Source organism: Ambystoma mexicanum, chromosome 5q (genome assembly GCF_040938575.1).
Source record: "Ambystoma mexicanum isolate Mex_15411 chromosome 5q, UKY_AmexF1_1, whole genome shotgun sequence".
In the NCBI taxonomy this organism is placed as follows: Eukaryota; Metazoa; Chordata; class Amphibia; order Caudata; family Ambystomatidae; genus Ambystoma; species Ambystoma mexicanum.
In genome coordinates, this window is record NC_090933.1 from 1,079,147,398 (window position 1) to 1,079,435,755 (window position 288,358).

At 44.1% G+C, this 288,358-nt stretch overlaps 1 protein-coding gene across 1 annotated transcript; it reads right to left on the reverse strand.

The window, feature by feature from the left end:
- Positions 1 to 37,090: 37,090 nt before the first annotated feature.
- Positions 37,091 to 221,693, reverse strand: ANXA13 (annexin A13). Its single transcript, XM_069621588.1, has 11 exons — positions 221,627 to 221,693; positions 117,641 to 117,716; positions 115,328 to 115,422; positions 109,613 to 109,783; positions 106,290 to 106,323; positions 106,108 to 106,187; positions 103,174 to 103,242; positions 97,084 to 97,185; positions 72,426 to 72,501; positions 58,465 to 58,577; positions 37,091 to 37,963 (listed from the first exon to the last, which is right to left on the reverse strand). The coding sequence occupies exons 1-11, from the start codon at positions 221,639 to 221,641 to the stop codon at positions 37,844 to 37,846; spliced, it is 951 nt and encodes a 316-aa protein (XP_069477689.1). The 5' UTR covers positions 221,642 to 221,693; the 3' UTR covers positions 37,091 to 37,843.
- Between the last annotated feature and the right edge of the window lie 66,665 nt (positions 221,694 to 288,358).

The window sequence follows — 288,358 nt, forward strand, 5'->3', positions numbered from 1 at the left end:
ATCCACTTTAGTGTCTGATCTATCCAGATTCGGGTTTAGTACACAATTGAAGTCTCCCCCCCACAATACCGCCCCCCCTACACTACCACTAAGTTTACTATACAGGGACCTAAAGTACACAGCCGTGTCCTAGTTCGGGACATACGTGTTCACAATGCAGATCTCTCTGTTTTCCACCAACCCCTTCATCACCACTATCCTGCCATTTGCCTCTGCCACAGAGCTCAGCAGCTGGAACGGGACATGTGGGGCCACCCATATAATTACCCCTCTCGCATAGGCAGAATATGCTGCTCCTACTACTGTCCCCCTCCACTTCTTCCGTATCATTTCCAGTTTATCTTGCGTTAGATTAGTTTCTTGTAATAAGGCTATGTCCACTTTCTGTCTGCGCAGGTACATCATGACCTTGTTCCGCTTCAAATAGCTGTTGAGCCCCCTGACGTTACAAGTGACTATTTTAAGGTCTCCCATGGTTCATTCCGTTTTCCCTGGGGTGTAGGTTTACCCCATAACACCTCCCCAACTACAACAAACCACTGCACGCAACCCCTTCCCTCCCCCCTCTCCCCTCCCCACCCTACCCCAACCCCAACAAATGCCCAGCTCCATCCCTGGATCTCAGGCTCCCCCGCTTTTGGATCTACCCTGGATTCCCAGGCCAAGACCCCAGCAGGGTGTCACCGCACTAACGGTGTCCTAACTACACTCTAAATGGGGGTATGAAGATTGGCCCTGTTAGGCTCCCTAACTAAAGCATAATAATAGTGCTTGCGGATCATGTTTTTCCCCAGCCTGGCGCTACTAGTCGCCGAGCCGCTTTAGCCACTATAATCAAGTCCCATAGTCTTAAGTCCCAACACCCTCTGGTGCCCCCCACGCTCTTTACTTATCCTCTCCACCTCCTTCTCCCATCCGAACCTCCGACTCCTGGAGGCAACCCTGCGCGTCGAGCATATACTATTAATGTAAAGTGGAAGATATGTTGCCAGATAGAAATATTTTCAGTTAATCAATATGGATAAAATAGCTTACCACTAACAAACAAATCGATGCAGCAAATGCAACAGGAGTAGATTGGAACTTTAACCATGCATGATATGCAAAACATATATCATGTAACAGTAGAAACTACTGCATGAATGAATAAATAATGTGGACAAGTAAGGGAAAGCCAAAGGCAAAAGACAAAACATGTTCCATTGTGAGAAAAAGGGGAGGGTAGGGGAGATGTATACTATAATTATTATACTAGCAATCAAGTCCAACACACCACTACTAAAAATAGGTTCAAATTAATAAACGGATAAAGGTAAACAGATCTCATGAGCCATGTGTAAACATGTTATGAAAAGTAAGGTAATTGGTGAAGTAGGACCATTTAACATCATGCTTAGTTGATTGATTAAGACGTCTGGACATCCAATGTTCAAGTCTTTTTACAATATTTTTCCACCACCCTTTTACAGAAATATTATTAAATTGTTTCCAATTAGTGGTAATGAATGAAACAGCAATAACAATGAAAAGATCATAAAGGACGAATGACATATCAACATCATGTCTATTGAGTGCCGAGCTACACAATAGAATATTTGAAAAGGCCAAGGGAATATTAACTTTGAAAATATTGCTCAAGTAGTTCCAAACCTCCTGCCAAAACCCATGTATACAGCCTGGGTTGTTCTTACACGACCAACAGTACCCATCAAAGCCATGTTGGATGACATGTAATTTCATCAGGGTTATGTATGCTCTGTGTACAAAGAAAAAGAGGCTTTGCATGATGTTGGCTGGGATGGATGTACACCTAACATTGGAAAATGCTAGCAACCAGGTCCTTTCATCAAACACCACACGCAAGTTGGCCTCCCATTGGGATTCCGAAGCCCACTTCATATCCGGTGATCTGATATGCAACAATAAATTATTAAATTTAGCAGCTTTAATTTCAAAGGCTATGGCCAAATGTAATCTTGTGGAATCAGGTATAAGTTTGTTATTAGTATAGTGGTCAAATTTATGAAGGCATGCATTAAATACTTATTATAAAAGTTGAGATGCGACAAAGGTAAAGAGAATATACGTCTAAGTTCATGGAAGGATCTCATATTGCTACCATGGAAAATGTGATTAATGCACCTGAGACCTTTGTTTAGCCAGAGCCTCTGATACAGTCATCTTCTGTTAATAGTAATTGATTTATTCTGCCATAGATAAGGGGTGAAGCAATGAGATTGAGATTTTGTAAAGGAGAAGAGAAGAACCCTCAGAGCATTAGAGGAGGCCAAAATAGGGCCAGAAAGCCTAGAGTGTACATGGTCAAAAATATATATCAGATAGCAAATACTGATTGGGAGGACTATTTATTTTTCTAGAGTAAGCCAAGTGGGGGAATCACTATCTATAGAAGGGATAATACAAAGTCGTGCCTGTTTCAATAGGAATGTGCTGTGATAGCACTTAAAGGCCCTCATTACAACACTGGCGATAACCAAGGGCGCTATTAGCACCATGGTTGCTGCCGGTATTGTAACGAGTCCGCCAATGGTAAATGGGGAAATACCGCCCCATTCCAAGATTGGCGGGGCGGTAATTCCCCATTTACCATTGGCCCTTCCCCATTCCCATTTTTGCCCCATAGGGCTCAATGGGACTGGGGAAGGTGGTAATTACGGTACCGCAAATTGAGGTACCGTAATTACCTCGGAAGTCCCTTTGCGGGTCCCTACTTTAACGACTGGTCCAGACCAGCTGTTAAGGTCGGGAGCCGCAAAGGGACCTCGTAATCAGGCGTTAAGGGTTTAACGGCGCCAACACCTTTTGCGGCGCCGTTAAACCCTTAACGCCAGGGTCGTAATGACCCCAAAAGTCTGGAAATCTGACTACACCATTTCAAAGAGGGAGCCTTGAGTTTGCTGATGCCAATTCTCTTTTTTTCCCCATGGCCCACAATGAATTGACTAGGATTCAGCTAATGGATCTAAAAATGGAGGTGGGAGCTGGGAGCATTTGCAAATAATAAAGAACAATGGGTGAAAGCATTGTTTTAATGGTTTGCAAATGTCCCCACCAGGACAAGTACAGTGGTGGCCAGGAAGATGTTAAATCTTTAAGCCTGCTGAGCTAAACATCAGTAGTAAATTTCATGGTACTGCCAATCAATGAGGCACATTGTACTGCTAGATATTTGAAAGAGCTATCACACCATTTGAGAGTGAAAGAATAATTTTCTTGTTTAAAGCATAAAGGGGTGAGGGCCAAAACCTTGGATTTATCTCTGTTGAGTTTATAGCCTGATGCTAAAGAAAAGTGATTCAATTTCGTTAATAAATTGGGAAGGTGGGCTTTGGTTTTCTTTAATGGTGTGAGTATGTCATTGATATATGAAGCAATATTAGCCTGATGTTTACTACATACAATCCCTGTGATGTGCATATCACGTCTGATAGGTTCCAAAAGTGGTTCAAGGGATAGGACATATAAAATAGGATATACGGAACATCCCTGTCCAGTTCCCCCTTTTAGAGGAAAAAACAATGAGGCTTGTCATTTTTATGTAGATAGAAGTTCTGGGATCACAATGAAGGAGTCTAACAAGGGATATGAAACCTTCACCACAACCATGGCACCTCAAAGTATGGAAATAATAATTCCAATCAACCCGATCAAAGGCCTTCTTGGCATCTAAAACAATAGCAGCATAGCCTTTTCTGTCTTTTTTATTGTTCTTGACAAGGTGAATACCATCAAGCAGTAATCTAGCATTACATGATATATTCCTTCCCTTAATAAAACTAACTTGATCCGATTTGAGCAATTTAGGAAGAAATAATTCAATTCTATTAGAGAGGACTTTGACAAAGATTTTTAATTCAACATTAATTAGGGATATAGGTCTATAATTCCTTGGGAGATCTACATTTTTCTGTGATTTCAGAAAAAGAATGACCAATGTCTCAGTAAATAAACCAGATGAGAGACCTTTATCAGAAAAGTATTTGAAGAGTACTCCTAACTTAGTGGAGAGACAGTTAGAGAAGTGACTGAAGAACTCAATGGACAAACCATCCTGGCCAGTGGCCTTCCCTTTCCGTAAGTCTCTGATGGCTTCAACAATATCATCTATAGTGATGTGATTGTCCAACCCACCAAGATCCACGTTCGGGTTCCTGCTAATGTTTTGAAAAAAAGGAGTTAAGTGTAGAAAGTGGGCAAACAGTTTCAGCGGAGAACAAATTACAATCAAATGTCTTAAATACTTCCAAAATAGTTCCTGTATCTGTGACTGTAGAACCATAATCCTTTTTAATGTGAGAGATGAAGGCTTATTAGCTATTTTAGCTTTAACATAAGAAGCAAGGGCCCTGCTTGCTTGATTAGAAGTATGATAGATCTTAGATGTATGTTTTAGGAGGATACCTGTAGCTTGTTCAGTTAATATCTTATTAATTTGGAAATGTAAACACAAGACCCTATGATGCCCCTGCTCAGAAGGTGATTGATAAAATTGTTCCTCAAAGTTAGAGAGCTGAAGAAATAATGATTCTAACTCCTTTTTTTCTCTTCTTACTCGTGTTAGCAATACAATTGTCTGTTAACACTGCTTAAAGGCATCTCAGTTATTAACAGTAGAAGTGTCTTCATTATGATTATTGTAAAGAAACTGCTGTTGGTATGTGAGAAATTTTGAATGAAACTGCTTATCCTTTAGTAGGAAGTTATTGAATCTCCTATATTAGGGTGTTTTTTTTTAATATGAAGAACGTCAACAGTAGTTACAACAGGGGCATGGTCTGACATGATGATATTCTCAATTTATGAGTTAATTATAGTCCCAGAAAGGGTCTTTACAGCACAAACATAATCCAAGCGTGATAGCGTGTCATGTGGTAGGGAATAAATAGTGAAATCGAAGTCAGTAGGATGAAATAACCACCAAGTATCTATGAGTCCAATCTCAGCTAAACAACGTGTAAACGATTTGTGAGATCTAGAGCTTTAGAAGACTTATTTAGATCTCCTGTCCATGAATCAGTCAATAACGTTATTAAAATCTCTACACACTAAAAGATTAGTAAAATTAGATTGCAAAATAACTTGTCTAAAGGTATCCCAAAACCCTGCATCCGGATTGGTCGTCCCATACTTTTTCAAAATGGCTATAATATCTGAGCCAATTTATAATTTAATCTAGACCCCTGCTATCAGAGTCTTTATGAAGAATTTTTGAGGCAAACCTTTATTATTTAATATTGTTACGCCATTTCTTTCCCATCAGCTGGGCTTGCAATAACATCCCGAACCTAAAAGGTTTTAAGTTTCAACGATTCAAGCAAGGATAAATGGGTTTCTTGGCTACAAACTACTTAGGGATTGCGCTTCTTCAGGTGGTAAATAATCTTATGTCTCTATACGGGGTTATTGATTCCCTTGATATTCCACGACACACATGTAAACACCATTATTGAAAATCTGAAATTTCCAATGACTAAAATAAAAATATAGCAGAGCATAGTACAGTAATCACAGCATATTAATAAAGCATATGAACATTCGGGACAGTAACAATGATATGAGGATGTTGCACTTGACAAAATGTGTATGACATATACGGGAAAAACACAAAGAGAGTAGGGAAGTTGTAAAACTTGACATAGTTACTAAACAAAAGAAGAGAATGAATAGCGAGTTGAAGCAAAAAATCAAGAAAGAATACAGTTAAATTAGTCAAGTTTACAAAAGGATCGAAAGGAGAGAAAGCTAAGGCCGGTTTAGGACATTTAGGGTCAATAGAGGTCCAACGAAAAAACCATCACCAATCCACCACCCCTTCCAATATGATTTCAATTTAATAAGAAAATCAGAAATCCATAACACCCAAACCACAGTAAAAAGCTAATGCAGGCAAGCAAAGAACACACTCAGGAGACTGTTACTGAGGGACTTGAAGGCAAACATGTATACATATATTCTGTTTTAGATTTCTAATGAACAACTTGAGGTCATCAAAAACAGATGTTCTACCATTGATGGTAACTTTGAACGAGCATGGATGGTAGAAACTGTATCTAACATTATGTTGCTTCAAGACCAGGCGATAAGACAAAAACTCCCTCCTGCGTAGCGCTGTTTTCTTTGCCACGTCTTGGGATATATATATTCTGTTGCCTTGCCACATACACCTGTTCCTTTTTTTTGCTTTATGAACAAAACGTTGAAGTTGAGTATACTCCAGCATTAAGATGATCAATGTGCGTGGAGTAGAGCGCGAAGCCTGAGTGCCAGTTTTTGGACCAATACGGTGCGCTTGTTGAATATTGAGGACCACTTCTGATCAGATATGAAGAAGAGCAGGCAGCATTTTCTGTAGAAATAGAATCACAACACTACCTTCACATGCCTCAGGCAGACCCCATATATGAAGGTTATTGCATCTGCCTCTATTTTCCGACTCCTCATTATGCATTTGCAGCTCCTTGATAGCCATTTCCAAGTGTAAGACTCTGGGTGAAATGTTTTCCACAATACATATCCTATTTTCAATTTCCCCTTTCCTTATTTCAAAAACACCCCATTGTCATCAATCTATTGTAGCTTCTGGTTAGTGGCTTCCATAAAAGCCATAAAAGCCTTGAGGGGACACATTTCTTGTAGAAGCATATCCAAGACTGGGTCAGAGGCAACAAGTGGGGTAGGTGATTCACTTCTAGGACTTTTATGAGTAATGGAAGGGGCCAAAGCTGGAACATCCCTTTGATTCTACTTGCACACTCTTAAAAAGAGAAAAGAATAAGGCATTAAGACAACTTAAAACAACTTCCCTGGGAGTATTGCATTGCCGAAACAAGCGGCTACAAATTCTGAAGGCTTACAAGCAGAATCTCAGATTTGCTCGCATCCTTAAATATAACAGGGAGAATTGTGAACTCATAAAAGCTATAACATCACATGACACTCGAGTAATATGGAGTTCAATTTTTTTTTTTTTTTTTTTTTTTTTTTTTTATTGGTTTAGCTGATTACTCAACTTTTCAATTTTTACAAAGGAATGATGAAACCAAGCAAGAAAAGGAAAATTTTTTTTTTTTTTTTTTTTTTTTTTTTCCTTTTCCCTGAGCAGTTTGTTAAAAAGGTTAACAAATACTTAATTCATTGTCGTCAGGTTTTCACATAGGTAATCATTCATAAAATATGCATGTGTCGACACAAGATCATAAAATTACACAGTTTTGTAAGACTCGTACTTATACTTACTTACTTAACCAACTTAAAACCTTAAAACATAACAACTATATGTAGATCATCACATAACATTACATAGTATAACATGGTAAACTTCGCGCTAGTTCACAAGTCATCATAGAAGACTTCTTCATGTTATATTTCAGTGGGGGTAGATTCGTCTTCTAATTTTAGAGCATACAAAAAGTTAGTTGTGGCTATGTATAGACTCATATTTTCAGTTGTGAGTATAGTTAACCATCTATGTTCAGGTAATATATGAGACATGTAGAGCAAATGATTAGCATAGTGTATCGTTCTCAGCTTACATAGTGCAGTACATTTCATAACAAGATGTTCGAGTGTTTCCCGAATAGAAGTATTAAAGCAAAATCGACAGTAATTACTTTCCGAATTTAGCTGTTTTCTCTGAGCTTGAATATCTCGAGTGGGCCACAAATTCAAGCGTAGACGTAGGATCGCTGATCGTAGTTTAGGATTTGGAGCTTTAAGCAAGTAGGTCTCAGTTACTCCCATTTTTTTATCCAGAAATGCTTGTGCATTAAAATGTTTATATAAAAGACAGTTGGTACGGGTAGTTATCCAATCTTGCATAAAGATTTTTTTTTTGACATGATTCGGATTGTTAATTAGCATTTCAAGAGTAGTTTCCGCCCTAGCCAATATTACTATTACATTCTTCGTCCAGTTTTGAGCAAAACGGTGTTTAGAGTGGAACATGTAATCTGATATAGTTGCTAACAAGGTGTTATTCTTGTCATAAACTATACATTTCCTAAAGAGCGCACATAATTGCCAGTGATATCTGGCGTGTAAAGAAGTGAGTCCCAGCTCATATCGTAACCAAGAGCCAGGTGTACAATTCGGGATTCTCAATGAGTGTCGCCAGTATTTTGCTTCGATTTTTTCAAAGAATGAATTTTCAATATATGGTCTGGTTTCTAGTCCATAGAGAAGAGTGGGCGTGATTTTCTGTCGCCAATATTGGATTGCCGGGGCTATTGAAAATTTGCCAAATTTAAACAGAATTATCCTGGTTTGCGATATGGCTGGGATCACCTTATTTGCAATGATGAGTTTTTGGGTGTCGATGTTGGGGACATCATCAAAGGCCAATCCTAAGTATGTATAATTTCTAACAATATCAAGTTGGACGTCTTTAATTTGCCAGTTCATTCTATTGTTCAAAGATCTTTTTGGGACGTATTGCACTATTTGTGATTTTTTCATGTTTATAGTGAGTTCGTTTAGGTCAAAATATTGTGACAGGGCTGTCAAAAGTTTTTGTAGGCCACTAGGTGTTTTTGATATGAGTACTAGATCGTCGGCATACCAAAGGGCTTGTATAATCACATTGTTTAACTTAGGAGAATCTGATGTTATTTCTCTAAAAATCTTTTTTATATTTTGAATATAAAAGTTAAACAAGGCAGATGCTAGTAGACAGCCTTGTTTTAACCCTTTTGATGTTTTAATAGAAGCAGATAGTAGACCCATTATTGATAGTCTGATACGTATTGATGTTTCAGAATGTAACGCATGAATAATATCAATCAAGGTAGGGGGACATTCTTCTTCAATGAGCTTGTCAATGAGTTTACCTCGAGAGATAGAGTCGAAGGCTGCCTGTAAATCGATAAATGCAAAATATATAGGCGTCTTGGTGTAATGCGCTTGTTTTTTTAGAGCATGTAATGTAATTAAGTTAACAGCTGTTCCCATGCCTGGTACAAAGCCCGTTTGATTTGGGTCTCGATGTTGGGTTTCCAGAGTCCATTGGTTAAAATCTCGCAAAACAAATCTACAAAAGATTTTGCTCGGGGTGTCCAGAAGAGCGATGGGGCGATAGTTGGAAGGGGCTTCACGGTTTCCATTTTTGAAGATAGGAACTATTAATGACGTGCACCATGATGCAGGTATAGTTTTTGTGTATAGAATCTGTTGGAATATATTGTTTAAGATTCTAGCCCATGCATGTGGGTGTTCTTTCATCATTTGGTTTGTTAGACCATCGGGTCCCGCCACTCGAGATGAAGAGGCCTTAGTTATGAAGCTTTCGATGGTTTCTGTAGAAATATCAAGATTCCAAGGTGCATTGCTTGGTGTTAAATAATGATAATGTTCAAAATTTTCATCATGATATAGTTTGGAAAAGTGTTTTATCCATTCTCTCTCTGTCACACCATTTAGTTGTGTATCGACTTGTTTGTGGACAGCAGTTTCATTCAAAAGGGACCATATTTGAGCTGTATTTTTGGTTCGAGCTAGGTCCATGAAATTTTCACTGTCTTTTTGAAACATGGAGGCTTTATGACCACGTATCCAGTTTTTGTATTTGCATTTTAGATTTCTTTTGACTCGTTGTTGCTGATCTGTAGGTAGGATTCGCGTCTGTCTTAGATCTTTTCTATAAGCGGATTTCACCTTCTGTAATTGGTGGTCATAGACATGTTTGTTTTTTTTTTTTGATGAGATAAGATGTATATGGTGAACCTCATTGAACATATTCAGGACTGTTGGATAAGATTGAAATGTAGGGGAGTTTGTTTGTACTTGAAGTGCTCTTTCCATTGCTGTTAGCTTGTCTCGGGTCCATTTAAATCTTGTTTTAGCATTATTAATTTGTAGATTTGGCATCATTCGATGTTGTGGATCTGCTTGGAGTTCTGTCCAAGGCCAAGTCAATAGCAGCATGTTATGATCACTTGTTGATTGTTGTATGATTTCAAATTTTTGAGCCTTCATGAATAAGTCTTCAGAAAGGAATAGATAGTCGATAGTACTTGTAAATTTGCCTCTGTGCCACGTGGGTCGAGATGGTATATCGCCTGGAAGCGAGCCATTCGCGAGAAATAAATTCCACTCAGTCATGAAATTTTGAGCTCTAGTGATATCTGGAGACAAGGTTCTTTTAAGTGTGGACATATCATGTAGGTTGAAATCACCAGCAATTATGATAGCTGAGATGTTCGAAGTTTTCGAGATTATTTCTAATAGGTTAGATAAATCTTTATAAAAGATCTTGTCAGGAATTGCCGCTGGATAGCGATACAGATTAATTAATGCAATACGCACCGCACCTCTCGAGATTTCGACTAATTGCATGAAGTTGTTCGGAGAAGCCCAAGCGTGGAGTTTAAGGCCTGATGTAGTTCTAACAGCCACTAATAAGCCTGACATAGGTCGACCTTTTGTAGAGGTGATTGCTGGGAGATGTACCACAGAATGCTCATCCCATAGTGGGGTTTGTGTGATCCATGTTTCTTGCAGTGCTACTATTTCAAAGTTGTTTATACAATTCTGTTCTTGATTCAATAAATGTCGAAAGCCTCGTGAATTCCATGAGATCAAGGTAATATTTTGTTCAGACGAGCTCATTGATGGTTATGTTTTGGTTGATAAGTTGCAAAAGGCGCATATACATGCTTCTTGTCGTTGATTGTTTTGTGTATAATGATTTTGTTTTGGTTTTTGCTCTTGTTGTTCATTGTGACTTCTTTCTGGGTCTTGCGCCAATAAAAATCCCATTTCGAATAGGGCCATTTTTGCTCGCCATAGGGTGTTTAACACAAGACCAGATCTGATCCAAAGACGGACGATTGAAAGATTGCTATCGCACAGAAACTCTACTTGGTCAATGTCAGCTGATGAAATATCTTCCAGAGCTGGTAGTTCGCCAAATATGTTGAGAACACTTGTTCTGGACAAGTCATATTGAGCATGTGGAGCGTTGCGGCATTTCAAGATAAGAGTATGAAAGTTATGAAATTTGTTCTTCTTGGTTTCTTTTTTTGGAGGAATTGTCTGTGTCTTTTTTATTGGTTGTTCAGCAGTTGCAAATTGGACTACTTTCTTATTCTGCACGTCGTTAGTCAAGATGGATCGTGGTCCTGTTAGTTGACATTTCGAATGGGCTACATGTGTCCAATCATTTTCTATGGGATAATTTTCATCCTGTATTTGTAAGTGCGATTCCCAGTTTGCTGCTTGTCTGGGATGGTTGAAGTTAGAATGTAGTGAACGATGATATAAATATTCATCTACAGCTGCTTTAATTTCTTCAGCTCGTTCAGAAATATAGCTTCGGTCAGAGTTCGCACTGAGAGATGTTTTTGTGTGTGATGATGACGATGATACAGCTGGGCAAAATTGTGTCGGCTGATTTTTGGAATTAAGATCAGTATTCATCCTGGGATCTTCCGTTTCTTCAGATAAGGCGATCAGTGCATTCAAAGGTGAGTGTGAGGATGGATGGATTAATCGCGTCTGAGTAGTAGAAGTATTTATCTGAGAGTCACTTGGGGATTTGGTGCATTGTTTTGGAGCAGGAAACATAATAGCTGCTGTTGGTACTCGATGTTCATTTGGCGTCGCTCTGATTTGGTTTGTTGTTTCTGCTTGTTGAGCAGTAGAACTAGATTGGATATTAGTAAGAGCTTTTTTTTGGATGGCGTCATTCATCACTAAACGTGCTTTCGCTTTCATCATTCGTCTTGATTTTTGTGTGGTATGACGTGATCTTGTAATAAGAGTTCTTGCAGAAGGGCCCTGATGGGCTTGTTTTTTAAAGACATCATAGGTTGCTGAAGTTATCGAAAGTGGGCTTGTAGGTATTTTGTCAACACTAATCCATGATGCATTTGAATCGTGATTGGTGTGATTAACACTTTCCACCGGTCGGATGATACCCGGTATAGCAGGAACTGCAGTTTCTTGGATTTCATCCTCAATTAAAATTGCCTGGGAATGTACATCCTCTATATCATTATGTGGTTTCGGTTGATTCATATAGGGGTGCAATTGTATCCACGTTGCAATTTTATCAATTTGTTTTGATTGATGATTAATTTTTTTTTCAAGGGTTTCAAACATATTGTATAGACTTTTGATCGTGGTGTTTACCGCTGTGAGGGTAATCTCTAAGAGGCCATTGTTGATAGAAGTTGACGGGTGTTCAGGAGATGTTAAACGTCGTCGAGGAGTGGGTTGTATGAAAGAGACTACTGAAGAAACACTAGAGTCCATGGAACACGGTGCGCGGTAATCCGGTGTATTTGACACCACAGAAGAGTTCTGAATCATATTGGAGACACATGACGGTGTATTAAGAAACACTTCGTTTTGATCTTCTTCCTCAGCCACAGATGGTAGGGGTGCATATTGTTTTGGATTGATAGTCGGAGACGTGATGGTTTGTAGAATGGTGTTGTCCGACATGCACTGTTCTTCATTTTGTAAAGAGCGAGCTTGAAATGGCTGTATTTGCTTTAAAGTTAGGGAGGTATTATTTAGAATCTTTTCTGATGGGACTGGGGCTGAGATGACGGCCTGTACATGACTTGTAGGCTGCGCACAAAAGGAGCGAATATCATACTTCGCTAGAGAGGTTTTGGGCACTGGTGTGAGTGTTATGCTTTTTCGAGTGGCCAAGCGTTTGGCTTTGACAGCAGTTTTGGAGAAACTGTTTGCTGGAGTAAGTGGTAAATCCGGTACCTCAGGCATGTTAGTTTTCAAAGTGTATGAACGCATAAAAGGAAAATTAGCTTCAAAGGAGGTAGAACTAAGTAGTGGTTTCTTCACAACTGCAGGGGTAGTAGGACTGTTAATCACAGTTAAGTATCGTGAGCGATAAGGAACTAAATCATGATATTGTAATGAGCCAAACTTAAAAATAAGCCAAATTTGCTAAGTAAAATTGAGTAAGTAGAAGTAAATAAATAATTTAGAGTCAAAATCTTTCGCCGCAACGCCGCAACTTCGCGGCTAAGCGGCCAAGCGGTACTTGCACGGTACTTGGTACGGTGCACGCGCGCGGTGCGCGCGGAAGTTCGAATAAATACACGCCTCCAAGGGGGTGTGTCAGCAGTTGTTGCACAGCCTAAACAGACAAAATAAAATAGCTGTGAGGAACTTAGTTCATGTAGTAATGTCCTTTAGTCCATACATATATGGTGTTCACCTGCTGGAATTTGAAGTCCTTCTGTGAAATGGAAATCCAAAGGTAATCGAACAGCACACAGCGGTCAGCGGACAGCAGGCAGCGGCCAAGCGGTACTTGCACGGTACTTGGTACGGTGCGCGCGCGCGGTGCGCGCGGAAGTTCGAATAAATACACGCCTCCAAGGGGGTGTGTCAGCAGTTGTTGCACAGCCTGCTGGAATTTGAAGTCCTTCTGTGAAATGGAAATCCAAAGGTAATCGAACAGCACACAGCGGTCAGCGGACAGCAGGCAGCGGCCAAGCGGTACTTGCACGGTACTTGGAGTTCAATTAAGAGTGGTGACAAACGCTCAGTACTGGCTACTTATAACTGTATATCTGACCAAGTATGGCAGGAATATATAACAGCTAAATTTCACATTCCAACTAAATTTGAGGTTGTCCCAGATGTACCGCTATGTTATAGTAAGATTACCCGTTTGGAATGGTCTTTGAAAGATCTTGAATGGGCCATCTCAAGATTATCTCATTCCCAATCTGCTGGCCCTGATGGCCTTCCCCCTTGTCTTTATAAAGCTGATCCTAAGTTTTGGGTAGGAATTCTGAAAACCAAATTTGACTTCATTATCAATACCGGCTTTATCCCCCCTACATAGACTACTGCAAATATTGTTCCTATTTTTAAAAAGGGTGATCCCACCCTACCGCAGAACTACAGACCTATTTCTCTGATTGATACAGATGCGAAGCTGTTCGCCATTCTCCTACTACATGATCTTGAAAAATGTATAGAGGAAAATGACCTGTATTCGAAATATCAAATAGGCTTTAGGAAGGGAATGAGTACTTCTTTGAATGCTGCCATTATGGCCTATATGATAGATGGTACAAGAGGAAAGAACTCTCAATCTGTTTACATAGCCATGATAGACATGATGTCAGCATTCGACAATGTAGTATGAAATCTCTTGTGGAATAAAATGAGAACCATGGGAATCCCTTCAGTGCTACTTTATTGGTTCATCAAACTTTACACTAACACCTCCTATAAAATTAAAATTTCAGCGGATGGCAGAACTACTGAAACAATTAGAACATCTATTGGGCTCAAGCAAGGTTGTAACCTTGCGGCAACATTTTTAACTTATACCTTTCAGATCTTGATAAAGAATGGGAACATAGCAATCTGTTCTCGGTTAAAGTTGGCTCTTTGCGCCTGAAATGGATCGCGTTTGCAGATGATATTATCATTGTCTATCCTACTCCTGTGGGACTGCAAACGAAGCTCTTACTTTTTGAAGAATTTGCAGTCGCTCATAATCTGACCCCTAACCCTTCAAAAACTGCTATTTTGAAATTTGGCACCAAACAGAATACCAAGGGATATCGATGGGAGATCATGAAAACGCAAATTCGTAGTTCCACTAGTGCGATTTATTTGGGTTACAATCTTTCATCTCAAAACTCAAAGTTTGGACAGACTTAATTAAAAATAAGATTCGCCAATTACTGTCCCAACTAGAAATGATTTACTCAAAATTTTGTAAATTTTCATTAACACCAATGATTGATTTCTTGACATTAAAAATAGAAAGTGTCATCTTATATTCTCTTGACATCTGTTTATGTGACATGAGTGCAACCTTAGATTGTATCCAGGGGTCATTGATAAAAAGTGCTACTCATCTACCAATGTCCGTTCCAAATGCAGTGATTCGTCACGAGTTTGGGCTTGTGGCATTATCTGGACGCTGGAAATGGCGACAATTATGTCGCTACGAAAAAATCAATTTTCCTCAAAAAAAACTCATTATACGAAGATTTGCAAAACATGCTGAATTGCACTACTTTGGCCTCCTTTTCTCAATACCAATCTAAAATGGAACATCTACTGAACACTTTATGCATCTCAATTGAAGATGTCCATCAACGTCCAGGTTATGCCAAAAAGAAGCTCTTTGAACAGCACTGGCGGTTGACAATAGAAAGAATATCTTCCTATAAAATGTATAGGGAGTATGGTGCATTCATAAAACAATGCATACCAAGATTTGATCATGTTGTTTTATTTCCATGTAATCATACTAGAAAAGCTTACATATTGTATAGAATGAACCTATATTACACTCGGGAAAGAATTGCTAACTGGAGCAACAAAGATGAACCCAAACAAATTAAATGTTGTTTTCCCTCATGCAACAAGCCCTTTGAAACTATGAAACATCTTATTCTTGAATGCCCTCATTTCAAAGCAATGCGAACTAACCGTCTGATGAAATTTGTAAACATTGATTTTAAGGATTGTTTGCAACTTCTATGGGCCCGTATGATGCAAGGTATACATAAACCCCTGATTTTCGAATTGTTTAGCCTGTGTAAGCATATTAAAAAAGAGCTTCTTAGCTTTAATAACTAGAAGATACAGGGAGAAGAGAGAGTCATAAGCTACCCCTATTTCACCGTGTTAACTGCGGTAGGTTTTCAAAAGGCAGGAGGCTAGTTTGTAATTGCTAGCTGTCGAAAGTCACAAAAAATATATATATAGGAATGGAAAGAAATTCTGGTTTATTCAGACATAAATATAGAATATAGAATTCATAGTAAAGAAAACACAGTTTGAAATGAAAGATCACATGCAAGCCTAGTTTGGCTTGTAACAAAAGCACACGAAAAAATGGAAATAATAATAAGTACAAAACTGTTGATACATCACAGTTTGGTAGATGAGGGTTAGTAACATATATTGTGGATTTCAAATACTACAATCAGATTGGTAGTATGTCATAGTGGTCAACACATTGTTATAGGTGTTTCTGGTTCGGGGGGTATTCAACCTTCACTGAGTAGATAATGTTCACAGATGAAGGGTCTGAACTTTCATCAGGACGTTGTTGGGAACGTCTATTGGGAGGGAGGGAGAGGAGAGTATGTCAAGAGGAAAAAGTGTGACCACACAGAGGAATCCATATGAAAAGTATACTGTGCTATAGGAAACCTACCTATGTTCTGTCAACGGTTGAACTGAATTGTATAAGTCTCTGTAACAGTGTGTATTGTCATTTAGTGACCATACCATATACTAGCTTTAAAAAAAACTCTTCTATTTCTTTATTGGCAACAGGAGATAATATTCAGTGTCTATAAGTGAGTTTCAAAAATAATTTAGTGGCCATATCAAGTACTAGCTGGTTGTTGCATAAAAAAAGGTCTTACAAATCTTGGCAGGCAACAGGTGATTATATTCAGTGTCTTAAACTGAATTGTTTATCTTTGTATGGCCATACCAAATTCAAGCTAGCACTTTCAGAGAAAATGCCTTATAATTCTTAGTAGGTAGGAGAAGAATATATTCAGTGTCTGCAAATGAAGGTGACATCTTTTAGTGGCCAGACCAAATGCTGCAAATAACCAATTGTTTTGCGGTGCACCCTGTTTAGCTGAAAGCATCATATTTAAGTGACTATACAAAAATCGTGTTTATGAGAAAAAGCCATATATTTCTTGATAGGCATGATGAGATTATACCCACTGGTTGCAAGTGACTGTGCCATCCTTTAGTAGGCAACCTAAATATGAGTTAGTAGTTCCAGAGAAAAAGTCTTATAATTTGGTGGTAGGCAGGAGGAGATTATATTTAGCGGCTGTGAGTGACTGTTCTGCGTTTTAGTGCTCAAACCAAATACGTGTCACAAGTTGCAAAGTTGCAAACAACAAATCCTAGAATTATTTAAAGGCACCACAGTGCATTCATTTCTGCAACTGGGCGTGTTGTCTTTTGGTAGCCATCCCACATTTTATTTGCAAAGAAAGTCTTATAGGCAGGGCAAGATTACATTTAGTGACTGTGAGTGACTTCACCATCTTTTAGTAGCTGAACCAACATCACGAAACCGAGCAGGATGAACATAAGGTGACATACTAAGGTTAGATTTGAATTACATTATGGATTAGCTGGGCTGTCTTAATGTGTTGGCATAATTGAGTAATAGCTAGTCAAATTCAGAACCATCTAATGTTTTTGGGTTTCATGGTTTTTTAACATACAACTAATAGCCCTAATCAATGCCTAACATGTGTGCTTCTTCAGGGCAAAAAACAAACAAATATGTGCAAAATAATGAGAAAATGCTAAACTAAATGTTAATGTTAAAGCTTGTTGTATCATCTATCTTATTACATAATGCAACCTAATAGTTATTAATGATCATGCCCTTTGGAATATATTAGAACATACTTGATCTAATAAAGAGATCTAGGGTTACTCTTCGAAATGAATTTAATGTTTTATAGTAGATTAGGTTCTTGATCTGTAAGAAATAGATACAAATGGAACTCCCCAAAAGCACTATGCCAAAAGAATGTTCAAAATATATATTTTTTCTGATTAAGGAAGAATGTATGCCTTCATTACATTGGATCCCTGGAAAGGGGGTAATTACTTCTGGAGAAGTTTGAAGTGTCTATCCCTTCCTTTTCATAACATTCATATACCTAAAAAGTATGCGTATAAATTTGTACCTTGTAAACCTATCAAGTATGTTGATACATTTAAACACCCCGATAATAATAAGTACCTGCAAAGTTTTAAGTTTATTCCTGAAAATAATTCACTGTTATTGTGCTTTGAGTTATGCTAATTAGAAATGTTTTTTTCTTATTTTTCTTATTCCTTTGTTAAAAAATTTGAAAACAAAAAGCAAATCAATATTTAAGGATGTACTACCTATAATCCGACCTAGTGGCCCTAGAAAGAAGCAAACTCATCATGTGCACTCACAATTTATGTAGAGCCAGATCCGCAGTATGTTTTCCTCAGGAGGGAGTTGGTGGGTGTAGACACATGTTGCCACCATTTTGTTTGAGTTTGTATACTCTCATTTTAGCCTCCATTTTGGAGGATATTAGTCAATCACATTAGCTATTGGTGACGTCCCTTTTCATGGAACTAGAAAAGGACTGTTAGCCTCCATTCCAGATGATATTAGCCAGAATGGAAAGGGCTAATGCAGGGCTCAGTTTCGTCAATGGCCATTTTGATAGAATGCCTTTCAATCAGGTTCTTCATAATTTGATGTAAACCGACAGAAATGATTTTGAGTCCAGGCATTCCCAAAAGGATTCCATTTTTTGTATGGAAATATAAAGAAAGGACTTACTACATAGCAGTTTTTAATGGTTGCCATATTAGTAAGGTTAATATTACCTCCTTACTCTTGCAGGAGATTTCTGTAGTCAATAGCCATTTTGATAATAATGAAACCAACCTGACTGCTCATGGTTAGATGTAAACAAACATATGTTACTTTGAGACATTTTATCTCTAATAAATTGTTCATATCATATGTGTAAAAACTATGAAAAAATGTATAAAATGACTTTACTATAATAGGGTATCCTGTTCAATGGTTTTAAATGAAAACAAATGGGGGCCCATTTAAGGCTATAGATCCAAGTAATTTATAGGTAATGTTTTAAAGAAACATATTTTCTGTATAAAAATCCCCGCACGGGAGGAACCTGGATATTCTATCGGCTCCCTTTTGAGAGAAAGGTCCTGTCCTCCTGATAGTTCGCACAGGTTGTTTAAAGGCATGAATCAAGAAAGTGATGGGTCCACTATTTATAATGTGGGCGCAAGTAATAATACAGTGGCTAGTACGATAAAAGTTCCCCAGGGGATTGATAAGACCAACAAAGAGATACCCCTTGATAATAATAAGATCAAGGGTGTAATGCCAACTGATTTGACCGGCACTGAAACAAAGTGCGATTCAAAAATGGATTCTGTACATGTTACACCAGATAGCTTTGTAACTGAGGATTGTGTACGAAGGATCATAAAAGATCTACTTAACAACAAAGATGTGGACACAGCATGCGGAATAATTAGAACATCACCTGTGAAGGTAGCTTTGGTAAACAAAAGGGGAACAGAAATGGGCTTTCAGACGGACACTTATAGATCAGGGTGGGAGAGTACACAAGACAAAGCAGAAGAGATGAGGTGGTACTCCCAATTGGGGAATGACAATAAGAGTGTTAAGGAAAAGTCTATGCAAAACCCTCAAGTTAATTAATTCTCTAGGGATTCTAAGTGTATATTGCTTCAACCTCATTTTCCTGAGGTTCCAAGCCTCATATTACATTATGCATTTGAGGATCGATACTCCCCAACCCTGAATAGACCTTATATACTGAGTTTGTTTTGTGATATCCCAGAATTGTCATTAATAGCCTCTGCCGACATACAGCTAGTGGATTATATTAATCCACAAAGGATTGACTTTGTGCGGTTGGTGATCCAGTCACCTTTAGTACGTTCCCTGATCCTGAAGGAAGCCGGTTCATTGCAAAAGAGGGGTTTTGATGTATATAATTATCAAGAGCATATATCTGTTGAATATCTGAAAAATAGTGAGTTGATGGCACAAAATTTTGTTCCATGTGTTAATAGTGTTGAGAGTGCTCATCAGCTTCCGGACGCCATGCTTCTTTCGGATATGAAAGAATGGCGTACGTTGGCAGTGTCCCTTAAAGACTCTATAGAGCAACTCAAAAACTTAAGCCCCTTTAGTGTAGGCGGCTACTTCAGGCTGATCTCGTGGAATTCCAGGGGGTACACTCATCTCGCTCTGAATACATTTTGTTTTAGTACAGGAATCTTGGGCCTGTGGGCAGCTGTTTTGGGATGGATATGTGGTGCTACATCTTCCTGGTACTTGTGGGCCTAGAGGATGTCCCAAGGGTGGCCTGGCATTGGCTTTTCAAAATTCGAACACGATTGCAAAACTATCGGAAAGACACCTGTACACCTCATGTCAAATTGTTACCTTTTTTTTAATTAAACAAAAAGGAAGAGTGGGATTAATGGTCATCAATGTTTATTGGAACAATGCTGCGTATGGTGATCAAAAACTGCCGAATTTGTTAGATGAATTGGATGTTTTGATTGAGGAATGGTTAGCCTCCTCAGCTGGCGGTCATATTATAATTGCCGGCGATTTGAATGCTGATTGTAATTTATCAAACACAGAGATAGATTGGTGTTTTATGGATAAGGGCGTGAGTGGCTCAAAAAAGGGTAGCAAACGGTACAGAGGTGCTCTCTGGCGCAATTTTATAAGAGTATCAAATTTTATTTACTAAGATACATTATTTTTTCAATGAATTAATCATCTATTAATATACACATTAAATTACATAAATGTTGCAGGAGAGCTTGGTACACCAGATTCTAAAACAACCTAACACAACCAACATTCTTCAACAGTCAAACCATCATTTGTACCTCAAATCAATCAACCTCATTCATTCACAATAAAAATTTGGACCAAACAATTGGTGCAATATATATGTGTAGTAGCACTTCATTGATAAGCCCCACATAATCTTTGACATTTCATTTCATCCACATTCAGTGTGTATTAGCACAATAATTGTCCAAAATGTGCTCTATTCCGCGGAGTGGGTGCATTGAACAAAAAATGACAGATCCCATCCCCGGATGTTCTTCTACCGGTTTCGACGTTTGAGGATAATTAAACCAACGTCTTCATCAGGAAAACCAATTATTGCAATATAACAACTGAAAAAAACAAAACAAAAATACAACAATTATATGCAATTGCCTATATATGCCTGTAACTAAGATTTTTGCAAGTAACAGCGCCTCAATGCCCGTGGGTTACTTGCGCGCTATATAAATATAAATAAAAAAATAAACTAGCTGGCTCAAACTGACAACATACAATTCTTCAATTGCACTTTTAGAATTTTTAACTAGAGTCACCAAGAAGTGATCAGTCCCAAGGTGTCTCTTATTGTTCCAGAGTATAAGAAAGAAGGGGGGGTTTGTGAAGCCCTAGCACCAAGAAAGACACGGTGTCTAAAGTGAAATTACACCAACACCATGGAGAACCAGAACACCGAGACACAATGGCCAACACAGCCATGCTAACCTGATTTCCAGTGTCAAATGCTCTCAATGGTTGGAGCCCCAAATATGACTCAAAACGAGTTCAGAAGGATTCCAGATCTAAGAAATGTATGTAAACCATAATAAGTTAAAGAGTATTTAATTGAACTGCATGTCAGTTGTGTATGGCCAGGAGCACCATGGTTGGACCAACCACTCACCCCACGCCAGATGTCGGAGATATTCCAGTACTGTGCCTACAAGTGCCACGTATGCCATCGAAGTAGATAAAAATTCAACTTGCACGGATCAAAATTTCATTGTTATCTGTGCAAAAAAGGGAGGGGGGAGAATAAATATTTTTAAATTAATTATAGAGCCTCATATTTAGCAGTCAGTCATAATGGCAGTATTTAAACGGTTGTGTTGAAATAGAAACACATACGGTTTACAAAAACGAACAGGCTTTCCGTTTTGCGCTGTTAAATTTTAAATTGAACGGGAGCTGGAAGAGATAACATTCGTACCGCATAGGCATGGAAATAAAATTCAATTACTTACCACTACCGAACGCTGGACAAAGCCTCGCCTACTACAGAAGAATACTCCCAATTTGGACTCGTTTCCGATGTCTGCGGCTCTGTATCTCACGCAAAAATACTGATTGCGTGCAGGCGTGGGGGCGTGGTGTTGAACGGGTCTCCTTGACATGGTCATGTGATTACTACAGAAGACGATCACGTGGGTGAAGTTCTGTAGTAATTAAAGGCACTCGTCTTAATTTGAGAAAACAAAAGGGAGGTGCACTATGTGCTACGCCAAAGAGCCTCTAAGTGATGTTAAATTGTCTCACTATGCTAAACATTCCACTATTTAAACCGCCAAGCAAAAGACGGTGCATTTACTAAAATAAATCAAAAGGTGTTGGTGAGAAACCCAGGTGCAAGGTGTTTCACATGCTAAGTGTAATGGGATTACGAATAAGGCAATTTGGGGATGATGTTTTAAATTATTGCACTTATTTTTATTAGTAAGGCTAAAAGTTAGTAATCCAAAAGTCACACTTTACAGATGTTCCGGGTATTGGGACAACTAACTAAAAACTAGTGCTTTTACTGAATGAAACGAAAATATAATTAGAACAAAGTTAGTCAAGAACTGAGTTAGCTATTGTACTTGTTGTTATGATCCATCGTACTAGAGAAACCAATATAGATATTATGTGTACAGAAGCAATTGCTGCGTGATGTTGGAAACACATGCAGAAAAAGGCACGCACACAGGAAGAAAAGGGGTTGGGAGTCAACCTGAGTTGAACTCCCAAGGGTCCAGCGTGTTAAGCCCCCTATCTAACGTTTTAAGATTACAAATCCACAATTGTTCTTTATATGTCAACTTGTTCCTGGTTTGAGCCGGTTCAATAGTGGCAATTTTCTCAATGCAGAACCACATAAGATCTTCCACACTATGACCTGTCTCTACAAAATGAAGAACCATGGGCGCATTAAGGTTCCGAGTGCAAATTTTTGAACTGTGTTCGTTAATGCGAACGTGGACCTCTCTTGAAGTTTTTCCTATATATAACCTGTTGCAAAAAAAAACTCTGGACAATTTTTTCAGTATACCCTGTTACCTAATACCCTGGTCCAGGGTGTGGGGTGTTCCTGCGCCTTTCAGTACGGAATTTTATAAGAGCCAGGGGAATGGAGATGTTGTTCAATGACAAATGTACATGGTCTGCACAAGGTGGGTCGACAATTATAGATTATATATTTGTAAGTGATAAGCTGGTTAAAGATTCTGAAATGATGCGTGTCCAACCTATGGACGTAAGTGACCACGCTATGATATCAATTGATTTGGTTCTAGAGAAGAAAGTCTACAATGATAATGTGAATTGGGGACCCATAATTGTAAATGTGAAGGGAACCAGGGTCAAATGGAATACCCTGAAGTCTATCAAATTTAACAACATGATGTGGCACGACTATGAAAAAAAATCGTTAGAACAAAAAAAGTAACATACTCGATAGCAGCATTCAATGACCTACTAGCCTTCAGGTTGGATCCATTTCAGAATGCAAGTAATATTGCATTTTATAAAAAAAGACTCATAAGCATGTTTTTAGAGGTTAAAGAACAGAGAGCTTTGCTGCACAAGCAATTACGTGTTCTAAAGAAACTTGATTTACCAACAGATGAGTATAAAAAAGTAGTGAGAACATGTCGCCAGGCTTATAAAAATTGGATGATTCAGCACTGAGCCAATCTCGAACAGAAAGACGCAGAAGCTATGCTTGGTGCTATGAAGGAGACCAACTCTAGAAACTATTGGTCTCTTATCAATAGCACTGAAGCATTGCAGGTGCAGTTAATCACTAATCCGATTGGGGAATCAGTATGGTGCAATTATTTTGAGAATTTATATGCCCTGTCCACCAATGACACACTAGCAGTTGAATACAAAGAATATAAATGGTGTTGACGTTTCAGTGGTAAAAATAAGAGCAATGATTCAAAAGCTAAAACCCTCTGCCACTCCGGGACCTAAAAACCTGACATGCTCTATATTGAAGCAGAGTGCCGAGTTATGGGCCGGGATACTGCATCTAATCTTCAGCGATGTAAAGGCAAAGATTTTTGCCTCGATAATATTGGAAAATCTGCTGCTATGGATGGAGGAGAATGAAATCCTAGACGTGAGGCAATTCGGGTTTCGAAAAGGATTGGGGACTGATGCGGGTGGTCTTTTTGTATCTATTTTGCAAAGCCCAGCTAGGAATTCTAACTATGGGCCTCTTTACGCTGCTTCCATGGACTTATCCGCAGCATTTGATATGGTCAACATACCAACATTATGGCAAAGGTTCGATACATTGAAAATTGACAGAGGGTTGTTAGCGATGATTATTCACCTTTATTCAAATACAATTTTAAAAGTAAGGCTTAACAACGAAGGGCTGATGTCCAGAGAAATCAAAGTAATGAATGGCCTAAAGCAAGGCTGTGCCTTGGCGGCCATTTTATTTAATCTTTATGTTTCCGGCGCAAATGCAAAAATTGCGTCTTCTGGTTTAATCACTTCAAAAATTGGTGGATTTGCAGTGAATTGGGTAGCGTACGCTGATGATTTCTATTTCTTGCTGTTAGATCGTACAAAGATAGGCTTACAAAGACTAATTTATGTGTTTGCAGTCTTCATTAAAGAACTAAAATTAAAAATCAATCCCACAAAAACAGTTATTATCAATTTGGGTCAAAATAACAAAGCAAACTCAAATGGGTGGTTGAAGGGACCAAGATAAGGCTTCAGAAAGCTTTTAAATATCTAGGGTATTCCTTTGCTAGCAGTATGGCACTAAATGTTTCAATAAAATGTCTGGAATCCAAAGCAAAAGTGGCGGGCAATCAGTTGACGGCACTTGAAATGAAATTTGGGAAATTCACTATGTCAGGATGCAGAGACATTTACCTGCTTAAGGTTATCCCAAGGCTAACCTATGGTTTAGAATGTTACCCGGTAAAAATGATTCCGTATTTAAAAAGACTGGAAGCACTTATGTGGAAAAAAGTATTGTACTTCATACCAAAATGCATTCCAGTAGAAATGATAAGGCACGAATTCGGCCTGGGTTCGCTTGAAAGTATAGTGGAATGTGAAAGAGTTATGTTGTATAGAAAATGTATTCTGGCAGGGTCGAATTCACTGTACAACATATTAAGGGATGGTGATACTGTGAAATATATGACTGACTTACAATCTGATGTAGAAAAAACTTTGGTAAAGATTGGAGCTTCAAAGCAGTGTCTATTAGAGAAACCAGCTAAAACTAAAATATTGATAAAGGCATTTGATTGGGCAGCTAATAACGCTGTGATCATGAATTCGAAACTATATAATCTTTTTTTTTTTATTTGTTTTTGGTTCATGAGAAAACCTTTACAAAGAAAGAATATTAAAAGTTCCAATTTCATACAAAAAGCAGTTGTTTCCTGCGTATTTAAGAGTACAGAAAGCGAAGGAGTAAAGTGACAAAATAAAATAACAAGGCAAAATACAGGCTCAGAAACCAGGGATTTGACTAGACAGACTGATCCCCTTGACTGGAGAGTTCAAGAACATGACTAGTCTGTTGATAGTTCCTTAAGATAGTAAACTTCTCCAAAATGTTTACTATCTCAGCAGTTAGCATGACTTCTTGGCCAGAGATCAGTCTATCCCAAAATGCGTCCTGAACTAGGCTCTCCTCTTTAGTTACAAATCTCCCCAGTGATGATACCCTGATCGCCCATGTGGCTTCGCACTCCAGCAGCAGGTGTTTGAGGGATTGTAAATTCGGAAAGGCACAGATCTTGCAAAAGCTTATTGCCTTCTCACCCTGGTTTCTTTGGTCCAGTATTTCACCCGTGTGGGCCATATTCAGTCTGAGTCTGAGGATATTGTTTCTGATTCTTTGGTCCGGGAATTTTTCCAGGTAGCGCGGGATGGTGCCGAGCTTTCTGTCCGCTGTCAGGAATAGGTTTGGGGGGTTAAGCTTCTGATTCCCTCGATCGTTTTAATCCAGTCCTCCGTTTCTAATATTTTTTTGACTTTCTTTAGGATTTTGTGTGAGAGTTTCTGTTGTTAATTCCAGCCTATGTAAAATGCAGGCAATCTTTTCTTCCAAGCCGAGGAGTTTTTTTGATTTTGACTTTTTTAGATGTTGATTTACGTCGAAGAAAAGGGTGGATACATTGGCTGTAATTATGTTAAGATAGAGGGACAGTAGCTTCCACTCTGGTCGGCAATTCAGAGAGGTCAGACCCAACTCAAATCTCAGACTAGCGAGATGAGTGCACGATGGGAGATGAAGAGAAGATTTCCACAAAGAGCCCTCAACTTTGCTCCAATAATAGTTCCACAAAAGAAGCTTTGCCTCAAGGCCGTAGAGAAGGACCGGGACAACTTTGCCTATGTAGAACTTCTTGAGCGGAATTATAGAAAATTTGCAGAATCTTCCATTCAGATTTTTCATTTGTGCAATAATTTTTGATTTCTTCCCCAGAATGGAGTGTATCACCTTGTTTAAGGTAGGGTGGGCAAGAATTTCATATCCCAGGTATGTTAACTCGTCCACCCGTGGGATTGCTTTGCTGTCCAAAACCCAGTTTCTTGAGGTCACCCTTTTTTTTGCATGTTTAAAAATGAGGACCTTAGATTTAAATGGATTAATTATGAGACCCTTCAGTTTGGCATACTCGTTAAGTTTGGATAGGAGTTGTTGTAACCCTATCGCTGAACCATCCAGTAGCACCAAGTCATCTGCGTAGGCTAAGCAATGGAGTTTTCTTCCATTAATTCTCGGGCAGATTAATGATGCAGATGCTAGGAAGTCTCCAATGTCTGAAAGAAACAAATTAAAGAATAATGGTGCACCCAAGCAACCTTGTCGTACTCCCTTCACGACTTTGATTGTTTCAGATAGATTGCCTGGTTCGTCCAATCTCACTCTGATGGTAATGTTCTTGTGGAGTTCTATAAACATTGCAAGAAGGGGTACCGGAATCCCCCAATTATTTAGTTTCTGCCAGAGGAGGGATCTGTCTACAAGGTCGAACGCTTTTGATAAGTCGACCCACGCCCCGTATAGTGGAGAACCTTCTTTCTCATTTGAGCTTTCGCTCAACAGGTTCAGGATTAGTCCATTAAGACTGGTAGAAAGGCCTTTCCTGAAACCTGTCTGCTGAGGGGGAAGGATGTGTCTAGAGTCTACCCATAGAGTAAGTTCTTTCAGTATTAGTCTCATAAAGATTTTGCTGTCTATGTCCAAAAGGGCGATGGGTCGATAACACGCTGGGTTTTGCCTGTCACCCCCCTTAAAAAATGGAATAATAAGTGCGCTCTTCCATGATGGTGGGAAGACTTTATTCTTTAGAATTTCTTGAAATAAATGGAAGAGTAATTTTGCCCACAACTTTGGTCGGTTTTTAAGCACCTGATAAGTGAGGCCATTCGGACCTGCTGCCTTAGAGACAGAGGAGGATGTAATAAGGTCCTCAATTTCTTCCTCAGAGAATGTCAGCGACCAGGTTACGTTTGGGTGAGGATGATCTCTGAGTTCAGTTGCTTCAAAGTTTTTGGACAAATATTCCACCCACTTGTGCTCGGGGACTAAATTGCAGAGTGAGCTATTTTGGCCGGTTTCCAGTTGGTTTAATGCCGCCCAAAAGTTCCTGCAATTATTTGCATTGAGGAGGAAAAGCATTCTCTCCCCGTCTTCTTGACGTTTTTGATGCTTGTGGTTCTTTGACCAATTCCAATACGTTTGTTTAGCCTTTTTGAGCTTTTGTATACAGCTGGGCTGGTCTTCTGTTTTATTTTGTCTTATATGGCGTAATGTTTGGCGCAGTATTCTCTTCTTGTTGAATGTTTCCTCATCGAAATTATGAAGGTGCATCTGCTTCCCTGCAGTCTTTCCTTCACTTGGCTGGCAGGTGGACCACACAAATCAGTTGTCCCTGTGTGGAAGTGGTTTCCTATACTTGAATCTTTTCTGACAAAATATGCGTCAAGGAAATTTCGTAATAGTGTGATGCGATTCAGGTTCAATGTTTTAAATACTAATGAAATTAGCCATGTAAGAAAATTAAACATTGAGAATAAGAAATCATGCAGATTCTTTGAACAGCCTGAAGTGGTAGAAACATTGGTACATTTGTTATTATTTTGCCCCATGTTGTTAAGTGAAAGATGTGTTTTATTTCTGAATTTGTGTACGATACTGCAAACATTTCCAGGGAGCGCTTGTGGTTTGAAATGATGCATGGTACCAATATTGCTCTGAAGTGTAAAGTGGTTGATTTTTTAATGATTGTCTGTAAGATACACTAAATTAGGCCCATTTCTGACCAATTGACGACAGATTCTGTACATAGAAAGCTGGTACTCGTAATTACAAAGAAGGCTGAACTTGCAACATAGTCGGTTATTTTTGTGTGAAATGTAGTCCGTAGTGAGTCCGCGACTAGTCTGCGATATATTATGTTGTTCGAGACTACCGAAAGGGGACTTTTGTTTGGATATTAAAATAAGTATATTTTTTGCAAAGTATGTTCTGAAGGAAATGTTCAAGGATGTAATTAGAAGTGTAAATGTGATGAAATGATTTTATCTTGTTTGTTTTAAGATTTTTTATTGATGTAATGTTTTGTAAAGGTTTAAATAAACCAAATACAAATAAAAATTTTAAAAAAGAAACATATTTTTACCTATTTTCGGTTGATTACATTAAATCTGTCTCATGGTACAGATGATTTACATATTCATATATATGTTCTGTGAAGGTATTATGAAGTAAGACACAGTAAACTAAACGAAACTAAACTAAACAGATAACAGTTTCAAAGTTCAAAAAGAAATTATGTATTAACTAAAATGTCAGGATAGTAGAAGGCCTAACTTGCTCAATGCTAAAGTGGGATTTCCCTGTCTGAACGAAACTAAGGAAAGTCAGAGTCAAAGAGTTCAACTTAAAAGTCTGTCTGTGTCCAAAACCTATGCTTGCCCTCACAACTAAAGCTAACCAACGAGTAGGGATGTCAATAAGCAAAGAAATGGTGATCAACACAAAGTTCGGAGCTTCTTCTAGCTCTTAGTTTCCTTCTCAGCTCCCCTTCCCCAAGTTCAATAAAGTTCCATAAAAGTTTCAAGATTACCTTTTCCAAGTTCAACGCAATATATTTCCACACAATTCTCAGGGTTCCCTTCCACAAGTTCAATACAACACAGATCCCACGAAAAGGCTCTTGAGGCTCCGTTCTCAAGACGATATTTGTAGATTCTTCAAGCCTTGGGGTTCCCTTCCCCAAGACTTTAATTCCGGCACTTATACTTGTTTTAGTCTTTTCAAAAGGTTCAACACCACTCTTGGCTTGTTTCACAATGTCTTTAGTTTTCACAATTTAGGGCTCACTGGTCTAGGCGCAGTTGTCAGACCAGACGGTCCACCCACCACAGGTCGTGCAACCAGGATTCCTGGGCTCTTTAGCCCACACATGTTCTTTTCTACTTACCCCTATGTTCAGAGTCAAATTCACTTAGCTCTTCTTTGTTGACCTCGTGGTTTCATGTGTGGGCTTACACTCCTATGACTTCTGTTGGTTAGCCTCTTGGTTTGCCACAACGCATCACACACCTCTTGCCAGTCTTTGGCCTTGCTGCACCGAGTCCATTCATAACGTTCACTTTCAGGTGGTCATATTCATGCCCCACCTTTCTATGACACTATTTTAACGTTTGCGTGTTCTTTTCCATATGTTGCTTTCACACGGGCACTTTCCCTTTGGCTGACATCGGTTATTTATTTTGCCCATAAAGTTGTATACTATTTAGTATTCAAAATGCTTAAACTCGAGTTTTCATTCAGTTCAATCTTCAATATGCATAATTCGACTTGGTTTCGAGTTTTAATTCAGTTCTGTCTCTAATATGCATAATGTGTCTTGTTTGCCTGTTTTCATTTAGTTTGTGGTGTTCAAGATGCATAATGCACATTAGTTTCAAGTTTTCATTTCATTCGATACTTTGTTACATATCCGCAGCACGCTAGGCACGCTCAGGCTTCGTTTGGCTCTCCCTGCCACTCACCGGTCCTTCGGCATCCTGGTCAGCAGCTCCCACTGCTTCCTTTTGCTTCTCTGGTCTACGGACCGGCCTCTGCGAGCACCACTTGCACGCCGGATGCAGTCTTGCACACGCTGCCTACTCCATTGTCTCTGCAGGGACGCGGATGGTGTCCTCTCTCTTGTTCTGCTCGTCTGCAGCTGAGGCAGCTAGTTTCTAACACAAAGACTCTCCCACACCTGTAACAGCCCTACAGCCTCTCTCGCCTTGGGCTTCTCAGGCCCTGCCGGATCTCTCATGTTCTGCTCGTCCACAGCTCTAGCTGCTCGTTTCTTACACAAATACTCTCCTGTATACCTGTCACAGCCTCACGGCCTCTCTCGCCTTGGGCTTCACAGGTCCTGCCGAATCTCAGCTGGTGTTCTGGCTCCTTTTCCAGTCCCACCCCGGCTGCCTCTTCTCAGAAAGGGTCCACTGCTGGTCTCTCCCATACAGGCCTTCCTGTTTCTCCCTGTGCAGTTCTATGGGTCTCCATTTATACACCTGCAACCCCTTGAAGGGTTGCAGGTGTGTATTCTTAATTGGGCTTGCCTGACTATAATAAAAGGGATATTCCTGACCCTCATAGTACTCTGCAGGCATCTCCCTCGTCTCAGTACTAGAGTGGTAAAATGTGTTTTTAGTGTTCATTACTCCTAGTCGCCTCTTCCTTGTCCCAGTCCTAGAGTGGTGAACTAGGTTACTAGTGTTCACCACTCCTAGCCGCTTCTTCCTCGTCTCAGTACTGTCAGATGAAAATTGTGGAAAAATGGGGGTAGAGGTTTTGCAGCAGCCCATAAAGGTCGGGGAAGTTGGTTGTCAATAGGAAAAGGGGGATACCATGTCTCACCTGTGGCCATTCCACTCCCAATCCCCAAGGACCCTCCCAAGGATCCAAGAGCGATGGCCTTTCTCTGGTCACCTGCGAAGAGATTTCAGGGGTCTAGGTGTGAGATTTCTCTCAGTTTACAGATGAAACTGAATCTAAAAAGTCTCTTCACCTGCATTATTTCAAACATACGCCTTCAAACACTTCAAACCATTTTCTCATTCTGTGATTTCTTTCTGTTATAGCTTTCCAAAATTCTTTGAAATATTGATATTGTCTACCTTTTAATGGAAAAATACAACAGTCTGTTTTGTAATGATCCTACTGCCATAGATGGTGTGTGAACCTCTAGAATGCATGTTTCAAACATATATTAAACACCTATGAAAAATCCTGTCTCCTACTTCTCAAAAATAGTAGCACTCTATAATTATAAAAAAAACAGACTTGCATGCACTTAATTAACAGATACACAAGTACATTGGTACATAATTGAAGACATATTAGATCCCACAGAATTAAGTGGAACATATCCAACTTTATACGAAAACTCAGAGAAATACCTTGAGTTCATGGTTCCCGTGTAGCCCCAATATGGTTGTTCTAAGATGGTATATAATATTTGCTTCCAATGGTCTCATCTTTAGACAACCACTTTTTTTGTTTTTTAAATATCTTTTAGTTACGTTTTATTTTAAAATAAACAGTCACCTTTAACCATATTTCTATTACAAAAGATCAGGCTTTATCAGCGCTATCTGTATCCCTCTCCAAGGTCAGCTTTCCACATCTTTATGCCATCTTCCAAGGCATTTATCTTTCCTTCACGTGCTGCATAGCCCATTGCCCTCCCTTGACGGCAACTATCTACATCAAGCAATTCCCCCACGAGACCCGCCCTTTCCCTTGCACCACCGTCTATCCTCCCCCTACTCCCTGCAACCACTTCCAAAACGTATGAAACAATGAAACAACATATCCATATTTACCCTTGCAATGCATTGTCGCTCTGTACTATTTTCTCCATGCCCTCTTTGATTTGCTTCTGCAGGGAGACCAACAAATCATGTCCCATCCCATAGCATTCGGGCGTTCCTGAAGCAAAGCAGTGAGATTTTGCATCTCGTGAGTCTTTACCCCCTTTCTAGCCCACTCTCTATGGGTATGTAACATAGGTCTCTTTGAGTGTATGGTAAGGCACGCCCTTGCTGCTAACAATACATTCCTAGCTACGTGTTATGTTATGGAAATTTGTAAAGCAGTCGGTCATCCAGGGGTATCTTGGCGCTTGAGAGGGAGGGTCTAGCCTAGAAGAGCTAGAACATGTAGGTTTTTAGAGCCTTTCTAAAGGACAGGTGATTAGATGTGTGATAAGGCCTTCAAATATTCCCCTTCTTCTTCAATGGCAAACAGAATCAATACAGGGCTTAGGGGTTCCTCTACACCCACCACTACTTGTATGCATGCAAGGAACTCATTCCTGTATGACTCTACTGCTGGACAGCTCCACCAACTATGCCAGAAAGACCCCACCTCGCCACATTCTCTCCAGCATCATGGGTTTAATCCTGCATACATTCTGGGCAACTTCTGAGCTGGGTATTGCCACCTATTTAGCAGCCTAACCTTATTCATATTGTATTGCATTGAAATTGAGGCTTTCCAGTCTCATCTAATAACCTGTCTCCACTGCCTGTCTCCAATTTCTGTATTCATATCTGTCTCCCACCACTACTTAGGGGGTGTTCGCTCTCTTTTCATCTGTGTCCATCAGTACTACGTACACATTGGACACCAGTCCCTCCTTTGCTATCTGCTAAACAAGTGGCCTATCTAGCTTTTCTCTCCACCCATGGCCCATCAACGCTCCCTTTAGTTGCATGTACATGAATGGGGACAACTGCCCCATTCCCAAGATAGCCTGTAATTGCTTGTGCTCCATAAACATTCCATTTTCCCACACCTGGCCACCTCTCACTAAACCTTTCTCATACCATTGCTGGTACCTAAGCGGCTAATGCATCCTGTCTCGTATATAGGTTGCCCAGAGACAAGTAACGGGTGAGGGTCACATTGTTACTCCCTTTATATATTCCCGATTCTTCCATTGTGCACACAGTACTTTCTTAGCAGGATGGGCCTGTACTCTATTCTGGATTTTGCCTGTCGAAATCCATAACCATTTCCCTACCTACAGCAGTGTCAGAACATCAGTTTCTAGGGCTGCCCATTGCTTTCCCCAGTTATTCCTGAGATGATCCACTATTACTGGGAATTGTGCCGCTCTGTAATAGCATTGCAAATGGGGTAGGCCCGCCTCGCCCTCTTCCGATTATCATAAGCAACCCTCGCCTTCTTCCCCTGCCACCAGAACTTCAACAATGTCCTCCAAACATCTTAGAAGAAGGGCTGACCTATAATTATGGGTAGCATTTGAGACAAGAACCACAGCTGGGGGAGCAGGTTCATCTTAATCGTGATTAACCTTCCTCCCCGTGACAAAGTACATTTTTCCTACCGCCCCATGTCATCTTGCAGTTGCTTCCTCAAGGCTGGGTAGCTAATCTCATTCATCTCTTCTGTGATTTTTGTGATATAAACCCCTAGATACCAAAGAGTATTTTCACTAATTCATATCCATGACATTGCTAGTCTGTCTCAGACCTCCTCTGAATAGTGTCCGAAGGTTAGGGCTACTGACCTATATAGATTAATTTTGAAACCAGACATTTTCCATGTTTCAAGCAACTGAACCAACCGCTGGACCGATTCCACGGGTGCTTCAGGTAAGCCAAGATGCCGTCAGCGAATAATGCCAATGTACACATCTAACCTCCAACAGTAGACCTTTTGACTCCTCTCTTAAAGGGCCAACATGGAGGGCAAAATAGGGAGAAGATTCTGCAGGCTGTCTCTGGGCAGAAGGGTGAGCAGATTTACAGACAGTATCCCCTGACGAGCCATGAGGAAGGAGTGCAGAGGAGCAGGCTGTAGAATATTCCTGCTCTCCTCCGCCACCGCCTACATCCACAGATGATGAGTCTGACAATAATGATGATGTCCAGGATAAACGTGATGTATGATTTTGGAAACAAGTGATACACTAAGATACATAGGAGGACAAGAAAGAGGACAATGTCACAATGGCAGAGATAGGAAGGAAGAACAAAACTGTTCCGTTGTTCTACAGGGTCTTTAAAAGACATCTTGTCAGATCTGGAAGTGCACAACATATCTTTAAAAGACATCCTGTCAGATCTGAACGTGCACAACATTAGTGTATAGCAGCCACATGGCTGATTCTGCCAGCTCCACCCGCACCTTTATGGCCAGTAGAGGCTAGGATGACATATCTAGTTTCTCCAGCTAGAAAGTCCAAAGTGTGTATAGTCTTCATAATACAGGACAAGGAACAACAGCATCTCACCGCCTGCATGCTGTGCAATAAAAGTGTGTGCTGGGAAAGTCTGGGACAAAGTTGGGTACCGCATATTTGTTGTGCCATGTGACACAACACTGTGTACAGCACTGGGATGTACCCAAAAGACCTCTGCTGCAGCCCTATCACAACCAGTAGCCAGTCACCCCAGAAAATGACTGACTGCTGTGGACGTCACTGACTACAATACCATTAGCATTTGTGCTATTACTGTTATGATCTAGAGTCATACTCCCACTCTTTTATAACCTCAGTAATACACAGAGAACCACCATCCAAAAGGTCACATAGTAGTATACATGGTAATTGTTTTCATTTCTCCTTGTAAAATGAGATCTGCAAAACTGAGCATGTCCCCCCAGTCCAGTCCATGCTAGTCATCGGAGCACAGCAAGTATGATGTACATTTCAAGAGCAATGATTGGCTGTGGTGCATTTAAATGCTCTATCGACTGTATTAACAACTGTATTAACTGCACGTGTCTGCTTTTGATAAATTACAAACAAGCAAACAGCTTTTGAAAACTCACCATCAGCCCCAGGCCATTAATGACAACAAAATGGCAAATTCACCAGGTAGGTTTGGAGTTGGGGCTTCTACTCTATTCTGACCAGGTAATATTGACATTTAATTCAGTGGTGTCATGATGAGTTTTGCATAGGTCTCCACCAAATACACATTATAATTGTTTCCATCCATGACAGTTATTGAATAATGTAAGGGGCTATTCCTAGCTAGCAGAGTTTTGCATGCTGTCGATGAAAAATGCAAATATGAACACTAAGAACAGGCGGAACATAATTCATTGGCTTCCTGTCTTCAGAAGATTTTATGGCAGTGTGCCAGCAACCTAGGTTTGCAGATGGCAACCATGTGGGCCAACATGTAGTGCATTACTTCCATTTTGGCCTGGACTAGCTCATTCTACTGCAATTAACTCCTTGCTGGCTTCATAGATTTTTGCACTCCCTATCCAAGCCTGCTGACAGTTGTACGATTAAGCCGCTTCTATATCTCATTGCGGCCCTCTCACATACCTTGAGAGACACTCCCTCAATTTGAGGACTCTCATTCCAGCTTGCAGGGCAGTTACACCACTGGCCTTTTAGCTACCCTCTTGCCCAATTCTAGCCAGTCACCTCCAGAGATTAGGGATTAGAGTTGTGCCAGAGCATCTGACCTTCATTGGCAACCACCACTGCCATGTGGTTCAGCTGACATGACTAAAACCCTTCAGACAGTAGAGGGAGTATGTGCCTAGATGATGTGTCATGTGTCCCCTCTATGCATGCTCAAATTGTGACACCGCCAAAAGGCTACCAACAATAAGAGTTGGCTTGTGGATGGCGCAAATGATGCAGTATGCAGGGGGGAAGAGGTGCTTTGGCGGGCTGAGAGTACAGGAAGACTCAGAAGTGTCAGCACAAAACAGGTATGTCCTCACTGCTCTCCCGCAGTCACTGGAAGCTGACCTGTGTGAAGGACTAGGAAGGCTATGCTTCTGTTCCATGTGATTGTGCATTTCTATGACCCCCAAGGAGAAAGCATTCTTTGGTGTACTGGTGTGCTGCCCAGCTTGCATATCACAGTGTATTTCACCCACTAAATGTCTTCCCCCTCCGACCTAGAGTGCTTCAACACCCATGATGACGTGTGCACTGTATAGGCCAGGGATGTCCAATGGACACTTGAAAAGAGACACCTGTGCCTGCCTTTCCCTCTCTGCAAGAGCAGGCGCAGATGCCACAACCTCTGACTCTTCCTGGGGCATCTGCTGAAGAACCAGCTCTGCCTCCTACACTTGCTCCTCCATCTGCACCTGCACCATTATACATACCCTCTCCTCGTCTGTGTCCTGGCAGCCCAACACCTCTGCGGCACCCAATGCCTGTGTTACTGGTATCTCCTCCCCAATGACAAAGTTGGTTGCATTTGTTATCCACCACTGCCCTCCCCCCTGTTGCTCTGCTACGACAGTGCCATTCTCCTGAATTAAGGAATATATTGCCTGTCAGTCCTCACCTGTCATATCAAATAGATCTGATATAAGGACTTCCGACAATTGCTGTGCCCCCTCCATCTCCCCCTCTGCCATGTCCTCTTGTGACAGGGTTCAGTTTGTTAGACCTACCTTAACCTACTGCTCCACCTCTATTGCAGCCATTGTGTCAGTGATTATTCCTTCCCTGGCCCTGCTTCCTCTCCTCTTCTTAATCCGTCTCACAATGGCTCCCATCCCAAGCCACACCTGCTCTGGCTGTGGGCATGTGACTCCTACAGGGCCAACAACCACAAGAGGCACACCGTTCCCCTCTGAGTCCTCCACCTGGCAATTAATATCCTCATCCCACAAGACGTCAACCTGCTCTTGCTCCTCCTGCGTCATCATTTAAATGTGCTTCTTCTTCTTAAGAGGACTAACACACTAGACAATAACAACAGGAAGGTGGCTCAAACAGCAAGAATGCTATGGTTTTGACGCACAAATTGGAAGGTTTTCAGGTTACACAAGTAAGTGGGAGTTTTTGTCGTTTTAAAGTTAAAGGCAAAATAAGGGAAACAAATGGAGAAAGTCACACAAGGCCTAGTAGGACACAGGCACAGCCAAATGAGCCAAATGGTATAAAGAATACAACAGGGCCTTTTAATTGAGCTTTTTTTATACACATTTATGGGGTGACGCAAAGCAGGAAAGGAATAGGGAAAGGGACAAGGGTTGAGGGAATTTAAGGGTAAAAAGGAAAGATGACAAAAGTGGCACACAAAAAGCTTTCAAACCAAATGCATTGTCAGGAAAGATCACCAGATTCTACCAGAACTCCCCTCAAATACAAGTTGTAGGTTTTCCCTGTAAACTCCCAGTCCTACAGCCAAGCAATACTCACAAACAGAAAGTGAAAGTGATTTGTTCCCTTTCAGAGTGCTCCTGAACACACAGAATCTAACCAGGGGCCTATTGGCTGCTAGTGAGTGGCAGAACCAATGGGAACCCCGAATATCATGGTATGTATTCTTTTTAAGATCTGGGCAAGGCGTGGGATGGCTGGCTCGGCTTCAGCCAAAACTAATCAAGCAAATCAGTGAGTCTCCAACTCATTTTTTATTAAGTTTTCTTCTTTCAGTGTTGATGTAAGGTACATATCACACTGTGCAGTCATTATACAAAAACATATGTATATTAAGAATAAAACACTTCCACTGCATCTTAAAGGTGGTAAAAAACAAGTAAAGCAAACATCTGAGTTGTCAGGTTCTACATTGATAACTTAATCTTCCCTTCATCCGCAATCTCCAAAAACTAAATTTCTTGGTTCTGAGTATTTATCATTTTTCCATATGACCGGCCAAAGTTCAAGTGAAAATTCAAGCAAGAATGTCAGTGGTTTATGCAAGAGTAAGAAAGAGTTTTTATTCTCAAGCAAATGTTATCAGGCCCACCCATCTTAAATTGATAAAGAAACGAGACAAATAAAAGGAAGAAAATGTAAAATGCCTTCACAGAAATTAAATATTTTACGCAACACGTTTTCTACAATTGACTGTACAAAACCTCCATTTCAGTGTTCAAACCACTGAGCGTAATGAGTGAATACCACTAGCTATGATAAACTCTTCCATCAAATATTCTTATATTTTTACGAATACATAATTCTTAAACTTTGCCAGTTTTCTGTTGGGATGATGCAAGACAAGTAGATAGATTTTGTAAAATGTTTAGAACTGGCCTTGTCTTAGGTTACATTTGATATATTTTCGAGGCAAATGAACTACTGCTTTTTCCTGGTTGGTCCTTATTTCAGGGTTTCCTGTGGACTAGCATCCGGAAGGGTCTGTTCAGTGAAGCAACGCCAGCAGCAACTTGCTGAAATCCCCGGATGTATCGGATTTGATGGTGTCACTCAAAGATTTGCTGTACATCTGCTGGTATTTCTCCTTTATTGTTTGAAGATCAATCTGTTGAGAAATTGAAAGGGTATTTAAAGGATATCTTTAAATGTTTAATGTCCGGGACATTTTCAAGTTCCAAACATTTAGCGCATCAAAGGATTTGTTATTAAGATTCAAAGAAAGTGATGGAATAAAATAACTACCAGGTCCATTTAGTCAACACATCCTGTACCTATTGCAGCACTGAGAGACCTTTGTCTTGGTTAGATAGCTGTACACCGGTGGTCCGTTTCTTTTACTGCCCATTGTGAATAGTTGGCTAGTTTAGATCCTGTTCCTTTGCTGTCCACCAATTACAAATACATCTCAGTTTCAGATGTCACATCTGAATTATTCTGTTTGCTCCTGTAATGCCAGGCAGAATATTAAAATACACTACTGGATTAGCAATAAAAAGAAGAGTCATGACATTGCTAGGGATTTCATGCATTCAGCAAGCCCATCTGGTACAGTTGCTGGCAATAGTTTTAGGCAACTTTGTTGAGTTCTTTATTTTGCTGCATTGCACAATTTTTTGTTTGGGATGCAAAGCTATAGCTTATTTTGCAATTGGTCTGCATTATGCTATATTGTCTATGCCCTCCCCTGCGTTGAAACATTACACCTGCTCAGGTTTGGTGTGCTACAACAGGTTATGTTATGCTACTCCATGTAATGTTTTTAAACTGTAAGACCATGGTGTGTAATGTTTTTCAGCTGGGATCTATGTGTTTTGCCCCCAAAGCTACATACATTTTAACTTTAAACTGCTTTCATTTTTATGTATTTTGTTCACCCCTTCTTTTTTAATTTTGGGAGATGATGTCAGTTTCAGTTCATACTAGCTGGTTAGGTCATGTTATGTCAGATTATATAGTATGTAATGTTTCATAATGCTGTTTTTCTTGAATGTCTAATATTCAAACACTTTGAAGAAGCCATAGAAAAACACAAGAACAGAGAGTAGACCTGGAAAAGTAATCTGATAACCCACACCCCTGTTTCGACCTAAGATTAACATGCTGCCCTCTATTACCTGGACAATGTAACTGCAGCCCAGGTCGAGAAAGCTATACACAGACTGTATTATGCAGATTTACTTCCTTATGTACCGCTATAACCAAGTCCATAAAGGTCCTATCAACCATCAGGATCCTCCGGGAAACCCGACCCACCTATTTAACTCTCAGAGCAGCCATGGCTGAAAGCCCACCCTCATTTAAAAGTGCCCATATTTTCTTACAGCTTATCCATCTACATAACCTGGTTGTTTCTGGACGGTTGAAGCATAGGGGAGTTAGTTGAAGGGCTCTGCACTCTCTGTTTTCTTGGGCATGATTTCAACATGTCCTCACGCAAAATGACACTCTAGCACTATGGAAGGCTTGAAAGTCTGACCGTTGCCGAGCCAAAACCGGGACCATGTCTACACACTCTGCACAAAATCAAAAGCCTAGGTTGCTCTGAGACTACTGTGGTGGTAACTTGGTGCAGTATAACACCTTTATTTTTTGCTTAGCATAAAGGGGACAAAGAAAGCAATTGTGCTTCTTTTTCAGGGCGTTCAAACATAGCAAATTCACATGGCTTTACTGTGGCATAAAGTGCTGTACAGGGCATGTTGTAGCTCCATTGTATGAGTCAAAGCGTAGTAACATATTATGAGAGAAGTGTGGCAGTCTGCCACTGCATACAGAAGAATGGACATCTTGCCCTTCTCTCGCTACTACCCTTCCCATACTCTTATCATCATATCCTCCATGGGAAGCTTAGGCTATAATTTCTCCCTTTGGAAGACTCAGCATTACTATACTCTGATAGCCTTCTTCCAATTGAAGCACCACCCCATCTCACTGTGAACTAAACTAAAGTATAGCCTGGCATAACCCACTACAATCACTACAAAGGGCATAGACCACTCCTCCTGTGCCATTTTCTCAGCACCAGTTTCGCTAGCTCTGCTGTAAGCAATGTTATAGCTTTGGACAGCTTTATCGAATTAAACACATTTAACTCGGTTTTTAGTACTGAAACTTGGTTCACTGAAAGCTCTACTTCTATTTTTCCTCTACTCGTGCCATCCAATTTTCATATTAAGTGGGTGAACCGTGATAGGCACATAGGAGGGGGAATCACGATTCTTTTAAGTTCTTTGAAAATCTTGCTGGCTTTTAACCAAGTTAGAGTAATAGAGCGGGATGAATTATCCCACATCTGCACATTTCACTTTAAGTTATCCTCCAACTGATCACTTCATATTGTGTTAAGATATCGCCCTCATGGCTCCACTGTCAATTTTCTCTATGAATTAGATGATTTCTTTGCCACTAAAACCCTTAATTGTTTTAGACTACTCGTTTTAGGAGATTTTAATATATGGTATGCAGTTCCTGATAATCCTCATACCATTAAGTGAACCAATTGGGCCTGATTCATGGAATTTATTTGCGGGTGAATCGTTACTTTGCGTATCATTCTGCATGCAAAATACCCATTGTCGGTTCATGGAATCGACTTTGCAGGCCTTTTCTGGGCACTGTGGGGACTTTGAGCTGGTTCGGCACGTCTCTGCTTGCAGTCGATCGACTTGCGATAAACTCTGTGCAAACATGGGAGGGGCCTAAGCAGAGAACTAACCAGGGGGCGGAACATGCAGATTGAGAAAGAACAAGGGAAATTGTGGGCGTGTAAAGGGACGGCCTGTACAAGAAAATCACACACCCAGGACCACGAGAAACCAAGCATATTCATGGATCTGACCGCGTAACATCATGTCTGGGAAATGAGCATGCAAAGCACCCGATCACACTGCCACGTGAAAGCAGGCACAAGTCCCCAATTGCATATGAACCACCACACAAAGGTAAATCCAATCGGGAATTTAGGGGTGCATGCAGGCAGTTGGGGTGTCGATCGTAGTCAGGGGTGCGCTTTTTCAGAGTAGTAGGGGTGCAGCCACGGTTTACGGGGGTTTGCACTATATTTACCGGGGAATGAGTACAGTTACAAAAAATGGTATGTAAATTGATGAGGTGCTGTATATAGTTATACAGGAACCCACGCAGTGTCGCCAGGATGCTGCCTTGGTTAGGAGGGATCCCATGCTGTAATGCCAGGGTGCATTACTTCACAGACGAGGAGTGCACAAAGGTTGGTATATGTGGCTGGATTTGCTATGCGTAGGGGCGTGTCGTGGGCATTCTGGTCGCTACTTGTGCATAGGGTTATTTTGTTGGAATAATTCCAAGAATACACAGAGTACGAAAAAATTATTATGTGTGCAGGGACTCGCAAAGTCATTTTCGGCATGCGACCATTGAGGGATCAGTGCACACTTGTTTCTGTGAATCCGCCCATAATTTGCTATCCTTGGTCTCTTCACCCTTTCACCACGAGGGACATTGTCTTGTCTTGATATTCTACAGAGGCCCAGCGATTATATATCTTGACAGAATACCTATTTCCTGGGCCGATCATTTCCCCAGAATTTTAAGGATCAAAAAAGACCATATTAGAAACCCTGGAGCTCCTACCTTTACTTTCCGTGCTTCACACAGCTCCTAGGACGTAAGTAGAATTACAGAGTAAGATCTCCCCTAAGCCCTGTTTGCTTTGGCACGAGCAAAGAATATTTTTTATCCAATATGAATGCACTGTGCAGTCTATGTAATCGCATTGCCCCTATTAAAAATAGACAATCTAAAGAAATTTGCAGCAACTGGTATTCCGCCTCTCTTTGAGTCCTTAAGCAGGAATATTGAAAAAGATACACAAAAAAAATTCGATCTTATCTGCTAAATCCAGCTGTCTTTGGAATCATATAAATACTACGATTAATAAACCCAAGGAATTTGACGTCATTAAAAAATGTAATTCGCAATGCGCATACTCAAATTTGCTGCCTACTTTAAAACTAGCAAATGTGTATAATGATTTATTTCTGAACAAAATCACCCTTTCCAGAGGCAATATTGCTAATTTATCTGCGACTCCCAAACCTCCCCTATCTGAAGATACTCCTGTGATAACCAACTCTATCTGTAATTTTGACTTCTCTCCAGTTTCGTCATAGGAAATACTTCCACTTTTACAGGCACACAAACCCACTAATTCTAATTACGATAACTTGCCGGCCAGCCAATCCTGTCGTCAGGCTAGTGTCTTAGGAGATTTCATTACCGGTTTTGTTAACTCCTCAAAGGACTTGAAAAGCTTGGCTTTGACACCCTTGTAGAAAAAAACATCCATGGATCGTAACATTCTGCAAAAGTGTCGGCCTATTGCTGGTGTTTTATGTCCAGCAAAGATTCTTGAAAAGGTAGTCACCTAACAGTTCCAAGAATTTGTGGAAAACAACCAGTTTTTAGATTCTTTTCAGTCTGGATTTTGGCCATGTCATGGAACAGAAACAGCACTCTTAACTGTTTGGGACGACATTCAGTAATGTCCGGAAGGTGGTGCTGTCTCCCTGTTGATCACGCTGGACCTCTCTGCATCATTTGATAAGGTTGACTTTGAAATTCTATTGTCTAGGCTGACTGAAGTCGCCAAGGTATCTCAGAAGTCCTTACGTTGTTTTAAATCGATTTTAACTGAAAGGACTCCACAGGTCAAGATTGGACCTAACTATTCTGATCCAATCCCAGTGACCTCTGTGGTCCCCCAAGCCTCCTCTTTGTACCCGCTTCTTTTTAAGATATTTATCCAGCTATTTGTATCTTTTAATGTATAATCTTCATGATCATTCCTTTGTAGATCGCACACAGATCTACATGCGTGTGAACAATTCTTCTGATTGTTCTGATTCCCTTCAGTGCTTTGTGGACTGCACTTCGGAAGTAAGGAGCTGGATGCCTCATGTTGTTTGACTTCCTAAATTTCTTTCCCAGAAGGCCAAAAATGTTGTATGTATTTAGAAACCCAACCTTGACTGTGGCCTCTAGGTGGGGAAAACAGTAAAGTTAATTCATTACCGCCTTTTACTACTACGACCAATCCTTCCCCTCATTCCAGCGGCAAACTGACCAGCTGTGGCCAGTTCGCTGATCATTTATGAACCTGGAAAAACAACTTTCAAGACTGCAAAAGGCACAAAACCCAGCTGTGAAACTATTGTTTCAAGTACCAACATTTGCTTCCATCTCACAATAGCGCAGGTCTTTCCATTGGCTACCGGTAGGACAGTAAATCATCTTTATGGTTTTCTTCCTTGTATTTAAATGCCTCAATGGACTTGTTTCTATTTATTTAACTACTAAAATCTTAACTTCCCAACCAGCCCAATCATGACGATCCTCAAATCAACATCTGTTATTGGTACTTGCCTCCCATTTCGTTCACAGAAGAGATGGCATTTCTCAGTCCTGGGCCCTCATCTATGGAACTCACTCCCAACTAATCACAGAATGATTGATTCTTACGTTATTTTACAAATATCTTGTAACCTATCTAGTTCAGTAATCTATGTTTCCCTTCCTTTGAAGTGCAATCATCTGCACCCAGATGCAGTCTAGTCTGCTCAGTTTCCCTTCTGGAGGGAGGATATGCACTTGATACATAAATAAACACAAACTCATCATTAATCTAAAAGCGAGAACTGGACTTGGGATCTTCCAACCAGTAGGAGAAAGCCAGGTTTAAGAAAGGGAAGGGGCATGGGTCCAAGGATAGTCTAAGGATTGTCCCTCGCAATTTGCAACCACAAGGTTCAGCAGGAGTGTCCATGGTGATTTTTCGAGACTCAGTTGATAACCCTGGGAGATAACATATCCAAGACAGCACTTCCTTTTGTTTATTGAGTTAGAGTTTTCTGCTCTTCCCTACTCATGACATAAGGTTGATGCACACAATGTCTTTCACGCCATTCACTTGGTGGGGGTATTTTCCTTGTCACCACCTTGCTTTCACACTTCACCACAATGCTTATCATTTCCTATTCACTTTGTTTCCTAAACCCTTGTTACTGGCTTTCATTCAGTTCATACTTTCATATAGTTCATTAGTGGCCTTTTGCTTGCTTTCTCTGTATTGTAAAATGCACCTTACTCTCATTTCTCTTGTACGATGCTTTCATGTATTTTGCATAACATTTCCTTAGTTCGGTATTCAATAATGCACAAAACACTTTGTAGCTTGTTTGGTATTCACAAAACATTCCATCGGTCTCCCGACCCTCTTATTATGATCTTTCATCTGATCAGCATTTCCTTGTGCCCAAGCCCAGCCCCTGGAGTGCCCCGCCCCAGAGTGACTATTCCCTTTTCACCACTCACCCATCTCCGGCAGCTCCCCAGGGTGCTTCTGACTTTCTCCACTGGGGTTTCTCACTCGCCGTACCCTTCTGCTGCTTCTTCAGTGTCCCCCAGCTCCAGCGGGGAGCATGCAGCACTGAGGCTCCAGACATCTTCTGAGCCCGCTCGGGCTGCCGTGTCTCTCGTGCTCTCCTGCAGTGCTGGCGAGCCTTCCACTGGTGCCTCACATGCCTTCCCTGTAGCGGGCTGCTGTGTCCTCTTCTCCCGGTCTTCTTCCTCCAGGTGGGTCTCCTGCCCCAGGCAGCTCACTCACCCTAGGGGGATCTCTCTCTGTGGTTTGCTGGCTTTTCCTTATATACAACTGTAGCCTTTCAAGTGGCTGCAGGTGTAAATCTTTTTCCTGACCTCAATTAGTGGAACATGCCTGACCATGGTTGTTGGTACAGTCCTCTTCTTCGTCTCAGAGTGGTGTGCACCAATACAAGTGTGCATTACTCCTAGTTGCCTCTACCTCGTCCCAGTCCCAAAGGCATATAAATGTGGAACAGTGTGTGTGTGTTTGTGTGTGTGTGTGAAAGACGGGCAGACTGAAAACAAACTTTAAAGGTATGGGGAGGGCAGGGTGCATTTTGACAAGGGAAAGGGGATACCGTGCCTCATCTGAAGACATCCTCTACCCACACCCCAAGGCCCCTCCACCGAGGTGATCCTCCCTTGCGTATCCACTCCCAGGGTCAGGATACAAAAGTGATGGCCTTTCCCAGGCCACCCGAGAGGAGACTCCAAGGGGAATAGATGGGAGGATGCACTCAGATTCCTCACAGCTCATAGAAGAAACATGGTGGAACATGGGTGAGGTGAGGGGGAGGTGATAGAAGGAAGTGTAAAAGAGAAAGGGAGGACCTTGAGGAGGTGAAGGAAAAGGTGATAGAGAGTGTGTAGAAGGAGTGGAATAGTGCTAAGGAGGAGGAGGGAGACTTTACATCAGTAGTGAGGCAGATCCGGGGGTACACCTGGGAGGGATAGTGGCATAAGATTGTGGCATGAGATCCAGGAGGTGCAAACACTTTGTACAAAGAAAGAGTTAGAGAGAGAGAGAGAGAGAGGGGGGGGGAGAAAGAGAGAAAGGGAGAGAGAGAAAGAGAGAGAAAGAGAGAGCGAGAGAGAGAGAGAGAGAGAGTGAAAGAGACAGAGAGAGAGAGAAAGAGACAGAGAGAGAGAGAAAATGAATCAGAGCCAGAACAGAGAGGGAGATAGTAAGATGTCTAGTGAGCCCTGTCAAGACCTTAGCATGGCATCCCATCTCCCTATGATTCTGGGTCTTGGTTGAAAAGTCTGCAAACAGGATCTAGTCTGGAGCTGAGATCCCAACACGAAGACAGAAGAAGGATGTGGCAACCACTTAAACCCAAGATTAAGAACATGGGAGAGACCCTGAGAAGAAGAAGGGAAGAAGGGTGTGGAAGCCCCTAAAACTTGAAATGATGAGCACGGGAAAGACCATGAGAGGAAAAGAGAAGAATGCTGCTGTTTTCCCTAATCCAAGGAGTATAAGCTTACTGGTAATTGTGTTAATGTACTGTGAGAGTCCCAGCCCCAGACCTAAATATAATAATAATAATAATAATAATAATAATAATAATAATAATAATAATAATAATAATAATAACTTTAGCCTTCTAGAGCCCCCGGGCCGGATAGATTAGCAAACATAGTGATCAAATCATACATAATCCTGAGAAGTGGGCAGTGATACTGCTAGAATTATATACATGGATATATCCCAACTAGTTGGCGCAAGGCCATATTCATACCAATCCATAAAAAAGGAAACAGAAGTTGCCCTAAGAACTATCGATTCTAGCTGCAAAATATTCTGCTCTCTATTGCTCCAAATTATTAATACATAGAGCCAGGAGAATAAATTGCTATCTCCTCTTCAAACAGGCTTTAGAGCAGGATTTAGTACTCTGGATAACATGGCAGCACTAAATTATATAGTTGCAGACACACAGAAAAATGAAGCAGCTAATTTATATGTATGGTTTATTGATTTTTCAAGCGCATTTGACTGTGTTATCAGAGACAGATTGTGGTGCAGGATAGCAAATTGGAAAATCTGCCCATTAATATTACACCTACTAAGAGAAATGTACAGGGAAACAACTGTCACTATTTGTTTGAACAAAGGGATTAATAGATCTATACCAATTATAAAAAATATGGGCCTTAAACAGGGCTGTGTAACCTCATCTGTCTTATATAACCTATATGTGGCAGACATGGGGGAGAGGTTTGAAAATATTAATAATCACCCACCCATGATCGGAGAGTACCTAATCAGCTGGATGTCAGATGCGGATGACACAGTTCTGATGGACAAAACTCTCAGTGGTCTACAGAGGTCTTTGGATGAGCTATAACGGTGTGCTATAGAGAATAACCTTAGTATCAATGTGGAGAAAACTAAAATTATGATCTTTGGGGTAAAGAGAAGAAAGAAAGAAAAAAGTAAGTTAAGATGGAAAATTGAGACCCAAGTGTTTCAGGTGGCGGAAATATACCCATACTTGGGTATGTCAATAATAATATCAATAATAATAAGAACAGTAATAATAATAATAGACTTACTGAGAACTGGGAGAAGCTTTTGTTTTAATACTCTTTACTTCCCCAAGAGACACATTCTTTTGTTAAGGAGTCCCAAAGCACTGCCCACATCTTGGGGAACAACCACCCAGACAACAACAGTTTAGTTCTGACCCAACCACATTGTTATTGCTGCTCCACTTTGTACAGAGTCCTAAGAAAAACGTGTGTTAAGCAGATCCATTTGTGTGGCCTTTCATCTATTGATTAGTGTCAACCAATGTCAATCACATGACAGTATCAAGGTCCCATGATTGAGTTGAGTCAAGATGAATGTGAGGTGCGAGATGAATGTGATTGGGGGGATGCTGTCCGCAATCTGGTGTGAGGGAAGCAGGCTGAAGGAGCCAGTGGAGCAAAGCTTCTGGTGTGATCATAGGTGGGAGTGATGGTAGAGGGTGGTGGTGAAGTAGAACAAGAAACAGCCAATTATCCTGGGGGCAGCGCATAGATGACTGGAGGCCAAGGCTAAAAGTGTTTACATTGACTCATTTTGGAGAAATAGGGTCATAACTGGTGAATGGACCTGGAATGTGTGAGGAAAACATCAAGACATATCACAAATATACGAATGCTATTTCTCTGTGGATGTCCTCTAATAGTCACAATCTAAATGGCCATGAAACTGACATCTTCCAATCTTCCGTGTTGGAGTGGCGGCTTGGCACTGGATGCCTTAGATATGGCCCAATACCACAGGCCCCTGTCCTTTTCTCTCCCCAGTGTTCAAATATCTCGGTTTTAAAATAGACCAGGAGTTACTCTTTGCTCCCCAGATCAAACAAGGTGCTCCCATTTGTTATTACCAGGTTCTAAACAAATGTTTCCATACCTAACCCAATCCTGTCCGACCACCTTGGTTACAGCTGCAGGTACATCATGCTTAGGCTATTGCATTGCTGTACACTCAGGCCTCCCATTTAATCATCTTCAACCGTTACAAATCATTCAATGTTCTGCGGAGAGTCGCATTTCATTGTCTAGTAAACAGGCCCATACCTCACCTATTCTGCATTGGTTGCCAATTAAACATCATGTTTCTTTGAAGGTTATTTGCTGCGTGCATCTTTGTTTCTACAGCAAAGCGCCTACCTTTTACTCTTCTCATTTTATCTCTCACTGACCTTTGAGAACCCTGCATGCAGTGGGTGCCTTACATTTTATAATACTACATTTAAATTGTTCCCATCTGAGTTGTGGTTCTTTCTCTACTGTTTCCGGCTCTTTATGGAATGTCCTTCCTCTCTCTTTCCGTTCCATTTCTAACCTGCTGTCATTCAATCAAGCTCTTAAGACCTGGCTCTTTTATCTTCCTTTGGAATCACTGCCTGATGATATCTTAGCTAATTGCCTGTGTTCTCTAGCTTTGAGGATTCCAATCGTGAGTGTATGTGCACTCTCTAAGTGTATCTTTAATTACATTACAAGACCGACAGAGTGTGTAAAATAGAGATACTGGGGGGACCGGAGGCAGCGAAAAGGCTTAAAGAGAGAGAGAGAAAGAGAGAGAGAGTAAAAGAGAGGGAGACCCTGAGAGCAAGAGGTGGCAGAGTAACAGCCTGTGAGTCAAGGAGGCATCAGTGACTGGACAAAGGAACAAAAGAACAGGAGTCAGATGAACTACTAGAATACAAGAGAGGGAGCATATTAATGAGGCGCTACATGAGTACAATAAAAAAATAGTCCATAGTCGACTCTCTGAGAGAACGAACACAGCATAAATGGCCTGTTCTATGGGAAGGTACCCACTTTAGAGTCTGCAGCCACACTTTAGCTCACTGTACCTTTCACAGATGGGAAATACTCATTTGCATATCAGTCTTTGTCCCGCCCACATGGGCAGTCCAGTACCGAAATGCTACGGCAATTCCCCTCTGAACAAGAGTACCAACAGCAACCCCATACACGTGTTTCAGACTTGTTGGGCCTCATCAGTGAGGTGGAGCTGTGCCTCCCTGAGCACAGTGAGCAAGGGGTCCACGTCTGGATGACCCTAGGAAACTTCGGGTGACTAAACCTAAGTCCCTTAAAAAACCTAAAAATAGTCCATAGGCGCCCCTCTGCGAGAATGAACACAGCTACATGAGTACATGTAGAAATTCACAGAGACTCAGAGTTGGGCTGTAGAAATGGCATTGAGTCGCTGAGCATGGGGTAAAGCCTATATTACCTAATATATCTATATTATGTTGCCAGGTGTGTCCAATATTAGAAGGATGCTTTATGTATATGGAAACCAGGGAGTGATTGTGCCCATAGCCACAGCCACCCCTAAGGCATGACTTCTAGAGTGCACAGGGCATGTACTCACCAGCCTCGCCAGGTTCCCTGCCCAATCCATTCCCATTGCTCTGCAGTACTTGCCGACCTGCTGCATGCCTTAGCCTTTAGTCACATCATTCTTTCCTGCTCCGGCTGCCGATTGGACCATACATCTGCCAGGCTCTTGCACAAGCTGTGTCGTGTGTAGCGAAGGGTTATGCATGTTGCATCAACAAAATAGCCACAACATTCATCTTTCTGAGGACAGCAAGTGGGTAAGCTCATGAAAGCGAAACAAAAAGCTTTTCCACCATCAAAGAACACTGCAATTGCTTGAGTCTGAGGGTATACCTTTGTGAGTATAAGGAAGAGACTGTGAAGATTAAGGGCCTTGGACATATTTGGTATAAAACCAGAATGGTCAGGGTGCACCATAAACGCCACCTTTTGGAGAAGCCTACCCATCGGATTCCTGGTGGGAATTGCAACATCGCTTTTAGGTCATGAAAGAGGCAGGTATGACTGACATATTAGAGGATACTGCAGTGAACCAAGACGGACTCCGGCTACAATGGGTCATGGTGAAAATGAATTTATTCAAATAAAAGGGAAAAAATCCTAACTGGCTCTATCACTAAGAGGTAAATTCCCTGTCCTCTAAAACAAAATCTGGGTGCTCGTCATAGTCCAAAATAAAGAGTCCTGAGTCCAAATCCCTAATTAATTACTGTCCCTACCACTTTAGAAAACCTAACTAAAAAGCAAAGGAAGCTTGCACTACAGCCTTGGAATAGGCTTCTGCCTGGCCTGGCTCTTACAGGACTTATTATCAGTCTCAAAGTTATGTGTAAATGTCTCTGAACAGTGCACATTCCTCATGTGTAGTTCGTCAGTTAAAATTATAACTATCTTCTAAAAAGTTCTCTCTTCCGCCTCTCTGAGAAAAGACACATTTTACTTCCTTTAAGTTATGCCACTGTTTGCCACTGGTTAAACCCCTCTGGGACGACTTCAGCTTTTACCAGTAGTAACTAACATCCCTCCTGGATTACTTGGAATATACCTTTCTGTGTCCCACCTTGTGGCACTGGGATTCCCCAAAGTCCTGTGGCTCTTTGGTAGGATTATTAGTTTTCAGTCCAATTACTTTCACACATTTGTTGGCTTCCACAGCGTTGATAAGAATAACACATATTTCTTTCACTCCCTGGTTCACGGACATGTGTTCATATAATTCTCTCACCTTCGGATACTTCATAGACAGTGTTCATATTTCGTTTACTCTCTTTTGCTTGGGTCGAATGCCTGTTCCACTCTGTCAGGCTCTCACATTCCCAGTGACTTCTCCAACCTTGATATGCAATATTCGCAATCCTCTCGGTCCATATTACCCTTGTCTTGTGCCTGTTCCGGTTGCTCAGTTTCTCGTACCGTGAATGGCTTTGCCAGTGTTTGACCCCACCGTTTACAGCCCTCACTGGTGTCCTCACAATGGGAGCATTTGCTTCCCTCATTGTGATTGTCTCGTTAGTATCGGCATTCACTGTGTGGAGTTCGGGTACTCTGGCTCCCTGCTTTCTTCTGGTCTTGGTGCTGGTTGCTGGGCACCTGGCCCATCACTGCACTCGAGTGTTTGTGCCACCAGAAAAGACGGATTGCTTCCTATCTAGGCTCCTTTCCTGACCAGAGCCTCCAGCTCGGTCATTGTACCTGCTTCATAGCATTCAGCTAGCCTGTTTCACTCCTGCTACTCCACTGCTGGCTCTGCAACTGCATATAGTTACACCCCATCAGGATGTTTTTCCAGAGGCTCTCCTCTGTGTACCGTGGATTTTCCTCTCTCTGTAGGAGTCACACACGCCATCTTCTCCTACTGAGTTCTCTCCCCATTCACAATTCTTATTGGGTGTATGCATGTGATGAAAGTAATGTGTGCTTCTTCCTATACAGTGATATTCAGATGAAAGCCAGCCTTACCTGAAGCCAATAGGGTGGAGGAGGATTGCAGGTATGTGTAGTTAAAATCTGAGAACCAACAGTTCTTCCAAGGGGAGTGACTCCCAATGAGGTACCACTTGCCCAGACCCCTAGGGAGGGTTGTGCAAAGTGCGCTCCCCTCCCAAGCCTCACAGGGGGTGACTCCCCTTAGGGGACAAGGGTCAAATTGTCCAGATTTGTCACAATACTTCGAGGGTTTTAATAGCTGCGTGATCTGCGCATCACAAATGAGTGGGAGCAGTCGGGCCTCCATCGCATCCTCCCAGCCCACATGAGATGGGTTCAAGTGGTGATCTATATTCCTTGTAGAGTTTGGCTGTTAAATAATCTGCTCCAGGATCCTTGAAGGATGGCAGGGCATCATGATATGGAGTATCTCCTGAACTGAGATAGGTTCATTGAGGTTGTCCATGACAGATGTATCCAGCTGCTTCAGGGGCTGCAGCTTGGTATGCAGGTAAATTCTCCCGCAACCTAGAGACCATCTCAGAGTAAATCACAGCATATTAATCTGTCAAAAGAGAGTTGACCTCTCTTGGGTCCACGTGGATAACCCCATTATTATACGCAATCACTGATAACGCTGTGACTCCTCTGCCATTGTATATTAAGCGAACACTAAAAGGTAGTGCTGCTACTCGTGAACTCGACCCAATTGCTTCCTTAAAGGGAGAATAGCCTTTTAATTGTATTGGGGAGCCTTTCTACTTAAACTCAAGGAATCAATCCCAAAGTTGATTCCCCAAGAAATTGTCAAGGAAGAAAAACCACACATACTCAGTGGGAACTGTTGCATGGAATATGCTTAACTGTATTTGGACAAAAAACTAACATTTCCTTATATACACTTACATGTGAAACATATTAATAGACTGTAAAGAAAAGATATATGTTAGTGTCATAGACCAAGGGGCAACATTAACCATATCCTGGTCTGCAGAGTAATACAATCAACAGAAAAAGACAAGATCACAACATAGACTGAACATGCAGCATATACGGTGGGTGCTATTAGTTTTGCACCTGCAGTTGTTGTATTTGATGTCCACATTTCTGGTACAAAAAATGATTATAACATGAATTATTCAAGTGCCCAGACAATTATGCTGGTCATCCATCTATCTAATCAATTGACATAGAAAAGTGTGAATAAGTCTAATAATTGTATATTAAGCGCACAAGAGTTCTGCCTGGCCTCTCGTTCTCCACATATTTCCTGGCCACTGTAGGTTGGGATAAGAATTTAATTCTGTTGCCAGCAGTTGAACACAAAACCTCAAGTTTCAATCTAAGGGCCTGGAGAAGTGCCCCATCACAGGACAACAATGATTTATTTCTAAGTAACAAAGGGAGTCCTCAACGTTAGCAAGCTCACATCTAATAGTCCTGAGAATGCCACCCTGAGCACCAATTAATATTCCCCTAAAAAAACATTGAAGGATTCCCATTCTGCCGATGCATGATAAGTAAGAGAAGATTTGAGATTTAACCTCATGGGCAAAGGCGACATCTGTAAAATGCAAGATCTTAAACCACCACACAGACCGCTCTAGGTAACATCTGGATAGGGCCAACTGAAGAAGAAAAGCAGAATGGTCGAAATAGGTGTGTCTTAGCATTGTGCATTTAGACATACAAGGAAGACTAGCTGAGAAGGAACAGAGTGCCTCTGACTTACAAATGCAAATAACGCAGCTAGGGATAAAAGTAATGCTTGCAACGACCAGGTTGGGGTATTCTCCACACATTTAGATGTTTCACGTGCAGCAAGGATGGAATGATCTCCCATGCAGCGCACATCAGTGCTCGGGGAGTAATGAAGGATCTATCCAGGTTGGCATTCCCAGCCCAGATAAGGAAGATAGATAACTGTGGACTTATGACATTTATTCTCAAACTGTATAAAGAAGCCTGGATTAGGAATATCAGTGCATATATACATTCAGCATGGTGATGCATGTTCCCCTGATAGAGCCAACATAATGACTCAACTCCCTTTAGTATCTATGTCGACCACTGAGGGAGCAAATGCCAAAGGTACATGAACTAACATAGCAACATCCCTCTAGCAAGAATAGCTGGTGTAAAACCGGGACAGACCTCAGGACTTACTGAAGGAACCATGACCAGGTTCTCACAAGATGCACCCGCATTCTGTCCATACAGGCTGTAATCTTCTAAACCTTGATGTAATCATTCTGCCACAACTTTTCAAATAAGAGAGGTCAGGATATCAGAGTTATTGGGCCTCTGCCAAGAACCAGTGGTCAACACAGTGCATCAAAAACATATAAAGGCAGCGACCCATAATTGAAAGGTGTTCCTGCACGTAAACAATGTGACTATTTTCAGTTTTCCAAGTCCAGAGAACCTAACCAAACCTCAGACCACACTGCATCCAGCACTGCCATACCCAGCATGCAATCTGTCAATCACCCCACAGCAAAACATACCAATTCAAAGGTGCATTTCAAATGATATCAGCTATTGCCAGGGACCACTACTGATGCCACTCCAGAAGGCCGAACATTCTGGCAAGACTGTCCAGAAGAGCTTCAAATAATTGGAACGGCGTATTTACTGTGCAGTTACGACGCTAAAGCAGAACAACATAGCGCGGGATTAAATGGTAAGCCAGTGAAGGAACCAAAATGGATGACCATATGCAAGGAACCCAACCATTGTAACAAGTCAATATGGCTGTGCATAAAGAAATGCATCGCACCTCTGGGTTCATCCATGAAAAAGTAAATATAACACATACACAACACTAATATTCCAATGCGTACGCAGTTACGTTGCAAGAACCACACATGACATGACACGATAGGTTATTTATAACGCGTTTAATACCCAGAGGTTTCTAAGCGCGGACCCGGGGATTGAACCTGTGTTGCTCCATGTCGTCTTGCTTCCAGGGCGAGCACAATGCCCCTGAGCTATCCTCTGCACACAGATCAATCTGTCCTGCAGCTGCAACCTCTGCCCAGCCAGCACATGACCCAAATAGGAGAAGAATGAGAACAGCTGGCTGAGGACTCTGAAGTACAGGACTGAACGGGATATGTGGGTGTTTAATAACTCACAGGGATAGACCAATTGGGTGCCCACAACTAATTAAGGGCATGAGCAGCCTACAATGCCTTGCCTACAATGATAGTACACCGAAAAACAGCAATAAACTAACAGTATTAACATGTTCATTATTAAAGTCTTGGCAAGGGGGTTATATGGGCATAGTGGGGGATTTTCAGTGAAAGATACAGCGCTAGAGCTCTCAGCAAAGCCAGTCACTGGAGGATGACTAGGCTCCTCAGGCCACCCACCGCATCTCAGGAGGGGAGACCAAGCCAGATGGCAGTCTATCAAGAGAACCAGGGAGTCTTCACAGTTCAGAAAAAAGAGGATCATAGCTTTAGGTCTGACACAAGGTTTTGTGGAAATAGCTGGCATACTTGATGCCATACTCATTCATTTTAAGGTTGTGTCGTGCTGCTTAAAGCAGAGGATGCGAAACGAGGAAAGGTAGACAGTCTAGAATTCTCATTGTGTAAGTGTGGCAGCTTCCTAGCTCGGAGATCAAAATCATGTTCGTGGTAGTTGAGGAGTCACGCACTGATTGGGCGTGTTGGCTTGCCTAGGCTTCAGAGGGGGCACTGGGGATTTGTGTGCCCCCTCTACAATGAACTGTAAGGAAAACAGTAGATTCTCTAGACTCTTCTTTAGGGGCTTTGATGACTACCTCCATGACAGATGTTGAGGTGGATTCATGCAGTCGCAGAATGTGAAGTTACTACGGTGCGATTGGGCCTCTAAATCTTTATTTTTCATCTGGATCCCCTAAACACTTGTTTCAGCTCAACAAGTCAGGTCTGCATCAGAGACGCTACATGCTTCAAGGCACTCAAACCATTTCAACCTGAAGAACACTGTACAATCCATATTGATCCTAGCTTGCAGTGTCTCAGATTTAAAGGCTAGTTTGTCCGTTTTTAGGCATGTGGAATCTAACCCTACTTTCATCTGGCCCAAGATAACGGCAGTGTCCATCGTGGGAGAAGAGCCAGTGGCCCCCGAGGAAGGCGAAGCCGCATCGGCCAGCAGGAAGATCGGAGCGTCAGAGGTCATCTCCTTATCAAATTCCAGCTGAGTCTTCCTCTTACCCCCATTTGCCATAGAATGATGGTGTCATGCTAAATGTGGTACAAAGAGGTCACGCAGTGAAGCAGCAAATGCAGTGGTAGGTAACAGTCTACAGAGTAACTATTGATCAAAGATCAAAGATGACAGTTTGAGGGAAGTAAACATGCAGAGAGTCTCTGCTGGAGAGGAGATCATCAAGGTATGTGAAGGAGTGTGTGTGTGTCTCCAGGAATTGGGAGAGCACCTTTGGAGATGACCCCAGCATGATCGTGAAGGGCAGGGAAAATCACTCGCTCGAGAGAATCCATGCAAGACAATCGTGCAGGAGAACCTGCCTTGAGCTAAGAATATGAGCAGTCAGCTGCAAACTCTGGGCATGTGAAAGTCCTCAGGGAAGCCGATGAACATGCAGAAAATAGAAAAATGAGGCACCTCAAGGGAATATCGGGGAGCAATGCCCTTCAGTGTTTCATAACCCTCAAAAACGTAATTGGTTGTCCATCAAATTCAACACATTTTACCTAAAACAAGCACCTCATGAAATGGTCAAAGCACAGTCACTGGGACATGAACAGAGAATTGGGTGCTGCCAGCTATCTTGTCCGGGAAGGACACAGTTCAGTGTATGTGACAAAGAGCCCTGACGTACACACACAAAGAGACTAAGGGGGATGCGCGCACTTGCGCATGGGCAAAGAGTTTTACTGCGCTCGGCAGTTCACCAGTGCGAAGATTAGAGGAAGGAAGGAAGTGAACCTGTCTCTGTTTGAGGAAAGCAGCATTCACTACCACTTTGCAGCAATACCCCTCACAATGGCTCCACGAGGGGGGGCGAGGAGGCAATAAGATTGATCAGCTTCATGAGACTCACTGCTCCTGCACCACCTACACCGGGAGGCACTCGGAATGAGTAGGAGGCTGAATCTATTTGCTTGCCCTAAGTTCCTCTGGGATCATGAGGCAAATGCGGGAGTCAGTCAAGTAACGGTGGTGCATGGAGACAAGCATAGGTTCAAGGAACGGATGCTGTAGGTTTCCGAGGCAACAGGGCACCAGTACTGATGGAGGAGAAAGTCTGTGTACTACGCTGCACAGCAGCCACAGTCACAGATTGGGACACCAATAAAAGCGTGGGGAACTAGTACATCCATGCAGCACCAGGCTCACCAGCTGTAATATAGCACCTGGTGCTCTGGAGCAAATGTGGACCTCCCAAATAAATCTCAGAATTTCCGCCAGAGAGCCAAGGGAAACCCCAAAGCCAGAACACTGGTAACAGGAACAGTTGTATAACAAAGCACCGGCACAGCAGCTCCAGGTAATGGCAATGCTCTTGTAATATGGAACAAAGACGGTGGAGCCCTGTTACTGCACAGCCACCACACATTTTTCCATACTAATTTGAAAGATTTCAGGACTCCATCTGCTTTTTTAAAGGTGTTCTTTAACTCCTAGTTTAGACCACTGTGATTGGTGGTTAGCATGTTATGCTCTCCGCTTGCCTGACTGTGTAATCCAGGCCCCCTTTCTCTCTGCCAATTCATATTTCCTGTTAGGATATGGATGCCCCTGCATCACCTTTTAATTTTTAGTCTGACAGACTAAAACAGATAAAACAGATAGAAACAGGATGTCCACTGGAGCTGGAGGAAGAGCTAAGAATGCCCCAGGTACATAGATGTTGCCTTGTAAGAGTTTCATGGTGATTGGGATCAAAACTGAACTGGGAAAAGAACCACACTGGAGCAGATGAGTTGTGAATCCGGAGCAGATGAGTTGTGAATCCTTCCATCCTTTTACTGTCTTTTAGTGTCTTTTACTGTATGCTTGTTTACTACATCATAGCCATGTCATGAGAAGAGTGTGCACAATTCACACTGGATCTATAGAAAGCAACATGCTCAATGACTACCCCAGATCGACCATAAAATACCCGTATCAGCATGCTGAAGTTGGCAGTCATCTTGAGGATGAAAAAGCTCAGAACTTGTTAATGCACAAACCTCTTTCTGTGGCCACAACCTGACATGACCGGGTCCAAACCTAGCATGATGTCACAAATGCCATTCAACACTACCAAAGAAGCAATGCCGGAGCTCCAAGCTGTGATGCAGATCCTTCCTCATGCATCGGGCACCATGCTGATCCCAATTAGTTTAAACACTATGCTGACCCTGATATTCAACCCCACCATGCTGGACCAGACAACTCTGGCCGCCACACAATTAACCGGTGCACAGGCAAGACTCTTCTCCACAGGTAATTTGGGGTAATCTCTGCATGTTCGTGCATACCTCCAGACTTCTTCACCTCATTCTCTTGATCTGTGTCTTGCCATCCACTCCTTTCCTCAGTGCACTTTCACGTTCATGACATTATCTGGTTTGACTCTACATTCTCCTTTTCTATAAGCTTCCATACTTTGTGTCCTTGTCTCACTGCTGCGTCCCTGCCTGCCCTCCCACCTTGTTAATGTCCCTTTCTACGTTGTACCCCCCAGCTGGCAGCTTCAGGAAACAGCAAGGCAAAGAAAAGGTCCTACTCCTTCCATCTCATTCCTGGTTCCTGCTTCAGTGCAGTTAATGATGTAACATGTACTGCTCTCCCCTGGAGTTACTGTATATCTATTCGAAAGATCAGGAGGAGGAGGAACGCTGAGAATGCAGGAGCTGTGGAGCATGAGCCCGCGGTGGGGAGGCAGTACGCACACTGCCTGAGGAGAGGTGGTGCAGGTGGCACCTGGTATGACATTGGAGCTCCCAACATTCACAATAGTCACTAGGATCTTTGGAATCTGGAACTCCTTTGGGGATTATTGCTGGAGAGTAAAGGATCCCGATGGCTGCCAGCATCTCAATGTGCTCTGCCGGTTTGGGGTGCATCGTGCAATGCAGCAAGGACAAGTTCTGGCATGGATGAGATATGAATGGAAGGTGTGAGTGTAGGAGTGTAGGTTCCTGGAGAGGCAGTTATTCCGAAGACCTGTTCTGCAAGACCCAGTACCCTGTACTTTATATTTCATGTATTAAAATGCAGTTTACTCAACTGCCCCCCCGACTACATTTAACCACAATGTCCCCTCACTTAAAAATAGGTTTCCTTTTTGTATAGGAATGAGTCTTTTCCTTCTTAAATCATCTTGAGAAAAATTCAGCAATTATGCAGCCGGTGATGACTGAGCATTATTGGGGCATGAAGTGGAAGAACATTAGTGACAATCCTTACCTCTGCCCTGGTCACTAGGATGCGGATCAACAGCTCCTCATCCGTGCCGGCTCCTTTCATGGCTTTGTGCAGTCGCTTTGCAAAGTATCCTTGGCAGTCTCTGGCACACCGCACTAAAGAGAGGTGGAGAAATGCCAATACAAGTTAGACGGACACAGTACTCAAAATGCAGCACATCAAGAGAGAACACACATCCCACTAGGAAAGGGGAGAAGCAACAGATCCATGCTTTTCATCAATTTCATCCATTCTTGGTGGACCTTTGACCGGTGCAGATTCAACTTTTGTTGCTATATGTGTTACCTCACCCTTAAAACTTCCTGTAACTCCTTTTGGCTCTCTCTTCTTTTTGGCATTTGTTTACTGGATTGTTTTAAGTGACCCAAATTCACATTTGCATTTAACAATTTCACACAAAAATATCACAGATGAAAAGACACGTCACCGAAACAGCCCTGTCCCATGTGACCTAGAGTGTCACGGCATTATAGATAGGGCCAGTAACGGCTTCTGCCTGCAATTAACCATGGACAAATATTTGGCAGGTCAGTAGTCACCAAAGGATATATGCCAGCATTAGTCCTAAAATACGTGTTTTATTTTATTACATATAGCAATTATGACCACCGCATTGTTTATTTGTAGTTCTGGGAATGTCAATGTGTCATTGATTGAAAGGAGAAGCCAATTGGTTTATAGAGCAGCACCTGGAGACATTTCGAAGATAATTCTATAAAACAAACATTCTGTTTACAGGAAAATGGTAATATTGCGAATCATCCGCAATTCCAATGAATTCCCTTCCATTCATGAACATATTGAAATGCTAAAGAATCTTTGCCTTTCAGTGGAACAGCTGGCTTTGCCAATTTGGCTAGTCTTCCTTTATTTATTCATTTATTTCTATAGCTCCGATAAAGACAAGGACAACAGGAACAAATGTACAGTTTGCATGGCTTCTCAACTAGCGATTTTGGATAGGTTTGCTTAATAGCAGAATTATGACTCGCTACACACAAAAAAGAGTTTAAACAGATCAAATGCAGTGAAAATGGCAATATTACAGAAAGCTTTGCCCCCAAGAGTGGGCAGTTATTTATTATGCCAGGCAGAGATTGTCTGCACCAGGACGGAGAGGGATCATGAAAGTAACCAGGCATTGCCATGTGCCAACTTCAGGTACATGTAAGGGTGCTTTGCACCATTTGGATTTAACCCCTCAGCTCCCTCACCGGCATTAAGGTGTTCACTTACAGCAGATAATACATATAGGCTGAATGTAGGCAATGGCGACTCAGGCAGCTCTGAGCAGGAGTGGGCATCGCGGCACATTTGTCTACTGCACAACTGATCGTCTTCTAATCAAAGATCAATGGTGTGAGGCTGGAATACATTTGAGGTGATGAAAAGCAGAATGTTTGAACATTTGTTGCATACCATAAGATATACCCGACGTTGCCCAGACTAAAAAAGTAACCAAACCTATGTTTTTCCAACAGTGAAAAAGACATGAGTTGACTTGGCTAAATAGTTCTGTATTCTTTATCACTTGATAGTCATGCATGTACTGTGATGATATTGTCGGCTCGGCATTGGCCGGGAATGTGCCAAAGTGCGCGCGGGACAGCAAAGCAGAGAAGCAGACGGTGTCTGAGGGAGAGACATACTTGCAGAACGTCCACGACGCAGAAGAAGGGAAAGCATACCCACCAGTGACCAGGGCCAATGGAGTGCAAGGACACCACCGCTGAACTGCACAGGAGTGTCACAAAAGACCAGGGACGCTTCTGGTGAGCTACAGAAGCTGCCGAAGCTCATGGGAGACCAGCAAACAACGGAATGGTGACGGCCAAGGCCCTACAGGTACAAGGGTGTCTAGAAGGCCTGAAGTGGATAACAGAAGGAATACTCACCTGGGCGAGTGAAGGGGGTCTGGAACCCATATCAGGAAGGCGTACCCCAACCAGTAATAAAGGGGAATATGAACTTTGCAGATACAAGTGACAATCACAAACCTTGACAAGAGAGTAAACCAAGGCTGTGGAACGAAGAGAGATTAGACACAGTGAGCGTTGTGATTAACCAGGTTAAGGGGGTCTGGGACCCACATCCTACCCCGACCATTAAAAAGGGAAATAAAGGAAAATACAGATGATATTCACAGATCTTGGCAGGGGAGTAAACCAAGGCTGTGGTTTGAAGAAAGATCAGACAAAGAGAACTGGGAGAGTAACCAAGTGAAGGGGTCTTTGACCCACATTGGGGAAACAAACGCTAAACAGTACTAAAGAGGAATACAAACTTTACAAGTGGAATTCACAGACCTTGGCAGAAGAGTAAACCAAGGCTGTGGGTTGAAGTGAGAACTGAGAGAGAGAACTATGATAGCAACAAAGTTAAGGGGTCTAGGACCCATGGTGGTGTCATACACCCCAAACAGTGATTGAGAAGAATACGAAGCTTGCATGTGCAAGTGAGACTCAGAGACCTTGGGAGGAGAGTAAACCAAGGCTGTGGTGGAAGTGAAGACAGAGAGAGAACTGTGAATCCAAGAACATTGAGTATCCTACTTGGCAGGAGAGTGGGCCAAGAGGAGGGGTACTGAGAAAGGGTTGGGGACCCTCAGCAAAACTTAGGAGAGAGAACCAGGCTATCCTTTAATTTCACAGTAGCTGCGAGCCGGGCCTGCTCAGAAAGGGTCGGGAAACCTCAGCATATTTTGGGAGAGAGAGAACCAGGGCTATTCTTCCTTGTCGCAGTATCAGAGAGTGGTATTAAGAGTAGGGTCTGAAACCCAAAGCAATTGAGAGGAAAATCCAAGCACAGCTTGGAGAGAGAGACCCAGGCTATTCTTTATCGTCGCAATATGGAGCAGTCAGGCCTGCCCACCAAGGGCCTGGGACCCTGAAGACTGCTTGGAAAAGTGCCAGGCCATTTGTTCTTGTTGCAGGGCCTAGGAGCCAGGCCTACTAAGAAAAGCTAAAGACTTATCCTGACCATGAAGGATACCGAGACAATCTTGGCTAAAGTAGAAAGACTCAGGGGAAAGGTAAATCAACCCATTGAGTCTTCTGGAACTTCTGCTTGCTTTTTCTACACCTTTCTGGAACCTTTTTTTTTAACTACAAAGCTGGGCTGCAGGTTGACAGTCAAGAGACATTTCCCTTTTTAGCTTATGTTGAGTTTAGCTTGTGAGGGATAGATTAGGGTTTGGACACAGGACGGAGAACTTTACTTTCGACATTCTGACAGAGACAGATTCATTAGCTAGTTTTGTTGAGGCAGGAAAAACCCTCTCAGAGGTAGAATTATTTACGATTTCCTCCAACTTCCCCCCATTTTTGTTGTTAATAAAAGTCTTTACCAATCAACTTACCATCCATGTGTCCGAGTCTTACTCCTACATCCTCAAAGTACATACTTGGATGTCTCTTGCGGCCTCACTGTCTGTTTTTATTTTGCTAGATGTCATACGAATAATCCTTACTTGAGACCTCCTTTCTCAAATATCGGGACTGGTACATGAAATAACATACTACCAATATCTTCACACAAGTCCAACTCATATGCCCTTATTTAATAAACACAATATTAGTGTGCAGACGTGTAAATTGATGGACCTGTTTCTCTTGTGTCCTTGTGTCCAAGACTAAAGTTTTGTGTTATAACTTTAGTGTCACTCAATGAAACTGAATGAAATTTTACAATATCATTCTAAAATTGACTCTGAATGCAAAGACTGGTGCTGTTCTTACAAGAGGGAACACAATTAGAGTGGGGGGAATATTTGAAAGGCTTATAAATGTAGTGCAATTTGACAAATCTGCACAAAAGTTTGCAAAAAGATTTTAGACTCAGATTGAAATGATTTTGCAAAGTTTGGTGGGATTTTGTCAAGAGGGGGCAAAATTAGAGGTGGGTCTCAACTTTTTTAGATGGCCTATAACTTTATTGCCATTTGACAAATGTGCACAAACGTTTCAGAAAGATTATAGACCCAACCTTGAATGTTTTTGCAAAGTCTGAATGGTTTTTGTCAAGTGGGGGCTAAGTTGTATGACTATTTTATGTACGTATATTTTGACACTTCAAAAAATAAAACATGGACGGGTTTGCAGCAAACTCGTGCAAGGAGCATTGGCAAGGACCTGAAAGCATGGTTTTTGCAAATGTGTCTGTGTTTTATTTTTTGAAAAGTGTCATAATGTATGTACAAAAAATAGTGATATACCTTTGGTGACTGAGGTATAGCCTGTGGCCATAGGCAGTGGCCAGATTGTCCGGGTCATGGGAAAAGCCATGACCCAGACAATCTGTCTACTGGCCATGACCATGAGGGACCAGCAATGGGGTTAAAGTGGCCATGGCCATCAGGGACCGGCTAGGTGGTAAAGTTTTTTTGAAATCAAGATAGGTTTGAATGGGAAAAATAATTCTGCTCGTGGATACACCCTGAAGTGCTGGACAGGACTGCAGCAAACATTCATGAGGAGCATCAGCAAGGACCTCAAAGCATGGTTTTGCAAATCTGTCCTGTGTTTTATTTTTTCTGAAGTGTCAAAATGTAAATACAAAATATTGTGATATAACTTTGGTGCCTGGACAATGGCCTTGACCCTGAGCAAGGACAAATGTGTACTCTGATTTGCTTATTGAGGCATGCAGCATGGCTTAAGCACTAGGTTTGAATGGGAAAAAATATTCTGTTTGCGGCTACAGCCTGAAGTGCTACACTGGATTACAACAAACCTGCGCAAGGAGCATCAGAAAGGACCTGAAAGCATGCTTTTGCAAATCTGTCTTGTGTTTTATTTTTCCAAAGTGACCAAATGTAAGTACAAAAAATAGTGAAATAACTCCGGTGCATGGGCAGTGGGCCTGACCCTCAGCAAGGACAAATGCCTACTCTGATTTACTTATTAGGGCATGCGGCATGGCCGAAGCCCTAGGTTTAATGGAAAACAGATTCTGCTTGCGGCTGCAGCCCGCAGTGCTGGACAGGATTGCAACAAACCTGCGCGATGAGCATCTGCAAGGATCTGAAACCATGATTTTGCAAATCTTCCCTGTGCTTTACTTTTTTGAAAGTGTCAAAAAGTAAGTACAAAAAATAGTGATATAACTTTGCTGCCTGGGCAGTGGGCCTGGCCCTCGGCAAGGACAAATGTCTACTCTGATTTGCTTATTCTATTGGGGAATGCGGCGTGGCCGAAGCCCATGCCCCATGGATTATGGAAACTGGCCAAGGCTGCAAGCCATGAGCACTGGCCAACTGTGATATTATGAGGGTATAGTGGACACTGAACTAGGATGCAAGGTAGGTGCAGTGAATAATGGGGGTTGTTTGGTGGGGCTAGAATTGTGGTTGAGCCTCATGCCCTAGGCAACCATGAATTGCATCCCCAGCATGCGCTGCTGATAACGACACACATCAGTATGCTTTGCTAAAAATATGTTTGTTAAAGGAGGTTTACAGTTCTTTCATATACGTTAAATGAGGAATTATTAATAACTTATATGCAGTGATGTAACATCATGAAACATTTTCACTCATAAATACATAGGAAATTCACAGAAATGTTTTTGTTAAAGGTACGTTATGGTTAAATTGCACTAATAAAAACCTATGGAATTCAGTGGAAAAACTTTGTTAAAGGGACTTTATGGTTAAGTTGCACTAATAAAAACCTATGAAGTTCAGTGGAAAAACGTTGTAAAAGGGACGTTATTGTTACAAGTAAAACCAAAAAGACCTAATAAAAAGCTATGAAATTCAGTGAAAAAACATTGTTAAAGGGACATTAAGGTTACGAGTAAAACTGAAAAAACCCAGAAATTCTCCAGTTATGATAAACTAAGTCACCATAACTCATGCCACCACCATGCACTGCTAAGACTAACACCCATGACATCACAGATGACATCACATATGAAATAATTTTGATGAAAAGTCCCTGCAAGGGGGTGTGTTTATAATGTTGTTAACAAGATGTCAGGGGTGATCGGGAGACCTATCATCAACTACTTAATCTATTAAAGAATGTACTCATCTAATATCATTGTAGTGTAGTGTTGTTGTTAATACAGAAACCTAATCATATATAAACATAGGCAATGGGCCTCATTACGACCCAGGCGGTAATCTGCCGTCATTACCGCCATGGCGTAATGAGCGTTTACGCCGTGGCCGATGGCATAAAGAGCGCCACATTACGACCCATCGCGCACGAGCATTACGCCATGGCGGTAATGCAATTAACGCCATGGCGGAAAAGGCCCCTACCGGCATCGTAGGGCGAGCAAGGTGCACTTCCGCCACCGTAAGTAGCGGCCACCGTAATTAGCGGCCACCGTAATTAGCGGTGGCCGCAATTAGCGGTCACCGTAAAAAGCAGAACCGGAAATAGCGTCATTGCGGCGGAACGTGAAACAGCACGTCGGCCATCTTTAAAAACACAATCCATTGCCATCCTGCCGAACAACACCAGATCCAACCCTGACACCTGTCCCAACCAATCACCCACCCATCCAACTACCCAAAAATGCCTAAAGTTGTTGAGAAGGCATGTGACCGCCAGCGCCAGGAAATATTTAGCCGGGAGGAACTCTGCATGCTTGCGGAGACCCTGCAAGACAACGCAGCTGTCGTTTTCTCGCCGGAAATGACCAGGCCAGCGATAGCAAAAAAGAAGGCCATCTGGGCCCTGGTGGCCGAGCGCATCAGCGCGGTGGGGACCGTACCCCGCACCCCACAGCAGTGCAGGAAGCGCTGGCATGACCTTCGCATACGGGTCAGAGCCGTCATCTCTGCGCACCGCAACCTTGCCCTGGGTACCGGTGGAGGTTCGGAATCCACACTAAAACTCCAACCGTGGGAGGAGATTTGTGCCACCACGATTGGCATGGAAGGCATTGAAGGCGTCGGAGGGATGGAAAGGGGAGTTCCGACATCAGGCGATGAAGGTAGGTGCCTCAAACAAGACATGCCATAGTCACTGCAGTCCATTCATGTGTAGCACAAGGTTGCCCTAGAGTGTAAATGCAACACATTAGCTCCACACTGCCCATAGCCACATGCGAGCACCACCCTGTATACACTGCTGGCACCCACATACCTGCATCCACATTCCACACAAAAAGGAGACAACCTGCATGGCCCTGCCTGAAATCTGCCTCATCTACTGACCAGAATCATGTCAATCATTGTCATTCCAAAGTCCGCAGACCCATCAATAACGCCCTCCCTCCTTTGTTCCACCACAGGCACAGATTCACACCCCGAGGACCAGGACACCCCTGCGACGAAGAGAGCCAAGAAGGCCAATAATACCATCCCTGCACCCTCAACCTCAGCTGCAGTGAGGCAGACCCCACAACAAGCAGAATCCACTGCAAGCAAACCGGACGGCCCACTGGCAAGCACCCCTGTAGGCAGCAGGCCAGCAGCAGCTCCACCTGTACCAACATTGCCTGCCACAGAAGGTACCGGGTCTGCGGCCAGCAGCAACATGGGTGAAACAGCTGCAATTGCTGCATGTACAGACTCTGACATTGAGGAGCACGAAGTCAGAAGCCCCACTGACCTTCTACATTCCCCCTGTTTGTCAAACGCCAGCCCCCATGAGGATCACACACAGGGGCACACAGAGGAAGAGGAGTGGCCTTCTACCCCATGCCCAGTCCTCAGTCCACAGGAGGGGAGCAGCCCCTCCATCACACCACCAGCATTGGGCATGGCCCAGCAGGGGCAGCAGTCCCTCGAGGACATCATAGAACGGCAGCAACAACTGTCCACGATGCTGACTGAGCATGCCGCGGAATGTGTGGGGGCTAGAGCAACCATTGAACAGGCCACGGAGACCCTAAGGGCCGAAGTAGCGCAAAGCACTGCCACCCTGAGGAATGCCATGCAGGCCATGTCTAGGGACATCTGTGGTGAACTTGCCGGGTTGCATCGTGCGCTCACTGAGCTCACCCACACCCTACAGGACGTACATGCACGGGGGTAGGCAGGGACATCCTCCGCTGCCAGTTCTGCACAGAGCAGCCCCGTCCGACGTTCCGGACGTAACCTGCGCTCCACAGCCAGGGGTGCCCCGGGGGCCGGGAGAGGGGGCTTGTAACAGCCTGTGCCCACTGTCACAGGCATCTGTTGACACTTACATGGGGTGTGTTGGGGTGTGCAGGGGGGAGGTGGGAGGGGGTGTGTTGGGGTGTGCAGGGGGGAGGGGGTGTGTTGGGGTGTGCAGGGGGGAGGTGGGAGGGAAGGGGTGTGTTGGGGTGTGCAGGGGAGAGGGGGGAGGGGGGAGTGGTTGTGTCAAGACGTTTTATGATTGAAATACACTTTTTGCTTTCCCGAAATGAAATGTGTGGACATTTTCATTGCATATGTGTGCTTTCTTTGGTGTACAGTCCACAGTGTGCATGTCCCAGAGACACACAGTGCCCCAAGTGCAGTCTCCATGTGATACACACCAGCCGTGTGTGCTAGAAGCATTGGTCGATGATAGTTTGGCGCATTGCACGCCCCTCCTGTGCATCGCCTCCTCCATGGGGTGCCGCCCCATCTGCACCCTCCTCATCCTCATCGTCAGGTGGTTGCAGTTCTGCGTCAGGGGGCAGGGGCACATTCCGTCTGACGCACATATTGTGTAGCATGACACATGCCATGATGATCTTTGCCACCTTCTCATGGCGGTACAGGAGTGCCCCACCAGACCTGCTGAGGCATCGGAACCGTGCCTTCAATAGGCCGAATGTCTGCTCTATGACCACACGGGTACGTGTATGTGCACGGTTGAAGTCCTCCTCGTGCTGGTTCTGCGGGTTCCGGACTGGTGTAAGGAGCCACCTCTTCAGGGGATAGCCTGCATCCCCTGTATGTAGGCGAGAATATATGTGTCAGTCATGTCGTCTGATCAAGAACATGATGTGCCACCATGGCTTGCATCCAACTGTTACTTTGGCTCAATTCTACATGCACTAATTGATTCACGCAATGCAACCAGTATATGCTCATGGCTCCCATGGCCTGTTTTGCATGCCATCACCCAATGTATGCAGAGGGGTTGAGTGCATTGTGAGTGCCCATCCACTGTGTCCGTTCATGCCGTTTGGTTAGTTGGCCTGGCACATGTCCTGTGATGGCAATGCGCACATCATTGCAACATTGCTGTGGGCCTCATCATGACCCCAGTGAGCAATGCTGATGTAGACAGGGACATTTTGGGGGCCCTGCTGTCTGTGTAATGGTGTGTTGATGTTTCTGTCCGTCATGTGCCTCCTTCGTGGGCAGTTATGGGGGACAGGCCTATCGGTTGATGGTGTTTGGTGACGTGCATGTAGGTGCTTTTCATTGTTGACAATGTGGTCTGATTTGGTAGAATGCACTTGCAGATGGTTGTGTCATGGTTGGGACACAACCCCATTCAATGTATGGTAGGGCTGCATACATTGGCTATTGGCTTTACTGGTGTTGGGTGGAGTATGGGTTGCTTCAGGGTATCCTCTGTCTCCGTTCTCTCTGCTACTCACAGCCAGGTGGAGTATGCATCATTCCCCCCCCCTTTCATCCAGGTGGAGTATGCATCATTCCCCCCCCCTTTCAGCCAGGTGGAGTATGCATCATTCCCCCCCCCCTTTCAGCCAGGTGGAGTATGCATCACCCCCCCCCCTTTCAGCCAGGTGGAGTATGCATCATTCCTCCCCCCCCCTTTCAGCCAGGTGGAGTATGCATCATTCCCCCCCCCCTTTCAGCCAGGTGGAGTATGCATCACCCCCCCCCCCCTTTCAGCCAGGTGGAGTATGCATCATTCCCCCCCCCCTTTCAGCCAGGTGGAGTATGCATCGGTACGTCATTCACCTGCCCACTTCCATGACATTGGACTCACCGAGTAGCCAGGATCTTGGGCCTGCATGTCACTCCATGTAGCGTGGTATTGTGGCGTTCCTCAGGACCATAGAATCATGGGTTGATCCGGGGAATCGGGCACAACAATGTGTGATGATCTTGTTGGAGTCACAGACCATTTGCACGTTGATTGAGTGGAACTGTTTCCGGTTGCGGTACGGTACCTCCATGGCACGTGGAACCACCAATTCCACATGGGTGCAGTCGATGGCACCAATGCAACCGGGTATGCCGGCTAGTGCATGGAAACCCACTTTGGTGTTTGCAATCTCCTGGGCAGTCCGTGGTAATGAGATGTGGTCGTCTGTGTGCTTGAGGAGGGCATCGAGCACTTGGATGAGTGTTTGTGAGAATAATGGTTGTGAAATGCCATGCAAGTGCCCCACTGTGTGCTGGTAGGTGCCTGTGGCCAGGAAGTGGAGTACAGACACTACCTTCAGTAGGGGTGGGATGGTGGTTGGAGTTTCTATCATGCTGACGATGTTGTTGTGTGTCATGTCTACGATGGCGGTGATGGTGTCCCGGTCCAAACGGTACAGGGTGTGGATCTGCTCAGCAGTGAGGTTGAATGGATTGGCTCTGATGCGTGGGATTGGGGGCTGCCTGCGTGGTGGCACTGGCTGTGCTGGTGGGGCTTGCTGGGCCTGCCTTGCCCTCCTTCTCCTCCTGCATCTCCTCTGTGCTGCCTGTTGTTGTTGTTGCTGTTGTAGCACTTGCATTGCTATCAGGTCCTCCAGCCCCAACATTGCTAGTCGTATTGGTATCATTGTGGAGTGTGACTGGGTGTGGGACAGGGTGGGGTGTGCTCTTTTTGTACTTCCTGAGTCTGTATTGCCTTCACCTGTGCTGTTTCTGTGCACCTGTGGCAGCTGCATTCACTTTACATGGCCCTTTACGGTTGGTTCGCGATGGCGTAATTAGCACCATGGCGGAAAGGTACTTAACGGGCTGGGTGATGGAGTTAGGTGCATGTCCACTTGGGTCGGCATTCGCGTACCTTTCCGCCATGGCGCTAAGTACGGTGTGGGAGGTTGCGTGCGCGCGCCCTTGGCGCAGTTAGCGGCAGCGTTAACTACGATGCCGCTAATGGCATCGTAGTTAACGGTCACGGGTCATGATCGGACCTGGCGGAAAACGATGGCGGTAACCATTTACCGCCATCGTTTTTCACTTAGCGCCAGGGTCGTAATGAGGCCCAATGACTGCAGCATGCACCATAGAAGTACACTATTTATAATCTTGTCATTTTGGATAGTAAAATTATGAATGCCACCATATCAAGAGTTTGGAGTAATGTTAAACATGGAATAAATAGCTAATAATTCAAGATTTACTACATACTTGTGTTAGTACAACTACTACATATGAAGACCCACAATGCATACAAATCAGAGGCACATATAGGGAAACTAAACTAAGGAAGAAAGAAACAACATCACCAAAAAATGTCAATAACATTATAATTCATCATTATGTATTATTGCCCCATATATGTGCACCATGAGCTGAGACCAAACCCTAAGGAAAGTACTTTAAGAACATTCAAGAACATAGATTAACGTCTGGATATATAGCACCTTTTCAATGTTCATATTCTGACTGTCAGTGAACAAAACAGCCTCACTTGGATATGTAAGTGAACAAAAACAAGTGGCACAGACATGTGATGTCATCAGTTATGTCATCAATGACATTTGCAATGTCATCTTTGATGTCCTGGGTTTCGTTTTAGCAGTGCACAGTGGTGGCACGAGTTATGTTTGCTTAGCTTACCATAACTGGCAAATTTCTGGGTTTTTTCCTTAATGTCCCTTTAACAACGTTTTTATAGCTTTTTATTAGTGCAACTTAACCATAACATCCCGTCCCTTTAATAATGTTTGTTCACTGAATATATATATATATATATATATATATAATATATATATATATATATATATATATGTATATACGTCTCCTGTAGGAGGCTGTTCAATACGTTGAATATTACCTCTGAACATTACTGGTTCAGTATCATTGAAGAACCTTAAATTCCAGGTCTAATCATATGCTAAAAAATGCTTCGTTGTGATTATACTCTTTAGGAAATTAATATTGCATACATTCATGTTCATTCCAAGTTTGGTGAAAGTGGTCAATATTGATGGCAACGGAATTACTGCCAATTTTACTGCTCTGCCAAATTCTGAGGGGAATAGGAGGAAATACCTCCAGCACATGGTGGTTCCTCCAGAAAAACTGAGCAGGTATCACAAGTGGCCTTACTAATAGCGGTAATTCCTCCGTTCATCACAAAGCCCTAATGGGACTCCATGATGGGATTGACAAAATCTCAGAATCTGGAGTATTTAACTCCAGTTCTGAGGTGGTAAACCCATTACTACGGCTAGTAACAGTAGACACTTTTGTCAGAATTATCATGCGTAATTACGGCAAGCTTGTAATGAGGTCCATTATCCTGACACTCTCCTTTTATGTCTTAAAGTTTGAAAAATGTATTACTTTGCAAGACCATATACAGTAGGACCTGCTTCAATCTGTTGGTATTTTGGTGGCCACATGACATCCTAAATAGGCCATTATTTTGGAGATTATGTTTATTGTATGAATTCTCTCTCCTTTAACACACAAACATGCATGCTGCTCTCCCTGTGGTCTTGTTAAATAGTTCAGACGCTGTGCAGTCATCTGACATTCTTTTCAGAAATGGCCTTTTTTTCTAGAAATGAGTTGTGTGGTCTAAATAAATTGATTTTCACTTGACTATGTTGAGTCTATATTTGCATCTCATAGACCACTACTCCAGACCCTGTACATAATGCTTAGCATCTTCTTCCAGGATCCCAAATCAGGACAGTTCTTCATAGAATCTGCAAATACCTTTCTCATTAAGAGTTGGACGGTAATGGTAAAAACATGCAGTATTTCCTAACACTGCATGTATTACTGTTCTGCCAAATTGTGTATTTCGCATCTGAATCTCTTAGAAACTGCCTGATTTTGTGTGGATGAAATTTCCGATAAAAAAATCAATAGTGCAAGAGGATCACCCAGTACCCAGTAAGACTTCATTTCTCCAATGGAGTCTAATGGTACTCCAAAATGAGGAATAGCTGAGGGATCTGCATGGCTCTAACTCATGTAGAGCTTTCCTGTTACCGGTAATGACAATTTCGGTTGGCGGTCTTACCGAAGTAATACTGACAAACTCTTAGTAACGCATGAGCCTTACTAAGAGCTTCTATGAAATCCAACCTATGAATGCATTGAAGAGCAATGAGGGGCCCCCCATTTGTCATCAAAATGTCCTCAGGATTAATTTGTCACAAGCACCCCTGGAGCCTAATACTAATCTTGACCATACCATACCCCAATTTACTATCCTTGGCCTTCTTCCCAAAGATGCTCAATTTGTTGACAAATCCGGTGCATGAAATTGAAGCATAGTATTTACCTTTGTCTTAGCAGGTCTCGTTCTTCGCTCCGCTGTCATCTATAATGTCATGCACTTAGTTAGCATTACTTTCTTCCAGTGCAGTCATGGACCTGGTTATCACACATTTCAAAGGATTCAATTATATATGTTTTTCTTTACAAGTGGTAATAATGTTGATGGTCAGTTTAACGAGCCTGCAGTTTCCAGCCTTCCACCTGATCGTTCATTTGTGGAGTGTGGTGATGTTTGCTTTTATTCAGTCTTTCAAAACCTGTGCCTTCCTTTTGCTTTCTGCAATGCCACTGCCTTTTTCAACCCCTTTAATTTCCAAGCTGGCATCCCACATATTATAATTGCGTTGTCCGGTTTGCAAGATTGAGCATAACTTCCTTTGAAAATGGGCGTGCACTTCCGCCCCACAGTTTGCCCTTCTGCACCTCCTCTGGAGTAATCGATCAAAGTGTCCCGTGCCTCTGAATACATCAAATGGCCCCTGCTTTGTTATGGTGTGGCAAAGCATAACATAGAGCAAGGCACCTAAGAGCAGATCCGTTAGAAAAGACAAGGCTTTTATGAACAAGACATACACGGAGAAGGCATGCATTCTGGATTTACCTAAAGTTAAGTAGGCCTTCTTCAGGTTACCAGATGCTTCACTTTTAATGACATCTTCAATGTCTTTTCCGTGCAGCTGAAAGCGAAATATGAAAGAGGTTAGTAGCTGAAAGGCTCATCGCCAGCACATTAATCTCCGGATCACATTAAATGAATAAGTAATGGGCTATTAAGCCCGGTTGATGAGCAGTTTTGCACTGACATTTTCACAGACTTATCAGTGCAAAAATGGCATGGAATCTAGTAACAAGTGCAGAAACGACTCCAGTGTACTGTCTGATGATAACAAGAACTGCGTTTGGACCTTGTTGCTCTTAAATTGCTGTCACCAGTGCAACATTTTTTGTTCTGGTTGAAATGTATGTGTTCCGGCCTTAAGTGTTTTTATAAAATTTAAGGCTATTTAATTTATTTATTATAATACACAATAACAGTTTTTAAAAAGAATATTAATATACACATTTAAATACATACCACTAAATAAATAGTCTACAAAATGTCTTTGATCAATAACACACCCTCAGCAAAGGTTGATACAGAGGAACCCAAATCCAAAGTGATTATCCATGATATCAATATTTAATCATTTCTACATTTCGTGATTTGCCTTCAGTTCATATAGAATATAGAAATAAATAATATATAAAATATAAAAATATCTTACTAATATCTTCATCTTTCACATTATCAAAAATATGCATTTGCGGTTCAATATCACTATTACAAATTCTAGAAATGATTTAATGTGAGCTTATCCCATACCAAGAATCCTCCTATATTAAAAAGGGGGAGATACCAACACTACATTTTAAAAAGAACAGTGTAATAGGCAAGTTCATTATCAGTCCTCAACACTCTTAAGTTTTTGTATAGCAGATACAAAGGACACTTGGTCTAAATGTGACTTTATGTCTACTTCCCATACTGGAGATACATGAGGACTGTTCAATGTTCCATTATCCTTATCCGACTTTAAGCGCAGTGAATTCAATGCATGCATAATCTCCATATCATTGGCCACAAGTGCACACTTATTTGTTGAAATAACTGATGTTTCAGCGATCCCAATATAGAGTCATTTCATAATTTCCAATATTTTAAAACCATTCCAGAAACCTTTTACCCAATCTTAGTTCAGAAGAAATGGCCCTTATGGGTCATAGTTGTGTTCACCAGGGTATCCTTGGGATTTGGCTTTCTTCAGTCTTCCTGACCAAGGAAATGACTCCCTCTCTTCAGGTACTAGTTCATAATGTCAGGGGGATGTCTCCCTCCCCCTAACGTTTCTCAGGCTTTTCAGCAAAATCAGCAAAATATGGGGGAATGTCTCACTTTCCCAGGCTTTTCTCAAGCTTCTCAGAAAGTTCAATAAACGATGGGGGAAGGTCTCCCTTTCCCTGGCCTTTCTCAGTCTTCTCTTTCTTCTGGACAGCCCTGGTTCACTAACCTGCTCAGGACTATCTGTCTGCTTTACATATCTAGTGGACAGCCCTGGTTCACTAACCTGCTCAGGACTATCTGTCTGCTTTACATATCTAGTGGACAGCCCTGGTTCACTAACCTGCTAAGGACTATCTGTCTGCTTTACATATCTAGTGGACAGCCCTGGTTCACTAACCTGCTAAGGACTATCTGTCTGCTTTACAAATCTAGTGGACAGCCCTGGTTCACTAACCTGCTAAGGACTATCTGTCTGCTTTACAAATCTAGTGGACAGCCCGGGTTCACTACCCTTTCAGGGGCTGTATATCTGCTCCACAGTTCACACTTCAGCTGCAGGTCCCAGACCCTTATTTCTGTACTCTTTTGGCTTGCAGTATTTGTGAACCTCCTTTCCCAAGTACTGCAATGAGGTATAAAGCTTAGGAGGTTGCTTGTTACATGTTGGGGGTCCCAGACCCTTTCTTTGTTAGTCATCCGCCCTTCGGGCTCCCACCAACTGTTCCTGGACACCCAGTGCTTTAAAGGGTGCTAACCGGTGCTCTCCGGTTGTCTGTGGATCTCTCCGACCGCCCAGACTTCTTCTGACTTCTACAGGGGCTGCAGTGCTACTACGGCATCTCCCTGTGAGCGTGTACACCAGTGTCCTCGACCGGCTGGCTGCCCGGGGGTCTGCTCGTCTGCCACTCTATCCACGGCAGACCTTCAGGAGATGCCTCTGCCTTCGGATAAGTGTCTCGGTTCGTGCTCTCCTGGCCTCCCTTCTCCTCTTGCCTTCGAATCCCCTGGTTTCTCCAGGATAGGCTTCACTCCAAACTAAGTCCTTCTTCCCCTTTTATTATATGCTGCAATTCAGTTGGTTTAGGTTGTCTAGTTTGTTCATGTTGTTCCGTGGGGTATTCCACATTACTCCGCACTTTGCCCTCGTCTCAGTGATGCTCTCACTCTTCACTAGGTTGCCAGTGTTCTTCTTCATTTGAGTTTCTGAGTGTGCTTTCCCTAAGTCAACCATATGCCTCCTCATCTCAGTATCTCCGGAAGGAGTGATCCCATCTACCCTACATAGACATATAGAAGTGTGCGGGGTAGGTGGAGTCTGGATAACGTAAGTAGCTGAGATAGGGATTACTGTCCAGTGGACATAAGCGCGTTCTCCCTGGATAGTCATCTCTGGTCCCATGGAGATTTCCCTCTCCATGCGAACCTTCCACGCAGTAAAACCCCCAGGTGGACTTTCGGGTAGCGGCCTCACCTCCCTAAGCCTCACCCTGCAGGGATGATGTCACATAATACAGTAGGTAATGGTACATCATTGCTAGCACCTAACAGTAAGGTCATTGAGGAGTTAATAAGTGGTGTCATAACTGATTTCTCATATAATGTAATTTGTGATGTCATCAGTGTGCTTAGGGGCTGTGCAATCGTTAAGGTGGGGTAGCTTCCAACACCTGCCAAATTTCAAGGGTTTTTGTTGCATTAAACCAGCACCTTAACGTCACTTCAACTAGAGTTTTTTTCAATGAATTTCATGGGTTTTGTTGTTCTGAACCTGTTCATGAACTCCGATACTTTTCACTTGCAGGTTGTTTTCTAGCAGATTAACCCTTTATTTATCCCTTTCCCTGCATTTAGGATGGCTAGGGTTAAATAAATGTTTAATCTACTCCAAAGCCACCCATAAGCGAAATGTGTAGGGGTGTCTATTTTGCCTTCTGGGATAAGCTCAAGAGTTAGGTGAAGATGGTCAAATTTGACTAAATCTTCTGTAACGCTCCGTCTAAAACGTATGTAAAGACTTTCATATAATCTATATTAATCCGGCAAAAAGGCATCCCTTATTAGGTGGTATGTGGTTATCTTACCACCGAAACCAATATATGTGAAAATGTGGGCACATATGTGGTTGTTCCAAATTTACCTCGGCACAGGAGCGGTGAGATTCCTGTATCCATTTAGGTGCTGGTTATTTAGCAACACTACATTGCAAGTGTAGACTAGGGGTAGGCACTCCAAGGCTCAACCGCCCTTGCCACGAGGCTACCAAACATGTTGTCAGTTTGATCCAACCATTGAGCATGAGCAAAATGGTAAAAAACAAGGCCATGTTCACCATTTCCCAAGAGCTCAGTGGACGTGAACAATGAGGGGTGAGCAGGAGCGGATGTTGTGCCTATATTAGAAATCAATTCTGTGTCATAGAGCTGACCTACCTAGCTCATGATATTGATTACCTAGCCGGCTTTTAACAAAGTACCAAAATTACTTGCACGTTAAGGCAGAACGGTCAGTTGAAGGGCCAGGATCCTTGTTCTGGGACAACCACTCTTGCAAACGCACGTTATTACTCCCAGTGGCCGTGAAAGTATGATTTTTGGGATCTGCCTCACTCTTTTCATGGATCTTTCCTTCCACTGCCTTTGTCACCACCACCACAACTCAGAAGCACCCACTAAAACGCTATGGTGCTCACACTGCTAGAAATTGCCACACTGGTTGGTGTCTCTAGCACTGAGGAGGAAGACACTGTGTCAGGATCATTTACAGGTATTAGCTTCCCACAAGGAAAGGTGGCAGCAGGAAAAGGTACTGTGTGGGATACTAAATAAGCAGAACCCCAACACAAGGTGGTGCAGTTTCTTCTAGGCTGAATTTGGCACACGAGCCGGACGTAAGGAAAGAAACTCTTCTGGGCAAGTGGCAGTAGGACGAGAATAAGGGAAGCTTTCTTCGTGCTTCTTATCTCCAGCCAATATGGCAGCTGGGTAGACCATTTTGCGTCCTTATCAAATTGACTCCTGTGTTCCCTAAGTGAGGTCCTGCCTCTGTTTTTTGTTCTGGGAAGAGCTGGTTGGCAGATGCCACATATTCCCATTAGGAGTGCATAACTCTTCATCAATGTGGGGGAATAGTCAATGGTCCAAAGACAGACTGCTTGTGGTAGGTTGTTGCCACACATGATAAGGATCCCTTTCTAAGCATTGGCTGATAGTTACAGTTTTCAGGATATTTTAGGATCCTTTTTTTATATGTATTTCGTTTTCTTGAGGCAGCGGCATGCTTGACAATAAGCAACCAGAGAAAGTGGGTTGCGGCTCTATTGCAGTTCCTGTATGAACATATTCTGGCCTAGTTGCCACAGCAAATCCTAGGTCCAGTTCTCACAATATCTTATATTTGGAGATAGATCCGGCTCCCTTGTGATCATTTGTGGGGCCTCTCCTTTGTTTTCCTTGATAGCAGGCTGGTACTGGAAGGTTCTGCGCTTCCACGGCTCTAGAAGTGGTGGTCGGGTTTTCTCTGCAGCTGCTGCTTTATTATGGAACAAGCTTGCTCGCTCTCTTCGAGCCACTAAAAATCATTCACTGTTCCGCGTCATCTGAAAACCTTTCTGCTTTAAAAACCTTTCCCCCCCACCTCTGCTGTCCCTTACTCAGTTTGTCTGAGCGCCATGATGCCTTTTTTGGTGTGAGTGGTGCTTTACAATTTATATTGGCATAACCTAACATAAAAGAGCCAAACGATCAAGCAAGAACTATCACAACTGTGTTCTGTTTCTTTAAGAACCAGCAATAGTAGTTCCCATGGCCTCTCAAGCCCATGATGTCAGATGTCAGCTGGGTGTGGTGATACTCTCATTATCTTGCTGGAATCATACATCAGCAGGTTGGTTGAACGGCTTTCTTGAACCCGTCTAAGCAAGAAAGTGCTGTAGGGGGGCTTATTAGCACCCAAGAGCCAATATGGACCTCTACCTGCAATTCCATACCTGCATACATGCAGTCAGGAATGAAAATCATGTTGCCCTTCACGTGACTGTAACATGTTCAATGACCTGTTGTGTAGTGGACTCACTGCACATTATGTCTGGTATGAAGGATATTTACAGATCTGATTTTAAGAGAAAGAGCAGTGGGTTTCTACAGCTTGTTAACAAGTCCTCTGCAGAAATGCACTGTGGCTGCAGGTTAGCAGTAGCGTGGGGCCCTCATGCCATGACCTGTGGAGGAAGAGTCAGTGCTGACCTCTGAATGCTCACAGGATCAGTTTCATGGATGTAGAGGGTGGTGCCATGGCCTGTGGAGAAAGAGTCATCGCTGACCTCTGCATGCTCACAGGATCAGTTTCATGGATGTAGAGGGTGGTGCCATGGCCTGTGGAGAAAGAGTCAGCGCTGACCTCTGCATGCTCACAGGATCAGTTTCATGGATGGAGAGGGTTGTGCCATGGCCTGTGGAGAAAGAGTCAGCGCTGACCTCTGCATGCTCACAGGATCAGTTTCATGGATGGAGAGGGTTGTGCCATGGCCTGTGGAGAAAGAGTCAGCGCTGACCTCTGCATGCTCACAGGATCAGTTTCATGGATGGAGAGGGTTGTGCCATGGCCTGTGGAGAAAGAGTCAGCGCTGACCTCTGCATGCTCACAGGATCAGTTTCATGGATGTAGAGGGTGGTGCCATGGCCTGTGGAGGAAGAGTCAGCGCTGACCTCTGAATGCTCACAGGATCAGTTTCATGGATGGGGAGGGTTGTGCCATGGCCTGTGGAGGAAGAGTCAGCCCTGACCTCTGAATGCTCACAGGATCAGTTTCATGGATGTAGAGGGTGGTGCCATGACCTGTGGAGGAAGAGTCAGCGCTGACCTCTGCATGCTCACAGGATCAGTTTCATGGATGTAGAGGGTGGTGCCATGACCTGTGGAGGAAGAGTCAGCGCTGACCTCTGCATGCTCACAGGATCAGTTTCATGGATGTAGAGGGTGGTGCCATGACCTGTGGAGGAAGAGTCAGCGCTGACCTCTGCATGCTCACAGGATCAGTTTCATGGATGGGGAGGGTGGTGCCATGACCTGTGGAGGAAGAGTCAGCGCTGACCTCTGCATGCTCACAGGATCAGTTTCATGGATGTAGAGGGTGGTGCCATGGCCTGTGGAGGAAGAGTCAGCGCTGACCTCTGAATGCTCACAGGATCAGTTTCATGGATGGGGAGGGTTGTGCCATGGCCTGTGGAGGAAGAGTCAGCGCTGACCTCTGAATGCTCACAGGATCAGTTTCATGGATGGAGAGGGTTGTGCCATGGCCTGTGGAGAAAGAGTCAGCGCTGACCTCTGCATGCTCACAGGATCAGTTTCATGGATGGAGAGGGTTGTGCCATGGCCTGTGGAGAAAGAGTCAGTGCTGACCTCTGAATGCTCACCCCTGAGAACTGGAGCCATACTTCCTGCCTGGACACTTACTTTCTTAAGGCACCCTCTGTAGACATAGAACTTGGCCACACTTCTTTCATTTGAATTCATTGATGGGAGGATGGCCGGCCAGTAGGTGTTTATTTGTTAGTGTTTATTGTTTGTACTTTGTGTGTGGTGTGGCCACATGCAAACAAGATGCCAGAGAACCCTGTTTAGACTTCTTGGCAAGCCCTCCCCCCCACCCTAATAAACCCTGCCCCACTGCTTTTCTGTAACCCACTTATTGGGCTCACTGGCTGAATGTTTCAACGTGTGTGTTCTCAATTTGAGGAAAATTGGTGTTGACTTTAATTGCAATGTAAATAGAAAGACAGATGACATTCTACTGACTGCCAACCTGTTGCAGCTGCAGGCAGTGTCCCATGACTAAAGAATAGGGAACTACTTTGTTAATTCTTTCAAAGGGACACTTTTATTTAAGTACTAAAAGGCAAGAAGTACATACTAGCAATGATGTTCACCTAGTTTATAAATATACATTTTGGAAAATGTATGAAATTAATACAGACTCATTTTGATTTTGGAAAAACAAGGTATTGTATGATAAAAAATACAATAAATACTACAATCAAGTCTGAAAGTGAATATTTTCTTTTCTGAAGGACTGTGAGCGCACGATTGGTACTAAACTGATGCTAAAAATCAAGTACAAGTATTGCTGCAGTCACAATATAGGTACCAACAGTGCTGATCACAGCAAGAACCTAAAGAATAAAAGGAATCGCCCAAGAGAATCAAGCCAACAGTGACTGTAAATCTATTATAAAAAAGTAGCTTATAAATATACCTGATAAATATACCTGATGCTTCCCTATTTTCCACCAATGAAGGTCAAAGTGTGTTTCCTGGTGGTATGTATGTCTCTATTTCCCCCTGCCTGGGTGTCTTACTTCCTGAGGCAGTGTTGCCTGTACATTAGTGCATTGCTTTTAGGAATGCACATACTTCTCCCACAGGCTTTTCTGTAATGTTTGTGACGCCATGAGCATCATTCAAGCATTCTGGGGTCTTTTTAACTCCCAGACCCAATGCCCCAAACTATTTGTTTATTTATATTTTAGGGGCTATTTTCACTCGAGGCAGAGAGGAGCCACAGAGTCAGGGTGAGAGGTTTCACTGACTTGCCGGCCTCTTGTTTCTAGAATGTGCTGTTGCATCATGCTCTGCCCGCCACTCCACCACAGCCAAGCAGGATACGTTCACACCTGTGACGAAAATGACTAGTGCTCTGCAGGAGTACAGGGATGAGTAGTGGATACAACTCATACTGAGCCCCACACTGCTAATAAACCGGAAGCGATCGCAATCAGAAAGGTCAAATAGGCGTGGGCTGAGGGGAGGCTATATACTTCAGCAAGGAAGCATCCAACAGCAATAGTGTTCGGGTACCAGAATAAAGGATGTCCAACGAAGGTTCTATCCAAAAAGGAAACTTTATTTCAACTGAAAATATAAAAACATTAATGAAAACGACTATACCCCACCCCTGTAAGAAAAGACACAAAACATGTAGTCTTTGTGATGAAAGGGGGCACTCTGATTCTGAGGTCATGGGTGCATAAGCAATCATTTTAGCAGCAAAGTTAAGTTTACTGAAGGTGTATTTTGAAAAAGGCAGAAGTCTTAGAAGTCACTAGGGTCTTTTAAGGCACGTCTGGTGGACAGAACCACTTCAGATACCCTATGAAGTTGTTTGTGGGAATTGACAGCGCTGAGCCAGGCTCCTAGGCAATTTATCATGGGTTGAGTTGGCATTGAAATGTTTCGAGTTGGTTGTTCCCAGTGGATCATGGTCATCAAGACAGCTAAGTTGGCTCGAGATGTGGCTGAGGTCCTTTAGCAGGCAATGGTTGAGATGCTGGCTCGAATCAGTCGAGTTGGCTCAAAGAAGTCCAACGATGAGAGTGGTTGTTCAGTGGAGACTGACTTGAAAACGACTGGCGATTAGTCAGGCGATGGGGTTGGTTAGTGCATATATGGCTTGAAAGTGGATAGAAAAAAGCCTAGAGTGTTAAAGGCAACTCTGGGTGCTTGCAGTGGCTTGAAAAGCATCTCCAAATGATCAAACCAGCTTTTAAACAGATCAAAGTGGGCAAAAAGTGCCTAGAACTGGTTTTTTGACTTTAGGTTGCTGGGGAAACCTATCCAGAGTGTGCAGGGGCAATGTGGGTCCATGCTTTGCACTTCCCAGCCATGAAGGTTTCCAGAGAGCCCTTGCAGGAGCTGTCAAATTCAGCTTGCAGTAGTCCTTGTACAGTCAGCAGATCTTCTTGTCACGTGTTTTGTGTGTTCATCTCTTGTGTCTATGCCTGCATCTGATGCTGCAGGCTGCAGGTGTACTACAAATACATAAATAAATAAATCACCCCCAAATATTCCTATGGGATGTTTTATGGAAATGGGTTGTTCCTTTCTTGGAAGTCCTTGTCTTCACCTCCATTGAAGAGAATTTTGGGGCAAACAGTACACCCAATAATCTTGTAGGTGAAATACAATTTTTGCCCAAAGATGATTTAGCAGAGGAGGGAATCCCCTTCTAACCTACTGTAAGGGGTCAAATCCCGGATGTGTTGTTCAGAGTTGTTTTCCTGGTGATAGCATTCCCAGAGTGCTTTGTCTGCAAGAGGTGGGCTTGGGCATAGGAAGCGAGGGAGCCCTGGCACTATTGAAGATGGGGGCAGCCCTTCTGTGGATGGGTGCTTCTCTCTTTAATACTCTAACTCCACCCTCTCTCCTGTCCGCCCTCCATTAAGAATGTCTGTTAATTACCACCCGTTGCCATGGCAGAGCTCAGCTTAGAACGAGTGGTTTCCAGCTAACCACCTGGGGGATCCCCCACCCTTTGGTGAAGGTGACGATCCTTGCCAGAGAGATCAAAAGGGGGAAGCCGGTTTCTGGGTTGGACCAAATGGTTGTTTTGGATGAAGCCCAACCCTAGATACTGATACACATAAGGCCCTGTCAGTGAAATGAATACCTAGCTACCAAGTTGAACATATTATGACATCAATATGTTTTGTGCCGTATAACTGTAGATTCCCAGAGGCCACCATTTCAAAACAAGACATGGGGTATATTTAGATTTTATTCTGTCACCAGAATCTGGGGGCACACAATGATAGAGTCTTGGTTCGGGGATGGCCATGATTAAATGCAGAGCCAGCCTGCTAGAAGTTTGTGTTCCATCAGGCTGTTGGCAGGAATGCGCATGCCACTTTGTAACTGCCATGTTAAAAAACTACAAGTCAGCTGCTGAGATGTGTCAGTAGACCGGCTTAGTAGAGTTATATGTTCGCACCATACTTTTCAGCATGGAATTCGATCACAATGTTGAAAGGCTAAAAGTGAGTGTTTGTTTTTTCCCCATCTCGAGGATCAATAAAGTTAGTTGGTATCTGTTGAGTGAGACTTGTGCCTCACCCAGAAGTTGAAGTTACGAAGCCAAATAACTAGTGTTATGCAATATCCGAGACTTATATGTCAGGCAGCCCTGGTTATAGGTGATCCTAGAGTCAAGGTGCAGCCAATGAAAGGATGACATGACTGTGCACTCTCTTTACTAAGCGGTCAGTTCAACACTCTTCCAGGACTATACATTTGACATGTTATGTTCTTAGTAAATATGTGGATATGTGTCTTATTAATCAGACTGAGCCTGCAATTAGTGTGCGATTTATGTGGTCTTTTGTCTGCTTTAGGGACTCTTTCCTCCGCACACAACACCTCCTGATAGCAAACCCCAATCTTCTAAACTACAAAATCTGAAGAGAAGATTTATGGAAACATTTATGGAAACAGAACTTTTTTTCAAAGTTTGCAGTAGCCTGAAACTTCCTTCTAGTCTGAGCCTTTTACTTTATTCGGGTCCGTAAGCTCCGTACTTACGTCCAGTTCATAGAGCAGCTGACCGGCTTCAGTGCTTTATTGTTTTTTTATATCAATATTTTGATTGGCTTCTTCTCTTAGTGGGTCTTGGTGGACTCCGTGACAAGTTGGTCCCTGGCCAGAATCCACAGTTAGGCCTATCTCTCTTAATAGGATGATTTTACACCGCTGATGGGATTTGATTTGTTTTGTGCCCTTGTTCTTTTTTCAGGATGGTTTTACTGTCATCAACACGAGGGTTGTCCAACTCCGGAGCTCAGGGGCTGGGATCCTGATGGGTTTTCAGGATAACCCACATTAATATTCCTGAGGGAAAATGTGCATGCATTTAGAATCAGTGTATGCAAATTTATCTCATGAATATTAATGAGGGGTATCCTGAAAACCCGGCCTGGATACGGCCCTCGAGCCTGGAGTTGGACATCCCTGGGCTACACTGTGAGACCAGCTTCCACGTGATGTTATTCGTGTGTTGAACAGTGATTTTGCTTTGGGGTAGGATGGTTGAAGTCTCTCATGGCACTTCTAACATGCTATAAAGCCTTACTCCACCACTGCAACCTTCTATTATCCATGGGGTGTGCCTGCTGGGTTACCATGTCCCCCCAGAGACACCTACACAAATCTGCAACCTGGCCAAGCCACCGAAGATTCTTGGCCACCCAGCTCATTACACGCCTCCCCGCTCATTAAAAGCCAACCTTCCATGCTTATCCTCTGAAGGGATTGGTCCAATGAGACGGTGGCTAATACGGTGTTCTACAAACCACAACCTTCATCTATCCAAGGTTGAAAAATGGTGAACCCTTCAGTTGGGTTATAAACCACCTATTAGGAATCCCACTTGAGGTACTGTATGAAAATGTGATGTTACTGTCATCATCACAGATGCAGCGTCACCACCAAAGCAGCTCATTCAGCAGGAAGCACCATTGTTTAAGGCCATTCTGAAAAGTGAGAACTGCTCTTAGGCAGATGGTCTGAGGGAGGGTGCTCCATAGTTGTGCCATTACAATCAAAAACAAAAACAATTCTGCACCCCATCATTTACACTTGGGGCGAGTAAGTAGGTGCTGTTAGGCTGCTCTGAGCTGCCCAGGGTACACATTAAGCTCAAACGTCTTGCCCTAAAAGAAAGGACTGATGTGATGTACTAAGTGGTGTATACAGTAAAGGCCATAGGTTCTTCCGGCTTAGTAACCAGAAGCCAGAGGGTCCCAGCGATCTATAATGGGGTCTACTGCATTCTGGCAATGGTACCATTGGGAATACCAAAGTTGATGCCATCGTAATCACTTTATTATAATCAGCATAAAATCATTCACTACTCCCAACTATTATAGAAAAGTTAAATGCTTAACATTTGTATTTCAGATGATGAAAAGCGTCCTTTGTCACATATTGGCTTCACTGCACCAAAGGACCTTGCAATTCAAAGCTGTCCTGAAAGGGGTCCGCACAACCGCTACAAGCAATGGGGTTGGACCAAACTGCTGCAGCCTATGCTCTGTCCCACCAATCACTGCTGCAGCCTATGCTCTGTGCCACCAATCACTGCTGCAGCCTACGCTCTGTCCCACCAATCACTGCTGCAGCCTACGCTCTGTCCCACCAATCACTGCTGCAGCCTACGCTCTGTCCCACCAATCACTGCTGCAACCTACGCTCTGTCCCACGCAATCACTGCTGCAGCCTATGCTCTGTCCCACCAATCACTGCTGCTGCATACGCTCTGTCCCACCAATCACTGCTGCAGCCTAAGCTCTGCCCTACGTAATCAATTGATGCAGATGAAGCTTCAACTTGTTTAGGGCTGTCCCCCGCCCCTCCAAATGGCTGGACCTAACACATCACTCATCCATGGATGCTGCAGAATACCGCCCTAGGAACTGATTCATAGGGCAACAGCATTACTGCCATTGGCATAGAAATACAACTGCAGCCCATGCGGCCATCTAATGTCCGCAGATGACGTATGGAGAAGGGATAGATGGGACACAATGTAACCCATGTCATGCTCGCATTGATGAGGCCATGTGAAAGAATGGCTGCCTTCTCATCTACATTTTTTGTAGGAATGAAGCAATACCCTCTGGATTGGTTACTCCTTAACTGAGAGAACCCTTGAACAGCACCACATCATCGGAATTAACAGCAGCACCGAATAAAGGCAACATAACAAGTACCTAAAAAGCAGCTTCACCTGCAAGTGGGAGAGCAGCTGATGAGAAGAGAACTCACTCTGTCACACCCATTGTGTGTGGAATCCAGATTTGGATACACCAAAGAAGCCTGCATAGTCCACACTAGTCAAAGGCTGGCACCCTCTTCTTTCTAGTGAAAGGCTGGCATCATTTTCTTTCTGGTCAAAGGCTGTCACCCTTTTCTTTCTAACCAAGGCCACCATCCTTTTATTTCTAACCAAAGGCTGGTATCCTTGTCTTTCTAGTCAAAGGCTGGCATCATTTTCTTTCCAGTCAAAGGCTGGCATCCTTTTCATTATCGCCAAAGGCTGACACCCTTTTCTTTCTAGCCAAAGGATGGTATCCTTTTCTTTCTAGTCAAAGGCTGGCATCCTTTTCTTTCTAGTCAAAGGCTGGCATCCTTTTCTTTCTAGTCAAAGGTTGCCATCCTTTTCTTTCTAGTCAAAGGTTGCCATCCTTGTCTTTCTAGTCAAAGGCTGGCATCATTTTCTTTCCAGTCAAAGGCTGGCATCCTTTTCATTATCGCCAAAGGCTGACACCCTTTTCTTTCTAGCCAAAGGATGGTATCCTTTTCTTTCTAGTCAAAGGCTGGCACCCTCTTCTTTCTAGTGAAAGGCTGTCACCCTTTTCTTTCTAACCAAGGCCACCATCCTTTTATTTCTAACCAAAGGCTGGTATCCTTGTCTTTCTAGTCAAAGGCTGGCATCATTTTCTTTCCAGTCAAAGGCTGGCATCCTTTTCATTATCGCCAAAGGCTGACACCCTTTTCTTTCTAGCCAAAGGATGGTATCCTTTTCTTTCTAGTCAAAGGCTGGCATCCTTTTCTTTCTAGTCTGGCATCCTTTTCTTTCTAGTCAAAGGCTAGCATCCTTTTCTTTCTAGCCAAAGGTTGCCATCCTTTTCTTTCTAGTCAAAGGCTGGCATCCTTTTCTTTCTAGTCAAAGACTAACATCCTTTTCTTCCTAGCTGAAGGCTGGCATCCTTTTCTTTCTAGACGAAGGCTGGCATCCTTTTCTTTCTAGCCAAAGACTGGCATCCTTTTCATTCTAGCCGAAGGCTAGCATCCTTTTCTTTCTAGACGAAGGCTGGCATCCTTTTCTTTCTAGCCAAAGACTGGCATCCTTTTCATTCTAGCCGAAGGCTAGCATCCTTTTCTTTCTAGTCAAAGACTAACATCCTTTTCTTTCTAGCCAAAGGATGGCATCCTTTTCTTTCTAGCCAAAGGCTGGCATCCTTTTCTTTCTAGACGAAGGCTGGCATCCTTTTCTTTCTAGCCAAAGACTGGCATCCTTTTCCTTTTAGCCGAAGGCTGGTATCCTTTTCTTTCTAGTCAAAGACTAACATCCTTTTCTTCCTAGCTGAAGGCTAGCATCCTTTTCTTTCTAGTCAAAGGCTGGCATCATTTTCTTTCTAGCCAAAGGCTGGCATCCTTTTCTTTCTAGTCAAAGACTAACATCCTTTTCTTTCTAGCCAAAGGATGGCATCCTTTTCTTTCTAGTCAAAGGCTGGAATCCTTTTCTTTCTAACCTAGTCAAAGGCTGGCATCCTTTTCTTTCTAGTCAAAGACTAACATCCTTTTCTTCCTAGCTGAAGGCTGGCATCCTTTTCTTTCTAGACGAAGGCTGGCATCCTTTTCTTTCTAGCCAAAGACTGGCATCCTTTTCATTCTAGCCGAAGGCTAGCATCCTTTTCTTTCTAGACGAAGGCTGGCATCCTTTTCTTTCTAGCCAAAGACTGGCATCCTTTTCATTCTAGCCGAAGGCTAGCATCCTTTTCTTTCTAGTCAAAGACTAACATCCTTTTCTTTCTAGCCAAAGGATGGCATCCTTTTCTTTCTAGCCAAAGGCTGGCATCCTTTTCTTTCTAGACGAAGGCTGGCATCCTTTTCTTTCTAGCCAAAGACTGGCATCCTTTTCCTTTTAGCCGAAGGCTGGTATCCTTTTCTTTCTAGTCAAAGACTAACATCCTTTTCTTCCTAGCTGAAGGCTAGCATCCTTTTCTTTCTAGTCAAAGGCTGGCATCATTTTCTTTCTAGCCAAAGGCTGGCATCCTTTTCTTTCTAGTCAAAGACTAACATCCTTTTCTTTCTAGCCAAAGGATGGCATCCTTTTCTTTCTAGTCAAAGGCTGGAATCCTTTTCTTTCTAACCTAGTCAAAGGCTGGCATCCTTTTCTTTCCAGTCAAATGCTGGCATCTGTTTCTTTCTAGCCAAACACTTACCTGAATCCCCGGCGGGGGAGGATGGCAGCCACCAGCCCTACAGAGGCTCGGAGGCGGGATTACCCTGTTCTGAGCTTCCTCGTTGGCTGAGGGGCTGCCACACCCCCCACCCCCCGCCGGGGATGTGAAAGAAGCTAAAGCTTTGAGGGATTCTGCGTGTGGTATGGACCGGGTGAGGGCCAAACAGATTGTTTGTAACATTCTTATTGACCCTCGCCAGTTACTAATAAAATCAACATTATTACATCTACATTGAGGAAAGCTTTTGATGGATTTTATCAATGGACATTTGGCTTCATTGCGAGTTGGGCAATATTTCTTTTGGAAATACCGCCAAATTAATTTACCATTATTGTTACTCAGTCTAGCGGATGGACCCCAAATCATGAGTGGGGTTAATGGTGCTAATCCCCCCTCCCAGCAGTCCACCGGACTCCATGAAGATTTATCAGGGCTTGTGGTTCTGCCTGTGGTACTTCTTACAATTTGTGCCAGGGCAGCTGAGAAGATGTTTGTATTTGTATTTATTGTGGTTATGTAGCGCTTTAATCCAAAGCGCTTTACATAGTGGAAAAAAAAGGTCTGGGTGCCCCTCTACCGAGAACGAACACGGCTAAGTCACCTGTGTTGTGTGGAAGGCCCCAACTCGCGAGGGTCTACAACCACAAAAGTCATAATTCGGCAGTGCCTAAAAGTGGCGGCAAAGTGGCAGTGACAGAACCGCCACGGCTTTCCTGCTACTTATTGCAGCTCTGCAGAACCAGCAGTGAGCCCCACTGTATTGAATGGAGGCCGTGTGTTTTTTGCACTGTCACTGAACTCGCCCTGATTGGCAGCAGCACCTGTCTGCAGGCATCCCGGAAGTGGTAACTTGAAGTGGGTTGCGTGGCAGACTGCCTCTTGTGAAATGCCGTCTCGCTGGTGATGGTGGAGAGGCACACGCTACCGTTGCGGCAGCTGTGGGTGTGTAAACAAATACAGGAGGTGAGAAATAGCAACACGCTTGCACAACCCATGAAATGTACAGAAGTATGTACCGCAGAAGTGCCTACACAGGATCCTGAGAAACACAATTGCATGGGAGTGTCCAGTGCCGCCTGGGGAGAGGCATGTCACACGCGTACACCGAGCTGAGCCCCATGATCTGGAGGCCTTGAAGATATATTGGTGACTGCATAACTCATCGCACCAGGAAAACAATCATCCGGTTACGGGCTGGCATTACTAACATACTAATGCTTTCTGGGAAGTGTAGTCTTGGTAACTTCGTTTGAACAATTTGAACTTAAGCATCTCATACCAATACTTTGGGAAATGATTCATTAGTGGGTCAGTGGAGTCCCAGTCGCGTGGTTCCCCCCGTTCCCCGTGCTCCTGCCAAACCAAGGGAAGCCAGACTTTTCAGGGTGGACGGTAACGCTGGCGTTTCCTTGAAACAGACATAACACATGCCCTTGCTGCAAGCACTAAAACGTCTGTTTCTCACATGATGCAGAAGGAACATCACATCAGCCTGCAGACAACCAAGGACAGAGGCTAACACATGTCTAAGTCACAACAGCACCTAGTTATAGCTAATTTAATCCACATTGTATTTTTTAAACAAAACAGAGAAATAGTTAGGTTCTCCCCACAACCTCGAAAAATACAAATGCCAAATGTCTATCAAGAGAAGCAAAAGTCAGCATCTGAGCTTGAGCCTCCATTTTGTAAAGGTGATTGCAAAGTACAAACGTATTTCATAATATCAATTATGCCATATAGAGATATGCATTATTGTCTGCGCACTTCCAGGCATAGTAGTAGGTACAAATAAAAATGTAAATAGAAAGATACATATAGATTACCCATGTGAACCTATTAATAATCTCAGCAGTTGTACAAACAGAGCTTCATTCACCCTGCTTCCTAACCACACACTAGGCGGCCACAGTACCCCAAAGCCTAGCAGCCTTATCCCTTACTCTGTTACTTATTAAAACCAATAGTATATTTAATTTTGTAATTCCATTCCTGACTAGTTTGCCTTTGTGATGAAATGCCATTAGGCAAGGGTGTGAAAGGTCTGGCTTTTTTTATTTTTATTAAGTAATAAAATGATGCAGGTAATTCAATCTCTGAAAGGGAAATCTGCTAATCAGATTACCCTTTCATAATCGCCATGCCAAAAGCACAGTGTGCACTTCTGCCTTGCTACATCAGTATCATAAGTCGCAGCACATGCTCTAAAAATGGCACAGAGCAGGTTCAGAGGTTACAGGTGCCCTCTTTACAGCAAGTCTCTGCAGTGCTGGGGCTGCATTTAAAATATGTAGCCTTGTTCCAAAACCTGCATAACCCTGGAGCTCCTGTTCCGGTGGCACAATAAACTAGAGCATCTCTCAGAGTTATCACAGCCACATTAAATTGATTTTGCACACGTGTCAGCCCCGAGGACCCAGTTCAGCTGTGCAAGGATTATCTGTATTACTCCCAAACAAGGTCCACCACTGTCCATTGACAGGACTGTAGCCTTGTGGAGATTGCTTCTCTTTGTTCCTTTGTAAGGGCAGGTAACACCCTTTCCCCAGGACAGCAACTCCACAGGAAGCTGGCCTTGGAACAGAAACCAAGAGGCACACCCATTCACAGAGGGCCAGGCCTCACACCAAGGGGCTGCATTTCTAAATGTCCTTGATCCTATTGAGAAGGAGATGGTGCAGGAGTTGCCTAGCCAGAGATGGATCGGTGCAGGTTTGGGAGGGTTCTGTCATCTTGATTCTCTCTGCCTCTCTTTCCTGTCCCCTCCACTTCGACTGGAGCAAAGCACTTTGGGTGTGACTCATAAGGGCAAAGGCCACACATTTCAAGAGCAGGGATTGGACCACTGAAGCAGGGTAGCTTTCGTCCAATCACCTGCAGTTCTTTTCCTATAAAGGAAGGGGCCTCCCACCACTTCTGGGAGTCATCTTGAAGGATCCTTGGATCATCACTTGAGAGGATTTCACTGCATCCTGCTGAGAGAGCAGTCATTTCTTAAGTCTTCCAGTCCTGAGGGGAAGGCAGGGGCCATTGAGGGTGATCTGCTGCTGGAACAGGACCTGCCTCTCTGGCAGCCACAGTGGTACCCAGCACCTCACCATGTTGGAGGACCCGAGAAAATAACTCATCTTGTCCCTGAGCCCCTGGATTTGGACCCACAGCACCCTGAGAGCTAACACTGTTGGGATCCCAGTGTCTCTGCCATTGAACTGTTTTGAGCATGTTTCTAGAATTCTTCAGCATATTTGAACCAGCAGGACCCTCTTTTGCTACATTTAGCTATCGCCTGATCTTCGCTCAGCACCATTAAGACTGGTTTGGCACTGCCAAACCACCAATAACTGCAAGAAAGGTACTATTGACGGCTCACTGCCCTCTTGGTCGATTCATGGTCCGTAGAGAATGGTTAGGTCAATTTCCACCCTTTCTGCTCACAACTACATATTCTTTTTCAAGAACATTGTTCCTTTTGCTTGCCTTTCATGCCTTATTCATTACCCAGAGTGCTGCAGCTACTATCTTTGCTTATTCTGGGTTATTTCCTCAGGGGTGGGTTTTGTGTTGTGGTGTTCTAGTTAGTTATTATTGTACATTGTGTGTTTAATTAAAGTGTATATATTTCTATAAAACCTTGACTGGACCTTCCTTTATTTTGGACTGTAATACTTCACTGTTTGGGTTGCTACTGAACCACAGCCACACCCCTCTTAAGAGTATAGCCTTCCCTCGGCCCACATTACCACAAAAGGCGAAGGAGGTATATATCTTAACTGTGCCTGTTTTACCTTTATGATTGTGCTGGCTCTTGGTTTGTAGAAGTGTGAGGAATGAGTGGGAGTTTTAGCCTCTACTCATCCTTGTACTCCTGCAGGACTGAAGTCAATTTGCCACAGCTTTGCAGTCTGTTTCTACTTGGCAGTAATTAGATTATGAGCTATTTTATCGACTAGCAGCAAAGGTGGACGACCTACAAGAATGACTTCTCTGCCTGACCTTTTTTTTCATACTCCTGGCTGGTAGTGGCCAGTGCATATAGTTCTTGGGCATGGCCACTAAATATGCTCCCATGAATCCAAACCAGATTTGCATCTTCAACATTAAGTTGCAGCATCTTTGTATGTGGATCTTTGACAGACGATCTGCTGAGTTGGACCTGTAGAAATATGGAATCCATTAAAAGTTTACCCCACAAGGAATCGAAGGTGACATTGTGCACAAACAACCTAATTCCTCCTTGTCTATTAAGAACCTGCTCCTCCACTGAAATTTCCTTCTTATTTGAGAATAATCCTCTCTATCAGTATGCTCAAAATTTTGGTACGGTCTGTGTTAAGACGGATTTCTGAACTCTGTCCTGGAGGCGCAGAGGTTCAGAAGGCCAACCTAATTACTTGGAACAGGGTAACCTCTGGACAAGCCAGACCAATCAGGGTAGCGATAGCGGCGGTCAAGACTAGGTCTCAAGAGGGGTGAGGGTGACTGAAAGCCCGCAATGAGCACACAAAGCAAGGACACTTACAAATTACTCCAAACAGGTGTTATATTAAAAATATATACACATTTATTCCAAGGCCTTTGTAACAATGACCGTAGCGAGAAATCACAATAAAACACTAGTAAACCAACACATACCAAACCAATACAATATATATACAAATACAAACAAGTCTAAAGCGTTAGATGCACGAAATGTGTAGTCCACCTAGAAGGGGAGGAAAACAGGCAGTGCGAAATAATGATTAGACCCAGTCTGCCTTCAGAGGCACCTAACTAAAAGGAAGTCCAAGCCCTACGAAGAGTGGAGCCTTGTGCTCAAAAGTACCTGCACACGCTGGTGCCAACGGGCAAAAAGGGGAGTCTCTTCGAGGGAATCAGGCAGTTCAGTTTGGTGCACAAATGAAGAAGAACAGAGTTCTGCGACTCAAGCGCAGCCTCCACTGTGGGCAGAAGCAGAGCGCGAGTACGGAAAGGCGTGCTGTTTGACACAGCGGGGAAAAGCTATGGGCTCCTGCAGGAGGGTGACCAGTTCCTAGCTATGCTACTCACCGGTCCCCGATGCAAGCAGACCCGGGATTCTCCGCGTCAGTTTCAGTGCTCTCAAGTTCAGATAGGAGCAGGAGACGTCTCGTCGTCGTGTAGATTCTGCAGCAGCAGAGTTGAGTTAAAGATGTCCCAAACGAAGTGAACCCGCACAGTTTGTTACCACAGCAGGGCAACGGAGCGGCCGTGTGTATCTCAGCCAAATGTACACTACTCACTTCAGACCTGGGAATGCCAAGTGTACGAATCGTGTGAGAGGCACAAGGACTCGAAATACAACACAACCTGACGGCGGTTACAGAGCAAGACTCCTGGGTAGGCTGGTCAGTCTGCTGGATGGCCCAGAGACACTTCCGAAGGCTTACGTGTAGGAGATGGTGAAGATGCAGAGAATAGCTGTCCCCGCTATTCCAAGGGTCGAAGTACCAGTACAGGCCTTCTGATTCGATCAGAGGTAGAAAGGGTTTCACAAGGCGACAGCAGTGAAGAGGAGCAGTCCTTCAGCGGGTCACCAGCGATTCCTCGGTTCAGCCTCATGGTTGCAGGATACTTGGCTCCTGTATTCCTTTGTTCCTGAGAACTCAGGAGATCGACATGGTAGTGGTGTTTCCAGCCCCCTCTTATCCATGGTTCCCTTCGCGCCAAAACGGAGGGGACCCAATGGGAGATCCGCTCATCAAACAGTCACACCATACGTGGACCTATCACGGACCATGGTGGTCCCAGGCATTCACACCACACTAGACTCTCTGGCACCCAGGATGTGTATTGGGACCAGACATCTCAGCCCACATCCTGGAGGCACACACAAGGCCTGTAGAAGCCCGCGAAAGCATCTGTGTTTCGCGGGAAAGTACATGCCCAAATAAGGAAGGCCCCAGGTCGGCTCAACCTGGGGAAGGTGAAGGGGGCAAGACGGTCAGCGGACAGGACAAAGGAGCCTTGTGGTCTGGCCATTTTGGGAGCCAGGCCACCATTTTGGGCTAAGCGCGAGAAACGCGCTTAAAACGCCAAAAGGAGCTCAAAAACACAAGAAACGATCGCTGCCACCATTCCCGTCCGTGATTCACTTGCACCGATCATTTACAATCCAAACAGAGTATCTAGGGCCTGTAGAAGACTAGAGACCCAAGAGAGCAGTAACTTAGCTTACAGTGCCCTCTTGTGTCATGTTGCACGAAAGCTGCAACATGATAAAGAAACTACGGAAAACAGCGTTTCCCGGTACTGACTGTTTTAAGGGCATGTCAGTTTCCCCGTAAGAATGGAGCGAAAGCCCAGAGGAGTGCGGCAGAAGGCTGCACTTCTCTGGCAAAGTCTAGATCATGGTGTAAACAACAGCAAAAGGTTTAGGGGTTGCCACATGGAAGGAAAATTACCCACAATTAAGAAATCTTTCCTAACAATCTGGAAATACCACCCTTCTCAACCGTTAGCTCCACAATCGCTGAGCAGAGAGGAGAACAAATATAGTGCCATGCAATTGTAGATACCTAAAGAACTACAAGTTAACATTAGGGCCACTGGCCAACCCCTGCTCTTGAAAAGACTGTGTGTTCCTGACTGCACATGGATCATCAATAAGCACTATCCCTGCATTTTCCCAGTTTGCGTCAGCCGGGGTAAGTATTGCAGGCAAGGCTGAGGTGCCCCAGATAAGAATACTGATGGACCATTCTCAGACCTTGAATTTACATCTGATTTTAAAATACATACTGCATAGATCTCTAAGCAAATCACTTTGGAAGTTCTTATATACTTAGGGTTACTGATTTCTTTTTAAGACACATTATCTCTAGCTGAACCATTAACTCCAAAATGGCACCTCAAGGGGAGTACCCTGCTTGGATCTAATAATATTTGTACATAGGCCACACAGGCTACCAAAATATTTCCCCTGATCTAGGAGTGCCCATCCTTCTGCATTGGGCCTACATAAATGACTTCCTAACAGCCAATACCAGAGGTGGAGCCTCAGGGTTTTTTACTGAAAGTGGCAATGTTACCATCTGTGTAAACTCGCCTGAATCCTTTCCTTCACACCTTGTATCCAGATTGTGCCTCCTACAAATCTGATTGGTTAATCTATCTTCTGTTTTCTCCTAAAACTTGAAAAGCAGGAGGCAAGACTTGGACATGCAAGAGTTTATCATGGCTCTCTACAGTGTGAGGCAACATTCTCAACATCTACATGGCAAATTAACAAAGTGGCTGTTACTTTACTGTCCACCTGAAACTCTAGAACACAATCCTGCAAAGTCCAAAGACAGTCCAGTTAATTTAAAGGGATGAAACAACACACCCAACAGCAGCCTGATGGCAAGATTTTATATAAAAAATGTCCTGGCAACAATATGTATCACGGATTACCCTTCAACGGGCCTTCTTTTTCTTCAAACCCGCCTCATTTTACTGAAAATGTATTGCTCAATCTGAGATCAGCATTCCCTGGACGATCATGGGCATACCTAGATTATTATTTAATCTGAGATCAGCCTTCCCTGGACAATCATGGGCATGAATGGATCATTACTCAATCTGAGATCGGCATTCCCTGGACAATCCTTGGTATGAATGGATTGTTACTCAATCTGAGATCTGCATTCACTAGAAGATTGTGAGCATGAATCAATTTTTTTCTGTAATCTGAGATCAGCATTCCCTGGACAATCATGGGAATGAGTGGATTATTACTCAATCTGAGATCAGCATTCATTGGAAGATCATGAGCATTGATCGATTTGTATTTAATCTGAGATCAGCCTTCCCTGGACGATCATGGGAATTAATGGATTATTATTCAATCTGAGATCAGCATTCGCTGGACGATCATGGGCATGAATGGATTATTATTCAATCTGAGATCAGCATTCCCTGGACGATCATGGGCATGAATGGATTATTATTCAATCTGAGATCAGCATTCCCTGGACGATCATGGGCATGAATGGATTATTATTCAATCTGAGATCAGCATTCCCTGGACGATCATGGGCATGAATGGATTATTATTCAATCTGATATCAGCCTTCCCTGGACAATCATGGTCATGCCTGGATTATGACTCAACTGAGATCAGCATTTACTGACGATCATGGTCATGCCTGGATTATTACTCAATCTGGGATAACCATTAGCCAGTCTGGGATAAACATTCACTGGACAATCATGATCAAGCCTCGATTATTACTCAATCTGGGATCAGCATTCAAATGAACGATCATGGTCATCAATGGATTATTAATCAATCTGAAGTCAGCATTCCTTGGATGATCATGGGCATGACTAGATTATTACTCAATCTGAGATACACATTAATTGGACAGTCGTGGTCATGCCTGGATTATTACTAAATCTGAGATCAGTATTCACTGGATGCTTGTGGGCATGACTGGATTATTACTCAACTGAGATCTGCATTCACTGGATGATCATGGGCGTGGCTGTATAGTTACTCAATCTGAGATCTGCATTCACTGGATGATCATGGGCGTGGCTGTATAGTTACTCAATCTGAGATCTGCATTCACTGGATGATCATGGGCGTGGCTGTATAGTTACTCAATCTGAGATCTGCATTCACTGGATGATCGTGGGCATGACTGGATCATTACCTGATCAGAGTTCAGCACTGACTGGACAATTATTATATTATTATTAGATATTTTCAGATCACTCTTCCACCAGTTTAATAAATAATTCTGCAAGGGATGTTTCTCTCGTGTAAAAGCCTACTTGGGATCACTCTGTTCCATTAACTTCCAGCGTTATCCAACATTATGGAGAAGTGTGGGATTTTCCAGACCCATACTCCTGGAATATGATTGATCTCTTGAGAACTGTGAATGAACGATGCACAGTGTTGATGCACCAATCCTTCCCAACCACTCAGCTGCATCAACACTGTGCACCATCTCATCTTCCTGTGGAGGATCAGAACTGTGGCCTATGTTGTGAGGTGACCCCACTGTTAGATAATTTTGGAGGGTCTTGACCAGTCAGTCCCATAAAATCAAATGGACTCCTACTTTGCCCAGCCCTATGTCTGTGACATGTGAGTATCTACTCTTCCCCCATCATATTCAACACCTTCATGGCCCGGCTGTTTCATGTACTCATGTACTCAAAAACATAGGTGTTTGTGTTCATTCCTATGGAGACAATACACATCAGCGCTAGAATTTAAAATCAATCTGACCCGGAGAGACTGAGGGGAAAACTCCTGACAAGCATCTATACTTGAAGATCCTTTTTTGCACAGACGGTGCCAAATCTAATGAGAGTGAGGGATCCATAAAGAGCAATTGTCTCTTAGGGGAAGTCTCTGGCTGATCAGACTTTGCATGTGGATTTGCGAACTGCGGTTCAATTACAAAAAGAGACTTGTGAGAATTTCAGAGCACAACAAAGCATATCTCGAATGTGTTTGGCAGTACACAAACTCTGTCTCTCACACAAATATGTGCAATCATAAATGCACATGCCTAAACCGTAGCCAACACATGCCTGCATGGCCCACTTCACATGATATAGACCTGGCCAGGTGCATAGACTATGGTACACTAGACTCAGTAGAACCGACCGGATAGTTCGATGTGTACTTACTATTTCATAGGCTTTAAACGTAGCTCGTAATTGCATGTAATTCCTCTTTGCCAGCACAACGTTGAATTGAAGCTCATCTGTGCCCCAGCGACCTTGGCCTGCCTGGACGGAGAAAACAGACAAATACATTTCTTATGTATAGGATCAAAAATGCAAATACATGGCAAATTACGCAGTTGAGCTCCACCTTACATAAAGTAGCCAAGACTAACAATCCGGGTGTCCAACACCCCAAAAATGACATATGTTCTACCCTTCCACACTTCATTCCATGCCCCACCACACACAGCAGTTTACATTTCTCAAGTTTGTACCACACCAACTCCTAGTGCAGAAAGTTGGTACAAAAAAACATAGTAAACTTTGGCTTTATTTCAGCACTCATGAGTCCATTGTCCAGATCTAAAGTCTGCAAACTAGGTTGCACCTGGGGAGAGAACAAATAGTCAGGTGGAATAAATTAACTATGTCCTAATAAACTTTGCTAATCTTTAATCACCTTGAACAGAGGCCACAACATGTATCGACCCTCTCTCTCAGCCAGCCTCTCATCAACTCTGCTCCTGCCTGCTCCTACATTAGTGAAGCATTGATGTAGCAGTCCCTGGGCAGGTGTGCCCCCACTCTACCATCAAGGATGCAGCAGTTGCTGCCACAGAGGTTAGCCCTGCTGGGCTCCACTTTAACAATATACTATCCGAAAATAATTTAAAAATGGCTGCTGCGTACCGATGCCCAGACCAGCATGTTCTTTTCTCCTGAATGCCCGCCTCTGCAACATCTTGATTGGCTGCCTTTCCCTGATGTCCTGGAGGCCCATGGGAGCAGGCAGGTGAAGCCAGCCCCAACAAAGGCCACACACCAAGGCCGGAGTCTGCTCCTGTCTGGTTGTGTCTGCCGTTGCCATGCCTCCGCCAGTCCTGGGAAGCCTCCTTATTGCATCATGAGTGCGCCGCATATTGCTCCGGCACCTTTACGGCCATATCTAGGTAAGAAGATAAACTCGCATTCCAATCACTGCGATCTGGACTCAGCACTCCTTTAAGATCTAGCTCGTCCTACTCGTTTTCTGCCTGTCTTAATGCCCAACACTACCCCTCTGTGCTGACCACCAGCTCTAGTCTCCTGGAACTGCCCGCTTCCATCCCCGCTCACAGCAAACCTGTCCGACACAACCTTTCCGCTCTCCTATGTGCCCACCGGCATCTAATGAGTTAATCCCTACCGTGACATGCACATTACTTGACCTCCAAACCGGTCCAGATCGTCATGGACTGAGACACCAATTCCCACACTTTGAACAAGGCAAACGCTACCTGCCTTCGTCAGCCCAAGTTCTTACTACAGCTAACCAGCATATCAGCACAGAGCATAGGCAGCTTCATCGCCCAACACCCTTTCTGACAGCAGCACTTGCACAGCATGCACCCTGGAAACACACACTTCAAATACCAAGTACAGCACTTCTAATACCAATGTGGCAACATCTGGCTCTACTGCTCCACTCAGACTCATGACGCCCCGCTCTCTGTGCACACCGTCTGCCATACTGGACAATGTCAAACAGCCTTTTCTGAATCACTCCAGGCCCATCCTGACCTCCAACACCTACCAATTCTCCAAACAACGCTCGGCACATAAAGATCCCAGGCCATAACCAGGCCCTGCATTAGCCTTATTCACCTGTCTACTAAGCTAAGGCATCCACATTGGCCACAAGCCAACCTCTCTCCACTCAACAACCACAATATCACCAAGGAGACACTGCCCTGCCTAGGACTTGCCTGTCTGGCTAGACCTCGGGTCAGAACATCCTCCCAGGTGCCTACCACTGCTCAGCGTACGCTCCCACCATTAAGAGCTACAAGACATTCCCGACTCGGCTCTCACACCAGCCCTGCCTCCTTACCGCCCAGTAGTGATGTAAACCTGGCAATGTCCAACAATGCCCCCAGCCTCCTCGCAAATAAACTGGCACTCTAAAAGGCGCACTAATCAACGTACGTTCCCTAGGAGCACACACCACTGACGTTCATGATCTATTAATGGAACACCAACTTGACATCCTTGCCACCACGGAATCATGGCTACATAGCACCTCAGGTCCTCTGCTCTCGCTGGCCACCCCCCCCCAACTATACTATCTTTAGGGCAGATCATCTCAACGCTATATGTGGAGGACTTGCACTAATAGCCAAATCCTCACTAAAGATGAGATCCTCACCCATTCCCGAGCTTCTCAAGCTCCCTACCAATCCTCAAAACCCCTTTAACCTGCACCTGCTCTGTCACCAACCCAACGGTTCCAATCGCCCTGACCTTGACATCCCCCTCCTCATCACGCCTTTCATGAAGCTCACAACCAAATTTATGATTTTATGTGACCTCAATCTAGGTTCCCATGACCCAGCCGACCCCAAAGCCTCTGCCTTAGCACACGCCCTAGATGACATGAATTTCAGCCAACTGATAAACTCACCCACCAATGCCAAAATACGGATCATGGACTCGGTCCTCGCTACTAACGCAACCATTGACATCACAACCATCAGTGAGCTATCTTGGTCTGACCACGTACTGACTCTGTTTAACCTCACCCTTGCCTCACCTCACATTGCTCGTTCTCCTAACCAAACCCAGTTTGTATCAGAAACACCCGCAAACTGACACACAACCTATTGAAACCAATCCTACTGGCATCCCTCCATTCCTCTCCTTTATCCACCTAATGAGCCCACACGATCTAGCCGACCAGTACCATGACTGCCTTCTCCACACCATGGACTTGCATGCTATTCTCACTACCAAAACTCCCAAGCCCCACAAACCTAATAATATCTGGTTTATGGATGAGCTTGTCGCACTACGAAGGAGCAAAGGATCCCTGGAACACCTGCACAGAAAGCATCCTACACCCAGTAACCACATATCCCGCACCACTGCCTCCTGCTCCTACAAAGCAGCGATAATCAACCTCAAAGTTGAGTCTAACAATGCGCAAATCCCAAATGCAGGGTCCAATACTAAAGAACTATTCTCCACTTTCAGAGAACTCGAGTCCCCGATCCCCATCACTACCCAGTCCACACGGACAAAGCCTGGTGCACTACAATAAAAATGGCTCTATCACACAAAATTGAAATACTTTGTGATAAAATCAATGCAAAACAGCAATGCTTGCAGCTAAATCCCCTACGCTGAATCCCCCCCGAACCACCCAGGGTGTCCTGTTCTTCCTCACCGCCATCTTTCAAGTTCCGCTAAGTCACGGAAGAACGGGCTCTAGCCACCATTTGAGCGCTAAATGCATCTAACTGCAAACGTGATACATGCCCCGCTCACATTGTGAATCTTTGTGCTCCCACACTGGCACCGATCATCACAGACTTCGAGAATGCCTCCTTCCTGTGCAGCACAGTGCCATCGAGTATCAAAGCAGCTTGTATCACCCCTATCCTTAAAAAGCCCTTCCTTGACCGGCCCTCCTCACCAACTATCGACCAATTACCAGTGCCCCTTTTCTGGTCAAAATACTTGACCGACCTGCCCATGCTCAAGTACAACACTTCCGGGAACATTACCACTTGCTCGGCATGAGACAATCTGAATTCCGTCCTAAACATAGTATGAAAACAGATCTCCTGGACCTGAAAATCCAAATGGATAGTATTCGAGATTCAGACAACTTAGGCATTCTCCTATTATTAGATTTATCTGCCGCATTCAACCTATTCGATCATGACACCCTGTGCCAAGACTTCACTCGCCACTTCCACTTTTCACCTGAAACCACTGCATGGATTAAGCAATTCCTCAGCGAACGCTCCACAGAGTATTCACTGGGGCGCATGCGGCTGATCCCATTCCGGCGCCACTAGGTGTAACACAAGGCTCCTGCCTTTCACCCCTGCTTTACAACACAGACACCAAGCCCTTGTTTGACCTCCTAGACTCCCAGGGTATCATCTATACCAACTCTGCAGATGATACCCAAATACTTATCCCGATCACAGGCGTCTATTCCCTGGACGCTGCCTCAAGCAACTCAGTGTGCAGTACCACACAAACTAGGATGGCGACCCACAACCTTTGCCTAAACGATGAGAAAACCAATCTCCTCATTGTTGGTTCTGAAAAACCTGGACACAGCCTTCACCTCCTTCTGCATCGATGGAACTGCCATCCCAATCCTGTAGCAGGTTAAAACATTGAGGGTACATTTGGAAGCAGAGCTCTCTATGGCCAAGCATGTTAACAGCCTTATATCTTCTACTGCCTACACATCCAGACTCACCTCCCTGAGCAGGCAATTCCTTTCCCCAAGCAACTGCCTCACGCTCGCTCGAGCTCTTATCCTCTCCAAACTAGATTATTGCAACGTTCTCCTTTTGGGCACCTCTGCAGTGAACCTGCCAACATCTCGGCCACCAGACGCAAAGCCCACTGGCTACCTATCAAGGGTCGGATTGACTAAATGCCGAGCTTTAATCAAGTCTACGCAAAAACGACGCGCATACTCGTCCTTAGCACTTAAGGGCTTACAAGCTTACAACACTGACTATGGCCCACAGAAGTGTTTATAAAGAGTTGCCTCTATATCTCAACAACGCCCTATCTGAAAAAGTCCCTGTTTGCTCTTTGAGATCAAGCTCCAGCATTTTGCTACTCACCCACCTGCCCCACTACCCCCGGTATAAGGGCAAATCGAGCAGGAGGAGCTACCTTTGGTATCTCTGCTCCCACGCTCTGGAACTCACTCCTGAGAGCAACCAGAAACAAACAATCGTACACCACGTTCAAAAAGCTGGTTAAAACCTAGCGTTTCGACAAGCATGACGGACTGCTTAATCCTTTACAACGCCGGCCTCTCTTGTTGCTGTAGCAAAGGCCGTGATACCTGTGGGTCTGGGCGCTATATACATGTTAGAAACTGTCACTCAGAAAACACTCAGCAGAGAGCACTCACTGAACATACCACATCCAGCATGACATCCCATGCACACAGTGGACAGGGAAAAGGCAAGTCACAGCATTGTGGCATTTGATTTCTCTGGTCATTGCTGGCATTCCCTGGGTCCTGGGGTGTTTAGGGGCCGTGAGAGAATGGGGTGGGGTTGGATAGAAGGAGCGGGGGAGATGGAGGGAGTGGGAGCAGTGCAAGATGGCTTTGCTGTTGTGTAGGGAAGCTTAGACGTGGCATGTGTATACTGTGGGGGGGGGGGCATGTTTCTTATCTGTCTGTCTGTCAGGTTCAGCGTTATGCTCATGTGGGATGTTCAGTTCAGCCGTGGGGTGGCAGGGGAGGGTTTGTGGTCGTTGCGTTTGATGTAGGGCATTAAAAGTTAGGGTGCTATGGCGAGATGTATTCTCACTGATGGTCCGAGCTTAGTAATATTGGTAACATCCAAAAAGCACGTGGGGCCTGATTCACAGAGCGTTTCCCTATGGGATTGCGCCATGAAAAAACGCTTCTGTGAATCGGGCCTTTAATCTTACAGTTTGCAATAAAGGAGCAGAAACTAAGGATGTATATGTTTTGGCCGTGGCTCAATTGTTTGCGGTGGCTGCGAAGCCAATAAAACCCCCACCGACGCCCCACTTACCTTTTTGCTGTCTGTGCATGTTTTTACCATGCAGCGTCAGATCCGTCCCTCCTGCGGGTCGGATCTGACGTCAGGGCCGTTATTTTTTTGTCCCCCCACCTCCAGAAGCGGGGGACACCCCCGCTACCCTCAAAGGCAATCACTACCAAACATGGAGAACCGGGGAACGCCCCCCCCCCTCGCTCCCCATGTTTGGTAGTGATTACCCAAATTGGTCGTTTCAAATCGACCAAATGGTACAGGCCGAATTCGGCCAGTTGTACCATATGGTACAAATGTAGCCAAATTACCAATTTGGGTAATACCGAAACTAAAGGAGGGTGAGTAGCATAGTCAATGAGCGGCACATCGCCCATGGGCAATCAAGATGCCACCTCTAGCAAAGCATAACATGGCATAGCAATGCACGACATGGCATGCGAAGCGGTATGAAAAAGCGCAAAAAGCGCACATCATGACAATGTGGCCTAATCCTCAGAATACTTACTTCATACAACTCCTTTGCATCCTTTCCGGCCAGATCTTCGTTTATTTCGAGGCCTTCGTCTCGGTTAGCCTAGGCAGGGAGAAAGACACTTGTAATATTCCTCAAACAACAGCAAAGTGGAAACGTTTTCTATCCAGTGGACGTGCAGTGTCTGCTGCCATCTAGTGGGCATTCCAGTCAGTGCCAGAGAAAGGGGCTGCACTCGACTCCATTGCTCCCAAGAGAAGGCCATCCTGGCATGCATGAGTAGTGACTTTATGTATGGCAGCCAATGCAATATGCAAAGCACGTTACAAAATACATGATGGATCTGAGTGGCTCTCCATTGGCTTTAAAAAAATAAGCGATCTATTGCAGAGCGTGTGAAATACATGAACACACACAGCGAATGCGTGGTCACATTCAAAGCACATCTCTGTAAATTAGACAAATGAATACAGTTTGTTGAGTTGTATAAAATGGAAACACGTAATGCTTACGGAGATACTGATATATAAGAGATCTCTCCCACGGTACAAATGTCCTTTAACATTAACATTAACAATGAAGTACCAGCGTGAGTACATTTTGAAGCAGCAAGTTTTTAAACAAGTATTGGCACTCACACAATTACCAGCGGTTGACTTCAAATGCCCAGGTACTCACATTATTAGCGTAGTATTGATAGACTAGAGTGGGAAGTGAAAAACACACATTCAACGCGGCTGCACAAGTCCAGACTTTAAACTCTAAAGACACGCCATACTCTCCTCCGTTCCTCCGTTTCGGGAAGCCTGCATTCCATCGCATTATGTGCTGTGTGTATCTTTCTGCAGTGTGCTACTTTACGTCGAGAAGGATAGGCGCAGAGTGACACATTTGTGAAATGCAGTAGTTAGTGCTGTCGATCACTTGCTCCTCTAAAATTCACGTGACAAAGTTGGCTGAACCACAATCAACCAAAACTAAAAGTGTCAAACTCAACTTTCTAGATTGCGCTTAGGTTCTTGATTTCGAGGGTGAAGAGTTTCAATGATATCCCGGCCTAAAACGGGCGAAGGGGAAGAAGAGAGAGGCAGCACAGGTGTGATGGGGAACTGGCAGGTTGAACTGGACTTTCAATCCCAGTGTGGAAGGTGAGGAAGGCAAAGTTAGCCAGTCCAGGAGAATGTGGCAGACCGTTACTATAGCCTTATAGACTGAGGGAGAGGGCGTTATTGCGGGATAATGACCCGCCACTAAGCGTCTAGGGCCCTACATTAGGGAAAGGTTATTATCCCAAGTGATAATGGTCGCCCAAGAGGTCAATGAGGCTATTAGGACACAGTGGCAGTAGAAATGCATGTTTTGGTGTTGAAGTAAAAAATGTGACTTAAATTGTGAGTAAAGTAAATAGACAAACTGAGTTAGTAAATTAAATGTGGTTTATTTTGTAGTAATTAAAAAAATGCTTGTCTTCATAAGTTAAGTATTTTAATTGCAGCTTGGTTGAGCTAGAACAGGTTTCAGACAAGCATGCATTAGTTGTCATGTAAAAGTAAATGGTTTCTCTATAAGAAAGTGAAAGCATTTTCCAGTGTGTAAGCATTCTCTTTTTCATGTGTTAAACAGCATTTTGAACCCAAAAAGGTCTTTTCACAGAGGAAGTGTCTTGTTGAAAAAAACGCGACTGGAGGTTGCATTGCTTCCCTATCAACATCTGAAGACAGAATGTTCAGAATGCAGTCAATACCAGTAGTTATTGACTGCTCTGTTAACATTCTGATTGGCTGAGGGGAAGTCAATAATGATCTCCATGTGATAATTGATTTTAATTATATGATATGATAATTTATTTATATAGCGCCTATACTCAATGTGTTTCAAAGCGCTTCAAGGCAAGGGAGGGAACAAGGGAAAATACAATGACATTCTTACAGGCCATGAACAGTAAGGATGTAAAATTAACAATTGTACTTAGCCTGACGACATTTCAGATAGTGTAAGAGCTAAGACATAGATAAGGAAGGGAGGGGGAGAGTGGGAAGGAAATGGAAACAGACAGGTGACTGGTAGAGCCGGAGAAAAACAAAAGGCGAGGGAGAGGGGTGCAGAAAGGGAGGGGAGGAACAAAACAAGCGACTATCGTACTAGGCCTGATGACATTTCAGATAGTGCTGGAGGGGGGGCGGCAACAAGTAAGGGGAGGGGACAGGAGACATACGAGGTTGCTATCATACTAGGTCCATGGACAATTCTAGATAGAGTAAGTGCATAGAAGAAAGTATGGGGTGGAGGGGAGGAGATAGGAAAAGGGAGACATTGATGGTGAAACTAGAATGTATTTGTATTTGTTTTATTTGTAACGCGCAAACCATCAGGCCCGGAGGCATCAGGACGCAATTTGTACAAAGTTGCAGAAGAAGCATATATACAGACATGAAAAATTACATTAACAGAAATATTAACAGGGTTACTATCTACATATATTACAGTGGTTTCACCGCCGCTAAGGCTTAACAGTGGATGTACCCGTAGGGTGTGCAGAAAGAGGTAGTAAGGGAGGTCAGCGGGTCAGAGTATGTGAGACAAGGGAGCTGAGCATGTCTTAAAGCTGGTCGAAAAGCCAAGATTTGGTTTTGGCTTTGAATGTATTGAATGAGTCTTCAGCTCTGATTGTAACGTGGAGGGAGTTCCATAGCTTAGAGGCTAGGACAGGGAAGCTCGAGCCCACAGCTTTTTGCAGAAGAAGGCAGGAGCCGGGAGGAGGAGCAGGGTAGAAGAATCAAGCAAAACAGGCAACACCTGTGTGTGAGAATGGGGGGGCACAAGGGAACACAATACACCAGATTCTGAAACTCGTTGTAGCAGTACACAACAGGTTAAGAAGCATGCATGTGAGTCAGCAGTCACGTGATTCGACGCTGCATTTTAAGGAACATGCAGTGAGGATTGGCTGTCTTTGCGTGCCCCTACCTGGAGCAGGGCGATCAGTATGCTTCTGAAGGAACCACTCGTGTCGCTTTTCACATCCGATTCCAAATCCCGCTCGAACACTATGAAAAGAATAATAAACACAGCAGACGGTTTCAGTTCCTGTAAGCACTGGAAGAGGTTCCCACTCACAGCCATAACTCGTTACAAGATTTATAACTTACACCGCTTGTATGCTTGCTTTATGGCAACGATTTGCTGAAAGACAAAATGAAGACAGTAAATAACACCTCAACATTTGAGATCAGACCAAAATGACAGGAACAAAATAGCCTGGGTGTTTCTCGTCTGTTTAGATGCCCAGAGGTTGGGTGGTCACATATCCTCCATATACACTAGGGGCAGTGGGTGCCATTTGTCTAAAGACAGGACCTCCTATTTTCTCTGCTGGACAGAATGGATGCTCTCATGGTCAGTGGACAGTTTGGCAGATCACTTGCATTATCTAATGTAGCGCCAAAATATCTAACCAACAAATTCTCTAGGCATACTAGCCTCAGACCTACTCGATCTGCCCATGCTCACCTCCTAAACATACCCAGATTACAAACATCAGGAGGCAAAAGCTTCCCAGTCCAAGCTGCAAAGCTGTGCAACGCCATGCCCCTGGCCTTAAGAGCAGAACCGTCCTACTGGACTTTCAGGAAGAAACTAAAAACCTGGCTCTTCCAGCAGACGTGATAGGTCCTCCAAGGTCCTCACTCACATTAACATCTGTACTGCTATGCAGCACTATCACTCTATGCAATTCTGTACTGAACCTGTATTGGAACATCTGTAACTTTTACAAACTCTGTACTGAAATGACTTACTCAATCTAAATGTACCTATAATGGATTGTAAATTCTGCACTGGACCTGGATTGTACATTCTTAATGCAATGTATCCAATGATATGAATGAAGCGCCAGATACCTTTGGGTTAGGTGCGCTATATACATAACTAAATAAATAAATAAAGTATGCTAATTATGATCTTGTTAAAAACAGACTGAGCTTTATCCATGTTAAGAAGCTTTATACATGTTAAGAGGATCTGGTATCACCCTATCTGTGCCAAAGAGTTTAGCAATGCAGTCTGCACTTTCCCCACATTTATTGAAACAGTGCTGAGCTGTTCCCAAGACCACCGAGCAGGGGACAAGGTTCTCTGATTAGAGACCCGTGAGTAGGACTTAGTTCATCTAACTCTCCACTCAGTCCCTCCCGGCCGCTCTCTCTCCTCGCTGTACATATACCATTTATACCCTATTTGAGAATGTTGCGGTCAAGCTGTGAGATGGTATGAGCACCAACACAAGGTGAGACAAAGGGGGTATCTAGGATGCATGAAGCACAAGCTGTAGGGGGAACTATGGTCGGCCTCATTAATGGGGCACAAATAAAGAAGCTAGCATAGCCAAGCACAGAAGGGTGTCACAAATGTGCCTGGGTGCAGCCAGAGATTGACTGCCAGGTACTCATGTTCTTCTCAATTGATGCTCAGATGAGCCCCGTCTGGTGCCTTGAGAAGATCAGTCACATCCTCTCTGTACATGGCAGAGGGTCCCCCCCAGCATTTACATAAGAAACATTCCTTAGTTGTCTCCTAGACTAATCCCTGAGAGCCCCACCCACAGCAGGCTTTTAAGATGGCCACTGACTAGGTGAATTACTGCCATTTAGATTCACTGAATTCAAATGCATTTTGCATGGATATCCTTAAAACATGGAGTGGATTTGACTCATGAGGAACAGAGTTAGAAAGCTTATTTAGTCTGACCAGAGGCCCCTCCCTGGTTTTACCTCTCCATCACATTCATGGCCAGGACCTCCTTTTCCATCCTCCCTCCCTCCACTTCCCCACACACAGGTCCTCTGCTGGTATGATCTCAGAACCTTCCCTTATATTTGGAGAGTTTGGTAGGAGCCCTGGCTGGTGCTTGGTGGAAGAGACCCCCAACCTCTTTGCCTCAGATGTATGCCTAAAACATATTGTTTTTTTTTACCTAACAACATGGCAACATCTTACTTCAAATGCTCAGCTTGGTCATATTGAAGACAAACTTGTTAATAACTCCTGGCTTCCCTTTTAGAATTTTTAGAACCAGCAGGATTTCAGCAACTGTGTAAGACACCTCCTTTGAAATCTATTTACAAGAGCATCTGAAATAATTCGTCAAGGGCGGAGGCTGCGCGTACGCCTAGTTGCACTAGTGGGCCTCATAGTTCTGGGGCCTGGTTCCCACTAGGTTTTGATAATGATAATAATAATAATAATCATTATTATTATTATTATTATTATTTTATAATAATCTTGCTATTCCCAGTAGCTTAAGGACGAGTGAAGTGATCTTTACGGTACTAAAGTCTAACATGAAGGTGTAACTAATCCCCACCTTGAAGGCCCTTTAAAAAGGAATGGACCAGGCACGAGGCATTTACTGCAAGTGTACTCAAAAGCATAACATGTATCGTGTGCTCTAGTGTTCTGGCTATACTCTAGATTTCGACTCCTCGAAGTCAGTGTTGGGCGAGGCTGCAATTAATCAATGACTGTAGAAATGTGTTTCCTGCCACCTACCTTGGAAGACATGTGCATCAACCATGTGCGTAATTTTAGGGGGGAAGGGGGTGTTTGTCCCCCCCAACTTTCATGGCACACAATTCTGTCCCCATTCATTTGAATGGGGCACCTTTTCTTCAGAGGTCATGTCCCCCCCAAAATTTTCAGCAAAGTTTCTCCACTGGCATCAACTCCCTCCCTTTGGGCGTTGTACACATCAAGGAGCTTGCATCCGGCCCAAGTTAGCCCTGGGAATTCTGGGAATTCTGCATTGTTCTGTCATCACTGACATTAGTTTGAGTGAAGCGCTGGATTCCTGGGGGGTTATCTCCCTATTCAACAAATGATGACTTGAGAGAATTTTTCTAAATTTAATTTTAAGAGACAAGTACCTAAAGTATTACAATTAACCAGATGTTACGCTGGATGTATACTAATTACCTTTTCACAATTGATCGTGAAATGAAGGTCAATTAGGACATATATGCAGGGGGAAACCCCCCCGCAAACCCGCACTCAATCTAAAACCCCCTGCAGCCCCTTTCCAATCCCATTATATTATTTATTTCCCCAAACCCACCCCACACATATATATAAAAGTAAAATAAAGGTAAAAGTCAATTGTGCAGAAGGTCAGTTTGGACCACTATTATTAGGTCAATTAGAACAAAAGGTAATTTGTAAAAAGTCAATTTGGGTAATACTGTTACGCTTCGCTTGGTCTTCGGTCAGGCTTCTAACTGACGACCCGGGGCATTACCATAACAATAACGCCCCCCCTCGTCAAGTTCTATTGCTTTAGTAATCATCAGCAAGATCCACATGGATATATTTTTAATGTATGAGTCAGGCATATAATATTGAATCATCTTTAGTGGTGAAGCAATCGGTTTCCTTCCAGAACACCTTTTAAGTCATATACCGAGAAACCTTGAGTACGTACCTTGTTGGCTCTCGTGCAGAGAATCTGAATGAGTAGCGACTCGTCCGTTCCAGCCCCTTTCATCGCTTTTCTGAGCTCCCGGGCGTCATACTCACAGGGGCGGTCTAGCAACGCCAGCGCTGTCTTTTCGAAGTTCCCACTCAGCTCACTTTTCAAGACACTATCCAGATCCTGCATAAAAACAAATAGCAGGCATTGCACTACCAAACTGTCCAATCCAAGTAACAGGAAGCAAAAGATGAATTGGCACTGGTGAATCACGCTTTTGCCTCTGTAGTAATAGTTGTGCAAAAGTGTTACAAAGAGAAATCAGTCTTGTCAAATCTTCATCTGTTAATTATTTATTCCCAAAGATCAGCCTCAAGTATCAGGAAGATACTGCATCTGCCTGACTACATCATGTACTTGTCCAATGGATAGAGAGCGGGAGGCAGGGATGGAAAGAGAAAAGGGACAAAGGAAATGAAAAGCGAATTCATGATGAGGTTAAAGAAGAGCACAAAAAAGGTAATGACTGATTCTCAAAGAAGCAAATAACTGTCTAAAAGCTCGGAGAATTCAGAGACATGCACAGACCACCTTATTTACAAAGGTGACCTGCACATTTCTCAGGAGCTGTTGGCTAAGGGAAATTATGCCTGGCCAGCCCCATTTGATACACACCTGCGCCTGACACTAATGCATAATAGGCTTCCAGCAGCCATGTTGGGGCCAGGAGAGAAATTCATACTAAGGGGCCTTTAAAGGACATGTGGTTGTGAAATGATCGCAAAAAGACCGACATACTTCAATCACAAAAGCCCAACTGAACTTTCGGAAGAGGCTCATCATTTATCTATTCAGGCTCGCCACCAGCACACCGGCATGCAGCAACAGTGTGTTCTGTAAGAGTCCACAGGTAAACGCAACACAAAACATAAAAATAACATCACGTAACATAAGGAGGATTCTTGAAAGGCAAACCCGCTGATTTCAAAAGCAACCGTTGGCTTTCCCCTGGATAGCGCAGGCCAAGATCCAGGCTCATACAAGGTTTAAGTAGTACAATCAGGTTTAGAAAATCAACAAGAATATGCAATAAAAGATATTGACATCAAATCTGCACTGCCTAATTACCCTAAAATATTTATATTGATACCAGGAAGCCCACAAACGAGTGTTTTTAATGTTTCAACGAAAGCCAAAGGAATCGGCAATTAAGAAAGGTTCTTCTGGGGAGTTGTGTCAATCACTGCAACACGGGAGGAAAGGGAAGGACAAGCCTAAAGGTTCACCTGGTTCTCTTGACTGGGGTCTAGGCACACTTGTAGCCATCTCAGGTGTATCTGCTGTCGGACTCAAGAGACAGTGCTGTGCCAGTTGGGAAAGTTACCCTCAGGGTGCGTGAGGGTGGCAGAGGTGGGAAGTTTAGAGGAAAAGATCGGAGAGGCGATGCAGGTGGATAAAAGCAGGGAAAGCACAGCACAAGAAGGCTGACAAGGGCATTGGGGATGGGGCGCAATGGGGTGGGGAAATAAGCTACATAGTGATAGTTCCCCTGCTTTCTTTAACCAGTAGAGTAAGACATTTTTGTTATAATAGGTTTAGTCCTAGTGCATTTGTTTGGGACATCGATAAATTATCCAAGCTTTCTTATTGGTCCTGATGGAATAAGCGTGACTCAGCAAAGTACATTTGTTAATGCTTTTACCTTACAACACACTTTTGTTGAAAACACATCAAACTTTCAGTGCAGCCGCTGGTGTGCTCTAGATCTAAGATAAGCCATGCCCAACGGAGGCCGCTTTTGGCAGCGGTCCGATCCGGTAGGCATTCCAATAGTCAAGTTGTGATGCTACGGCCACCAGAACATAGCTCCCTCTATGAAGATTGAGATGAGCCTGTCTGTCTTCCATATGTGGTTATTGGTATGGATTGTGGTCTTGTAGGGTGCATGTCCACCAATTGGCATATTGGCTATGAACCGGTTGGTGGGACAGGGCGAGATTGATGGGAGTAAGTGAAGCTTTCATGGCTCGTTAGAATGGAAAGTTATCGCCGCAAAAAAACTGCGCCATTCTTCTATGGCAACATTTTTGCAGGGATACTATCACATGGAACCAAAATAACAGGGGGTTCAGCAAATTTGCAGAATGAAGACATGGCAACATCTGAGAATTTGCAGAAGGAACTGCTTTGAAGATACAGTGCGTATGTTTAGTGACCAGAAAGGGAGGGACGAGACCATGAAAGACCATGTGATCCACGTCCAGGGCCTCAACAATACACCTCTGCATGACCAGGAGCTAGTGAAGCTTAGCCAGAAGAGGGGAAGTACATGTCACATATTGATCCCCAAAATCTGGAGCAGCCCCCAACTGAAATCCAACCTGACCCTTCATTCATTCAATTCTGCAACAAGCTCAGAGCCTTCCTTCTGAACGTATCCATCAAATACCAAGCGGCGCCTGTCCTTCATCCGGGCATAGGAGCTGCTATTCACCCTCACACTCACCCTCATTCCACTATAGCTGCAAAGACTTGTGAATACTGAAATATATATTAAAGGGCTATGGTGTAGACACCTGCGAATACCTCAAACCCCACTTTAAAGCATAGTGTTACATGTGTGCTATCACTTTGTAACTTGTGTTGCTTAGTGTACTGTGGATGCATTTGCCCTTCACTGTGGTCCAGTGTGATTCCTTCCAGCACTTTGGTCGTTTATTGCAATTCGGCTTATTCCAAAACTTCCAAAGAAAGAAATGCCTTTTCATTCCCAGAAGTGTCAATAAGTCATGCTACGTGAATGGCAGTGTCTGTCCACGCCCCACCGGAGGCAATGTGTCCCCATATTGCTCAAAGGCTTGGTGGTACTAGGTGCCATCAAGGTCAAATGTCTGATAACTGTCATAGTGATTAACCAAAGCAGCCAGACTCTTTCACCCTTGATGTGCCACCAACCACCCTTTCTGATATCACGCGTACAAGTGGCCGGCCAACATCTAGCGACCGATCAGTGCTTGGCAAAACGTGTACTATTTACCTTTCTCTTTATGTTTCCGACTCAGTGCTCGGTAGAGAGTTTGCTTCTATATACCTATTTTGTGATAAAACCATTGACTGGAATGGATATCACAATAATACGTTTCTGATGATGGGACGAACAGGGTGGCTGGACTGATCAGCCATTTTTGTAAATCTAGGTTGAACCAATGGTGTGACGCAAATAGGCCAGAGGGCCAGGGTCACATAGGAAGTCACAGCTGATGAACGAGTTACTTCAGGTATCCTGTGGTCGTTTTTAGGTCTCTAGGATACAAGCCGAATAGAGGAATGGACAAAGGTAAATGCAAACACAAGGTAACCCTGAAGGATAGCTGGTCACATTATAAATCCCTAATCTGAACTATGAGAGCAGCGGGCAGGTTCTACTGGTAGATCCGGATGTGTGGTGAAATGAAGGAACATGAATTCTAGGCAATTCCTCCTGAAGATTACCCACACATCTTTGTTTAGACAAGAGCAAGAGTTGGTCTGGATGGAGTTGTAATGGATATGGCACTGGTAACCTACTTCTTTAGCGATAACAGGTAGGTATTGTTTCACCGTTGAAGACACCCCTCACCTGATATTATTTTTATTGTAATTACCACCAATCTCAAGCAGTGCTTGTTTTCTCTAATGGGTCTACTCAGGCATCATGCAGTTACCTCTTGACAGGGCCCAAGGACGGCAGCCAGCGTGAAAGAGGGAAAGCGGGAGCAGGGATCCCAACGAAGAGGAGCTCTGTCTGGCTGGCATTGAGGCAGAGATCGTTGAAGGTGCACCATTCCTGAATCGTGGATAGACAGTCAGGAATGAGTGAGAGAGGAGAGGAGAGGAGGAAAAGGGGAGCCTAAAGGAGAGCTGAGTGTCATCCGCATAACACTGAAAGTCAGAGGAGAAGGTGAAGATGAGGACCATATCAGTGGACATCTTTCAAAAGACCTTGAGCCAATACCTGCTGTCTGGACCGCACAAGGAGGAAAGTAGAGGGTTTGCTGCCTTATCTCACCCTTCTTTGTGGCACTTGTTGGGAAAGGGACACGATCTTCCTGCACCCTCAAGCACTTTTGGATAAGACAAAGGCTGCTGCAGGTACTCTAAGAGACCAGGGAAGAGGGGGTGCCCTTAAGGCTTATGCATGATTGCATGATTGCATGCTTTATAGGCACAGCACACATGCGAGAATAGCAGCCATCTTAGATATTAGAAGCCATACTGTGGCCCGAAGCTTGAACGTAGCATGACAGTCAGCTCCCCAGGCCTAGGCCGCGAACATGAGCAAAGGAATAGGTTGTAGCCCAGACACTGATGAGAATGGCCAGAGCTACACAGATCCATAAACCCTTCATTGTCCTAAACTGTTGCCAACCTTCGCGCCCTGGGAAGAATGTGTCCTGCAAGGACATGGGAGGAGGCTGAGTGTCTGTGAACAATAAGATCACGTGAGAAGTAGGGCACAGGCCTCCCACCTCCACCATTCCAAATTCAAAGTTATAGCACCCAATGCCCTATCTTTAGCACCCCTGAATTCCAAGGTACCAGCCAGCCCCGGAACACTGATCATAAACCTATTAGACCCCCCAATCGATCAAATAGATCAGAACGCAAGGCCTTCCTACCTTCATTTCTAGGTCACGTGATTTGTGCTGCGAGGTGCAGGGAGGGATGAAATTATAGGCCAGAACAAGGATGGAAAAGCTTGGTGAGGTGCCAGCCTGTCTGGGAGGGATGTGTGAGTTAGTATGATCTCAGTTTTCCCCGCCGGGCCCCTGTCTGCTCGTACCAGGTGCACTGCTACATAGATAGAGACATCTTGTCTAGTTTGCAAATAAATTGCTAATTCCACAGCTTGTGACCGATGACGAGTGCAGCACCACCGACATGTAAGAAGATGGACAGACACGGCTGGGTCCAATGTCCTGGCATCCCCTATGGAGCAAGTAGCCTATGTATAGAGTCTCACCAACCAGCCGCACGGTTTTCTACTGTAGGTAATGAGGTCACTGATGATGCTATGTACCTAGTGGGCTGTATTTTTTCTGGTGTGAGCGTCTAAGGGGGCTTTCCTACATCCTTTACAGGATTTCTGTGTTCTCTGGTCGCTGCCATTGAAAATTCTAGGACACCTCGATGGAGATCGTCCAAGTAGATGAACATTTGTAAAGGATAATATCAAGGACAAGATATTTCTGATGGAAAGCTTTGTAGATTATAGATGTTTGACAACCTACCCCTCTTATTTCTGCTTGATCATCTGTAGAAAGTTCTGTGTCATTCCTGCTGTGTGAAACTATCCGAGGAGCAGCGGATAACATGCAATGGCAGCAACATTTCTATCAAGGGCAACATTTGGTGATGGTGGTTTCACCGGTCGGGGCTTGCTGTTGAAAAGGTTTAGTGTTAGGCGATAACCAAAGGAAACTGAGAGTGCAGTTGGTGACACTTTTGTCTAGCTTCTTGTATCTCCGTGATAGAATGGGCTTGCATATTACAGTGTTGCAAGGCAATACACGAATAACCAATCACGCTTCTTTGGAATTCCCAAGCATCAGAAGCCATAAGGTGTAATTGAGGGCTGCCAGACACTATCCGCAATCGGAGAACCTTAATTTAATATGCTCTCTCTTGCCTATGCTGCCATGTAGAGTGCTAATGGTGTTTGAAAGAAACTATTTCCAAGTACAATACCTTGCCATACAGAGATTTGAACTTTTTCTGTACTTCTTGCCTCTGGTCCGAATTCCGATTCGACAGGATTTCAATTATGGCCTTTTCATCTGTCCCTGTAAAGGTACAAAAAACAGATAACATGAGCCCATTTTCAAACAACATTCTATAAAACCGTAATCCTAAAATGTTGAATATTTCATGTGTGTCTTTATTTGCTCTCTATTTATTTAACTTAATAGTTTTTTTATAACGCGCCTAATATACCATACCTGAGGTCGGTTTCTAAGCGCAGATCCGGGATTCGAACCTCTGTTGCTCTGAGGAGTCTTGCTTCCAAGAGCAGCACGTAGCCGCTGTGATATCCTCCGTTCACATCCTCTACGGTGGGTATGTTAGAAAATGGATTCATTGCAACATAGCCCAGGTGATATGGCTCTGTGTGGTGGACCCATGTAGGGGTATGGGCAAGAAAGTGTGGTGGCAAAGCTTTGTCCCTCCTGCCTTGCTACCACTGGCTGCCACCACCACCTACACAAAATGCACTCAAATACCATTCCTCTTAGATTGGGGTGACTGATAGAGCCTGCCAGTGCTTTTCAGAAATCCTGACAGATGGAGGGACTGATTTCGGGGTCCCCAACAGATCTAGTCACTGCTAATGCAGAGTCTATCTGTGGTATATGTGCAAATGCAGTAATGTGATCCTGGTCCTGGTCATGGAAAGACCCCTGTGTGACCCAGCACTACTAAGCATGTCCTACCCTGCCATCGCCACCTTCTTATTGACTGTGGCATGCCGGTCCTTATGCTATGATATGATATGACATTTATAACACGCCTGTACACAAGTGTTTCTAGACAAGGAGGGGGAAACAGAGGGAGGACAAAACAACGATCTTACTAGGCCTTGTGTCATTCAGATCACGCAACTGCGGGGAGAACGCGCAAGTGCAGGGAATCCATCTTTGTGATCTTTGTTTCCTAATCCTTGGAGAGAGGAAACTACTCACTGCATTTCTGTATTAGTAATGGTAGTTGCGGAATTAATGTTCACGGTCACTTAATAATGACACTAATGTAGGGAGTCCCTGTGTGACCAGCATGCTGATGATGGAATCCTACGACGCGATTCTGGCGCTGTTAGCGGAAACGTGCTATATAGTCCTGACGGTTACCTTCGGGGCTATGTTGTGATCGTAGCACTGATATTGGAGGGCACCGCATGGTCCTAGCGCTGGCATCTTTCATTTTGTTTTAGCTCCTAGGGATCCATCCAACGTCCTCTTTTGTCACTGCCCCCACATTAGTTAAGCATCACTTGGCCTTTGCTTATACAGCTTTAATGCATTGTTCCTTTGGATTCAATGCTTAGAGAGCATGCACAAGCACAACAATCCTGGGTATTTCTCCTTCTCTTGCTGTTTTCTGGTCTAAAGAGACATCCCTACTGCAGTCACATTTCTCAATAATACATTTTATGTACGTTCATTTTATTTAGTTTTTTCTTTTCTCCATTTTTGGTCATAAAGTTGATGCGAGCTTTTTTAAAGCCGAGTGGGAAAAGACTTGCATAACTAGACTACAAAGTTACCCAGACATGAATATCTCAAGTGCCGAGATGCTCCTGACACCACTGAACATCTCATAGGAGCACATAAGACACCAAAGGTGAATTTGACGTTCATGAGTCATTGTATTCGTGTGTTTATTCACTATGACTGGCCGTGTATGCTAAAAGGAATGTAAGAGGAGTAATCCACATTACTAGCTAAAAGTATTGTCTACCCAGTCCGTCAATGAGAAGCTGCAAAGCATTACAAGACATCTTGCACTTCATGTCTGCTTTAGCGCATTGCACAAAACTTGCCCCAACATGTTTAATATTGTCAAGGTATTTGTAATATCCGGATCGCCATCATGCCAATAAAAAGCTTTCATTCTTGGACAACAGCAAATCATAGCAGGGTTCCACAATCATTGGCTCTCCAGATGTTTTGGACTACAACTTCCATCTGCTCTAGCCGCCGTATTTAAGGAGGCCGCATCATGAGACACATGGTTTAAAGCATTTTCTGAGCCTCAAGTGGCAGACCCCTGAATTAATGTTTTCAGTCATGCAAAGGAAAATTGAGCAATGCGAGTTTTATAGTTTAATGCAAATATTTGATCAGTCTACAATAAATAAACAAATTGGTCCAGATGTGGGGGCGCACGCGCGCACACACACACACACACACACACACACACTCTGTAACTGGCCGATTGCACAATCCCTGAATATGCCACTTATATCAAGAGGGATGAAAAGGTCGTTGAATTCTGTGTACCCACCCATTCCTTTGCAGGCTTTGTGTAATTTCTTAGCATCTCGTTCTGCATCAAAGTCATGATGACGCTTAATGGTTGGCTGGAAAAGAGAAAGCAATTCAATGTTAATCGATGACGAGTCATGTAAAATTATTCTATGTGAAACATGCAAATTATATGCCAACCATTGATCTCTGTAGCAAAATCAAAACTATAGTTCTGTAGTCTGGTACAGGAAGCTAAGGATGTCTTCTCTGCTTCCTTACCAGTAATTTTAGTTAGACCAAACCCTACTCTTCATCGTCAACGTCAAACCTCATACAACCTTTCTTCTTCAGGCATTTCTGACTCCCCACCCCCACCCCCGCTGGTTTCGTTTAAATCTTATCTTTCTGGATGCTCTTATTCTGTATCTTGAGTTGCTCAGCTCTGCTTTCCACATCCACTTTTGCATGGTGTTCCCCAAGGTTCTGTCCTTGGTCCTCTTTTGTTTTCATAGTATAACATCCCCCTTTCTTCTCTCATCTCTTCCTTCAATCTGTCCTCCCATTACTACGCTGATGACTCTTAAATCTTCTTATCCTTATCTGAGTACTCTGACTCACTTCATTCTAAAGTCTCTGCCTGCCTTTCTTCCCTTCAATCTTGGATGATTTCTTATTTTCTTCATTTTAACCCATCCAAAACAGAAATTCTTTCCCCCGCTCTCCTTTCCCTTTTCTTCTCCTTCTTTTCTTTAATTTCCTCCCTCGCAGCTACCCTTTTCCTTTTCTGCTCAGAATCTCAGCGTCCTCTTTGATTCTGCTCTCTCCTATTCCTTCCACATCTCTCTGACTGCTGGTAATTGCCATTTTCCTCTTTCCAATCTTTGTCGTGCTCGTCCTTTTCTTACTTTTCATGCCACTAAACTTCTTATTTCTGCTTTAGTTAGTTCTCGTATTGACTCCTCTTCTTCTCTCTTGATTGGACTCCCTGTATCTCATCTTACCACTCTACATTCTATTTATTACTCTGCTATCCGCCCGCTATTCGGTTTATGTAGCCGCTCTTCAATATCATCCCCACTCCTTGCTGCCTCTATTCTACCATTTGAATCCTGTCTCCAGTTTCATTTTCTCTATAGAGTTTTTAAGTGTCTCCATGGCCTTGCTCCACCCTAACTTGCTTCTCTTATTCCCTCCTATGCCCCTACATGAGCATTATGCTCTGAATCCACTTATCGTCTTGCTGTTCCTAAAGACCCTTGTGCCTCTTACCGCTTTGGTTCTTTTTCTCTTCTTGATACATTTCATTGTTTCTTCTCCCTATTATATGTTCTGCACTCGTTTGAAGGCCCATTTTATGTCTTCTTTGTCCTCCTCATAATCAGATGATATTTTCTTTTCAATTTGATCTGTAACTATTGTACTGTTTTCATCTATGTAAAGACGCGTTGGCAAAAGCGCGATATAAATGTCAATAAATACAAATATTAAATAAGCATGAGCTCATGAATTGAGGGAGCAGGCTTGAGGGCAGGATGAGGGAGGGTCTAGTCTTTAGTTTTGTCATGTTATATCTACTTTTAGAGTGTGAGCATCTAGAGTGTAAAAACGTTACAAGAGGATTTAGGGCACAGGTCTGCATGGCCCCCTTGGCTAGAGCTTAAGAGTTGGCGCTGCTGGTTCACCTACGCAGAAATGTCGGGCTAAGGGACCTATACGTCTGTGTTAGCGGAACAGCCATACCGCACCATTGTCAAACACTAGCAACCAATGTTTACCACCTTCAGCAATCGCGTATTATAAAAAACAATGCTAAATGCAAACTTACCACTGATTAATGGTGATTTAAATCATAGAACTTTTTTTAAAAAAAACAGCACCATTCTGCATTAAATAAATGTTTTACTGAAAAAATATAACTGCTTTCAAACATACTTCGGTAGAATTTAAAATGTTTAGCTCATTTATTCTTCCGCCCTTTCCATAGGAACTCAGTGATGTCCATTTTCTAAAATGCATTTGCAAAAGTCATTTAAGTTTTAGTTTTTTTACATTTCAGCACATTTTGGTGTATTTCCTGCTCATCTACTGGCACAGAAAATCAGAAATCCCCCATAAATCATTGTGAATCCCTAGAGTGTGACCCCAACTCTCCCCTCTCTTCGTTTCGCATCCACATAACCAACAGTGTCACCTACCTGCCCACTGCCCACCCGCCCATCTACAATATCCAGGGTCCAATCATAACTTGAATCATCCACTCTAAATAACACCGATGCCATCCACCAATCAATGTCCGACCTCCCACTGCCTCTTGAGTACATCATCTCGAAACATTCTGACGTCAGCCTAAACCACATTCTGCTTCTGCCCACTCCCATATAGCCCCCCATCCTCACTCATAGATGACCCCTGCCATACAGGAAGGGAGGGCCGCCGTGCCTGCTCGGCTTGGGAAATGGTGGAAGACACTGTGCTCAAATCTACTGCAGTTTATAGAATGTCCTGCATCACTCCATATCTGTCTGTGACTTTTCGAGTTACCCCTTCATTCTAGATACTTGTCTCCTCCATAAATTACCCCAGTTGTTCTCGTCGACCCTCCTATTTCTTACATAATAAGCATCCCACCGCCCCGTTCCCTGTAGATGTCTTTCTCATCGTTTTGTACAGTTGGATCGAAACTCCTAGGATGTTCCTTTTCCTTTTTTCTTTGCACCACCAGTTCTTCTCCAACGAACCCTTCTTCTCTACTATTTTATGGCCTCACATTGTCAATGCATGTACATTATTTGACAACCATCCAGCCGTGCTGAACCCTGTGCCTGCAGACCAATTGAACCCCTCTGCATAAGAGCACACCGCCACAACTCTTTTCCTAATTCAATTCGCTCCCCAATCCAGTGCGCGACCGTCAGATCTGTATGGAAGACAGTACGCTTTGATCGCTCTGTCATCCAAAAACATTACGAGCAGAAGCTGAGCTACAGGTTGCCGGGGCAAAGCTAGACAAGCGCACACTGCAGAACCATTTGTGAGGAGAACGGATCACAGTGGACGATTTTGCAGCGGCTAATGGCTCTGTTACACTTTTTTCTTAGTGTGTAATCCCTGCAGCATGGGCCAATGCGTGTGGTATTGCTGTGACTAACCCTACCTGTTGTGACAACTTGTGCAAGAGACCAGGTGCGGCCGCAAGACTGGCACCAGAAGACCTAACGATAGTTGAGGCAGTGCGGACTCCTATGCAGGTCAACTCCCTTGTGGTTACATCTGAATGTTCTAGGCTTTAAAATCTTCTCTCACCATAATCCATTGGCTAGTGATAATTCACTCTTGGCAGGTAAGAAATGGCGTGCTATGTACATGTGGAGAAAGGGCAGTTATGCCAGGGGGCGTGTGATCTTCTATGCATGGCTAGCAGCTTGGTACCTGACATTTCTACACATGTGAGTTCCTAGGGAAAGCCCAAGAACTGAATATTGCACTAGTCTTATCTGGATCCAAGTATTGGTTGCATAATCATGGAGCCTTGTTGTCTTTCTGTAGATATGGCTAAGGCTTTACAGAAATCTCTTGTATTCATTCAGGTACTAGAAGAAGCGTTTGCACGAGTGTTCACTAAAATAATCTATTTTGGTGATACCCTGACAAAATGAAATCTGATCACCCCTCCCAACTGACTTGGTTACAAGCAGAGGTTGACACCTTTCAATCTCTGTAGAAGGCTTTATGAAGCTCCCCCTTTTACTGGTAGTGGCTAAGGTTCACACCCTTTCCTATCATAAACCCATGCCTCTTCGATGTGCCTAGGAACACTATTATCCCAGGAGCAACAGGACCTGGAACAATTCATCCTGCGCATGTTTCGCAAACTGTTTCCAGATGAGTAGAATGACTCTATTTTAGGACTAGAGTGTCTGGCAATGAAATGGGCGCAGAAGCCTTCAAAATACTGCGCGACTGGCAGAGAGCTTCACCTTATTACCAGATGCACCCCTCAATCATGGGTAATGTGGAATAAGTACAGTAATCCTGAGGCAATGCAGTGGTTATTAAGTCCGCAGCTTTTCTCTGGAGAACATAGAAAATGCCGTCTGCAATCTAACATAGACTTCTTACAACACCCGGTATGCCTTGATGAAGTCGAGAGGTGAGGAGGTATGTGACAGAGTCAACTCTGAGAAGACACTAGAAGGAGAGTGGGGAACTCGGGGGAAACCGGGGGTACCAGAAGAAGCCATCCGCTACTTGATGTGACTCCTGGAACTGGTATAAGAGGGTTCGCCCTGAACAACCACAGTCAACCATTAGGCATCCCACGATGCATGCTGTGGTCATCCCTACGGGAAATGTCCTCTGGTGTACCCCGCCGAGAAAAATATTGCTTACGAAGTAGTACCGCATTCAGAGGTGATCAAGGTAAGGGGAAGAAACCCCAAGAAAATCAGTTTCAGGAAAGCTGTGTACAGAATGTTTTATACATTGGAAATGATACTCTCGCTTTGGGCTAAGTTTGCAAGTTTGGTCCTGAATTAAGGCATTTTTGGCATGCAAGCCCCAGAGCAGACTGCAGACCAAAGCCATAAGCAAAGTGAGTAGTGACAAAGATGGAAAAGCAGATATATTTTACTTGTGCACAATAACCTGGTTGTAGCAAGGGCAATCAATGGAGGCACAAACAGTCAGAATGTGGGGCTGCTCGGTTGCCATAATGCCTAAGGCTGACGCCAAGATGTAGGACATTCTATTTGACCACTCAAGCTGCATGGGCAGGAGTCAACATGGATTATTAAGATAAACCCTAAACCTGAACACCCGGGGCCCAAAGCACATACACTTGACAAGGAGGGCGAACCACAACGCCTACACCAATCACACAATCCGAGGCTAACGCGGAAATTGACCCACCAATCAGAAAATGTAATGTTACAATTAGTTCCAAAGACCCAGTATAAAAAGAGGCACACATCCGAAGGTTGGGTGGGAGTTAGGATGGCGTTCCAAAGAGTTGGTGTTTCAGCAGTTAGAGGAGCAGGAGAAGTAGAGGAGTAGAACAGGAGATAGCCAAACCAAATACTTCATACTGTTTGAAAGCTGAGAAATCGGAGTTGAGCGCAAGAATGCTTTTCTGGGTTTGGCTGTATTGGAATTGTGAATAAATTAGGGTAGGGATTAGGCATTGGACTAAAGACATTAGGGCTCTAAACTGAAGCCCCTTTTAATTCATTTGATATACAACTCCACCCTGAAACTATTATATGAGGATCTCTCTGTTAACCCCTCTCTGCAGAGAACAAAGGTGTTAAACCACTCTTCTACGTTGCATAATCTGTTCGATCCACCTTTTGACACAGACAACGGGCAAATGCTAACAGAACAGGTAGACCCACCTCTTTACCTTCCCCAGTGCTGTGCTACCGGACATGTATAGGGGTGCATTTTGGGTCTGACTTCAGCAACCTTCTGCAAACATTCATTTGGATATAGAGTAACTTGTAAGAAAATGTGTTAAACCCTATGTTCTTAGTCTGCCTGCCCTAACAAATCTTCCAATGGCCACAACGTTCGGTGATGAATAGTGGGATTTGGTCTCTTCTCCCCATAGGGGAGCCTCTTCTTGTGCGGCTAGTGAGGTGAGCCCGCTACGCAATATTCCCCCTAGGGGTGGCGGAAAGCAGGATCTCACAGGGAGAGACCTCTCTCTTGGGGATAGGGACTTCTATTCCGAGAAGGAACTCCCTTTTCATACAATTAAATAGACTAACCAGAAAGTATTGATAAAGCCAGAATCCTCCTATATGTGTTATTGTGGTACCTTTACTGAAGACACATATGAAGTAGGTACTGAGACGAGTAAACACCGGAGAGGAGAGATTGGGAACCTGCCTGACACTGAGAAGAGTAAGCCCAATAAAGTTGATCCAAACCTATTCCAAACACAAAGGAAGGACTACGGTGTGAGCTTGGGAAAGCCTCGAACTGGTAACATAAAAATGTGCTGCAGCAGATTCAAGATGGAAAGAGACATAGGAGGTTCAAATGGGTCAGAAGGAGAAACAGGTGCAAAAGAATCACCTGTGTCAAGAGAGCCTAAGGAGAGACTCTGCACCAAACAAGTATCCCAGGAGGGACTCACCGTTGGAATGAGGTGACCAGATCACGGGAGGCAAGAAGGAGACTCTCCGTACCGGTGCCTTTCAGGAAGAGGTATCCCGAGAGGTACAGGAGAAAGAATTGTACCAGTGACCCGAAACTTATGGGACGTAGTATTACCAGAAGAAGGAGGGAGAGGGAAGCCCCCTCCAATCCAGGAGGTGCGCCGAGACGTAACGGAAGAGAAGCACAGAAATATCGAAGCCATCCTGCAAAAACTGAACAAAGCAACTCGGAAGTGGAAAGATGCCAACCCAATGATGCACACCCAAAGCCAAAAAGCTAATGGGTGGAGCGGGAGACCCGGGGAGAGGGGTGCCTGAAGCAAGAGGCGATCCCCTAATGTGTGGTCCAGTAAGAAGAGCAAGCTTTAATACGGGACTAATCATACTCGTCCCGCTACTACTGAAAGGATTAAGAAGAGCGATCCTTACTATGGGACACATCATATTCATCCCAGTAACACCAAAAGCCATAAGTAGAGTAAAGGTTACCGGGGAATTCCTCCTACTCCTCCCAGTAGTATCGTCTTTCCGAACATGGTAGTCCAGTTATTATCAGTCCAGAACAAACGCAATACAGAATGTGGCAAACACAATTGGCTCGGCTGCACACCATTGGATTCTTAATACTGAAAGGGGTACAAACATATAATAAAATGTGTATGAAATCCTTTCAAAATTACTATTAAATAAGACATTCAATGGGAATTGGGCTTTTATGCTAGCAAGAGTGGAGGCATACTTCATGGAGCAGACCGCTCTCCATTCTCCAATCCAATATGTTATGGTGTGTTATGTTATGTTGTTTTATACTATGCACTGCTACCATTATTATTGTCCCCAAGCACTCGTGTGGCTCTGAAAGGGAAAGCTGTGTGGGTTGGTTAGGGGAGAAAGGGGGAAAAGGAAGGTGTTGTGTTCAGATGTTGATGTGTTTAGAACCAGGAGTAACTGACGTCGGTGCGGGTGTGTTTTCCAGGTGTGTTTTGTTGTGTACATTGGATGCAGTGTTTCACATGCAAGGTGTTTTTCGCTAGCTGTAGGATGGGGATTTGTGAGTTGGTTTGAGAGATTCTGAGGCGTGTATGGTCAGTGTGTGGTGAGTGAAGGTGGTTTAGTAGGAAATAGTTAGTAGGTTTTGGGTATCTAGATGTTGACAGCCAGTGGGCACAGTGCAACTATGCGATTCGTCTTTGTTGGGGCACCCACGTACACAAAGGCATGAGGACTGAGTAACTTTGGAACATAGTGTTGTAATGGCGAGTTGTGTAGGATAAGATATAGAAAAGGTGATGTTGCAGAAATTGTTTGGGATATCCATATCTTTACTTTACTTTACTTTAATAATCTATACTGTGCTATCCATGGACCCGGAGGCTTAAGGGCGCCAAAACGGACATACGCACAAGTAACATAAAAGAAGAGAAGATAAAAAGCATCAAGAATGGCAATGCAACTAAAAACCGAATAAATAAAAGGGTTACTGTCTTGAGTATGCATTTGTCCTGACAGAGCAGGGTATAGCGCTTCGCTGCATTTAATTATGTGGGTCTTCACAATCCACTACCATAAGTACTTCGTTTTGAAATGCCCCTGTGACTGGCTCAGGCGCTGTGTGGAAGAGATGTGATGCCCCCATGAGATGTGATTGGTTTCTGCTTTCTTTCAGTCCACCTCTACTCTGAAATGTGAAATAAATGATCTTTAGATACTTGCATCATATTCATTGGGGACTGTCTCTGAGGGCTTTGACCTACTTTATTGGACAATGGACAAGTGCACCCTTGTACTCCTGTCTCCAGCTATTTCTGCAGCGAAGACGGCATGGAACTCAGAGCCTTCCACGCCTCATGTTCCTGGTTTCAGGTGTTATGCAGTATATGCAAAACCCAAAAAATCCCTGTATACAACACACAACAGTAGCTGCCAAAGATGTGTAGACAGTTGTTAAAAAAACCCTTCTTTAGGGACCTGGTCCTTTTTGATGGATATGCGTGGAAAAGCACACGTATGCACACCACATGCTGCACATAGCTCAGTGAATGTGGACCAACGCAAATAATATAGCGCCAAAGCCAAGATACAAGGCAAAGCTTTATACCAGATGCCTAGTGCTCATCCCCAAAGGGACCACCGTGAGCCATTGTGTGCCTTGGCCTCATTGGACTATGCCCCTCCAGGCTAGTATGTACACAGGTAACACTGGCCGCATTCACTGCAATCAATAGTTTGCTTCCTCTTCCTGAAGATTAAGCTGCTAACCGATAATGGGAGCATACAAGAAGGCACACCCGGGGGATTTCAGGTTTCCATGGCAAACATTCACTATGTGGTATGTGAGACAGGCATGGTATCAAGAGCGACACAGACTCAAAATAACAGTGTGAAAACCTTTATTATCACACTTTACAGGGTTGGTGTAATGGCTACCTGGCCCTAACTCTAAGAGGATGGTTCCCTCAACTGATGTTTCTAAGGGCCGTCGATGTCCGTAGGTCCAGAACCAAAGTTTGTCTGTGTTCAAACCTATGTTTTCCATCACTCTTAAATCAAATGTGATAGGGATCTTCTTAAAGGAAAAATGGTGATTCAAAAGGAAATGTAAACCTCTGCTGCTTTCAGGTAGTCTTACCCATAGGTGTAGTTCTGCCAGTTCAAAGTAGTTAAATTCAACAGGGTTGCCCTCGGAACCTTCAGCGGAGGGCTCTTGCAGTAAGTCAGTAGAGTTCACGATGTCTGGGTCTCTTGGCGTTCCTTCCTCAAGGTTTGATCCTTACAGTTGCAAACACAGTTCCTGTTAGGCCACTCAGGGTTCCCTTCCCCAAGTCTGGGCCTCTTTTCCCAAAGTTCAACAATGTCTTTATCAACAATATCTTCAGCAGGCCTCTTAGGGTTCTCCTCTGCAGGCATAGGCCCCTCCTCATAAAGTTCAATAAACAAGAAAGTTCCTCTTGTTAGGATGGGCTTTTCAATGTACATTTTAGTTTCTGTTAGGCCTCTCAGGGTTCCCTTCGCCAAGACTAGGCCTCTCTTCACAAAGTTCAAAAATGTCTTTAGTGGGCCTTTTAGGATTCTCTTCCCCAAGCCTAGGCCCCTCTTTACGCAGTTCAACCAACAAACAAAAAGTTCCTCTTGTCAGAACGTACCTTTCACTGTACAGTTATGTCATGAGGGAGTATCAGAGACTTTCGAGAATGCCGGGTTCTTTGTTCCTCCATGACCTCTCTGACCTCCAACCCCTCTCCTTATTCTCTGGCACTTTTTCTTCCTCTGTGTCTCTTGCACTCTTTCTTTTTCTTCTTTTCTGTCCTTCCTGCACACCTTCTTTTTCTATTGTGCACACTTGCACATTCTTTCCACCTTTCCATGCTTCTTGCACACTCCTTACTTTTCACATTGCTGTGCCTTTTGAACACTTCTCATTGCTTTTTGTCGTGCTCTCTTGCACCTTAATTTTCTCATCATGCTCTCTTGCACCTTCATTTTCTCTTTGTGCTCTCTTGCATCTTCATTTTCTCATTTACATGCCTCTTGCACTCTCTGCATTTATTTCGGGTCTCTTGCACCCTCTTTTAGCTGTCTGGTTTCCTTCTGTCTGTTTCTTTACTGTCTTTCTCAATTTCGGCTCACTTGCACCCCTTTTCCTTACATTCGGGTTGTTCGCACCCACTCTTGGCTGTTTCCGCGCTGCCAGCGAACTTTTTGGGGTTTTCTGTATTTCTGCCCCACTAGCACCCTTTTCTGTTACTCTGCTTAGCTTTCTTTACGCGTTTTCAGCTTTTGCTTGCATCGCTTTCTTTGCTTGGATTTCGTTAACTTCACTTTGCTTTTTACCTTTCCTTGCTTTGCTTTTCTTTTTCCTGCTTTCACTCACCAGTCTGTTTGGTTTCTCAATGCTTCTGCTCCAGTAACCCACATGGTACTGAGTTTCATTCTGGCTCACAAAACTCACTAATAGTAGCGCGGCACTGGCAAGCAGGTAAAAGGGTTCTTGGGTCGAGGTCAGGGTCTCACCACCTACCCCTCTGACATCCCTGGGACCGGCACACATCCCAGCGGAACGAGCACTGGTCTGAACAAGGCCAACAGGCTGCCTTCCGTCCTACTCCGGCTTCTTGGAAACACTGCTCCCTTGCCACGTGGCAGCCCCTTACACACAAAATGCCAGCGTCTCGGCGTCCTGCATTCCACCAGACCTTCTGGGATCCTCTTCCTGCATCCTTCTTCTCCTTGGCTCCTCTGGTCTAGTCAGATTCCCCAGTTTTCTCTATGATGGCTGACCCCTGCTGGACTGAGCCATGCAGCCTCCCATCTGCTCTGCCAACTGCTTCTTCCTTGTCCCAGTATTTGTTGGAATTGGGGTTAGGGACATGGGACAGGACCAATGAGGATTCTTACAGGGTGAAGGGTAATAAGGTGGTTGAAATTGGGGAGAAGGGGACCACCCAGCTGGATTTTTATATAACCAGGACAATCCCCCTTTTCTCATACTATCCTTCTTGACTAGCAATTTGAAATGGTTGGACAGATATGGATGGGAAGTTCCTTGACTTGAGTTGGGGAAGGATCCATTAATTTTATAGTCAAACAGATTTTGTTCCCTCTGGTTCCCATACTTCCCCATTCATGTCATTCTTCTCTGATCAAACTTTTCTTACTTATACAAGAACGATAGACCTGAATATCCTATAAAGGCCTCAGAAAGATTTCCTTACCCCCTGTTGCCCCAATGGGATTTAGTGTCTCGCCTGAGGGTCTCCCAAAGTTCTTAACCCAGACGCCCCTGCTCAGCTGATTCTCCCTCGCTTGGCTACCCCCAGAGTTGGGATCCAAGAGTGATGGCCCTTCCCTGGCCACCTGAATAGAGGAATCTCAGGCTTTACATGGGAGAAAACCCTCAGGTTTCTGACAGGTAATAAAGATCTGCAATCTGCTGGAATGTTTGGCAATTAAATAGGCTGATCCTCATATATTTACTATTTTCAGACAGTGATCTTTGCTTTGTAGTTTGTAGTTGAAATCCCCTCACACTTACTAGACACCAAAAAAGTGTACTTTGCCATCTTCTCATATCAATTAACTTATCATGAAGGGATCTATGTATGGGATGTATTTAGTGCAAACCCATCTGGAAGGCATTGGAGCTCTGTGCAAAGGGTACATGCTCAGTGGGTGAAAAGGTGAGTGCTGGAACAGGTGGGGGAGCTGGGCAAGAGGGAAGCTAGAAGGGCAGAGATACGGTTGATTTGGTTGATCTGCGATTGGCAAGTTGTTCCTTGAAGAGTAGGGTTTTCAGCACCTTCCTGAAGTGCAAGATGGAGGGGCTGTCTTACCTGCATTGGTAACCTGTTCCAGAAGCAAGATTCATAGGAGAAATTGGGATGTAAAGATAAATATTTTGATATACCTATAAGTATCTTGAAGGCTTATATCTGATTGGAGGCGTGCAATAATTGGCTATTCTGAAAACATGCATTAACAAGAGTTGGAGGCAGGTGAACCCCTTTGAATGCAACATGTCACTGGAATGGTACAACCAAAATAGCCAAAAGGTAGCATGCTATATTACTTTACCCAAGAAAGGAGCTCAAATCGAATAGGAGTTTTTCTGTTGCAGCTATAGTCTCCATTGGCTTTCCAGTTCAAACCACATCTTGCTTCTTAGGAAATGGAATCACTAAAGTAAGCTTTCATATTAAAATCACAAAAAGCCAATTAATTTGCTACTATTAGGACCAATATCTATGTATGCTGATCCTTCCCTCAAAGGCTTCACATTTTGTACAAAGTTTCCTAAAAACCTTACTATTTTTTGTATCTTTTTTGTATTTTATTTGAGACTTATAAAGCGCCTTAATCCAAAGCGCTGTTCATAGCAACAATATAAAAACTGTACAACAATATGAAATGAAAAATGACATGAGAAGCCTGGGATCAGCCCTGCTGGATCAGATGCGATTTCAACGATTTACAAAGCAAGGAGTAGACAGTGATAGAGCGTAGAGAAAGAGGAAGAGCATTCCAGTGGAAGGGAGCAAGGAGAGCGAATGTGCGAAAGCATAACTGGGCACGTGGGGGGCTGGTACGACAAGACGAAATTAAGAGCTAGAGTGAAGAGAGCAGGAGGGAGTATAGAATGAGACAAGTCAGGAGAGGTAATCCGGGGTAAGACAGTAGAATGATTTAAAGATAAGGGATAAAAAGTTGAATTTGAATTGAGCAAAGAAGGGGAGCCAATCAAGAGTGAGAAGAGCCGAGGAAATAGAATCACGTGAAGTCAAGCAGAAAAGTACACAAATAGAGGCATTGAAAACAGATTTCAAGGGAGCAAGTCGAGAGGTTGGGAGGCCGAAAAGTGTAGTGGAACAATAGAAGGGGCGTGAGAAAATTAATGAAGATATCAATAACTTGGTTGCATCAAAAGTCAGGAAAGAGTGAACTTTGCAAATATTGAATAGATGATAGCCACAGGCATGAGAGGAGATGTAATGTGGTGTTTGAAGGATAGATCAGAGTCAAAGTAAAGTCCCAGATTGTGGGCAGTAGATGCGATTGGGAGCTGAGAAGGGGAAATGATATGGATGAGGGAGGCGGTGGGGGGTAGTAATAGAAGGGAAAAAGAGGACAAATAGAATTTGAACCAGGAAAGGACAGAGCCATAAAGACCAAAGGATGAGAGAGAAGCTAGCAAGAGTGAGTGATCAACAGTGTCAAAGGCAGCAGAAAGGTCTATTAGGATAAGAATGGAAGAGTGCGTAGGCTTCCCTGTTTACACTGAGATGTCTAGCAACTAGCAGATTAAGGACATTTCATGCAAAACACATCTCAAGATTCACGTGCTACGAGAAATCAAACTTTTTGTGGCGATGGCACGGACCATGGAGTTGAAGTGCACTTGTCCCACCCACCCTTGCCCACTGTGATTACTTCTACATAGGACTCACTATATAACAGACACATCAAATCAGTTTCACCCAAAACCGCACTGCTAGACTAACCATGGGCCTTTGCAAGACAGAGCTAATCACACGAGCACTCAAGGCACTACAATGGCTCCACTTTAAGTCAAAATCACCCTGAAAGTGCTGCGTCCGACTCATAGATGCCACTCTATCAAAGGATCCAAACTGTTTCAGAGCTCTACCGAGCCGCTAAGCCTCTGCCAGGAATTCATTTCTTTAGATGAGAACCCTTTGACAATACAACCAATTTTTAAAAAAGACAATGTGGACACTCTTTGCGGTAGCATCACAAACATATCAAATGGCCTACCCACCTTCCTGAGAATGGAAGACAAAGGCGTTTCCTGAGAACACTAAAATAAGCCATGTTGACATTTGGTCTCGCAGCAAATAAGAACGGCTGGGGAATATCCTCAGACCAGACTGTATATCCACCCAGGCTAGAGTGTGATAACACTCACAGGGACTCTTCACCACATATCATCTGCAAGACTAAACTTGCTTGGTGAGATCCTATAGATCTTTGCAACCACCCCGGATCTAACCTTTTACTTTTTGGTTGTTGAATGATACTTTGCTTATTTTTTAGGATCTTTTCTCAAAGAACAATGTACTCCACTTTGTACTGTACCACTACTGTGTGAAAACACTGCCCAGTTCTCCCCTTGTCACTCCCTAATTCCAGGGCTTTCAAATAACTTTGTTACTAGTTGGTGCTTTACAAAGCACAAATAAAATAAAAATTAAAATGAAACCAAATGGGTTATTTGTCCTATTGGGAGCCAGTTGCTCTCTTTCAGGATTGGGAAGATGTTGTCCGATTTGTAGGAGCTCCGTTATAGATTATCTTTATGGCATAAAATGATATCTGTATTCCTTACCCTTAATGGTAGTCGATGAATACAGGTACCTGGAGGGTATGGATAAATGGTAACATCAACAAAATCCACTATATAAATCAACTACATCATAAGGCTAGGGCAGCAGCAGCTCGAGGCTTGCTAATTTATCAAAGGTTTGGCCGACATTCTATTTGTCCTCCCCTAACTTTCTATAGACAGAAGGTGGTCTGACATTGATTTACAGGGCTGAGAGTAAGCTGGAGTTGAGTCACCTGATCTGGAATGTTATTGAGGGGAATGTTTGGAAAAGAGTTCTTTCTTTACCTCAGAGTGTTCCAATTCAGGTGTTACGTTATGAGCTGGGCTTGTTGTCTCTCACCAGCATGGCAAGATGGAAGACCTTGTCCTTTTTAAGAAAATGTTTACTGATTCAACCAAATTCTATTCTATCACTCTTAAATGACATGCTTACTGCCGAGTCAGATCAAACCTTGAAAGGGTGGAAGGTAGTGTGCCTAGAGGTTATGACTTTAGCAGATATCTCATCAGAGAGTCTGATGGAGACCCCGGACAGGACGAAGGCTGAAATTTGGCTTTATGGCTGGCGGGAGACACTGGCCCAATGCAATACTTAGAAGATTTTTGAAAACTTAAAATATGAGGTGAAACCGGTTAAGTTGTTAGCAAGATATTTGGGAAAGTTCCTGTGTCCTTCTTATCACAACTGGTTTCTAATGCATTTGAATCTACTCCCAATGAAAGAAGTTCAAAGGAGAATTCATAAGTGGCCTAAAGATGAAAGGAGTTGCCGATTTTGTAAAATTGGTTCTGAAATAGAAACCTTCAAATATCTGTTGCTATTTTGCCCTATTTTGTCGGATGTAAGTTTTTGGTTTCTGAGCAAATTCTCAGCCACTATAGAATTCTATCTGAGGACATTGCGTGGCCTGTTATTTTTAGTGTGCATCATGTAACTTTAACGTTAAGTTCTTATATGTTATTGGTCTATTAGGGTGACCCGACTGCAAAAATGTCCTTTTAATTCTTTATCCTTCTGTATAAATTCTTTTGTTTATTCTGTAATTTTATATGACGAATTATAATGACTAATTTGTTTGACGTGATGAAATGTGATTACTTTGATGCACATGATTTCATGTTTGTAATTTTGTACTCAAATGTAAGGTTGATTGATTGAGCCATATACAATCAAAAAATAAAATAAAAATCTTCTGCAAGACTAAACTCACTTGGCGAGATCCTACAGAGCTGTGTAACCACCCATGATCTTTCCTTTTACATTTTTGTTGTTGAATAATGCTTTGTTTAATTTTTAGGATATTTTGTCAAATAACAATGTACTCCATTTTGTACTCTATCATGACTGTGTGAAAACACTGCCCTATTCCTCCCCTTGTCGCCCCCTACCTACTGGGCTTTCAAATAACTTTGCTGCTAATTGGTGCTTTACAAAACACAAATAAAAAAAATAAAAAAATTACACCAAATTGGTTATTTGTCCTATTGGGAGCCAGCAGCTCTCTTTCAGGATTGGAATGATGTTGTCCAATTTCTTTAAGGTAAGGCAGAGCCTGACCACTTGATGTTGTATTCTCTGGAGTGTCTGAATCTCATTTGTAGGAGCTCTGTTATAGATTTTCTTAAAGCAAAGTACCACAGTCCTAATCACGTCAATAAAGGGGTTCCTCAGGGAAAGGACTGTCCTTCACTTCACAAGTTTAAAATGATAATTGTTCCTACTTGATGTGCTCTGGTGGGAGAAAGACTGATCTGGACCTGGGCTAATGTAATCTAACAGCATCTTCAGTATCTCCATACAAATGTCAATGGCAGATCTTATCTGGGGCCTGTAGGGCTTTCGTAGTGGGGATTTAGCTTGTCATTTTCAGATGCTACTCATCCTAAAGCTGAGCAAGACAGCTATCAGACCAAGGACCTCAGGGAGGAATCCCCCGTTGCTGAGGAAAACCCCAAAAGGGGAGAAAAACATCAGAGTTGATGGTGGAAGTGTGGTTCGTATACAAGCATTTTCAATTCCCAGTCACTTGGGTGGCTATGGCAGACTGCGGAAGGAGACTCGGCGGTGATGCAAAGAAGGAGGAGCAGTTGAGGAAAAATGCTGAGGAGCAGAACACTGGAGGATGAGAAAAGGACTGGAGGAGAAAAGTACAAGAGATAGAGTAAAATGAGCAGCCCAGGAATCAGGGAAATGTCAAAGCAACTCTTGAACTTCAGAAAAACAAAGTATCAGGAATGTTTTGACGTGGAGACCAAGAGTTGATTCAGACATTTATACTAGAGAGCACTGATGCTTCTTTTGCTGACGCGGAAGCAGTTATTTGTCATCTTGGACTGAGATCCCTCTATTGAACCCCTAGTATTAATCGCCTTTTTGGAATGGCACAAACGCTTAATTGCTTCCTCATAAGTGGCATGATTATGTGACAATCCCCAAAACAGCTATTATTATCACTCTAAGGTATTTATTGAGCACAGACCTAGCTCCGGGAAGCAAGAGAGTGCTTTACAATAAGAGGGGGGAGAACATGGTGAGGGAAGTAGAGAAACAAGAGAGCGGCGAGCTAACATGGGAGGGCAGACATTTTGGTAGCAAGGTATTTACAAATAATCCAGGGAGGACACAGTGGAGAGCAGATTACCCAGTCTTAGGCAGTTAGGGAGTGGAGTTTGTGTGTGCCTAGGTGTTGGGGCGAATATGATGTTGACAGGGAGATTGCTCCAGAGTTTTGGGGCATAGACAGAGAAGGCCTGTCTTCTGGTTCTTTCCTTCCTGCACCAGTGAAGTTCATGTCAGCACATGTCCTTACTTCTGGTGGATTGTAGGCCTCCGCAGACACCGTGTTTCTCATTGAGGTAACTTGGGGAATTCAGGGTGAAAGCCTTGTAGATGATGCAGCAGGATTGGAAGATGATGTAGGCTTGCATGGGATGCCAGGGGAGTTTGTTGAGAGTCGGGTGATGTGGTGAATTTGCAGATTCCTTTGATGAGACATGCTATGGCATGCAGGACACATCTCAGGGGCACCAGGGTAGCCACCGGTTGGCCTTCGAAAAGGACACTGCAACCATCCAGGAGTAAGAGGAACAAGGCTTGCATAGCAGATCTAAAGTTGTTTTCTCAGATGAATGGCTTGATTTTCCGCAGAAGAGAAAGTTGATACCAAGCCATTTATGTCTTTCTTGCTATGTGCTGTTTGTAGGAGAGGTATCAGTCAATGTCGAACCCAAGGGACTTGGTGCAATTATCCCGATGGGGTGTGAAGACATCGAGGTTCATAGCAGAGAGCCAGGTCTGGATGTCAGGGTGTTTTGTGTTGTTAGTCAGCAGTAGGCATTCAGTCCTGGAGGGGTTGAGCTCCAGGTAAGCACTGGTGATCCATGACTGGATCACTGTGAGGATGGCCTTGAGCCTGTGGGTGTCTTTGATGGAGGATATCTTGAGGTAAAGGTGCATGTAAAGTTTACATTTTACTTGGGAGAGGATGGATCCTTGCGGGACTCCACAGATGATGGGTAGAGTAGATGATCTGAAGGAATCCATTTGTATGAACTGGTAGTGATTAGCAAGGTATAATTTGAACCAGCAGCGGGCGATCTCAAAGATCCCCATGAAGCTATGTAGATTGGTGGTCTACAGTGTTGAATGCTGCTGAGAGATCAAAGAGAACCAGGAGGCAAGGATGGCCATCATCAAGGATTTTAAGGGCATTGTTGATCACCTTGATGGTATCTGTTTCAGTGCTGCATCTGCTTTCTCAAGGATCTTACCAAGAAAGTGAAGATGTATGATGGGGCGGTAGCTGCTAAGGTCACCAGGGTCCAGTGGTGGCTTCCTGAGATGCAGGAGGATTTGTCCGGATGTGAGGGTCGAGAGGAAGGTGCTTTGAATTAGGGAGCTGTTGATGATTGTCGGATAAGGCAGGAGTGCTTCAGTCGGAAGGGTCTTGAGTATGGGGTCAGGGAGGATGTTGATGAAGAAAGAGTTGATGACAGTGGGTATTTTCGATGGAGTGGGGTGCAGGTAGGTCAGGCAGAGGGCTGATGCAGTGATTGCTGGCTTTGAAGAGGGCTCTACTTTCAATTTTGGCAATGGCTATGGTGGTTTGGTAGTAGTTGGCCTTGGCAGTGGTGATCAGTCATCTGCATGTAGCATGGAGTTCCAGCTCACCCCTATCAGTCGTCTTCACCATGCTTGTAGCCGTGTACATTTCACAGATACCGCTCAAGTCATGATAAATGCAGGGTGCTATTCACACTGATCTCCCTATGGACGTTGCCAGTGCTGCCACAATTGAAGTCCAGTACCACTGGGTTTTGACCGACTCATGGAGGCCACCAGTGAAGCCACAGTGAAGTGAAGCGCTGCAGGTAAGTCGTAACAAGAAATAGGTGGTAATCCCAGTTCATTGAGCCATGGGAAAAGGGATTGGTGTTCTTGGTTGTGGCCCTGATTATCTGGTTGTCTCTTATTAGCCTGTCAGGTACCTGTGTTGCCTGTTGCCCAAAGATGTATGTGTCATATGCATACTATAAACATGACATGATGATCTTCATTGGATCTGCATGTTGTTTGCATGATGTTGAGACTGCAGGTGGTGGTGTGTAATTGCAATGAAGATATGTAACAGCAGTGGTGATAGGAGTACTGGAGAAGGCTACTGCAGTTAATGCTCCTCTCATGGCATACAATGTAATTTGCATTCAATGAGTTTCATAGGATCAGGATTTCTGGATGGACAGGATCACAGAAATCAAGAAGGTTCTCGCTTATGCCAGATATGGTAGATGCTGTGCCCCTTGTGGTATTATTTTTGCCTCCTAATTATTTTTAAATCTGGTGCACAATTATGACTGCTATAATCTTATAGGCCTGCTGAAAACCATATGACATCAACCATACACTCCTACATCTTTCCATTGTCATAACTCTCAACCCAGCAGGAAACAATGCTTCCATTGGGTTTGGTCCCATTAGTTGTGCATGAAACTGTAGTGAAAGCAGTCTCCAGGCATCAGTGGTCTTGTGTTAGCTTGTGCAGTGGGGGCTGCGGCCATCTTGGTTAGAAGACTTGTGGACCATGGCTGTCAGCCCACTACCACTGTCAGAGGTCATATTTCAATGGCAAGTTAAATATTCAGCACACCTTAGCAAAAACACTCTCTTATTGGCACCACATGGCTTGATGGATGCAACGTAAACACTGGGCCTCATTACGAGTTTGGAGGTAGCCTTGCCATTTTTACCGGCATGGCTACCCCCAAACTCGTGTCCGGGTCCCGCAAAATGGGAATAATCAGGCCATTCCGACCTTGGAGGACCCGGTAATTCCCATTCGCGGGACCCGGACCCGGTACGTACCCCTTCCCAATTGTGCCCCCATAGGGCTCAATGAGAATGGGGAGGATGGTAACAACAGACCCGTTCGTAACGGGACCGTTGCTACCATCCTGTTCTGCTAGCGGGTGACGCTATGCACGTCTGGTCTGACTAGGCGTGAATAGTGGCCCCATGAGCAGAACTCGTAATGTGGCGGTAGAGTGATAACGGCGCCGGCAGCACTACAGGCGCCGTTTTCACTCTACCGCCAGGGTCGTAATGGGGCCCACTGTACATTTAAGATGAGCCCAGAAGCGCATTGACATGTCTAGGCATTTACATTTTTAATGCCTCATAAACTAAATTGATGAAGAAGTTGCTGCTTAACTAATAGTGTTTGTTCTAAATTGGCAGGGGGGTGAGCCACCTACTCGACTTGATGTACATGATTGCTTTTGCAGCAATGCGGGTCTGCAACTCCAACATCTACACGGTTGGGATTTCACCTTCTCTTCACAGGTTACACCTTCCAGGAAAAGCATCATGGGCTCTCAAAGCGCGTTATTTTCAGCGGGCATTCAATAGCCATGCGAAGGCTTAGTAGCTTCTGCTGTTTTTCCAGCCTTGAAGCTGCCCTGTTTGGATGGACAGTCTTGAAAGCCACCTTTCTGATTACCTTAATAAACTGTCGCTTGCTCTGTCCACCCCCTTCCTCGCGACTTGATCTCTGCATTCTCAGCAACCTTGACCTCAAGCTCAAGGACCTCAAGCAAGCTGCCTCTAGGCCTTTGTGTGGCAGCAAGCTGTTTGGTTGGTTGCTTTGGACGATTTTGATGGACTTTTTTTAGTTGTTAAAATACTTTAGTTCAATTTGGAAGGAATCGCCCTAACCAATGACGGAGGCTTCTGCGGATATATGGGATTGTTCCACCTGTCACCAGGCTACCAGATCGTATCAGGCTCCAGTCCCAGCATCTTTCTAATTCTTTCAGAATCCTTCCACAGATGTGAGATTTGAAAGACTCAGTGATGCTACCTTGTAATTGTGCGTAACTTCTTTTGAGACAATGTTTTTTCTTCTTTAATTCATGGGCATACATAATGAGTATTTCTTACATTTGTTAATAAAGGATATTGCCTACGTCGTTATAAGGAAATATATATTGAGCTGATAAGTGCATTCTTGGGAACAAAAAAACATGGATTAATGCTCATGTTTGTTCCAGTGCTTTTTGAGCACTTAGAATGCCTCTATGTATACTTATCTTGCATAATTTTTAGCGTGTCTAGGCTATCGCCAACCATTTTCAAAACAATGGTGTACCCTCACCCATAAAGGGAAAAGTCCAGATCAAACTGACATCCTGCATCCCCTACGCACCACCAAACACAAATAACCCTAACCCTGTTGTGGCCCAGGGAGCCTGGGCTGGCACGTGCTACCCCTGGAATCTGATTGGCCACCCCAGGTGCCACCCCATTATCCTAAACTATGATCATTATTTGTGTGTGCGCTCATACATCATGCCACCCCTGCATATGTCAGTGCCCCACTTGGGCAACCCAAGTCAAAAGAGTCTTGGCATGTCACTGCCATTTAGGCCTCATCAGTGTCGTGGTCACGTGGAGCCTGAGTCCCGAGCTGCATTAAACTCCTGTATCTGTGCACACTCCTCCCACTTAAGCCACTGCCACTGAGAAATGCAAACAATGAGCTGCAAAGCCAGAGCCAATGCTTCTTGATCTGCGTGTGGCAGGTACAGCAATGCACCGTCTGCCCATACTTTTATGTTAAGGTCTTTAATAATTCACATTTTCAGAGTGATTTAAATCCGAGCCTAGTAACTTAAGATAAAGTATCTGGGCACGCGTAGCCCCTTTACTGAGGATTACATGTTTTCTCCTTAGGTATACACTGTGTTCTCGAGGAAGGGGAACACATGTTGTATTATGGATGTGAAGTACAGATTTCCAATGCCACCATAGAGAGGCAGTTTAACTCCCATAAAAGAAAGTGAGGTACTATTGCAGTGTGAGAATTGAAGACTCAAGTCCCAGAGTAAATAAATAAATTGATGGTGAAGCCAACAATCTGGGAACTGAAAGAAACAGAAACAATAGCTGCTCAGTACTGGGAACTGGTAGGTTAACTGTGGAACTGCGGTATCACATAAGACTAAATGGCTGAACGGCTTTTAGTGTTAGTGGAGTAGTGACGAATTGAGGGAATTTGTCTCTTCTCCCCAAGGGGGAGCCCCCCTCCACCCCTGTGAGGCTAGGGAAGGGAGCCCGCAGCACAACACCCACCCTAGGGATCGAGGCAAGTGGGACCTCACCGGGAGAGACTCCCCCTTAGGGGAGAAGTACTCCCGTTCCCATGAGGAACACCCTGAACTATACACACTGTGGCTTACATGGCATGCTCTACAATAACAGGAACGTTTAAATATCACAAATGGGATGAAGAAACTCCTAATAGATGCCAAATCTTACAGGAAAGGGGCATGTCCCTTTAAAGCCAAAGTATGTTAAATAACGGTGCACTTAATGAAACACAGTGAGGGAAGAGAGAGAGTTGCATACGCAAATCCGGGAAGGCCCCGGATTGCGTATCACCTGGAGGGGGCAGAGCAAGCACATACCAGGAAACCCAAGCATTTCAAACTCACCCAATACCACAGACTGGGATGCTGGAGTCACAGTGTGACCCCATCACGAGATTGCAGCAGAGCAGCAACACGAAGGATGAGACAAGGATGGGAGAGACAGGGCATGACCCCAGCACGAGAAACCAGCAGGTTAAGAGCCTTGAGAGAGGTGGTGGAGGACTTACAGAAGACCCATGGTGGACGGCCGGTCCTACAACCATTGCCGATACCATGGCACATATGAAGCCACAGGGTGTTTGACCCGTTAGCGGAAGACCGGAACAGTGGAGAAAATAATAGAAGGTAACGGGGAGAATGGTATTAATGGAAAGCCGAGAAAGGATCATTATATCCTGCAAACCACTCGTCTCAGTGGAAGTCATGAGATAAAGTTACCCCTGAGCAAATAAACCTAAACTAGGATACAAGAGAAAGAAGTGATATTAAGGGAAATGTACAGTGGACCACAAAACCCTGGTAAAAGCGGAACGCCACTAGACATTGTGCACATGAAGAAGAGAATGTAAAAAGGAGAGAATATTTTTTGAAAACATTCAGACGAACAATAAGATTGAACCCAGTAAAGAATCAAGTAAGCCAAAGCAAGCCGACTTATAATTGGCCAGGAGAAAAAGGCTATCTGAAAAATACTGTCTTCCCAAGATATGCTGGAGACAGCAACCAGAAAGCTATATCTTGTAAAAGATTCCCCAAAGGGACCCTCATGGAGAAGGGAAAAATCCAAGCCACATAAGAGGAATTAAAAAGACTGATCCAAGAAGTCAGGAGAGACTATTAAATGATTACATGTTGGTAAAGAAACATACATCACTGGTACTAGGGGTACCCTCAGGAGAAGGGAGTCAGTCTCCATATACAAGTTCGTTTTCATTCACGACTGACGGACAAGCTCCTTAGTTAGAAACATAGGCAGGGACCACCCATAGAGATAGGGCGAGCTAGGTCTTCCATATTATTTGAATAAAAAGTTGTGAACCATGTCCATAAATTGTCCACGTCCTTCTTCGGACTTGCCACACATAGAAAAAGCCACCAACCACGAAAGTTAATGATACCCAAGGAAAATTTAAAAAAGCACACATTTCTTTAAAAGTTCTGTTGATTAATATGATTGCTCAGAGATCATTTTCCAGGAATTACTCAATATTCATTTTGGTTGAAATCTCATTTTGTATGCTTAGTTGGCATAGGAACGGGGAGCGTTGGGAAAGCCTGCAAACAACACTAACACATAATGAGGACAAATTAAAAAGAGAAAAGAAATCTACATATATATCATTTGGTGTCTTATTCCTCACCTTGGCTGTTCCACAACGGATAGATTTCTGTGAACGCAACAACAATTGGTTCCCTTTTGAAGAAACTAAGTCATACTGGCCAAGGACACAAACACAACTTTATTCTGTACTTTGGTTTTTACAGACGTAAATCCCCTAGAAAACCTAGTGGGGAATTTACAAATGTTCAAATATTCAAATGACTTCCTTCTCACATGCAATTTCTCCTTCTGTGAATGATAAAGGGCCTCATCATGAGTGGGTGGTATCGGAGTGACGATAAATCTGCCGGGATCCTGCCCAACACAATTATTAGCGTTATCGCAACTTTGGTCTGGCGCTATTAGCGCCGGATCACAAGTTGCAGTACCGCAGTAAATCCAATTTTTTTAGTCCATGGGACTCAATGGGGCTTTTTCGATGCAATTACCGCTAGAGTAATGGAAATAGGGGGAAACTCTGTGCATTCCCCTCCAGATCAGAGCTGGGATTGGACGGAGCGGTAATTCAGTGGTAATATTGTTACTGCCGTATTTTTACCGCTCCGCCCAACTCTTGAGGAGGCCCAAAATGTGGTGTCAACTGGATACTTGCACAGAATGAATACAATCCTGATTAGGGATGCCATATGTTTTCAGGCCTTTGTGGAGTAATTGCAAATAACAAGTATGGAGGCTTTTTCTTTGCTGTGTGCTCTTTATATGCCGTAAAGTAACATGGCTGAATGTATTGACATTTGCTGACATTTGCTGATCTAGGTGTCCCCTTTTCTTGCCCCCTTTCCCTGGCAATGGAGCAATGTTTGATACGTGTAAAGGTAATCTAGCAACTCACTGTTTGGGGCACATTAGGAAGCCGCTTAATATTGCCTTGTCTATGACTTTTGACCCTGGTAATATCAGCATGTCTGTGCTCAATATATACACACACAAATAACAGCAATAGTAATAATAAAAATAATACATGCAGTCCCTCTACATGCTTCAGGCCAATGATGACCAAGAATCACAGAGTAATAGACCCACCAGGCTAGTATAGCCTGGCTTTGTGTTCCAATGTGTTGCAGTTTGATAAGCGCATTGTGCTGGTGGTAGTTTTTATCCATGTTACGGCCCAATGTGCTTCAAAATAAACTATGTGTTCCACATACCAACAGAAATGTCCCCAGGTGCAATTAAACATTTTGCTGTTAAAAGCAACAAACAATTGTGTCCCAATTTTGTATTGCTGCCCGGCCTACATTTTGTCCCGGTGGGACCTTGGCCATGAAGCTAACAGACAGAAAAGAAAGCAAAGGATACGCCATGATGTCCTGAAAGGTGAGTAGAAGTAATGGAGTGATGGGGTCCTGGGGTGATGTCATGCCATCACTTCTGGGAAGGACAGAGGGTAAAGTGCAAGAACTGAGTTACCGGAAAAGTGCTACACACAGGACCTGCTTCAGCACTTTTGCATTCTGTGAGGCAGATCATTTGCATCGTCTGTCTATTTTGGATTATGTGCAACTTTTTCATATGCTCTTTGCTCTGTATTTATGCTATGACCAGTATATATTTACTCGTGGCTGCTGTTGATGAAAAGTGCCCTATATCTGTGCTGGAACACACGTACCCTTAGTGTGGACTGCTAATGTTGCCCATGATATGCTACTTGTTTATCATTCTGATTACAGCAAGAATGAAGAGGGTACAGGGACTGAAAGGGAGTACCCATATTATTTTGATCACTGCAAGGCAGCATATCATTTATGTGCTGTGATCGCGACGACGGGGCGTGACCAGATATTCTGTATCCCTTATTTCCTTTTGTTCAGTGGAGGGGGGCCTCAAAGGTGGCCGTGCACCGTGCCCCAATAATACTTAGGATGGTCCTGGAGGGAGGCAATGGGGAGCACAGATAAAGAGGCATGAAAGCGAAAGCTCAATCCCTGTCAGAGACAGCGGCATTGGGGCAATGTTTAGCCCTGGCAGAAGGGACAAGCAGAGAATAAAAAGAAGGGTGAAAAACTGGTTAAGCATGATGGCTCTAGATATCATATCTATGTAGGTTCCTGAAACATGCAATAGTGATTTTCTCCTGTGCAGTGTTCCTACGGTCTCGCTGCAGCCATAGAACACCGGGTAGCATTGGACCAAATATGTACTCAACCAACATTTGCAGATTCTGTTTCGTTTTCAGGCTCAGATGTAGTTAAATTCAGAAGTAGACATATCTGGTAAATCACTGTAACTAATTGCCAACAACACCTTTATCCACCTAAGTATTTCTTCCCGTCTGTTTCACCATCAGGTGATGCACCGTGCTGATCGGCGGGGCCTGAAATTGATCACGAGCTGAGGAGGAGGGGGTGGACTAGGCATAGCCCTGACTCAACTGTCAACCCCACCTTGAGTAGAAGCTACCAGGCCACTGAGGCCAGAGTCTTGAAGGAACAATGGGGCAAAGACCATCTCATGAGGTGTAGTAGTGGTAGTGCGAGACAGCGAACTGTGGCAACTGCCCTCGGGACACAAGCAAGAAGGAAGACTGGCACTCCAGACACATGGACATTGAGTGCCGGTGTTTGGGGAGAAGCAGAGGAGACGCACGTAGGTTCCAGGAAGGCTTGAAAAAAGTACCTAAAACTGTTGCAAGTGAATGTTCATCAGGGCAGTAACCCTTTAGGAGAGGGAGGAGATGAACACTGATGCACGTGGAGAAAAGGTTGCAAGATAATGTTCCACAAAGTACCCAGTAATGGAGAAGCTGGTACAGAAGCCTGCTGGATCCTGTAGCAAATCCAATGACACAGCAGCTTTTACGGCATGCTGGTGCTTCCAGTGAATATAATGAACCAGAGAAGTAAATGGGATTAGACCCTACGAGTGGAACAATACAATATGTACCTCCCTCTCGACTGAGCCCCCATCATGGACCCCTCCGGCTAACCTGTCCTCCTACGTGTTTGTCTTTGTTTTTTCCATGTGCGCCCTGAGGCCCTTGGCCATGTGGGGTGTTATAAAAGTTGAAAGAAATAAATAAATGAGCTTCAGAAAGTGCTTTAAAGCCAAGCTGTTCATCACAGTCTTCTATCGAGGCTTTCCTTCTCGCATAGGCAGCAGCTGAGGAATACTGCATAAGGGATCATAGCTGCGTTAAGTGCGAGTTTAACCACTTACTGTACCTGCCCCGCCTAGCGTTCTGAATCCACTGCAGGGTGATATGCGGCGATATACAAAACATCCAATAAATAACTGAGAAGCAGGGTATTCAGAAACCATTCCCAAAGCATGCTGGGACTCGTAGTGAATCTAATTAACCAGTTTCATTGGGAAATGTACACCACTGGGAAATGCTGAACCTGTAACCTGAGAACCTGACGCAACCCAGTGATGAGAACCTGAGAACCCAGTGATGAACCAGTGACGTGTGACAGTATTGCAAGGCATGTTGGTAGGGCTAGGCAATCTATCGAGCTTTGAAGATATATCGATATATTTAGGATGAGGCAATATTGTTAACATCGAGATATATACATGCATATACATATTATTACATATACTATCTTTTTTTATTTACATTTTGATATTTACACAGCTCTGTGTATTCCCAAAGAGGAAGAGGAACCCTGTATTTGCATTTTATTTTGATCAATATCTTATAAATAAAGGTGTTTGTGACATCTCACATGTAGTTGGCGGCTTGCAACAGAGCATTTAACCTGCATAAACAGTACTGGGATATATTGAGATATGGCCCAACAATATTGAGATATGACTTTTGGTCCATTTCACCCAGCCCTACATGCTGGCACTTTCTGAATGTTTATATTTATCAAAGTTCCCTCAAATGTCGCTCAGAACAGTGCTTTGCCAAAGTGAGAGAAGCAGCATCTGTACAATTGTGAATACTTTCATAAAAGCTTCAACATGTCACTGTGTGGAGTTTCCTTGTGAAATCGATGCACCCAACTCACTCACTTGCATCCTTATTACATTACAGTGATATCAATCACCTCATGCCTAGTGACAGAAACATCTAGATCACATATATTGGGGATGAGAATTTGGATGGGGGTCACAGGAGCCATGCTCTTGTCCATACTTCCTACACAACCACTTCTTAAAGGCTAAGTTGGTCAAGATGCATCGCATGCGCCCACACGCCATTTGTAGTAAAATGACAGCGCTACATGTTGTAAAGCCTCCAGTTAAACGGAGGGTATCTGCTTAGGGGATGTTGAAAAGTAATTCCAATGAGTCACAGGCACACCTTGGCGCCCTCTGCCAGCTGGAAGTCTACTGGTGGGGAGTTACAAATCCTGGGAGAATTGCTCACTGCCCTCCAAATTATAATCAATATCAAAGGGTCCGGGGATCTTCATGAATGGCAGTCCTGAGTCACTGGTCGCAATCTGCCATTATTGCCACTGTCGGTCACACTGCCCTGTGGCTGATGTGGACCACTGCGCACAATGGCACACTGGCCATGTTCATATTTCTGGAAACACTCAGATGATTCCATTATGCACCACAGTTTCTGACCTCACCCTCCACTTCTCAGCCTAAGAAACCCTTCCAGGATAACAATTACGGCAGAATACAACTCGTTGCAAAGTTCTAGTAATTATAATTGGTTATTTATCACGCGCTTAATACCCGGAGGGGTCTAAGCGCGGACCCGGGGATCGAACCTGTGTTGCTTTGCATCGTCTTGCTTCCAAGATGAGCACGTTGCCCCTGAGCTGTCCTCCTGAGAAAAGGGTTGCTCCATAGCTCTGCCAGATTGACTGTCCTGCCTCCAATCAAATATCAGGTACCCAGTCAGATTGTTTAGCATACTGCTGACTCCAAATACCCAACTCCTCTACCCTAAGAATTTTCTCTAGGCCCTCTCCTTCGAGTAAAATTGGAGTTGCCTCACTCACTGTTTCAACTACCTCTACCTTTCACCCAACCACATACAAAATCCTTATTGCTTTGTTTGAACTATGACTTCAGTAATATCTTGATGTCCACAAGCAAGCCCTCCATTTATGAGCACATTCTGCTATGTAATGTAAACCTAAATGTGTCCAGGGTTTAATGTTCTTCTGTTAACGGATTAGCAGATCTAGGTCGAATAGTGTATTTACGTCGAATCCTGATAGCATGCAGTGATCCAACGTTCAATTGGGTCTAGTTTGCACTCTAGAAAAGGTCATTATTAACTAAATATACAACTAAATATACAAGATAACTTAGAAGAATGTGCATGGGTACCAATAGTGATATGATATTTTTGTATTGAGTGTGCACTTCACAGCAGAAGTCTTGAAATAGTAGACTAGGTGATGGGGCTATCTTACACAGAGAATGTTAAAAGTGTCAGGGCCTAATCCTGCAGTGAAGCAGGCAGATATGTGCACTGTGTGCCCCTGGCCTTCTCAATTGTGACCATCACCCTAGTCATGCAGACCCTTTCATCAAAGGGTCTGCAACTTTTGGACTATAACTCCCATTAGCACTAGCAACCATAGACAATGGTGAAGGATCAAGGGAGCAGTAGTCTAAAAGATCTGGTGAGTTGCAGGTTGCAGACCCCTAATTTAAGCCATAGAGCCTCAATGGTGCAGCCACCCAACAAACCTAATGTTTGGCCTTTGGCTCTGGAGTGTAGCTTGGTCACCCACCCGTGGGTAGGTGGGTGTGATTTCCTGACCCAGAGGCTACTGAACTTCAACCCCAATGATCTTGTTTTCCAAGAAAGGCTATCTACCTAAGGAAGCGAGTAAGTGTGAGCCTGACATCGGCCAGCCTTGGGCCGTCTGCTAAAATGTGGCTTTCTCTCCAAATAAAGGTATCTATTATCGAGAGAGGCAGGTTCAGACTGACCTTTATGTCAATAGGGGCAATTACCGAAAGGCACCCTAACAAGCTAATATAGGCCAGTTTTTTTGTCAAAGTGTATCTGTTTTAATTTCCCATAGAGGGCCAATTTGATTGTGCAGATGCGTGCGGGTGGGTGGCCATGCCTTCGGCCAGTATCCATAGGCATGAAGTGTGATACATACCAGTGTGTCCTGGCTGGTTCTTGGTTTGTTTAAATGCAGTGGATCAAGAAGGGGGTGGATTCAAAGCACAGCAACCTAGCATAATACAGTATTGCTTACCCTAAAAAATGCATCTAGATGAAGATACAATGGCTACCCTCAAAGATTCATCTAGATGCAAATATAATGGCTAGTCTTGGAGTGCAGCGAGATTTCAAAACAGTGGTAAAAATCACGTGGTAGTGCTAAGGTAATAAGGTAGTGGCAGGATTTAGAAAGCATAGCAGTGGCTATGCTCACAATTCCTGCCACCTATCCTGTTTGTAGCAGTAGACGGCTTATTATGGCACCAACAGCCAACAGGAAAACAGGCGATGGAGGTGCCTTGGGGAGGTGCCCTCTGCCTTTGGCCCTTCGCCAAACCCATAGTTGCATATAAGTAATATTGTTGACAGCACATGCATATGCATGAAATCACACATTGCATACACAAACAAAATAAAAGTGTTTCTGGATTGATGAAAAATAAACATCCTTGTTTTAATACTGAAGAGCTGGGCAGGACAGCAGATCTGTGTAATTCATGCAGCACAGAATCTAGAAATGTTTGTAATGCACTGAATCCGCTGCCACTGGGATGGCCTGTGGGACCAGAGGTAACATAGACAGTGCCAGGGATTGTGAGGTGAATGGTACGTGTAGCAGCTGGTACTTCTGGCAACCCTTAGATGATGTCCATGTCATGTCATGTCCATGAAACACTTGTGTATGAGCGCGATAGAAATAAAACATCAATATCAATATCAATTACAGCTTTTCACAGGAGGACAGATTCTCAGACTGATGCGCAGGCAGGAGTGTGCTGGTCTTTTTGTCTTCACCTTTATCGTACTTCCCCCATACTATGGCATTATCAGCCCATTCCAAGGGCTGGAACCAGGGATAACGGCCTGGTAGAGCAAGTTATACGAGGTCACCGGGACGTTACCACCAGTTCCAGCCTTGGGAATGGGGTGATAACACCATTAGCACCCCGGGTTACAAAAGCGGTAATCCAGGGTGTTAAATAATCATGTACATGGTCTGGTGCCTCTCCCAAATCCTTCTCTGCATACATCTGAGGAAGGGGCTGTAGATCCCTTAAAACAAGACCTGGCAAATATCATAAAAACAACAATGATGGAGTTACTTCCAGGCCTGTATTTGCTAAGGCTCTCTGATTTGATATCTGTACTTTCCGCAAATCTCCCTGACTCGAATTCAGCCCTCTCCCTTGACTCCATTGGGTGACCTTGAATAACGACAAGTGTGTGCAACAGGAATCAAACATACCCGGTGCAGTCTTCGCACCAGGGTCTTCGGATTGAGCATGAAAGAGAGCAAGAGCGCACTATCATACTGCCTACTAAATCCCAAACTATAGACCAAGTAAATGAGTCACAGGCAGATGGGGACCCTAAGGGAAATAGGCCTTCTGTGCCCGCTCATGTTAAAGACAGTTATCTGCGTAATATTGATTAGCGGACAATTTCATTTCCAGAACTACTGAGTATTTTACTATATAACCTCTGTGATATGGGGGGCCCCTCATCACTATATCGATCGCGTGTTCTATCTCTGTTTAATGAAATTCCAAGGTTAAGGCTGATTTCTTCAGCTGACCTTAAACTTGTGGATTTTGTTCACTCTATGAGATATGACCACGTACAAATTGTTCTTAACTCATGGAAGGTATTTGATACTATTCTGCAAGCAAGTGAGCAATTCAACAAAATGGGTTACGATATACTCATCTTCAGTAATGGTTGGCTAGAAGGAAGGGACAGCAAGGACCAAGTGAACAGACCTCAACCTAATGTACATGAATTGCTGGAATCCAATTACAGTCAAGCACCAACTTTGGGGGGAGATCAGCATGACTGGAGATGGCTTGCGCTTTCGCTGTGGGATTCCATATCTCAAATTAAATCATTATATCAGAAACTTTAGTTCCCCCGATGTACTTCAATATTTGCACCTCCTTTCTTGGAATTCCAGAGGACATTCCAACTTTCTGGTTTCCAAAGTACTGTGTGTGAAATTTAAAACCTATGAGCTGATTTGCATCCAAGAATCATGTATGATTTCTCCGCTCCAAATAGATGGTTTCAATTGCACACATCAACTAGCTAGGTCGGGGCATCGAGGTAGGCCTGCTGGTGGTCTATTAACCGCAGTTAAAACTGCTATTGGAATGAAAAAGTTGGAATCAATGGATGTAACCATTGGAGTACTGACGCTAGAAATACTTAATGGCCATCTCCCAATCCACATATTGGTTCTTAACATATGCTGGAATCCTCTGTCTCCTCTGGGTGATGTAATAGCATCTCTTAATACTTTTGACTATGTTACTCAAATTTAGAGCACTAAACATTATAGTTGCGGGAGACCTTAATTCTGAAATAAAATACGGCCTTGGTTTGCACAAAACAATGGGCTCTATTTCAATTCATAGTATGGAAAAAACGGTGTGATTGAAGGGTTTCCCTTTGTTTCTTCTCGCAAAGCTATTCAGGGCCAGATTTGGCGCAATCTATTTGAATCCTGGCGTCTAATACATATGAACGTATCCCTTGATTCCTATATAGAAGAGTTCACATGGTCGAATGGGCCATTTAAATCCACTATTGATCACATTTTCATGCTCAATAGACTTTCAGATGCATGTGTTACATTTTCAGTGACTGACTCAGAATTGAGTGATCACAGATTTTTAGAGGTAAAATTAGCATGTGTTCTCCACCCCACAGACCTTGGGAAAATAAATGATGGACTAATAGTAAAATGTGCAGGAAACCGTATTAAATGGCATGAGGGGAACATAAGCAAATTAAATGCTACTTTTGTTCATGAGTATCATTGCACCAGCTGGTCCACAAGATCACTCCTATTCTCTGTGTCTCTCTTTCCAGAATATGTAAGATACACGATCAATTGCTCTGTTAAATGTTCAAATACGTCATGCTCCCGATCTCTACGTACTCATGTTTATGATTCACAGGTGAGATAAAAAAAAAACTGGTCCAACCGTTGCATTAGATGGATAGTCGGATCTCAATTAGATCATGAAACAAAGATAAAACAAATTTGTATAATTAACTGGCTAAAAAAATCATAAGTTGTTGATGCTAGAAAAAGACAACATCTCAATGATGACAGCCTTAAGAGACGTTTCAGGTCTTCAGTTTTGGTCCTTAATCAATTTTTTTTAATCTCCACAGATAGTTGTGCAATCGGTATGGGTCCAGGAGGACTCCTGGGTTAAATATTTTTCTTCCCTATACGCAGGGAAATTTGTAATGACTGAAGAGCTCTGTGCAATTAGAAACTGTCCCTGGGAATGTAACCTTTCTTTTTTGTCTACTGAACAACAGATTTCAGCTTCCAATCCCTCTAGGACAGCAGGGCCCAACAGCCTGACAAATATCACTTTAAAGAATCACTCAGAAGTCTGGCCAAAATCCCTCTTTATCTTATTTTCGGACATTAAAATTACTCGTACTCTCCCGACTTCGTGGAGGGTCTCATACGTTATTCCAGTCTATAAAAAAGGTGATAGGCGGTCCCCCGTAAACTACCGTCCCATAGCCATTATGGATGCAGATTCCAAAATGTTCACAGTTATAATGCTGAAAAGCACAGTGGACTGCACTGAGGAAAATCACATCTTATCAGATCGACAGTGTGGATTTCGGAAGGGTATGGGTACAGAGATAGGTTGTCTGCTCTTTACCCTGTTGCTTGAAAAAGCCTGGAAGAAATCTGTGAGTCCTGTCTTTCTGGCCTCTATTGACCTCTCCCTTGCTTTTGGCAAGGTGGACAGAGTTCAACTATGGTCAAAGTTGGCCCTCATGGGAATGCCTTCTGGGTTATTGGCAATCCTTATCCACCTTCATGAGGGATCAGCCATCCAGATACGGCTTAGGTTAGAAGGAAATCTATCTCGGCCGATACAAACATCTAATGGGCTCAGACAGGGCTGCTTATTTGCCCCAACTCTTTTCAATGTATACGTCACTAACGTAGCCGTGCCTCTTGAAGATGCCTCTTTGATCTCCCCTAATGTGGAGGGTATTAGAATAAGTTGGAGCGCTTACGCAGATGACTTTCTCTTAGTAGATGGCACTCCCATTGGCCTCCAGCAAAAGCTTGCGGCTCTATCCCTCTACGTTAGGGCTAACGGTCTTGTATAAATGAAAAGAAGTTTGTCATAATCTGCCTAATGAATCGGGAAAAAGTCTCCTCCTTTAGATGGACCGTAAACACTTGTCCTCTAACAAACGTAAGATCCATATGTTATTTGGGCTTTCCAGTGTTCTGTAGATCCACAAATTACATGTATTGGAACTTCTACTTGGATAAAGCTGACAAATTGATCTCACAGATGAAAAAGTTGACCACAAAATATTGTAAATATTCAATCACTCCACTGAGGTTCTATAAACTAAAAGTTGTACCGAAACTCACTTACGGGTTTGAAATACTTCCTTTTGCCACGCAACAACTCCTACATCAGCTTGAATCTAAAGTCTGGCGTAGGATTATCTACTATCTTCCGAAGGATGTTCCCATAAATGCTATACTCTTCGAGCTGGGTCTTCTGTCTTTGGAGTGCATAGTGCTTTGGAGAAGATTGGCTCTGTATAGAAGCCTCCTAATGGCACAAGAAAATTGCCTTTTTGCACTTATGGGCAATAGGTTAAGAAAGGGCTTTACAACATTTAAATGGCTATTGATTCTTTAGATCGACTGCCTGAAAACCCTTGAAAGTATTGGCCTAACGCACAAAACTCTCCTATTCAACCTGGATAGAGTAAAGCGCTGTCTCTATATTATGGATTGGATGAAAACAATGGAGAGTGTTCATGCCTCCAGGATTTACTATAATTTAGTCCCATATGGGAAGATCATGGGAACCCCAGAGTCGTACCTTATAAAATTCCCTGATCCCAACTGGCGGGTATCATACTTGAGATTTTGTTTCAATGTTTTACCCACGGATGTAATTCTGCAAATCCGTTCACGAGAGACAACAAAGCACATTCTATGCCGTTTTTGCCACTGCACTAAAACCACCAAAACGCGAAAACATCTATTGCTAGAATGTGCCGTCCTAATACCGTAACGATTAGTAGCATTTGGCAAATTTGTCCACGGTCCATCTAGGGTCAACATCAAATATATATGGTGGAATATGCTACATGGGAAATTAATTGCACTAAAATTGGCCATTGTTAAATTTCTATCGGTAGTCTGTGGGCTAATAGAACCTTATAACAATCAAAGCTGAGTACCCAGCCCCGGCAATTAATGATTTTTAACATTCTTACATAAAATACTAGGTCTTATATACGTAAATTCATAATAAATTGATTGATTCTAGTCGATTAGAGGTTTGTGGATACCACTGTCTAAAGGCTATCAAAGTTATTGACATGTGTTATGTTGATTGATTAGGATTGTTATTGTTTACTGAAATTCTTTATTCTAAGAAATTCTTCTTTTATAATAATAACTGTGTCTGTTAGATATGTCTGTCATATATGTTTATCCGTATTTTATTTTTTATGTCATTTTTTGCTTTTACTGTAATTTTTTTTGTAAAGGTTTATTCTGTGTAAACCATATACAAATAAAAAATAAATAAAAAAATAAAAAGGATTTTCATTTATTCAATAGGACACTGCACACATCCCACTCAATTAATGAAAATCCTTAGCTAAGATGGGCGCCATGGTAATGGAAGGCGGGGCCCATAGGAAGCCCCTCTGCCATCACCATGGCGGCCTGGAAAAGCAAAAGATGGTGAATCAGCACTGGGTGCCGCCGCTGCAACACTCAGGTAAGAATAGCAGGGGTGTGGGGGGTCTTTTGGGAAATAGTTTTAAAAAAAAAGAAAATGGGAGGGAGTTAGAGGAAGATGGTGCTCGGTCTGGGGGAGGCAGCCGGCGGGTTCCGTGGAACACGGGCTGTGATTAAAGGTTTCAGCCTGCAAACCGCAGAACCTGATTTGCTGCACCCCTACCCTCGGGTACTAATGGCAGAAGATGCAAAAGCAGAAGCCAGGTGAGCCACACAATCAGAGTTCGACAAACAGCGCAAGTACCCCTCAGTGCAACAGATGCCATAAAGTTTCAGCATCAACAAGGCGTTCAAAATGACCATCCACAGTGTCACAATAACTGACCAGGTTGTTTTCTGCTGTTTTCTGGAGGGGGTTGGCACGCTCCACAGCCTGCAAGATCACAACACCACGACTGGAAGGCATAGTAGTCGAAAGTCAAGAAGAAGCCAGCAGTAGACACAGCCTGAAGATGGAGGCCAAAGGGAGCGTGCACGGCAGCCAAAATTATTAGCGATGCAATAGCATAGCTAAGGATGGCTGGCAGCCCATAGACTGCAGCCAGCTTAGATGGGGCTCTCTGGTTCCTTCCCTCAACAACACATGTAGTAAAATGTGATGCTCAACAATGTGACTCACAAAAAGCCCAGGGCATTATGATATTATTGTTGAAAACAAATCCAACTTCCCAGACTGATGTGTACTGAGACTGGGTGGAGCTGTTGTCTGAGCTCATGGGTGTGTTGAGGAAGAGCCTTGCTAGATGTTCAACTGATGTTTCAGTGGGACACTGTTCCTGATGATGAGTAATGAGTCATGAGAAGAGTTTTAGAAGGTACCTTTCTTGGTGCCCACTTGGGTTCATTGAACTGGTATTTGCTAAACACATCTGCACCGCGAGAGGCCTCGCGCTAAATGCCAGAAGCATCTGTCTGATATTTCCACAGGTGTTCTCCTACGTAATACTGCATTATTCGTGTGTGTGATACTAATATTTGAGTCGTACACAGGTAGTAAGTAGCTTGTTGTTTTTGCCCAGGGATTTTCTGGGACCCAACATCACAGGTAGCTTCCCATGCAGCCAGTGTTAGCAACCCATTGGAAGATACTGTTGAGTTTACTGGGTGATCCATGTGATTCTGTGTGTCTCAAACCTTGATCGTTTGCACGGCTTCTAAAATAATGAACCAAAGTTGATCTCATGAACATTTTTTAACACCAGATTTAGGAAGCAGTAATCATATTATGTATTGAGGTAACTCTCCAGCAGATATAGAGAAATAGATGAATCTTTTAAATGTCATGGTAAAAGCTACTAATCGGATAACAATCTTTTGGGAAGAATAGAGACATGTAAGTAATGCGTACGTAAAAACGTCACTACTGACAGAGTAATGAGAGCCTCTACTTATTCCGCTTCCTCGTAATTTGCTGGATGCAAAAGTCATTCTGCATTACCAACTCAAAAACAACCCCTGAAATGAGGGTTCTTATCATTACTATTAGTAGTTTTTTTAATACTGGGCCAGCTCGCCACCCTAGTAGTCTCAAAGCACGTTAATCTTGTCGGAGTTAAGGTGCATTCAGTCCCGCCTGGACACAGACTACCTTGGATGCATCGACTGCAAAAAGATGTGATAAAAGAGGAGAGAGATGTGTTATCCTTTATTTCCTTCGTCAATTCTCTTAAAGATATAATGGGCCTCATTACACGGTGTTGCATGGCACCCCTGTGAGGGGCCATGGTACATTCCACGGAGTTGTGTGGTCACATGGTTACCCATGTGACCAACCTAATAAAAGGTCCGAGCCGCTTCTGGCTCGGCAGTCACGAGTGAACCTGACTCCGCGTGTGTGTGTTGTGTTGGTGCCGGGGGGGGTGCCTCGCCACGTGTGCTGGGCCCAAGGTCGGCGCCCAGCTTGAGGACGGTGCCCCTGCCGGGCAACGCCGTCCGGACGGTGCCCCTGCCGGGCAACGCCGTCCCTGTGGGTCCCCCAGCCATGTGAGGCGGGTTGGGGAGGCGACCCCGGCCTGGGTGCCCCCAGAGCCGGGGCCGCGGTAAGCCGGTTGCCTGCCGGCCATGTGTGGCGCTCCGGTGTCCCGGAGCGGGTGGGATGAACCCCCACCCTTCATCACGCGGCGTGATCGCCGCACTGCAGCGTGTGGTGTCGGGCGCTACCCGACCCGAGTGTGGGGCTGCCCGGTGGACCGGGACAGCCCCCAACAATGGCGATGAGGCGAGGGGCCCCGCGTGCCCCCAAGAGGTTTTGATGCGGGCCCATTTCCAACGGGGCCCGCGCAGGAGAATTGGCGTGGCGGGCCCAACACCAGATGGGCCCGCGGAAAAGGAGGATGGCGTGCTGCCTGCCTGTCCCCTGAGGTTGGCGGGTGAAGGGAGGAGGCGATCCCCGCCCCACCCTGAGGAAGGATGGCGAACTACCCGCCCGTCCCCCGCGGGAGACGGAACAAGTCGGCAGCTGCGCCGCAAAAGAAAGAAGGAAACGTGGCCCCGGGAGGAGGAGTGGCTGGCCCCGTGCGAGGGAGACGGGTGCGGCCCGCTGCGGCGATGGGCGCCGCATGAAGAGATATGAGGCGGGCCCAATACCAACTGGGCCCGCCAGGACATTGAGGAGCTCGCTCCGAGGAGCGGGCGGGAGAGATGTGGCAGCTGCGGCAGGAGTAAGGAGGTGAGTCGCCGCCCCTCCCCGCAGGGAGAGAGCAGCGAGGTTCTCCGTAAGGAAACAACAGAGGCCCGTGGTGGGTTTTCCCATCGCGGAGGAGGGGGGGCGGTGCCGGAACGACCCGGGCCCGCAGCGGTGAAAAATGGAAAAAAAAAAATGGAACAATGGAGGCCCTGCCCAGTCCCCGTCTGCGAGCCGCGCGGAGGAGGAGCGGCGAACATCGCCGCATCATTGTGCAGCGGGCCCAGTTTCAACTGGGCCCGCAAAGAAGCTGCCCGCCCCGTGTGGGGGTGAAATTGCGGCGTCGCCGCACCGTGAGGTGGGCTGTCTGCCCCCCCCAACAGAAGGAAAGCATGCGGCAGTGCCCCTCAAGAACATGGGCCTGCCGTGCAAAAAAAAAAAAAAAAAAAAAAAAAGGGGAAATGAGAATGCAGGCCCAAAGACACACGGGCCTGCAAAAGTAACAATGGAGGGGGCGTCGCCCAACAAGTCTGGTGCTGCTGCCCCCCGTGTGGAGGGAGATCTGCGGCATCGGATGCCATGAGGTTTGCCCCCATACAAGTGGAACTTGGCCGATGTGGCCCCTGGGCCTCCCCAGATGCGGCTTTGCCGGTGTTTTGGGTGATCGTGTTGTAACTGTCCTAAATGAACGCTGGTGAGGGTGCAAGCTGGTTTCCGGCGACTCCATAAGGAAGATGGACATCATGAGTGACATTCCCCGGAAGACTGTGAGCCGGCAGACATGGACTTGCTTAAAATGGTCCAGTTAGTGGGCAATGTTGTGTGGTGCGCACCTGTAGGCTCCGAGTGCTTTATGTGGTGCCAGTAGCCCTCACTGGTGCCGTTCAGGGACATGAGAGCCACTCACCCAGGTTAATAAAGGGTGTGTAAAGTAGTAGAGTGGCTCCAGTAGTAGTAGTGGTAGTTATGGTTGGATTTTGGAGTTTTGCATTTTGTTATGAAAAAGGAGGAGTGTTGCATGGCACCCCTGTGAGGGGCCATGGTACATTCCACGGAGTTGTGTGGTCACATGGTTACCCATGTGACCAACCTAATAAAAGGTCCGAGCCGCTTCTGGCTCGGCAGTCACGAGTGAACCTGACTCCGCGTGTGTGTGTTGTGTTGGTGCCGGGGGGGTTGCCTCGCCACGTGTGCTGGGCCCAAGGTCGGGGCCCAGCTTGAGGACGGTGCCCCTGCCGGGCAACGCCGTCCGGACGGTGCCCCTGCCGGGCAACGCCGTCCCTGTGGGTCCCCCAGCCATGTGAGGCGGGTTGGGGAGGCGACCCCGGCCTGGGTGCCCCCAGAGCCGGGGCCGCGGTAAGCCGGTTGCCTGCCGGCCATGTGTGGCGCTCCGGTGTCCCGGAGCGGGTGGGATGAACCCCCCACCCTTCATCACGCGGCGTGATCGCCGCACTGCAGCGTGTGGTGTCGGGCGCTACCCGACCCGAGTGTGGGGCTGCCCGGTGGACCGGGACAGCCCCCAACACACGGTAGGCGGTAACCATGGCGCTAATAGCGCCATGGTTGCCGCCGGTATTTTACCGTGTCCGCCTTGGTGGATGGCGGAATTACCGCCCTACTCCAAGGTGAGCGGGGCCGGTAATTCCCCATTCACCAAGGCTCTTCCCCATTCCCATTTTTGCCCCCATAGGGCATAATGGGAATGGGGAAGGTGCTAATTACGGTACCGCAAATTGCGGTACCGTAATTAGCTCCGAGGTCCCTTTGCAGGCCCATTCCTTAACGGCTGGTAAAACCAGCCGTTAAAGTCGGGTCCCGCAAAGGGAACTCGTAGTAAGGCGGTAGGGGTTTACCGGTACCGGTGCCCTTACCGGTACCGGTAAACCCCTACCGCCTACCGTGTAATGAGGCCCAATGTGTGGATCTTTTCTGACCATGCTATTTCAGCAGCTGGCTGCCTACATTGGGTAAAATAATGGCCATGCATAGTTCTTTGCTTCGGATCACCAAGTTCTTAAGAAGAACATTCCATAAACGAAGAAGCACAAATGTGTCAAAAAGATGCTGCAAATGCGGGATACTTGTCAAGACAGGGTCAGCTAAGACCACCAAGGGCAGAGCCAGGGCTAAAGCATGAACTTTAAAGTTCCCAAACACAAATCCCACCTTTGGCTGGTCTAAACTGAACAAATGAGGCTTGAACGCACAAGAGGAAATTCCTTGACCTTGCTGTGTTCCATGCTAAATTTAACACCTTGCTTGTCATCTCCATAACTATGGATATATGAGCTACCATTGGGAGTTTAATTCGCTCTACTAAGATTGCACCTCTGAAGTCAGACTGTACAGAGCGGCGGTCGATGCTCGAAACTCATCTAGCTTTCGATTAAAATGTTATCAGTGCCACAACCTGTCACCATGGCAACATCCCAAAGCCCTGCAAACACTTTTGACACAAAGATATCGGCAACTAGTCCCTGAAGCCAGTGTGCCACTCCTGTAAAGGGCCAAGTGAATCATGGAGCGGGTCAGCGGTAGGAGACCATTTGTGGACAAAAGTCTCCAAGCACAAAAGAACTGCAGATTTTTTGTTCCAGGATCAGACTTCTTAGAGAAAGCCATCAAAGACTGATTATAATAGAATTTAGTGGCACCCTTTTAGTCATGGACGCAAAGTGAAGCAGAGAGCTTCGATGTCTCTCCTTCTGGAACGCGTACAGCTGTATACTGCCAGGAGTACATAGACACATCTTGAGAGGATCTCATTGGTTAATTTCATGCATCTTCTCAAGCCCTGCCACTGTCACAATTCTCTACGTTTCTGCAATCAAAAAGTGTAGGTTTGCAATTGTTCTAATATCCCAAATTGTTGTTATCCAGAGGCATGTGATGTTTTACCTATTTTAGAGTAAATTGTCTGTCTTTGTCTCCAAATAAGTTTCACAGACTCGATCATCTTATAGCCTGACAGTATTCCAAATTCTCTTTTTAATCTAAGTATCCCTTAAACAGTCTCATTAGATTTTGATGAAAACAACATGTCAGCCACATCTAAGGAATTCTTATAGACCTGCCTGTTTTATTGCAATTGGTTGTTTCTAAGCGCGGGAGGGATACAACCTGTGTTGCTCCACGTCGTCTTGCTTCCAAGGCAAGCCCGTTGCCCCTGAGCTATCCTCCTGAGACAATTGACCTGTCTATCCAATCCTTCTGCCTGATTGGCTGAGCTACTGGTTCGGAAGCCAATTAAAAGGATATCACAAATAACAGCGACCTGTGCCTTCTTCTTCCCCACAGGTTAGAAAAAGGGTTGTTGCGCCACTGCACCCAAACATTCTGCTTATTCTGGAATAGCACTTACTGTACCATCGGGACCAGTAGACTATTTAAGCACATTGCAGTTTTTGTCACAGCTTGGTGATGAGAATATCTGTGATCACGTACAAAATGCACCTCTTATTTTTTAAATAATGCCTTCAATGCTTTTTGTGCCACCAAGGATGTCTTTCCTTTGTGGCGACCATCAAACCATCCAATGTTTACCATAGGAATTCAGGGAATTCACAGTGGCGCATCTCACCAGTCTAAGCCAGACTGAGCTCTCACTTAGCTCTAGGAAGTCAGCAATGTCAGATTTGTATTTTAAGATGAAATAGGAAGGAGGCATACAGTTGTTTGGCGCCTACACTCTACTTCTTTATTTCATCCATCCATCCATCCATCCAATCCAAAATCCATGTGAATAGGAGCAATAGTCTAAAATGGCTACCTTATCAATATATTTTTGCTTCTTACACTACTCAGCAAATATCTTGATATTGCAATATAATTCTAACTCAGTGTGAGGAATGAAAAGAAGCTTAGCAAATGTTTGTGTATTGGAATATAATCTATCAGAGTTTGTGGCGTGAGAAAAAGCATAACAAAAGTGTATTCTCTTTTATGTGTGTCTAGCCTTCTACAAACATCTGGCATTGCCAATCCATTCATCGCCCACCTCTAGGATTGAACTAAATTGAGGGATTTCCCTTATAACCAACCAATCCATCCAGTTTAGACTCGAACGTCACATCAACAATTGTTCTCCAAAACTATCTTATCAAACTGCATTGGTGATAGCACCCCATGCAGATTAACATAAAAGTATTTCTCAGCCTGGTTTGGAACAAATATGCATGGATACTTGTGTACGTTTCACCCACTGCTTTCCTCTCTGCTGGCCGAGCACACAGCTGCTGTTGAGCGCTCTCCTAACACTGTATTTCTGGGGGGAGCGAAATGTTTTTCTTGGCTCCATCTGTCACCCTTTGTTGGATTCCCCAATGCATTGCGGCCCCTGCCACTCGTGTGTTTCCCTTGTCCCTCCTACAGCTCCCTCATATGCCCACCCCAAACCCTCCTGATTGGGCACTAGGCCCTATTTGAATTAGGCACTCAGGGCAGCCACACTGCCAGTCGCAGCCCCCTTCTGGCAAAGGCCCCCTGTGGCAAAGGACAGCTCCCACAGAGGCAGCTCCAGATAGTGTCTGCCAGTGTATGCCGGGGAAGCAAGAAGCCTGCAGCCGTCAACCTGCTGCGACTGACCAGATAGGGGCAGTGAGGGGGGGGCATTCCCTGCACCCCACTCAACTGACCCACCGCCCCCTATTCATCCCTGCGTCATTTATCACATCACACATAAGCATCCCAGTAAATTGTATTGTTTAGCCTTCACTCTCATTTCCCCTGGGAAGTCACATTATTGTTCATTGCTGCTGTACTTAAAAACGAGGCCTTTTGGCTACGTTTTAGGAAAGTTGCATCTGAGTGTTTTGCATTGTGTACCTGTCTGTTCCCTCTGTGTGTTCCCTACTGTGTGACCCCCCCAGTCTCCTCCTGTGCTGTGCGGCGCTGGGCTGTCCATCCTTCCTCTTTCTTTCGCTCCCGCCTCCTCCTACTTCCTCTTCGCACCCTCTATGGCGCATTCGGTCTGCCATCTTCTCTATCTCCTATCCTATCTCTCTCACTAAGTCAGGGAGGACGAAGTTCAAGATGGATATCCTGGTCTCCAACCCAGGCTTCCCTATCGCTGATACCTACATCAGTGCTTCCTCCAGACACACTCTCACCAACATCCTCTTTGTCATTCCCTCACCAGACCTATGGACCCTTCATATGGTCTCTGTTCTCTCTTCTTTTTCCTCCTCTCCCATTAATGGTGACACACAGTGGGAGGCCTGCTTGGCCCCCTTCCACTCTTCCAAGACCATCATTAATGTCTATCTGAATGGAACCATCTTGGTGCAGGGCCCTCAGCCCAATCTCCCCCTTTTCAATAGGTGTCTCCTGCATGTTATCAACTTCCTTCCTTCTCCTGATACTCCTACCAGCAACTCTCTGGCTTCTCCACCACCTCCTTCTTCCGCCACCTCTCTGGCACCCTCTGACTCCTCTCTGACTACTTTGCCACCTCCTACTAACACATCTGCCCACTCTCAGGCCTTTCTACCACTTCACCACGGCGTACCTCAAGCCTGTACCCCACCATGGAAGTCTTTGAAATATGGAAACCTACCCCACGTCGCTACTCTCAACTCACATTTGGCTTTTAAACACTCCTCTGACATCTGCCACCTCTTCGAAGAAGTTGACCTGGATGTCCTCGCTTTCACCGAGACATGGTTCACAGCCAGCTCTGTCACTGATTAGGATACTCTCCTCCTTGATGGCTACAAATCCTCCTTGAACCCAGAACCAACTGTCCCGGAGGTGGAGTAGCTCTGATCTTTCCAGAATGGGTCCCTGCTTATGTCATTCCAAAGCAGCCTACTCCTCCTTAGAATGCCTGGTCTGCAGGCTCTCTATCTCTCCTGGCCTCCCTCTGACTGTGGTCACCATCTACAGGCCACCTGGCCAGGTTGCCCTGTTCCTCTCTCATAGGGCTGACCTCTCCTCTTCTCTGCTTGCCTCTACCTCTCAACTTCTCCTCCTCAGAGACCTCAACATCCACCTGGATTCTTCTAATCCCTCCTCGGGGCACTTCCACATCCTCTGCTATACTCTCTCTCTTTCCATTCTACCCTCTGGCCTGACGCACTCTGCCAGGCATACCTTGGTTGGTCTCATCCTTTCAGACATCCCACTCTCGAACCCTCTCACCACTCTTCTCTCTTGGACTGACCACTTTCTGCTCTTCTCTCACCTGACGCTCTATGTCTCCCAGGCTACACCCATCCCAAGACTGCCACCTACGTTCTCGGTCATTCGGTCCATGAACCGTGTGTCAGTAGATGCCTTTGCTGCTACTTACTCTGCTCCTCCTACGTCTGTGGCTGATTCACACTCTGGCTCAGCCCTCTCTAACCCGCATCTTTCTATCTCCAACATCCTGAACATCCTTGCCCCGGTCATGAGAATCCGTCTGAAGCCTACCTCCAAGTGTAACTCTTCGTATGACTCCGACCTCGCCACTCTGAAACGCAAGTGTAGGGTGGCTGAGAGTAAGTGTAGGCCTTTGGGCACATTCTCTGACAAACTGGCCTGCCGCCTGCTCCAAAGGCACTGCATTGTATTCCTGTTTTTAGAAAAACAAATCTAGGTGGGTGTGCTTTCACATCTTGCATCCCTGTGTGCGCGGCATTCTATTCCTTTTAAAAACAAATTGATTCCTGCACCCCACCTATTGCTCTGCATTTGTATTGTGTCCTCCTTAACTACTAGGCCACCTGTGAGTTAGGGCCAGGACTGTGCATTGCAACCCCCCCTTTTCTTTCTCTTCCCTTCTCGTATCTATTCTCTGCCACTGAGATGGCACACTCCATCTCTCCAATCTTCTCTAACTGCTACACTAACACCTGTCCTTCCTCTCTCACAAAGTTTGGATGACAAAAGCGCAAAAATGATATCCTTGGTGCAAATCCTGGCCTTCCCATCACAGACACCTATGTTGGTGCATCCTCCATATAAATCTTCGTTGACATCCTCTTCTCTGTCCGCACTCCAGACCTATGGACTTCTCATCTCATCTCTAGTCTCTCCCCTTTCTCATCCTCTCCCGTTAATGGTGGCATCAAGTGGGAAGTCCTCTTGGCGGGCTTCTTCTCATCACGCAGCATCATTAATGTCTACCACAATGGCACTATCCTGGTTCAGGGTCCCCAGGCCAACCTCTCTGACCGGATCCTGCCATCTCTCATTAACTTTCTTCCTTCTCCTGCCTCTCTCCCTACTTCCTCCTCTGTCCCCCCACTCAGCTCTACTTTTCCTTTGAGAGCCTGGTATGCAAATTGGTTATCTCTCCCTCCTCCACCCTGACCCATGCTACCATTTACCGGCCTCCAGGCGCTACCTCCCTGTTCTGAATGGGCTGATTTCTGTTCCTCCTTATTCTCAACCTCCTCCAACCTGCTGCTCTTGGGGGACTTTAACATCCAATTGGTTGCCGCTGGCACAGCATCCACTCTTTTCATTGACCTCTGTACCTCTCTATCCCTCTCCATTCTCGCTTCTGGTCAAACCAGCTCTGCTGGACACACTCTGGATGCCATCATCCACTTCGACCTCCCTCTCGCATGTCTCCTGGTCACCCCTCTCTCTTGGACTGACCACGCTCTTCTCTCATCCCATTGTCGAAATCGAAATAATATTATACCTCCAATCGCATTGTTTGAATGTGTGTTGGCCTATGCCAAGTTATCTAAAAACATTGTGTAAATAGATTCCGCGGCAAGGTCTTGACCTTAATGTATTGTGTGAATCGCCATCTTGGATTTAGTCGCCATTTTAGGTTCTCTTGTAGTGTGGAAGTCACCCTGAACAACAAAATGGAGGCCGAATGACATTTCGAGTGGGGTTCTGGCCGTTGTGACCTCCGCACACATGAATAAGTAATATGCCTGCAGGCCACTTGTTGGGGTCGCGAACTAAGACCTTGTCCTCTCCCTGACCTATGTGTAAATGAACAACTGTATCAGTGAAACTGATCGGAAATGCATACATTATGGGATCGACCTGGCAACGAACTCTAGGCGAGGTTCTAGGAATGGTTAACCCACGAGGGGGTTGGCCAGAGCTGGATAAAAAGTATAAAAACCTGAGCATCCCAATGTATGCTCTCTCACACTAACACGGCGAACTACCGTTGATAGTTCGTTCTGTTACTCTGAGGGCCGAATAGCTATCCGTTTGTCAATTGACTTTTGGTAATTGTTGTATCTTTTGAATAAAGCGCTTTGTATGTTCTTTGTAACCTGTGTTGGTGTGTTTCCTTTGGGCTTCCCGGCCTTATATCAATTTTTCTGTTTCCACAGTTGGCGCCCGAACAGGGACCCTCAAGATTGATGCCGGATCATTGAAGGTTGACGCAGACTATCGAACCGGGATCGGACGGTGTGATTCTGCGGGCCCGACCGATCGAGACGCGATACCTCGGCAGCGCTGCACGATCCGATCCTTGGACGATAGTTGTGTGGTCTGACACGGCATCTTGACGAGGGTCCAATTTTGAGGCGGGCAGATTTGCCAAAACCACCAAACACAAGGTAAAATTCGTTAGGTAAGTTCTTTGGTAAACCGTACGGTCCTCCTTAGGTTTGATCAGGTGCAGCCGTGACCCGGCTCTTAATTTAACCCTGACAATTTGAATTTGGCGTATTGTATCTGCAGACACAATTATTGAACCAGGTAACACCAATTTTTTGTTAAATGCCTGGGAAATTGTCTAGCTGCTTTAGGGCTCTGTTCCGCAGCGATCGACAATCCTTGGAATTTAGCCACCCGGCACCACAGGAGGGGTCGCCGGCGTGTACTATGTACTGTAAGTATGGCATTGGAAGTATAGTATTTAATGATATTTGGCACAGACAGACCAGACATGCCTCCGAATTTCAGTGGCCAATCAACGGTAGTTTTGAGATCCCCCGTATTGAATACTTAGAATCGATCTTGTTAAAGAAAAAGGCTAGACCAGCAGCCTTTGATGTGTTACAGAATTGGAAGAAAGAAGCATTACAGCAGCTTAAAAGTAGGGATAAACATGCACGTCGTCATAAAACAAACGCTGAAAAAGCATTATTATATGATAAAGAAAAGCGGTCAGAATCAGTTAAAAATATGGATAGAGCCTTTTCACTCGGGATCCAGAAAATTTACCCCTCTAAAGATTTCCATGTTTCTGAAGAATTTATTGAGAAGTTATTAAATGAACGCAGGCCCGATGCCTCAGCACCACCTCCGTATGCCCCTATTTTGGGCGCTCTGCCCGTTCCTGTTGTCGCTCCTGTTGTTACTCCTGTTCCCCCTATACAACCTATTGTTCCTAGTCCTTTGGTTGTTGTTCCTCCGCCTATCGCACCGCCCCTTCCCCCTGCACCGATAGTTGCACCTTTGTTAAATTTACCTATACCTCCGCTTCCGAGTGGCCCCGTATTGACCGAAGTCGATCCAGGTGCAGGATCAAAGATTGTGACTTGTAGTACTGTTTCTGCAGATAAGAAACAGGAATTGTTTGCATGGGCTAAGCATTGCATGGAGAAAGGTGATCAAGTTAATGTTTTTTCCACATTATCTAATTTGAATAGTTTTCCCGAGAAAAATGTTTTTATCGAAGGACTGGGGACTCATTTATGTGTGATGTGGGGTAGATTACAAAATTCAGATCTTCCACAAGGGGTGAGAGATCTGAATGCTTTGGCACTTTCGAGGGACACAGAGCAGAAAGTATATGGGCATGTTGAAAAATTGTTTGAGTTTAGGAAAGATTTTGAAAAATCGCGAGATGAGGACGATGAAGATGATAGAATATATGTACAGACACGGTTCCTTCCGTGCCGTAGATCGGCACCTGAGGAAATACGAATTTGTACTAAAGATGCGGTTCGATGGATCTCTGATTCATCGATACCGCCAGACGAAGTGTATGACACGTATAGTCAGTATACAGTAGAAATGCAAAGAAAGGTAGTTCAGGTGATGGTACAGCACCTGCAAGAGGAATATGTAAGGAAGAGGGTTAGTTGCCCCATAGAATTATTGGGGATTTGTAAAAGGGCTTTTTCGCCCGATACTTCGACAGCTGCCTTAGCGCTCGACCTGGCTCTATTGCTTAGTAAGCGGCCGGAGGTACCTATATCTCAGTTACCTATGAGAGAGGTTCCTCCGACCTTTGTCCCAAAAGTTGAGATCCCCGCCAACGCTGGGACTGGTGCCCCCGCTGTGGATATCCCTGCACATTATGTATCACAATTTGTTCACGTCCCGTTTTCACGACAGGAAGTGAACACAATTAGACAATCAGTTCCCGATATTAGGAAAAACCCGACGGGGTTTTACAAAGAAATAGAGTCCGTTTTACAGTCCTCCGTGTTCACCTTGAGTGACATTGACTTGTTATTCCCTGTACTCCTACCCGTAGATGTATGGAAACAGGTTCGGACAATAGATGATGTGCCTGGGCTGGGAGATACGTGGGCAAATATGATTAGAATTGATGGAGAAAGACCAGCTGGCGAGAAACCACAACAGGTAATACTTACTATATCTGATAGGATTGTTACAAAGCTAAAAACTATAATTCCAGAGAAAAGGATTATTTGGGACAAGCTTACGGCCTGTGTCCAAGGGAAAACTGAAGGCGCCACCAAATTTTTTAATAGATTCAAGCAGGTATTTTCTGTCTTCAGTGGACAGGATTTAGGTACAGAGTCAGGGAAGAGGTTGTTCGTGGACAAATTTGTACGTGGATTGTTACCTGACATCCAGTCACAAATTATGTCCTCTGAGAGCGCTTGGCAGGCAAAATCTCAATCTGAGGTTTTGCACATGGCTCAGTATTATGAGAACCGTGTTAATAATGAGAAGGAGAAAATTGAAAAGAGAAAGGGATATTTGAAAACCAAAGTATTATTGCAGCAAATTATTAGAAACCCCAGAGGGGGTACAACACAGACTAGAGGTCAGTCCGTCCCAAAAAGAAATACTCCTTTGAGTCTTGTGAATATTAATCAATGTGCTTATTGCCGCCAGGAGGGTCATTGGCGAGCACAGTGCCCCGTCCTTCGCCAGAGGTCAAACAGTACGTTTGGGGGTTTAGGTAGACGACCTAGGGGCCGCCCTGGAGCAGGGGGCCCTGACAGGGGTCAGCTTTTACAAGATTCTCAGCAACCTTTTTCAAGGGAAAATCAGACCTCGAGTATGGACTCCAGAAACATATTTGATCACCCTTCTGCTGCCTACCTTTCTGAAGAGCTTCCTTCTGACGAGACTCTGTTCTATTAGGATTGCCCGAAGCAGGGTTTGGAACCTTTGCCTATTCCCATTAATCAGAAAGGCCCCTACGTCGAATTATTGGTAGGGAATAGGAAACACCAGTTTTTGATTGATACTGGAGCACAGAAGTGCTCCATTGATCATTCTCGGGTTCCAAACATCCCACTGTCAGGGCAAACAAATGTTTCCGTAGGCTTTTCTGGTGTACCAACAGTCTGTCCGGTTTCTATACCGGTATCCATTTCTTTGGGTCCCTTTACGGACCATTGCCCCTTTCTTCTCACTTCAAACTGTGGAGAGAATTTGCTGGGGTTGAATTTGTTAAAGAAATTGAACGCACTAATTCATTGTTCTTCGGATGGAGTACAGCTGACGGTTTCACCACAGCAACTTCCTAATTCTCAGTTTCTGATTTGACCTTTACCTCCCGAGTTTAGCATTGTCCCGGAATGTTTGTGGGCGGTGGACGACAATGATGTCGGAGTGTTACAGATTGAGCCCGTTAAAATAGTCCTGAAACATGGGGTGAAACTGCCACGCATTCCGCAGTATAAAATATCAGTCGAAGGCGAACGTGCTTTGAAATGCATTGTCTCCGATTTTGTACATCGTGGGGTGATCGAGGAGATTACAGGTAGTTTGTGTAACAGTCCGATCTTACCCGTATATAAGAAAGGCTACAATGCAATTCCATACCGGTTTATAATTGATCTTCGTGCTATTAACCGAGTGGTCGCCCCACAATTTCCTATTGTGCCTGATGTGACGACGATATTGACAATGATCCCTGCTACGGCTAGGCTCTTTAGCGTTGTGGATCTGAAAAACGCCTTCTTTAGTATTCTTATACATAAAGAAAGCAGATATCTGTTTGCATTCACCTTGGGGGGACGCTCATTTACATGGGCACCTCAAGGGTATACTGAAAACCAGTATTTATAGTAGAGCTTTGAAAGAGCAGCTCGACACCCTTGAATTGCCACCTACTTGCACGCTGCTTCAATATGTTGACGATTTGCTTTTGGCTGCAGATTCTGAGAATGCCTGTAAAGAAGGCACTATACTATTGCTTGTTCATCTAGCTAAAAATGGTCACAAAGCTTTGCTTAAAAAATTTCAATATTGTTGTCAGGAGGTGCCTATCTAGGCTACCTCCTGTCAAAGGAGGGGAGAAGATTGACACCTGAAAGAATAAAACACATTTCTGGCATGTCTGTTCCAAATACACAGAAGGAAGTCAGAGCCCTGATAGGTATGGCTTCTTACTGTAGGTTGTGGATCCCGAATTTCGCACTAGTGATAAAACCGATGTTGGCTTTGACGAAGAAGGGCATTTCTTTGCCACTGCCATGGGAATCGGAACATCAACAATCATTTGAGCTTCTCAAAACCGCGCTATGTTCGGCACCGGTTCTGGGTACTCCAAATTATGTCAAGGCCTTTGTGTTGTTTGTGCATGAATGTGATGGATGTGCTTTGGCTGTGTTAACACAGGAACACGGAGGGAAGAATAGGCCGTGCGGCTACCACTCCTCCGCCCTTGATCCTGTCGCATGCGCTTTGCCAAGATGTTTGCGCGCTGTCGCTGCTGCTGCCGCGTCTGTAAAACAGAGTGAGGGAATGGTCCTAGGCCATGATTTGATTCTGATGGTACCTCACTCTGTTGATATTCTATTGAACAAAACCCAAACGCAACACCTCACCTCAGCACGGTTAACAAGGTATGAACTAATTCTGGTTGCCCCTCACATTCAAATTAAGAGGTGTTGCGTTCTTAATCCGGCTGAACTCTTACCTTTCCCGCAAAATACTGTTTGCGGTGACGAAGAATTACATGACTGCCTGTATACCACTGAACAAGAAACGAAGGGCAGGATAGATCTCATAGATACTCCTTTGGATAATGCAAAAGGGGAGCTGTTTTGCGATGGCTCCTGTTTCAAACTTTCGAATGGTACATCTACAGCTGCTTATGCAGTTACTACATTGAGCAAAGTTGTCGAAACTAAGAGGATTTCGCATAACTCCGCGCAGGCCGCAGAGATTATAGCGTTGACCCGAGCTTGTGAACTTTCCCAAGGGCATAGAGTCAATATATATACTGATAGTCAGTACGCATTTGGGGTGGCTCACAATTTTGGAAAGCTTTGGTCGGAAAGAGGGTTCCTGACCTCACATGGGACCAAGATTCAGCATGGCCCCTTGATAGTGCAATTACTTTCGGCACTCTCACTCCCTAAACAATTAGCGATCATGAAATGTGCAGCACATCGCAAGGTCATAGATGATGTGGGGAAAGGGAACGCTTTTGCGGATTTGATAGCCAGACAAACGGCCACAGACCTTAGCACGGACATGTATGCCTCGAGGGAAATGAGAGATGCTTGTATAATGGATGAAGGTATTGGTTCTGTACGAGATATTCAAACTGATGCCACGATGGAGGAATCTAAAAAGTGGGCTGAAGGAATGGGGAAACTGGATGATGAAGGGTGTTGGGTGGATACATCCGAAGGGAAATGGTTGCTTCCTGATTCTTATGTACTGGCAATGGTTACGATGGCACACGGTCCTACGCATGTGTGTGCCCAGCAGATCACGAGAATGTTAGAACAGGTTTGGGTAAATGACAAGATCCTGGACACTGCAAAGAGGCACGTCCAGAACTGTATGATCTGCTTACAGCACAATGTGGGTAAGGGAACAGTGACTCCAAGGGGAAGTTTTGGGCCCCCTTCTGTCCCCTTTGAGGTTATACACTTTGATTTTATTGAAATGGAGCGATGTAATAATCTAAAATATGTTCTTGTAATCATTTGTGCCTTCAGTAAATGGGTCGAGGCTTTCCCCGTCAAAGATGCTACCGCCATGACCACTGCAAAGATTATGGTAAAAGAATTCTTTCCTCGATTTGGGCTCCCGAGGATAATCTGGTCGGATAATGGTCCTCACTTTATCGCAGCAGTAATTTTGCAAATATGTGCAGCCCTATGTATTGAGAAACGATTTCATTCAGCTAGACATCCTCAAAGCGCTGGGTTGGTGGAAAGACACAATGGTATTCTAAAGAATAAACTTGCGAAAACATGTGCTGATACCAAACTAAAATGGCCAGATGCCTTACCTATTGTGTTATTAGCTATGCGTACCACACCTCAGACTAGAACTGGGCTTTCTCCATTTGAAGTAGTGATGGGGAGACCTGCTAATATTTGGGGTCTCCCGAAACCTAAAGCCCTGAGAGAGGTGGAAAATGTATTGCTTGTAGACTACTGTAACCAGTTAACTAAAAACCTGTATTTCATTTATCAACAGGTATATTCTGCTTTACCTGTACGGTTCACGGGCCCAGGACACGATATACAGCCTGGAAGTTGGGTCCTCGTGAAGGCCTACGAGAGGTCTTCCTGTCTCGCGCCTCGCTGGCGGGGACCCCATCAGGTGTTGTTGGTCACCAGGACAGCAGTGCGGGTGGCTGGAAAGAAGAACTGGATTCACGCGACGCACGTCAAGAAACTTCCTCACCCGACGCCGCACGCTACAGAAGAAGCAGAACCCCTCGCTGATGCTACAGTCTCTGATCTTGGAGTAGCAAACAGCGCTGTGAGTGCGTCGGAGAAGTTCTCTGAGCCTGAGGAGCTTGGGGAACAGTCCATTTCGTCTCCGCACTCATTTGAAAAATCACTTCCGGAAAACACTGTTTCGAGCTCTGTGACTTCCGTCGCCACCGACACGTCGCTTCCCTCAGGAAGTGACGATACTCTGCTTCCGGACCACACAATTTTGGGTACCATCAGGTACAACCTTCGACCAAGGAAATAGAACTACGGCACGAGTTTCGTGCATCTGGAAAAGGAAGTGATTTGGAAAATTGTCTTGTTATGAGAAAGTTTTATTGAACAAAAGGGATTCTGCTGGCTAGGGTTGGGAAGGACTAAGAAATCACACGACCGTAGAGTCGCCAGCAACGAACATTGGGGCCGTCGATTGAGAAACTACGATGCCTGCCACCTTCACCGCTGCTCCCCGCACTGGACTTGTAGATAAGGGGGTGACCAAATCGAACAATGAACAATGTGCCTTGGCCCCGAAAACGTACTGTTGTGTTTTGATAATGATTATTGTTATTTTTGCAACTGCTGCTGTAGGACTTTTGTATTTCGAAGAAATCTATCCTTTGAAACCTTTATTACCGACCGAGATCGTACCAACTGTTTTGACTCCCTCTGTACACCTTCACACTCTGTCCCCTAGAGACTCCCAACATAGACAGAAGTATCATAATAACACTCTGATGATAGTAATAAATGCTACTCATGCCATTTTTAATAAGAGTAATTGTTGGATTTGTACTCATTTACCGCAACATGGGAACAAGGGACTGGGATAGTACATACATCCTCTACCTTTAACGACTGCTTGCTATGCCTCTCTTAGAGCACTATTCTTTGGCCGATGGAATGATAGCATCTCAGGGAACTTTGATGGAACTAATTTAAATGATTTCGAAAAACGTGAATTAACTCCCCTGGGATGCTCGCTTTTCGCAAATAGAAGTAAACCTAACGTCGCTTCTATTAGGCCGTCTGACAAACTATCTCTTCCTTTTCAAACTCTGATTTCCTTTAAAATGGCTCCGATAGGCAATAAGGACGCTGTACCTCCTTCTTATTCTATAAATCATAGTTCCGACTCAGTTCCCTTCTGTGTACAGAGAAATGGCACTAGGCCAATGGGAGATTTCGAAGCTTGTAAAAACATTGTAAATTTGACTGGGGAAAACAGGCCTCTGTATGTAGGGGGACCCGTCTATTTTGTTTGTGGTAGTTTAGCATTTCCCTGGTTGCCCAAGGATTGGCAGGGAACCTGTTATTTAGGAATATTGTTACCCGGGGTATTTGTAGCAAGTACACTAGAGATTTCTAAGGCTCGCCCGCGGCGAGACGACAACAGAGATACCCCTGGGCAAGTATTGGGGGACATAGCGAAATCAGTTGTGCCCTTTTGGGGACAAATAGCAAACTCAGAGAACATTAGGGGATTAGCAAGGGTACTGGAGAGAACGATCAACCGGACCACGGACATACTCTACAATATGACCTTAGAGCAAAAGGCAATAAGATTGGTAGCACTTCAAAATCGGATGGCATTAGATGTCATCTTGGCAGAACGAGGTGGAGTATGCAAATTAGTGGGGTCCGCTTGTTGTGTTTTCAAACCAGACTCCTCACCAACAATTTTTAAAGCAATTCAGAACTTGCATGCTCTCAGTTCTGAAGTCCATATCCCTGTAGGAGACTGGAACCTTAGTACTTGGTTCTGGGATTCTTTGCGATCTTGGGGTTGGAAGGTGCTTTCTGTTATTCTGGTTATTTTAGGGATTCTGTTATTCCTTTGTTGCTGTTTTCAATGCCTCCCAAGTATGTGTGGAATGATAGAGGGGTGTTGCGCTCAAGCAGTGAGCGCAATAGGGCATAAAATATATACCCCAGATACGGCATCTAAAGAATTCATGTTACAAGAGGTTCTCTTGAACGACCTTATGGCCATAGACATTACAGACAATGATGCGAAATCTATGGATGATAACACATGGAGTTATTTTCAAAAGTATTAGGAATGATGTTCAGCACTTGGCATAGGCCAAAAGGAGGGTCTGTCGAAATCGAAATAATATTATACCTCCAATCGCATTGTTTGAATGTGTGTTGGCCTACGCCAAGTTATCTAAAAACATCGTGTAAATAGATTCCGCGGCAAGGTCTTGACCTTAATGTATTGTGTGAATCGCCATCTTGGATTTAGCCGCCATTTTAGGTTCTCTTGTAGTGTGGAAGTCACCCTGAACAACAAAATGGAGGCCGAATGACATTTTGAGTGGGATTCTGGCCGTTGTGACCTCCGCACACATGAATAAGTAATATGCCTGCAGGCCACTTGTTGGGGTCGCAAACTAAGACCTTGTCCTCTCCCTGACCTATGTGTAAATGAACAACTGTATCAGTGAAACTGATCGGAAATGCATACATTATGGGATCGACCTGGCAACAAACTCTAGGCCTGGTTCTAGGAATGGTTAACCCGCGAGGGGGTTGGCCAGAGCTGGATAAAAAGTATAGAAACCTGAGCATCCCAATGTACGCTCTCTCACACTAACACGGCGAACTACCGTTGATAGTTCGTTCTCTTACTCTGAGGGCCGAATAGCTATCCGTTTGTCAATTGACTTTTGGTAATTGTTGTATCTTTTGAATAAAGCGCTTTGTATGTTCTTTGTAACCTGTGTTGGTGTGTTTCCTTTGGGCTTCCCGGCCTCATATCAATTTTTCTGTTTCCACACCATCTGGGTCCCTATGGCCCTGTGACCACTCCTCCAACAGCCCGGCAAACCTCGCTCACGAACATCCATCCAATGAAAGAGTGTCAGTTGCTGCCTTCACTTCCACCTTTATCCCCCTTGCCCTCCCAACTCAGACTCTACCACTGATACTGCTCTCAGCAACTTCCACCTGTCCATCACCAACACCCTTGACATTCTTGCCTGAGGAATGAGGATCCACTTGAAACCCGCCTCTAAGCGCAACACTTGGTACGGCTCCAAACTTGCAGACCTGAAACGAAAGTGCAGAGCTGCAGAACGGAAATGGCAAACCTCAGGCTCATCTGCTGACAAACTGGCGTGCCGCCTGCTCCAAAGGCAATACAGACTCTCTATCCATGCCAAGAAAAGGGCCCACATTCAGGCACGGGTATCATGCGCAGCCAAAAACCTGGCTGAACTTTTCAAAATCTGCAGGGAACTTGCCAACCCTTCTGCAGTATCCTCCTGCCCTATTCCTGCTCAGGCCCTCAATGCACTCGCCAGTCACTTCACCACCAAAACTCAGGACATCCTGAACAGCCTTGACACTCACTCTCTGAACCCATCCCTCACCCCCTTGCCTCCCTTGGCCACTCACCCACATCCTTCATCCTTCTCCTCTTTCGCCCTTGTCTCACCGGAAGAAGTCACCAAAACTGTGCCTGCTCCATGAAGGTCTCTTCAAAACAGGTTGCCCCTTGCTCATCCACAACCATCAGGGACAACATTTGCTCTCTCGCCCTGCACTTGCTGATCTCTGTAACCACTCCTTTGCTACAGGTTCTTTCCCCTCTCCTTAAAAAAACCTCAGCAGACCCTTCCTGTACAGCCAACTACTGCTCCATCTCCACCAGCGCCTTCCTGGGGAAACTGCTGGAGAAGTGGGCCCTGTCCCAACTCAACTCTCGCACTGAACTTGTTGGCGGTCTCCACGACCATCAATCTGGATTCTGAGCATCCAAAGGCACAGAAACGGCTCTTCTGAACACCTGTGAAGAACTGCTTGCATCCCTGAATTCCAACTCCCCTGCTGTACTCATCCTTTTTGATCTCTCCTCTGCATTTGACACGGTCAACCACTCCATCCTCATACAAAGGCTCCATGACAGCCTTGGTATCTCAGAGCGGGCACTGGACTGGCGGACCTCCTTGATAACTGACCGCTCCTTGCAAGTCATCCTGGCCACCTTCTGCTTTCCTACTTCCTTCTCCACCTGTGGTGTCCCCCAGGGCTCTATTCTATTGCCTTGGCTCTTTGACATCTACTTAGCTGGCACTCTTCATCTCCTCCTTCTCCCACAACTTCCACTATTCTGCTGGTGGCACACAACTCTCTTCAAAATTCCTGATGACCCTCTTGCACCTTCCATCATCCCTGACTGCCTTTCTGCCATCCAGGCCTGGTGCACTTCCAATGATCTCTGCCTCAATGCCAGCAAAACAGAGATCCTTACGATTGGGACCCCTGTACCCAATTTCTTCCCTTCACTCTGGCCTTGTTCCATGGGCTCTCCCCCTGCTCCCTCTCCTGAAGCCAGAAACTCCTGAGTCATCTTTGACTCCTTTCTCTCCTTCTTCCCTTGCACTCAGGACATTGCCAAGAAGTCCCACTTTCAGCTCTTCCTTCTCAAAGGAATTCTACCTTTTCTCACCTTCCCCCAGAAGCTCAATGTTACTCGAGCCCTGGTTCTCTCTAGGCTTGACTTTTGCAATAGCCTCCTACTGAATCTACCTTCTTCCATTCTGTGACCCCTCCAGCTAATCCAGAATAGGGCATCAAGACTTATCCTTGGCCTCAAGCCCAGTGACCGCATCTCACCTGCCCTAAAATGTATTCACTGGCTCCCGGTTGCTTCACGGATTAAATTCAAATCCCTCTGTATCATCCACAAGACTGTCTGGGGACAGGGACGACACTAATTGCAACTCTCTCTTACTAAATATCCCCCCTCTAGACCTCTGCGCTCCTCTGGCAACAACTCCTTGTATGTAAAGCATTTAGCTAAACAGAGGGCAGGAGGTCGATTGCTTTCCTCGGCTGGCTTGCTTCTTTGGAACAGCCTTCCCCTCCCTCTTCGTCTTGAGCAGGGCCTTCTTAAATTCCGGAAGATCCTAAAGACCCTCCCTTTTACCTCTTCCTTCCCTCCCTCTTTCCTCTGCTAATCTCACAGTTGCTTGGTTGATGTTCAGAGCCCGTATGCATCCTAAGGGCCCTGACCTCCCACACAGAATCGCCTCAGCTTCTGTCTATCCCCAGCACTTGCCTCGGCTCACCCTCCACCCCTGGAGGCATGCACTTACCTTACATTGCACTTCACCTGTTGCTCACCCATGAGCACCCCAGCACCTATCCCATTCCCTCTCCCTTCTGCACATGCACGTTCTGAACACTCACTAGGCATAGTAGGTTCATCCTCCCCCCACTGTATTTAATGTTTTTACAATGTATTTTAATTGTTTCTCATCCTTTGTCCCCTCCCTGTAGTCCGGTTCTGCTTTTAGAAACATGATTTGCTTCCTGTATAAGTGCCTAACAAGCGAACAAAAAATAAATAAATACAGACTTTTTGTTCTATCCAAGAAGAGAGCCCACATCCAAGCCCGTGTCTCTGCGGCATCTAACGACATGGCCAAATTCTTTAAAATCTGCAAGGAGCTGACCAATCCTTCTGCAGGCCCCAATCTCCTGTTCCCTCCCAGGCCCTCTGTACAGATCTGGCTTCTCACTTCAGCACTAAAACTCAGGATATCCTGTCCTCTCTCCCTTCCTCTTCCTCTACCTCTCTAGGACACCCTTGGTCCGCCTTTCCCTCGCCTCCTCCTTTCTCCTTTTTCTCTCCGACTACACCTTAGGAGGTTCCTAGACAAGTCTGATCTATGAAAGTGTCATCCGAACAGGTGCTCCCCTGCTCCACCTGAATCATCAAAGACCACATTGACACCCTCACTCCAGCTTTGGTCGATTTCTGCAATCACTCTTTTGCCACTGGGACTTTCCCCTCTCCCCTCAAGCACTCCCTTGTGCACTCCCTCCCTAAAAAGCCTTGTGCTGATCCTACCTGTCCGGCAAACTATCGCCCGATCTCTATCATGCCTTTCCTGGGAAACCTCCTGGAAAAGCTGCCCATCTCTCAGCTTACTCTTCACACTGATTCTGTTGGTTGTCCCCAGGTTGTCACCATGACCATCAGTCTGGCTTCAGAGCAGCCAGAGGCACAGAAACTGCTCTCCTGGACACCTGTGAAGATCTGCTCACAAATCTCAACTCAAGCCTTCCTTCTGTCCTCATCCTCCCTGAGCTTTCCTCTGCTTTTGACACAGCCAATAACGCCATCCTGATCAATCGACTCCATGAGACCCTGAGAACCTGGTCATCATGGATCTGACCCTGGAGTGGTTGTCCTCCTTCCTCCTGGACTGACCCACCCTCGTCCAGCGTGGTTCCATTCTCTCCACCACCTCTCTCTCCACATGTGGGGTTCCCTAGGGCTCTATCCTCTCACCCAGGCTCTTCAATGTCTACTTGGCCCCTCTGGCCCACTTTTTCTTGACCATCTCCTCTAACTTTCAGTGTTATGTGGATGACACTCAGCTCTCTTTCAGGCTCCCCTCAGCCTCCTCTCCCCTCTCGCTCATTCCTGATTGTCTATCCGTGATTCAGGATTGGTGTGCCTCCAACAATCTCTGCCTTAATGCCAGTAAGACTGAGATCCTTCTCATTGGGACCGCTGCTCCCTCTTTCACTCTGGCCATCCTCCTTGGGACCCCTTCCTTCGCTTCCTGGGAGGCAAAAAACCTGTGTGCCATCTTTAACTCCACTCTCTCCTTCTCTCCTCACATCACGGACCTTGCCAAGAAGGCCCACTACCAGCTGCACCTCCTCACAGGTATACTTTCTTTTGTCACTTCCCCCCAGAAGCTCACTGTCGCAGAGCCCTGGTTCTCTCTAGGCTGGACTACTGTTACAACCTTTTTCTCAATCTGCCTTCCTCTACTCTCCGCCCTCTGCAACTGATCTGGAACAGGACTGTGAGGCTTGTCCTTGCCCTCAAACCCAGGGACCATATGTCTCCAGCCCTGAAATCTCTCCACTGGCTCCTGTTAGCTGCAAGGATCAAGTTCAAGATCCTCTGCATCGCCCACAAGGCGTTCTGGTGCCTGGGCCTGCACTACATCCAACTTTCCCTTCCAAAACACCTTCCTTCTCAAGCACTTTGCTCAGCCACCTCTAACTCTCTGAGGGTCAGATGCTTCTCCAGGCAGAGTTTGGGGGGTAGAGCTCTCTCCTCTGGAGATGCCATCCTCTTGATTGCCCTTCCTTCCCCTCTCAAACTTGAGCCGGACTACCTGAAGTTCCGTAACAGCTCAAGACCTTCTTTTTCGTCTCTGTTTTCTCTCTCTCCCCCTTGCTGACCTACCTGTCTGCTGCACTGACTGGATGCCTGGCTACCCCCAGAGTCGCACTTGGTACTAGTGTACAGGAGGTCACCCCTCCTCCCCCTCAAACTGAATGTATAGGAGGTAGACCCACTCCCCCTTAAACCGACTGCTTATAACTTGTTGGGTTGATCAATGACTTTAATATTACAAAAATAAGAAATGTAATGCCTTTTAGAAAAGCTCCTTGAAGGGCGATCTATTTAATGGGGTTAGAATGCCTTACAAAGTAGAGAATATATCAAGCAGTATATGTCTATGATAAACTATCAAACAATCTAGATTTTAAATTGAGTAGGGACTAAGTTATAAGTAAAAATAGGGTGGTCAGGCATTTCATAAGTGATCGGCCATTTCGGGTGGGACGAAGCCAGGCAAACTCTGAGATAATGCTGGGCTTACAAATAGTGGATTTGCGTAAAAACAATGCTAAAAGGATGAAATAATTACCTCATCCTAGTTCAGTGAGAGTTCAGTAGTCAATGACATGGTGTCTGGACTTCTAATCTATAATCTTGACAGTGACGAACCGGGGGAGCGTGGTAGCATTCAAGGGAAGATAGTAATTATTGCATGCAGCTGTTTCAAATAAGCAAAAATTGTTGGGTTAGCAGAGAAGGCACACAGCTGATGCCCATATTTGGGCATCTCTAACAGGAAGGCATGATGCTGTTGTTAAAATGATCTCAGGATTGACGTCAATAGTGTTCCCATTTTAAAGGTCAAGTACATCACATAGAATTTTAATCAGTTGCATGCATAAGTATGACATGGGAGATTGGTGCAGTGGCAGCTAAGGCAACCAACCAGGGATTGGAAAAGGGGTTGTCTTCAAATAGCAACGCCAATCAAGATGTTTTATGATGATCATTGCATATCATCACCTTTTAAAATAGTATTTAAGGGGCTGAAATCTGAGAGAAATTGAAAGTTTGCAGAGATGTCCTTGGTGTGCTGTGTTTTGCCCTGCTGAGAAGAATAAACCCAATGCCTTTTGAAGTCCAGTCTCAGTATCCTGATTTGCTCCAGAGTGCCTTCCTGACGCAGAGGTGCCAATGCCGGTGAGAGGGTGATGGGACCCTCTATTCACCTGGCTTGTCCACGACCAGTCAATCCTGCACTACCTCCCACTTAGGGGCTGTAACTGTAACCCTACAGTCCCTTGCCGTCTTGCACTGGCTGCACTTACTCAGAGCAATGTGCCCTAATTGCACCTCCTTTGTCTCTCCCTGACACTGCTCCCTTCTCCCTCCTCCCCCCTGCACTTGCGCTGCTGCGCATCACTCTTGTACGATCTGAATGACACATGGGGGGTCATTATGACACAGGCGTTAACCATGGCGCTATTTTCGCCATGGTTGACGCCGGTATTTTACCGATTGCGCCATGGTGGATGGCGGAATTACCGCCCCATTCCAAGGTTGGCGGGGCCATTCACCATTGGTCCTTCCCCATTCCCATTTTTGCCCCCATAGGGCTCAATGGGAATGGGGAAGGCAGTAATTACGGTACGGCAAATTGCGGTACCGTAATTACCTCGAAAGTCCCTTTGCGAGTTCCTTCTTAACGGCTGGTAAAACCAGCCGTTAAGGTGGGGACCCGCGAAGGGACCTCGTAATTAGGCGGTAAGGGGTTAACAGCGCCGCCACCTTTTACGGTGCCGTTAACCCCTTACCGCCTGGGTCGTAATGAGGCCCATGGCCTAGTAAGATCGTTTGTTCTGTCCTCCCTCTGTCTTCCCTCCCTTGTCTTTCGCGCCTAGAAACACTTGTGTACAGGAGCGTTATAAATGACTTATCATATCGTACTCATTCTACAATACTTATCTTCTTCCTGCTCTATAATCTTTCTCTTTTCTTTCATCTATACTTTAGGAATTTGTTTAACCTTAAAGATACACCAACCACCTTAGACGTGTAAATACTTAAAGCTATTTAAGAGTTCTTCATATTATGACCATTTAGATTTAAACACAATTTTCTTTCACAAGATGTGTCTCCTGAAAAATGTGTATATCTCCTTTATTACACTGCAAGTATTTAAAAGTAAATGTTTACTGCAAATTCTGAAAATGTTGCAACTGAAGCCTGTTGTCTCAGATGCAGACGGTGGCTGACTTCTCAAGGAGGTTGAATTTTTCAGACTGCAATTATTATTATTATTATTATTATTATTCTTTATTAATGATATAGTTTATTAAAAACCCATCATTTAAATCTCATTTTTACAAAATCATACTTCCAAAAAGGCATTCAATAAGAAGGGGAAAAAAATTATTTAATTACTTTTGACTTCATATTTGCTTCTTGTTGGGGAAATCAGTTCTTGGTTTCTTAGTTATAACAATCTTTCAAAAGCCAGGCAAACTCTGATATAATTCTGGGCTTACAAATAGTGGATTTCCGTAAAAACAATGCTAAAAGGATGAAATAATTACCTCATCCTAGTTCAGTGAGAGTTCAGTAGTCAATGACATGGTGTCTGGACTTCTAATCTATAATCTTGACAGTGACGAGCCGGGCGAGCGTGTTAGCATTGAAGGGAAGATAGTAATTATTGCATGCAGCTGTTTCAAATAAGCAACAATTGTTGGGTTAGCCGAGAAGGCACACATCTGATGCCCATATTTGCGCATCTCTAACAGGAAGGCATGATGCTGTTGTTAAAATGATCTCAGGATTGACGTCAGTAGTGTTCCCATTTTAAAGGTCAAGTACATCACATAGAATTTTAATCAGTTGCATGCATAAGTAGGTGGAGTGGCAGCTAAGGCAAGCAACCAGGGATTGGAAAAGGGGTTGTCTTCAAATACCTACGCCAATCAAGATGTCTTATGATGATCATTGCATATCATCACCTTTTAAAATAGTATTTAAGGGGCTGAAATCTGAGAGAAATTGAAAGTTTGCAGAGATGTCCTTGGTGTGCTGTGTTTTGCCCTGCTGAGAAGAATAAACCCAATGTCTTTTGAAGTCCAGTCTCAGTATCCTGATTTGCTCCAGAGTGCCTTCCTGACGCAGAGGTGCCAATGCCCAGTGAGAGGGTGATGGGACCCTCTATTCACCAGGCTCCTCCACGACCAGTCAATCCTGCACTACCTCCCACTTAGGGGCTGTAACTGTAACCCTACAGTCCCTTGCCGTCTTGCACTGGCTGCACTTACTCAGAGCAATGTGCCCTAATTGCACCTCCCTTGTCTCTCCCTGACACGGCTCCCTTCTCCCTCCTCCTCCCCTGCACTTGCACTGCTGCGCATCACTCTTGTACGATCTGAATGACACATGGCCTAGTAAGATCGTTTGTTCTGTCCTCCCTCTGTCTTCCCTCCCTTGTCTTTCGCGCCTAGAAACACTTGTGTACAGGAGCGTTATAAATGACTTATCATATCGTACTCATTCTACAATACTTATCTTCTTCCTGCTCTATAATCTTTCTCTTTTCTTTCATCTGTACTTTAGGAATTTGTTTAACCTTAAAGATACACCAACCACCTTAGAAGTGTAAATACTTAAAGCTATTTAAGAGTTCTTCATATTATGACCATTTAGATAGAAACACAATTTTCTTTCACAAGATGTGTCTCCTGAAAAATGTGTATATCTCCTTTATTAAACTGCAAGTATTTAAAAGTAAATGTTTACTGCAAATTCTGCAAATGTTGCAACTGAAGCCTGCTGTCTCAGATGCAGACGGTGGCTGACTTCTCAAGGAGGTTGAATTTTTCAGATTGCAATTATTATTATTATTATTATTATTATTATTATTATTATTATTATTATTATTATTAATGATATAGTTCATTAAAAACCCATCATTTAAATATCATTTTTACAAAATCATACTTCCAAAAAGGCCTTCAATAAGAAGGGAAAAAAATAATTTAATACATTTCGACTTCATAGTTGCTTCTAGTTGGGGAAATTAGTTCTTGGTTTCTTAGTTATACCAATTTTTCGAAAAAAAATAAATATGGCAGTAAAGGAAGTAAGTGTGCAGTAGATACATGGAATATCTGGAAGATTAGAACATTCAATGTGATGTACTCTAAAACAATTATTTGTATAGATCAGCAACAGACAATAAGGATGTTACTTTAAGCCATTTTAACTTTATTATATTTCACATGTCTATTTATCACGGCAAAAGCAGTGATGTCAATGCATCAGTGTCTTTCATAGCGATGATGCCACTCATAGGGAGAGTTGTGGCACGTGACACAGTTGGAGGAATGGTATAGGAGGACGGATGCAAAGGGGAAAGGCAAGGGGCACAAGTAAACAGCGGCATAAAACAAGGGTAGAGGGATGCTGGAGCGGTGGGAGAGGGGTACCCCTACCCTAAGTGGAAAAGGAACAGAAGTTGGGAGGATAAGGGGAAACCCACTCCTACAAATATATGTAGCAGAATCCAAAATGGCACGGAAATCACAGCTGAAATGACTGCAATCTAGAGAGAGTTGAAAGAGAGCCACAATGCTTAGACACGGCACCTTATCATCTTGTGACCTTAAATGAGAATGGCAAAGCAAACACCTTGCACTGGGTGGATTCAAAGGGCATCTCCAAGTCCACTAGGAAGTGGGATTATGTCAAGCGGAGTGGTTGACTTGTATAGGCAAGCACTAGATGTTAATTTGCCATTACAAATACTAGAGCAGACCAATAAGGAATCAGGCCAATATCATAATATCAGGGTCATAACCTTCTTCTCTTCTTCTTTTTTAAATTATTGTTATTATTACTATATAATTGGTACTGTATTTATTCAGTGCTGACCTAGTTCTGGGAAACAACACAGTGCTTTACAAGTCATCAGTGGTGCGGGAGGAGGGGGGGGGGCGTAAACAGTGAGGGAAGCAGCGATACAAAGGAGACAACAATGAAGGAGGTGGGGGAGATGTATTTGGCAGCCAGGGATCAGCAAGCAATTAGGGGAGGAAACAAAGGGGGGGGCACAGATCGCCCAATCTCAGTTTACATTGGGAGTGTGAGTGGACCTACGTGTTACGGAAGTGTGAATGCCTTTAGCTACCTATGGTCAAAGGCAGTGCCAAGTGTTGAGATGTGGATAGAGTCTCCTAGCTGGATGCACTGGAAGGCAATATGTCATGCTCCCTATACTGAACATGATGGACACAGAACATAGGAACTCTTACTGCCTGGTGCCTCTGTGCACAAACGGAATCACCACATCATTTGATAAGAACCCAGGCGGTCTATTGATGCCTTTATTTGGACCAGGGTCCTTAGAGCTCTTTGCAGATCTTGCTTCATGCCACCGGAATACAACCTTATTGGTGAATAAAAAGCATGTTTACTGTGTAAATGGCACACTGTGTCACACAGCAAAGTGCCCTGTCAGCATTAAAGGTGAAAAATAGTATGTCTTCTGTTTCGATGTTAAAACCTGCCTATTATTACCAGTGGTTTTTGATGTTAGGGCCTTATGCGTTTCTGGGTCAAAAGCAAAATACAACCTTTATTTATTAGTTCTTTCTAATTTTTATTTTATTTTATTGTTTACAGTGCAAACCTAGCGTGAGAGCAGCAGAGTGCTATACAGGGTGTGGGTTTAGCCAGCGTTTAACAGTAGCGCAGTACTGTGAGTTGCGGTCTAAAAGTGATTGACCTAATGGCCGTGACATTAGACTTTGCTAGTCATCGTTAAGTGCTCCTCACCTTCCATACTTCACTTCTTAGACATGCCAAAGTTAGGCGTGGATCTATTGCATTGCCCCGGGCCAGGTAACACTGGGGCATGACGTTGTTACATCGGCAGGCATTTTTTGCAGTTGTTTTCGAAATTTTCCAGCTGAAAAATCGCATCGAGAAATATGGGGGGATAAGGGGATTAAAGGGGTGGGGGTGTGGGGAATAAGGACTAGATAATGGGGAAGGAGGGCTAGGGGGGAACCCCCAAATATAAAAACAATAAAAATGTCCATGAGTTTTTCAGTGAAAAATATTCTGCAAAAAACTCTGCGAAAGAAAACCTGGTGATCTAAGAACATTGTACCAATGCTGGACGGTAGCTGACTGGTTGTGGTACAAGATGTTTCAGATTCGACAGCCTCTCCTCCTTCGCTATATTACATGATATTTGTATAGCGCGTAACTGCCATGGTCATGGCCTTAACGGTTATGGATTTGAGAAAGGAACAGCTCAAGGGAGTACGTACCAAGAGAATGGCATAATGTACATTCTCATTACCCAAACACAACCAGGCCTTTTGCATCCCTGGAGCGGAGACCATTTTCATGTGTAGGTGAAGTAGGGGCACTAAGGTAAGCTACTAGAGGTTTGGGGATGGTAGACAACACGATAGCCCAACACCTTGAAATGTTCTAATGAATGAGGAGATGGAAAATGTGGTCGTTGAAGGCATTGACAAAGTACCAACATTTTGCTCCTACTCAAGCGAGCCACAGTCTCCACCTCAGCTAACAGATCTATGAGGGTCTTTGCACCATCAGCCTCTGCTGAACCAACACCTGTCACCTGTGGTGTCCCCCAAGGATCCTACCTGTCCCCAACACTTTATAACATGTTCACAAAGCCTCTATTTGATGACCTTGACTATTTGGGTGTCACCCATACCGATTACGCCGATGACACCCAAATACTCATCCCCATCACTGCAGACTATGCTACGGATAGCAAAAGACACAATGACATCATTATACAAGCCTGGATGGCCGAGCATGGACTCAGTCTTAATGGTTCTAGGTTCGACCAGCAAACCTTAACAAACTAGATGAACAATTTACCTAATTTAATATTTATGGGAACATAATCAAAATCTCAAAGGATGTAAAAACCCTAGGCATCTACATCGACTCTGCTCTCTCACAAACAAGACAAACCAATGCAATTGCATCCTTGCCGGCCTACACGTACAAATGAATTACTGCATGTAGATCATACATTACCACAGCAAATTGTATGCCAATAGCCAGAGCCCTAGTCTTGTCAAAACCTGACTACTGAAACACGCTCTATCTTGCAACTAACCAACAGAACCTAAATAAAATGCAAGTCATACAAAATAATGCCATCAGATCAGCAATGAACATCCCAAGGTCACAGCACATATCAGAAACCAGACGTAATTTGAACTGGCTATCTGTCGAGCAAAGAATTGCACTAAAAACCCTGTCACTTACACACAAATGTCTCGCTAATCTGGCTCCCAAGTATCTTACTAACAGCATCTCTCGCAACATACCAGCCCACCCTACCAGAACAGCTCAAACACATTGCCTCAAAATCCCCAAATTCAATCTACAAAGAGCAGGAGGGATTAGCTTCCCGGTTCTAGCAGCCAAAAGTTGGAAGGCTCTCCCTACATCGCTAAGATCTGAACACTCCTATCACCGGTTCAATAAAATGCAAAGCTATGGCTTCCTGAGCAGGAGAGTAGTAACTCCCCATGACACTGCTTGCGTACTGCTTTTGCTGTGACACTGTAATTATTGTATTCACAGATCCGCCTATAACTAAAATATGTGGTATATATGTAACCATAAAGAGAGGGAGAGCACTTATGAGGATTACTGTAGGGATTTGAGTGGAGTTGGTGGTGGTGCAGAAAATGATGTTAAAGGTGTCAAAGAGACAGACCAGCTCCATTCATGTGTGATACTTGATCTAAAAGATCCGGTAAGACCAGATCTATCAGGGCTGGTCTTGACAACGTTATTTACGGATCAGATAAACACACCCCTCAATAGACCCTTCATATTGTCACTTCTGGGGCAGATCCCAAACCTAAGCCTGATTGAATCCGCTGATATTTATTTGGTTGACTATATACACAAGCAGAGGCTTGATTATGTTCGCCTTGTGATCCCGTCACCTGTGGTTAGAAACCTAATGATGAGAGATGTTGAGCAATTTCATCGTAGAGGATTCGATATATTTGAATATGCCCAACCCCACAAATCAGGACCAACACGACACGATAATAGACCACAGAAGGAGGTTTCAGCAAAAAGGGAGGTGGGGGTATATGGTAATGTGCCTGAGAATGAAGAACAACAGGACTGGAGATGGCTAACCCTGACTCTGCGAGAGTCTATTGAGTCTCTTAAAAAACTAGGGAAGCCACTCTAGTTTATGAAAATCGTATCCAGAAACTTCTTAGCTGGAATTCAAGAGGTACAGAGAACCTTTTAAACAACCTAACCTTAATGAGGGAATTGGCACAAAATGATATAGTGTTTATTCAAGAAACTTGGTCAAGGGTCCCCTTGTGTTGGGAGGGTTTCACAGTATGTTCATTATGTGCACAAGGGGGAGTTAGAGGTCGACCGAAAGGAGGATTATTAATTGCTGTAAAGAATCACTTGAATCCGAAAAATATGGGTTATCATTTTCTGGTGGTGAGCTTTATGGTATTGTTTAACAATAAGGTTACACCCTTTTTGTTGGCAAACATATACTGGAATCCGGCTGAACACTCGGACAGGCAATTATGGCTGAAATGATGTAATCTAGGATCTCTTTTGGAGAACTGGCTGCTTGTAAATGAAGGTGGACAAATTGTGATTGCGGGTGATCTTAATGCAGTTATTCAAGAGGATCCTTTAATTGGAGAGGTCTTGATTAACAATTGGGATGAAACTTCGCAATCAGTTGGGAATTCAAAATGTAGGGGGAGAATATGGTCGCACTTTTGTGAGATCTGGGGTTTGTAAATACTGGTAAATCCTCGTCCAACATGGAAAGCCAGAGGATATCACTCGACAATTGATTATATCATTTGTTTATTAGATTTGTTTAATCATTCGGGTAAATTGAATATCGTGGATAATACCTTGAGTGATCAATGTATGCTAATTCTGCAGATTGATACAGTAGAATCTATCGATCCTAAAATGAGGTTTAATTATAATTTGAAAGTAAATTATACAGGAAAACGAATCATATGGACGCGGGAAAAGTCGAGTAAATTTATTGCGTCCATGGCTGAAGATCTGGAGACATTTTCTGATCTAAAAAAGATATCGACCTACTCAGTCCTTAAATTTACAGATTATATTTATAGCTCCCTCTCAAAACTGGGGACTCGACACAACAATGCTAACTTGAATATGAAAGGGAAATCCCATCATTTTGATGGGGAAGTCAGGGATAAAAAGCGCAATATGAGGAAGGAGATTAGACAAATCAAGAAATAAGGGCTTACTTGTTTAATTATTATTGGCAAAATTAAAAAAATCAAACAAAGGTATAAAAATTGGTCCATACAACATCGGATAATTAGATGTCAGAGAAATGGGGAAACTATGTTATCTGCCTTGAGAGGAGCTAACTCAAGACATTTCTGCCATTTAATAAATAATATGGATAAACCCCAGAAAGAGGTACTTCTGAACCCCATTAATGAATCAATGTGGAGGGGACATTTTGCTAATCTGTATTGTGTTAATAAAGAGGCGGCATCTCTGATTTGGAAGTGTGAACCGGAATGGCGTTTGAACTTTAGCACATGGGACATAAAAAATGTAATTGTCAAATCCAAAAATTCAGCGGCACCCGATCCGAATAATTTATCTAACAAAATCCTTAAGTGTAATCCCAAATTATGAGCAATAATACTCTCTCTTTTGTTTACTAATATATTAACAACTAAAACTATTCCGTCATCCTGGAGGGTATCAATTATTATCCCAATCTTTAAAAAGGGTTCCCGTTTAAGTCCCACGAGCTACAGGCCAATAGCCATTGCCGATCCAGAATCGAATTGTTCTCATCACTGGTTCTAAGAGATATCCAGAAATGGACAGATGAAAAACAGATACTGGACATGAGACAATTTGGTTTTAGGAAAAACATGGGTACTGAATGTGGGGGGCTAATTCTGAATTGTTTGAGAGCCGCAGCAATGAAGAAGGCGGATACTTCGGTTTTTGTAGCTTCAATGGACCTGAGTTTCGCTTTCGACCTGGTGGACAGGAACATTCTCTGGAAAAGACTAAGAGATCTAAACATGCCTGCAATTCTGTTAGATATAGTAAGGGCAATGTATTCCGAGACTGCTGTGAAAGTCAGATTAGACTCAGAGGGCATCCTGTCTGACGAATTTATTATACAAAACGGTTTGCGCCAGGGCTGTAGACTAGCACCCATATTCAACCTATATGTTAGTGGCGCAAATCAGGCGCTCTTAAATAAAGGACTGGTGCCCCCCAGACTCTTGAATACGCGCTTGGCCTGGCTAGCTTATGCAGATGAATTTCTCCTCATGGATACCACCAAGGTAGGACTGCAAAGAATGCTTACTGCCTTTCAGGGCTTTATTGATTCTATAGCATTAAAAATTAATCCTGCTAAACAGTTATAGTCCGCCTAGGTAGGAAGAACAAAAAGACAAACTTGTTATCATGGCTATCGGGTACGACCCGACTTAAAGCACAGTCGGAGTTTAAATACCTTGGCTTTGTAATTGCCGGCGCAAACTCGAGACCTTTGCTCAGGACCCAATTGAAACTGATGGCGGATATTGACATTAGGCAAATGCGTGCCCTGGATGCAAAATTTGGGAAATTCTCAATGACACCTTTGAGAGAATACTATACAAAAAAAGTCATTCCTCGCTTAACATACGGAGCGGAATTTCATCCTGCAAGTTGTGAAGGAGAGTGGTTACATATAGAAAGTTATATATGGAAAGCAGTTATGTACCACTTACCGAAATGTATTCCTAACCATCTATTTAAATATGAATTGGGGCTAAACTCTTTGCAGGCGCTGGTTACCTGGAAAAGAATGTTGCTGTGGAGGAAGTGCAACTCTGTAGAGACTAACTCATTGTATACTCATGCGGGTTGGGATATGGGAAATCCTTTTATTTCTTTGTTGAATGATGACATTTTAAAGAGTTTGAAGTTTTTGGGTATGTCAGCTACCTATCTAATGAACAGCCCCTCAAGGGTGAAAGAAGGCATTTTGGGGTTCGATTGGATACAAACTAAAAATGCTATTCTAAACTCAAAACTGTATCAACAAGTGTGTGCTTTAAACAAATGGCTTCCAGCAATAGAGACCTATTTAACTAAGTATCCAAATAAAACAATTCGTAATGATTTTATGCGTTTTAGATTCAACATAATACCGACAAATCAGATTAATTCAATTAGACTGACTGTTCAAGGATCGTGGTCATGGTGCAGATTTTGCTGTATAGAAGGTATGGTTGAGGACCTGAAACATATACTTTTGGTCTGTCCTGCACTTAGGGAACATAGACTTCTGTACTTTGCTCAATATGTGCATAACACGGCGAATGTGGACAGAGAATGTATCTGGTACAAAATGCTGCACAACAGTTATGGCAATTTTAATATCAGGGTTGCAATATTTCTGAGAAAAAGTGTGCTCTGTTTTAAAGTTTCACTATGAATTTAACTTTTTTATCGTTTTTGTCTAGTGATGATATAGGTTTTTTGTTTTTTTGTTTATGTATTGTGTACGGTAATTAATTTGGTCTCTGATTATTGGTATGTGTGAAATTACGCAAAAGACAAACTATTGGTTGTATCTTTATGTGTGAACTTTGTAAAGGTTTTTATAAACCAAAACAAATAAAGAATTAATTAATTAATATGTAACCATGAAAGCCTGTTGTATGTAACCAAACTGTATGTATATAACTATGTAAATTGCAATATAAATGTATGTAATTATGTAACCTGTAAAACAAGCGCCCAGATGCCCCAGGGCTTGGTGCGCTCTACAATTAAGTAAACTAAACTTGGGCCGCTCATAAATCAGGGAGATGCCCAGCCCATTGCAAAGAGGCCGAGAGAGAGATTGGGAGCATCTTGATTAGGCTGGAGACACCCACACAGGTGCATGCACCAGTGAGGACCTGAGAAGATATTGCTGTCAGTTCTGTGCAATGTAGCACACTGCAGGAGTGAAGAAAACCTTTTCAAATACTAAAAAACAAATGTAATTCTCAGTTGTTTACACTCTTCTGAGCATGTGCAATGGGGTATCAGAACAGCTACAGCATAAGCTTCACTACTCATATCTCATGGACCTGCCCAAGATCAAACAATGCTTACCTTCCTATCTGATCACCATGAAAGCGGAAGTTACATTCAGAGGTATCCCTGTTTAGTATGCTAGTCTTTTTATAGAATTATTAATATTATTAATAATAATAATGATGGTGATGATGATAACCATAACAATAAATGCTGAATTCCTCCCTGCTGCTAAGGGCTATAATAATATGTTTTATTAGCAACCGGGAGGGGGCTGGGGGAGTGCAGCTAATCAGGTTCCACGGATCGCAGACTGAAACCTCTAATCTCAGCCTGAGTTCCATGCACACAGTACACAGCCAGATATAATACATATCAAATACAATAAATAGTGTATTCAGTTTCCATAAAATCCTCAAAGTACACAAAAACACTCCTAAAACCTATACAACTACTCCCCACATCAGTAAAAATGTCACCCTCAATGACACATTACGCTTGCATGAAATTGCTACTGAGAACAATACTAGACTAATGAAATGTAATTGACATAATTTGATTCGTCTGGTTTTCCAAATAGAATATGACAGTTCTAAACATGTTTTGGAAAAAAACCAATATGGGCCTCATTACGGGCTTGCCGGTCCGGATACAACGGTACCAGTAAGCTTGCCGGTACCGTTGTATCCAGACCGGCAAACTCTGAGTTGTGCTCAGGTCTGACCTGGCGGAATGAAATGCACCCGCGAGCACAGCAGGCCTGTAGCACAGGCACCGTTATGAACTGTGCCGGTGATACAGGCATCCCCATTCCCATTGAGCCCTATGGGGCTCAAATGGCAATGGGGATCACCCGATTCCGGCATCCGCGAAAGGGAAATTACTGGGTCCGGCGGGGCCGGAATACCCCTGTAATTGCCCATTCGCGGGAGCCGGACTTTCTTGCAAGATTGGAGGTAGCCTTGTCGGTTTGACCGGCAAGGCTACCTCCAACCTTGTAATGAGGCTCAATGTGTCTGGTTTGTTGATTTCTAAATAATATCTACATAATATTGCGGGAACCCGCAGAGGAGACCAGACACCTACAGTCTTGTGCATATTGTCCTTTTTTTTTAATAACCCTATCTGGGTACACTAGATTTTGTACTATTTCTATTCCTAACACAGACTTAGGGCCTGATTTACAATGATATTTAACATGGGAAAGTCCCATTGAAAACATTTTTGTAAACAGGCCCTGAATGTGTTAAAAACAAAAGTCAAAAACGGCCGTGAACCTGCCTAGTCCTGCTTCACCCTGCAGGGTTCTAAACATTATTATTATTTTAATGACCCCCACGTACCTAATAGTATGTCTTCTATTTCTAATAGAGCACAAGCATGTTGTTAAAAATACCCTGAATCCTGTACAGGTCTTTCTTGCCCTGCAAAACCCTACATATTATTAGAAGAGTGTTAATAACTCGTTTGAAAAGAGTTCCCCCAGAACCACAGTGATGGTAAATCGTTTGTTTTAGCGGATCTATATTAATTTTCTTTAAGGATGTTTATTAACCCATGATATTTATGAGCCTGCAGGGTTGGCCAGGCTCCCGCAGGTTTGTGGGTAATGTTGCCTTTTTTTGATGATGTGGTCAAAAGGAGGATGAAAAGGAAGTTGGGGAGGAGACAGCCAGTGGGGGATACACTGGGCAAAAGGGAGTCATTTTCTGCATCGCAGTGCAGCTGATTAACGCCAAGGTCCTTGTAAAATATCTCTCCACATGCCAAAACTAACACGTGGTGCCTAAATGTAACTGCATAGCATTTTTAGTAATCCACAATCGGTACAGCAAGCTCATGATATGACGCAACACATACCATTCTGGACCAGTGTGCAGTGCAAAAATGCATCATTCTGACCTCTATGAAGCACACAATTGTTTAAAAACCAACTGAGAACTGTAATTCATTAAATACAAATTCATTATGTTTTTCAGTTGCACTTTCAAATGTCACTTAACACAAACTAATATAATGAGGTTATTTTAATATTGAACTAAATATTTGCAGTGAGCTAGAAAATTATGTAACTTCAACTTTAATGGCTAAAGGATTTAATTTTCTAACAGACAGTCATTCAAGAGCAAAATGGCCGCTCCTGGAGCATCAATAGTAGAGAATAGAGAAAGAGAGAGGACTGTGCCAAGTCAGGAATTAGCGTGAAAGCGCAATTACTTGCTGATCCAGTGCTGAAGATGGCTTCGCCCAGCTAGAGCTGTAACACCTGTCCACATTTCAGCTTGTCATAACACGTCTCCTCTACATAGACAAGCAGTTCATTATACGCTTGATATTGTCATAATTTACGACAACCCAATAGCATCCGTTGCTTGGCTACTTTATTGTTTTAAAAATAAAGTCGCAAAGGTGCTCAATAGTTATTGCTGTTGGAAACCAAGTGTCATAAAGCCAGCCATTTGCCGAGGCAAATCATTAACGCCCTTAACACTTGTTGCTGAATTAGTGTGAGATCCCTTATATATGTCGAGTGTGCTTATACGTTATAATATTTTCAGTGACATCATTTTAAAAATCCAGAGGAATGGAATAGCTTAAAATTGGTGATGTTTATTCATATTTTGATTAAAGAACATATGCCGAAGGGAAAACCCTGGGTTTACTGCCAACTATGTCTGATTTTCCAAATCATGATAACTGGCAAGACCCTGGTGTGTCAGTGTATGTGTGAGTGAGTGAGTGAGTGAATGAGTGAGTGAGTGAGTGAGTGAGTGAGTGAGTGAGTGAGTGAGTGAGTGAGTGAGTGAGTGAGTGAGTGAGTGCAAGTAAATGGGAAATTGCAAGTGAATTAGTGGGTGGGTGGATGAGTGAATTAAGGAGCGCCTGGGAGCAAGCGAGTGAGCCAGTGAGTGAGTGAATGAGTTCTTTCATCTAACACAACTGTAAATCTATTAGGTTGTTGTTCAGAGCCCATGGTAAATTGATGTATTCTGTAATTCTAGCAGGTTCTATTCCAGAAAGACAGTTTCTAATTGACCAGCCAACAAACTTGCATCTAGCATAATGCCCCATGCTCCAGTTCTTCAGAGTTTATACACCTTGCTTGAACTGTGCTTCTAATACTTCAAACTTAAATGTACCATGAAGTCAGCATTCGAATGCCAAAATTGTATAATCTGATTATATGCAAAATATATGCAAATATATATCAACATCCCTGGCAACCCTGCAACCAAGTCAATGAAAGAAGATCTCCACTTCCTACTCAACAGTCTGAACGTCATGCAGCACACAAAATACCTGACTCACAGGAAAGGTAATATCCTTAACCTCATCATCACCGCCCACACCCACCCTCTAGCTTGACTGGTCAGACCATCTGGCCATCTGGCAATCCAGTTCGACATTAGTCATATCACGCCAGTCATGTAAACCTGTCAAAAGCCCTGCAAAAAAGCCTTCCAATGATTCAAGAACTTCCCACTGGGGGCTGTCATGGAAGACCTTGCCAAACTCCACTTCACAGGGGCTGATTTATGTCTGAAGAACCAGGACTGTGACTCGTTCCTCCAAGACCTCAATACCACCCTCACAACCAACATCAACCTCCATGCCCCAGTGAAACAATGCACCGTCAAGCCTAAACCTTCCGCATCCTGGTACACTCAGGAATTCAACTTCAACCAGCAAATCATCAGAAAACAAGAGAAAACTTGGTGTGAATCCTGCATCACATCTGACCTCGGCTTGCTCTAAGAACTCTCAGCTACACAAAGACGGCTGATAACCACTGCCAAGGCCAACTACTACCAATACGCCATAGTACTGCATCAACCCTCTGCCTGAGCCACCAATATTGCACTCCATTGAAAAATCCACTTCCAGTAACTCTTTCTTCATCAATAAGATCATCATGATCTGCCAACACATAGACACCAACCCTACAACTGACAGCACACTACACACCCCATCTGCCTGGAGAACTTCCAAGACATTCATTATAGAAGATCTCACTGTGATTTTAGCATCCCTCAAGGCCACATCATATGCAGATGACATCCTCCCAAGATACTTCCAATTGAAACACTCCTCCCATACCTGACAATCATCAACAGCTCCCTAACTCAAGACATCTTCCCCTCGACCCTCCAAACTGGACAAATCCTCCTGCTTCTCAAGAAACCAACCTTAATGACCTCAGCAACTACCACCTCATCAGCCATATTTCCTTCCTAGGTAAGATCCCTGAGAAAACAGTAGTCAAGCATCTTCTCCAACATATCGAAGCCAACAGCCTCCTCAAGTCCTACTAATCTGGCTTTGGACCCAGATGCAGCAAAGAAACGGCTACCATCAAGGTGATTGATGATGCCCTTAGAATCCTTGATGATGGCCAGCCTTGTCTCCTGATTCTCCTTGACCTCTCAGCAGCACTTGACACAGTAGACCACCAGACACCAAGAATCTACATCATTGCATGGTGATCAACGAGATTGTCCTTAGCTGGGTCAAATCATACCTTGCTAATCGCCACCACTATCTACAAATGGCTTCCTCCAGAACACCAACTCTACCCCTCTCCTGAGGAGGCCGGCAAGAATCCGTCCTGTCCCCCGAGATCTTCAATCTTTATATGAAACTGATTGGAGCCCTCCTCACTCCACACAACATCCACTACCACCATTATGCAGATGACATGCAGCACTACCACATGATATCCTCCATTGAAGTCATCCACAGGCTCATGGCCTGCCTCGCATTGATCCAGCCGTGGATGTCCAGTGCTTTCCTGAACCTCAACCCCTCCAAGACTGCATTCCTATTGCTGACAAATAACAACAAACACCCAGACATCCAGACCTGGCTCTCTGCTATGCACCTGAACCAAATCTCTTGGGTTCGGCATCAACAAACATCTCTCCTACAAACAGTACATAGCGAGAAAGACACAAGACGCTTCGTACCAACTTTCCCCCCTGCAGAAAATCAAGCCCTTCATTACAAAAAATAACTTCAGGTATGCTGTTCAAGTCTTGGTCCTCTCCCACCTTAATAGTGGCAATTCCCTTTTCGAAGGCCCTCCGGTGACTTTTCTGGTCCCCATGAGGTGTGTCCTGCATTCTGCAGCATGACTTATCAAAAGATTCTTCAAGTTCAACCACATCACCCCGACCCTCATCGAACTGCACTGGCTCCCGCAGCAAGCCCATATCTTCAAATCCTGCATCATCTCCAAGGTCACAAACTATCTCACTGAGAAACTCAGCATCTCTGGAGGCATACTATTCACCAGAAGTAAGGACATGCGCAGACCTGAACTCCACCAGTTCAGGAAGGAAAAGAACAGAAGGCAGTGCTTCTCTGTCTACACCACAAGACTGTGGAAGCAGTGGTGTGTACAGGGAGTGGCCTGGGGTGGCATGTGCTACCCCTACTATATGATTGGCCACCTCAGGTGCCACTCCATTATCCTACACTATGATCATTATGTGTGTGTGTGTGTGCTCATTCTTCATGCCACGCCTGCATAAGTCAGTGCCTCACTCGAGCCACCCCAGTCTAGAGTCTGGACGCGCCACTGTCTGGAACCTCCTCCCCATCAACATCTGACTCACCACCTACCTTGTACAGTTTAGGAAGGAATGGCTCCTCTCTAGCACCTAGGTCTGTACACCGTACCCTACCCACCATAGCTAAGACTGGGTGATCTGGTCCCCAATGTTTCCTCCCCTGGTTACCTTGTAGATCCATTGCTCCCCTGTCATTAGATCCCCACTCCCTTGTTTCGCTGCTCCCTAACGTTGTTTTCCCCCTTTTACTGTAAAGGACTGTGTTGCTTCCTGAAGCTACACCTGCGCTCAACAAATACCCTAATAATAATGCTACGAGAGAATAACTGCACAATGACAATATGGAATTGTGCAATTGTGCAAAACTGCGGTTGTGTAAAATGTAGATTTTATTTCATTCAAGTTTGGTCTCACCTGCACAGCTTTGATAAGAGAACGCTTTGGAGTAAATGCACCAAATGTGTTCGTTCAGGAGAAGGAATGCGCTTCACGCGTGTCAAAAAGATGCACCCTATGCACAAAGTGCATTAGAATTTGCACATCACTGACACGCTCATGCAGACGCCCCTGGGTATGCATGTGCCTACACGAGGAGGGTGGGAAGATATGGCATCCTTATTCACAAACGGGGTGTGTTTTTAAATGCGTAGAAGAGTAAAACATTCCCTTATGAGTCTTTGGAAGAGTAGGAGGAAGAGACATATTGCCAAGACTGCTCAATACTGACCGTCTGCATTTCTATGAAGAGGGACATCGATGGTGTGGGCAGGGGCTGCCCCGCTTGCATTTCGATCCCTCAGTTACAGAAATGCACTATTCTATGTTTACACATTTCATCATGACAGCCCTTTTAAGGTCCCAACACACTGAAATGCACGTACAGCGCCCGCGAGGTTGCTGTGCACCTCTGAATTTGCTGGTGTCGGTGGCACACACTAAAGAGCATTATAGGAAGATGACAGTACACCGTTTGCACTGCGCACGCCCCCCAAAAATGGGCAGTCCCTCTTTGTGAAACCAGTGACCTGCACATTTCTTTAACTCCCACAACTCACACAAATGCATTGAGTGTGCTTTCCTGAGTGGCGTGATTCTCTGAGACTCGGTGGCTGCTGTGTGCGATTCGCGTGCCGTGTGTGGGTGCACATGCCACTCTTAAGCGAACACAGTCCTGTATATTCTGATATCTCGTGATGCAACTGGTTCCAGGTTGTAGAGGCCTTCATCAGACCACTGATAAGCGAGCATGCGTCCATGCTCCACTCTTATGATGGAGACATTAGGCTGTGCCAGGAGTTAGCCACATCTCAAATAACTTCATTGGGAATTGCTTAGCGAGGAAATAGCATATGCCTGGGCCTTTTGAGGTTCACCCCCAGCCATCATACACCGTCTTCTCGAAGATTAGACCTGCAGCAAATCTGGAGATGCCGGCAGGAGCTTGTGTGCAAGTAGCATTCAATAAAATGTCCTCCGGTGCCATTTTGGGCATCTCACAGATGATCCCGGAATCACTCCACTTGCTGCAGCGCAGATCTTTGAGAATGTGTTATGAGATTGGGCTCATTACCAGTATGGCGGTGCGGCAAGAAAGGGGCGGTAACGGAATTACTACCACTTTGCCCTCTCTGCCATACTACGAGTATGGTCCTGGAGTGGGGGATTTACCTCCAGCATACTGCTGGAGATAAATCCTACCACTTTCCGCCGTGATATCGGCAAAATTGCCCCATGGAGTCCAATGGACTCTCAGAAAATGGGGATACACTCCACCACCGTCACTTGTAATCCGACGGACCAAGTGCCGGTAACAGTAATTCCATTGGGCGGTATTCCGGCAGATTTACCACCAGAATATTGTCCAACTCGTAATGGGCCCATTATCTGCTGTAAAGACGAGATGCTCTAGGATGTCCCCTCATATTGTGCCCGGGGGCCGTTCTTTGAGACCATGGCGTGAATCGGGTCCAGATTATCTCCGCCTGATACAGATTTGGACAGCACATATTTATTTATTTTAATCCAGTGGCTCCAAATCTGCCTGTATTTTCTTGCGTCCTTTGAAACAAGTAGGTCTTTGTATCAGACTAGCTTCTAGGCGCGTACTCTTTTGAAGAATGAATGGATATGGTGAACATATGAGTAGCAAGAGTCTAACCACACGTGTCTGGGGTGATCCAGACAAGAGAGCCTAATGAAAGTGCCTTTTCTCGATGTCGGATGGAATGCCACCAAAGGGGAGAGCTGCTGGTTTTCATTGGGAAGGGGATTCCAGAGTCTGGGGCCCGGTGCTCAGGAGGTCTGACCACTTGGAGACATACATTTAGCAAGAGCAGGTACTAGCGGGTTTAGGTTTGCAGGTCTAAGCATCCACCTGGGTGCACGTATCTGGATTGTATACATTAAGTAACATAGGGCAATATTGCTGACGCATTTAAAACCCATCAAAGGCAATTTGCATGGCGTTATCAGCCACCCGTGTGTTATCACAAGGACTTCATTCTGTTTGTTGTGCCCTCAAATTTAACTCCTCTTTCCCCGCTCTTGGGTGTGCCTCAATTTGCCTCCACATGAACAGCGCCAATAAAATGCTGGAGTGGGCGGAGCCTACAATCATTCCTTGTGGGAATTCCGGACGAACATAGATACCCTTAGAGATTAAGGGGTCCCTCTCTGGTGGTCATTTGCAGAGCATGAAAGACCACTAGCATAACATAACAGTGGAACAGTGCAGGGATCCATGGACCAACAGGCTATGATCATGGGGTGTGATTGCAAGGATTATCAGGACCACCACAGTCTGCCCTCTCTGCAGCCTCGGCGTCTAAAAGTCATGTCGCCACCATCTTTCTTTGCTCAGCAGGAGTGCGGGGGTGCATTGATATCTAAGGAAATCTAAAAAGGACCCCCTATACTTTTGCTTTAGACTCTTTAACTGAAAGGCATATATATATATGGGTAGCTTTCAGACCAACCAAGGTTGGAGAGGGAGATCAGGTGTCGAGCTCTTAGTATCAGCAGTTCATGCTGAGCCTGCTGCCTACCCGCTGTAGTGTACGCGGGCCTTCCAGCTCACCTGTGCATGCGGCCATGCTGAAAAATCCAGCTGTTCTCTGCATATGAGTGGATGCACAAAACTCCATCTCCAAGGATATCCGTGGGTGTTCTCGGATATTCATTGAACGGTGGATAACAGTGAGCCTCGAGGAAGTCTGCATTCAGCAGCGATCGATGGCAACATTACTCACACCTCTACTTCCATGCTGATATACCTGAACGGCCCCACTCCAGGTACAGCCCAGAGAGCTGGAGGTCCACCGGGAGCACGAGGTCCTTGTGTTGGATGCTCAGTAGAGAACAGGCACACTGAGGGACTTGTTCTAGGAAATGATCCTAAACAGATGTCCCCATTGACTCCATCCCATGTTTAGGGCGGAACCATGGCCGAACCCTGTCCACGAGACGTTCCTCTTTCATGATTCTCTGTGGCTGGGCAGTGGGCACCTTTTCTTCCATTTTACACAGCCATGGCATGCCAGAGGGTGGATAGATATTGTTAAAGAGCGATAGACCCAAATAAGCTTTTTTGCAGCGTCTTCAGGGCTGAATGTTTCAATCTAGGGGGTGAATAGCAGTACATACATCTTTTCTTATAATGCGCTCAGTAGCGCAGACCAGTCTCTACGCGGGGGGACAGGATTCGAACCTGTGTTGCTCTGCGTTGTCTTGCTTCCAAGACAAAAGCGTTGGCCCTGCCGACTCTAAAATAAAAATGAACACACTTAGAACAACCCAAAGAAGCTTTTTTTTCAGCATCTTGAGGACTGAACGTTTTAAGGCAGGGGATGAATAACAAAGGAAAAAGAAAAAGTGAACAAATTTAGAGGTCATAGCTGGACTATGACGCCAGAGAACTCTTAACCAATCAGAGGAGGTGGGTCTCCTCGAGAGCATAGGTTGGACAAACTGCAAGTGGATGCAATGACACAACTAATCCATTTCACTGTCACCAAATACAGATAAAGAAAACGGTTCCTCTTCCCTGTGAGATGCGCATTTCTGTTTGCAGCGAGGATGGGCTTAGGTGGAGCTGCACTATTTGAAGAGAAACCTTCCCTCAGTATGCCCGACGCACCCATGCCTTGAAGCGCCCAGGGATCATCTGCTTCAGCACCCAACCCCTCACCCCGCACCATTATTCTTGCCAATATGCAAGCTGCGAATTTACCAGGGCATCCAATCCAACGCCCATCCTTCTATCACTGCTTCTATTGCATAGATCTGCAAGTCCTTCAATGAGAAGATGACTCCATTGAGAATCACAGGCTAATTCTGATCCCCAGAGAGGACGTATATAATTCCATCATGCATTGCGGCAAGGCTTGCTTACAGAAATGTGCTATTTGGAGGTCTGCCCCAGAAACCGTGGCAATGGATATCACCCTCAACAAGGGATTTGAAATGCATTCGTTTATCCAGACAGATTATGATATGATATGATGTGATATGGCATTTATAATGCGCCTATACACAAGTGTTTCAAGGCGCGACGAGGCAAGGAAGAGGGGACAAAGGGAAGACAGACAACTATTTTACTAGGCCAAGTGTCATTCAGATCGCGCAAGTGCATGGGAAGGGGGACAGGGAAAGTGTGAGGGGCAAGGGAGAGGGGAAAGTGCAGTACATAGGATAGTAGAATAATAAGATGAATAAATAAAGGGCCAGCTGGTGGCAAGTGCATGGTAAGTGCAGACAAAGTGCTGGGAGGGGGACTGTAGGGATACAGAGACAGTCCCGAGGTGCAGGGTTTGCAGGGGAGGCGGTGCCGGGTGTAAATGGCTGGGCCTGGGCCCGAGATCAGTGAGAGTGGCCCGGTTACCAGTGCAGTTTCAGTCAGGATGGAATGCCATCAAAGGGGAGAGCTGCTGGTTTTCATTTGGAAGGGGATTCCAGAGTCTGGGGGCCGGTGCTCAGGAGGTTTGGCCACTTGGAGACATACATTTAGCAAGAGCAGGTACTAGCGGGTTTAGCTTTGCAGGTCTAAGAGGGGGAAAGGGGAAGAGAAAGCAGAAGCAAAGAGGAAGGTTTTGAGGTGCTTCGGAACCAGAGATGGTTCTGCTCAAGTTTCAGGGAGGCAGGAAGGCTGTTCCAGAGTGAGGCTGTTAGAACTCAGGTTTTATGACAATGAAACACAAAGGATACAGAATGATATGCCTCGGATTCTCTTTAAAGGATACAGACTGGTAGCCGCAAAGGATACACTCAGAGTCTTCTCCCAATCGACTGATGTCAGAAGTAGAACAAAGTTATGTCAAGAGAAACCTTCTAACTAATGTCACTCACTGACTAGTAATAATTCTACAGTCAAAGAGAGCTATTAGTGGGAAGGGCGTCAGTGGACCAAGATTCACCAGGCTGCTGATAGAGAGGAACTATATTAGAACACTATTATATTCAAGAGGACAGCAAGGGCCTATCTAATGTACACTAACCTGGATTTTGCACAGCTACAGGTAAGTCCAAAACTGTCCGATGAATCCAAGGAAACAACGACAAGGAAGGGAGTAGTGAGGAATCTAACCCGGACGGAACGAGGGCCGCACTAGAGTCGGGTTGGTGCACACAGGATAGCATCCAAAGTTCAGTGCACTATTCAGTGTAGGTAGGAGCAGGAGATGGAGAACCTTGGTCCAGGAAGGAAAGCCCTTTTGTAGTAGTAGAAAGACCAATTGGGAGAGTAGGAGTATAAAGGACTTACTATAATAACAAAACTAATCTCTCCTGCAATATGGGTAGGATTAAGGAGAGTGGATGTCTATAGTAAGTCAGGGTGACAGAGTGTAAATAGTCCACACAGGATAGGAAAGGAGGTAAGGATAGATAGGGAACAGGACTCTGCAGGTTGTTGTTGGCAGTCCGTTGAAATCAGCTGGAGGCTCCATATGGGAACAGAGCAGGAAGCTGGAGGCTCCGTATGGGAACAGAGCAGGAAGTTGCTGGGCGCTGCGTAGGAACACAGAAGAAGCTGGCAGCTCCGTTACGAGCAGGGAGTTGCAGGGCGCCACATAGGAACGTGGGAAAAGGCAACCGCTCCGTGCGAATGTTGAGACAAGGAAGGCAGGAATTGCCGAGTGAAGAATAAGTCGTCTGCGAGGGAAATAGCAGATGCCAAGCTCCGGAATGCCGATGAAAGTTTAACGATCAGAAGCATTGCTGCTTTGAATCTGCTTCGTTAGATGCAGTCAGCTGACGTGCACCTGACCAACGTAATGACGTATACGTTGATCAGGTGATCCGAGCTTGCAAATGTTGGAAAAACGCACAATAGCGATCGTAGCCCCAACATGACACCATCGGCAAGTGCAGTACTAGCGGCGCCTCCCAGATAACCTCCATTGTGTATAGAACGGCCTGGCCGTTCTGAAAGCTGAAGATGCTGGTAAGAAGGAGCGTTTAGGGAAAATAAAGGCGCTGGATGATCCTGGGATGGCAGGCATGACAGAGGCCCCTGCCGTGGAGAGAGATCTACCCCCAACTCGTTGCTTGGAGAAGCGGCTGACCCTGAGGGAGTTGGAGCGGATGAGCGAAGAGCTCGAGAAGGAAGAGATTTAGGAAGAGAGAGTTTAAGGTATTACGGCCTCAGAAGGCCTTGTGGACAATGCAGAGGGTTTTGAACTTAATCCTCGCAGCCACTGGGAGCCAGTGAAGAGATTTAATTCCTAGAGAGATACAGTCCCTGGGCTTGAGGCCAAGGACAAGTCTCGCGGCCCTGTTCTGGATAAGTTGCAGAGGTCGAAGAGTAGAGGCAGGCAGATTTAGATAGAGGCTGTTACAATAGTCCAGCCTAGAGAGAAACAGGGCTCTGGAGAGAGTGAGCTTCTGGGGGAAGGAGAGGAAAGAAAGAATACCTCTGAGGTAGTGTAACTTCTTAGAGATGTCAGAAATGTGAGGAGAGAAGGAGACTGCAGAGTCTAAGATGACCCTGAGGTTTTTTGCCTTGCAGGTGGGAGCAGGAAGAGGGCCAAGAGAGGCCTGCCAGAGAGCTGCAGGGAAGGAGGGAAAGGGTGTGCCGATGAGTAGAATCTCAGTTTTACTGGCATTAAGGCAGAGGTCATTGCCGGCACACCCCTCCTGGATAGCAGACAGACAGTCAGAGATGAGGGAAGGAGAGGAGGAGGCCGAGGGTAGCCTGAAAATGAGCTGGGTATCATCCGCACAGCACTGAAAGTTGGGGCAGAGAGCGGCGATGCGGTGGGCAAGGAGTGCCAGGTACTGGTTGAACAGCCAGGGAGAGAGGTTAGATCCCTGGGAGACACCATAGGTAGAGAAAAAGATGTCAAAGAGGAAGGACCCAAGTTGGACCTGGGAGGGACGATTGGAGAGGAAAGAAATCAGCCACGCCAGAGCCTGACCAGTGATACCCAGGTTATCAAGGAGACGTGATACAATGTCATAAATCTGCCTGATGTTTCCAATCGTTTTGTGGCTAGGTCCAAACTGTGTGCTGTTACCACCATATTCAGAATTTAAGGTCACCCAAATAGCCTTGTCTCCTGAAGATAAGACTGTGGGCGTTTTTCATCTTGGACCTGGCTTAATGATATCTCCTCTGGCATCCAAGATCCTGCCGCTGAAAAGATGATAGGATTCCAGGTGTTTATCATCTTGGACCTGGCTTGATGACATAATCTCCTGTGGCATCCAAGATCCTGCCGCAGCCACTCTGTGTCCAGGGCCAGATCGAGTACCTTGCTGCCCTAATATGCATGCCTGCTTGTATATATGCACTTCTTACCTGGTAACCATCAAGAGGCATTTCGATTTGCACTGTCCTCTGCACAATATCTAATTCCTGCACTCATCCATCAGCGTTTTGCTGTTCCCGCTCTCTGTACCTGCAACCCGCTTCCTTGCCACTGATACAGGATCATTAGTTCCGGTGCTACCAGACTTATTTGGAGCGCTAATCAATGTCGCATGATCTACTCTGTACACATTGATTTCTAAGTAGCTTTTTGCTATGAAGTGTGTAGAAACAAGAAATGTGCGACTATGCACACATCCAGGCCTTGGCATTTGTCACACTCTTTCGAGGTTGCGTAAAATCCCTCCTTTTCTATGTTCTAGATGGGGAACTGATCCACATGCATGAGCTACTAGAGTTCACAAATCTTTCACTAGGGGCCTTCAAGGAAATCCCCTGCAGCCGCAGCAGGCCACACTAAAGGTCCAAGCCTCAACACTGCCTCATACAATGGGGCACTGCCCACCCCCCTGATTATTATAAATGATTAGACATTTGGACATGAGGACTTGTTTGCTCCCGCCTCGACCTCAAGCTAGACCAAGAGCACCTCCTCAAGCATGGTGCCAGTGTGCGGCACCTCCTTGCATGTGGGCCAGATTTGCTGTTGGTCAGGTCAATGCTGGTGGACTTCTGTACGGGCAACTAGATGGCCTTTTCTTTGGAACTAGCACTGGCCCTCACAAAGAGTGGCAGCTTAATGTTTTGCTGTCGCTGGTCTGAGGATCTTGAGTCCCAGCTGGTTTTATGTTATTAAGTTCATGAAAGTGTTTTTTTTTGGTGCATCGAGATCTATATGATTTGTGGATTCATACTATGACCCTCAAGTTCTGGGAAAATATTGATCTGACATCTGAAATAATTTGAACGCAGGCATGATACGGCTGAATCCCCAGGCCCCACCTCCAAAGTGCTATGTAGAGGAATAGCTGCAATGACTCCAGAGGATTGACTGATATGGAATTATGCAAATAAAATTGATATGTCATCACATATTTTCTTAAGTGGGTAAAATGCCCTCCTGCACAGCGGGCACGCCCCTTCATAAATGGCCAGGGAGGGTGGTACAGATCAGTACCATTTGTGAGTACCGGCAAGCACCATAACTGCAGAGAAAGGGATAGTTTAAGGGCAACATGTGTTTGTTTTAGGAATGCTTGTCTGATTAGTAATGTCACGCATGTACCCTGCATGTATCATAGTAAACTGCGCTGCTTTGCATTGGATCGCACTGTATTATATCGCATTAATCCATATTGCACTGAAATGAGCCAAGCCGCAAAGGCCTTCATGACACATTCTGTTTCCAGCAGAAATTTCTGGTCTTTTGTAGCCAGTCCGGTTGCTATGGCGGGGCAGAAAGAAATTGGTAGTCATGGGTGTAAATCTACCACTCCCAAATGCAGTAGCCAATTATCTTTTAGAAACTGAGGTCGGACAAGTATTTTTGCCTTAGCCAAAGGTGTTTTTGAGACCTTACTCGCATTAGGATATGCCCCTGTTAGTGACTCCCTCGGCAGTGACGTAACCCAAAATGACAGCTATATAAAATGTGGGGAGGAGACTCAGTAATGTCCGCCGTCTAGATGCATGCCAGTCCTTGGGCCGAGCGCTGCAGGGGATCATGCTCTGCTTTTGCCAAGTTATCCGTTAGTTCCTTCAGCCAGCCCAGGTGACAGGGACGTCATTTAGGGGTCGCCAGAGGTCGCAACTGCGACCTCTGTGGTCACCCTTGCGACCTCTAAAAATTTTTTTAAAATAAAACGTTTTTTTTATGCAAGCTCCTGGGTTGTGGCCAGCACTGTGTGGCTCTTTACTTCTGGAGTGGCTGGCTTTCTTGTTCAGACCCCTTAAAAAAAGAAGAAAAAAATAAGAACAGGAGTGCCACAAGTCTAACACTTTCAGCAGTGACCCTAAATAAGAAAGAATAGGAATACCAAATGTGTCTTTCTGGAATTCTATACAAAAATTGCTAGACTCATTAAAGGTTTATTTCAGGCACACTTCAGGGGGGTGAGTCGCTGATTTAGTCTGTTCTGTCCTCAATTCAGCCTTTCATCCTTCTGAGGTCCATAAATGAGTACCAACACAGGGTGGGTGATATTGGGTGTATATTTTTTCTACAATAAATCTCTTAAGCGTAAGTGCTATATAATAACACATCATTATCATTTGGTCATGGTCGTCTGCTTGCATTCACAGTAATTTGGTAATATGGGCCTATACACACTGATCTTAACGATACATGTGGCGATCCATTCTTGTATGAAATGTACATCACATTATAGTGATTTCATAACCATATTTTTCGTAGTGTACAATGCTATGTAATGCCACTTCCTGTTTTGTCAACAAGTGAAAGGTCGTGTTACATCGCTTCCGGCGATATCACTTTGGGGTGGGTCAAATGGCATCACTTCCTGTGATGTCATCAGGGGGTCAACGGTCATGTGATGTCACGTCCGCTACCCCTGGCATTTTGGTGAAATGACGTCCCTGCCAGGCGAGAACCTCTGACCATATCTGTCGACATCAATGAGTCTACCCACCAGTGCCGGCCCCAGGTCTGCCAGCGCCGTGTGGGAGAGTTTTCGGTGAAATCGCCCCTATCCCTATTCCCCTGGGGATTTCCTAAATGTCCGATTGTAGAAAATATTAATTAATCGATTAACTAATCAATTAAGTTCATTAAAACGGCAGGGAAGTATTATAAATACCCGAGAAAACAACTTTGGTGATGTGCTAATGATCAGAACAAAACACGCAAACATAGGAAACTTTTCTCACTGTCCCTCGGTTCACTAAATTTAAAAAGTCAAAGCGTTCAAAAAAAGGCCTACCGCCAAGTAGGCGCTATAAAAAAGACATGGGCTTTTGAAAATCAGGATTATCGATGGAATCACACTAAAATGAGGTACGAAAAAGTTCGAAAAAAATGTATGTTCTGTTTCTTTTGGGTAAAGTACGCCTTGGAGGAGCACAATATTTTCACTGCTTTTTTGGGCGCGATTAGTGACGCATCAGGAACTCGAGGAGTCCTGGGTCCGTCATTAATGGCGCCAACCCACCCAAAAATGCCTTTCAAGAACAAGTATCAGCTGTACGACGGAACTGCGCTCCCTGTTGCTCTTGTAAAGTGTGTTTAAGGGCGGTGCCTGGCGCAGAGCTATCTCTCATGATGGGCACTGGTGACGAACCTCTTCACCGATACTTCAGTTTACATGACACTGAGCTGGAGGCAAAGCGCGCTTTATTTGCCACGCCAGGGAGGCGGCCTTTTGCAGCCGCACCCCCTGAGCGCCCCTTTAGCCATTGCTGCTGCCCACGCGGCCTTTTACTGCCATCGCTTTGGAACGCTATCCCTTAGATAAGAACCTTCAGAAGGGAAGCTGCGCACTACTGCACGCTAACTCAAACTCTTTGAGAATTCAGAAGACTTTGGTCCTAACTGGAGAAGAGTCATTAATGAATAACAATGTAGCAATTGGAGGTTTTATGGTTATGGTTATTGCGTGGGAAGGCCCTCGCTGGGAAAGCGTGGTCTTTTCCTATCTTGGAAGGCCACGCCACCTGTGCAATCGGTACCGCTCAGTGACAGGCCCTGCGCTTGAGTCACAGAGCTCCCCCGCGGCGGAAGGCCTTAGGACCCTGCTCCTATTACAGGAGTTGAAATTGACAAGCAGTTTATGATGAATTCAGCTGCAGTTCGCACTGCCAAACCTCTCCTTTTAGATGAACTCCACTTTGTCTCCCACTTCCGTTTCCGGAGTGCGGTGCCTCCCGTGTTCTTGTTGAGGAGCTTGACGGTTGGGGGAGGGCCCCCTCAGCAAGGTTCGCGGTGGGGGTGCCCAATGTTTGGGTTGCGCCACTGGATGCACCCCATGTGCAGAAATGTCTACTTAGTTGCAGAAATGTGCAAAGAGAGCGGAAGAGGCCATGTGATTCTGCGTATCAAGGAGGTGCACGTTCTGGAGCCCTTAGTGATATGATATGATTGGCTATTTATAACGCACTTAATACCCAGAAGTTTCTAAGCGCAGACCCAGGGATCAAATCTGTGTTGCTCTGTGTCGTCTTGCTTCCAAGGCAAGCACGTTGCCCCTGAGCTATCCTCCCGGGATAGAGCTCAAAGGGATGAAATGCAAATTCTATCTCTTGCGCCAAAACAAGTTTTGCAAATCTGCCCCAAATATTATTTTTCAAACAGTCGAACTCTCATCGGTCGGCCTTCAGATTCCGGTGGGAATGCATAGTTGAGTCTGATGGGAGTAGCTGAGCAAGCCTTCATCGTGCGCCCCACCTTGAGCAGCTGTTGAGTTGCCACCAGAAACATGTCCTTCAACGCGTGTTTGTGTGCGCGAGGTTTGTAAAGCATGAACCTAGCTGGGACGCAATGGGGCGGTGTACTGATGGGGTGCACGGGTGTAGCCGAGGGAGCTGAGATGTGGAGGTGAGCATGGGAAGGGGAAGGTCCACAGGAGGAGAATTGGGGCTGAGTGGAGCGATCAGTGACTGGTGAGATGTTCTTTCCAGGCTGGGGTCTTCACTGCTCCCTGAAGTGCTGGAAGGGGGGGGCAGTCTAGCATGCGCTGGCAACTTGCTCAATGACCATCCTCCAAAGTCTAAGTGCGAATGCACCTTTTATTCCTGGGGGAAACCTCCACACATATCCGCCAACGCATGGTACTCTTTGCCCCTCCTTTTACCCCAGGGATATCTTCAATAAGCAGTATATTCTCGCAGAAGGACCCTGCGCCAGGCAGCCATTGCTCGGTTACATTGCAATCTTGCCTCTATTGTGCACTGCATTGCTTTTTTCCTAAATCATTTAGTACAAAGCATTTTAATGTGTTTTGCAATCGTCACTTACTCTGGCTGATCAGTTATTCCAGGTGTCCATTGAAATGTCTGCCTTGCCAGCATTCTACTAATGTATTGTTTCATTTGATACGAAGCCATGTGACAGTGATCATTTTCTGGGATCTTATAACAGTTATGTAACTGGTCTGGATGATAATTGCTTAATCTTACAACTGTTCTGCTCTTAAACAGATTGTGACAATACACATAATAATGTTAATATTAACTTGTTATTCATATAGCGCTTTTATCCAAAGCACTTGACATCGAACATTTCTATATACAATTATGTTTACCCAATCGAAATTGGCACTCATTTTATTGACCTCGGAAGGATGAAAGGCTGAGTTGATCTTGCTGGGATTTGAACCTGTGACCTGCAGATCACACACAGATCACAGCAGTGAGTGCTTACCCCACTGAGCTATCTTACTGTCATTCAGTGGCATAAAGCGTATAAAAAAAGACTGCACAAATATAAAAAGCCAATAGGCATTTTGCATCTCTAAAGAAACACTGCATCTCTTGGATTCGAACCCCATGTATAATGGAAAAGCCTGCACTTTGACAGCGAGTTCTGCCACATTGCCCTTAGCTACCTTTCACCACCAGGTGCCATGATGTATGATGGGCACTGCACCCTTTCCATGTAATCCTGCAGGGCGAATAGCCGAGGAGCTCAGTCTAGTGTAGCTGAACTTTGAGCCCCTGCCTAGATAGTTACAGGCTGGTACCTAACACTGATAACCCACCCGTCAATTACTTCAATGACTATGACTCATAGCTAAATTAAGATCCGCGATGACGGGGGCCAATAAACTAATCAATAGTCATGCTGATGTGGGTGCGGTGGCAATGATTGCCTTGCTCAAGGTGTGCCCTGCAATATTTTTGCAAGTGCTTTACCACCTACCACACCTCAATGTGTATCCTCTTCACACTGACTGTACACAGAATTGCTCAACACCGAGGCTGGATACACTAGTTTGACGAAATAAAAGTTCTACCTATTACAGGGTGGCAACAGCATGAGGATTATGGTCTCAGTTAGGTGGTCAGTCTGGGTGCGGGGCATGAACAGACATAAGTGGAACGCTTTTCAAAAGACTGCAACGGGCCCGACCTTGTTGCTCCGGCGATACTCTGACTGAATGTTACCCTAGTCTCCATTGCCCAGCAATCATGGACCTTTCCCAGATCATTATCCCAGGCCAGTATCCCCAGGTCAGCATCCCCAGGTCAGTATCCCAGGTCAGTATCCCCAGGTCATTATCCCAGGTCAGTATCCCAGATCAGTATCCCCAGGTCATTATCCCAGGTCAGTATCCCCAGGTTATTATCCCAGGTCAGTATCCCAGGTCAGTATCCCCAGGTCATTATCCCAGGTCAGTATCCCCAGGTCATTATCCCAGGTCAGTATCTCAGGTCAGTAACCCCAGGTCATTATCCCAGGTCAGCATCCCCAGGTCATTATCCCAGGTCAGTATCCCCAGGTCAGTATCCCAGGTCATTATCCCAGGTCAGTATCCCCAGGTCATTATCCCAGGTCAGTATGCCCAGGTCATTATCCCAGGTCAGTATCCCAGGTCAGTATCCCAGATCAGTATCCCCAGGTCATTATCCCAGGTCAGTATCCCCAGGTCATTATCCCAGGTCAGTATCTCAGGTCAGTATCCCCAGGTCATTATCTCAGGTCAGTATCCCCAGGTCATTATCCCAGGTCAGCATCCCCAGGTCATTATCCCAGGTCAGTATCCCAGATCAGTATCCCAGGTCATTATCCCAGGTCAGTATCCCCAGGTCATTATCCCAGGTCAGTATCCCAGGTCATTATCCCCAGGTCATTATCCCAGGTCAGTATCCCCAGGTCAATATCCCAGGTCAGTATCTCAGGTCAGTATCCCCAGGTCATTATCCCAGGTCAGCATCCCCAGGTCATTATCCCAGGTCAGTATCCCCAGGTCAGTATCCCAGGTCATTATCCCAGGTCAGTATCCCCAGGTCATTATCCCAGGTCAGCATGCCCAGGTCATTATCCCAGGTCAGTATCCCAGTTCAGTATCCCAGGTCAGTATCCCCAGGTCAGTATCCCCAGGTCAGGGCCCCAGGTCAGGGTCCCAGGTCAGTATCCCCAGGTCAGTATCCCAGGTCCGTATCCCCAGGTCAGTATTCCCAAGTCAGGGTCCCAGGTCAGTATCCCCAGGTCATTATCCCAGGTCAGTATCCCCTGGTCAGGGTCACAGGTCAGTATCCCCAGGTCATTATCCCAGGTCAGTATCCCCAGGTCAGTATCCCAGGTCAGTATGTCCAGGTCATTATCCCAGGTCAGTATCCCCATGTCAGTAGCCCGAGGTCATTATCCCAGGTCAGTATCCCCAGGTCAGTATCCCCAGGACATTATCCCAGGTCAGTATCCCAGGTCAGTATCCCCAGGTCAGGGTCCCAGGTCAGTATCCCCAGGTCATTATCCCAGGTCAGTATCCCAGGTTATTATCCCAGGTCAGTATCCCCAGGTCATTATCCCAGGTCAGTATCCCCAGGTCATTATCCCAGGTCAGTATCCCCACTACAGGGTAGTATCAATGCACTCATCAACATACCTTCTAAAAGCACCTTGCCTGTGTTCATGAACAGCAACTCCTACCAATCACAGCATCACTGAAAATACAACTACATCTTACAGACAACAACCTCTATGTGCCCACCAACATCATCAGGCTTTTATATAGCGCCTCTTGTCAAATGCCTTCCACTTCGAAGTGCTGTAATAAAAAGTGCTATTATGGAACTCGATCTAGCAATATTAGAAGGGCCAAGAACTGAGCCGCCCTAGCTGGGATTCTGACGTGTGAAATGCAGGCTTTCCCTACGTGTGAGGAGAGAGTACTTTGCAAATTGAGTTTCCACCAGGTCTGTGTACACCCACAGCCCTTCCGAAATGTGCCTTGCTGATATCAAGCTCAGTTTTTTCAATCTCAACTATGTGCCTTCAGAACTCAGATATAAAAAAATTGAATAGGAAGATTGTGGGGGAAAACATCATCATGTGTTGCTGGCACCTTGTCCTTCCTTCCTCCTCGCTGGCCGGAGATCCACTCGGCCCCCTTTGGTGTAGTGTACTAGAGTAGAAAACTACGAAGGGTAGAGTATTATCTGACTTTACAGAAAATATTAAAAACTCATATTTTCTCCATAGCAAGACACTAGCCATTCACAGAGTCGCAGGACTTCCTCGGCACCATGATGCCTCCGGGCTTCCGTTCCCACATAGCAAATCGTGCTAAATACGAATCTGTCTGCTGATGAAACCCAGTTCCAGGGGGGTCTTTGCGGAGAATCAGTGGATGCACTGGAATTGGTTGAGTGCTTGGAGACAGTGCAGTTGTGGAAGCAGGGCAACTGGCTATGCCAAGAGGGAAGACCTTCTCGCAACCCTGTGCCTTTCCTGTTCAATGGCCAAGCCATGCAGGCAAATCTCCTATCCCGGTGGAGTCAGTCAGGTGTGTCGATGTGATCTTTGGTGGACGTCTTGCCTTTTGCCCTGGTGCCAATGCAGTGGCCAAAGTGGCTCAAGATCACTGATTTAATGTCATCCAAATATGGGCGGTGTTGCATAAAACCCCCAGAAGATATTAGTCAGTCAGTGGGGGTTCCCAAACTACCCTCATTTACGTCAGCATTTGGACGAAAAATAAGCATAGATGTGAATCCGGCTTCTCATGGTATCTTCTTCTCCAGCAACTATCACCTTGTTCCCGAGGGCCAAACTGCAAGAGCTGGCTGCCAGTAGAGGAAGAAACCTGCAAGGAATTGTTAACTCTGATAGGATAGGTTATTTATAACGCACGTAATACCCAGAGGTTTCTAAGCACGGACCCGGGGATCGAACCTGTGGTGCTCCATGTCATCTTGTTTCCAAGGCGAGCACGTTGCCGCTGAGCTATCCTCCCGAGACATGACTCTGATGTGGGAAATGGTGACAGGGGCCGCGCTTGCCCCATCTGGCGGAGGGGTATGTCCCAGTAGGTGCTCTGCACTCCAGCAGTGAGTTAAAGCGGAGGCACTAGAGGTCCAAGAGACAACGTTCAGGCGGCGAAGATCTCAACGTGGAGGGAATTTACCTTTTGTAGGTTCCTCATCAACCATTTCGCACGTCAATTGTTATTGATGTTTAAGAATGGATTACAACGCCACTGTGGGCCACCGGGCTGGTTAGACTTGGTTTGTGGCCCAGAATATGGTTTTTTCTAATGGTTTCCTTAACCATCTGGGTGTTTTCACTGTTTCATGTTTCTCAAAATGTCATCTATCTGAGAGTCTTGGTGACGTTTTGCCGAATTTTTCACACTTACTAAATATATTTTACTATTTACTATTAAACCCATATATTCTAAACTACATCAGGTGTAAACTGTCGACTATATCAACCACTTAGCATTGAGAATTCTAGTTATTTATTTAATCCTTCATGCATTTCTTTACAATACTTTACACTAGGTGCTGCACAGCACTTAGAATGGGGCACTAGACGGGAACATCCAAACACAGCCCAAAACAGCAATTAGTGAATGAAGACTCCCCTTGCCAACCCCATAAAGATGACTTTCACATCAAACAGATGCATTTTTCCCGTAATTTTTTTAAGTCCCTGTGAGGTCTTTGGGGTGTTCATTGTCAAATAGGCCTGTTTTGCTGTGATAATTGTAAGGAGAGAGGGTTGTCAGTATATACACACACACACACACACTTCTGTTAAGAAAATAGTGTGTTCAAAAATCAATATTGCTATTAGCCTATGGGTTGTCTGGGCTGCATGGCTAGTAGGGAGAACTACGCCATGCAACCCCAAATCCCATATATTTACGAACTCTAAGACGAAAACGAATTCCCTTACCCTTGCGCCCTGGTGCATATATCTATATATATATATATATATATATATACACACACACACAGTGTGCCTGCCTGCAATGGTAAGGAAATCCACATTCCACTGGTCTTTAATGCGTAGTTTTAGCCACTTAACATCAATGTATTTATATTAAAGATGAACATGGTACCTTTCCAAATATTTTTATCCACATTGACATTTTTCCAATTGGCATTGCCCCAGTTGACAGTGTCTACAACAGGTCTATACAATTGTCATTGCCCCACAGGATATTCATCCTGTCGAATTTTCCAACCAATTGACATTATCCCAATTGACATTGTCTATATCAAATGTGTGCAATTGTCATTGCCCCACTTAAAATCAATCTTATAGAATTATCCAATTAGCATTGCTAGTATTGTCTTCCTGTGTTTCCATCTGTTTATAATTAAGTCCATTTTCATTCGGTATTGCTTTACGTGCTCATCAAACAGGCAACAGTCAGTGCACCGTGAATTGCAAAGTAGGCCCCCACTGTCCGTTCCCAGTGGTGGGATTCCCAACTCAACCAGTCCAATGCAGAGGAAGGCGTGGCGACAAGCTCTCCTGCTTCAATATTGGTGAAGACGAGGAGCTCTGGGAATCCACCCACTATTCTGATTTGAATCCCTCCGAAATCAAAATTTAGCCGACTGAAAATATCCAATACTAGCAGCGGTCCAGTAAAGTCAAACATGGAGGACATGATTAGGGGAGGGGTCCATAAATGGCCAGAAGGGCTTGCTTCAGCTCCTACCACACATACAACCTTTCAGAGAACCGTTTCTGCACAAAAGACACCAGTTCTCAGTTCTCTAGGAGGTTGAACGTGCAGTGGCAGCTGTATCAGACACGTCTGACCCTTTTCCAGAAAGCTTTAGGGTTCAGACACAAGGTGTTGAGCTTGATTCTGTGCTGCCTCCCTGAAATCTAGAATAGGTATCAAAATGTCCTCCACGCAAGGTCCTACATTCTGGAACAATCTAATAACAGATCAAGTAAATCTGCTCAGATTCAGGAAAACCCTTAAATAGAACCCTTTTACCTAAGATTTTGACTAAGTGACTGTGCGGGGTATCTTTGAGGATTGAGAACATACCGAGCTCCGCACTCCCATATGCTGCACACCTACTTTTAGCCCTTTCATCTGTCGAACTTGGATGTAACTCCTGTCTAGCAGTGAATGCTATTCAATTCAATTCACTTGCACGCCCCACTCTATTTATTCACACTTTTTTTAGTCATCTTCCCCATCACCCACCATTCCTTTTTTGTACAGCACCTGCAAGCGACTCATTTATATTAGATACTAGCAAAAAGTACCCACACTCTGCACAGGTTCTATAGACAGTCATTATAACACACTCATCGATTGTTGAAAATCAATGATCCTGTAGCTCGCTGTTCCAAGTCTCTTATCGCTTGATATGCTTTGCACTCTAAAGTGAACTGCACTGAGAATGGGAATGTGTCGCTGGCTGACATACCACCGAGCAGACGTGGAGGGGAGACGAGAGTTGGCGTGCTGCAGCATAATGGGACCTTTTGTGTGCTCTCACCTCCTGGTGCATCACTCTGGCGCGGTGCAGTGCGTTGCGGTGCAAATATCTCGGAAACGGTGCATCCTAGGGATTTGAAATGTGGTTTTCAAGGCCTATGAGTTCTGTTCCCCGCGTCAAGACGTTTACAATTAGCTCTGTCCAATCCTTGTACGACCACATTGATGTTTTGTTAATTTCAAGCAACGGTCTCATGTGTGAAGGGGCTGAAATAGGTGGACAGGTGTGGGGTGGCCAAATGTCATGTAGCCAGTAATGTCCGCAGGGTCCTAACACGTAACTATGCAAAGTTTGGTGTGGATCGGTGGAACGGTGTGGGATGTATAAGGAAAAAACAAGCCCATTTTTTGCATTATATAGACAGATGTTACAAATTCCCTCTACATAAGCAAATTACTGATTATGTTAAGATTTTACTCTGGTAACATTCCACTTCCTCTGGTGTATCCTCTTTCCTTGTAGCTAAGGGGTGCAGGGACCCTTCTTGCTTATGGAGAGCCATGCCGCAATTAATTTACAGTAATGCCCTATAGAACTAACGCTTTATCCCATTATGAATTCGCCTCTGGCTGTGGGTTTAGCGCCTTCTGGCATGAATAGAAATGCTCTATTGAATACATAATATAATAAATGAAAATTTAGATAGAGTAGCCATGAATTGCTATACCTACGAAATCCACATCCCCCCGTTGCCTTTTCGTTAACATCTTTGGTCTAACTTGAGGGCAAACATCATTCACCAACACTTGCGCCGGGACTATTTGCGGCAGCGCAAAGTCTTCTAGCACGGGCGCGCCTGTTAGTGCCTAATGTTGGGCCCAATCCATGGATTTAATATCCAGATTACAGAAACTTTGCACCGGTGCAAGTGCAAGGTTTGCACGGTATTAGCACCAGGGCAAAGTTTGCCAGATTTTTAAAAACATTGGGGCACATTAATAAACCAATGCACCTTGACAAGTGCAGTTTGGCATATTAAAAGCACCAGGGCTAAAATTGCCCGAGTGCAAAAGAGATGCATTTTCACCACATTTTTGCACCAGGGCAAAGTTTGCCCTAGTGCTAATACGGAATGGTATTGGCACTAGGGCACATTTTGCTCTGATGCACAAATGTACCTTTTTGGCACTAGAGCAATTTTTGCCCTGGTGCTTTTAATATGCCAAAATGCACTTGCCGAGGTGCAATGGTTTATTAATGTGTCCCAGTGGTTTTAAAAATAGGGTAAACTTTGCCCTGGTGCTGATACCGTGTAGTTCTGTAATCTGGCAGAAAGGTGAACCCTCGCGCTGTCACCTGAGGTGACTGACCCGGCTGCGAGTCAATCCGTGCCCGTTACTTCCGATGCGAGGCGACACATAGCACACAGACCTTCAGCGACGCTCCAGTGAGGAAAGCCGGGTTAATGACCCTGCCAACGGAAGCCATGATGTATGTGAAAGCTCAAAGAGGAAACTATAAGTTAAGATAAAAGTGACGTGACGTAACGGCAGCCAAGGAGCTCTCCAGTCACCGTCAGGCATCCCTGGCTTTGGTCTCAGGGGATCATTGTTCCACATTTTCCCTGATGGGCCTGGGCTGGCCTGCACTTCCCATGATGCACAGCGCTGTTATCTAAAAAAAAAAAAAAAAACACAGCAGTGGCTGACAGTGACACCCCACGGGCCCATGTGTAAGCGTTGTGACAATGTGCACAGCCAGCCGTGTTTTTTAACACATAAAATTTAGCAGTTGTTTGATACATTTTTTATTTTGTCGAGGGTGCCAGACTGCGGTTCACCACCTGTCAAGCATACAACGTTTACGGACAGCCCACAAATAAGTCTTTCAAATGATAACATTCTGTGTGGTTACACGTTCGCACTGTTTTTAACATTTTGACTGACTCCAATTGTCAAATAAAAACGAGAAGAGAATTCTTCATAGAAGTTTTCAAAGTTTAGTAACCAGAACTGAAAGACTTCCAGACCAATTCCAGCACTTTAACAACACCCAGGAAAGCACCTTTCTAACTTCTCCTTCACCCATTTTCTCATCCTCTGCCTATAATGTCTTTCATTGTCGGATTGTGTGGTATCACCTACATAAAGGCACTGAAGCACCTTGTTTTATTTCGGGATGCACATCTATAAATCACAATAATTAAATAAATAAATGCAACAACAACAACAAAAAATGTTTCTGGGCATATTACCCCTTGCCTGCTATCAAAGCGTCCGTAAGAGTAAGTGTCGCAGACAGACACGGAGGTCACCGCGGCTTAACTCTTCCAGGTCAATAGACGATGTAGTTCCAGGTAAAAACCTCAGCCAACACAATAGATCCTTGCTGCCAGTTACCCATTGCTTACACACTGCCAGAATCCTATCCCGGAAATGTATAGGTTAAATAAAGAGTAGGACAAAACTCAGCCCGGCACGTGCGCAGGACTTTCCCTATGCCACCGAAGACTCCCCCATACTGACCAGCCCTACTATTGCGATTTCATTTTGTTGGAGGGCTTTGTGAGGTGCCAGTTGCTGTCCACGGGACATATCTAGGTGGAAGGTTTGCCTGGCACAGGAGGACTGTCGAGTATACTCTTCAGCATGTATACTGGAAAATATGGCTCACCCTGTAGAGTTTCCTATTAAGAGAATGCTTGTCTAAATTCCTGGAAATTATCGGGGACACTTAGTGCATATGTGGCGTGGGGAAGGGTGCACCCATTCCCCCCCCCTATTTTATTTCTGTGTGAATGTTGCTTCGGGATTTAAACTATCTCTCACAATCTTACTATATGAATGGTACACACCGATTGGACAATTGTCCTACAAACAGCTTACATACAATATCTAAGGCCACAGAGGGGTGTTGCTAGGTCTGGAAAAGATCCGGGACTAGGCTAATGACGGAACTGTCGGGACTCGGGGCTAGCTAGCCCTGTGGTTGTAGGCCCTGAGCTTCTATCCAATTTCTCAAGATGGCACAGAGTGAACTTTAACAATGTCACGCCATTCACCCGGTGCCCTCAGATCTTCATTGATGAGACGGGTAAGGCCAAAGGAGCATCTGTACCCTCTCGCCACATGGTTGCCCAGTCTAGACAAAAGCTCTAGTAAAATCTTTCTTTTTATGGCGCATTTTTAGGAATAAAGGGTGTCTTTTTTTCAGTACAGGCAAATCTAACTTGCCATGGAATGCCTACTGCATTTTCATGAGGTGGGCAATGCAGTAGGCATTTATCCTTCAATTCATCCTTTAGACCCAAAAACGGAAAGTAGCTGGTCACTCAACAGTGGCAGGACTTTTTGGAGGGTATGCCACCCTGGATGTCTCCCGGCACGTGCCCACAGGAGTGCACATCAGGGAATAGCTGGGATGGGCAGATCGGTTTTTCCTCCGCTGGACCTGTGGGCTTTCAGATCATGTGACGCGAGAAGGCCACACAGTGCGATGAACTTGGATGCACAGATCTGCTGAGCTTTAATGTGGCTAATCCACTCCTGAAAAAAAATACACGCCGCACGAAGAGTGAAAGGTTCTGGTAGCAATGTAAACAGCCTGACTCTGCAGTCCTCCGGGATATGAAAATGCGTTCCAAGGTGGCAGAGAATTGTTCAAAATGTCATTGTGGAGAGTCAGGCGGGTGATAGCAGCTGGCATTTATGTTTCTGGGGTGGGGTAAAACCCCTACTGGAAACCAATAGGTTCAGAGCCGGTCGATGGGCGTATTTGTAGAAAAGAGACATGCAGTGATTTCCTATAGGATGATGGCTACAACGCCCCTCGATTCCTGGTGCGACAGGGAAGATGGGGTAATTGTTACAGACTATCTCATCAAAGTTGGGATGGAGGAGTCGTTGAATCCAGTTTATCAGATGAGAAGTTTGTTCAGTTCTTTGGTGGAGATCATAGGTGCCAAGGGCGTGGTTAATGGCTAATCTGGTGTTGATGATGCCGCATCACAATGCAAGGGCGTTAACCTTTAACACGCCTAAAGTCAAGGATGTATCATTCTGAGGGGCAGATCATTGAGTAACTTTGACTGATAAGATAGATCATATCAGTAAATGCAGCCATGGCACGAATATGTGTGCAAAGATCTATGTGGTAGCTACACATCAGGGGTTTCAACCCCAGCCTTGTCCGCTCAAATTCTCATCCTGCCAAGGACGATAAAAGGAATATCATTGAGTTGGGACATTTGAAAAAGCAATGTTTAAGCTAAAGGAGACATGTTCACTCTTGGTGTTTGCTACATATTTGGGTTATTGGGTGAACAGAAACTCCATGAACACCTAGAGTTGATACTCCTTAGATGTATTTGTTTCTAAAAAAAAAGGATCTATGGGGATATCATAAAATCCAGCCTGGATATTACTCCTAACTGTGTTAACATGTCCAACTCTTATTGTATCCAGGCCTTTGAAGGCCAATTCAAATCTTTTGTGTGAAGGATGGATTAGTATCGTTGATTAATTAAGATAAGGACACCACATCCTTTCTCTAGACAATGCGTAACCATGCGCTGATCTGAACCTTAGTACTGTCCCAATTGGACTATTTTAATGGTGAATGCATTCCCCTGCTTCGATAGTGGATTTGTAAATTGCTCATCCATTTCCCAGGCCCTGTACTTGGCCAGAATCAGTGAGAAGATGTCAAGCCTGCACCTGTAAAGGCTCCCAATTCATATCCGAATACCAGTCAGCATTCTGTCTAGCATGCACACAGCCTTCTGGGAAAATAGCCTTCTGTTTATTAAAAAGAAAGATGGACTCCTGATGCACATCTGCAAAGAACCTCATTGCTCTGGACAAGCTCACCTAGACAATAGGGTTCCATGTGTTAATATCGCCCCAAAAATATCGCCATACAAAAATATCGCCATATTTTTGTGGAGATATCGCGGCATGGAACCTGCGGGGGACACCCCCGCAGCCCCTGTATTATTTTAAAAGAAGCGGGGGGCACCCCCGCTCCCAAAAAACCCTAATATTATCCACACTAAAAATAAATATCACCTATGGCTGTTCCCGACGACCATATATACAGCGATATTTTTGGTGGGGATAATATTACCTGATATTGACGATAGCCATTTATAAAAGCTAGTGGGGTTGCCTCTGTGTGTATGAGGGTGAAGGAGGCTATCAACCCATGTCCACACATGCAGGGAATTTTAATTTATGTACAGGCCTTTCTAAAATTGCTTTTCCCGAAGCACCAAAAATGAGAGATGTTAGTAGCCAGTTTAGGGGTACTAATTTATCAACCCACGGCATCTGAAAAGTTATGTCATTTCTGATAGGATTTTAATTAGTGATCTTCAAGTTGCAAACAGATATCAATAGAAGAGCTTAACTCGCTGAGCTATTTTACCAGCATTCCAAGCTAGCATCTGAAAATAAAGACAGCCTTCTTTCACACAAGCTCTATGTTTTTACTCTTGATGGGAGCATTGCTTCTATTGAACAACCTTCAATGGCCATGAACCTGCCTTCGGGTGATAACAGAAAAAAACACAATAACGAAGCGACAAATATTGTTCAGTTTGTTATATATTTAGGTAGTACAAACTGCAAGGCCCAATCATTAAAAAATAAACATAAAAACGAAGCAGATTTTGAGCTCTGTGCTTTCTTAACACGAATTACCTCAGTATTAAAGTTATGTTAGGAACAATAAAAGCACACCTTGCATTGTAACATCAGTAGGATCCATTTTGTAGCATCAACCGTTTGACTTAAGCCACCCGCACCTACCAGAAATCCGTTACTTGCCCTGCTCACACCAAGGAATCAGCACTAAATCTATCCTTGAGAAAGCGCACTTGAAGTGCGAAACATGTGTCGGCACCATCTGCCCTATTATCATGCAACCAACACCAATAAAAAACGACACCCCTGGATATGGACATCTAAACACTCAATAAGATGAACTTGTCATAAATACAAATTCATCCACTGGCGCGTTGGTACACTCCACTCTATATCCTCTACTTTCAGGATGTCATATAGTTAGACCAGAAATCTGCAACCTGCAGCTTTCTAAAAGTTTTGGACTATAACATCCATGATCCCTCACATTTAACTAACTTGCTAGGACTGATGGGAGTTGTAGACCAAAACTTTTGGGGAGTCAAAGGTTACAGACCCCTGAGTTAAGCCATACACACTGCATGTCACCATTTAAAAACTAGGCACATTTTCTACTAGGCGCTTTGCTAGCACGCATTACCCCAGTATCACACGACATCAGGAACAATGCCTTTCACTATGAACCTTGGATGATATTTGAATGCCTGGTCCCCATCAGCAAAGCCTGACAATGTTGAGTCAATGGGGAGGATTTTGTCTCGGGAGGATAGCTCAGCGGCAACGCGCTCGCCTTGGAAGTAAGACGACGCAGAGCAACACAGGTTTGAGCCCTGGATCTGCGCTTAGAAACCTCTGGGTATTAAGCGTGTTATAAATAATGACAATGTGTAAAACAATTACCATCGCGATGCTCTGCAACTTTTGGCTGCAATTTCCATCAGTCTAGTCAATGGTGAGGGATCGTGTTAGACGCAGTTCAACATACCAGTGGAGCTGCGAGCTGCAGATCCGTAAGATAGGGGATCTATATAAATCCTTTTGCATGTCGGGTTGCCTTGGGGCAAATGCTTCTTGCAACAGGATACTCTGATAGTCTAGAGGGAACACTTTTGATGCTGCACTTGACCCTCTAAGGTCGACCTGGGATAGATAACCATTGTAGATGAGAGTCAGAGGCAGCAAGTAGTATAACACAAAATGACCAGGCCCTCTAAAAACCACCCTAAGGGTCCCTGAAGAATCAAACAACCACTAAAGATACACAAGTATTAGTCTGAGTGGAGCATTCCCAGACAGAAGCCCTTTATCGTCCCTGTCCCGCGGAACAATTGGGACTTCAGGTGCCTTACTGGTGATACCTTTATGCTGCCAAGAGTCCCAGTGGGCACTATGCCAGGGACCTCTTTAAAAAAGTGTGCCTGGAGTTCGCTGGGGTGGGGCTCACAGCTCCTGCCAGACCCCTCATAGACACATACTCACAGAACCAATACAAATTCACAATCTGCCCTAAAGCCAGCCAACCAAACCACGCATGTAACACCGCACAGGCAGTCCACACTCGTTACCGCATGTTAGTTTCATAGACATAAGTAAAGTTACTTGCAAAGACTGTATATAAACCAATCAATTTCCCTCATTGTACTGAATACATCAGTAGAAGACACACGCGCCTTAAGTCTAATGCCATTCAGCCGCATTCACGGTAATTCAGCCTGTAATGTTTTATTGTATTGGTTATTTATTTGCAATGCAAAAACCCGCAATGCACTTCAGGGCGCATGTGCAAACCTTTGCAAATTGTTTTTAGTATGTTTTCAGGGTGCAGCATGCTTTAAAATTCAAAACTGCCCTTCCCAGCCCTGGCATTATCTTTGCTAAAAGGTGTCACTGAGGTACTCACGTGGAAGTTTCCCATGTCTGCCTGGCTGCTGGCTGCGGGATGTTGGCAGGGCTCTTGTCAAGTACACGATGGGAAGCAGCACAGTCAAGGTTTATAACATCATCTGGTTTAATCAGTAACTCTTATGGCTGGGCAGGTGGGAGCAGCCTATACACACACCCAGGCCTGCCTTCTCTGAAACACTTCCTATGGAATTCTCAAACCTGCATGCATTGGATTCGGCATTTCTGTTCATTTTAAGGGATAGATATGCCACAAAAATATATTATTTATGCATTTTTATGCAGCACGGGGGCATTGAGGCGCTGTTACAGGAATATGTCTCTTAGTTGCGTATTTATAATGCGCTTCATACCCAGAGGTTTCTTTGCGCAGACCCGTGGATCGAACCGGTGTTGCTTCATGTCGTCTTGTTTCCAAGGTGAGCGTATTGCCGCTGAGCTATCCTACCAAGACAATATGCACAACATTACCCTACAACCTTTCGGCTTCCGCCTTCCAATTAAGTTTATCCGAAACACTTCCATATAGCTTACAAACAAACACAAAATAAACGTTTCAATATCTTCAAAAGCAATTTGTTTGACATAAATCATCGTCATCATCATGACATCAAAAAAGCGTACATTTTATGTAACAATTAAAAGTGATAATAAAAACTCATAGAACATGGACCAGAAATATACTCACATCCTGATTTATGGAATTATCTGCGCGTAAAACACAGATTTGCGCGCCATTCTGCCCGAAAACCCCTGTTTGAGGTATGGGGATTTTCGGGCAGAATGGCGGGCAAATCTGCGTTTTACGCGCAGATAATTCCATGAATCAGGCTGTTAATTTGGTAAAAAGAAGGATTTTGATATTGTTGACATATTTGTATCAGTGAACATTTCCTACATAATCATTAGATACATTGATTGGCAATTCCGCTCCATTATATTCCATTTCTTGACTTAACATTATAGGCGCCTATTTGCCTTTTCCACACCACATCTAACAGGCAATAGGGCCATGCGCTGCCGCTTGACATGCTGTTAAATTACATACATGTGATGAAATGACAGCTGCTCTGCTCTGACTCTCCCCCTTTCAGCCTTAATGGTGACGCTGCCTTTCCCCAGCTGGCGAGGGGCAGCGCCACCATTAAGGCTGAATATGTGAGGCACTGTCCCCTGCCAGGCAAGCCTATAGAAAATAAAGACAGAGATCACCACCCTCTCCCCTATGGGGAGAGGGTGCTGATCTCTACAAAAGGCTGCCTGGCAGGGGTGCCTGTAGCTCATTGTTCCAGGGCTCGTCAAGGGGGCGTGGCCTATCGGGCCCACATGCAACCCTAGCCGTTAGACCACGCCCCCTTGATGTGGGGCATTTTGTAGGGCCACTTAAGACGCTGCCTATACTCTTCAAGTGGTTGAAGCAACTAAAAACAACAGTAGTGCTATGGTACCAAAATAAAATAATGTGCTAACAAGGTTCTATAAAAAATGGAAGCCTTTAACTAAACTAAAAATGCAAGTTGCTAGTAAAAGAAATATGGAAGAGACAGCATATGCAGACTTTGGATTGAAAGGGGGCTCTCTTGGTCTGAAGACAGGGATAGACAGGAAATACTTTCTAGCCCTTTATATATATATGCATGTTAGGCAGAATTATGTGCAGTACCCTTTGGGAACACCACACACAATTAAGACTACAAGTGACAGTACAAATTCACCTGTGGTACAAGCCTGTACTACACAGTAAACTGGTAGCGATGGCTGAGCAGCCAGACTTGTCTCAAGAGCAAGTGAGCAGTATCAATAGTTACACAAAGGACAGCAATTACTATGATTCGAACACACACTGACTCAAGGTTTCTGAGTAAAAGAATACACATTTATTTACTCATTTATTTACACATCAGTTATACAACATTTCACTAAAGTGATGTTAGCCTTGTGGTTAGTTGATCCAAGGTAATAGCAGCACTCTATCCTCACCGCTGTACACCAGTGTTAGGCAGAATTATATGCAGTACCGTTTGGGAACACCACACACAATTAAGACTACAAGTGACAATACAATTTCACCTTTGGTACAAGCCTGTACTACACAGTTAAAGTGGTAGCAGTAGCAGAGCAGTCAGACTTATTTTAAGAGTAAGCGAGCAGTACAAGTAGTTACACAACGGACAGCAATTACTATGATTCAGGCAAACACTGACTCAAGGTTTCTAAGTAAAAGAATATATATTTATTTATTCAACAGTTGTATAACATTTCACTATTATAAGCAAGTTAAAAATCACAATCATATAAATACACCACACCACTTCCCTTAAATTCAAGACAAGTTAAGCTCACAAAATGAAGTGGGAGCAAAATGGCACTCCAGGAATTTAAACGGGAGGGAAAGACAAAGTTATTAGAAATTTGATTAAACCAACAGGTAAGTACTCAGGGCAGTTGATCAAGAGGAGCTACAGTGAGAGGATCAGCTAGAAAAGGCTTAGGGCCAAAGTCAATGGGTCAAAAGTATTTTGCTCAAGATCACACAGTTCAGAGTAGTTCGCGGTAAAGTTTGTGGCACAGATTACGGACGAGGTTGGTTGGTAGAAAAGTTAGTTCAAAGAGAAGAGAAGGACAAGCCCTTGGATTGGAGAAAGATTTCACACACTTTCCCCGCGGATGAACGAAACGAGCAACCGGGTTTGCACAGTACCTTAAAACGGAGAGGGAGCTGTAGCTGCGGCGGACTTTCCTGGTGGTTCCTGCAGGCTCACGGTTCCTGAATTGACTGTCGGGCTGACACGAAGTAGGAAGACTGGAGGGCCCTGCGCCACCCAGGGAAGAAACCAGCAGTAGAGCAAAACAACTAATAAAAGGTATGATCCTTAAAACCCAAGCAGGGACCGACCTTCCTAGCTATCCTGTCCACTGTAGCTCTGTACAGCGAATTCGACCAGAGGAGGGGTCCTGGCTTGCAGTTTGGGCGAACTGGCTGGTCTCACCAGCTCAAGGGAAGAAGTTTCCTGGAGGATCTTCTCTGTCGTCGGATTTGGAGATTCGGACCTGCAGCAGGGCTTCACCGAGCGGTTCAGTCGTGGTTGGGGTCCTCTTCTTCCAGCTCCTCATTGGTTCTTGCGTTCCAGTGGAGACTCTGTCTTTCCAGTCCCAGAGACCTGCTTTTTATGCAGTTTTCCCCCATTTATACAGCCTGGCTGTCAATCACACAGCAGGGTGGCTGGCCTGGCAAGGCCAGTCCCCTTAACCAATCAGACAAGAGTGCAACTTGGGTTACTAAGGCAACCCATGGCAGGTGTCCGAAGATCCCTCCCTCACATCCTGCCTAGCTAGACTATCAGGCGCCTTAGGGAGGGTTTGTGTGCAGAAGCCCGCGAAAAGGCAGCGAACAAAGGAATCATCCCCGGTTTGGTGCGCAGAGAGGAACACGAGAAAGACTTTAACAAAAAGAAATGGTGACTAAACCCAGCCGGAGCCAAAATAAAATGTATTTGGTCAAGCGGGTTTATGTTTGAGGCTAATATAATAGCCTAATACAATACCACGTTTATATAATATAATCGCAGTAGGAAAGTTAGGGTAGTTACCACTGCCACCAGCCAAGTCTTAATGTTAAAGGAACGAAACAAGGCTCTAAGAGGCATAGACAAAAAGGGATAAGAATTAATCCTCTCCAGTACTCCATATAAGATGGGGTGTACTGGGAATGTAGTTCAAAGAGACTACATAAAGTTAATGGCAACTTTACATGTTTCTGGGAGACAGTAGTCAGTCCCAGAAAAATTGAGTCAGAGGGAAGTCTAAAAGACAACCCTGTGTTACTGCACTGAAGGTGCTGTGTAACACACACAATAAAGTGGTGCACATGGAGTAGGTGAGGCCCCAGTGCCCAAGATCACACACACAGTAGAAATGTACACAGCAAAACACATGCAAGAGTGGGGAAAAAGGATCCCCTCTTACCATGTGAAGAAAAATATATCTTAGAAATCCAGCAAAGCTCCTGAGGGACTCAATAGGTAAGGGAAATTAGCCAGTTATGAAAATTCTCCCTAACAATGCATATTCAGTGAAAAACATTGTTATAGGAACGTTATGGTTAAGTTGCAATAATGAAAGCCTATGAAATTCAGTGAAAAAACTTTGTTAAAGGGACGTAATGGTTACAGGTAAAACTGAAAACCCCAAGAAATTCACCAGTTATCTTAAGCTAAGCAACCTGAGGATTTAACGTCTTTCTGCAAACTGGTGAAAACCTGGCTCTTCCCCTAAAGCCAACCCGTACTAAAACTAACCCAAACAGACCAATAGCAACTCAACGACACCAATCCATCAAACCACCTGATACGAGAAATTGACAGCAAATAACCCCTAAAATAAACTAAAAGGACAAACAGAATTAAACGAATAAAGTAGATAAAAGCAGTAAAATGGTTAATAAGAGTAAATCATAAGGAAACAGTAAAGAGATTTAAACTCCTGAAATGGACAGAATGCATGAGGAGTGAACAAAGTAAATGGCGTGGATGAATTAGTTAGAATGGATGAAACTGGTGGAACAAATGAATGCGAAAGTGGAAAAATGCATGAGTGGAAGAACAGATTCCCATATAGCTCGAATGAGTGTGGAAATCGAATGAATATGTAGATCGGATGAGTGTATGGAATGGATGAACATATTGAGTGGATGAGTGTGTAGAGCAGCTGGGTATGTAGAACGGACGAGCGTGTAGCACGGATAAGTGCGTAAATACAGAGAAGCGAGTAGAACCCAGGAGTGCGTAAAACAGATGAATGTCCAGAACGGATGAGCGTAAACCGGATAAGTGTGTAGAACAAATGAGTATGTGGAGCGGATGAATGGTTAGAGAGGAGGAGTGGATAGAGCGGAGGAGTGGATAGAGTGGAGGAGTGGATAGAGCGGAGGAGTGGATAGAGTGGATGAGTCGATAGAATGGATGAGTCGATAGAGTGGATGAATGGAGATGACTGTACAGAGAGGCTGATTGTACAGAACGGATGAAGGTATAGAACAGATGAGTATAGAGATGAATATATAGAACAGGATATTGCTGTTGAATGCGTGAAAAGCACAAGTTCTTAAAGCGGATGAGTGCGGGGAGCAGATGAGTGTGTAGAGGGGATGAGTCCATAGAGGGGATGAGTGCGTAGAAGGGATGAGTGCGTAGAAGGGATGAGTGCGTAGCAGGGATGAATGCGTCGAGGGGATGAGTGCATAGAGGGGAAGAGTGCGTAAAAGGGGTGAGTGTGTAGAGGGGTTGAGTGCGTAAAGGGGGTGAGTGCGTAGAGGGGGTGAGTGCGTAGAGGGGATGAGTGGAACGGAATGCATGCATGAGGCAGACAAGAGTACATGCGTGAGGGAGACAAGAGTGCATGCGTGGGGCAGACAAGAGTTCATGCGTGGGGCAGACAGTGCATGCGTGGGGCTGACTGGAGTGCGCGGAGCGGACTCAAGTGCACGGGATGAGCTGGAATGCATGAGTGCGCAGAGCGGACCGGAGTGTATGGAGCAGACTGGGATGCATGGAGTGGATAGGAGTGCATGCAACGGACTGGAGCACATAGAATTGCGTGACGTATATAGTATGGCTTGGAATGCAGAGAACGTTTGAAAGAGCATATAACCCATCATATCACACCACCACGCTTACCCTCTCCTTTACATCACCACTCAACTAGAATACAGAGTTACTATGACACCATTCGGTATAACTGTTCTCATACCAACATCTGCCGCTCACTCCACATCATTCTAAGTAGACACTGCAGGTTACACCCCCCCGCCAGGCTTTCTCCTCAGGCCTAACGCAGCCACATCCGGTCTGGATAAACCCTGCCAGAACGAACACATACTCCTGACCTCTAAACCACCACACCTACCGCTAAGAAGCAGCTATTACACGGATACCGCATGAGCTGTACACATACCCGGTGCTCACACGCACCTTTTGACTCTCTCTACTCTCTCTACTGATCTGAACTTCGGTTCCCAAGGGTGTTCAACCTACCAGCAGCTTCAGACCATACCAATGGTATATAAGGCGCTATATAAATGCAAAATAACATAACATAACATAACATAACAGGCACCACCACCGTGCCCTGCTAAGACTAACACCCAGGACATGAAAGATGACATCACACATGTCATTGATGACATCACTGAAGACATCACATATCTAGGCCAGTTGTTTTTGTGACAGTAAGAATTTAAATATTCAAAAGGTTCTATATATCTAGACGTTAACCTTGTTGTATGCTATTAAAGTACTTTCCTTAGGGTTTGGCCTCAGCTCATGGTACACATACATGGGGCAATAAGCAGGCCTCAAACACACAATTAATTTGTATACATGATGATGAACGTTAATATTATTGTTATTTTCTGGTGATGTTGTTTCTTTCCTCCTTGCTGCAGTTTCCCTGTATGTGCCTCAGATTTGTATGCATTGGGTGTCAAGGGATAAGAATTAAACCTTTCCAGTACTCCATATAAGATGGGGTGTACTGGGTCTGTAGTTTAAAGAGACTACATAAAGTTAATGGCAACTTTACATGTTTCTAGGAGACAGTAGTCAGTCCCAGAAAAATGGAGTCAGAGGGAAGTCTAAAAGACAACCCTGTGTTACTGCACTGAAGGTGCTGTGTAACACACACACAAAAAGTGGTGCACATGGAGTTGGTGAGGCCCCAGTGCCCAGAATCACACAAACAGTAAAAATACACACAGCAAATACATGCAAGAGTGGGAAAAAGGCTCCACTCTTACCAGGTGAAGAAAAATAAATCCTAGAAATCCAGCAAAGCTGCTGAGGGACTCAATAGGTAAGGGAAATTAGCCAGTTATGAGAATTCTCCCTAACACTCGCCCCCCCAGACTAAGGGACGGACAGGCGGGTTTAATCCACTCCTGGATGAATCTCTACCTCTTATTTAATTTATTTATTGTGATTTAGTCTAAATAACTTAAACTTTACAAATATCATAAACGAACAAACTTACACCATAAATAAAACACAGTAATAAAAATCGACCGGAAAAGCAACATTATCAATATATATACATTTTCACATAAGTACAAAATTAAATTAACGTGATACCTTCCTATAAATAACAAGAAATTAAAAAAGGGTAAATGTGGCCTATGAGAATTATACTGGTGTTCAAATCAAGTTGTCTTCAGTCTCAATAACTATAGATACTTTTTCTAAATGCTTTTTGTCACACTTTATAGCAAAGGGCCCAATCTGGATTCAATCCTTGTCCATATATTATATAAGGCCACGAATAAGCTCATGTTACCACATTTCATGCAGTATTGACAAAAAGACAATTCACCGATAGCTTCTAGATTGTGCACATATTTGGTTAATATTGCCTGAATGGATGTGATCAAGACATTGAGTTAGTAGATGTCTAGCTGTCTCGGGGGTATCTGCTTGGTTACACAGTCGGCAAATACGATCTTCTGTGGGGTTTTAGTTCTACAGCCCAAGTTCATCCTAGTGGGAAGTTGGTCCAGTCTTAGCAAGATAATGAATCGCCTGAGTCTTATGGCTGGGCAAAGGTTTATCTATGCCTGAGGCTTCATAAAATCATTATGTCTATGATGAACAAACTGATATTTCTTTAGTTTGCTCAAATGGGCATAATTTTCCAGGCAATCCCATAAGGCAACTCGCTTATGGAGCGCATTTTGCACTGCTTTCGAATGGCTAATTCTTCTGTAGTTCCATCCTATCTCAGTTAGATATTTGATCATAGACTCATATATTGATTTAGTGGCACAACTTTTGCCTAATTCCTGTCGGACAGTTGTCAATAGCAGATTAGTGGAGCCGCCAATCGTCCTCAGGAAAAAGTCTGCTCTCTTTTTTAAGACAATGGCTTTTAAAGAGAGGAGAGCGAGTTCTAGTCTTATAAGGGCCATTGGAACTCCAGGAGATAACCCCAAGATCCGTTGCCAGAATTTTCCTTCAATCACTTGGAGCCAAGCTAGATCAAAAGTCCAAAGTGCCTCTAAGCCATAAGTAATCATTGGGGTGAACACTTGGATATATAAATGCCGCGTGGCCCACATTGTGAATCACCCCTGTCTATAGAAAAGGCTAGCCATGAGGGCAGACCCTTGGGCGGCTTTAATAATACGCGCTTGTCTGCATGCATTATAGTCTCCATATGGTTCAAATTCGATCCCCAGGTGTCGATAACACAGTGTGTATGCTATGCTCATATTACCCACCTGCTGGCTTTTTTATGAGTGTATCTAATGACCTTGGTCTTGTCAAGGTTAATAGTCAGCCCATTGATTTTGGCATACTCCCACAGTGCTGTTGCAGATCTTCTGAGGCCACTTATGGTGTTGTCCAGTAAAACCAGATTGTCTGCGTGGGCCAACACAGTACAGTATGAATCTCCAATTTTGGGGGGGCAGTTGTTAACAGTCTCAATTACTACTTGTATGTCATGCACATAAAGGTTTAAACCAGTGGTGCAGTGACACACCCTTGTTTGACTCCCCTGTTTTGGTGCACCATATTGGTCAGATGCCCTTGCTGATCTAATTTGAGCCTGACCGTGGTGTTATGGTGGAGGTGTCTAAGATAGTATAGTATCCCCTTTGGGCACCCGATGGTTTCTAATTTGAGCCACAGCCTGTCTCCAGGGATGGAATCGAATGCCGCCTTAAAATCAATATACAGCGCATAGAGTGGAGGCTGTTCCTTAGTAAGCGCTCTAGTACGTAAGATGTCCATCAAAACAAGATTGTGGGTTGTGGAATATTCTCGCCTAAACCCACTCTGAAATGTACACAGAATGTTGGCGGTATCCACCCATTTCTGCATTTCGGTCAATAGTAAAGATGCAAATATTTTTCCTGTAGCATCTAACATAGAGAGTAATCTATAGTTGTTTGGATTTAATTTATTTCCCTTCTTAAAAATAGGGACGAGTATTGCCGATTTACAGGAATGGGGGATGGTTCCATGATCCAAAATCTTATCAAATAGGATGGATAATAGACTGGACCAAAATTCCAGATAGCTCTTAATGACGGCATTGGACAATCCATTCGGGCCAGGTGCTCTTGAGGATTTTAGATCTTTGATTTTAGCCAATATTGCACCAGGAGAAACATCAAAAGGGTGATATATCGGAGCTTCACTAATTGGATTAATCTCGTCTGGCACTAATAAAGAGTTGCATTCATTCAAGTACTTTTCCCATGCAACTCTGTTTATAGGATTATCTAGTGAGCTTTTGCTTTTGCCCTAGCCTCACTTAGAAGTGTCCAGATGCTTCGTGAATTTTTAGAGAAAATAGCTGGGACTAGTTGCTGATAAGCTCGATATCTTCCCGCCCTTTTGATGTTCTTGATGGTGGTCCTATATCTATTTTTTATTTTCCTTACCAGTGCACCATATTGTGGAATGGGCAGGTTCAGGACCTTGATTTTGCGAATGCTGACTCTAAGACCCCTCTTGGCAGCTCTGATCTTACTATTAAATAGCTGCAGCTTTCCTTTCTCTCTTATCATAGGTCCCCAGGTGGATGTAGCATGTTTGATAGAAAAAGCCGACACCCACTCCTCAATAGAATTAATGGACATGGCATGGAATTCCGGTAGGCTACAAATGTCTTCGTCAAATAAGGATTTAGTGGCCGGACTGATGTTATTGTCTGACCAACCTATTCTGGTCCCTGCCTGGTTTACCTTAATTGTACCCATATTGCACTGGGCACAGCTGCCCCACGCAGTGTTAAAAGTGCATCAGAGAAAGGCATGATCACTCCAATTATTCGTGATTACTTCCATATCGGCAACTAGATGTAGCATTTTGGGGCACATAAAAATGTAATCCAGTGTACTAAAAGCCGTGCCGTTAGTCCATGTCTGTTTTCCCGGACAGTCTCCAGGGGTACGCCATTGATCATTTCCAGCTCCAAGCCATCAAACAGTCGTAACCATCCCAGCCCCTCCACATCTTGTTTATTGTGCATCATTGAACATTTGTCTTTCAACCTGGGGTTCGAAGAAGAGAGTCCTGCTCCTGTCATGTGGCAATTTTTTTATTTTTATTAAAACACCAGCTCAGCGAACCCTGAAAGAAAGCTTACAGGACGCTGAACCTTTGTTATGACAGATTCTCCCGACCTTATTCCTCTTTTACAACAGGTTGGTCAGCAAGTCGTAAAAAAAAAAAAAATTCTAAGTAAGAAAATTTGTTACAACCAACAATCTCGTTCTGGTTCTAGGGAATCCACAAAGGTTCACGTTAGTATTCGTTTTGAGACAGCATTCTCATTTAGATGTAAAGAATCCAGGAAGTCCACTATTGCACAGGTTAGTTTGACATTGTGGCCTGGAATGGCATATGACCACCAACTATGATCGTCAAGTTCCATGGGTCGGAAGCCTCTTAGATGGCGCATTCGCCATGAGGTTATCGCAGGACATCCAGTTATTAAGTGTTCTAAGGTTTCAATTTCGACATTGCAAAAGCAAGAGAGATCGTCGTTTACTTCCTTGAAATGCTGGCGAAATTGCATCTCCCTGGTCTTCAAAACGTTTAGGCGTAGCCTCAAAAATTGGTTGCGATGATGTCACGATGAGCAATTTGTTAAATAGCGACACTGGCAATTAAAGTCCCCCAACACAACCACTGCAGAATTCCCTGATTTTATCGACCAAGATATCATTAAGTCCTGTAGTGCCTCTTGGATTAATTCCCTTTTTACTGCTCCGGGTGGGTTGTACAGATTTATGAGAAGAAATCTTTCTGGTCTAAGTTCTTAACCCAACTCCACTTCGACTGCAATAATGTTGTTCTCTTGGCAACAGTTGACCCGTTTAGAGGACAATGAATTAGTCACCCCAATTAGTAGACCGCCCGAAGGACGACCTTTTTCCTCCTCTAGTTGCAAAGGCTTGGTGAACCACATAAGCATTGAATTCCAGTGGGTCAGTCGCCCATGTTTCTTGCAGACAGAAGCAGGTATGTTTGGCCAAAACTGTGGCCGACCCCTCTGTTCTGAACAGATGGGAAAAACCTCTACTATTCCATGTGAGGATGGAAAGATCTCAATTGTTGGCTACCACACCAGGAAGAGAGTCCAACAGCCACTTCAGGGTTTGCTGCAATTCAGCAATGTCTACACGCTTCCCTTCCATAGTAGAAGAGGATACTAAGGGCTTAGGTGGCGTAATCAAATCCTCTGGTATTGCAATAGGGTCGACCTCGTACAGATCAACATCAATGTCGATGTCCACTAGCCTCAGATCTCTTTATATTTTCTGATGATCTTGGCTGTTGATGAAAATTTGCAATGTAGAGCAGAAACATTCGGATTAGGACCCTTCAGTGGCTCAACAAATAAAACATCGTCAGATGTGAGAACACATAGTTCTGGGACTGAATTGAACCTCACCAATAGCTCAGATTGGGCTAGCCATTTGTTTTTGTCACTCTGATATAGATTTTTAATTAGGCACACACGGTTACTGGGTGGTTCTTTCCCGTCTTCGAGCAATATTGGTGTTTCCCTCAACGGTTTGTCGCTTGAGTCTGCTGATTTTACTGATATGGCCGGCGTAGGAGGCCCCCTCTCCTCTTCATTGTGGTCGGGAAGGTCCAACAATTCATCATCTTCCATCAAGTCAGCCAATTTCTCTTGCTCCTTGAGCAGCCAGCTAGTTAGGCGGCCCTTAACTGGAGGTTTTTTTTTCCTGGCTTTGGCTGCTCTTTTCCTGGCTTTTTTAGACTGCATTATGGGGGATGATATATCTGGTTCCAAAGCTGGCTGCATGCTCGGTTTAACATTCTTTAATGCTTTCTTTGCCAGTCGGTGCTGTTTCTGGGAGAAGTAGACTAAGGAGCTTTATTCAGACTCTGGAAAGTTCTCATTTATTAGTTGTTCATTGTTGTCCTCTGCAATTTGAATAGCTACAGAAAGATTTTCATCGGCCTCTTCACGTTCATTTCCAGACGGGTCCTGATTCGACATCCGTGTAGTAGTATTGGCCAGAATTCTTCCTGACATTTGCAGCAGGATTTTGAGAGCAAATTGTATGGAAGCCACTGAAGACTGTAGCTACGCTATCTCGTTGGTCATAGATACAGGGCAATTCGACTCCTCTAATTCTTTCACTGGTCCATCTTCCATCGAAGTCAGGACCAAATTGGGCAAAGCAGAAAGACGACCAAAACTGCCCAACTGATTTGATGGCTCCATCACTCCACCTGGATAGTTCTTGGCCTGAGGTGGAGTGCAATTTTCTACTTGCAATGGGATTTGTGATAACATTCCATTTTGGATATTTAAACATAACTCCAATAGGGAATTGTTATCGATGTCCTTGTAAATGGTCGAGCTCATTAGTCCGCTAGCACTAGGTCCAGGAACGTCAGTCTCTTCGATACTGGTAGAGGTGATATCCAAGGGAGGAATCAGTGGGTTCGGGGGGAAGAATCCCATGATCATGGCTTGATCCGAGGAAATGAGGTGCTTGAGTTTCTTTTTTAGCTTTGTGTTGGTCACCAAAGGGGCCAATTCGGCATTCGCTTTACTGGGTTGTTTCCTGGATTTGCGTAGGTTGTATCTGGTCTGGGGGGAACCCTTCCCCTGAGACATTGCCTGCTTGCTGGTAGAGGGCTGGATGTCTAAATCGGCTTCTCACCCAATGTGTCTCCTTCAACTTCTTGTTGTAATAGCTCCAGCAGATCAGATTTCGGTAATGATCAAAGGCCCACTTAGGATCTGTAGTGGCTCGTGATTGATGACACTCAGGGCTCATTTCCCTAAATGCAATCAGTTTCAGGAACAAAGGCACTCGGCCAGGAGTCTCCTGATTTAGGACTAACAAATGTTAGAATGTATTTGCACCTGGGTTTGGAGGTAAACAGGAGGTAAACAGTGATGGTCCCACAGCAATGCGGTCTGTCGCAATTCCGCCTGAATTGTATATTACTACACTCCCCATTCAGGTGCCTATATTAACACCATAGGCAAGCGAAAAAGGATAGGTAAGCACTTAAGGTAAATGCTTAAGTGATGTCAGTTAGCCGTACCGTAAGTCGCTTATAATATAAAGTGAGGAGGAGGAGGGGGAGGGGAGGAACAACAAGGGGGGAGCAGGGAAAGCCCCCGTTATAAACCGTTCCTTCCACTCTTCTCTGTTTGCCCTCTTCTTAACACACACCGTACATCTAAAGATGTCTGAGCCTGATGCTATTGGTGCTATGTCCTCAGTCTGTCCAATATGGTCTGCTGCTTGATTGCCTGATCAGCAGTTTATGGGGACAGACAGGGCGTATCTGGGGCCGAAGCAGGCGAACCATAAAGGTTCGAGGGCACACCTCTGTGCTCCCCAGACAGCACCAGGGCAGCCCTAAGTGCCAGGCACCAGTAACCTTGCAAAACAGACCACAGCCCGTAGATCTTACCAGTTCTTTAAGCGGCCCCTGGTGCAGGCGCAGGTGCTGATGACCATGGCTTGCAACCATCACAGTCCTGGCACGGCTCGCACCCCTCGCCGCCCGCACGGCTCCGGATGTTGGTGACCGTGTGACACTTCCCACGCAGCCCTCTCGCAGCTCTGGGTTCGCTCACTCCGGGTTCGGCTCGCTCACCCATGCTCAGTTAGAGTAAGGGACCTTAGCAGAGTCAGAATCTGCTACAACTGTCAGCACACGTCAAGCCGCACCACGTTCGTGAGCTTGCGTACACAGAGCTGCGAACTGAGAACTGGCCGCTTCCGACGTGCTTCCACCTCTCATCCCACTGTCTCTATCTCTAGTCAGTTAAAAACATCCTAGAGAGACCATCAGCATTTTGGTGGTGACATCCTGCTCTGTGCTCAATTGGAAAATCAAACCCTTGCAGGCAGATTGACCATTTTAGATGTTTTGGGTTCCCCCCTTTCATTTGCATTAACCATCTCAAGGGTTGGTGGTCTGTCTGAATCACAAAGGTAGATCCATACAAGTATGGTCTAAACCTCTTCAGAGACCGCACAATGGCAAAACATTCACGCTCTATGGTTGCCCACCTTGTTTCTGGTTCCTTCAGTTTCCTACTGATGAAGCAAATGGGGTGCTCCCTATCTTTCTCATCCAGATGACTAAGGACTGCACCTATACCTATATTGGAGGCATTTGTCTGCACAATGAAGGGTTGGTGATAATCAGGATCTCTTAGGACTGGAGCTTGACAAAGGGCGTTCTTCAGGCTTTCAAAGACTTGATTGCACTCCTCATTCCATCTAATCTTTTTAGGGAATTTTGAGAGGAGATCACATTCAAAGGAGAAACTATGGTCTCATAGTTCTCAATGACATTCCTGTAGTACCCAGTGAGACCTTGGAAAGCTCTGACTTGGGTTTGAGTAGTAGGGGTGGCCCAGTTTTGCACAGCTTGTACTTTGCTGGGCAATGACTTTATCTCACCTCCTCCTAACTCATGACCAAGGTAGACCACTTTACTCTGTCCATTTTGACATTTGCTTGCCTTTATGGTCAGATGGGCCTGCTCAACATATCCCAGGTGATCAATATATTCTTTCCATGTAGGGCTGAACACTGCAATGTCATCCAAGTATGCCATGCAGAAGTCCTCCATCCCATTCAGAACTTGATTAACCAACCTTTGAAATGTAGCAGGTGCATTATTTAATCCAAAAGGCATTACCTTAAACTGGTAGAGGCCTGCTGGGGTAGAAAATGCAGTTTACTCCTTTGCATGGTCTGTCAGTGCTATTTGCCAATAACCTGAGGTTAGATCAAATGTACTGAGGTACTTGGCTGAACCACGTCTATCTACCAGTTCATCTGTCCTTGGCAAAGGATGGGCATCAGTCTTAGTGACTGCATTTAGAGCTCTATAGTCCACAAAGAATCTCAACTCCTTGGATCCTGCCTTTGGTATTAAAACAACTGGTCTAGACCATGGACTTGTATGGGGCTCTATAACCGCGAGATAAAGCATCTTGTTGACCTCTCCTTTGATGTGGGATCTCACATGTTCTGACAATCTGTAACCCCTGCTTTTGACAGGTAAACAGTCACCAGTGAGAATATCATGCTGGCCCCAAGGGGTCAAGCCTGGTGATAGTGAAAAGAGGGAGGCAAACTGATTCAACAGAACTTTGCACTCCTCCTGTTGTTCAGAAGTCAGCTGACAAGAGAGATTAACTCCTTATATTTGATCATCTAAATGTTGGCCTCTGAGGAGGTCAGGTAGAGGTTCACTCCCCTCTTCCTCTTGAGCTGAAGCTAGAAGCGAAGCTCCCACTTCTGGTCTCGAGACATAAGCCTTTAAACGGTTGGTGTGAAAGACTCTGGGAGCCTCGTTAGGGTTGCCTAAATCCATCAATTAGTTCACCTCTCCAAGTTTGCCCACAACCTTGAAGGGTCATATCCATTTGTCCTGCAAGGCCCTCTGCCTTTTTGGCACCATAACTAGTACAAGCTGGTCTTGAGTAAACTCAACCATGTTTGCTTTCTGGTCGTGCCAAAATTTGACCTGAGCCTGACCTGCTTTCAAGTTATCACTTGCTTCTGCCATCATGTGTGACATTCTCCTCCGGAGACCTATCACATAGTCAGTACACTTTGACTGGATTGGGGGAAGGAGCACTCACCAACCCCTCGTTGATCAGGGCCAATGGACCTCTGACTGGATGGCCATGGAGAAGTTCAAAGGGACTGTAACCTACTCCCTCCTGAGGGACTTCCCTATATGCAGAGAGAAGGTATGGCAGTAAAAGGTCCCACTTTTTCTTAAGAGGTTCCTCTAAAGCACCTATCATGCTCTTCATAGTACGATTAAACCTCTCTACCAGTCCATTTGTCTGTGGATGGTAGGTTGTAGAGAACTTGTAAGTGACACCACAGTTTTTCCACATGGCTTGCATGTAGTGGGACATAAAGTTGGATCCCCTGTCAGATATCACTTCCTTAGGAAACCCTACTCTGGTAAAAATACCAAGTAGAGCCTTAGCCACAGCCTGAGCCATAACAGTTCTCCTAGGTATGGCTTCTGGGTATCTTGTAGCATGGTCTACTTCAACCAGGATAAACCTGTTCCCTGAATATGTGGGAGGGTCAAGGGGACCTACAATGTCAATGCCCACCCTCTCAAAAGGAACTCCCACCACTGGAAGAGGCACCAGGGGTGCCACATTCTTGGCTCCACTCTTGACAGAGGTTTGGCAAGTGTGACAGCTCCTACAGAATTTGTCCACTTCTGAACCCATCTTAGGCCAGTAGAAGTATAGAGAGAGCCTTTCCTTGGTCTTCTTGAAACTCAGGTGACCATCCAAAGGTATCGCATTGGCTAACTGCAGGAACTGGAGTCTGTTAGCAAGGGGCATTACAAGTCTTTTGAAGTCCCCAGGGATAGACTCAATTGGTTCACTGTAGAAGAGGACATCTTCCCAGCTCAACCTGTGCTTCCCAACTTCTTGCCCATCAAGTTGGTTAGCTGCCTGTTGTCGAAGACCTTCAAGAGTAGGACACTCTCTCTGTCCTTCGCTGAAGTCTGACCTGCTGGGTCAACCTTCTGCCAGTAAAGACTGCAGCTCAGGATGTTCAACAGGGTCAAGATCTCCAACTAAGACAGTGTCTTCTTTTATATCTGACTCTTCAGATATTGGGTCAACCACACAGGGTTGCACCTCACACTCTGCCTCAGCAGGTGGAGGGATCACAGGTGTGATCTTGGACAATCTCGGTGATGTCCTTGTTGGTAGCACAGGGGTGCTGTCTGACTTTTTCCTGGAGGTCTTGGGTTTCCCCTTTTCCTCTGTTTTCTTAGAAATGGCAGTGAGCAACTCCTGTGGAGTGGGAGTGTATTTTCTTCCATCTCCACTGGAGAGCCTCGCAAGGTTCTCTCCCTTGCAGACCTTGTGAGGTACTCTTTCCTTTTACTGGGAGGCCTGGGGGTGCTGGACACAACTCTAAGAGTTTTAAGGTCATTACCCAACAGGACTCTCCCAGGCCCTTCACTCTGCACACTAACAGGTATTTTGACAGTCATATCATTACACTGGATGAGAGCTGGTAACTGGGAAGCATTTGCACAGGGCTTCCAGCTAAATTGGTGAGGCGTTTGGGTGTCTTAGCAACATCATCCCCCTTAAAAAATGATTAATCCACCACAGTTATGCTAGCTCCAGTATCTCGGATGGCAGGGGTTTCCTGACCATTCACAAGAACGCTATCTTTACAATACTCTTTAGTATTATCTCGGATGGAATTATAGACATCTAAGTTCTGTTGTTCCAGCAAGCCCAGGGACACTAAAGAAACACTAGCTGAGATTCTCATGGGTTCATCAGCCAGTAGGTGAACGTTTTCACTGGCCATAGGAACCTCTTCCTCTGGGAAGAAGGCTAAGGAGACAGTGTGGACCCCTGAAGGTTTACCCTTACATATGGGATCCCCTTTCACATGGTCAGTTGACCCACAAACATAACAATACCCAAATGTCTTAATGAATGGGGGTTTGTTCTGACCTCCATCTGGTTTGGGTCCAGATGGTGCACTAGCCTGATTTGGTTTCCCATGTGGTTTACCCTTATGTTGCTGTTTGTGGCCCTCTTTTGTATTGGAGTTATTAGAATTCTCTTTGTTGTATTTCTTTGGCTGTTTCCCCTCATCCTTTTTCTGAGTAGCCCCAGAATCCCTGTGAGTGGCCCTGTTGGCAACCCATAAGTCAGCAGCCTTAGCTAGCTTCTTTGGATCTATCTCCTTAGAATCAGCCAAGTGCTGTCTGAGCACAGGAGAGCAGACATCAAAAATAGACTCCGATATAACAAGATTTCTCATTCCTTCATAAGTGTTTACTCTGTAACCCTTAATCCAACCATCTACGTTTTTCAAACATTCACATACCCAGGTAGCCCAAGGGGTACCATCATGCTTTTTGAGCGTCCTAAACCTCTTAGGTACTGGGAAGGGGTCTTCCCAAATCTAGCAATTAAAGCTAGCTTCACACACTCATAATCCATCCTATCCACCTCCCCCAACTCCATTACCACATCAGATGCAACAGGGGGTAGCCTAGAGAAGAGCCAGGGAAGCAATTGATTCCCTGTGAGACCTTGAATACTATGGTTATATTCAAACATTGCCAACCAATCCAAAATATCAAGCTCAAACTAATACATACCCACAATTTCTTTAGGCATATGGGGTCTCTTAGGACTGGAAGACCTAGAAGACTCTGGGAGAGAAGCATTTTCAAGAGACAATCTTTTCATTTCAAGTTCGTGATTGAACTCCATTTCCCTGAGCTTAGGATCTTGGTGCTTTTGTTCATTTTAAGCATTTAAACGTTTGAATTCAAGTTCAAGCCTGATTTTCTCTAGAGCAATGAATTCACAACTGAGTGCAGGACCTGTGGGGGTACCAGTGGACAAGGGTTGAGGTTGCTGAGCAGGCAGGGGAGCAGAGGGACCTACATTAGGAGACACATCTACTTCTTCCAACTCATCATTAACAGACATAGCATCATCCTCAATACTTTCCACATTTGCTAAGGAGTCAGGCATTTCAGACCCACTCCCTAGACTTGGATTCTTTAACAACTTTTCAATCAATTCAGTCTTTTTGCCTTTGGCAGAGAGTTTCCTTTCTTTACACATGTTTCTTAAATAAATCAGCAGTGTAACTCAGGAGGGTCTCCTGACTGTGGCTTTCCATATTAGTCATGATTAATATTGCTTTTTAGTGATGTTAGCCTTGTGGTTAGTTTATCCAAGGTAATAGCAGCACTCTATCCTCACCGCTGTACACCAGTGTAAGACAGAATTACATGCAGTACCATTTGGGAACACCACACACAATTAAGACTACAAGTGACAGTACAATTTCACCTTTGGTACAAGCCTGCACTACACAGTTAAAGTGGTAGCAGTAGCAGAGCAGTCAGACTTATCTCAAGAGTAAGCGAGCAGTACAAGTAGTTACAGAAAGGACAGCAATTACTATGATTTAGGCAAACACTGACTCAAGGTTTCTAAGTAAAAGAATATATATTTATTTACTCAACAGTTGTATAACATTTCACTATTATAAGCAAGTTCAAAATCACAACCATAAATACACCACACCACTTCCCTTAAATTCCAGACAAGTTAAGCTCACAAAATGAAGTGGGAGCAAAATGGTACTCCAGCAATTTAAAAGGGAGGGAATGACAAAGTTATTAGAAATTAGATTAAACCAACAGGTAAGTACTCAGGGCAGTTGAACAAGAGGAGTTACAGTGAGGAGATCAGCTAGAAAAGGCTTAGGGCCAAAGTCAATGGGTCAAAAGTCTTTTGCTCAAGATCACACAGTTCAGAGTAGTTCGTGGTAAAGTTCTTGGCACAGATTCTGGATGAGGTTGGTTGGTAGAAAAGTTAGTTCAAAGAGAAGGACAAGCCCTCGGATTGGAGAAAGATTTCACACACTTTCCCCGCAGCTGAACGAAACGAGCAACCGGGTTTGCACAGTACCTTAAAACGGAGAGGGAGCTGTAGCTGCGGCGGACGTTCCTGGTGTTTCCTACAGGCTCACAGTTTCTGAAGCGACTGTCGGGCTGACACGAAGTAGGAAGACTGGAGGGTCCTGCGCCACCCAGTGAAGAAACCAGCAGCAGAGCAAAACAACGAATAAAAGTTATGAGCCTTAAAACCCAAGCAGGGTCCGACTTCCTGGCTATCTGGCCCACTGTAGCTTTGTACAGCGAATTTGACAAGAGGAGGCGTCCTGGCTTGCAGTTTGGGCGAACTGGTTGGTCCCACCAGCTCAAGGGAAGAAGTTTCCTGGAGGATCTTCTCTGTCGTCGGATTTGGAGATTCGGACCTCAACAGGACTTCACCAGGCGGTTCTGTCGTGGTTGGGGTCCTCTTCTTCCAGTTCCTCATTGGTTCTTGCGTTCCAGTGGCGACTCTGTCTTTCCAGTCCCAGAGACCTGCTTTTTATGCAGTTTTCCCCCATTCATACAGCCTGGCTGTCCATCACACAGCAGGGTGGCTGGCCTGGCAAGGCCAGTCCCCTTAGCCAATCAGACAAGAGTGCGACTTGTGTTAATAAGGCAACCCCTGGCAGGGGTCCGAAGATCCTTCCATCACATCCTGCCTACCTAGACTATCAGGTGCCTTAATGAGGGCTTCTGTGCAGAAGCCCTCGAAAAGACAGCAAACAAAGGAATCATCCCCGGTTTGGCGTGCAGAGAAGAACACGAGAAAGACTTTAACAAAAAGAAATGGCGACTAAACCCAGCCGGAGCCAAAATAAAATGTATTTGGTTAAGCGGGTTTATGTTCGAGGCTAATATAATAGCCTAAAACAATACCACGTTTATATAATATAATTGCAGTAGGAAAGTTAGGGTAGGTACCACTGCCACCAGCCAAGTCTTAATGTTAAGGGAGCGAAACAAGGCTCCAAGAGGCACAGACATAAAGGGATAAGAGTTAACCCTTTCCAGTACTCCATATAAGATGGGGTGTACTGGGAATGTAGTTTAAAGAGACTACATAAAGTTAATGGCAACTTTACATGTTTCTGGGAGACAGTAGTCAGTCCCAGAAAAATGGAGTCAGAGGGAAGTCTAAAAGACAACCCTTTGTTACTGCACTGAAGGTGCTGTGTAACACACACAAAAAAAGTGGTGCACATGGAGTAGGTGAGGCCCCAGTGCCTAAGATCACACACACAGTAAAAATACACACAGCAAAACACATGCAAGAGTGGGAAAAAGGCTCCACTCTTACCATGTGAAGAAAAATAAATCCTAGAAATCCAGCAAAGCTGCTGAGGGACTCAATAGGTAAGGGAAATTAGCCAGTTATGAGAATTCTCCCTAACAATGCATATTCAGTGAAAAACATTGTTAAAGGAACGATATGTTTAAGTTGTAATAATGAAATCCTATGAAATTCAGTAAAAATCTTTGTTAAAGGGACGTCATCGTTACAGGTAAAAATGAAAACCCCAAGAAATTCACCAGTTATGGTAAGCTAAGCAACCATAACACACACCACCACCGTACACTGCTAAGACTAACACCCAGGACATCAAAGATGACATCACACATGTCATTGATGACATCACTGAAGACATCACATATCTAGGCCACTTCTTTTTGTTCACTGACATATCTAGGCCAGTTGTTTTTGTTTACTGACAGTAAGAATTTAAATATTCAAAAGGTTCTATATATCTAGACATTAACCTTGTTGTATGTTATTAAAGTACTTTCCTTAGGGTTTGGCCTCAGCTCATGGTACACATACATGGGGCAATAAGCAGGCCTAAAAGACACGATTAATTTGTATACGTGATGATGAACATTAATATTATTGTTATTTTCTGGTGATGTTGTTTCTTTCCTCCTTGCTGCAGTTTCCCTGTATGTGCCTCAGATTTGTATGCATTGAGGGTCTTTGTATTTATTCTTTGTACTAACACAAGTGTGTACTAAGTCTAGTATTGTTAGACATTTATTTCATGTTTAACATTAGGCAAAATTCTGATAGGCTTGCATGTATTATTTTACTGGCCGATATTACTAGATTAAAAATACAGTTCTTCTATGATCACCTCACCTATTGCCTTTGTTGATGTATTATTAGGTTCCTGTATAAACAACAAGACTCCAACATAACGTTTTGTTTAGGTGAGTACATTTTTTAATACATTAAGTAGTTCATGAGAGGTCTCCTGATCACCCCTAATATCTTGCTACCAACATTGTAAATACAACACTTTCTAGGCGCTTTTCATCAACATTTATTTTATATGTGATGTCATCAATGGCACTTGTGATGTCATATATGATGTCCTGGGTGTTAGTCTTAGCAGAGCAAGGTGCTAGAGTGAGTTATGGTTGCTTAGCTTACCATCACTGGCGAATTTCTTGGGTTTGTTTGATTTTACTTGTAACCATAATGTCCCTATAACAAAGTTTTTTCACTGAATTTCATAGGTTTTTACCAGTGCACCCTAATCTGTTGCAAGTTCCTTGTATCATATTCACTCCCAAAGTAGCAGCTCTAGAATGCACTGACAGTATAAAGGTCCGCGGACTGCAGATAACATCAACAAAACCCAGAAGCACAGGGGACAACAGAACATTGTGTACCCTTCTAATAACAAAAACATATACATAAATCAACACAAGTAATATTTACCACACCCAAATATACATCTTTATACAATTCAACATTTACCAATGTGAACATACATTTTTCATTTAGCACACAATATTATGGAATGTACCAAGCACAAACCATATCTGTGCACCTCATATTATCAGTATAGTACAACTCTTTCTAAACATTGGGCTACACCAGGAAGTCATTGCAAAAGAACCTCTTACCAAATAGTAAGTACACTGTATTTACTTTTCTATTATTACCATTTTTTTTTACAGAAATGGCAAACACATTTTAGTGCCTAGAAGAAAACTTTCCCAAAGAAGAAATGAGTGATGATGAAATCTCTAATGGTAGACAATACATCTTTCAATGTAAACAAATAATTTAATCTACACAGAGCTCATTGAAATAATAATGTCTCCTTTACTTATAGTGCATTGTTTACATGAAGAAACTACACAATAGACAATCCCATTCCCCAACTGTACAGAATGAAATCATGACCTTGTTTTCAAAATTGGATGAACTTAGCAATGACTTTAAAGAACTTCTGAATTATGTTCAAAATCATCTTGATAGAAATGTTGATTATCACTGTCCTACGTGTACCTGTGCTCCTTGCCCCCAGCAATCACCACAATCAAATTCACAAAACATAAATCAAAGACGGTTTGATGAAACAACTTTTCCTCCATCCCCGATGATGAATTTAGAGAAATTCCAAATCCTCCCATTTATGTTTCCCATTCCGATACCCCATCCCTTTCATAAATTAATGTAAGTAATATACTATAAATATCTTGTGTATTACTCTGTCATAAATCCCTTTAAAAAAAACACCAACAGTCTGCGCACAATACAAATGTTCAGGGTCCGCTTAGGCAATGTATGACGTTCACGGATGTCACGCCATGTCCACACTTTTGATTAGTCCGCGGACAGCGTGCCCGTTTGTGGACATCACTGAGCACACGGCCAGCATCTGCTGCCCCCGAGGTCCACAGACAAACGGCAGTGGCACGGACGTCCCCGGATGTCATCATGAGAACGCACCCATGCGGCGTGATGACGTGTCCACGAACGGGGTCTGTGCTCTGAGCACAGTTTGAAATACATTTTCAGCCAATCTAGGATGTTTCAAGTTGAAAGTTTATCCTTCCACAGCTTTCAAATCCATTCTTAGTTGATCTCTCAACTTTTGACAAGTTTCCAAGGCCTATTTTTAACTCGGTAGTCCGTGGACACTTGCAACGTCCGCGGACGGTTCCTCTGATGGGACTCACCCATTGCTTTTAGTCATTCACAGTCTGGCAATCCAGGAGAGAACAATCCAGGAGAGAGCACCTGCAAAGACCTGCTATTTTCCTTAAAATGGCATCACTCATGGCCATTCCACCTGCCCAGGGGCGACCACCACCACCAGCTGGAGGGCCTGTACAGGGGAAAAGGTGCAATGATACAAAGGAGGATCAAGAGAACCAGTAAGATGAGGTAGAGGAAGTGCCTACCTTCAGCAACCAAAGAGAATAATGGGTGTGGCAGTTCCTTAAAACCGTAGGATGGGTACAAATGGCTCAGGTTGTCCTTGTTGAATGCTTTGAGTGTGGAATCATACTCAGTCACGGACAACATGGGCAGTACTCTTTTGGTTCCACCTCTGTGCACCACCACACCCTTAAACCACCGGGGGCTCTGAGAAAGCCTGTTCCTTTCTCAAGGAGTAGTAGGTTGTCTTCCTCTACTGCATCTTCCTCAACTGTTCTTGCCACTAAACAGGTTACTCTTGTGGGGCAGAGGATCCCACCGGCTGCCTTGCAGGCCATACAAGAGGCTGTTGATCCATATCTTTCCAGGACAACAGTACTCTGTATGTACTGCAACACACCGATCTGCAGGGTGAACCAGTTTCACAGTGCTTTTGAGCCTGCGGTCAAGGAGCATGAGAAACACTGCCCCTAGCATAGATTTAAGGCACACCCAACATATTCTCCTGTCCTCTTGCCACTCTGTATCTGTGGTTGGTGCCCCTTCCCTCCTCCACCTTACCTCCTTGCCTCTAATGAAAATAAATCCCAAAATACAAAGGCAAAACATACCAAAAAAGCCTCCTTTTGGAGCCACCTTTCACAGTTCAAAAATAGAACTAAAAAGAAAATCTTATAGACTGCATCTGCTTTACATTTTTCAGTAAAGTAGTTGGCTCAATGACATTCTCCCACATTTTCATTAGCATTTTGTACTATGCTAATGGTAATAATGGACAATTGTATACTAGAGATAACGAAAAAAGGACAGAAACAATTTTCTGTCCCAACTACTTTTCTCTAGCATACAATAAGGACCATAACTTCCGAGGCACTTTTTGTAGCCTGCACAGTCCGCAGACAGTATAATAGTTTGCAGACCTCTGGAAAATTCTAGGGAGGGGTGGAGAAAGTTAAAATCAATTAACTTGTTGTTGGTTCACAAATGGTGGCTCTTAAAAGAACTTTTTTAAATTTTTGGTGGGTTTTATATACTGAACTAACAAATGTTCTACTCTACTTTATTCTTTCTAACTTTTACAAACACTGTTTCTAACTCTTTTCTGTTTTTGTTATTTATTTACAACAGCTACTAACAAATATTTCACTACATATTTCACATGTTCACAAAAATGGTTTCAATGCATTTTGAACATTCAAAAGAAAAATCTGATTTCCAACATCAGTCAAATGCACTCCATCTCTTCGGAAAATGTTCACAATATCAAACTTTATATTTTCATTGTTAAAAGACGTCATTCCAATATCCTGAAAAAAAGCGAATACAGCTTTATTTTAATTTTGCCTTGCTTTTTTGATTTGTGAACAAAATAAATTACAACGTTTACACATTTGCCTTTGACCTACCCAAGAAAAAACTATCTTCGAACATGTTAACAGTTCCATTAACTTTGCAAATGTATAATTCATGGCAAACTCTGAAGATATTCCTGTGACATAGCTCAAACTGTTGCCTCCACAGTGAACTATAATGATGTCTGGATGCTTCAAAGTAACCATATTCTCGCAAAACGGTAGCAATTCCGCCCACTTCATTCCTTGAACTCTATACCAGGAAACTCCAAATTCTTCAAATCCAAGATTCTCAGAAAATCCACACTGCTCAGAGTGCACCTTTAACCAATGGATCGAAGAATTACCCACCATCCAGACACTCTGCATCTTCAAAGGAATAGCCGTAGCCATCTTCACTGTACACAACAAAGAAAACTCTTGCTACCTTGTCTTCCTGTACACCACAACCACAAAACCTAATTGGCTAATCCCCCGATGTCTGCAGACCTTAACGACTGATCCACCAATCACACCCAAAAACTCTACATGTAACCCTGTCATCTCAGTTCAACACTTCAGATGTACTCCTGAACTCTCAGAGTATATGTCTCCTGTTAGTCACAGCCACCTGCATCAAAACTACTGGGAAACACTTCAAGGTGTCTATTTGCAGATTCAACAATATCTACATTTAACAAAACATAGTACAGGTATACATATACTTCTTTAGGTAATATGTTAAAATACGTCTATAAATATATATGTATAGGGTTGCTGCCAATTACCCCGTAATAAGCTTCTCAATAAGCATATTCTCTTTTTTAACCACTCTATCAAATGCCATGTATTGCAACATTCGGCACTTGGTCACATCAAGTGGTAGTTACTTACATTTACTGCCAACATATTAAACATCCACATACCAAGTGCCACTTAACAGTGTTCTACAAATCTTTTGCATCTGCGTTTCCCTTACTTATAGAAAAAGGTTACACACAGTTTTGCTGGAAATGCACATATGCATTTTTTTAACTTTCAACAAAAGTGCTCCTAAAAAGAAACATTTTTGAACGCACAGCATTTTGCATTTTTCCTTCCATATAAATGTCATACGTTCTAACCTCTCTCATTACATCCCTTATAGTGCCACCATTCTCCACCTGCTCACACATATGTGTATACTGCCAAAGTATCTATATACAACACTTCTCCTTACATCTAAAGTACTGTTCTTTTCCAACCACTCCTATAACAAACTATACACTGCTCCCACTGCAAACTACCATTGCATTACCACTAGGCCACAGTTTCCGTATTCTTTAAAAACACTGCAACAGATTACAAATACATTGCACCACAAACAAAGAACCTCTCTTATTAAAAGCACCAACACAATAATTGCCCACAAAAACAAGAAATGTTCATCCATTTTTACATGAAGCCAAACTTTGCAGCACAACTAAGACCATTACATATTAGCCGTACAAGAAACGTTCCCGTGCTGCAAAAATAACCTATGTATGCATCTTTTTTACACACACGTTTGCCCTGTTCCTTATAATGTCCCACACAGCACTAGTCATAGTGCAGTTGTTCTTAAAACATAGTTAACATACTTTACTATACCACCCATAACACAACTTTATTAACTCTTTTTCCCAACAACTCCACCTACCTTGATAAATAACATCCTCTCTTACTGAAAGTACTTCACCATTACCACATATACCCACTTACTTTCTTCGACAATTACAGGAAAAAAGAGGATTGACAAAGACAGCTACTGAAGAAAGAGCACTCTCCACATCCTACAAAGCAAGTAAATTAATATAGCATGTGTATCTCTCTAATTGTAATAATGTGCTTTCAATAAATATTAGCCTAGGGCATTAATTTTCTCTTCAACAATATTATATTTCACTGTTATGATATTATATGATATGATAGGTTATTTATAACGCGCTGTGTTGGTCCGTGTCGTCTTGCTTCCAAGGCGAGCACGTTGCTGCTAAGCTATCCGCCCGAGACATGTAGAAGAATGTTACACATTCTCTTGCAGCATTCACACTCTTTCCATTCCTATCCAAGCATTGCTCTTTATTCAATACACCACCAATTCCTTACTACCTAACAACACATCCATGCCTCTTCAACGTCTACACCACAATTTAACTTCCTTACTCTTCCATACCCCTATCCATGTGAGGTTCTTAATTCCATACCAACAACTTTCACACTCATTGCATTTCAAATGACCTAAAAACACATGAGTACACATATACACACGTCCTCACTCCTTTTCAATTACACCCACACAACACTCAATGACACCCACACACTAAATCACACCATTATAACACCTACGGTTTTCTGGGAAATATCATAATATTCCAACTCATTCCATCACACCACCACTTCCTTACTCATTAACACCAATAGTGCTCAACACATTCTACTATCAACAGTGTATTACCCATTCCCAATCACATAAATATACTTATTTTATACAGCACCACCCGATTTCAATCTTATATTTACCCAAGCCCATCACACCTGTACAGCCTCTTAGCTCTTACAATCTTCCCAACCACACCTATCATCCCACTACACAATCACACAGAACTCTATTCATATGTACAATCGCACCTGCACACACACACCCACACATGCATAATACATGCAGAAACATTCCACAACTTACAAACACAAACTTTCTTTTTTTTCTGACAGAACAGAATGCCTACTAAAAACCAACTCCATAGAAAACAAAGAAAATATAGAGCAGATAAAAACAAAAACAAGCCATATAGTCATCCGCCTCTAAAACAATGTATAGAAAACATTAAAATAGAACAACTAGTAACATCACTCACCAAAAATAAACCAGCCACCACAAAACAAAATAAGGCCCCTCTTGCAAAAACAGAGTAAAAAGTGAAAAAAGATGTACAAACAAAAGCAGACCTACTAATGAACCTTACACTATATCTGTGAATATTAACGTAGCCACAGAAAAGCATTCCAAAAAATCTATTTCATGAAAAAATGTCTATTGTAGAGTTCTTAACAATCTTATAAGGACAGCTAAACAATCACGAACTACCCTTAAAAACTACTAAATAAAACGAATCCTTGAAGCTCTAAGTGATAGGGCATTTCTACTAAAGAAAATGTGTTTATATTAATTTTAAACAGAATGAAACCACTAACTAAATTAATCAATAAATTACAAAACAACTTCTAAACATGTGCTATGTCAATATAGATATCTTTTCAAACTTCTGTGAAGGTGAATGGATTCACACATGCAACACAGAACCATATTTCAATGAAGAGGTTAATAAACAAGAAAAAAAAAATGATTCCCATACACAATAATGGCCAAAGCTATGAAATGGTATGAAACACCGTTATAGCAAAAGAAACCCTAATAGAAAAAATGTCCCCAACAAGCTTTCAACCAAATGTTCCATTTGCACAAACAAACCATCCAGTGTACAAATGGACGTGCAGCTCAATATGCAACATAAGCCAACAATCATTCAAATCTTTATGACAATTCCTCAATCACTATGTGAAGCTAAAAGAAAAAAGTAGAATGAAAACTTTACATACCATGGACTCCTGCCCAGTACGCATCTACACTGGACCGCAAGGACATTTGTTAGCTTACCTTTCAGCAACTGCTTACAAACGCATCTTCCACCACATCAAAATGTTAGCAACACACCATTCTGTAATACAAAATCTTGCCCATAGACTGTACTATGCAAAAAGTCCTGCTCTAAAACTGCAAAATTTAAATAACATTTTTCTACATGGAACAGCCAAAGAACCACTTCAAAATATAGCACATCCAAAGTAAACACAGTAACTTTAGAAAGCATTAGCGAAAACCTCACAAACACCAACCTTCTTACAAACACATAAAAAAGTGATAGCTACATTTCAAAAACATCTGCTGAAGTACCAGACAAAGTATGTGTCTGTTGCCGAAGAACTTTTTATAAAAAGAGCACAAAAATAGTAGATATGGCCTACAATAGAAAGGCCAACGAGGGGTCCCAATAGCTTTATATCTAATAGTAGAAAATAAATACATAATTACTGACCCCTCAATAGTTTGCACATACTGCAATACAAAGGTTGACAATAACCGAATGCCATCATCACATCACCAACAACTTAACTTGTAACAGAGCATTATAATCCAAACAGTACACTCATTTGAAGCTATACTATGTCTTCAACCGAAAATGACCAAATTGCCCCCATCTGTGTTACAATAAGGCATTTGTGGCAAAGCAGTAGATTTGACATTAGATCTTAAAGAAAATGTAGAAACTCTACGAGTACAACAGCCAAAAGTGAAATCGTTGCTTGTACTAGTTAATGGTGTACCAACAAAAGACAAAACAATTTGGCAACATCTAGTCGACTTAAACAAAGTTAGACAAGCCCTACAATATCTCAAAGAAAACAATGAATACTGCAGAGATATAAGCATAGAGGAAAATGTATGGGAAACCACCCAAATAATTCAAGATTCACCAGAAACGTGCCAATTTGAAGGTGTAGATCATGTTACTGAAGTCAACATTTTATACCAGTATACAATTCACCCACTACACTCCAAAGACACCATAGAAGATGCATTAGAAAGATATCTAATGCATCAAGCCAAAGTATCTCCAATAAGCATATGGGAGAAAAGTGTAGAAGCACGTTCTTTTCCTCTACTATTTCCTACAGGAAAAGGAGGAAGATATGATGAAGAATCCACACAAATTAATGCTTCAGAATATCGCTGTTTAGGAATGTATTCTGAATGCCCAAGATTCAGACAAAATGTAAAATACATTTTCAACCTCCTCTTCGAAAGCGAACGAGCAACTCTAAGTTATTGAGTTGCATAAACATTAAAAACAAGCTCTAATTTTGTATACCTATCCGCTACCCAACTGCTTTAAAAGATAAAATACAAAGATGAGGTTTTGCAGTCAAGTATCATAAATCTCTTGGCAAACTTGCGTGGTGCAAAAAAATACTCTTTCCGATGTCATGCTGATGTACGTTGTATGCTATGGAACATAGGCCCACCCACATGGTCTGTTACTTTAAGTTGTGCAGAATATGCATGGGATGACTTGCATGACTTCTTACGCACTGCAAACCAAAATAAAGAGGGAATAGATATAAAAACACCAGGAGAACTCTGTTCTCTTGACCTGTCAATGGATCATGGTACTTTCACCATTGCTTCATTACCATGCTACAGTTCATCTGCAATAAAACTACCCTTCCACTTGGAGAAGTGGAAAACCTCTTTTGGAGAAAAGAATTTCAATCCAGAGGAAACCATACATCCACATGCTTTTGTGGATAAAAGATGCCACTGTTTTACAATTTATTGAAATATACATCATCTGTGACATCCCTTCAGAAACCACAAATAGTGACCCATGTACACAAATCCTACGCTTCCAAAAACATACCGACAACCTCCATATAAAAACAAAGGTAAATATTATACCAAATGTCGCTTTGGCTTCCCTAGACCAATTTGCACAAGAGGAAGTAAATAGCTTTATGTCATCTCTTTGACACAGTGTAAAAGGAATGCAAATATAGACATACAATACATTGCAGAAAATTCCACTGCAGTAGCAAGATATGTCATAGCCTTACCAAACCTGAGAAAACAGAGCTAAAAGGTCTCTAGGATGACATATCATATGACAAATCACTGTCACAAACATTGTGCAGCCTCTGTATAAAAATTCTATCCCATAAAGAACGCTGGTGCTACGAAGCTGCAGACCGTTTGACATGTGCACCCTTATTAGGGAAATCTGAAAACATTGACTGGCTAAACCTTGGTCCAGCTTTATCATGAAAAAGGACCAGGACATTTTCAAAACAATGAATTCACTCATACTACCCAATCAGCAGTACTGCTTTGGAAAACATGCGCTTGTACCACATAGCCCAAAACTGCTCCTACAAAAAGAAGGTTATACCAGATGAGACAACTGGCAAATATTCAGTCTCAACTTGTGAAGGAAGCCTAGTACAATTTACCAAACCCAGTCTAATTAATCATGTAAAGTTATCATTTAAATCTCCCCAACATAGAGGACCTTATTACTTGGCCCTACTACAACTTTTCAAACCTTGGAGGAAAGACGAAGAATTATTAGGTGACCATGACACATTTGAAGCTGCATCCAATGCAAATGAAAGCAGTATAACAAATGTCAATTTTAAACAATACAAACAAATGTTGGACAACGAACGTCAACAAGAGGAAGACATTGAAGCTCTACTAGATAAAAGCACTCCTGAAGGCTGTCATCTTTCTCTTACAGGAAGCCAAGAACCACTTGGGGAAATAGCCATGTATCAATCTAAACAATCTGAAGAAGACTTGTCAGTGCTCAAATCACAGCTAAATGATAAACAACTCAGTAACTGAAGTAACTGAAGAAATTGAGCATGGTTTTAAACCTGAAACTAAAACTTGTAGCTGTAAACAGTATCAACCTATGTTCCTGTATGTAAGTGGTGAAGCTGGTTCTGGCAAAATGTTCTTAATTAAAATAATCAGAAAATGTCTACAAGACTTAACAAACAACAACCTTTCAGCTGTTGTGACAGCCCGAGCAGGTCTAGCTGCCTACAACATAGGAGGTGCAACTTTACAACCAACACTGCTCCTCCCAGCAGAACACCAAAACAAATTGGAATACTACAAACTATCAGCAGACGCTGCTACTCAAGTATGCTGAAACAAATGAAAGTGCTGCTGATAGATGAAGTAAGCATAGTTTCCAACCTCATGTTGGCGTTCATTCATCTCAGAATGCCACAAGTCCTAAACACTGACTACAAAGAACTATTTGGAGGAAAACCTGTTATTGTATTGAAAGACCTCCTACAGTTAACACCAGTTAAATGTCAACCTATTTTCACAACATTAGGACACAAACAATGCTGTAAAACACTTGGCAACATTGGAAATGTAAATCTCTGGCAACATTTTTGATACAGGGAACAAACTCAAATCATGCGTCAGTCTGCAGATTTCACCGATGCTAGCATTTTAAAAAGCATTAGAACTGGTCTGCTTACTAAAGATGCAAAATCCATCTTAAAACTAGACTAATCCTGAGCTATATGGGCAATATATCTGCCCCTGATGTAATGGAACAATTAAATCAATGAAATATAAAATGCATGTCCTTAATGCCAACCCTTGCAAGCTGTAATCAATTCAATGATACAATGTTGAAAAATGAAATGCAACCCAAAGTGCATATTAGCTCCACAGACAAACTGGAAGTGCATAGCATAAGACTCCCTATGTGTCAACAAGCAACAGCACGACGAAATAGCTTAAAATATATATCTCCAACACAGCTGGATTAGGAAAACTATTAACTCTGTGTCTAAACTGCAGAGTAATTCTAAAACATAAACTTGACCTAGAACAAGGTTTAGTCAAATGGAGTAATTGATACTGTTGTTGGCTTCCAAACATATCCACATGACAGCAACATTCAGTTTGTCAACATCCACTTTGACAAACTTGCAGAAGTTAAAAAAATAGGCTGTACAGTATCATGTTTCTCTTCTTTTCAAAGACACGTATGTACGCAGAGAACAATTCTCTCTATCTCTTGCATATGCTGTCACTATTCACAAATCTCAAGGTCTAATGCTAGATCACACATTGATTGACATTAGCAGCACAGTCTTCGAAGAAGGTATGAGTTACATAGCACTTTCACATCTATGTACACTCAATGGCCTATTCCTAGTTAACTTCGATGCAAACAAAGTCCATGCAGACATTCCTTGCATCCTAGAATACAACAGGCTATGTGCACTGCACTGTATACCCCATCTAGATATGTACCCTGTACCTCAAAAAAGAAAACCTTTACAAAGAAAACAAACACACACATAACCTATACCACATCTCCCTGCAATACCACTAAAAAGACAAAGAACAACTGCTGCTCCATCAAATAATACAACCACAAAACACTCTAGTCCAAAAACAACTGCATGTCCATCAGAAGACAAAGAGACAAATGTCTCTTCTCAAAAAAACAACTGCAGGCCCGTCAAATGATACAGAGGCACAACTCTCTGGTCCATTCAAATTCCCCAACAAAACTGGAGTAAATTACTATGCAAATGTAGCAATCAATCTTCTCTTCCAATTGCCATCAATTGTTCACAACATTCACTTTAACAGCTCAGACCAGTTGTGTTTGCAAATGCTCGTTCTTCATAGAAATGCCACAAATAACCCTGACAACACGTACAGTGTCTAAGGTATGAGGCAATAATTGGACTTCTGTACAGAAATGGTAGAATTCACCATAAACACACAGGAAGATCCACACGAATTCCTAGTGTACTTACTACCAGTACTAGAAACCAACAATATCCCTATAATTGAAATCTTCCAGATTTCATACACATGGAAATATACATGTACTCTGGACAACCATGTTTCACAAAAGCACATCACTAATGAACAATGTGTGTATGTACCCATACTAAATTATGAATCCATTCCATTTCCCAGCGTTTTCAGAATTAGAATCATGTCATATTATGCCCTTTTTACCATTCAGACAATCGTTCCAGCATACACATTAACTCACATGGCCAATATGTGATACTAATGATTCTAAGGTACAATGGTACCAAAAATAACTGTAAGCTCACTAGCTTTACACACAGCCAAATATCTCCTGGCAGGAAAACCTTCACAACAGTAGACATAATTGACCACACTGTTGCCACAAGCATTTTGGGCCACTATACTACACATGTCAAAAACAGAAGTGGTTGGTTTGAATGTAACAACACTTGCATTATTCCAAAACATAGGCTACCAGCAAATCTAACAAATGCCTACTTAATATTCCTTCAACATTTACTGACTAAAGTATAGTACAATACACAGTTAGAATACACCAACGGGTATCTAACTACATCCATAATACTACAATAGTACTTTTAAAATCAAACACAGTTAGAACACACCAATGGGTATCTAACAACTTTAAGAATACCTTTCATTGTAATACACTTCAAATATGCCTTCACAGTTATTGTTACTGCAATACTTCTTGTAAAATCCAATATTGTTAGAATATGCCAATGTGTATCTAACTACTTTAAACATAACCTTAATCACAACACACTTCAAACAAACTTCCTATCACACTTAAACTCACATAATATATCCGTGTTACCACACACATGTATTCTGTAACATGTATATTCTTTAAAACTATGTAAATGCCAAAAACATTATGTAAATACAGTATGGTTTCTTTAATCGACTATGAATTTTTCTCCCAATGACCCAATGATTATTTCATGTTAATACAACAACAGTGTGCCACACACTAATGTTATATCAAACATAGTACATAGAATGTACTATTTATGAGGGTCAAAAAAGTAAATCTATATATACAATTGTATGCAATTAAAGGTTTTAAACTATCTTGTTTAACCAATTACACAGTTTTTTTCCACAGAAAAAGAACCAGAGATTCAAACTTTACTACCATATGCAACTAAGTGACCAACCCAGTATTATCCTATTTCTTTTCTTCACAAAGAAACAGCTACTTCATAAGCAGTATCCTCAATTGTACTACGATCATAAATATCATATACACTTCAATTATATCATTCCACCATAGTACAAATACTGTATAAACTCCCTACAGTACTTATAATAACTATACACATATTACTATAGTGTGTGTGGCAGGTGGCCAAATTCTTGAGCCACTTGCAAAGAATCTGGCCACTGGCCACAACCACCACAATAGAATCAAACCATATAACAAGTACCTACAATAGACCTTCAAAGTGTTCAAGCCAGTTCAGGCTGGCCTGCTGAATAAATGACAGCAAGCTAATGATATTTTGCACAGAGCTCCAAAAAGGCAGGAGCAAGCATCAAATGTCGGTACCATATGCACCCCATTTGTCCCCATGGGGTGATCACACATTCCCTTTCACTTTTCAAAGGTAGCACCGGGAAAACAGCGTGTCAGAACTTTCAATTGATGCAGATTGATTGCTCATATGCTCCCTTTTCCCTAGGCCTTCATTCCCATTTCATTCAAATTTTGGGTAACAAAGGCGAGTGCAAAGCACAGATGCACTCATTCAGAGTGTTTGCATGACAATGGAGTTGGTAACTCTCCTCTGCAATGCCATGCACATTGTCCCTTGGCATAGACCCAAACTCCAGCTTCAAATTCTCTCCTTCCTCGCCAGGTCATGCTGTTGCCAGTTGTTGCCATGCCATGCCAGTTCCTGCTATGCCAGTCCCATGATCTTCAAATGAGGTACCAGCCAGCGTTGAATGCAAGTGCAAATTTCAAAGCACCATGGATCAATGCTCTATCTCTTTCACTCAAGAGACAAAGCTTCACTGATTTTCAAACGTAGACGGGAATTCAAATGCTTTCAGAGCGTGTCTTCCTGCTCTTTCCTGCATTTCTCTCTTTCTTCTCAGGCCCAAACTTGTGTCTGGTTCTGGTTCACAAAGTAAGGCATTACAAATGGATTCTCTTCTCGCTGCAGATTACAAAAGCTGCTCACAAAACAAATGTCTTTCTTCTTTGCTGAACAATCTTTCACTGCTCTTTATCTCTCACTTGGCACAGAATGCTGCAAGGTGTATTCTCTCTGTACAGTCAGTCACGATCTTCACTTTCCATGGTAATAGGTGTCATGCCACGAAGTCGGGGTAGCAAGCAGATTTTCTGGGTACATTCTCAGAGCACAGCCATTAGACAAGGCCACACCCTAAGGCCTCAAATTGATCAGTTGGCATTCCCCAAAAGTGCTGCTGCAAAGTGTAGCAAAAGTCAGATGGTGTCACATTACAAGGTGACAAAAGCCAGTCTCTTTTCAGTGTTGTTTCAAAACAGCCATTAAAAGTCACAAGGTGTCAGCCATCATGGATCTCAAACAGATGGTCATCAATGTCTGCTCAATCTGGTCTGGTCAGTCTGGTCAATCTGGACATGCTGCTTTCAATCGTCATGCTGCTGCCAATCATGGTCTGGTCAATTCCTGCGGTGCAATCTGGTCTGTCATCAATACGATCTCGGTCTGGTCAAGGTGTCTCCAGATTTCATGCAAAGAAAACAAAAGTGCAAGTATCAGTTTTCAATCAGATGCAGATGTAATCAAAGCCAAAAACAAAACAGCATTTCCCATTGTGAGTTGCAGTGCACATCTAGTTCTACCCGTCTCTCAAAAGACATCAATGCTAGTTTCTCAGTGTACCTGCAATCAGTTCTATCAATGTGTCAGTGCGTATGTTTAACTATGCCTGTTTCTCCATGCTGCTCAATGCATGCATTTCTCCATTCCTATCTTTTTCAAAAACAAAACAAAACAACCCATTTCATATATTACAAAAAATAATGCACATTCAAAAATTGCACATTCAAATGCTACGTAACTGCATATCTCTCATTGAATTGCACTCCATAGCCTACATTTCCTTATGTGTCACTTCCATGTGTTCTAGCCACACTCTCCTATTTTTTCATCATTAGGTTTTCATGAAGCTGAATAACTCCATGTTGAAAAAACAAATCGGTTTCATTCAAACAAATACTGCCTTGTGTCATACAATTCAGATTGAAACAACATTCCAGCAATGCACTGGTAACTCCTGCTTTAAATAAACAGTCTGCCAGTAACGCGCAATGTCTAATGTCAACAAACTTACTCTCCATGCGCTCATTCAAACTACAAATTTTCCAAAAATCCAAGGTCTGAAAACATCCAATTTTAGCATGAACAGTGCGATTCACTTTCTGCTTCAATGCTATCAAAATATCTGTCATTAGACAATATTTTTTTTCTCACTCGATAACATAGGCACAATACTGATACTGCCAAAAATGTCATCACAAAAGTCATTTCTCTTCAAATCAAAGATCTTCACATAAGTACCTTCATTCACATAACTGTTTTCATGCAAAGGTGTATCCAATGATACAGTTTCACAATGCAAACCTACAGAGGCAATCCCTCTATGCATTTTCTCTTCATGTCCTCTATTTCCTGGCAAACCCCTCATTCAATCTGTTCAATTTGTTGCTCTGCTGTTGCTGCAATCTCTTCATGTATTGCTGCTCTCTCAGTGGAACAAACTGCTTTCTGGGTCACACTATTTCAGTAACTCTTTCTCCCCACGAACAATATTCATATTGCTAGGAACTCTGTTCCCGCCCATCACTGTTGTTTTCAATAAATTTTTCAATGGGTCATATTTCAAAGCTGCTGCTGGGACATCTTCTCAGTCTTTAATTACATTTCTGAGACGATATATTACTGAATGCAAATCACCAATATATGGGCTCATCTCTGTCATTTCTGTCTCACTATTCACCTTCAATATGGTTGGAGCTAGTGAAACTACTTCTTCCCAGGCCCCAAGCATACTTCTAAGCCGATTTCTTATTGCCTTCAGGTCACTAAGAAATGTGCTCATTCTGCAGTTCCAATTACAAACCTCACGATACTAAAGTGGGTTTCAAAAAACAAGTTCCAAGACTTCTCTAAACAAGCAGATATAGTCGTCGGCAATCTTGCCAAAAATGTGCACACAAATTTTCAACCAAATGGAATCCAATGTTACGCTCACCTGATTCCCACGGGGGCGTCGATCTGGACTGGCCCGCTGTTGCTTCCACCAGAGTAACACGTAGAGCCGAGATGACAGACTGAACAGACCCACTTATCTTTGTTTGTTGGACTTGTACGAATATCTTTCTGAATATTTGGAAAGATGAGCTCTCCATCCTGCGTCGGGCGCAGGGGCACGTAGACGACCAGTTACTTCACTGGCGTGGAGGAATCGGTGAGTTCCAGTATTGACTCTAAGTCCAATTGTTCGTAAGAGTTCAAAAGTCTGATCTTCACTCTGCCAGATTCCTTGCAGGTTGTGGATTTAAACCACCAGAAGAGTTCCAAGTGGCAATTGGTAAGATCCTGGTAGGTCTATTGTGGTTCTCCCCTTTGGGGCCGGGGTACAGCGATGATGCAGAATAAACTGCGCCGGCCAGAAATGAGGTGAGTACCCCCCTGTGGTAAATCAGGTAAGTCTTTGGGGTTAGGTAGTATTGTCCTTGTTTTTTTCCCTTAGGGGCCGGGGTGCGGCGGAGATGCAGAATTGACTGCGCCGACCCGAGATGAGGTGAGTACCCCCCCCTGTGGTTATCAGGTAAGTCTTTGGGGGTGATTTGTATTGTTCTTGTTTTCCCCTTAGGGGCCGGGGTGCGGCGGTGATGCGGAATTGACTACGCCGACCCGAGATGAGGTGAGTACCCCCCTGTGGTAAATCAGGTAAGTCTTTGGGGGTAGTTTGTATTGCCCTTGCTCACCTATCTGTTCTTGTCTTCCCCAGGTGTTGAAGAATGGCCTGGAGATGCTGGATTTGCGATGGAGTAAAGGAATGCAGCCTCGGTTGGTGAGTTCAGCGCGGCGCTGCGAGGTGCGTGGGAATGCACTTGAGAAGGCTTCTCTCTTCCAGATCGACGATGTGCTGGATCAAGGATTCAGGTAAGGGTTTTGTTCTAACCTCTTCTCCTTCTCCTTTTCTTGTTCCAGGTGTTCCAGGGCTGATGCGGGCGTGGCTGAAGACTGGAGCTGCTGAAGACACGGTGAGCGTTACGCTGCAGCAAGCAGAATAACGCGAAGCACGTGTGGCTGTCCGGGTGTGGCTTAAATAGCCTTGGAAGAAGTCCTAGGTAAGTATTCTTCCACAGCCCCACCCGAGAGGAAAGGAGTCCCTGAGGTAAAGTAGTCTCTTTAAGCCTCATTTGGCTTGTGGCTTCGTGCAGCATGGTCTGCATCAGGTAGGTATGCAGCATGGTCTGCAACAGGTAAGATTTCTGTGATGAGCCTGGCGCCCATGGCGCCAGGACTGATTTCATTCTTATGAGCCTGGCGCCATAGGCGCTAGGACTGTAGCCAAAGAGCCCCTAACTGGGGTTTTTGGGCATGCTTCAAGTGGCATGATGCCTGCTTCCGGGGTTGCTGGGCCTGGTCTGGCTTTCCGGGGGCAGGCATTGTGACAGCACTCCCCCTCAAGGCCCCTCCTAAAGCTGTTCTCCCTCTCGGCCTTGGTTTGTCTGGAAATTCTTGGTGGAACCTTTTCACCAATTGAGGTGCATGCACATGGTCACTAGGCTCCCAAGATCTTTCTTGTGGACCATACCCTTTCCAATCAATAAGAGTTTTGATCTCACCCTTTTAGAGTCCAAAATATTCTTGACTTCGAATTCGGGTTCCCCGCCTATGAGGATAGGTTCAGGTGGGGTGGTTAGTCTAGTTCCTGGTTGCACAGGCTTCAAAAGAGACACGTGAAAAACAGGATGAACACGCATATGACCAGGCAGGTCCAACTTGACGGCCACTGGGTTAATAATAGCCTTAATAGAATAAGGTCCCAGGTACCTGGGGTTAAAAGTCTGTGTTCCCTTGAGTGGTAAGTACTTGGTGGCTAACCATACTTGGTCCCCTACTTGGTATTGCAGTGCTTCACTCCTGTGTTGATCGGCATCCTTCTTGTATTTATCCTTAGCCTTTTGTAAATGTGCAGTCGCTTCTTTAAAGGCTTGTGTGATAACAGCGTGGAGATGGTCCACCGCAGGCATCTCTAAATGCTGGGGAGAATCTAAGTCTGAGGTTCGAGGATGGTGACCATATATGGTAAAAAAAAGGGCTTTGTTTAGTTCCTGAGTGTGCAGAATTATTGTATGCACACTCGGCGATCCAAAGAATGTCTTTCCAATCCTCCTCAGATTGATGTAGCATACAACGTAGGTATTGCTCAAGAGTCTGGTTGGTTCTCTCAGTTTGACCGTCAGTCTGGGGATGGTGGCTGGTTGAAAGCCTAACATCAATTTGTGCCAGCTGGCAGCACTTCCTCCAAAAATTTGAAATAAATTGACTTCCCCGGTCTGAAATTAACACGGAAGGAAAACCATGTAGACGGACAACATTTTCAAGGAACTCATTGGCCAGGATTGAAGCTGAAGGTATTCCTTTTACAGGAATGAAATGGGCCATTTTAGAAAAAAGATCTACAATAACTAGAATGGTGTTATAACCTATGCACAGGGGTAAATCCGTGATAAAGTCTAATGACAAGGTATGCCAAGAAGTAGGTGGTATGTCTAACGGTTGTAATAATCCAGCAGGTTTTTTCTTTTCCCCTTTATTTTGAGCGCAAATGCCACAAGACATGACAAACAACTTGACATCTTTTCGCCAGGTGGGCCACCAAAACTGTTTCTTGATTTTGGCTTCAGTTTTAGCAATGCCAGGATGTCCTTCCATCAAGGTGTCGTGGTAATGAGAAATGACAAGTTTCTGTAGTTCCTCTAGTGGCAAAAATAGCCGGCCTTGGTAATAAGGTAGATTGTTGGTGACAGAATACTCTGGGCCTTTCCTTGCCCAGCCCTGTAAGGCATCGGAATCAAAGAGTTGATGGACCTTTTCTTGAATGTCCTCCAGAGAGTGTATGGATGTCAGACCAAGGATCCTCTGATCAGGAATTATGGGTACAGGTTCTAAAGCTCTTTCTGTTTCTCCCATTCCTATTCGGGACAGGGCGTCAGCTTTTCCATTTTTACAACTGGTCGGTAGTCTATTACAAAATCAAACTCGGCGAAGAACAATGCCCAACGGAGTTGGCGTGAAGATTGGGCCTTGGCTACTTTTAGGTATTGTAAATTGCGGTGATCAGTGATGACCGTAATGGTATGCCTGGCGCCCAGCAGATAGTGCCGCCAAGCCTTGAAGGCGGACTTGATGGCCAACAGTTCCTTGTCGGTTATAGCATAATTTAATTCGGGAGCCGAAAACTTTCTTGACCAAAACGCCACTGGATGCAGCTGGTTAGTTTCGGGATCCTTTTGGGAGAGCACTGCTCCCATAGCTGAACTGGATGCATCTGTTTCCACAATGTAGGGAAGCTCTGGGCGCGGGTGTCGTAATACAGGAGCGGACGTGAATTTCTTTTTTAACTCTTGGAAGGCGTTCTCTGCTTCTTCTGTCCAAGTAAAGCGTTTATTCTTTCGCAATAGTGTTGTAATGGGATGTACAATGTGTGAGAAGTCCAGGATAAACCTGCAGTAGAAATTGGCAAAGCCGAGCATGCTATGCACTCCTTTGACTGAGCTTGGCGAAGGCCAATTAAGAATTGCGTCCACCTTCCGTGTATCCATCTGGATTCCTTTCGGGGTCAGAATAAATCCAAGAAACTCTACTTCCGTAGTGTGAAAAATGCACTTTTCCAGTTTAGCGTATAACTTATACTGGCGTAACTTTTCTAGGACTGCTCGGACGTGCTTTACATGATCGGATTCTGATAGGGAGTATACTAAGATACCGTCGATGTAAACGACTACACAAACATCGATGAGCTCTCGGAAGACATCGTTCATGAAGAACTGGGAGGCTGCTGGTGCGTTACACAGTGCGAAAGGCATCACCTGGTACTCAAATAATCTGTACTTGGTGCGAAAAGCAGTCTTCCATTCGTCACCCTCTTTGACGCGTACCAGATGATATGCCCCCCGAAGGTCTAGTTTTGTGTATATACAAGCGTTCTTTACCTGGTCTAGTAGTTCAGGGATCAAAGGCAATGGGTACCGATTCTTGATAGTTATCTGATTCAGCGCGCGGTAGTCAATGCATGTTCTAAGGTCGCCTTCCTTTTTTGGCACGGAGAACAAAGCGGAAGATGCAGGGGATTTGGACGGGCGGATGAAGCCATTAGCAAGATACTGGTCTAGGTACTGGCGCAAGTGGAGATTTTCAGTTTCCGTGAGGGCATAGATTCTGCTGCAAGGTGTTTGTGCTCCTGGTATGAGATCTATTTGACAATCATACGATCTGTGCGGTGGTAAGGTGTTTGCCTGCTCCTTTTGAAAGGCATCCTGAAAGTCTTGGTATTCAGCAGGTAATTGTATGGCAGCTGGGATTATTGGGGCCAGTACTGAATTTAGAGTTCTCTTTGGGTAACAGGTGTTAGCACATTCTGGGAAGGTTAGTCTCTTCTCTCGCCAATCAATACAGGGATTGTGTTTTTCCAACCAAGGGATTCCCAGTATTAGTTGAAACTGTGGCGCCTTGATTAAATCAAACACCATAACCTCTCGGTGTCCATCCTGACCCAGCAAAATCATCTCTACAGTGGAATGAGTTACGGGCCCAGAGGCAATTTCAGTTCCATCAACAGTGGTGACGACATTGGTAGTGGACTTTCGGGTGAGAGGTAGATTCATCCTGGAAACCAATCCGTAGTCCAAATAGTTTCCTATGGCTCCACTATCTATGTACGCCTTTACCGCGTGCATGCGTGATGGCTGCTCTGGATCTATAAGGACCATGGGTATGGTGAAATGCGAGGTCAGAGTGTCCTTCTTTAAGCTCGGCAAGCTGACCTCTACGCTTGCCGGGCGTGATCGTTTCCCGAGTCAGGTTTCAAGTGGTTTTCGTCTGCTGCTCCTATAGTTTTCTTGGGTGGTTTTACAGGGCAGTTCCGAAGGCAATGACCAGTAGCTCCGCAATATAAACATAATTGCTGTTGCCGTCTTCTTTCCCTTTCCTTCTGGGTTAAGGGTCCTCTAACCCCCCCGATTTGCATGGGTTCTGAGGCATCTACCCCCTTCCAGGGAACGTAGGTTTTAACCAAGACCTTGTTTTCAAACTTGGTTCGATCAGCCTTTCTGGTTTGAAGTCTGTGATCTAACTGGACCACAAAATCTATATATTCAGCACAGTTTAAAGGCGGGTTCACGACTTGGGCTAAAACATCCTTGAGTTCTCCCCGAAGCCCTCGATGGAATAATGTAATTCGCTTGGCTTCAGGCCATTCGGTTTCCACAACTAATCTATTGAAAGTTGCAATGTAAGATAAAAGATCCTGAATACCTTGCCGTAAGGATAAAAGTTCGTTATCCAAAGCCTGTCCTTGGGAATGTCGGGCGAACAGTCTTTCCATGCTAGTTCGAAAACCTTGGAAATCTCAAAGAATCGGGTCATCCTGATTTACTAGCGGAATGGACCAGTCTGCTGCACTGCCGCTGAGATATGACAGTACAAAAGCTACCTTGGCTTGATCGTTTGGGAAAGCTCCAGGTCTACATAAAAAGTGTAAGCGACATTGATTAATGATTATAGCAAACCTTTTAGGCTCTCCGGCAAAGCGTTCAGGCGGAGCCAAGGGAACGGCTCCAGGAAGGTTTATCTGCACGGGGTTACTCGGTGGCACCGGAGCTGGGCTGGCCACAAGTCCAGGTAGAGGTGTTTGTCCAGCCTGGCTTTGTAATAGCTGTCTGGCCAAAACATCAGTTCGTTCTTTTGACACTATCAATTCCCTCCTGAGGGCATTGGTTTCCTGGCGGGCGGAATGCACTTTGGCCCTTAGTTCCCCTAATAATTGGGCCAACTGATCGGTTTCCGAGGTCTCCATGACGCCCAGGTGGGTATTTGTGGGTAGGCTTCGCGTTCTGTTACGCTCACCTGATTCCCACGGGGGCGTCGATCTGGACTGGCCCGCTGTTGCTTCCACCAGAGTAACACGTAGAGCCGAGATGACAGACTGGACAGACCCACTTAGCTTCGTTTGTTGGACTCGTACGAATATCTTTCTGAAGATTTGGAAAGATGAGCTCTCCATCCTGCGTTGGGCGCAGGGGCGCATAGACAACCAGTTACTTCACTGGCGTGGAGGAATCGGTGAGTTCCAGTATTGACTCTAAGTCCAATTGTTCGTAAGAGTTCAAAAGTCTGATCTTCATTCTGCCAGATTCCTTGCAGGTTGTGGATTTAAACCACCAGAAGAGTTCCAAGTGGCAATTGGTAAGATCCTGGTAGGTCTATTGTGGTTCTCCCCTTTGGGGCCGGGGTACAGCGATGATGCAGAATAAACTGCGTGGACCCGAAATGAGGTGAGTACCCCCCTGTGGTAAATCAGGTAAGTCTTTGGAGTTAGGTAGTATTGTCCTTGTTTTTTCCCCTTAGGGGCCAGGGTGCGGCAGAGATGCGGAATTGACTGCGCCGACCCGAGATGAGGTGAGTACCACCCCTGTGGTTATCAGGCAAGTCTTTGGGGGTGATTTGTATTGTTCTTGTTTTCCCCTTAGGGGCCGGGGTGAGGCGGTGATGCGGTATTGACTCCGCCGACCCGTGATGAGGTGAGTACCCCCCTGTGGTAAATCAGGTAAGTCTTTGGGGGTAGTTTGTATTGCCCTTGCTCACCTATCTATTCTTGTCTTCCCCAGGTGTTGAAGAATGGCCTGGAGATGCTGGATCGCGATGGAGTAAAGGAATGCAGCCTCGGTTGGTGAGTTCAGCGCGGCGCTGCGAGGTGCGTGGGAATGCACCTGAGAAGGCTTCTCTCTTCCAGATCGACAATGTACAGGATCAAGGATTCAGGTAAGGGTTTTGTTCTGACCTCTTCTCCTTCTCCTTTTCTTGTTCCAGGTGTTCCAGGGCTGAAGCGGGCGTGGCTGAAGACTGGAGCTGCTTAAGACACGGTGAGCGTTATGCTGCAGCAAGCAGAATAACGCGAAGCACGTGTGGCTGTCCAGGTGTGGTTTAAATAGCCTTGGAAGAAGTCCCAGGTAAGTATTCTTCCACAGCCCCACCCGAGAGGAAAGGAGTCCCCGAGGTAAAGTAGTCCCTTTAAGCCTCATTTGGCTTGTGGCTTCGTGTATCATGGTCTGCATCAGGTAGGTATGCAGCATGGTCTGCAACAGGTAAGATTTCTGTGATGAGCCTGGCGCCCATGGCGCCAGGACTGATTTTATTCTTATGAGCCTGGCGCCATAGGCGCCAGGACTGTAGCCAAAGAGCCCCTAACTGGGGTTTTTGGGCATGCTTCAAGTGGCATGATGCCTGCTTCCGGGGTTGCTGGGCCTGGTCTGGCTTTCCGGGGGCAGGCATCGTGACATCCAAAACAAAAGTCAGATTTCCCCAAAAAGTGTCAGTCTCCGCGGATTTCCAAACAAAGTACCACGAGCATCTTCAAGAAAAAACTGTTTCTCTCGCTCGGCTAAATAAATGTACATTTATTCCCAAAATATTGCCAGTCATGAAATACTGCTCTGGATCAATGCCAAATTCAATTCCGGATTCAAACGTCAGTCAGACAATTGCGTTCCCCTTCCTACGGTGAACAAAATTGTGGACAAAGCATGCTCTAAATTCAATAACATCCCCAAGACAGACAAAACATGAAACATAAAAATCTCTATTCCCACGACCTAACAGAAAACATAAAACATAGTTGCACACGATGTTCAAACTTCGACTGCTGCAAAACCGATAAGTGGACCAACAAGCCGGATGCAATTCCATGTTATCAGTCAGCATTAGTGAAGTACCGCGTTACGGGCGCCATGTTGTTAGTCCGAAAATAAATCCCTATCATCGTCTTGCCCCCCTGGGCAACCATGCACCGTTCTTAGACAATCTTAGACAATCCCCTAAGGGGGTGTGGATCACTATACCCCCGTGCTTTCGTATCTCAGGGCCTTTGTGCACTGTGTTACTTCTATCGTACACCTACCAACATACTCCTATCATACTCCTACAGACACAATAACATAAGACACAAAGAAAACACATAATTCGATACAATTATAACAATAGAATACATTTATTTATGCACAGCAAAGCATGATGCAAACAACACTAAAACTATTGCAACCATCTAATTTGCACCTTTTATAGTTTTGGTGCAAATCTACCATGCAATAACTATAAGACTTACAGGATTCTAATGCAAGCCTGTGATGGAAGCCTGTGATACAAGCCTGTGATTCGAATGCAGTCTCTTGCAAGCGTCAAACATCCAGAAATCCTCTCCTTCAAGCAGAATCAATCCTCTCCAATCCACACCATACTTCACACTCACTCTCTAAGACAATCCCTGTCTGATTCCCCCTTCTCCCAAACCCAAAGCTCTTTGTGTGAGTGTCTGTTCTAATCATGGGCGTAATTAAAGGAGGGGGCAGGGATGCCCATCCCCGCTTTTCCAACCTCCATGGCACACCATTCTTTCCCCACTCATCTGGCTCGGGCATCCCTTCCTCAGCAAAGCTACCCCACTGGTTCTAATCACTCTGTTTGTCTAGGCCATAAACCATACTTCCCATTTCCTTGTGCCTCTCTGTCTCCAGCTCTGTCTTTGTCAGGGCCAGGTCTCTCCACTTCCCGCTACTCTGCTATCAGTCAGTCAGCAGTGGCAGGCCCCTCAAGATCTGGTCACTCGAACTGCCTCTGCCAAGCTCTGCCAAGCTCTGCCAAGCTCTCCGATCTCTCTCCCAAAGCCATCGGATTCTGCTGCACCAAGACATCTCTCCCTCATTCTCAGAACTGCATCCAAACGTCTCTCGATCTATCTCCCAGAGAGCAGCTCCATCCAAAACTCCATCTATCACCATCTGAAACAGCAACTAGCTCAAACAAACTTCATCTGTATCTAACCCCATCTCCAACAGCAACTAACAGCAACTAGCAAACTCCCTTCTCTTCATCTCTGGTTATACTAATCCATGACGCACTCATTCTCCATGGTTACTTTAAGCATTGCTTCGTTTCTCTGTGTGTCAGCATTCCTAATTATCCATGCAGTGCCTGAATGTCTGTGTTCTGCAATGTACTTTTCACTTTGTGTTCTGGTCACTGCGTGTTCCGTGTCAATGTGACATTGGACATCATATCTCTGCCATGGCCTTCTGTGTGCGGTGCCTGCCTCCTATTTCTCCATTCATACCCATTCTCTCCACTGTTGTCTGTTGGCATCAGGAAATCCTCTTTCCGTGCCTGTGTTCAAAGCCTCTCCTTGCCTGAAAAGGCTCTTCTCCCATCTCCCCATGTGGCGCTCCCTCCCACCTTTGCTGTCTCTGCAGCACACTAGCCATGCTGATTAGCTCGGCCGTCTCTACTCGGACAAAGGCGACCTCTTATCAACCAAACTGTCTACAAATTCCTTCTCACAGTGTACCATAACAACTCGGCACTGAGCCCAGTGGCGCTTCTGTGTGTCTCCATCAGAAATGGCTTTAAATGGCAGCTAAATGCTTTCTACCGTTTAAGCTTTCTTCTCGCAAACCCAAGCGCCATCTACATAATGCAAACATATCAAACATATTCTAATGCACACTCTACATGCATACATGTGTATATGACAGTCTCTACATGTGTCTCTACAAGAATAACAATGTGTCATTCTAAATGGCTCTACGTGTCATTTCATGGCCTTTCAGGCCTCATTCGTTCTCTCTAGTGCGTAGCACATTTCTCTCTCAGCCTAAGCGCTACATCATACATCATTCTAAAAGCATCTCTTCCAACATATATGGCAATAGCATAACTAAGCAAACCCTTCATATAACAGGGCCTATTTCTCTCTTCAAATGCATAATGCAAATGGCTAATGCATACAAAGTGGCAGTCTAATATGTGGATAGTGCAATGATGCTACTTCTTCATGTACTAATCAGAACTAAACAGGATGCAATAATGGAATGATTCCATAGCAAAGAGTAATGATTGGGTAATGGTTCTGTAACAAAGAGTAATGATTCTGTAATGATGCTGTAATGATTCTCTAATGATAACAAATCCAGGCTCCTCATTTTATCAGATTCTACAGAGGTAGCTGAGCGAAGGGCTTGAGATGGAAGGTGTTTTGGAAGAGACAGTTGGATGTAGTGCGGCCCCAGCCCCAGAAAGCCTTGTCGACAATTCAGAGGGTCTTGAACGTGAACCTTGCAGCTGCTGGGAGACAGCAGAGAGATTTCAGGGCTGGAGAGATATGGTCCATGGGCTAGAGGCCAAGGATAAGTCTTGCAGTCCTGTCCTGGATTATTGGCAGAAGGTGCAGAGGGGAGGAAGGCAGAATGAGAAAGAGGCTGTTGGAGTATTGCAATCTAGAGAGAACCAGGGGTCCAGAGACAGTGAGCTTCTGGGGGAATGTGAGAAAAGGAAGGATACCTCTGAGGATGTAGTGGGCCTTTTGCTTCACAGGAAGGTGAAGGAAGATGGTCCAAGGAGGGCAGCCAGAGTGAGAGCGGGAAAGCGGGAGCAGGGGTCCCAATGAGAATGATCTCTGTCTTACTGGCATCAAGGCAGAGGTCGTTGGAGGTGCACCAATCCTGAATCGCGGGTAAACAGTCATGAATGAGCGAGAGAGGAGAGGAGGCTGAGGGGAGCCTGAAGGAGAGCTGAGTGTCATGCGCATAACACTGAAAATAGAGGAGAAGGTAGAGATCAGGTGGCCCAAAGGAGCCAAGTAGATATTGAAGTGCCAGTGTGAGAAGTTAGAGCCCTGGGGAACAGGACATGCGGAGAGGTAAGTGGTGGAGATAAATGACGCAAGTTGGACCTGGGAGGGTTGGTCCAGGAGGAAGCATGTCAACCTTATCAGTGATGCCCAGGTTCTCACAAAGTCGCTTGATCAGGATGGAGTGGTTCACTGTGTCAAAAGCAGAGGAACAGTCAATAAGGTTGGGGACAGAAGGATGGCTGGAGTCAGGATTAGAAAGCAGATCTTCATGGGTGTTCATGAGAGCAGTTTCCGTGCCTCTGGCTGCTGTGAAGCCAGACTGACGGTTATGGAGACAACCAGCAGATTCAGTGTGGAGAGTAAGCTGGGAGATGGCCAGCTTTTCCAGGAGTTTGCCCAGGAAAGGAGTGATGGAGATTGGGCAATATTTTCCCATCCAGGTAGGATCGGCAGAAGGGTTTTTAAGGAGGGGGGTGCACAAGGGACTGCTTGGGGAGAGATGGGAAAGATCCAATGGCGAAAGAGTGATTGCAGAAATCGGACAAGGCTCGAGCAAGGGTGTCAATGTGGTCCTTGATGCTTCTGGATGAGCAGGGGAGCACCTGTTTGGATGACACTTTTATAGATCAGACTTGTCTAGAAACCTTGTTAGGCGTTGTCAGAGAGAAAGAGGAGAAAGGAGGAGGAGAGGGAGAGGCAGCCAGAGAAGGGCCCCAAGGACTAGAGGGAGAGGAAGAGGAGAGCGAGGACAGGATGTCCTGAGTTTTAGTAGTGAAGTGAGAAGCCAGAGTGGTACAGTGGACCTGCGAGGGAACAGGAGAGGTGGAGACTGCAGAAGGATTGGCCAACTCCTTGCAGATTTTAAAGAGTTTGGCTGAGTTAATAGAGGACGCAAAGACACAGGCTTGGATTTGGACTCTCTTCCTGGACAGGACAGAGAGTCTGTATTGCCTTTGGAGCAGGCGGCAGGCCAGTTTGTCAGAGGATGTGCCAGAAGCCCTCCACTTCCTCCCAGCCACCCTGCACTTGTATTTAAACACAGGGAGGTGATAGTAATACAAAGAGTTGCACTTCGAGGTAGGCTTCAGACAGATTCTCATGACAGGGGCAAGGATGTCCAGAGTGTTGGAGATAGAAAGAGTGTGAGTCAGCCTGAGCAGTAGGAGGAGCAGAGAATGTAGAGGCAAAGGCATCCACTGACACACGCTAAATGGGCTGAATGAACGATAAGGTAGGTGGCAGTGCTGGGGTGGGCTTTTCCTGAGGGACAGAGAGTTTCGGGTGAGAGGAAAGCAGAAACTGGTCAGTCCAAGAGATAGGAGTGGTGAAAGGGTTAAAGAGGGGGATGTTTGAGGAGATGAGAACACCCAAGGTGTGTCTGGCAGAGTGTGGCGGACCAGAGGGCAGAATGGAGAGAGAGAGAGTGTGTCACAGAGGTTGCGGAAGAGCCCAGAAGCGGGATTAGAACCATCCAGGTGGATGTTGAGGTCTCCAAGGAGCAGAAGTTGAGAGATAGAGGCAAGGAGAGAAGACAAGAGGTCAGCCCACTCTGAGAAGTAGAGGGCAACCTGGCCAGGTGGCCTCTAGATGGTGGCCACAGTCAGAGAGAGGCCAGGAGAGATAGAGAGCCTGCATACCAGGCACTGAAAGGAAGAATAGATCTGCGTCAGAAGGACAGAATAAGGGACTCACTCCAGAAAGATTAGAGCTACTCCACCTCCAGGTTGGTTAGTTCTTGGCTCAGAGAGGATTTTTTAGCCATCAGTGAGGAGAATGCCTTGTGACAGAGCTGGCCGTGACCCATGTCTCAGTGAGATCGAGGACATCAGAGTAAAGTTCTTCCAGGAGGTGGCAGATATCAGAGGAGTATTTGACAGCAGACCGAGAGTTGAGAGTAGCGATGTGGAGCCGATTGTCACATTTGAAGGACTTCCGGCGTGGGGTACAGGCTTGAGGTACACTCAGTGGATGTGGTAGAGGGGCCTGAAGTGGGCAGAGCTGGTAGTTGGAGGTGGCATAGTAGCCACAGAGCATGAGGAAGGTGCCAGAGTGGCGGCAGAAGAAGGCGGTGTGGAGGAGCCAGAGAGGTGCTAGTATGAGTAGCAGGAGAAGGAAGGAAGTTCACAAGATGTGGGAGTCACCTATCGAAAAGGAGGAGATTGGGCTGAGGGCTCTGTACCAAGACGGTGTCATTCAGATAGACATTAATGATGGTCTTGGAGAAGTGGAAGGAGGCCAAGAGGACCTTCCACCGAGTGCCACCATTAATGGGAGAGGAAGAGACAGGAGAGAGAGCTGAGACCATATGAGGGGTCTATAGGTCTGGTGAGGGAACGACAAAGAGAATGTCGGTGAGTGTCTGTCTGGAGGAAGCACTAATGTAGGTATCAGCGATAGGGAGGCCTGGGTTGGAGACCAGGATGTCCCTCTTGAACTTCTTCCTTCCAGACTTATTGTCATAAGTCATAAGTCAGTGATGTCATGAATGTCATTGATGGCATTACTGATAACATCACATATTAAATGTATTTTGATGAACATTTCTTACAAGAGGTTGTGTTTACAATGTTGGTAACAAGATGTCAGGGGTGATCAGAAGACCTATTATGAAGTATTTAATGTATTAAAGAATGTACTCATATAAACAAAGTATTATATTGGAGTGTTGTTGTTCATACAGGAACGTAATCATACATACACATAGGCAATGGCTACAGCATGCATCAATGAAATGAAATATTTTTAATCTAGTAATTTTGGCTAGTAAAATAATGAATGCTACCTTATCAGAGTTTTGAGTAATGTTAAACATGGAATAAATACCTAATAATTGAAGACTTACTAAATACTTAATTTAGTAGAAACAATACATACAAGGAAACTAAAGTAAGGAAGAAAGAAAAAACATCACTAGAAAATATGAATAACATTAAAGTTTATCATCATGTACACAAATGAATTCTGTATTTTGAGGTCTTCGCATTGCCCCATATATTTGCATAATGAGTTGAAAGGAAACCGTAAGGAAAGTACTTTAGCGCCTGGATGCCTTCGGGCTTTGGCACTCTAGAAATGAAATAACATAACATAACATAACTTTAAGAACATAGACGATTGTTAACATCTAGATATATAGAACCTTTTCAATTTTCATATTCTGACTGTCAGTGAACAAAAGCACCTGGCCTAGATATGTCAGTGGACAAAAACAAGTGGACCAGACGTGTCATCATCAGGGGTGTCATCAATGACATTTGTTTTGTGATCTTTAATATCCTGGGTGTTGGTCTTAGCAGTGCACAGTTGTGGCGCGAGTTATGGTTGCTTAGCTTATCATAACTACCGAATTACTTGGGGGTTTCGGTTTTACTTGTAATCTTATCGTCCCCTTAATGTTTTTTCACTGAATTTCATAGGTTTTTATTAGTGCACCCTAATTTGCTACAACGTCCTAACATCATACTCACCCACAATATATCATCATTTTCACCCAATCTATAAAGTTTTAAGTAAAAACTGTGCCATTCCCCACCTCCTAGTAACATTCTAAACACTTCTTTAAATGTTCTACACATTTTTAAATCATTTTCTGTTCGCCGACGTTCGCCGAAACATCTGACATCACCGTGGACTTCCCGAAGTGCGTCACATGACCGTACATGTACTCCTAGTGGGCTGAAGTGTTCACGAATGTGTACGTTCTTCGTGAATAGTTGCAAACTGTGTTTTTAGCCAATCTAGGCAGGTTCAAGCTGAAAGTGTACCCTTCCATAGCTCCTAGACCCATTCTCACTAATTTTGCATCTGCAATCCACGAAAAAGCACCTGCTTGGGAGAGTATTGGCACAACTGCTATTTAACTTAAAACATGGCATCGGCCATGGCTATTCCTCCTCCCCAGTGGCCACCACTACCAACACAAACCACCACTACCAGCCAGAGCCCAGATAAGGGGAAAGGCACAATAATGTAGAGGAGGATCAAGAGGACCAGGAAGATGAGATTGAGGCAATGCCTACCTCCAGCACCCAGAGAGAATCATGGTTATGGCAGTTTTTTTAAGAATATAAGAGGGGTAACAAAGTTTCGAGCTACCCATGTTTAATGCAGTGAGTGTGGAATCAGTTGTGGATAACATGGGCAATACTCTTTCAGTACCACCTCCATGCAACGCCACACCCACTCACACCACCCAGGTACTTTGAGAAAGTTCCTTTCTCAAGAAGTAGTATGCTGCCTTTCTCTACCTCATTGTCCTCAACCGCTACTGCCACCCCACAACCTACTCCTGTGGGGTAGAAGATCCGACCAGCTACCTTGCAAGCTATAAACGAGGCTGTTGATCCATATCTTTCCAAGACAACAGTACTATGTACACACTGCAACACACCACTCTGCAAGGCGGAGCAGTTCCGAAGTACTTTCCAGGCTGTAATCAAGGAGCATGAGAAACAGTGCCCCCTAGCTTAGATTTGACACACATCCAACATCGTCCCCTGTCCACCTGCCCCTCCATATTTGTAGTTGGAGCCACTTCCCTCCTTTGCCTCCCCCACCTTACTTCCTAGCCTCCCGTGCAAAAAAAGAAAATACAAAATACAAAAGCACAGAAAAGTTTCCTTTATGAACCACCTTTCATAGTTAAAAAATAGAACTAAAAAGAATTATCTTATGGACTCTGCCTACTTTAAATATTTCAGTAACGTAGTTAGACTCAATAAGATTCTACAATATTTCCAGTAGCATCTTGTACTATACTAATGGAAATAATGGGCAATTGTATACTAGACAAAAAGAAAAAAAAGTATGGAAACAATTTCTGTCCCAACTACTTTTCTCTAGCATACAATAATCAATGGACGTTTAGGTCTATCAGCAGTCTCTGCAGTCCCCTTTCCAAGCCATGCATCATTAAAAGATCCGGATGGCATGTGCACACCATCGCACAGGACATTCCTTCTACCCTTTTTACTTTTATGTTTGTAACAGTCCCTAATTGCCTGCTTTCGAACAGTCACATGTCCATCCATCAATCACTTCCAAAAACTTTGCATATAACCCTATCAACACATTACACTTCCACACACTAACTGCCACTTAATGTTCTAGAAATATTTTGCATCTCCATTTCTCTTACTTATACAAAAAATGTTTACACAGTGATGCTATAAATGCACATATGCATTGTGGAGTAAGAGAAGTGCATGAATGGAAGGGGGAGTGGGGAGTAGGGATGGCCTACTGTTGATGGGAGCCCAGGAGGAAAGTGCCAAGGGATGCCAAGGTGGGAGACCACTGGCTAACTTCTGGGGTGGATGCAGTCCCAAGGGTGGGGTACACAGCCACCAGGCGGTAGACCCACAAGGGAAGTACTGAATGGGGGGCGGGGGTACTGGTGTCGAATACGTATAGGGCTTGGAACCTGTGACATTCATGAGGAACCAGGCCACCAGCATGAGTGGCAGAGGTATGAGTTAGCAGGGAAGGGAATTGAGGGAAACAGAAAGAGAAAAGTAGACTTTTGGGAAGTTACTGGAACTTAAGGAAGTCCAGCTCAAGTCTGAAAGGAGCAGGATGGCTGTTCCAAAGAGTAACACCGGCCAAAGAGAGAGACATGCCTCCCACTCTCTGTGTCTGTGTCAAAAAGCGTTTGACAAGCACAGAATTGAAGTTATAGGAGCGGAGGGCTCTAGCAGTGGAGTATTTAGGCAGACACATTTGGAGATAGTGTGGTCCCAGGACCCAGAAAGCCTTGTCAATGATACAGAGGATCTTGATTTTCAACTTTGCGGCCACCAGAGCCAATGTACAGATTTTAGGGCTGTAGCAATACGATCCCTGGGCTTGAAGCCAAGGATAAGACTTGCAGCCTTATTCTAGATTAGCTCAAGGGGGAGTAGACAAGAAAGGGCAAGGTTCAGGAAGAGGCTGTTGCAGTAGTCCAGAGTAGAGAGGACCAGGGCTCTACAGACATTTAACTTTTGGGGGAAGGTGAGGACCAGGAGGTGAAGCTGAAAGTGGGCCTTCTTCACAAGCTCTGAAAGGTAATGAGTAAAGGAGAGAGGAGAGTCAAAGATGACAACAAGGTTTTTGGCCTCACAGGATGGTGAGGGTAGAAGGCCCAAGGGGGACAGCTATAGGGTAGGAGGAAAACAGGGCACAGGTGTCCCAATAAGAAGGATCTCTGTCTTACTGCAATTGAGACAGATATTGTTAGCTGCACACAATGCCTGGATGGCAGTAAAAAAATCAGGGATAAAAGACAGGGAGAAGAAAGTAGTAGAGGGAAGTTTCAAGGAAAGCTGTGTGTCATCAACATAGTACTGGAAATGAGAAGAAAAGAAGATCAGGTGAGCCAGAGGTACGAGATAGATATTGAAGGGCCACAACTATAGGATAGAATCCTGGGGTATGCTGCAGGTAGAGAGTGAGGCGGTGGAGTAGAAAGAGCCCAGTTGCAGCTGGGAAGAGTGGTTAGTGATGAAAACAAGTCAGCCAGTCCAGTGCCCGGTCCATGCTGCCAAAGATATCAGGAGGAGGATTTATCTAGCCTCCTATCCAACAATGCTAAAGACTCCTCACAACTCCTACTCATGGGAGACTTTAATCTAGGTTTCAACGACCTTCAGGACAAACATGCCCTAACTACAGCTACTATCCTGGCTGAGCACAGTCTCACCCAAAAAGTTCTTGCTCGTACCCACATTAAAGGGAGAACTCTTGACTGAGTTGCTGACCTTCGATCACCATCACTAAAATAACCCTGCAACCATTGACTGACCACCACTTAATTAGCTTCTCTTCCTCAATAGAACCTCAAAAACATAAATTCCTCGATATGGCTCCCCCCTTCTGACCAGAAGTAAAAAAAACATAACAACCGATAAACTACTCCCTCTTATTCTCCCCTCACCCAACTCTCTTACCAGCAATTCAGACCCCAACTTATTGGTAGAGACCTTTAACAACACCATGACCAAGGCTCTCAACATAATTGCGCCGGTCGAACTCTGCAAAGGTAGACAGAAGGCCCACCTCAATGCCTGGTTCACCCCCCCACCTTAAAGAATTAAGACTACAAAAAAGAAAACTTCAAGCCCTATGGCAAAACTCTCCCACAGTCAAGAACAAAGTCCAGCTAACTAACTTTGCCAACATGTACAAAAAAGAAATTATCCACACTTAAAAAACACATTTAATGATAGAATCTCCAAAGCCAACTCCAACACCAAGGAGCTATTTACTATCCTCTGGGAAATGGAGACTCCCATCCAGGGGTGTTGCTAGGTCTGGAAAAGACCCGGGGCTATGCCAATATTGGAACTGTCGGGACTGGGGGCTATAGCTAGTCTTTTGATTGTAGCTCCTGAGATTCTATCCGGGGCTAGAACCAAAAGACCAGGGGCTATAGCCCTCTTAGCCCCCCCCTAGCAACACCTCTGCTCCCATCTCACCTACTGACAACATCCCCAAGGACAAGCAATGGTGCACGGGCATCCAAAATGCCCTCTCCAACAAAATAGCATCCCTCCAGACCAAAGGAGCCAACAAAAAAGACATCCTTGCACTCCACTGAGTTGCATCCCACTCCAACGACTGAAACTACTGGCACGAACATACCTTTCAAATTCTCTAAAATGTCCATCCTGGAAACAGAGAAAGTCATACTATCCCTGAAGCCCTCAAACTGCCAGGGCGACAGCTGCCGGGCACAAATAATCAAGGATGCAGCCAGGGACCTAGCACCGTTCATTTCACAATTGATCAATGTCTCTTTCAAGTCCAACACTGTCCCAAATAAACTCAAATAATCTAAGGTTCTACCATTGCTGAAAAAACAAACCCTAGATCCCTCAATCCCGACGAACTATAGATCCATTACCATGGTCCCCTTCCTTCTGAAAATAATTGACAGAGTAGCTTATCTTCAAATTCAGAACTACCTTGAAGCTAACCACCTATTAGGTTCTTGCCAATCCAGTTTCAGACCCCAGCACAGCACTGAAACAGCACTTATTGATTTGAAGACCCAAATCGACGAGCTTAAGGATAAAGGTAAAACAGCTATGCTACTCCTCCTCAACCTATCGGCAGCCTTTGACCTGGTGGATCATGCAGTCTTATGCAAACACCTGGCCTCAGCTGCCCATTTCTCTAGTGATGATATAGCCTGGGTCCAAATCTTCCTAGCTAACTGTACGAAGAGAGTCTTTTATCCTTCTGCATCAGCAGACCCGATCCAAACCACCTGTGGGGTCCCACAGGGATCATGTGTCTCACCTATAATGTATAATATCTTTACCATGCCCTTATTCGACAAATTGGACAGACTGAATTATGCCGATGACACCCAGATCCTCATACCCCTTTTGGGCAATTTTGACAAAGACACAGCCTTGGTAAACAAGATATACCTCCTCATTCAGGCATGGATGGCATCACACAGCCTCTGCCTGAATGACGACAAAACTGAGATCCTGATTCTGGGCTCTGATGCCAACCTAAAAAAACTCAGCCCCAGCTATGCCGCATTTAACATTGACGGCAACAGAATCAAAGCAGTAACCGAGGTAAAAACATTAGGTTTCTACCTCGACTCCACCCTAACTCTAACCCTAAAAAACCAAGTCATGGCATCCTCGGCTGCCTATACCGGCAAACTCATTAGGGCTTGCAGACCCTTCCTATCTGAAGCCAACTGTATCACGCTAGCCAATCCATTAATAATGTCTAAACTAGACTACTGTAACGCCCTCTACATAGGAACCTATAAATATATATTAGACAAAATGCAAACACTACAAAATAACACCCAGAGAGCAGCCCTGAACATACCAAGCAGGGAACACATCTCCAACACCAGAAGAGATCATCACGGGTTAGAAATTTGCGATAGGATCCTCCTCAAAACTGTATCCCTCACCTTCAAATGCCTAAACAATGTGGCACCCCCTTATCTCTCTGAGCGAATGATCAGAAAAATGTCGACCCAACTCACCAGATCATCTAACACACCCTGCCTAGAAATTCCTAGATTTAAACTAACCAAATCTGGCAGAGCTAGCTTCCCAGTTAAAGCAACACAACCCTGGAAGGCGCTTCCACCAGCCTTCAGATCCGAACAGCCTTACACCAGATTCAGACACAACATGCTTAACTGGCTACGCTCAAATGATGTTTAACCAACCACTACCTTACCGCACATCAGTGTACCAGACCCATTATGTTTACTATACCGAATGCTTTTACATGCCTGATGATGTATATTATAGATGTATTGCATTCCTTTGAATCATCTGCTGGACCCTTGGATGTACCCTATACCTGAATGTATCCAATGTACCTGTTCATATGTTTTAACTAAGCTTCAAGTCTCCTTATATCTGTTGCACCCAGTTACCCAATGGTTCGCATTACCAAATAAATAAACAAACAAACAAACAACATGTAACCGTTTAATGAGGATAGAACGGTTGACAGTGTTAAAGGCAGGGGAAAGATCAAAGAGCACTATCTTCAATTGTACTACGATCATAAATACCATATACGCTTCAATTATATCATCCCACCATATTACACATACGGTATACTCCCCCTATACTGCCTTTAATAACTATACACATATTACTATACTTTATATGGCCAGTGGACAGATTCTTGGAGGCACAGTCTACGGCCATGCCCCAAGGATCTGGCCACTGGCCACAGCCACCACTAGAATTAGACCATATAACGTGTATGTACAATAAACCTTCAAATAACAAGACTCCCCCAAACACCGCCCCACAATCCCAATAACGTCCGTGGACAGAAAAATTAACGGCAGACATGGCAGCACCGGAACAGCTTTTTTCACCTATTAAAAGAGCTCTATATCAACTTTTTCCCACTCCTGCACCCTTTCCAGGCCCTCTTTCGTCCACAAAATAATAACAAATATATTTTCCATACTTCTTTTCCTCACTGTGCTATCCGCGGACAAAGGCCATGTTCCGCCCATCCATTATGGCGACCATTTCTTAAATTAAGACGCACCTCACATTTACAAACATCCAATAAGCATACGCCACTCTGTAAAGTTTGGTTATCATTCGTCGAATGACGCCAAAGTTATAAGCTGCCAAAAAAGTACTCTTTCTTTAAGCCGAGCAACTTAACCAATGACATTATTACCATTCATTATATAATCATTTCTCATAAATACATATCACCATTTCTTATTTTGTTAGAAATGGCAAACAAACTTCAGTGGCTAGAAGAAAACATTCCCAAAGAAGAAATGAGTTTGTACTGTGACACAGAATACGGCACGGGGGAGCAGTTTCAGAGTGCTTTTGAGGCTGCGGTCAAGGTGCATGAGAAACACTGCCACCTACCTTAGATTTAAAGCAAGCCCAACATCATCCCCTGTCCACCTGCCCCTCCGTGTCTGTAGTTGCTGTCCCTTCCCTCCTTTCCCTCCCCCACCTTACCTCCTCGCCTCTCCTACAGAAGAATAAAAATCCCCCAAAAATATAAAAGCCAGAAATACAATAAAAAAGTTCCTTTTCAAACCACTGTACACAGTTAATAAATACAATTAAAACAAAATAAATCACCTTTTGCAGTCTGCATAGTCAGCGGACAGTATAATCTGGAAAATTCCAAGCGTGGGGTGGAGGTATTAAAATACCTTAACTTGATTTTCGTTCATAAATGGTGGCTCTTAAAAGAACCTTTTTTTTATTTTTGGGGGTTTTATATACTAAACAAACAAATGTTCTACTAAACTTAATTATTTTTTCTAACTTTCACAAAAACTACTTCTAATTTTTCTGGTTTTGGTTTTTATTTACTACAACTACTAGAAAAATACTTTGGTTATTCAAAAGAAATCTCCTAAAAAAATATTGACACTTTCCAACTTGATATTTCCATTATCATAAGATGCCATTCATAAGCCAAATAAAAATGCACATACACATTTATTGACGTGCTGTCTAGCTTCTTTCATTTAAGAACTAAACAAGTTTGGACGTCTCCATATTTGACTTTCATGGATTTCAGAAAGTTCCATTAGGATTTTGAACGGCCTCCACAATGCACAATAATAATAATTGGACATTTAAAGTGAGCCATACTCTTACAGAATGGTAATAAAGTCACCCACTTTAATCCACAATCTGCATACCATGAAACCTCCACTTCTTCCATCCAATAATAGCAGAGATGCCATATGAATCAGTATAAACATTCAATGAATGGATCCAAGAATCTCCCACCATCCACACACTGTGCTTCTTCATAGCGATAGCCATAGCCATCTTCACTACACACAACAAACAAAAGACTTGCTATCCTGTACTCCTGTACATGTCAACTCCTCCTCCACAAACACAACCCCTGATTCGTTACTCCCCAAATGTCCTCTTTCTATGCCAGGCATTGCTAAAAGATCTGTATGGCACGGGTCAGTGAACTACCGTGGTGTCCACAGACAGTGCAGCACCCGCACCGCTTTTTCTCACCTATAAAACAGCTCTATATCAACTTTTTTGAACTCCCCCACCCTTTCCAGTCCCTCTTTCGGGCACCAACTAACCCGAAATATGTTTTCAAAACTTTTTTCTCACTGTGCTGTCCGCACTCAGCGGCGATGTCCGTGGACTCGGCGGCACCTGCAAACCTTTTTTTCACCTATAAAAACAACTCCATATCAACTTTATTACACTCCCCCACGCTTTCCAGGCCTCTTTCGACACCAAATAACCCCAAATGTGTTTCCCAGACTTATCTGTACTGCGCTATCCTTGGACAATGGCCGTTGTCCGCAGATCCAATTTGGCGACCATTTCAAAAAATATAACGCACCTCATGTTTTTCAACATGCAATCAGCATGCATCTTTGATGTCTGCGGACACCAAGCCAACCCCTGATTGATCCATAGGTCTCCGCAGACTCCGAATCAGAAAATGAGCCGCGGACCGGACATAGATATCACAAAATTTGTTTTATTCATTTTTGTACCATTTTGAAAAAAAAACTACTGGATGGGTTTATACCAAATTTACGGGGTCCAAGCCGCCGCTTCTGGTGCAAATATGATGAAAATCTATCCAGCAGTTTGGGCTGTAGCCGTGATCAGCAAACAAGTAGGGCTGTGTGACTATTCAAGAGTAGATACAAGGGTCTTTACTATGAGGGTTATCTCCAGACAAAGAATTCCAAAAAGTGGAAGAAGCCACTGAGATTGAATGGCTGCCAATTCACGTTTTCCTAAAATGTGGTTGCTTGCTAAGTGATCGCAGAGTATGCGGAAGGGAGTAGCAATGGAGTTTGGAGATAAGGAAGAAAAGGTTGCATACTTGTAGACAATTATTAACAGTTGAATGGAGCTTCCTGCAATTATATGCTAATATGGTTGGCCCTCCTGCGGCATCGTTCTATGCATGCTTAAACACAATGTTATGCAAAGTTTCTGCATGGTCCATGAAGAATGGGTGAGGGAAAGAGTGGAGTTGTTGAGGAGAATAGATTCATCAGGCGAGGAACTGAAATAACCCAAATATGGGGAAACTGAAACTGCACAGGTGGGCATGGATCATGACGAGGGAAGAGGTTATGGGCAATCGCCGTTTTAATGATCATTTTAACTGAGCGATAAAAGGTTTTAACGTTGTTGACCCGTACTTAAGAAAACACACGTCTAAAGAGTTTTGTATGAAAATATTAAGGTTTAAATTGAACTTGTTGCCTACAGCGTGGGTGCTGGGGATTAGGAGTAAGAGGGAAAAGGGGTCTCGAAATTGTCGCTATTGTCTGCAGGAGGATGAATCGCTAAAACACTTGTGTCTGAATTGCCCAGCCCTAGAAATTTTGCGGAACATGACATTGGCTCCTTTTATTAAACTACGGTCTGAAGAGTTGTGGATTAGGATTGTAAATACCAATGACATTTCTCTTTTAATTATGCTTCTTGACTTTTTAAGTGTGATTTTAGGCCCCGAGGAAAAGTGTTTTTAAGTTTTGCATTTCATAGGGTGTTTGTAAATGTAAATGCTTGTTATGTGCTGTTTTCTCCTATGTTAAATGCGTGGAAAGTTCATCTGATGAACTATAAACGCACAACAATAAATACATTATTAACAGTGCTTTGATCTTGATATACTTATGCTTCTCATCAGGCTGCCATGTTCGCTGTTAAGAATGAAAGTAATGTGAGTTTGTCAAAATATGCCGAAGGATATGCATTCAGCTTCTTTCGAAATGTTTCAAGGAACAAAAGGGAAGATATTATAATTAAGCCTGGCAACAATAATGTCGAGAATACTGATAATTTGTTGCACCGAATCTTAAAATGACAGAAATAGGACTTGAATATTGACAGTAAATTGAGATCAGCTTTCAAGATGAAGCTCAGATTCCTGACCTGTTCCTCACCTTATCAAGAGTTTAGAAGTCATGAGTCCACAGGCTTGTGCCACCCATCCTACCCCACAACCCATGATCTCCTGTAGGATTACCACAGTCAGGTGATACCCCATTTTCTTTGGTGTCTGGAACGTGTTTGCTCTTGTTCATTACACATCGAGACACAGTTAGATTATCTTCATAATCCTCTTTCAAACCGTGCATTTACTGGGTGAAAACAATGCAGTATTGAGTATTAATGGGGGGTAGTAAAAGATATACGGTCGTTGCAAGAAGGGTAATGACCAAAATCATTAATTTGACAAGTCCTCTAAAAGCCTAACAGCACCGTCTTCCATCGCTCTCCTCTCCTTTCATATCTACAGTGAATTACCAGTGTGTTATCCATGGCCATCAATAGTTGATATTCATCACTGGTGATATAACCTATTAGTCAATGGCCCTCATTATAAATTTGCCGTTCTGGAAAAAAGTGCTGGTAACAACAGTTACCGGCACCTTTTCCAGACCAGCAAGCTACAAGTCTGCCGGTAGGGGCAGTGAACTACCGCCAAACCTGACCTGCTGGTACTTCAAGCCCCTACCGGCAGATTTTTCACTGATGCACCGGCACGTTACTAACGGTGCCAGTGCTTCAGTGTTCCCATTCCTGTGCAGTCCACAGGAATTGGAACTTACAGTTCCTCTGCAGCCCGTAATATCCCGGTTTTACTGGGATATCGGTCGGCGGAAACCAGCAACCGCGTAATGAGGACCAATGTCTACTTGAGTTTCAATGCTATTTTAAAATTGGAAATGGCTCAATACTATTCTCTACTCTCCTACCCTCTCCCTGCACCTCCCCTGCCCCAATGCCTGCTCCTTTTTTCTCTAATCTGCTTTTAGGCTTAGAACATCCGACAACTACAACACAAGGTACCTGATTTGCGATATCTCTATACATATTTGTTAAAGTGTGTTTCAATGTTCAGGGCTGGCTTCAAGCCCATAACAGTTGGTGGGCTTAAATTTTGTCCCACGGTGAGCATACCAGTCTGGGGTGTACTGGCAATAGTAAAATTTGCCAACCCCACCCATTCGCCCTGCATAGGGTGGGGTCCAGCCCTGTACTATCAGTATAGGACATTTTGGGAGTTTGACGATTTTGTGATTGTTGGCTCCAGCCACACAACAGTTGGTGGCCTGCCATTTTGGCCCCAGGTCGGCATACCAGTCTGGTGTGTACTGGCAACAGTGAAATTCGACGAACCCCACCTATTCACCCTGTACAGGGGTGGAGCAGGGTCCGGCCCTATGCCATCCGTAAAGGTGATTCCGGGATATTGACGATTTTGCGATTTTTCAAAAATAGGCAGTTAGGACACAATGGGCCTCATTAGGACCCAGGCGGACTTCGCGGTGCTAAATGCACCGCGAAGCATGGCGGAAAGCCGCCGATAGCGCCATGGGGGTTGGCGGATTTACCGCCCCATTCCGACCTCGGCGGAGCGGTAAATCCCCAATCCCCATTCTGCCCTTCCCCATTCCCATTTTTGCCCCATAGGGTATAATGGGAGTGGGGAAGGAGTTAATTACGCCACCGTAAAATACGGTGGCGTAATTAACAACGAGGTCCCGTAGCGCCATGGTTTTCTCCGCCTGGTAAAACCAGGCGGAAAAGGCCGCCATGGCGCTACGGGAACTCGTAGTATGGCGGAGAGGTACGCCATGCACTACGCTGGCGTAACACCCTCTCCGCCAGGGTCCTAATGAGGCCCAATATCACATACACAAGGCTATAGCAGACCCCCACGTGTATGTCAGCTCCAGACCCGGGCAACATCGGGGCGTATGGATAGTTAGATATAAGCACTGTTATCGCTAGACTGGAATGAAAATAAATGTACACTGTAGTGATGGTTTATGACTTTTGTACTACCTTTTGACTAATAGAATAGAAATGAGGAAATACAAGTGTTGGCCAAAACATGTGCACCAATGTTGGCAGGGGGTAGTGTTACACTTTAAGAGATAATGGAGAAAGAATAGAGCCCTCAGGCACTACACATAGACGCGTCATACTGATTGAAATTGATGGGTCAAGAAAGAATGTATTCAAGCCAACTCCTGATCCGGAATCCCAGCACAGTGTAGATGCTCCGGAACAGCTTGGTCAAATGAAGAAATATGTATCTGTTCCTTCTTGTTTGAAGGTGTATTGTACAATGTGTCTCAGTTTTTATTTTACAATACCTAGCTTGTTTGATCAGTAAGTCATTGTAAACAGTTTCGACTACAATAAAACACAACTGAGCTGATACTTTGAAAACTTGAAAATAAAGTGTAATGGGAATAGGGTATTGTTTTAGGTATTCTTGACCTGTGTCTTTACATTTCTCTTTTGTATAACACCTAGGGGTGATAAACAGTCCAGCTAAATGAACATGTATTGTTCATTGGATCTAGATAGGACTCTCTGCAACTGCTCATGGCCTTCACCCGAGCTACTGGGTGACAGTGCCAGACCCAGCCCCCCACCAGATTAAACGCTTAGGGCTGAGCATGGAAGTGACTCACTTCCATAGCATGCTGAGGTTCAAGTTCTCTTGGATTTAGATGTCCCTTTCTGGGTTGCAACCCTAATCATTATCAAAACAGAGCAACTGTGGTAGGCGAAGATTTCCCACGTGTCCGTGAGAGGATAAGACGGTGCTCGATGGTGTGAGTCAGAGGCATTTGGCCAGTCAGTGATGCCCAGTCAGGCCGACCAAACCATGCGTAATAAGGAGCTGGCAGAGGAAAAGAGGCGTGCCACAGAGGAAGAGAGCTGAACAATGTGGTCATGAGAAAGTCATGCAGCCGTGGGCTGTGCTCATCGATCCGCTGATTGGCAACACACCCTGCCAGGGGTTTATGACATCCGCAAAAAATAAGCACAAGAGACAGGAAGATACAATCAACTCTATGGACGTCTTTTCAATATTTATCAAAGCCAGACTGGATTCTACACTTCAGTGGGTTAATAAGACCATACCAAATACTGAAAATATAGAATAAAATAAACTCAGAATAGAGAGGGAAAGGGAAAGCATAAGTCTGCAATACAACAGAGTTAGAAAAAATCTCCAACAATTATAGAAATGGAGTTGCTCGCCAGAAGTAAACAGGTAAACTGGTCGTCCACCTGCATCTCGTTATCAGGCCACATGAAGAGGTCACTCGACCCCCAACAATTTGGAAAGCCAAATACCAGGAAAGGAAACCAGGAAGGCTTAAGAACGAGGGTTAACTGTGTGCATATTTGCAATGCTCACCAAATCAATTATGACAAAGCAACAGTGAGACAACAATGTTGTAGCTCATATGTTCGTAGAAGTCACAACATATTTATTTCATCAGAAAGTCAGAGGGATAATTTGCGCTGTAATACAGCTACATTTAACAGCCAAATTATTATCATTAGGGTTTTTATTGAGTGCGGACACAGCTTTGGGCGGTAACAGAGCATGTATAATCCTGGGGGAAGAACATGGTTGGGAAGCAGAGAAACAAGGGAGTGGGGAACTAACAACAGGGGAGGGCAATTTGTCAGCAATGGATCTAAAAGCAGGCAGGGGATCAGATTGCCCAGTATCAGGTAGGTTGGTGAGTGGAAGGCATGTGGACCTTGGTGTTATCGAGGAACCATTCCTTGAAGAGGAGGGTCTTGAGCTCCTTCATGAACTGTAGAAACCAGAGGGTGAATCTCATGTTGACAGGGAGGAGGATCCAGATTCTTGGGGCATAGACAGATTAGGCGTCTGTCCTGTTTCTTTCCTTCCTGCCCCAGCAGAGTTGAAGTCTGCACATGTCCGTACGTCTGGTGGATAGCAGGCATCCAGAGATGCTGGGCTTTTCTGGGAGGTAGCATGGGAACTTCAGGGTGCCAGCCTTGTAGATGATGCAGCAGTATTTGGAGATGATACAGGCTTGCAGTGGGAGCAGGTGCAGTTCAATGAGGGTCGGTTGATGTGGTTGAATTTGCAGAGTCCTTTAATAAATCGTGCTGCAGCATGTAGGAAAATAATCTCAGGGTGCCATGGTAGTCACCAGAGGGCCTTCCAAAAGGGCATTACCACTACTAAGGTGGGAGAGGACCAAGGCTTGGACAGCAGATCTGAAGTTGTTTTCTAGGATAAAAGCCTTGCCTTTCTGACCGGAGAGAAAGTTTTTTCAATGCTGTTTGTGTCTTCCTTGCTATGTGCTGTTTAAAGAAGAGGTGTCTGTTGATTGCGCACCCAACATACCTGGTTCAGGGGGCCAGCTGGGATGTGAAGTCCTCAATGTGAATAGTAGCTAGCCAAGTCTGGATGTCCTGGTTTTCGATGTTGTGGGTCAGCAATAGGTATTCAGTCTTGGTGGGGTTGCGCTTCAGGTAAGCACTGGACACCCATGACTGGATCAGCGAGAGGCAGGCCTTGAGCCTGTGGATGTCTATGATGGAGGATATCTTAGAGCTGTGTGTCATCAGCATATTGGTGGATGTGGATGTTGTGTGGAGCAAGGAGGGTTCCAAGTGGTTCATGTAAAGATTAAAGATTGCGGGGGAGAGGAGGGATTTGTGTGACACGCCGCAGGTGATGAGTATAGTTGGTGACCTGGAGGAATCCATTTCTACAAACTGGTAGAGATTAGCAAGGTACGATTTGAACCAGCTGAGGATGATCTTGCTGATCCCCATGGGGCGATGTAGATTGTCGGCGAGTGTCTGGTGATCTACTGTGTCGGATGCTGCTGAGAGGTTTAGGAGAACCTGTGCACAAGGATGGCTATCATCAAGGATTTTAAGTACATCGCTGACCACCTTGATGGTAGCTGTGTCTGTGCTGAATCTGAAGCCAGATTGGTAGGACTGAAGGGGTTTGCTGGCTTCAATTTGTTGGAGCAGTTGTGTGGCAACTGCTTTCTCAAGGGTTTCACCTAGGAACGGAA

Excerpts from the sequence above, each read along its gene's own strand:
- ANXA13 (XM_069621588.1), bottom strand. Across the intron at positions 106,324-109,612 it reads TCTGCACGAGAGCCAACAAG|CAAATCGTTGCCATAAAGCA; the intron begins GTACGTACTCAA and ends TTTGTCTTTCAG. Across the intron at positions 106,188-106,289 it reads AAAGCAAGCATACAAGCGGT|TGTTCGAGCGGGATTTGGAA; the intron begins GTAAGTTATAAA and ends TTCTTTTCATAG.